Source organism: Homo sapiens, chromosome 5 (genome assembly GCF_000001405.40).
Source record: "Homo sapiens chromosome 5, GRCh38.p14 Primary Assembly".
Taxonomy (NCBI): Eukaryota; Metazoa; Chordata; class Mammalia; order Primates; family Hominidae; genus Homo; species Homo sapiens.
The window spans coordinates 68,068,109-68,356,466 of NC_000005.10; the positions used below are offsets into that span (position 1 = coordinate 68,068,109).

General features: G+C 40.6%; 1 protein-coding gene, 2 long non-coding RNA genes and 2 pseudogenes across 11 annotated transcripts, besides 12 other annotated features; 3 read left to right on the forward strand and 2 right to left on the reverse strand.

Moving 5' to 3' along the window:
• Positions 1-9,631: 9,631 nt before the first annotated feature.
• LOC124900990 (uncharacterized) lies at positions 9,632-29,859 on the forward strand. Its single transcript, XR_007058800.1, has 2 exons — positions 9,632-10,163; positions 28,724-29,859. It is a non-coding gene; the product is annotated as an uncharacterized LOC124900990 (long non-coding RNA).
• Positions 40,675-41,176: an enhancer, noted in NCBI's record as "NANOG hESC enhancer chr5:67404611-67405112 (GRCh37/hg19 assembly coordinates)". NCBI's record gives its function as "activates a minimal SCP1, AML or CMV promoter by ChIP-STARR-seq in naive H9 embryonic stem cells {active_cell/tissue: H9 hESC(naive)}" and the evidence as "EXISTENCE:reporter gene assay evidence [ECO:0000049][PMID:30033119]".
• Positions 47,574-47,723: an enhancer, noted in NCBI's record as "active region_22628". NCBI's record gives its function as "activates an Ori minimal core promoter by ATAC-STARR-seq in GM12878 lymphoblastoid cells {active_cell/tissue: GM12878}" and the evidence as "EXISTENCE:reporter gene assay evidence [ECO:0000049][PMID:35858748]".
• Positions 81,030-81,079: an enhancer, noted in NCBI's record as "active region_22629". NCBI's record gives its function as "activates an Ori minimal core promoter by ATAC-STARR-seq in GM12878 lymphoblastoid cells {active_cell/tissue: GM12878}" and the evidence as "EXISTENCE:reporter gene assay evidence [ECO:0000049][PMID:35858748]".
• RNU6-1232P (RNA, U6 small nuclear 1232, pseudogene) lies at positions 90,953-91,038 on the reverse strand (annotated as a pseudogene).
• Positions 91,067-91,869, reverse strand: EEF1B2P2 (eukaryotic translation elongation factor 1 beta 2 pseudogene 2; annotated as a pseudogene).
• Positions 119,091-119,634: an enhancer, noted in NCBI's record as "NANOG-H3K27ac-H3K4me1 hESC enhancer chr5:67483027-67483570 (GRCh37/hg19 assembly coordinates)". NCBI's record gives its function as "activates a minimal SCP1, AML or CMV promoter by ChIP-STARR-seq in naive and primed H9 embryonic stem cells {active_cell/tissue: H9 hESC(naive and primed)}" and the evidence as "EXISTENCE:reporter gene assay evidence [ECO:0000049][PMID:30033119]".
• Positions 119,635-120,178: an enhancer, noted in NCBI's record as "NANOG-H3K27ac-H3K4me1 hESC enhancer chr5:67483571-67484114 (GRCh37/hg19 assembly coordinates)". NCBI's record gives its function as "activates a minimal SCP1, AML or CMV promoter by ChIP-STARR-seq in naive H9 embryonic stem cells {active_cell/tissue: H9 hESC(naive)}" and the evidence as "EXISTENCE:reporter gene assay evidence [ECO:0000049][PMID:30033119]".
• Positions 121,768-130,299, forward strand: LINC02219 (long intergenic non-protein coding RNA 2219). The gene is made up of 3 exons (NR_105003.1): positions 121,768-121,883; positions 128,262-128,381; positions 130,082-130,299. It is a non-coding gene; the product is annotated as a long intergenic non-protein coding RNA 2219 (long non-coding RNA).
• Positions 125,451-125,990: an enhancer, noted in NCBI's record as "OCT4-NANOG-H3K27ac hESC enhancer chr5:67489387-67489926 (GRCh37/hg19 assembly coordinates)". NCBI's record gives its function as "activates a minimal SCP1, AML or CMV promoter by ChIP-STARR-seq in primed H9 embryonic stem cells {active_cell/tissue: H9 hESC(primed)}" and the evidence as "EXISTENCE:reporter gene assay evidence [ECO:0000049][PMID:30033119]".
• Positions 146,825-147,044: a silencer, noted in NCBI's record as "silent region_16072". NCBI's record gives its function as "represses an Ori minimal core promoter by ATAC-STARR-seq in GM12878 lymphoblastoid cells {active_cell/tissue: GM12878}" and the evidence as "EXISTENCE:reporter gene assay evidence [ECO:0000049][PMID:35858748]".
• Positions 147,265-148,364: a silencer, noted in NCBI's record as "silent region_16073". NCBI's record gives its function as "represses an Ori minimal core promoter by ATAC-STARR-seq in GM12878 lymphoblastoid cells {active_cell/tissue: GM12878}" and the evidence as "EXISTENCE:reporter gene assay evidence [ECO:0000049][PMID:35858748]".
• PIK3R1 (phosphoinositide-3-kinase regulatory subunit 1) lies at positions 147,648-233,713 on the forward strand. 9 transcript variants are annotated; one of them, XM_047417316.1, is made up of 17 exons: positions 171,737-171,829; positions 172,696-172,746; positions 174,848-184,150; positions 205,282-205,374; positions 205,831-205,905; positions 211,494-211,625; positions 212,420-212,621; positions 212,819-212,898; positions 224,151-224,253; positions 224,993-225,091; positions 225,195-225,375; positions 225,601-225,726; positions 226,428-226,570; positions 227,040-227,216; positions 227,312-227,380; positions 228,063-228,233; positions 229,304-233,713. In XM_047417316.1, the coding sequence occupies exons 3-17, from the start codon at positions 184,144-184,146 to the stop codon at positions 229,491-229,493; spliced, it is 1,848 nt and encodes a 615-aa protein (XP_047273272.1). In that variant the 5' UTR covers positions 171,737-171,829; positions 172,696-172,746; positions 174,848-184,143; the 3' UTR covers positions 229,494-233,713. The 9 variants fall into 9 exon arrangements, with proteins under 9 accessions (XP_005248599.1, NP_852664.1, XP_016865074.1 ...); XM_005248542.4 differs by lacking the exons at positions 171,737-171,829; positions 172,696-172,746; positions 174,848-184,150 and adding exons at positions 147,648-147,845; positions 158,182-158,901; NM_181523.3 differs by lacking the exons at positions 171,737-171,829; positions 172,696-172,746; positions 174,848-184,150 and adding exons at positions 147,648-147,841; positions 158,182-158,901.
• Positions 181,413-182,030: an enhancer, noted in NCBI's record as "NANOG-H3K4me1 hESC enhancer chr5:67545349-67545966 (GRCh37/hg19 assembly coordinates)". NCBI's record gives its function as "activates a minimal SCP1, AML or CMV promoter by ChIP-STARR-seq in naive H9 embryonic stem cells {active_cell/tissue: H9 hESC(naive)}" and the evidence as "EXISTENCE:reporter gene assay evidence [ECO:0000049][PMID:30033119]".
• Positions 182,031-182,648: an enhancer, noted in NCBI's record as "H3K4me1 hESC enhancer chr5:67545967-67546584 (GRCh37/hg19 assembly coordinates)". NCBI's record gives its function as "activates a minimal SCP1, AML or CMV promoter by ChIP-STARR-seq in naive H9 embryonic stem cells {active_cell/tissue: H9 hESC(naive)}" and the evidence as "EXISTENCE:reporter gene assay evidence [ECO:0000049][PMID:30033119]".
• Positions 207,054-207,103: an enhancer, noted in NCBI's record as "active region_22630". NCBI's record gives its function as "activates an Ori minimal core promoter by ATAC-STARR-seq in GM12878 lymphoblastoid cells {active_cell/tissue: GM12878}" and the evidence as "EXISTENCE:reporter gene assay evidence [ECO:0000049][PMID:35858748]".
• Positions 220,345-220,444: a silencer, noted in NCBI's record as "silent region_16074". NCBI's record gives its function as "represses an Ori minimal core promoter by ATAC-STARR-seq in GM12878 lymphoblastoid cells {active_cell/tissue: GM12878}" and the evidence as "EXISTENCE:reporter gene assay evidence [ECO:0000049][PMID:35858748]".

Genomic DNA, 288,358 nt, shown 5'->3' on the forward strand with positions numbered 1-288,358 from the left:
ACTGTGCTCCAAAAATGACAGCTGGAGGCAAACCCCAACAGCCAATTAAATTCAGAAGTGACAGTAGAAAGCAGACCAAATATTTTTATAGAAAAGTTTTGTCCATTTGAGAAGTGGTAAAAAAAGACTGGGATTGCTCAAGAGCCCTTTCAACAGGTCCAATTTGGGACACAGAAATTTAATAATGAAATGATGTGGTATTTTGAGGGACATTAAAGATGCTACATACTGTTTTCATCAGGCACCCTGACTCAAGCACTGAATGTATTTTCTAATGTCATTTGTCAGAGCCCTTAAAGCCAATGCTGTTGACAACAGCTGAGGGGCCTATGAATCACCAGCTCCAGCCTGCAGGAGAATGCCGTGTACAAACTACGTTGACTTAATTGGACTGAAATTTAGAAGCTACACATTGACCTCCGAAGTGAGTACATTAGTTGTCCTCTGGAGTCGACCCTCAGTTAACAAAGATATGCATTTGGATTAACTCACATGCCCTTCATTTCTTTGAGTTCACTCAAGCGAAGCCATTTTTAAAGATGGTCATGAACAATGCCCATTGAGCAACGTCCTGAAATCAGCTGAGTGACCCTAAGGGCTACTTTCTAAAGTCCTCTTCTGTGTCACTCATTCTTTCTCTCCAGTCAACCAAACGCCATTTTCCTGAGCCCCGTGGGGATCTTTGGCTTGATACCTAATAGTTTGCTACTTTTGTATCCTGCAGGTGGTTGCAAGATGGAAGATAGGGATACATCTATTTCTAAAGTGTAATTTATTTTTTTTTAATTTTTATTTTATTTTATCCTTTTGAGATGGAGTCACCCAGGCTGTTGTGTAGTGGTGCCAACTCAGCTCACTGAAACCTCCACCTCTCCGATTCAAGGGATTCTTCTACCTCAGCCTCCCAAGTAGCTGGGATTACAGCACCTGCCACCACGCCCGGCTAATTTTTTGTACTTTACATTAGTAGAGATGGGGTTTCACCATGTTTGCCAGGCTGGTCTTGAACTTCTGGCCTCAGGTGATCTGCCCACCTCGGCTTCCCCAAAGTGCTGGGATTACAAGCATGAGCCACCGCACCCAGCCTAATGTAATTAATTTTAATACCAGGTGTAAATATTTGAAAACTGAAGAAGTCTGCAAAAACTGACATTTCTGATTATACCATGCTCCAAGAGGTATTTTATAGTTAGAGTTTGTTTCTGGGCACCTATGATAAGTATACTAGTCTCAGGAAAAAGCGAAGTCTTATCACTATTCTAAAGTTTCACCTACTTAAAAAAAACGCATCTGCGTAAGGAATTCATTTACAGTACAATTGTCACAATTGTACATTTATTTTTTCTACTTGATTTTGTTTTTTACTCTTTCTTGCTATTGAATAAATTTTATAAATCTACATAAATAATAAACCTCCAAATTTCAGGTTAAGATATGTTTATGTGTAAAAGACCCTTTTTAAAAATATCATGTTCATAATAAATGCTACAAAAATAGCCTACAATATTTCCAGTTGTATTAAATTTACCTAGGAGTTTAAAACTAACAGGGATTTAAAATAAACTTAAACAAAAAAATGTTGATACGTTTATCAAACTGGAGATTTAGTAGAACCAGCTAAATCTGGATGCCAGATCCCATAACATTTTTGATCAAGAAATATTTTGGCCCGTATAGTCAGTGTCTCTACGTCCTGGGAGACAGAACGAGAGACTCTGACTCAAAAAAAAAAAAAAGAAATTAGTAAAATCTCATTGCACTCATCATATGCATGGAGATGAAAATGTCTTGTAATGCGATGTAAATTTAATCAAGCTTCCTATTATTATTATTATTATCATCATTATTTTTGACACGGAGTCTCGCTCTGTCGCACAGGCTGGAGTGCCGTGGCCCGATCTTGGCTCACTGCAAGCTCCGCCTCCTGGGTTCACGCCATTCTCCTGCCTCAGCCTCCCGAGTAGCTGGGACTACAGGCACCTGCCACCACGTCCGGCCAATTTTTTGTATTTTTACTAGAGACGGGGTTTCACTGTGTCAGCCAGGATGGTCTCAAACTCCTGACCTCGTGATCCGCCCACCTCGGCCTCCCAAAGTGCTGGGATTACAGGCATGAGCCACCACGCCTGGCCCTAGCTCCCAATTTTAACACCCACAAGACATTGGGAATAAATACAATGGTGAACAGTCAATAGAACGTTTCTATTCTCCCAGGTAACACTAAAGCTCTCTTTTGGTGCTCATGCAGCTTAGTCTCCTCGCTCTAGGTTTATTTTCATTTTACTTTTCAACTCTTTAGAGATACCAACTATTTTGAACTTATAATCACGTAAAGCTGTGAATCGAGTTCCATTTTCTTTTTTTCTTTTTATATATCTTACAATACGTGGGACAAATTGAAAATTTTGAAGTTCTAAAATTCTGGTTTTTATTTTATCCATTTGTGCCTCAGGCACATGCCTTTGAAAACTTAAGATGACACTGAAAAATTCCCTTGGGGACTTTCTAAGATGACTGTCCCTTAGCTTGGTTTCACTAGCAAATTGCTGGCCTTCTGAGGTTGCTGTACAGCTCCATGTGCACAACAGCAACAGAAAAGGATGTGATATGGGTGAGCACATGTGACTCCACACACACTTTCTCCCTGGAGATAGTCCTTCAGATGACAGGGGAACCAAAACGTTTCCAAATATGATTTAAGAAAACCAAATATTTGAATTTTTTTAATGAATACTAAAATTCTGACTCAATATGGTACCACAAGCCAAGATGACAGAAGGTGACTAGTATGACTCAAGTCATGAAACCAACAAGCAAATAAAATTTCTGTTCACAAAAAGATATTCAAAATGTGGTCCTAGTGCATGATTTAGAATAATCCTAACTAAGGAGTGAAACTATATTGTTTAATAGAGTTACAGATCCATGAAGTCGTTTAGTCTCCAGAAATCTCAGTTTACTACACAGATGGATTTATAACAACCTCTAATGGGTGTAACTTAAGATGGAACAGATGACTCTACCAGTGGATTAATCAACCTCTTCCAAACTGCAAATTAAAAAAGAAACAAATCAAACACTGCATTTTCCTCACAGATGTTTAGCAAAACATATTCAGTCTTACTCCTATAATTACAGCATTAGGAGAGTTTTACCAGCATCAAAGTAAATAAAAACATATCAAATGAAAGTTGATGAAAAACTAACAAGAGACTGAATAATAATTTTTAAAGATCTCACGGCCAGAAAATCTTATTGATTTCAATTATATATTCATTACTTTCAAACGGGGAGCCCTGGAGTTAGAAAATGTGACTCTTGTGGGGACCTGAGCTATGTTCTAACCACAGTATCCAACAAAATTCGTCTCCAACATCTGCAGTTGATTAAAAAAAAAAAAAAAAAAAAAAAAAAGTTTTTTTTTTTTTGGTGTTTTCTTTTTTTTTTTTTTTGCCAAGATTCATTTGAGCTTTTTTAGCACCAGAGGGAAAGAAAAAAAAAAAGAAAGAAAGAAAGCAGTAGAGATACCCCAAATCTGGGATATTCAAAGCAAATATTATCAATTGACCTTCACATTCGATGTTACATTGAGTACAAATAGCAAATTTTCACAGGTGATTTTCTATTAATGACTCTCCTACACGACTTCCGGGAAGTAAATGAGTCAGAGAGGACTAACCTCTCAAGAGATGTATTAACAAACATCCCATTCCCTCATTCCTTCGTTTCCTAATGCTCACGTGACTTAACCACACAAAATCATGGTAGTGTTGCCTACAAACTGACCAAGGTTAGACATCACTTGCATTGTCTCAATCTCTGAACAGCAGCCAATCAACATGCTCAATACTCTCAACTCTGCTCAAGGCTCTTGGAAGATGGAATGATAGAGGGGCAGTCAATCAAAGCTATAACTACCTCAGCTCCCGCCAGTCTGTCTCCACTCAAAGTGTCCATTTAGCCGGGAAGCACAGCAAAATTTATAGCCAGGACTTTTATTGTGCAGAGCTTTAACACTGTAAGGAACCCTATACTCATGCCTGAAAGCCTTTAAGAAGGGCAGACCCAGAATTTGTTTTAACCAATAGGCAAGTTCAATAGCCTACGCAGTGATAAGCCTGAAATTAATCAGTTTGACATTCACAAATCTCCCAAGCTATTACTTTGCATTTTATATCTGATGATGCCACAGGTTAAAAAAAATACAGCATTCATCCCATTTTTTATACATTTTCTTTTTGCACAACATGTCTGAAGTGGCAATCTCTTTTTTTTTTTTTTTTTTTTTTTTTGAGACGGAGTTTCACTCTTGTTGCCCAGCTGGAGTGCAATGGTATGACCTCGGCTCACCACAACCTCTGCCTCCCAGGTTCGAGCGATTCGCCTGCCTCAACCTCCCGGGTGGCTGGGATTACACGTATGTGCCACCACGCCTGGCTAATTTTGTATTTTTAGTAGAGATGGGGTTTCTCCATGTTGGCCAGGCTGGTCTCGAACTCCCAACCTCAGGTGATCGCCAGTCTGGCCTCCCAAAGTGCTGGAATTACAGGTGTGAGCCAACGTGCCCAGCCTTCTCTCTCTCTTTTTTTTTTTTTTTAATTTTTTGTGTGTTTTGGGTTTTTTAAGTTAATTTTTTGTATGTTTTGTGGCGTTTTTTTTGTTGTTAATTTTTTGTGTGTTTTGTTGAAGAGGCTGATGGAGAGGCCCATGAAAAAACAGACCCACTTCTCTTTACTCCAACTTTTTTTTGTTGTAGTTATTTTTGAGATAGAGTCTCACTCTGTCACACAGGCTGAAGTGCAATGGCATGATCTTGGCTCACTGCACCCTCCGCCTCCTGGGTTCAGGTGATTCTCCTGCTTCAGCCTCCCCAGTGACTGAGACTACAGGTGTGCACCATCACACCTGACTAATTTTTGTATTTTTAGTAGAGACAGGGTTTCACTATGTTGGCCAGGCTGGTCTCGAACTCCTGACCTCAGGTGATCCACCCACCTCGGCCTCCCAAAGTGCTGGGATTACAGGCATGAGCCACTGTGCCTGGCCTTCTTTAATCCAATTTCTCAGGAGTCATGCCTTGGTGCACCACATAAAATGTCAGTGCTTCCTTCAACCCCGAAACACAAGTACATCATATCCCACTTCCCAGCTTTATTTTTTCTCCCTAGTAATCATCACTTTATATACACTATCTTATGTATTTCTCTTATTTATTTTGCTTATTGTCTGTCCTTTTCAGTGGACTGTAAGTTGCACCAGGATTGCAGGCAAATGCCTCTGTATTGCCTGTCAATAGATTACGATGTGGCTATGTGTTCATTCAACAAGTTATTGAGCACCTACTATGTGCCAGGCCTTGCTCTAGGTAAACAAAACAGACAAAAATTCTCCTTTTCCTGACTTTTCCATCAATGCTAATGTGCCTCACTGTGGGATTATCTATCAAAGCTATTGTGTTTCACTGTGGGATTATTGGAAATGAAAGCCATTTTTTAAATGACATTCTTAGCCTGATCTTTTCCATAGGCAGTTGATCACAGGAGACAAGCTGCTTGTAGATTAAGTTGACATAGGCACAAGTCAGGAAAAGAGATTATTGTGTTATGATCACTGCTGCATCTCCAGCACCTAGAGCAGGGCCCAGCACATAGCACATGCTCAGTAAATATTTGTTGAATGAAAGGATTTGCCCATCATCATAATTTACTGTCATAGGAAATGATTACTCTATTTCGTCTCCTCACTCTTAATGGGTTTCTAGCCTGGAATCCCAGTGTCCTCTCCTGAAGAATCAAGCCTAAACCTCAGCTTCTCACCCCACCTATATCCCAATCCTCAAATCTCACTAATTTAGTCCTGGTAGCTAATCTGATAAACTAAACCTGCAGAATAATAGTAATTGAATACGTCACCCTTTCACATATAATTAATGATCACTTTAACTATGACTTAAAGCCATAGACTCAAGCAGTGACTATTGTGGCAAATCAAGTTCCAAGTGTCCTACTCTTATCCCTACCCCTCTCCCTACCATTATAACAACATGGGTGATCAACTGGGCTAGAAGGAGTTTTCAGAGGCTTCTAATTAATTGCGCAATTGTCCTCAGGCTGGGCATCAGGCCAATCACATACAGGAGATAATTGGAGGGCAGCTATTAAACTAGGTAAGGAGTCAGCAAATCTTTTCTATAAAAGGTCAGATACAATGTAAATATTTCAGGCTTTTAGGACCATATTCCACTCTGCCATTGTAGTGCAAATGAAGCCACACACAGTATAGAAAAATATGTTCCTGGCTGTGTTCTGATAACACTTTATTTACAAAAAACAGGCTGTGGGTCAGTCTGTGTCCACAGGCCATGGTTTGTTGACCCCTGCTCTAGACCCAGGTGATATGTAAAATAATCCCAAACCCTACTCTCTAGGCCCTTAAAATTGAATATGATCCTGTTGCTTAATTAATTACAACTAAATGTATCACAGGTATCTGCACACCTAGTGGTTATTTTTCATAAAAGAAAAAGATGATAGTCATTTCCTGATAAAAATTAAATTGTCTCTCTCTCTCCCCTTCTCTTTTTATGTGTTCACCCACTCATTCTCCAGAATTCACCCCCACCCAGTGGCAGCTATGGTACCAGCTTAGGCCTCCCTCAGGAAAGCAACTTGCCACTCAGCCTCAAGGAGTGCTGTTAGGTGACAGTCTCCAGGGACAACGCCTTCAGTGTCTGCCACAGTGTCACTCTGAGCTATGGTCTTTCCAGGCAGCTCCCAGCCAATGACTGAGCATGGTGGAGCATCAGGACCCAGAATCAGCCCTGGCTGGTGGTGGACTCCTCACAGGCCAGCTTGGCACCAAAACTTCCTATTGGGTTGGCCAAGCTCTGTCAGATGTGAATTACAGCCAGAGAATTTCCCAGGCCGGGTCTGCTATCCTCTCCTTTTCCTGTTCTAGGCATCAGCTCTGGATCACTGTCTGATTTCCCCTGCCCAATCTGGTTTCCTATCTCTTTATCTTTCAGACATTCTACAAAAACAACAACTTCTACAAAACAACAACTTCCCCCACCCCAAGGGAAAAAAAAAAAAAAAAGAACACTGTACTCTTAATTCCTATGGATGAGTATTTGCCTCACTTCCCCTCCCCGCCAGCCCCTACTCACCTCCTATTCTATTGAGATCCTTAATACGTTTATGTTATTTTGAAAATCTCAAAGTGGGTCTATGAATACTTCAGTGAAAACAAGAAAAAGAAAGTTCTCCTGCTTCTCAGTGATACCTTGATATAGTTTTGATCTTATACTTAAAGATAAGTTTAAACTTACTCTTCCAAATGTTTCTCAAATCACTGTTAGGGACTGGGGGAGTGATCACAGTACCTGCTCGTGTCATCCAAAGTGGACAGAGGGTCAGGGCTGTTTTGAAGGGCTACACTTATGAATACAGGACACATCCAAGCAGTAATTATTGTCCAGAGACCCTGAGTTTCAGTACTAGGCCAAGACCCATACAACTAGCACCTTCCAAGATCTAGAAGAGATGGGATCCATAGGTCACAAACCTATTCAGATGAGAGCACCAATTAAAGGGAGGTTTTGTCACAACCACTTTGGAAACTATCTGGAAGCACAGGTGACAGAGTGTCCCTGACTTGAGTCCCTGAGCGATAGCAGTTGCCTGGGAACCACTAGAAGAAGCCAGGGCTCCCTTCTCTATATCCTGGAGGCAGAGTGCATTTCATTAGAAAGCAGTGCTTGAAGCCTACTTTAAGGAGCTCTGCTCAGCTCCCATAAAAGACACAGAAAAGCCCACAGTGCCTACAATGACACTGACAACTGGTCCCTTCTTGCAGTTAGCTGACAATATAAAAACAGAAGAAAACAAGAGGAGGTGAAGAAAAAGGAGGAGGAGGAGGAACAGAGAAGAAGGAAAAAGATGAGAAGAAAGAAAATTTAAAGTAAGACACAAAACCAGGTAGGACGTGAGATTTGTTGTTCAAGGCACAAGCAATTAATGAATCATTGCAATTGATTATTAACGTCTGTTCCGAGCTTCCTGACCGCCCAAGGCTTAGAGGAAAGGCAAGTCTTCTGATGAGGTGAACTCTTTGTGGGCCCAGATTTCTGGGAATCCATCCATTCATGAGAAGTGTAGCCAAGTCATTTCATTTTCCTGGGCCTCAGTCTCCTTACCTCAATAAAACTAGGGCTTGTATTAGATGAACACTGGTTACCATCACTGCTACTATTCTGTGATTACATTGAGCCCAGAAAATCAAGAGAATCTCTCAGGACTTATCAGCCACTCTACCTCCCCCCATTCCTATAAACCTATGGGAGTTTTTAGGGGCCAGGGGTGGATGTGGAATTTATATTTTCTCCCACATACTATTGGCCAGAGTTCAGTCATACCTTTACCCCATCTGCAAGAAAGGCTGGGATAGAATTCACCTGTGCACCCAAGAAGAACGACCCAGTTTGGTAAGCATCTAGCCAGCAGTCATTGAAGGCTCTGCTTCAACATTAACCAGTGAGAACTAACCACTCTCACTTTGAGCCTCCACTCTACTTATTCGTGTTTCAGTCACGATACCTTTGACAAAAGATTGCAAGTGTGTGTCTCCTTCTCCATCTCCTCTCATTGACTATAAGAACCTTAAAGATAAAGCGTATTTCTTACTTACCTCTGGGCTCCCAGTGGCTAGCACTATGCACAGTGCCTGGTGCATGCTAATTGTTCAATAAATACTGGTTTGAGAGAAAGAAGACAGGGGCAGCGGTGGGGAGAGAGAGGGAGAGAGAGAGACAGGAATAAGTAAAAGAATTGTGTAGATAATAACAAATTTACCTCTTTACTCAAAAACCATCAATAGCTCCCCATTGCTCGGAGGATTACATCCAAATTCCTCATTATGACACTCAAGATAATCCTTTCTTACCTCCCCAATCTTAATCCTATTACTCAATATCATGAAAGTGGTTAGCTCATTTTGTTCTTTCCTTCCCTCTTTCTTTCATTCCTTTCTCTTTTCTCTCTCCCTCCCTTTCATTCCCCTCTTCTCCTTGCTCTCCTTCTTTCTTTATTCTACTTTTACTCATTGACCTGACACTTCAGCACCTACTATGTGTCAGGAAACTTGCCAGCTACAGGAGATACAAAGATAAGTTGACTTCAGAGTCTGCTGCAAATAGACTTGGTGGACAGGCAAGTCCAATGTGCCCTGAAAGCTGAGGTAGTTTAGAAGCTCAGAAGAGGAGCAACTATGCAGACTGAGGGAAGGGGGAAGAGGGGCAGAGGGCACAGAAGGCTCAGAAAAAATGGCAATCCCTTAGTGGATTCTCAAAGGCTGAATGGGCTTGTTCAGACCCAAAATGGTGGGACGGAAATTGCTGGCAAGAAGTATGTACCCAGGTATGGAGACGAGTGCACGCACAGCACACCTGAAGAGCTCCAAGTACTTCCCTTATCTGCAGAATGAAAGCAGAAAGCTTTTGACAGATGGGGCGGGCCAGAAGCCAGATCACAAAGGTAACATTATGTTAATTAAGTTTTGCACAGAGGTAATGGGAGATGAGGAGATGAGTCCAGAGGGAGGAGTGCAGTGGCAGGAAGATACCGGCCTGCCCTGAGGCAAGGGCTCTGGGACCGGACATGCAGAGTCAAGAGATATTCAGAAGGAAAAATGACCAGACTTTGTGATTAACTGATTGAGAGACAGGCAGATTACAGCAGGAAAAAACAAAGGAGGTTAGGTTAGCTCCAGTGGCTTTGCTCTTGGATGGCCAGCTGGACAATGGCTCCCTTCACTGTGCCGGAAGATAGGAGAAGGAAAGTAAGTTGTAGGGACAAGCCTACAAGCCGATGAGGTCAATACTGGATCGGGTAAAAGTGAGCTAAGTGAAAGACTCTTAGGCAGAGATGGCAGGTAGGATTTTAGGGGTGATCTTTTTCAAACAGGGAAATTTGTGCCCAAAGAGGTTACGGGAATCAGTCGACTCCACATAGCTGATGAGTGGCAGAAAGGAACTCAAGGCCCAGCTGTGCCCAGGTATGCTACTCTAGTCCAGGGCTCTTTTCACTACACCCTCTGCCTTCACCTTCCGCCCTCCTGCCTTGCAGCAACAGCTCGAGATAAGGTCTCCACCACACAGTCACTGGCTGGTAAGTTACTCTTCTCTTTTTTTTTTGTTACTCATTTGAAGGTATGAGGAGGAAAAGCCCTCAGGAAACTTCATCAAAAAATCAAAAATCATTTTAGATTGTGAGCACTTAAACTAATTTTTAATTGATTAAGTTAACAATCAATAATTTGATCGATAGATGTGTTCTATTTTGAATTCGAAGTATGAAGACCCAAACTACTCAAGAAACGATTTGTTTCTAATTTCTCAAAGTTTTGGTTTATTGAAAATATCCTCAGTGGGACTCAAACAATCAATTTCAAGTAAATGTGGTAATAAAAATGTTATTGTAGCTTTGCCGGGATAGCCTGCCTTTCTGTCTCCATAGTTCAATTCCAAGTATAAAACACATGCAAATGGAAAGCCTGCTCCCAGAAACAGGTCCTTGCTTACTCCTATCTCCAGACAGACGGCCTCTGGGAGGCGGTGGTGGGGTTCACTTTATGGGAATTCATTGATCCTCAGATTTTCCCCATGGGAAAGTCAGAGACAGCAAATGTCATGAGGAAAGTCATATTTTCCAATGTTTTCACAGAATGTCTCACACAGTAACTATCCCCGTGAAATGATTTTCTCTCTAAACTCCTCAGAGAGTTGTGCTCAGTATGTGAACTTTTAGAATAATCATCTAAGAACCTAGCCGGGTGCAGTGGCTCATGCATGTAATCCCAGCACTTTGGGAGGCCAAAGTGGGCAGATCACCTGAGGTCGGGAGTTCGAGACCAGCCTTACCAATATGAAGAAACCCCGTCTCTGCTAAAGATACAAAATTAGCTGGGTGTGGTGGTGCATGCCTGTAATCCCAGCTACTCAGGAGGCTGAGGCAGGAGAATCGCTTGAACCCGGGAGGCAGAGGTTGCGGTGAGCCGAGATCACACCATTGCACTCCAGCCTGGGCAACAAGAGTGAAACTCTGTCTCAAAAAAAAAAAAAAAAAAAAAAAGAATCATTTAAGAACCGAAAGCATCACCAAAATGTGTTGTACTTTACCAGTCTATGTTTTCCAGGTCTCTCTGTGAGATTGTCACTGATTAAATGGTTAAACAGCAGCTTGAAACTGTAAGAGATACACTAGTAAGAATTTCTCAACCTACTTTTCAAAAGGCCAAATTTTTGGTACATTTACCCGGTCCTTTTTTTTTTTTTTTTCCTTTGTGCTTTTTCTGAGGAGCTCTCTGGTGAAACAAAAGCATTTTGACCTTCAACTGGAATTAAAAACTTGGTGGGCAGGGCAGGGGGAGGAACAATACCACCTCACCCGCCACCCAAGCCCTTTGTGGAGAAGAGCCTGAAGTAGCCCCAGAGAGGTTGACTCTATACTAGGAGTAGAAAGTATTAGCAAATACTCAATCTAATTTGCTGTATGTGGACCTTAATAAAAAAGATGGCCTAATATATACACAGCGTCTTCCACTCTGAGAACTCCAAACATGACCTCCCCTTTTCAGCAGGCCACCTTGGATTCATTGACCCATCCCTTTCCTACCAGCAGGGAGGTTCTCGCCAAGTCACACTCTGGTGGCTTCCTCCTCAACATCCCAGACTGGAGTCCTGTCTGTTAACACTCCTGATGCCCTGTTGGGATTCAGTCATTTCTCAACTCCTGACCTCTTTTTCCTCTTAGAGAAGCACAGAAACAGCCAGTGGCTTAAGATTTCATCCTGGCACAACTGTATCTCAAGAAACAGATTGCCAGCTCTCCTGGGGACAATCTCTATACCTTCTGTCAAGAACCCATGAGTTCTCCTCAGGCTCCCTTTAAGGTGGTTTCTCTTAAATGTTACCAACCTAAATCACTATTGTTTGAGATGTGTCCTACTTTTTATTTATACAGGCACGAGGTCACACTATGTTGCCCAGGGCTAGTCTCAAACTGCTGGCCTCAAACAATCCTCCCACCTTGACCTCCCAAAGTGTTGGGATTACAGGTGTGAGCCACAACATGCAGCTATACCTTCTTTTTTGAGATGGAGTCTCACTCTGTCACCCAGGCTGGAATGCAGTGGTGTAATCTCTGCTCACTGCAACCTCTGCTGCCCGGGTTCAAGTGATTCTCCTGCCTCAGCCTTCTGAGTAGGTGAGACTACAAGCACCTGCCACCATGCCTGGCTAATTTTTGTAGTTTTTGTAGAGATGGGGTTTCAACATCTTGGCCAGGCTGGAATTGAACTCTTGACCTCACAATCCACCCACCTCCGCCTCCCTAAATGCTGGGATTACGGCGTGAGCCACCGCGCCCTGCCGCCTTCTTTTTTATTATTACGTAAGATAGATAACTTCCAGTCACCAATTTGGTGTAATCTCCCTTTGCAGAATTGTCCCTAGAAAAATGTTCTTATTTTTTCATGTTTCCTTTCCAAGTTAAACACCTTAGATTTGCTTAGCCCATTTTCATATTTTTGCTGGATGCCATTTTCCACTATCTTCATCAGGCTTTGTTTTCCCTCCTCTCTTGAATGGTGAAGCTGTTAACTAAACACTGTCCTCTCTGAAGGGTCTGACCATTGCTAAATATGTCCAATGTCCTCTTGGCTGCTTCATTTAACATGCCAGCCTTGAACTGTTCTTTCGAAAACCACTTTTAGTACATTTCTGATTGATGTTTAACTTTTGAAACCTGATTCTTTGAACACCTGAAAAACCCAGTGTTGCATTGGTGCAGTTCATTTTCCTTTTTGCTCCATTGTCACCCTAACCTACCCCATTCATTCAGCTTCCTCCAGTTTGGCCAAGTGGTTTTGAGGTCTCCCTTTCCCTGTGGCTTTTCCCTGTCTGGGGATGTGAGCCTGGCCATGGAGAAGCAATTTCCATGAGGTCCCCATAATTTTTAGGCTTTTCTGTGTGCCATCAGCATCCCCCAGCCACAAATACTGTCTGCTTCCCCACTCTTAGCTTAGGAGAATTTAGAGAAATAGATAGAGCTGTATAATCCAAACCAGATTCTCAAGGCTTACATATGTATGTCTTAAAAAATTAATAAGGTACACATGGTAACCTAAATTATTTAATCAAAATGTTACTTAAATATCTATAAGCATAAATCCATGTACAAACCCCTTACTTATATCTATAGTTTTTATACAACTATCAAATAAAAATAAAATTATAAATTAAGTACAAACCACAAACCAAAATAATAATAATAATCAAATAAAGTAATTTAATGTAAGCTGGTCTTGAACTCCTGGTCTCAAGCGATACTTCCGCCTTGGCCTCCCAGAGTGCTTTGATTACAGGCATAAGCCACTGCGCCCAGCCAGGTTGTTTCATTAAAATGGAAACCTCTCGCTTGATGTGAAAAGGGTACTGATGTTAATGGCAAAGGTTCTTTTCAGTTCCATGCACCTGTAGTATTGTTTGTAATGTAAAAACTCCATTTTGCCACCGCATTTTTTCATTCAAATTTCTGCAAAGATTTTGTTTCTTCAGAGCAATAAAATGTCTTTTGACCTTGGGTTGATCTGAGCATCTTCTTCTAGCCCTTGAGGCTAGAAGACTGATGCCATATGTTATTTCCATGGTGTCACGTCAAAGTATCAATATGTTAAATCACTTAAGAAATGAAAGTCTTCTTTGGGAGACCAAGGTGGGAAGATCACCTGAGGTTGGGAGTTTGAGACCAGCCTGACAAACATGGAGAAACCCCATCTCTACTAAAAATACAAAAAAATTAGCTGGGCGTGGTGGTGCATGCCTGTAATCTCAGCTACTTGGGAGGCTGAGGCAGGAGAATCGCTTGAACCCGGGAGGTGGAAGTTGTGGTGAGCTGAGATTGTGCCATTGCACTCCAACCTGGGCAGCGAGAGTGAAACTCTATCTCAAAAAAAAAAAAAAAAAAAGAAAGAAAGAAAGAAATGAAAGTCTTACCTGGCCAGGTGTGGTGGCTTGTGCCTGTAATCCCAGCACTCTGGGGGGTCAAGGCAAGTGGATCGCTTGAGGCCAGGAGTTCAAGACCAGCCTGGCCAACATGGTGAAACCCTGCCTCTACTAAAAACACAAGAAAAAATGAGCCAGGCATGGTGGCAGATGTCTGTAATCCCAGCTACTCGGGAGGCTAAGGTGGGAGAATCGCTTGAACCTGAGAGGCAAAGATTGCAGTGAGCCCAGGTCACACCACAGCACTCCAGCTGGGGTGACAGAGCGAGACTCCATCTCAAAAAAAGAAAAGAAATAAATGAAAATCTTAACTTATGGAAACACCTTTTAGTTGAAAATTATTGATGTAAAATTAAAGTTTTGTCATTAATGAGATGAAATAATTCAACATAAATTTATTGGTAGATCCAGAATGTAGGTTATCAGTTTGAAAATAGAACAAACTAGCCTGGGCAGGTGGCTTACGTCTGTAATCCCAGCACTTTGGGTGACCAAGCCAGGCGGATCACCTGAGGTCAGGAGTTCAAGACCAGCCTGGCCAACATGGTGAAACCCTGTCTTTACTAAAAACACAAAAATTAGCCCAGCATGGTGGCACGCACCTGCAGTCCCAGCTACTTGGGAGGCTGAGGTAGAAGAATCGCTTGAGCCCAGGAGGCAGAGGTTGCAGTGAGACGAGATCACACCACTGCATTCCAGCCTGGGTGACAGGGCGAGACTCTGTCTCAAAAAAAAAAAAAGAAAAAGAAAATAGAACAAACAATCACAGGTAACTAGAGAAGCTTTCCAACTTACTAAATTTTACTTGAAATCCTTTTAGGATATCAAAAAGCCAAACTACATGTATTTAATACATTTGTAAATACAAAAATAAATGCAGGTGCTGAAATCAGCAGACATGGGTTTGTCTTTCATATTATCAAAAATTTAGTCCTTTATTATTAAAATGAAAATATAAAATTCAGGATTTTTCATTGTGAACTCAAAGACCCAGGAGAATATGTCCATAGACCTTGGAATGAGATAAATCTAGCTTGAGAAACAACCAAATTTACTGGAGTTGAAAGGAGCCCTTACAAAATACCTAGGGATTGATGGGTTGACAGGTGCAGCAAACCAGCATGGCACATGTTTACCTATGTAACAAACCTGCACATCTGGGGTACATCTTGCACATGTACCCCAGAACTTAAAATAAAAATTACAAAAAAACCCAAAAATTACCTAGGGAAGACTAGACCATCTTGGCCAACCTCCTCTCCTCAACTTGAAATGGAAGACTAGGGATCTGAAGAGCTTAAATGATTGGTCGGTGACAGATATGGGTCTCCAGATTCCAATTTCATGACCCTTCCCACTACATCAACACTTGCCAACTTGTCTTACATTTCATGATGTTGCATCCCATTAATACTTTGAATACACAAAGCCCGCTAATGCTCAGAAAATATTTTTATAATATTTGGTCATATTCATTGACCAAAGAAAAATCCTGCAAAATGGTAGCACTTCAATTTATTTAAATGATTCTTTAATGAATATCCATTTAGGAGGACTCTATTTATTAATTACATCTGTATAAACTAACACTTTGTTTTATTTTTTGTAAGATTACTTCTTTCCAGTTTCTAAGATTGCCTGGGGTTTATAAGTGTGTTCAAATCTCCACTATCCTAAAGGGATGCTGTGGTCTAAATGTGTTCTTCCAAAATTCACATGTTGAAATTTCATCACCAGTGTGATAGTATTGAGAGGTGGGGCCTTGACTCAGGGAGAAAGGGTGGGAAGGAGGGGAGGGATAAAAGACTACAAATGGGGTGCAGTGTATACTGCTTGGGTCATGGGTGCACCCAAATCTCACAAATCACCACTAAAGCACTTACCCATGTAACCATACACCACCTGTTCCCCAATAACCTACAGATATAAAAAATTAATTAATTAATTTTAAAAAAAGATAGCAATGGGGCTTTTAGAAGGTGATTAGGTCATGAGGGCTCCACCTTCGTGAATGAGATTCATGCCCATATAAAAGAGGCTTCACAGAGCATTGGTCCCTTTTGCTCTTCCATCTTTTCTGCCCTGTGAGGACACAGCAACAAGGCGCCATCTTGGAAGCAGAGAGGGCGTTTTCACCAGACATCAGATTTTCTGTTGCTTTAATCTTGGACCTCCCAGCCTCCAGAACTGTAAGAAATAAATTTCTGTTGTTTGTAAATTACCCAGTCCAAGGCCTTCTGTTATAGCAGCAGGAAAAGATTGAGACAAGGACCTCCCTTAACATTATTCCTACTCAAATTGTTCCCTCCCCCTCCCTCTGTGTCATCCAAGGTTTTTGAAAATGAAATAGAAAATTAATGTCTCCATTTGCTAACTTCCCATTCTCTCAGTAGCCCATGTAAGTGGTGTAAGGGAGCTTCTCTGTTCTTCTGTTTTCACTACTCCATTGAAATTGTCCCCTCAAAGGCCACACTGGTATCCTAATTGCCACATCTAGTGAGCTTGTTATGTATTATTGTACTTCACCTTTCCAAAGGGCACTTCCCTCTTAAAACTCTTCATCCATGGCTTTCTTGATGCTTGTCTTTACTTTGTCCATCTGCTCCTCTGATTTGCACTTTCTTTGTGTTACCTGATTTCTCTTCCCAACTTCATGAATATTGATATTCCTTAGGATTGTATCATTATTCTTTTTTCTTCCTTATTGAATGTCATCCCAATGATGGTTTCATGTGGACCCATCTTTTAATAATGCGTAAATGTGTCCCTTTAATCCATCTTTTTTCTCAGGTCCAGAGAAGTATTTCTAGAAAACATAAACATTTAAGAGATAAGCATGGGATTCTAGGTCTGCAAAAAAAGCTGGGGTTGTAATTACAATATTTATATTTAATCATAGTATTCCATATAGAAATACAAAAATATTTTTTATATGGAAAAGGAAAGAGGAAATGAAGGAAGAGAGAGTTTCAAGGAGGCAATAGTCAACTGTTTCAAATGCTACAGTCACGTCGAATAAGATAATAATGGAAGTATTCTTTAGTCTTAGCTACTTGGAGGTTACTGGAATCTTGGCAAGAGCAATTTGGTATCAAATCCAAATAAAAATTTGTTGAGGAGTGACTTAGAAGAGAAGAAATACAGACTGTGAATGTAGAAAATCTCCAGCAACTTAACTGTGGAAAAAAGGAGAGTTTATGATCTGAGGGGAACCTAGGGTCTGAGGAAGGGTATGCTTTATTGGTTAAGAAGGAGCCAGGACAGAGAAGGGGCAAAAGATAGGAGCGAAGGGAAGCCACATGCCTGACCAGATATTGTGAACTAATGAGTCTTAGGCAGGAAAAGAGGTACCTCTTTCATTGGCTAGGAGGAATGAACTTGAGGGTGGTTGTACTTCTTGTTGACTGAGGGAGCAGCCAAGTATTCCAAAAAGTTCACATCAAATAGTTTTTTTTTGTTCTATTCAAAAATTGCAAAATAAGAGGTGAGGTCTCCTTCTGATGTTCATAGAAAACATGATGAGAGATTTGAGGAGAGTTGATATTAAAGAAGGAACTGACAGCCTTCCATAATTTATGTTCTTATCTGTCCAACACCCTGCTGCTAGAGAGACATTTCTGAAATGTGGATCCAATCATGATGATTTTTGGCTCCCAGGTTCCCACAAGATAAATTCCTATCCATAACTTGTTCTGTACAGCCTTCCACAGTGCAGCTCCCACTAATCTCAAGCCTCATCAGCACCCCCTCCACCCCAGCTTCCAGCATCACCGTTATTCAAACATGGTACATGCCAGAACTCCCTGCCTAGAATTCCTTTAACCTCACTTCTCTGCCCAAAAACCTCCATCCACCCTGCAAAATTCAGTTTAAGAGTTTCTTCCGGTCAGGCGTGGTGGGTAATCCCAGCACTTTGAGAGGTCAAGGAAGAATTGCTTGAGGCCTGGAGTTTGAGACCAGTGTGGGCAACGTAGGGAGACTCTGTCTCTATAAAAAATTCAAATTTTAACATTCTTGTTCTTTTCAAAAGAAGTATCTTCTTACTCTGGATATATCTTACTTTTTCTAACCTGTTTTCTCTGTATACTGATTTTATTTATTTATGCACTGATTTATTTTTACTCTGTCACTCTTAGGTATTTTTGTATGGTGTTTCAAATCCCCTTGAGGGATATGTTTCTTCCATTAATTTAATTAACTAGCCAATGAATATGTATTCTGCAAAATATAGTGTATAACTTTAAGGAGCTCCAAGGAAACAGGCAGCCATAATTCAATGTAACCTGTGCTATAAAGAAAGATGGACAAAGCTGCCACAGGCTTGGAGTGGAGAGAGTAGTAGTGAATGGGGATGGGAGTAAAGGAGGCCACTGAAGGCTTCCTATATGCATGCTCATGCTTCTGTCCCTCTCACAAGGAGTTTCATGGTGAGTTCCATGAAGTCTAGGGCAGTGCCTTGTCCAACAGGGTGTCCCCGGGTTGCAGCATATTGACTATTACGTTGTGCCTGCTCTACAAGGTTAAACAGATGCTCGTATTGAGGAAGCAATTGTATAGCTTCCTACTTTCGGGATCTTATAGACTCCTGTTACAATTATTTTCAGCCGGAAAGATTAATTATTCTTTCTAACGTGTTGCCACTTCTTAAAATATCTGTTCACGGTTATTGAGAGGTGAAAACAAAAAAAAAAACCTTTTTGATGCCATTGGAAAGTCCAGTCATTACTGCTCTCAGCGCGGCCATCTGTTTATTGCTCTGTTCCGTGAATCCCTGACTCAGCTTCTCCTCTATCACGAGGGCCCTGCCAAGAGCAAATTCCTCTTCTGCACTCACCACCAAGGATTCGGCTTCTTCCTTCCTTCAATTCTTTTGTCTGTGCTAATCATTTGTTGTTAAGTTGCCTGAAAAGAAATGGATGTGATCATTGTATAGGACTTTTTTTTTTTAATAAAAAGAAAGAACGAAAAGGCTCTGCTTTCTCCTTGCACATCACTGTTTGGTGCTCAATCTAGCATGACTTCTGCTTTGTATATTTGGGTTGCTAAACAAGAGAGTCATTGTTATCCGCTTAATTTGAAATCATGATTTTTCTATGAAGCATTCTAATCTCAGCTTTACCAGCAGATGGGCTTACACCTAAAATAAGACTAGCTTCTCGCCTACCCATTTTGTCTGTTTAAATCCTTTTTATAGGAGTATGAAAGGCTAGGGGTTGAAATTTTCACATGTTCTGTGACTACTTGTTGCAGAAGTTTCCAGACTTGAAATATGCAGCTGTAAAATATTCAATTGCAAAGGCTGCAACACCTAGTCCCACAGCTATCAACATCTTGCCAGCCCCTGGAAATGTCTACATCAGGTCTGGTGGTCCCAGGCCTGTCTTACCTGTATTAGTACAGTGGCTCGTGATGGTTCTAGATTCCATCTTGTACTTCAGGTGGGAGTCATACTTTCTCCTGCCATAAAGCCCTCTTTCTTTCAGATCATTCAAATCTTTCAGATTGTTTGTGTATTCTCTTTTCCTCCCAAGACTAATTTCTAGCAACAAGCAACTGTTATGTTAAAATTCCTTTTATCAAATAGGAGTACATTTGGAATAGTGATATTCTTTGGAATAGCAATATAGCAATAGGAGTCCATTTGGAATAGCAATGGTGAGGAGGTGAGAGTCCAGAACTCCTAATAGAGTTACAGTAGACAGTCCCTGAGGAAGGTGGGTTCAGTCAACTGCAGAGTTGTTATTTTGTTTCCATGATATGGATATGCAACTTTGGGGTTGAAATGAATGTCTCAGGACAACAGAAAAGAAGTTAGAGCTGCCGCCTTCTTGGCTCTTCTCCCAGGTAGCCTTAAGCCTTTCTTCTAAATAAGTGTTTAGCAAATACTTTAACACTGTTTGAAGAGGTGCCAAATGATTAGCCTCTCCAGAGAACCGAATGTCCTGGTTCCCTTGCTTGCTAGTAACAGATAGCTCAGAATTCAGCACCTAAAACTAGCCTGTGTTGCATTTTCTCTAGGGGTCTCTCTTGTCATTGAACAGAACACAGACTCATTGGTCACATCTTTGATGACATGTACCCCTACCAAAGTTTTCTCGAGTGTTCCCTCTTTTGATTGACACTATTTCTGAGAAAGATTTCATTGTGAGCTCTCCTCCCAAACATGCTAAATAAAACAGATGTGCACCCTTTTGGGGTTCCCCTCCATATGACCTCCTTTTTCAGAGAAGGGCCCCATTTTCTCTGGGTGGAAGGTTGTAAACATATGGAATTCATTACTAGAAGCAGTGGTTCAGGCTGTTTCCGAACCCTAAGCCAGTTCCCTTACCATGACAAAACATTCCCCACAATCTCATCATGACTCATTTTTATCTTTAAATAACCTCTGGTGTGGAAAATTGTCAAGGTTTTTGAAAAGTTTAAGAAATGATGTCCGCATGCTTATTGACCCGCTCAGAGAATTCTAGTAGATAAAGCCTGTTGTCTCCTAACAGAAATCATTGTCTATGTTTGCTGAATAGTCCATGACTGCCCTGGAACTTACAAAGGTGAATTTATTTAAATCCTAATGTGTGTTCATCATTGTGCTCAACTCTAGGAGGGGAGAGAAAGAAGTATAAAGGCATGGTCTTTGGTACTAAACACCTTGAAATCAAGTCAGATGGATTAAAAGAAGTCACAAAATGATTAGCAAACAAGAAGATACATAAATGTGGTGGTGACTAACACTATAAAAGGAGTTCAGAAAATAAAGAAACAAGTGTATTAGAAGAAGAAGGACAAATCTTCAGAGAGAAGAGAGCCCTCAAGTTGAGTCTTGAAACCTAAGTAGGCTTTATAGAGACAGAGCAAAGGGAAGACTGCAGAGAGCTTCCAGGCATTCCAGAAATAAAAGGGAAATAGCATGAGAGAAGACTCAGAAGTAGGATTGTCTGGTCGCAGCAAACATGTAAAGGAGTCTGAGAAGTTCAGGATGAAACTAAGGAAAGCCTAGAACAGCAAGCCAGAATAGTGAGAACTTGATATGATACACAATAAATAGTTTTGAAAGGGCTTTAAGCATATTTAGGAATTTAGTATTACAAAGAAAAGAAGGTGTTTGGAAGTGAGAAATGGAAGCAGTTTATTGAAGGACTATCAAGACAAGCCAAAACTGAGAGTTTTTGTTTTGTTTTGTTTTTTTGTTTTGTTTTTTAATTTATGACCAGGCATGGTGGCTCATGCCTATAATCTCAGCACTTTGGGAGGCCAAGGAAGAAGGATCACTTGGGCCCAGGAGTTCAAGACCACCCTAGGCAATATAGTCAGAACCTATCTCTACAAAAAAAAAAAAAAAAAAAAAAAAAAAGTCAGGTGTGGTGGCACACACCTGTGGTCTCAGCTACTCAGGAGACTGAGGCAGGAGGATTGCGTGAGCCCATGTGGTTGAGGCTGCAGTGATTGTGCTGCTACACTCCAGCCTGGGCAACAGAGTGAGACCCTGTCTCAAAAATATATATATATATATTAGGATAGACTGAACATGAATGAAGACAAGTGAAAGAGCACAAGGAAAACTTGAAGGTAGAAAGAATAGTAATAATGGATGTGGAGTTCTAAAGGAATGACTACTGTTATTAAAATCTGTACTAGTTTCCTGGGACTGTCATAACAAAATGTCACAAACTAAGTGGCTTTAAATGACAGAATTCATTCTCTCCCAGTTCTGGAGGTTCTAAGTCTAAAACCAAGGTGTTGGCAGGGCTGTGTTCTCTCTGTGGGCCCTAAGGAGGAAACCCTTCCTTGCCTCTTTTGGCTTCTGGTGGTGGTTGGCAATCCTCAGCATTCCTTGGCTTGTAGCAGCATCACTCCAGTCTCTGCCTCCATCTTCACATGGGCTACATCCCACCATGTCCTGTGACTCTGTATGTCCTCTCCTCTTCTTGCAAGAATGGTAATCACTTTGGACTTAGGACGCACCTTAGTCCAGTATATTGCTTCTTAACTAATTACATCAGCAAAGATCCTATTTCCAAATAAAGTCACATTCTGAAGTTCCAGGTGGACTTGAATTTCAGGGGATTACGATTCAATCCAGAAAGTATATGAAGGGGTTAACCTTATAGGACCTCAAGGGAAGAGTCTCTCCCTCCAGGATTCTAGGGGAAATGAGAGGCGATTCAGGGCCAGTGAGTGTGAGAGTGAGAAGAGAGTCTGATCATCTGTAAAGCAGAACAGGCTTCCATTGAGAGGGGACTATGGTTATGGGAAGCAGAAATAGCAGTTTAAGAGGAAAGGGGGCCTGGAGGAGTCACAGTAGAGAGTAAAGGAGAGAGGCACAAAGGATCAATGAGTTCCCAGTGTCAGAGTGGGTCTGGAGGCTATGCGTGTTCAATGAATCAGGTCATCACAATATTTTTACTTCCTCTTATCCTGTTTTTATTTTTTTATTTTTAATAGATTTTATCTTTTAGAGCAGTTTTAGGTTCACAGCAAAATTGAGCAGAAAGTACAGAGTTCCCATGTGCCCTCTGCCCACCCCCCACACACTTAGCCTCCCCCAGTATCAACACCCCCCGCCATGGTATATGGTATGTTTGTTACAGTCTATGAACTTACATGACACATCATTCACCCAAAGTCCATGGTTTATATTAGGGTTGACTCTGTGTTGTACATTCTACAAGTGTTGACAAATATATAATGAATTTTTTTTTTTTTTTTGAGACGGAGTCTCGCTGTGTCACCCAGGCTGGAGTGCAGTGGCACAATCTCGGCTCACTGCAAGCTCTGTCTCCTGGGTTCATGCCATTCTCCTGCCTCAGCCTCCCAAATAGCTGGGACTACAGGCGCCCACCACCACGCCCGAATAATTTTTTTTTTTTTTTAATAGAGATAGGGTTTCACTGTGTTGGCCAGGATGGTCTTGATCTCCTGACCTCGTGATCCGCCCACCTCAGCCTCCCAAAGTGCTGGGATTACAGGTGTGAGCCACCGCGCCTGGCCTATAATGACTATTTTAAAATTTTGTTAATCCACCAGTTTTTCAGTTACGAGAGTTAGTCTTAGTCTGTAATTCCCATAGTATTTTCTGGAGCATTTCTTGTGTACAAGGGTCACATTGGTTTTAGGGAATAACAGATGTCACATTTTGGCCAGCAGATCCACAGAAGTACACTTGAGTCCTTCAAATTTTCTGACAAAATGCTAGTCGGTGAAAATGACCTTCTTTAGGCAAATACATTTGTATGAAAAAAAAAAAAAACTAAAGTACATGGATAGTTTTTTTTTCTCAAATAGGGTTTTAATCTAAACAGGGTACCCCAGTTTATTGTATGTATCTACTCTGGAAATTCAGTGGTTCATATTTGGAGAAATATATTTTATTTTTTAAGTAAAAAATGCAAATTCAATTCAAAAACACAATATTTTTCACGCATACACACTCACATACACCAGATAATTCTGAAGGATTTAACTGAGCTCCTAAAAAATAAAACGGGGCTACATGGTACTTAATTGAATTATTTTTATAAAATTTGATAATGATATCTTGAAAAGGGTTGGGAGGGTACTTTAATTTTTTTTTTTAATGTCTAACTTCTGTTTCTAGGGTCAGAGCTCCACTCAGCTGACCTATTGATTCATGGAGAGAAAACTATAAGAACCAAAATGTAGATTCACAGTGTAACCCTACTGCAGGAATTGTCTTCAAACATTGTACCCATGGAAAGAGCAGGGCCTTTGGAGCCAGAAAGCCTGAGTTAGAATCTAGACTTATTTATTTATTGAATTGATATCTCACTTAAATTATTTGCATTTATGCCATCATATAGGATTGAAATTTAATCTAAATTTTGATTCTGAATTTTTGCTTAAGGCATCTTCACCAAGTTAAAAGTATGATGTAGCATTTGAGGGTCACTTGTATTTTTAAAAATGTTTTACTTTGAAATAAAATGTAATCCCTGAGCAACTCTGCACCTGCATGACCCTGGGAGTGAGGGTGTCTCTAAATTTTGCATCCAATGAGCTCCATCCAAGAGACAGCCTTGTCCTAGTCTTGTGTGGAAAGGAGACAAAAGCAGGAACGGGCAAACGGAAAAGTCAGGCTGTCATGCAGATCTCAATGAAATCCTTGGCCAATCCCATGGCAGTCCTGAAGCGAGAAAGGAAATGGCTTTTCAGCACAGGCTCCTGCTGTCCAGAGCTCAGGCCAGGTCTTCCAGTCCTAAATCAGTCATTGGATTTGCACTGGACAAGGCAGCTCTCTGAAGCTGAGGCAATCCCTGTAAGGACTAAAGTCACCTGTGGCAGCCCTATCAGCAGCCATCAGCAGGTTATTCATTGAAGGGAGACCTGGGCAGGACTTCACAGCATCCTTTACACTATCTTATTTATTTATTAATTTATGTCTTTATCGTAGTTATTATCTAGAATGTTAGCTTTTTTTTTTTTTTTTTTGAGACAGAGTTTCACTCTTTGCCCAGGCTGGAGTGCAATGGCGAGATCTCGGCTCACTGCAACCTCCACCTCCCGGGTCAAGCGATTCTCCTGCCTCAGCCTCCCAAGTAGCTGGGATTACAGGCACCTGCCACCATGCCCGGCTAATTTTTTTTTTTTTTTTTTTTGTATTTTTAGTAGACACGGGATTTCACCATGTTGGCCAGGGAGGTCTCGATCTCTGGACCTCGTGATCCGCCTGCCTTGGCCTCCCAAAGTGCTGGGATTACAGGCGTGAGCCACTGAGCCCGGCCTGCTTCTTGAGGGCAGGGATTTTGATCTCTTTTGTTCACTACTATATCCTCAAACTTGATAGTTCCTGATACACGGTGGATACAAGATAAATATCTAAGAATATTCCAAATTCCTTTATGTACTGGCTCAAAGAGGGAAGGGAATTCATTTTCCCCAGCCGCTGGCCAAACTCTCAACTCAGAACTAAAATGAGTTCTCTAATGGGCCAATTCTCAAGCTTGAAAACTCATGTTTCCTATTCAGAAACATAAATATCTCATATTTTTTATAAACTGTATATTATAAAATCATTTAAATGTTTTACAATAATTTTACTTAACTATTAATTACATATATTTTTAAATTACTCTCCCCTCATCCTGTTTCTGATAACTTGAGGGTGGTGGAGGGAGGCTGACCTCACTCCCTTCAACTCCTCACTGAAGTCACGAATCCTGTCCCACCCTTTCACTAGGGGAGTGAGGAGACGGGGAAGTAAAGTACTTGGCAGAGAACACATCTTGTGAAGCAAAGGCCAGCAGGAACCCAGGCCATTCACCATCTCCTTGCCTGTATAATAGCCAAGCTTGGTTTGGAATTCCCAATCAGTCCCAGCAAATCATCACCATTTTTCACAGCTATTTTTGCATTGTTTCAGGAATATTCAGACAGCTGTTGTTGGTATTTTAAAGCCTCCCATGGCAGTGGGGACACCAGTTCTCCTGACGGTGTTGTGTAAATTCACTAGAACAGCTGGTTCACCCATGTTTTCCTCGTGATACTTTTGAATATAAACTAGCTGGAACAGGTTGACCCAGCTGTTGGTTCCTATTACTGGCACACAAAGGTAAAGCCACACCAAATAACTAGGTCACTGTTGAATCCACTCTGCCATCACTATCTGCCAAACACCTATCCCTGGACCCAAATTCAAGTTGTCCTGAAAGTCGTCAGAACTAAACTTTAAAAAAACCTCATGAGTTGTGTACTTTATTGCATGCATTTTTATATGTATATAAAGTGAGGTTTAAATAAAATCTATGGATTAACTGCCTATGTCACATGTAAGCACTAAGAACAAATGGAAAACCACATGTCATTTGAGTGGAGAGCCTAGATTTCTTGCACCAAATAGGAGTAGACATTTATTTCAACTTGAAAAAGCTCCCACTTCCACCACCTTTGATCCCAAGGACTAACATTTGATGGTTTTGATATTTCCAGGGATTTCTCCATGTACTTATTTTTTACATTAACAGGCTTCAGTAATAATTTTTTTCTTGTTAATTCAGCTGATCCTGGACTCAAAGGAAAACTGTAAACAAAAGGAAAATATACAGGGAATGTTGAGAAAAATCCTAAAGATAAACTTGTATCTTGTAGACAAACTTGTAAAAACTTGTATGTGTATATTTCAGGGAGAGGATTTTAGTAAAGATGTCCTGAAAATAATATTGCTTTTGCTATTCAATAATTAAAAACTCAACTATCCCAATGTTATATTCCAATATATTGGGAGTGAACCTTGTGCATACAGGTTAGAGCACAAGCTTTTGTCAATCCATCCAGGTTAGAAATTCTGCTGTGTCATTTACTAACTCTGACCTTGGGAGATTAATTAACATTTGTGCATCCCAGTTTCTCATCTGTAGATAGGGTTATAACATCTAAATCATGGAATGTTGGCAATAATTAAATTAAATTAGATAATTTAGATAAATCATTTAGCATAGCCGTACCTGGTACATCATAACATGATAGTCACTCAAATATTTTTATTATCATTATCATCATCATTACTAATATACTTTTCATAATTACTCCATGTGCTTCACCTCCTTTTATCTAAAAAATGTGTTTTCCTCAAAAATAATTTTCATAGCAGTTGCAGTAGTAACTAGCAGGGTTCTAGTGAAAAAGCAGGCCCCCCTCATATATGTTTGTTTTATAAACAGAACACTCCTACTACTCATTTATTCAACAGCTATTGATTGCATTTTATTATATATAAGGCAATATATATGTATGTCCTAGTCCAGTATACCTTTCCCCACCCTTCCCCACTTTCAGCTCACTTTTTTTAAAGGATGCCATGTATCTAAGTAACTGTTTCCAAAGGAACAATGTAACACTGGTTTAGTTAAAATACAACCGTCACACATGTGTGGCCTTAAAAGCCTCTCTCAGGATAAAGTGTAGTAATAGTACATTAGAATGGGCATCAGGAGCCTAGGAATGTAATCTCTGTTATGCAACAAGCAAATTAGTTTTGTGATTTCAGGCAAGTCATTTCACCTTTGTGGGCTTTAATTTCCTTGAAAAATGGTCCTCCAATTAGCCTGGTGGCTTTTAATCATTTTGGTGAACAGAACCTATGACTCAATCTAAGGATATCATTAGCTCTTCTCCAGAACATGAACATACACATGCAAACTCATAATTCACATTCAATTTCAAAAAGTTCCTGGCTTTCCTTGAAGCCCATCTGTGAACCTTGAAGGTTCATGGATGAGAGGTAAAGAACCCTTATGCTAGAATAAGGCTCTCTGCTTCACTATTTTGAAATTCTAGACCCCACTACCAACACATGATCTTCTACTCAAAAATAACAGGATTAAAGTCTCTTCCTAGATAGGATATCATTTCACACCTCCAGGATTATAACTAATCTTTCATCACCTTCTCTAATCGCCTTTTATTATTCCAAATATGCTGACAGGAATATATCTCAGAAAAAAATATTGGCAATCAAAACTCTGTACAGATCTTGAATAATCACTGAACTTTAATTCCATGGAAAACTAATTAACAAACTTCCCCTAGGCACTACAGCTTCCAAAGGGATTACCATGAAGAGAAATTGTGCTCATATTCTTAGGCCTCCAATATTTAGACCCAGCTATTTCCACCAGAAGAAGTCTGTGTCATTGTCTTCTTATATGAAAATACAGCCAAGGGAAAAGTGAAAGGCTTTTGGACCACAACATATTTTAAATTGGGAAAGAAAGAGTAGTGGGTTAAAAAAAAGAAAGAAAGAAAAAGAAAAAAAAGAGCAGAAGCCATCCCAGAGACCAGGCAATGAAAATATATTCATATTTTAAAATGGTGCCATTGCAGATGATCCTTGGCTTATGGACCAATTGAACTGACCTCAGAGGTCAGAATAATCCAACCTCCCACACATCACATATGTGACACATCATAAACTCTTACACACACACAACACACACACACACATCCTCACACACACACACTATTGACAACACCTGAGCTCAAGCCAAAGCCTTGATGTAAGGCAATGTCATAGGCAGGTTTCTAAGAGGATCTTCAGTGACCTTTACCCTTATGTAATCTCCTCCTCTCAAGTGTGGACAGAGTCTGTGAATAGACCGTCATGCATTGTTTAATGACAGGGATATGTTCTGAGAAATGCATTGATAGGTGATTTCATCCTTGTGCTAACATCATAGAGTGTATTCACACAAACCTAGATGGTATAGCCTACTATACACCTAGCTATATAGTATAGCCTATTGCTCCTAGGCTATACACCTATATAGTATGTTACTGTCCTGAATACTGTAGGCAACTGCAACGCCATGGTAAATACTTATGCCTCTAAACATATCTAAATATGGAAAAGGTATAATAAAAATACAATATTATAATCTGATAGGACCATTGTCAATACGCAGTCTGTTGTTGACTGAAGAGTTATGAGGCACATGATTGTCATGAGATACCACTCCTATGACTATGTTACATATATAGCAAAATGGATTTTGCAAATGTGATTAAGTTCCCAAATCAGTTGACCTTAAGAGACACAAATTATTCAGGTGGGCGTTACCTCATCAAGAGCCCTTTAAATCTGCATCTAGAGGTGAGAGACAGAAGAAGTAAGAGACTTGAAGCACAAGAAGAATTTACTGTACCATGTCATTGCAGGCTTAAAGATGGAAGGAGCCACATGGCAAGGAAGTGGGTGACCTTAGAGACTGACAGCAGCCCCCATCTGACAGCAAGCAAAGAAATGGAGACCTCAGTTCCACAAGCTCAAGCAACTAATTTCTGTCACCTAAGAGAATGAACTTGGAAGTGGATTTTCCACCAGGGTCTCCATTTGAGAACTCAGTACGGACAATATCTTGATTTCAGTCTTCTTGAGCAGAATCCAGTCATGCTGTGAAGGACTTCTGACCTACAGAGCTGGGCTAATGAATGGGTATTATTTTAAGCCTCTAAACTTGTTATTTGTTACCCAGCAATAGAAAACTAATACAGGGAAGAAATAAGAAAGATGTTTGTAATTTGATTCTCCATAGTCAGGCACATGGAAAAGTAAACTCTTTCTTCCTACTTCTAAAAGCCAAATTCATACACCCTCAGGCTATGTGTGATTTGCCTAAGCAGTCATATAAAGCTATTTTATGCTTTCAACAAATATTTATTGACCTTCAGGTGATACCTTGGGAACTGTGTATGTAGGAATGAGTAAAAATATTGGAATTTGATATTTTAACATTTTAAACTAGTTGGACCATTAGAGAACTAGTAGAAGTTCTTACCAAAAAGAAAAGAATGACTTATGACAGCAGTCCCCAATCTTCTGGGCACCAGGGACCATTAGAGAAGTGGAAGTATAGCATTTTAAATGATTTGGTTTAAAACTGGCAGCATCATCATAGTGTATGTCTGCCTATATTTTAATATAGATGCATAATTTATTTTTATAACAACTTTTATAATTTATTGGCAGTGTGTATGTTTTTGATAACTGATATGGTTTGGCTGTGTCCTCACCCAAATCTCATCTTGAATTTTAACTCCCACAATTCCCACATGTCATGGGAGGAACCCAGTGGAAGGTGATTGAATTATGGGAGTGGGTCTTTCCTGCACTGTTCTCATGATAGTGAATGAGTCTCATGAGACTGATGGTTTCAAAAAGGGGAGTTTCCCTGAACAGGCTCTCTTCTCTTGCCTGCCACCATGTGAGACATGCCTTTCACTTTCCACCATGATTGTGAGGTCTCCCCAGCCACATGAAACTGTAAGTCCAATAAACCTCTTTCTTTTGTAAATTGCTCAGTCTCAGGTATGTCTTTATCAGCAGTATAAAAACAGACTAATACAATAACTTTCATCATAAGTGGTTCTCAACTAAATCAATTGAACAATACATTAAATTGTGTATTGAATCTTGACGTTGTTTGGGGTATATTCATTCACTCACCAAGTATTTACTAAGCATCTATTATGTGTCAAACATGCTTTTAGGCCTTCAGTGTATAAAGATTAAAAAGAAAATTAAATATGACTTAAGGAGCTTACAGTCTAATGGAGAAGACCAACATACAATAAACAATTATACATGTTATTATATACATATTAATTATACATATACACATACAAAATTATATATGTATATATTCATATATACAATTAAGCTATAAGCTCCTTCATGTGTGTGTGTGTGTGTGTGTGTGTATATATATATATATATATATATTTGAATCTCTTTTTCCTCTTTAAGGACAGACATAGACCTCTGCAATAGTACTGTTGTATCATGAATGACCTTTAAAGACAGATACCAGAGTTTAGAGCAACTAGAGACTCAATCCCCTGATCTCAATCCTAGGCCTGCTACGGGGCTCATCAGGGCACGAATGTCAGCAGCCAGTCCAAACGAGTCTGCTGCCTGTGTTCCAGCCAGTAGCCAACTTCTCCACCAACTCCTTGCTACCTGGCCATTGGAAGAACATCTGTATCATGTGCTTGGGAGCTAAGACCATCTGCCAAAGAAACTAGCAAAAACTCTAGGGTTTGGGAAGATAGCTCTAAGTGTCCCACCCTCTGAAGGCCTTTCTCTTCCTATTCTAGAAGCCAGGCCCTAGACCATCAAAACTCTGCTGTCCCAGCAAATTGGGAATCTGGGAGATATGGACAGCCTACTTGAGGGCACCACAAGCTGAGATCCTCTGGCACTTGACACATATAATATTCTTTTTATTGAATGCTTTTTTAGTTCAAATAAATCATTTGTTTTCTTGCTCAAGTGCAAATGATTAGGATTATTACCCCCAGCAACTCCATAGCAAGGAAAAGTACATGCACTTGGCCTACTGGTTAGGAAAAATATGAAATGGAAGAGCAGTGAAAACAGAGATGGGTCAGGGAAAGAGACCTGTGGTCTGCAAACATCATGTGCAGAGGTCAGGAAGGAGGCCAGAGGTTTTTTTACCAGAAAAAAAAGCACACCTTATGGCAGCCATCCGCAGCCTTTTGGGCACCGGGGACTGGTTTTGTGGAAGACAATTTTTCCACAGACCAGGGTCAGAGGGTGGTTTCAGGATGATTCAAGCACATTACATTTATTATGCACTTTATTTCTATTATTATTACATTATGATACATAATGAAATAATTATACAGCTCACCGTAATGTAGAATCAGTGGGAGTCCTGAGCTTGTTTTCCTGCAACTAGACAGTCCCATCTGGGGGTGATGGGAGACAGTGACAGATCGTCAGGCACTAGATTCTCATACAGAGTGTGCAACCTAGATCCCTCACATCTGTAGTTCACAATAGGGTTCACACTCCTATGAGAATCTATTGCTGCCACTGATCTGACAGGAGGCAGAGCTCAGGAGGTAATGCAAGCAATGGGGAGCAGCTGTAAGTACATACAGATGAAGCCTCGCTCACTCATCCCCCCCACCACCCACCTCCTCCTATGTGGCACAGTTCCTAACAGGCCACGGACCAGTACCAGTTTATGACCCGGGAGTTAGGGCCTCCTGCCTTATGGCACAGAGAAGAGAGCAACTTGTGGAATTTGCCAAAACTCAGTTCTCACTCAGTATTATCAATATTGATCAATTTGCCTGTTTTTCAGTTTACCAAAAACTTAATTAACTTTCTCCAAATACTATAGCAAATCATTTCCCTTAAATGGTTGCAACAGCCTTTAAGGATTTTTTTTCACCATTTAGTTTACCTTTTTAGTTGAAGCAATTTGAAATTCACAAGAAATCTTCATTCCCCAAATCATAAATTTAAAGTACCTAAAATACAGAACTTTGGCTCACTGCTGATAATTGAGTAAATTGACTTTGTGAGGTTAAACTAACTGAAAACTAATGAAAAGCTGTGTTTATATGTGGTTTTATATCACTTTACCTTTTGGTTTCCTCTATTTCTCCCAATTGCTACCACATTGACATTTATTATTCTTTTGGCAACTTACATCTGAATCCTGTTTCAATGGGGATGTCTTCTAATGAGAGAGAACATGGCTCCTGCTAGGAAAGGTAAAAATTCCAGTTACTCCATTCTCTTGCTTTCCTTACAGCTAGGGCAGGGCTATGCGAATTGCTATAAAAGGTATCAAATGCTATAAACATTACTTTTTAAATCTCCTTAAATTTTATCAAAGAATTAGACACATTCTTCCCCTAGAGCTTTTCATGTCTGGCTCCCTCCTACGATTCAGTTACTAGAAATCTTTTCCTAAAACCCCTGATCCCAGCACCACCACACACCTCCCACAATGAAAAGCTGCCTCTCCTTATCCTGTGCCATATTAAATCAGTAGATTAATTAATTATAATTGTAAAATTGAATTTCAATTCCCTAAAATGCTGCTGTGAAAGCAATAAAATGAAAACCAGTCAACTAAAGCATTGCAGAAATCATCAGAAGTTATTTAAAAAATCCCATCTAATATAAATTGCCATAAAGTTTATAGTTTTTTTAACACATTTTTTTGGAAAATTAGTATTTGGGGTATCTTAAGGATAATTGATTCCTTGGTCAAATTCATTTCTAGTGAATCGATGTTTGGTGACTTTGACCTAGAAAGCAAGAGATGATGGATAGAGCCATGCGCAAAGACCAGCTCATGGCTTATCTCAGCCATGCTAAGGGGTCTGAACTCGATCCTGAGAACATCTGAGAATCCCTGAAGGAAACTGACTTGCTACGACTGTATTTTGGAAAGATCTGAATGTAGCTGAATAAACTTAACAGTAGTTATATGGGGGTGGGAGGGGAGGACAAGGGAGGAATTGGGGAGATGCCAAATTATCTTTTTGTTTGGCTTCTCTAGTTTCCCAACAGTGTTACTGCAATGATTTGGGAGAGGGAAAGGAGGAAGAAAAGTAAGGCAAAGAGCCTCAAGTTTTCCCTGGGCTTTTTGTACAAAGAAGTGATGCTGGCTAGATAGCAATTTGTACCTTTTTTTACTTCTTTGTACATATTCTTACTCTACCTTCACTAAGAAAAGCAAAAATCAATATTCCACTATCAGAAAGAGAACTTTTTTCATGATTCTTCTAATAATTATGGATATTACACTCAGCTACAGAGGTACTCTCTTCTATTAATAATAAACAACATTAATCCAGTAGCTGCTCAATAATTAGCTGTCTGTGGCTAAATTCTGGTTCACTGCTGTCCCAGTGTTTCTCAAAGTACATTTCTTTGACACACTAGCAGCAGTTTCACCTGGGATGCTCACTAAAAGTGTTAATTCCTGGATCCTGAGCCAGCTCCACTGAATCTGAATCTCTGGGGTTGGGGCTTAAAGGTTTGCATTTTAATAAACTATCTCTCTGATTCTTAAACAAGATAAAATTAGGGATCTTCTACCCAGACTATCTCTGGGCAGTGGTTCCCTAACCAATAGCAAGCTGGAATCACCTGTATTGAAAACACAATCCTGGATGTCTCCTAAAGATTTTATTTCATAGGTCTGGCCTGGGGCTCTGGATGGCTGAGAATCCTCTGAAAATCAGTGGATTTACCTGGTACACTTGATGGCACTCATACAGGTGGTCCAAAAGAAATGTGAGCACTTCCCACAGAGGCTCTCTTCACTTTGCCACACTGATTATCTAATCTTTTAATTATTCACCACTAAAAGGAGGTTTGATATGAATCCACAAAACATCTGCCTGCATGTCAACTGAGTATTTCTATGTATGTAAAAAACATTAGTGGTAATGACAGAGAAACTGAAATAAACTCCAATAACTAGAATTCACAAAGATCCAGGTGTGGATTCTCCTTGTTCACAGATAGCCTGACATACATTGTAAAATTCTTGGAGGCTTCAACCTAAGTGTAGTCTTTACTTGACCAAAAAATTTTTTTCTCTTTTTCAAAAATGATAACAGAAGTGAGTTACAACGAATATAGGCCTAAAATATCATTTTTCCAGTCTGTCAAGGTGATGATTAACCTAATGGCATTTCAGAGGTAGAAGTAGTCATCTTCATAGCATTAAAATGGAATTTCAGGCAAATTATTATTTGCTGGCATGAAAAATATATAAAATTGACTTGCGCAAGATGGCTAAATAGGAACAGCTCCAGTCTGCAGCTCCCAGCCTGATCGATGCAGAAGACGGGTGATTTCTGCATTTCCAAATGAGGTACCTGGTTCATCTCATTGGGACTGGTTGGACAGTGGGTGCAGCCCATGGAGGGTGAGCTGAAGCAGGGTGGGGGCATCGCCTCACCCTGGAAGCACAAGGGGTGGGGGGAATTCCATTTCCTAGCCAAGGGAAGACATGACAGACTACCTGGAAAAATGGGACACTACTGCCCAAATACTGCACTTTTCCCAAGGTCTTAGCAACCAGCAAACAAGCAGATACTCTCCCGTGCCTGGCTCAGCAGGTCCGAAGCCAACAGAGCCTTGCTCACTGCTAGTGCAGCAGTCTGAGATCGAACTTCGAGGCACACCCTGGCTGGGGGAGGGGCGTCCGCCATTGCTGAGGTTTGAGTAGGTAAACAAAGTGGCTGGGAAGCTCGAACTGGGCAGAACCCACAGCAGCTCAACAAGGCCTACTGCCTCTAGAATCCACCTCTGTGGTCAGGGCATAGCTGAACAAAAGGCAGCAGACAACTTCTGCAGACTTAAAAGTCCCTGTCTGACAGCTCGGAAGAGAGCAGTGGTTCTCCCAGCATGGCATTTGAGCTCTGAGAATGGACAGACTGCCTCCTCAAGTGGGTCCCTGACCCCTGTGTAGCCTAACTGGGAGACACCTCCCAGTAGGGGCCAACAGATACCTCATATAGGTGGGTGCCCCTCTGGGACAAAGCTTTCAGAGGAAGGATCAGGCAGCAATATTTGCTGTTCTGCAATATTTGCTATTGTGCAGCCTCCGCTGTTGATACCCAGGAAAACAGGGTCTGGAGTGGACCTCCAGCAAACTCCAACAGACCTGCAGCTGAGGGACCTGACTGTTAGAAGGAAAACTAATAAACACAAAGGAATAGCATCAACATCAACAAAAAGTTCATCTACATCAAAACCCCATCTGTAGGTCACCAACATCAAAGACCAAAGGTAGACAAAACCACAAAGATGGGGAGAAACAAGAGCAGAAAAGCTGAAAATTCTAAAACTCAGAGCACCTCTTCTCCTCCAATGGATTGCAGCTCCTCGCCAGCAATGGAACAAAGCTGGATGGAGAAGGACTTTGATGAGTTGACAGAAGTGGGCTTCAGAAGGTCAGTAATAATAAACTTCTCCAAGCTAAAGGAGGATGTTTGAACCCATTGCAAGGAAGTTAAAACCTTGAAAAAAGCTTAGATTAATGGCTAACTAGAATAAACAGTATAGAGAAGACCTTAAATGACCTGATGGAGCTGAAAACTGTGGCTCGAGAACTTCGTGTTGCATGCACAAGCTTCAATAGCTGATTCGATCAAGGGGAAGAAAGGGTATCAGGGATTAAAGATCAAATTAATGAAATAAAGTGAGAAGACAAGGTTAGAGAAAAAAGAGTAAAAAGAAACATACAAAGCCTCCAAGAAATCTGGGACTATGTGAAAAGACCAAATCTACATTTGAGTGGTGTACCTGAAAGTGACGGGGAGAATGGAACCAAGTTGGAAAACACTCTTCAGGATATTATCCAGGAGAACTTCCCCAACCTAGCAAGACAGGCCAACATTCAAATTCAGGAAATACAGAGAACACCACAAAGATACTCCTTGAGAAGACCAACCCCAAGACACATAATTATCAGATTCACTAAGGTTGAAACGAAGGAAAAAATGCTAAGGGCAGCCAGAGAGAAAGGTCAGGTTAACCACAAAGGGAAGCCCATCAGACTAACAGCAGATCTCTCGGCAGAAACCCTACAAGCTAGAAGAGACTGGGGGCCAATATTCAACATTCTTAAAGGAAAGAATTTTCAACCCAGAATTTCATATCCAGCCAAACTAAGCTTCATAAGTGAAGGAGAAATAAAATCCTTTACAGACAAGCAAATGCTGAGAGATTTTGTCACCACCAGGCCTGCCCTACAAGAGCTCCTGAAGGAAGCGCTAAACATGGAAAGGAACAACTGGTACCAGCCACTGCAAAAACATGCCAAGTTGTAAAGACCATCAACACTATGAAGAAACTGCATCAATTAATGGGCAAAATAACCAGCAAACATCATAATGACAGGATCAAATTCATACCTAACAATATTAACCTTAAATGTAAATGGACTAAATCCTCCAATTAAAAGACACAGACTGGCAAATTGGATAAAGAGTCAAGACCCATCAGTGTGCTGTATTCAGGAGACCCATCTCATGTGCAAAGATGCACGTAGGCTCAAAATAAAGGGATGGAGGAAGATCTACCAAGCAAATGGAAAGCAAAAAAAGGAGGGTTTGCAATCCTAGTCTCTGATAAAACAGACTTTAAACCAACAAAGATCAAAAGAGACAAAGAAGGCCATTACATAATGGTAAAGGGATCAATTCAACAAGAAGAGCTAACTATCCTAAATATATATGCACCCAATACAGGAGCACCCAGATTCATAAAGCAAGTCCTTAGAGACCTACAAAGAGACTTAAACTCCCACACAATAATAATGGGAGATTTCAACACCCCACTGTCAACATTAGACAGATCAATGAGACAGAAAGTTAACAAGGCTATGGAGGACTTGAACTCAGCTCTGCACCAAGCAGACCTAATAGACATCTACAGAACTCTCCACTCCAAATCAACAGAATATACATTCTTCTCAGCACCACACCACACTTATTCTAAAATTGACCACATAATTGGAAGTAAAGCACTCCTTAAAATGTAAAAGAACAGAAATTATAATAAACTGTCTCTCAGACCACAGTGCAATCAAATTAGAACTCAGGATTAAGAAACTCACTCAAAACCGCACAACTACATCGAAACTGAACAACCTGCTCCTGAATGACTGCTGGGTAAATAATGAAATGAAGGCAGAAATAAAGATCTTCTTTGAAACCAATGAAAACAAAAACACAATGTGCCAGAATCTCTGGGACACATTTAAAGCAGTATGTAGACGGAAATTTATAGCACGAAATGCCCACAAGGGAAAGCAGGAAAGATCTAAAATCAACACCCTAACATCACAACTAAAAGAACTAGAGAAGCAAGAGCAAACAAATTCAAAAGCTAGCAAAAGGCAAGAAATAACTAAGATCAGAGCAGAACTGAAAGAGATAGAGACAAAAAAAAAAAACCCTTCAAAAAATCAATGAATCCAGGAGCTGGTTTTTTGAAAACAGCAACAAAATTGATAGACTGCTAGCAAGACTAATAAAGAAGAAAATAGTGAAGAATCAAATAGATGCAATAAAAAATGATAAAGGGGATAACAGCACCGATCCCACAGAAATACAAACTACCATCAGAGAATACTATAAACACCTCTATGCAAATAAACTAGAAAGTATAGAAGAAATGGGTAAATTCCTCAACACATACACCCTCCCAAGACTAAGCCAGTAAGAAGTTGAATCTCTTAATAGACCAATAACAGGCTCTGAAATTGAGGCAATAATTAATAGCCTACCAACCAAAAAAAGTCCAGGACCAGACAGATTCACAGCTGAATTCTACCAGAGGTACAAAGAGGAGCTGGTACTATTCCTTCTGAAACTATTCCAATCAATAGAAAAAGAGGGAATCCTCCCTAACTCATTTTATGAGGCCAGCATCATCCTGATACCAAAGCCTGACAGAGACACAATAAAAAAAGAGAATTTTAGACCAATATCCCTGATGAACATCAATGCAAAAATCCTCAATAAAATACTGGCAAACCGAATCCAGCAACACATCAAAAAGCTTATCCACCACGATCAAGTTGGCTTCATCCCTGGGATGCAAGGCTGGTTCAACATATGCAGATCAATACATGTAATCCATCACATAAACAGAACCAATGACAAAAAACACATGATTATCTCAATAGATGCAGAAAAGGCCTTTGACAAAATTCAACAGCCCTTCATGTTAAAAATTCTCAGTAAACTAGGTATTGATGGAGTGTATCTCAAAATAATAAGAGCTATTTATGACAAACCCACAGCCAATATCATGCTGAATGGGCAAAAACTGGAACCATTCCCTTTGAAAACCAGCACAAGATGGCCAGGCGCAGTGGCTCACGCCTGTAATCCCAGCACTTTGGGAGGCCAATGCGGGTGGATCACGAGGTCAGGAGATCGAGACCATCCTGGCTAACAGGGTGAAACCCTGTCTCTACTAAAAAAATACAAAAAAAATTAGCCAGGCGTGGTAGCAGGCACCTGTAGTCCCAGCTACTTGGGAGGCTGAGGCAGGAGAATGGCATGAACCTGGCAGGCAGAGTTTGCAGTGAGCCGAGATCACACCACTGCACTCTGGCCTGGGCGACATAGCAAGACTCTGTCTCAAAAAAAAAAAAAAAAAGAAAAAGAAAAGAAAAGAAAACCAGCACAAGACAAGGATGCCCTCTCTCACCACTCCTATTCAACACAGTATTGGGAGTTCTGGCCAGGGCAATCAGGCAAGAGAAAGAAATAAAGGGTATTCAATCAGGAAAAAATTAGAAAAAGAAGTCAAATTGTCCCTGTTTGCAGATGACATAATTGTATATTTAGAAAACCCCATCGTCTCAGCCCAAAATCTCCTTAAGCTGATAAACGACTTCAGCAAAGTCTCAGGATACAAAATCAATGTGCAAAAATCGCAGGCATTCCTATACACCAATAACAGACAAACAGAGAGCCAAATCAGGAGTGAACTCCCATCCACAATTGCTACAATGGGAATAAAATACCTAGGAATCCAACTTACAAGGGATGTGAAGGACCTCTTCAAGGAGAACTACAAACCACTGCTCAACGAAATAAAACAGGATACAAACAAATGGAAGAATATTTCATGCTCATGGATAGGAAGTATCAGTATCATGAAAATGGCCATACTGCCCAAAGTAATTTATAGATTCAATGCCATTTCCATCAAGCTACCAATGACTTTCTTCACAGAATTGGAAAAAACTACTTTAAAGTTCATATGGAACCAAAAAAGAGCCCGCATTGTCAAGATAATCCTAAGCCAAAAGAACAAAGCTGGAGGCATCACGCTACCTGACTTCAAACTATACTACAAGGCTACGGTAACCAAAACAGCATGGTACTGATACCAAAACAGAGATATAGACCAATGGAATACAGCAGAGCCCTCAGAAATAATACCACACATCTACAACCAACTGATCTTTGACAAACCTGATGAAAACAAGAAATGGGGAAAGGACTCCCTATTTAATAAATGGTGCTGGGAAAACTGGCTAGCCATATGTAGAAAGCTGAAACTGGATCCCTTCCTTACACCTTATACAAAAATTAATTCAAGATGGATTAAAGACTTAAATGTTAGACCTAAAACCATAAAAACCCTAGAAGAAAACCTAGGCAATACCATTCAGGACATAGGCATGGGCAAGGACTTCATGACTAAAACACCAAAAGCAATGGCAACAAAAGCCAAAATTGACAAATGGGATCTAATTCAACTAAAGAGCTTCTGCACAGCAAAAGAAACTACTATCAGAGTGAACAGGCAAGCTACAGAATGGGAGAAAATTTTTGCAATCTACTCATCTGACAAAGGGCTAATATCCAGAATCTACAAAGAAGTCAAACAAATTTACAAGAAAAAAACAAACAACCCCATCAAAAAGTGGGCAAGGGATATGAACAGACTTCTCAAAAGAAGACATTGATGCAGCCAACAGACACATGAAAAAATGGTCATCATCACTGGTCATCAGAGAAATGCAAATCAAAACCGCAATGAGATACCATCTCACGCCAGTTGGAATGGCAATCATTAAAAAGTCAGGAAACAACAGATGCTGGAGAGGATGTGGAGAAATAGGAATGCTTTTACATGGTTGGTGGGAGTGTAAACTAGTTCAACCATTGTGGAAGACAGTGTGGTGATTCCACAAGGATCTAGAACTAGAAATACCATTTGACCCAGCTATCCCATTGCTGGGTATATGCCCAAAGGATTATAAATCATGCTACTATAAAGACACATGCACACGTATGTTTATTGCAACAGTATTCACAATAGCAAAGACTTGAAACCAACCCAAATGTCCATCAATGATAGACTGGATTAAGAAAATGTGGCACATATACACCATGGAATACTATGCAGCCATAAAGTAGGATGAGTTCATGTCCTTTGCAGGGACGTGGATGAAGCTGCAAACCATCATTCTCAGCAAACTATCACAAGCACGGAAAACCAAACACTGCATGTTGTCACTCATAGGTGAGAATTGAACAATGAGATGACTTCGACACAGGGCGGGGAACATCACACGCTGGGGCCTGTCGGGGGGTCAGGGGGCTGGGGGAGGGATAGCCTTAGGAGAAATACCTAATGTAAATGATGAGTTGATGGGTGCAGCAAACCAACATGGCACATGTATACCTATGTATCAAGCCTGCATGTTGTGCACATATACCCTAGAACTTAAAGCATAATAAAAAGAAAGAAGAAAGAAAGAAAGAAAGAAAGAAAGAAAGAAAGAAAGAAAGAAAGAAAGTTTAAAAAAATAAAATAAAATAAAATTCTGAGTGGCAGATGAGAGCCAAGGCTTGAGAGGGGCCATAAACCATGGAGAGATTGCTATCAGTGAAAGATGATTAATTCTCATAGAGACTAATAAATAAAGATAACAATATGTTGTATTATGCTTAGCACGTCTGGTACTTCAAAACTCATAATCAAAGCACAAACTGAAATTTGAGTCAGCCATCCTCACTGGGGAAGTTACCTCAGAGGTGACTCTGAACTGCTTTTTAATGAAATCAGCACTGCATGGGATGTAATCGCTGGCCTTCAGCTCAGGACAATGCAGTAATTGCAGGTGGTGAAAGGGGGATTATCAGCTTTCAAGCGGCTAAAGAGTCAGGTGGCATCAACTTTGTAAAGTGGATCAATATTTGTACAATCGATTTTTCTCTCTTTCTTTGGTCTTCAAATGTTAAAGGGTCAGAGAAAAGCATAGATGTATTGCAAGTTAAGAACAAAAAAAAAAACAAGAACATACATCTGAGTCACTTTTCTTAAGTTGTTGTCATCATGAAGTAACCACATATTAGTTATTAAAATCGGAATTTGAGAATTGAATGGGCAAGCTAAAATCCACTTAATCCAACTTGCTTCCTTTCTGGATGTAGAAACTTATGATCAGCTGAAATGAACTTATCATTTTAATGAATGTAGTATTTATTTCTTAAATACAAGTTCTATTGGAGCTATCCCATTGATTATTTTTAGGATTTCTTAAATTGAGATTCCATCTTTATATAAAATTCAACTCAGTTTTTTTCCCTGAAATTATGCTGTGTGCTTTAAATTATAACTTGTTTTTTTAGAAAAGGAAAATGTTACATTATCAGGAAGAGGCATAGAAATGACTATTTGAAAAACTCCTAAGCCATATAAAACTCTCATGAGACATTAATTGATCAAATTGTTCTTAATCATGATCTATGTGCCTGACACTGGGTTCATTGCCAGACCTAAAGGAACTAATAGCCCATAAAGGAAAAAAGACACCTGAACAAATATTTAATAAAGTGTTTCAATAAATATATGGTAAATATTGTGGTAAATAAAGATGTGGTAAATATTGCAATATTGGTACATAAATGCTGTGAAAAGAATTGGAAGTAAAACATCTTGAAAAAATAGTAACCTGTGTAATCTGGAATATTCTGTGGCAACATTTCCAAGGAATAGTATTAATAAATCACTTTAATTGCCCTTATCCAAGTCAGGATGACAAAATAAATGCTTTATATGAAATGGTGAAAAGCAGAAAAAATTAAAATTGGGGGACTTTGTTATTTCATAGGCTGTAATTTCTAGATGCTATTACTACAAAAAATACTTCATGGTAGAAATAATTTATGGACAGCATAGTACTTCATGTGGAATTATGCTGGCTGATAGAGATACAGAATTACTGAGTTCTGTTCTTGACAATCTCACAGTCTTCAGAGAGAAAAGACAGGTAAATAAATAACCATAAATGCTACAATAACTAAAGTACAGAGAAATGTTTCTCTTGAATCTGTTTTGGCTACACAAGATAAATCTCTTTGAAGGATATCAATGAAAAGTACAATCATAATTAGGAGCAGAATCCAAGCCTTGTAAATAGGAAGCAAGGTAGAACACACATTCTGTTGCCTACTCTGAGTTGGCACAAATCTGGCAGGTGTGGATTTGCATCCAGGTAACCACCTCAGGTTCACACAGGTCAGCACCTGCAGCCACAAACACAGTGATGGTTGGCAGCATTTTTGAAACTTTACCTACTAAATTAGTCTCCTGTTTCCACCTTCCAAATACCACCGTATGTATGTTAGTCTGGCCTTATTTTCTATCCTCCTTAAAGAGAACTAGGAATTTCAAACCTTCCAAAGGGCTGTGAAACCCAAATAAAGTGAATTTCCTGCTCCAGTGGTTCTCCAACTCTGACCATCAGTTTTTTTAAATGCAAATTCCTAGGACAATCCCGTATCTATCAAATTAAATCCACTGGGAGTAGAGCCGGGGGAACTGGTGGGTTTTTTTCAGGTACCCCAAAGGAATTCTGATATAGGTAGTTTATAAGCCTCACTTTGAGGAACACCACCTTAGGTTATACAAATATGTACATGCTAGTCAGATACCATCAGGTATTTTGATCCAAGAGTAAGGTGATAAAATGTCTCAGCCATATTTTTTAAGTGATTAAAGTTATGATAGTTTTCAGTTATATTCTGCAATTAACATGGCCTTGTATGCTTGTTATACACATTCACGAATGGGGAATTACATACAATAAACACTCTCCCCTTCCTCCTCCTCCCACTAGGCCACTTTCCACCCCAGAGGCTGAGCACTTGGTCACTGCATACAGAGCCTTCCAGGCCTGTTTCTATACAAGCACATATCTATAACTATGATACAATTAAGATTTACTGTGTTTTAATTTTACAGAAATCAAGCTTTTTTATTTTTCACTTAAAAATTTATACAGATTTTTGAAGTTAGAATTTATGAATACATTTCATTCTTTTTATTTATTCTATTATATTCTAGTATAAATATACCGTAAGTTGCTTAATTATTCTCAACAGATGTACATTTAGGTTATCTCTTTCCTTTGCTATTACAGAAAGCATTTCAGTGAAACATCTTTATGTATGCCTCTTTGTGCAAATGTGCAAGAATTTCTTAGGGATAGCCACATAGGTGTAGAATTTCTGAATCCAAAAGTATATACATTGTAAGTATCAATTGCCTTCAGACACTACCCTTTTACCACCACATAATAAAACCTAAATAAGCCTGGTATAATGTCTTGAGCCTGTAGTCCCAGCTACTTAGGAGGCTGAAGTGGGAGGATCCCTTGAGCTGAGGAGTTCAAGCCTAGTCTGGGCAACATAGCAAGACCCTGTCTCAAAAAAAAAAAAAAAAAGCAAAAAACAGACCTCTCTTTTAGCTTTATTTGGACCTTTGTAAAAAACAAACTAACTAAATAAACTTTTTTAAGCCAACTTGATGGGTGGAAATTATATCTTATGCGTTTAATCTGTATTTCCCTGATCATTACTCAATTGAGATTTTTTTTGAGAAGTATATGGGTCATCTGTGTTATTTCTGTGAATTGCCTACTCATATCTTTTGCCCACTTTTCCATTCGTCTGTTTATATTTATCTTGTTGGTTTATGGGCATTTTAAATAGTCTTGGTGGTAATAATATCTATGAAATAATGCTGAGAAAAGTAGAAAGAAAACCAACAATCACATAATAATTATAGAATTGGGGCTATAAATATGAAATTAATATTATAAGCAATATTTCAGTGTGTCTATTATATGTGTTTTTATTTTATTTATGATGCCTACTGTCATACAGAGCTGTTTTCTATTTTATGTAGTCTAACCTGTCCATCATCATGTCTATAGAGTCTAGATGTACTTACTGTCTCTGTTGCTTTCTGGATGTGCATGGGGGTGGCTGCTGGGGCGAAGAAGAGAGGCAGGGTAAAAATTGATCAGGGCTTTTTAGCTTCAGTGACTTCACAGTGAGTGGTACCATTAACTGACATAGGAGATGGAGGGAAAAAAGCAGACTTGAGAAGGAAAACCATTGTTGAGTTCTGTGTGGGGTACGCTGGGTTTCAGATTCCAGATGAAAATCTTGATTGCGATGCCCAGTACAAAGTTGAAAATGTACCCATCACTCACCAAAAAAGCAATTTTTTTTTTTTGAGACAGAGTTTCGCTCTTGTCACCCAGGCTGGAGGGCAATGCACGATCTCGGCTCAGGGCAACCTCCGCCTTCCAGGTTCAAGTGATTCTCCTGCCTCAGCCTCCCGAGTAGCTGGGATTACAGGCATGCGCCACCACACCCAGCTAATTTTTGTATTTTTGGTAGAGATGGGGTTTCACCACACTGGCCAGGCTGGTCTTGAACTCCTGACCTCAGGTGATCCACCCGCCTCCAAAGAAGCAATCTTTTTATAGATGTCTGTGGCCCCTGACTGGTGCTCACCTTCTAGTTTTGCTGTGTGAGCCTACTTTCTTTTGTTTACATGAGACTGGAGTCCAGCCATCAGCTCAAAGCACATGATGTCAAGTTTCTAGAACCAGATTGACTAGAGCCTGCTAATGAGCTCACTCTCATGGTCTGTGTTCTTGCCTGGAAATACAATATTGCATACATTTTTAAAATAAGCCCACTGGGGCAAAAATTATTCCTAAGCTCCTTGCAGAGGTTACTACCTGTTTGTTCTAATTTTCACGGTTTTTAAACAACTAGATAAACAGAAAATATTGGTGTTTCAGCAGCTACCTACTCTTTCTGCTTCAAGGCTTTTTACATTTTATGAATATGGACAGTTTAGACCTAGGTATAGGCTGTAATTATCAATATATTATTGACTTACCAGCTTGATATTTGCAAACTTTCCTATAGCCCTCAAATTTTACAGAGACACTGAAGCTTAGAGAGATTGAATGCCTTGCTCAACATCATGCTGCTAGTAAGTGAAAGTGCCCAGATTTAAACAAAATATGTTCCTTCATTTCTGGGAATAATGGTTAAGCCCTGAGCTCAAGAGAGAGGTCTAGGCTAGAAATATGGACCTGCGATACATTTCCTTGAAGATCTGGAGCTGAATACAGGTTTGGCTTCATGGATGTACAACTTGTGTAGTTATAAAGGAATGCTGTGTCCTCACCAAAACTCATGTGAAAATTTGATTCTCAAAGTAGTGATGTTGGGCAAGGGAGCCTAGTGGGAGATGTTTCAGTTATGGGGGCAGATCCCTCATGAATGGCTTGGTGCCATTCTTACAGTAGTGAGTTATCATCCTAGCGTGACTGGATTTGTTCTCCAGGAAGATCAGTTTCCATGTCAGTGAGTTGTTATAAAGCCAGCATGCCCCTCAGATTTTGTTTGTTCACAATGTATCTGCTTCCTTTTCAACCTTCTCTGCCATGTTATGATGCAGCACAAAAGCCCTCTCCAGAAGCCAGGGCCATACCCCTTGAACTTCCCAACCTGCAGAACTATGAGCTAAATAAACCTCTTTTCTTTATAAGTTTTATAAGTTATCCAGTTTCAAGTGTTCTATTATAGCAACACAAAACAAACAAATGAGGCCATGTCTGGCTTAATGTTCTGCTATTGCCATCTTGAAATTTTTAATAATTGTTAAGCAAATGACCCTGCATTCTTATTTTACACTAGGCCTCACAAATTATGTAGCCAGTCCTGGCTGAATGAGATTGTTTAAGGGATGTGAATAAATTAAGACTCACAGCAAGACAAGGGACAGAATCCTAGCAGACCCAACTTGGAAGTATTGGCAGAAGTAGAATTGTCCACGAAGAGAATTTTGAAATAATGATGCAAAAAGTAGAAAGAAAACCAACAGGCAGGGGTGTGGTAGGAAGTGAGGGAGGAGCTCAATAAAGGAAGAGAGGATCCACAGTGTCACCTGTTATAAGGGGTCCCCAGGCCACTAAAAACTAAAATGAGGCATTTGTCTTTTGAGGGGTCAGAAAGTGAGAAACGGTGCTGGCAGAGGCCAGATGCAGCTCAAGTGTGACAAGGAGGTCATGAAGTGAAGCTGGTGTGAATAGACTATCCAAGGAAGAATTTTGGGAAGCAGTTTGGAGGCTATGCAGACACAAGGGACAGCAATTTTTTAATGGGAGAAATCAGAAAATGTCTATGCCTGGGGGAAGAAGCAAGAAAGGGGAAATAAGTAGAAATAAAAGAACGGATGATTCAAGAGAAATTAGCATTATCATGAGGTCTGAGGTCATATGTAAAAGAATGAGGTAGATGATGGGCATGCAGTTAGACAGAAGAACAGAGAGAAAAGAGAATGAGTACAGATAAACAAGGGAAGGTGGAAGGTAAGGAAACTTAAGGAGTTTATGCTGGGTAACCTCTGTTTTTTTCTAATTACATAGGAACAAGACTTCAAATGTGAAGATAGGAGGAGCAAAGATAAAAGTCATTTCTAATTGGAAAGAGAGCCAACCATGCATGAGTAATGGAAAAGTCAGGCTGTGCGGTTACTGACTCCCTGAAATTTTTGTCAGACCACATGCAACATTTTCTTGCATGGCTATGAATCAAACAGGAGAGAGTCATCTTCACATTTCTGTCCAGTTGGTTTTAGTTGTTCAGAATTATTTACAAAGTGACATGTTTCTTGAATGCTTTCTTATATTCTAGATCTGAGAATTATCAGAGGTAAGGCAGAAAGAATTAGCTTAGCTCTGCTTTTGGCAGCATGAGGATTCCAGGAAGTATTGATATTCAAATTCTCTAATTATACTAATTTTTGAATCTGTGTCACTTCTTTTTCCTTTTCAAAAAAATTTTTTGTAGAGATGGGGTCTCACTATGTAGCCCAGGCTGATCTTGAACTCCTGGCCTCAAGTAATCCTCCTGCCTCAGCCTCCCTAAGTGGTGGGATTACAGGTATGAGCCACCTCACCCAGCCTGAGTCTGTGGCATTTCTGTGCAAGCCTACTAGGCTCCAGACATTTTTATATACATCATCTCATTTAATCCTTGTAAGATTCCTATGTCATTATCTTAATCATGCAGAGAAAGAAATTGAAACTCCAAGAACTGATAATTAAGTTCAAGGTCACAGGTAGTACCAATCAGGATTCAACCAGACCATAACAACACTGTGGCCACTGCCCATTCCCCAACCATATGCATTAAAATCACCTTATGAGTTATAGTAATTTTGCACAGATGGTCCCACATGAAGTTTATAAACAACCCTGAGAGGTAGATATTATTATTTTCAGTTTACAGATAAGAAAACTGAGATTCAATGTGACTTGCCCCAAATCACTCAGTGGGTGAATTCAGCCTTTTTAGCATAAAAACCCATGCTATTTCCAGAAAATACATTTAGGGCAGCATTCCTCCCAGTGAACCATATCAGGTTTGCATATAGCCACTGAATTTATCTTGAGATGATACTGTCTGAGAATGCACAGCCTGCAGGTGTGGTTACCTAAAGAGAGAAAGTGTATAAGTTGATGGGAACTGAGACTTTCCCCAAAGGGTGTAGAGTGTAGAATTAAAAAGGAACCAGGGTCACATTGGGCAAATGTGACCGTTGTTCTCTGTGAAGAGTTACCCAAAGATTGGAATATGTCCTTGGGGTTGCCGAGGTGGCAGCTGTGTATCCAGGATGGAGAAGGGGAGAGTAAGACAAAGTTCCCCTTTTGCTTAAAAGGACCAGGTGGAGGTCCATGAAAGGACAAGCCTGTAACCCAGAAACTGCAGGGAATCCAAAGAGCCAGTGGTGGCAGGGGAGAAAGCCCACGATCCTCTAAGGGGGCCCCTGCCTTGTTTGAGGCTGAAAACTGAGTGATCCTGAGAAGTCAAAGATAGAGGAAGAACCCTCTTGCTGGAGAGAAGCAAAACAGGGAGGTCCTGGCCAAATTTTTTTAAGTTAATTTTAAGCCTATGCTAAACTATAACTTACCAAATCTCTATATTGCTTGGATGCCCTGAAGTGTTGTGCATCATAGTTTGAGGCAATGTGTTCTATTTCATTTACATGGTTTGGGGAACAGTTCTGCAGTAGAATTAAATGGGGAAAGTCAGAAGCTCCTCAAAGGGCCATCTTTCAAGGAGAATTTCTTCTTAGTTTGAATGAGTGGTGATAGCAGAAAGTTACCAGAATAATCAGCAGCAGTACGCAGGAAAGCACCTTCTACACACAGGCTGCCTTCCTGGCACCTTTTGTCCCTCATAGTGATCTATTCACACTCCCAGTGGTTACTGTGCGACCCCAGGATCTCTTCCCACAGTTTCAGTCCAGAGTTCATCTGGCCTCTCCCACCAATACACATTGACCTCCTGTTCCTCCTAGGTCTGGCTCTGCAAGCTTACTAAATCAATGTCACAAGTTTCTCACCAGGGTTAGTAACTTATAAGTGAGAAGTTGCTCAGATTATCATTACTAGGACAATAATTATGACCTTCAGTCTTATTGGAGCAAGAGAAAATGTCTAGGTTTATATATGTAATTCTATGTATGAATATGTGTGCGTACACATATATTTACACACACACACACAGTGCCATCAGCAGTTTATCTGAAATTGATTTTCATTATGAAAGGCAAAATGAAAATTGGAAGCTTCATCAAAATAAGACGACATGAGTATTGCATGTTGCCAAAACCATTAAAATGAATGAGATAGTTATGCTCCTAGCACGGGGCCACCAGCTTAGGGTGGAGTGTTATCACAGCCCTGCTGGTTAATCAGCAGTTCTCCAAGGACAGCTGCTATTTGGTTGGTTAATGTATTTCTGTTTGGCATGTGCCCTCATGTTGTTGAATATCTGAAGTGTGTAGTTTAGCAAAGCAGACACAGAAGGATTATATTCCTATGACTTGACTGCAGACATAGCTGACTAGACATAATTTTTCTTTACAAACTTTATCTTGTACTATTAGCAATATTTAACCCAGCATATTTTCCATTCATGTAATTTACCAAAAAAAAAAAAATAGGCATTTAAAATGTTCAGAGTAACACACCACTTTGGAAAAGAGTTTGTCAGCTCCTTAAAAAATTAAATGCAAATCTACCATACTAATTCAGCCATTCCTCTCCTACGTGTTTATCCAAGAAAAATGAAAGCAAATGTCCATACAAAGATTTATAGAACAAGAATGTTCACAGCAGCTTTATTTATGATAGCAAACATCTAAAAGCAACACAAATATCCATCAGCAGGTGAATAGATAAGCCAATTGTGGTACATGCATGCAATGAAATACTACTTGGCAATAAAAATGAATGAGCTGTTGATACAATGAAATCACACGAATGAATCTCAAAATAATTATGCTGAGTGAAGGAAGTCAGACAAAAAAAGAATACATATTGTCTGACTCCATTTACATAAAATTATAGAAAGTGTGAACTGATCTATAGTGATGGAAAGCATATCAGTGGTTGAGTACACAAAGAAACAAGTTCATTAACTTGATCGTGGTGATGGATTTATAGGTATATGCATATGTAAAAACTTATCAAATTATACAATGTTAAAGATGTGTTATTTATTGTATTTCAATTATATCACAATGGATTTTTTAAAAGTAGAGACTGTATGTAGGAATGTGGACAAAGTAAACAAGATTGGCAAGGATATCCTTGCTCTATAGGAGCTGTTTGGTTAAGAAGGCACTACATGACCAACTCAATAATAGAAGGTGAGAGAAAATCATGTATATGCTTATTTTGCATTAGTTACATATTTCTTTTCACCATCTCTACGTCTTCTTCTCACCTCCTGCCCCCAATCCTCTCATTGATTAGTAAGTGCTATTATTGAAGCAGAGATATTTTGGTTCATTGTTAGCAATTTCAGCTTCTGTTAATATCTTTCTTCCTCTTGACTTAGGGTGGAAATTTAGCATTACAACTGTAAAAAAAAATATTAGGAGTAGAAGTTGAAACTGAGGTTGAGAGAGAACAGTTAATAGAGCAGTTTAGTAGTAGGTAGAAATTAGAATTTGGGAAGTTTGCCTTGGAAAGAAGGGCGGATACTTTTGTTTAGGGAAATGGGACCAAAGGAATAGAGGAGGAGATGGAGGGATATTGAAGGAGTTGGAACACCGCTTAGCAAATGGTCTTTTTTCTGACATGTTAATGGAATAGTCTTAAGATAAAGATAAGGAATATAAAAAAGGGGCTGGGATTTGAGGCAAAAGAAGAATTTGGGAATAGTCCCATGGGAAATCACTAGGGAGTCAACAAGAAGTGGGGGGAAAAAAAGAAAAACAAAAGCTTTGCTGAATAGCACCGAAGCAGCACTTGAACTCAACTAGCATGAATTTCTGTGGAGTGCCCTTAGCATGGTTTAGAAAATTTTCAACAATATTAGTGGTATTCAGTTAGAGGCACAATCAGCCTTCATTGTCAGAAGCAGAAAAAAGTGTTTGCACCTTTAAAAAAATTAAAGTTCATTCTCAGCCAGATAAACTATTATATTAAGAAAAATTGAGGGGCTGGGCAAGATGGCTCACACCTGTAATCCCAGCACTTTGGGAGGCTGAGGTGGGTGGATCATGAGGTCGGGAGATCGAGACCATCTTGGCTAACACAGTGAAACCCTATCTCCACTAAAAATACAAAAAATTAGCCGGGCGTGGTGGTGGGCACCTGTAGTCCCAGCTACTCGGGAGGCTGAGGCAGGAGAATGGCGTGAACCCAGGAGGCGGAGCTTGCAGTGAGCCGAGATCGCGCCACTGCACTCCAGCCTGGGCGACAGAGCGAGACTCTCTCAAAAAAAAAAAAAAAAAAGAAACTTTGAGTTATGCTTTTCAAAATGTTTGCTCACAGATTTTCAACTACTTTCAGTAACGTATATTGTTTCCCAAACATGCACTTTATTGTATGTAGCAACTGAGTATTTTTACAACTAACTATAAATAAAGCTATTGTAACCAGCTTATTTACTTCCTGGTTTCAATGTGGTAGGCACTACTTTAGGCATTTTAAATATATTAACTCATTTAATGCTCATAACAATGCAATTACATGCTTCACAAAGGAGAAAACTGAAGCACACAGAGGTTAGACTTCTGATAAATGACAAAGCTAGGATTCAAGAATCTGGCTCCAGGGCCCAGTTTCTAACCTATATAATATAGTGCCTTGCATACAATTATGATATTACATTATGTTAGTCATGTATGTCACAATTATACCAAATAAGCCAGAGTCATGGAATACAATCAGAAAGCAACTTTCTTTTCATCCCCCACTGTACTTTTACATTTATTCAGTATGTCTAGTCCATCCCTATTTCTGAATGAAATTTAGGGCAATCTCATGACTTTTAGAGTTACTCTTAATAATTTAAGATCGTGCAATCAGTAATATACACATCCAGTCCAGTGCAATAGCTAGCATTTAAATTTCATCAAAAGCTGATTCTTTTTTTCCAGTGCAGGCCTAATCACCCTAGCAACCTATGAAAATGGTAGTAGGAAGGAAGTTTGACTTTTTCTCTCTCTTTCCCACCTTGCACTTTTATACTTCCTGACCTGCCTTGTTTACTGTGCTTTCTGACGCCTACCTCCAAGGTCAAAGGGGGAAGAGGAGCTTAAGTGGCAGCAAACGTCTAACTAACAACACTGTGGTATTAGTGCCTTGCAGTTATGGGTTCACAGCCTACCATCTCCCAGAGGCACTTTGGTGGTCTGTTTGCAATTCTTTCCTTACCACCAGGGATTTCTTACTTGCAGTTCCCTTGAGTAAGGCAAGCCCAGCTGATCATTAGCTACTTCCTTGACTTTCTAGGTAACTGACAGTTTCCTTCTGTTGGGGTATGCACACACTTAGACAGTTCTCTTGAACAAAACTTAGGTGGTCCCGTACAGGCATTCTTTCCCATTGAACCATATGTGATCCATGAGAAACATTCAAGCATCATTTGTCCTGACCAACTCCCAATGGTCCAGGCCACTAACATAGCCATCTCTCCTTTGATAAGCCACCTCTTTTACATTTTCCATAAAGGATTCGGGAGCACAGTTCACCTAGAACTGTAAACTGTAGAGAATAGTTTATTCGGTTCTTTAAATCTCTCATATCTTGACTTGAGGTGAAGGAGAAAGTAGTTCCCAGGCAACCTCTTCCATTTAGGTTAAAGGACTTATAGCACACCCCTAGCTGTCTCCAAAAAATTCTCCTATAATCTTTGATCCCATCTCCTTTTGTTTATTTATGAGAGTGCATTAAGAGTTACAAACCTAAATTTCTAACAATCAAATTCAGCAAGTTTGCTGGATATAACAGCACTATACAAATTCAATAGTGTTCCTAGGTGGTTATCAGTAACCAAATACGTAATATTTATAAGCATAATAAAATATAATTTAGAAGCCATTCACAATAGCAACAAAAATTACAAGGCATCCAAAAATAAATTTACTCTATATAAGATAGTTATGGGAAGGCACAATATCATAAAGTCTGTTCCTCCAACATTTTCTATAAATGCAATAATATTCCAAAATTTTTAATAACTACAATGAAATGTTTCATGTCATTTAACAACTAATGAAAAATATATACAAAAGATTAAAGGGTGGGAGTTCTAAACAATTCTGAAGAAAAGAAAATGGTGGGAAGTCTTGATGTACAAGCATGCAAGTCTTTTTTATTTTCTTATTTTATTTTATTTTATTTTTTTTTTAGAGACAGAGTCTCACTCTGTCTCCCAAGCTGCAGCCTTGACTCCCTGGGCTTAAGCAATCGTCCCACCTCTGCCTCCTGCATAGCTAGAACTACAGGTGTGCACCACCATGCCTGGCTAAAAGACTTATTTTAAAGTTATGGAGAAGTAAAAGTGAAGTATTGGTTCAGGAATAGACAGATAAAGAACAGAACAGAGAATTTTTTAAAGTCCAAGCAAAAATGAGATATTGTTATAAAATGTGGGACTAAAACTTAGCTGGAAAAGGATGAGCCATTCAATAAACTAAAACAAGAGGACAAATGAAAATAGGTCTCAGTCAAAAAAAATTCAAACAAAAATTCCATAAAGACTAAAACAAGTGTAAAATTCAAACTTGAGGAACAAAATATCAACTATCCCATGATATTAGGAAAGGTAGAGATTTCTTATAAAAGCCACCAAAAGCACAAAACTAAGAAAAAGATGGAAAATTGTGACTACTTAAATGCAAAACATCTGGCAGTCAAAAGATACCATAACCAAGTTAAAGCAAGCTACAAAGTGAAGAAACATATTTACATATATACAACAAGCAAAGGCTTATATCCAGAATACACAAAAAGCTTCTACCGCATCATTAAGAAAAGAAATAGAAAAATACTGGCGGGGAGAGCAAGGTGGCTGTCTAGATAGAGCCAGGTGGAACAGCTCTCATGGAGGGATTGAAACAATTGGCATCCTCCTAACAGATCTTTAGAGGAAAGACACCAGGAGTAGACAGAGGGAAGACACAGAAGCTGGGCTGAAGGGGAAGAAAGCTGGGAACCCTGAATGGAACTACCATGCACTGGGACTCATTCCTGACCCACAATGGCTCTGGGGGAATAGATGGGTTGAACTGGGAAGGAGAAACCCGCTCTCACCATGGGCCTCTGGAACCCTAGTAGGAGACACCTTGACCACCATGGACACTTGAGTTGGCAGGGAGAGCTGCTTAGAGAAGTGGTAGGGGCAGCAAGTCAGCTGATGTGGAGCCCAGAGGGTTTGGTGCCGGAATGTCTATAGCAGAGCACAGCCAGGGATAGCCATCTGCCTAGGCTCAACTTGCTCCCATAGGAGACTTTAGCCCTTAGGGAACTGTCAGACCTGATCTCTGCAGGATGCTCTTGCCCATCAGAAGATGCTGGTCTGACCTGAGTACCTATTGGTCTGTTGGCCTCTCCCAGGGCCCCAGCCTGACCACACCTGCTTTAATGGCAGCCTTGGGTGTCCTGGGGACCTGCACCATAGCTTCTATGCTGGTGGACCATGCCTAACCAGCAAAGATCTCCAGAAGGGTGGCCCTATGGCCATGCACCAAACTGCCCTCTCCCTCCCCATACTGCAGCTTTTCCCAGGGCCTCGAAAACTCTCCACATCACTTTTCTGGCACCTGTCTGCACAGGCAGGTCTTGCTTTCCTTGCCCTGCCAGTGTGGGAGTGCACCTCACCCCTCTTCCCCTGCTGATCGCCTTTGCAAACAGAGCCTTGGCAGGCACAGAGCCATCCAGCCCCACCCCGACCAGTGTCCCACAGTTGCACTAATGCTGTGCAGAGAACAGCAGATCCTACCCTGCCCTGAGTGATCACTCCTGCTTGCAGGGCACAGAGAAGGCACCCAGACCTGTGTCCGCCAGTGCCCTCCTCCCGAGCAAACACCAACTCCAGTGAGACTGTGTTCAAAATTGCCAGCAGGGACTCCCCACACCCCCTACAGCTGCATTGCCTTTGCCTCTGTGGTGAACACCTGCAGGGAAGCAGGCACCCTGGGAACTGGTAGCACTCTGTTGCAGCTGCCATACCTCAGCCCCACAGTACAGTGGATTCCTAATCTCAAGGAGCCAGAGAACAAAGTTGGGGCCCAATACAAGCTCCCCAAAGTTAGAGCATGCAGTACGGGAGTTGAAAGCTGAGTGTTGGCTCCCTAAAATCCTCTAGAAACCAAGCCAGTCAGCTGAATCCACCTTAAATCAAAATCAAACCCTCAAGGTCATAGGATAAAAGAAAAAGAAACCCACCCAAAGGTCGGCAACCTCAAAGATTGAAGGTAGATAAGCCCACAAAGATGAGAAAGAATCACCACAAGAGCCCTGAAAACTCAAAAAGCCAGAGTACCTTCTTTCCTCCAAACAACCACATCCCTTCTAAAGCAAAGGTTCTGAACCAGGCTGAGATGGCTGAAATGACAGAAACAGAATTCATAATATGGATAGGAGTAAAGATCATTGAGCTACACGACTACATTGAAATCCAATCCAAGGAAACTAAAAATCATGCTAAAACAATGCAGGAGCTGACAGACAAAATATCTAGTATAGAAAAGAACATAACCAACATAATACAGCTGGAAAACACACTATAAGAATTTCATAATGCAATCACAAGTATTAAGAGCAGAATAGACCACGCAGAGGAAAGATTATCAGTGCCTGAAGACTGGCTTTCTGAAATAAGATAGTCAGATGAGAATAGAGAAAAAAGAATAAAAAGAAACAAAACCTCAGAGAAATAATAAATTATATAAAGAGACTGAATCTATGACTCATTGGTGTCCTTGAAAGAGATAGAGAAAATGGTACTAACTTGGAAAACATATTTCAGGATATCATTCATGAGAACTTCCCCAACCTAGCTAGAGAAGCCAAGATTCAAATTCAGGAAATGCAGAGTACCCTAGTAAGATACTTCACAAGATCATCCCCAAGACACATAATCGTCAGATTCTCCAAGGATGAAATAAGAGAAAAAATGTTAGAGGCAGCTAGAGAGAAATGTCAGGTCACCTACAGAGTGAAGCCCATCAGATGTAACAGCAGTTCTCTTAGTTGAAACCCTGCAAGCCAAAAGAGATTGGGGCCAATATTCAACATTCTTAAAGAAAAGCAATTCCAATCCAGAATTTCATATCTGGCCAAACTAAGCTTCATAAGCAAAGGGGAAATAAAATCCTTTACAGGCAAGCAAATGCTGAGGGGATTCATTCCCACCAGACCTGCCTTACAAGAGCTCCTGAAGGAAGCACTAAATATGGAAAGGAAAGACCATTATCAGCCACTACAAAAACAAAATGAAGTGCACAAACCAGTAACACTATAAAGCAACCATATAAATAAGTCTGAAAAATAACCAGCTAACATCAGGATGATAGAATCAAATCCACACGTATCAGTAACAACCTTGAAAGTAAATGGGTTAAATGCCCCAATTAAAAGATGCAGAGTGGCAAGCTGGATAAAGAATCAAGACCAATTGGTATACTGTCTTCAAGAGATCCATTGCACATACAATGACACACATAAGGTCAAAATAAGGGGATGGAGAAAAAGACACCAAGCAAATGAAAAAACAGAAAAAAGCAGGAGTTGCAATCCTAGCTTCAAACAAAACAGATTTTAAACCAACAAAAGACAAAGAAGGGCATTACATAATGGGAAAGGGTTCAATTCAACAAGAAGATTTAACTACCCTAAATGTATATGCACCCAACACAGGAGCACCCAGATACGTAAAGCAGGTTCTTAGAGACTTTCAAAAAGGTGTTAGACTCCTACACAATAATAGTGGGAGATTTTAACACCCCACCAGCAATATTAGACAGATCATCAAGTCAAATCAGGAATGTAATCTCATTCACAATTGCCACAAAAAGAATAAAATACCAGGAATACAGCTAATGAGGGAGGTGAAAAGGCTCTGCAAGGTGAACTACAAAACACTGCTCAAAGAAATCAGAGATGACCCAAACAATTGGAAAAACATTCCATGCTCATGGATAGGAAGAATCAATATTATTAAAATGACCATACTACCCAAAGCAATTTATAGATTCAATGCTATTCATAATGAACTACCATTGACATTCTTCACAGAACTAGAGAAAACAATTTTAAAATTCTTATGCAACCAAAAAAGAGCCTGAGTAGCCGAGGCATTCCTAAGCAAAAAGAACAAAGCTGAAGGCAACACACTACCTGATTTGGCTGTGTCCCCACCCAAATCTCATCTTGAATTGTAGCTCCCATAATCCCCATGTCATGGGAGAGACCTGGGGGTGGGGGGTAATTTAATCATGGGGATGGGTTTTTCCCATGTCGTTCTCATGATAGTGAATAAGTCTCGAGAGATCTGATGGTTTTATAAAGGGCAGTTCCCCTGCACATGCTCTCTGTTGCCTGCCACCATGTAAGACATGGCTTTCTCCTCCTTTGCCTTCTGCCACGATTGTGAGGCCTACCCAGCCATGTGGAACTGTGAGTCCATTAAACCTCTTTTTCTTTATAAATTACCCAGTCTCAGGTATTTCTTTATAGCAGCATAAAAATGGACTAATACAATACTATTTTAAAATTCTTATGGAACCAAAAAAGAGCCTGTGTAGCCAAGGTATTCCTAAGCAAAAAGAACAAAGCTGGAGGCATCACACTACCTGATTTCAAACTGTATTACAGGGTTACAGCAACCAAAACAGCATGGTACTGATACAAAAACAGACACATAGACCAATGAAACAGAATAGAGAACCCAGAAACAAGGCACACACCTACAACTATCTGATCTTTGACAAACCTGACAAAACCAATGGGAAAAGGATTCCCTATGGTGCTGGGAGAACTGGCTAGCCATATTCAGAAGACTAACACTGGACCCCTTTCTTCACCATATACAAAAATTAACTCAAGATGGATTAAAGACTTAAGTGTAAAACCCAAAATTATAAAAAACCCTGGATGACAACCTCAGGCAATACCATTCTGGACGTAAGAATAGGCAAAGATTTCATGACAAAGATGCCAAAAGCAATTGCAACAAAAGCAAAAATTGACAAATGGAATAGAATTAAAGAGCTTCTGCACAGCAAAGGAAACTATCCACAGAGTAAACAACCTATAGAATGGGAGAAAATTTTTGCAAACTATGCATCTGACAAATGTCTAATACCTAGAATCTATAAGGAATGTAAACAAATTTACAAGGAAAAAAACCATTAAAAAGTAGGCAAAGGACATGAGCAGACACTTTTCAAAAGAGGACTCCCATGCTTGTTGTAACTCTCTCACCTATTTCTCTCTCTGTCTCTGTCTCTCTCTGTCTCTCTCTCTCTCACACACATACACACACACACACAAACACACACACCACTCCCAAGAAGACTGTAGTATTTTCTAAAATTTCTGGCTCATAAGAGTCACTCAGAACGTGTACAAAAGCCAGACCTCTAGCTCCACTTCAGAATTGTGAAATCAGAATCTCCAGGGAAGGGGCCTTAGAACCTGTGTGTTGGTCGGGCATAGTGGCTCACGCCTGTAATCCCAGCACTTTGGGAGGCTGAGGCGAGCGGATCACCTAAGGTCAGGAGTTCGAGACCAGCCTAGCCAACATGGTGAAATCCCATATCTACGAAAAATGCAATAATTAGCCGGGTGTGGTGGTATGTGCCTGTAATCTCAGCTACATGGGAGACTGAGCCAGGACAATTGCTTGAACCCGGGAGGTGGAGCTTGCAGTAAGCTGAGATCGTGACACTGCACTCCAGCCTGGGCGACAGAACAAGACTCTGTCTCAAAAAAAAAAAAAAAAGAACCTGCATGTTGAACAGCTGAATCTTAAAAGCAGGCAAGTTTTGGGAACCAGAAAGGGAAGCCACATCTGAGCAGGTTTGCTAGCACCTGATTTGAGCTCATGAGACAATCTGAGCCAAAGAAGCTCATGCGTAAGCCCAGTGTTATAATATTGGTAGAATCATGTCCAAAGAAGCAAATAGACCAGAGGGAGAGTTTCACCTGTGTACCATGGCAGGGGAAGAGGAAAGACAATAATAATACCTATGAAAGGCATTAAAACTGTTCACAGCGGTGGAAGGCTGTGAAGACCACAAACCTTACCTCCCATTTATCAGTGCCCCCATTTTATTTTATGTTCATTGCTTCTGGGCTTCATAAAAGGCTCCACCTCTCCCTGGGCCTCAGACTACTCACTTGACCAAAACCACTGGAGGAGTGGGGCAAGAAGAGGCAAGAAGAGAGGAATAGCTGAGTGTGTCATCTGTGCCGAAGTCATAACCACTTTGTGTTCTATCACTTCAGAAACTTGGTGGCATTAGAGGAATTTTCAAGTAACAACAGAGGCCTGTTACTAGCCCTCAGGAGCAATGATTTGTGTTGGAAAGATGCCATAAGTTTGGAAAACTGCTCACATTATGAGCCTTCAAATCTCATGGAAAAAAATAGTAAAGGGATGGGGGTTAGAGGGATGGGGGTTAGAGGGATGGGGGAGCCAGAAGCTGAGAAGGAACTGAGAAGCTGTTAGTTTATCAATCTGCAAATCTGGAGCCAGGCCAAATTTGGTAGCTGTCAAATCAAGTATGCACCTAAATTAAAAAGACATATCCATCTGTAATGATTCATAAGAGGGCCCTTATAGAAATTCAACTTATAAAAATTCAAAAGGATCGGCCGGTGTGGTGGCTCACGCCTGTAATCCTGCTACTGTGGGAGACCGAGGTGGGTGGATCACCTGAGGTCAGGAGTGCAAGACCAGCCTGGCTAACATGGTGAAACCCCATCTCTACTAAAAATACAAAAAAAAAATTAGCTGGGCGTGGTGGTGGGTATCTGTAATCCCAGCTACTCGGGAGGTTAAGGCAAGAGAATCGCTTGAACCCGGGAGGCAGAGGTTGCAGTGAGCCGAGATCGTGCCATTGCACTCCAGCCTGGGCAGCAAGAGTGAAACTCCATCTCAAAAAAAAAAAGAAAAATTCAAAAGGGTCTATGTAGGCATTTTATGCTACAATTGGGGGAGGAGTTAACACCTAACCATATTTCATTTGGCACTTATTTATAACATGTATTGTAAAGTAAATAGTTATTTTAGAAATTGAGGACATTTTGGTACTATTGCTAAACCTGGGGAACATATAATTAGTAATAATAATAATTGCCTGTGTAGCATAGACTCTAGGCTAATTACTGTATGTTTGCTGTCTCATTCAGTCCCCAGTCCTCAGAACAGCCCTCGGAGAGAGTGACTATCTTTATGTCCAGTTTATATACCAGCAAACTGGTGCTTGGAGATGTTAGATTACTTTCCCAAGCAGAATGCTTTCGAGAGTTCATATGGCCAACAACTGTGCTCTTCATCAACTCTAGCTGTTTTATTGGTAAATTTCTTGGACCTGTATCCCACTTCTTTAAGGTGCTTTCCTCATTTCTGTGTATACCAACATCTCCTCCTCCCAGCTTATCCTGATATTCACTGTGACTCTTTCTGCTCCTTAGTTCAGACACACTCAAATGTTGCTATTTAAATGGTGCTTTGTTGGTGTGTTACACCATCTTCACTAGCTCCCAAGCTACCTGGGGGCTGAGATCATGTCATATTAGTTCATCTTCTTCTTTCCTGATCTCTCTCTCTTTTTTTTTTTTTTTTTTTTTTTTTTTTTTTGAGACGGAGTCTGCTGTCTCCCAGGCTGGAGTTCAGTGGCACAATCTCGGCTCACTGCAAGCTCTGCCTCCCGGGTTCTCGCCATTCTCCTGCCTCAGCCTCCCCAGTAGCTGGGACTACAGGCGCCCGCCACCACGCCCAGCTAATTTTTTGTATTTTTAGTGGAGACGGGGTTTCACCATGTTAGCCAGGATTGTCTCAATCTCCTGACCTCGTGATCCACCCACCTCGGCCTCCCAAAGTGCTGGGATTACAGGCGTAAGCCACTGCGCCCTGCCCTTTCCTGATCTCTCTAAGTAGCAGATATTCGTTAGACAATTATTAAATACATGTTATGTCACTGGAGGTTATAACACTTGTTATTCTAGCTGAAAGAATGAAAAAATTACTAATTAGGGCATTTTAAAAACCAACCAACTTATTTTGCTATTAAAATCTGATATTCTCAGTGAAACAGTTTTCAGACACTAGAGTTTATGGCTCAAGATTATTTTGTTATTAGGAGAAATAAATTTAAAAGAACCTACAAGCTTGATGGCCCATATGTAATGAAATATACATTTCGTAAATCATTTCATTGTCAATCTCTGCTTAGTCAACCTCGTCTTGCCAGTAGTTAATGGCAAGTCTATTAACTCTACTAAGAAGTAATGATTTGAAAAATGAAGATTGATTGAGCTGCAGTATCTTCAGATAACCATTTATCATCACTAATTACACTTCTGACTTTGTAACTATTTCAAGGTAATTTATAGGAACTAAATTCATTATTCACAAAAACCAATGACAGATGTCAAGGATAGAGGGTTACAGCCCAGCAGGTCTCACTAATCAGCATTTCCTTTCTCCAGCTTGCCTGTTGCTCAATTTATGCCCGATCTCCATGATCTTAGGTAAGCATTATTCATAGTAAGTCTTAACAGAGAAAGAAATCTGAAGGCAGTTTTCAGAAAATCACAAACAACCTCTACCGTTCAGCTCTTTCAAATAAAATATCAAAAGTAAGTTTCCTTGCTTTACTTCAGTTAGAAGAATTTTTCCAAGGTATTATCAATGAAACAGGTCACAGTGCTCTTTGAGTTACCTAAGCGGGCAGCTAAGCTCCCCGTTGCATCATTAATGACATACACAGTGAGATGTCCCTTTTAAGAGCTGCTATTTAATCACTCATAAAATGATTGTTTCTTTCTGTATCTTATATAGTGAAAAGTAATTGTCTTCAGTGGAACACCAAAGCAGGTGGCTTTTTGATGGGCTAGAATCCAGTCTTTTGCCGTTCACACCCCTACTTCTGTGGAGTCTACTTTGGTGGAGGTTTTAAAAGGTCATGGCTTTATATATATTACACCCTAAGTGTTGCTTTTGTATGTGTTCAACTTGCCACTTAGTAAGTCACCATATCTAGATTGTATCTGCTAAATTAAATCAATTCGATATGCAAAGATGTCACAGGTTTGACCTACTGAAATGTGAGTGTGTATGTGTGTGTAATTTAAAAAAAATCTTTATTAGATTGGAGTGTATTTTTTAAAAGCACAAAATATATGGAGGAGATCTAATTTTGTTCACAAGAATAGTACACATGAAAATATATCTCCCTGCTACAGACAGAAGTCATGCCTTTTATTTTATTTTATTTTATTTTATTTTATTTATTTATTTATTTTTTGAGGATGGCACGGGGGAAAATTGTGCAAGAACAGTTAATCCCAGAGAAAATATCTCTGTTGGAACACTAGCAAGGTCAGTGTTCCCTTAGTTATTCACTGTCAAATGTCAGTCTGATTGCAAATAATAGATTAGTCTTGTATGTTGAAGGTCTCTGAATATCTCTGTATCTCAAAGTTGTTCTCGACTCTGTATGATCTAGACTTCAAGAGCAGATGCCAAAGCAGTGGATGTCTCTTAAAACCACTTTTGCTGAAAAGAGGATTCCCCCTTTTATGTGTCCCTAGAAAAAGGTATTGGGTAATGCTGCTGACACCGTGATTTTGTACTTCTGGCCTCCAGAACTGTGAGAATAAATTTCTGTTGTTTTAAGTCACCAAGCTTTTGGTAATTTGTTATGGCAGTGTTAGGAAACTACTACAGGTCAGTAACATTGTCTTTATAAATAAAGTGTCTATAAGCATCACCTCCACCATCTGATATCCAAAGACTCCTCTGAGGATGGCTACTTTATCAAGAATTGGTGCCAAAAATTAAAAATCAACTTCTCCTCTTAAGGATTCATGACATGAAACCTAAAATAAAATGTTTATAGACTGGGCGCAGTGGCTCACGCCTGTAATCCCAGCACTTTAGGGGGCTGAGGTGGGCGGATCATGAGGTCAGGAGTTCAAGACCAGCCTGGCCAATATGGTGAAACCCTGTCTCCACTAAAAATACAAAAATTAGCCGGGTGTGGTAGCGCACGCCCATAGTCCCAGCTACTCAGGAGGCTGAGGCAGGAGAATTGCTTGAACCCAGGCTGGTGTGCAGTGGCACGATCTCGGCTCACTGCAAGCTCTGCCTCCCAGGTTCACGCCATTCTCCTGCCTCAGCCTCCTGAGTAGCTGGGACTACAGGCGCCTGACACTACGCCAGGCTAATTTTTTGTATTTTTAGTAGAGATTAGGTTTCACCGTGTTAACCAGGATGGTCTTGATCTCCTGACCTCGCGATCCACCCGCCTCAGACTCCCAAAGTGCTGGGATTACAGGCGTGAGCCACTGTGCCCAGACTGGTTAACTCTTATTCATCATGGATGACTTGGGTCAAATGTAACTTCTGTAAAGCCTTCTCTGACCTCACACCCTGCTTCATATTCCCACTGGACCATTATACCAGTTCATGTTTGTATGTTGCCTCTCCCACTAGTCTGTAACTCCTTGAAACCGGAAACCTCTCTTATTAAAAATGAAAAGTTCAGTCTCTGGAAACAGACAGCCCAGATCCACACCTAACACCAACAAGCACTGCTGTGTACCTTTCAGCAATTTTATTTAATCTCTCTAATCCTTGATTTTCTCATCTATAAAATGGACATAATACTAATACCTACCTCATTCAGGTATCTCTGAAAATTAAATAATAGACATGTGAAGGATATATCTATTACATGGTAAAGACCTATGATTATTAGCTATTATCTGTTTTTATAAACTTTGCATATCCAGTATTTAGCATTCTTTTGAGCAATGAAAAGGTGTGCAATAATGTTAAGTTGAATGTAATCAGAAAGACTTGAACTGAGTTGAAATAGACTGAAGCCAAGTTGGTTAGGACGGAAAGTGGGACAAGAAAAAAATGAAGGCACAGATGGAGAAAGAGGTAAAAACTGTACTGAAATTTGCAATCTTCAATGTGCTGACTGGACATAGAGAACACAATAAGGAGGGGATCAAAAGTGACTTCAATGATCCCAATTTGTGGATGTATGGTAATGCCATTGCTCATTGCAAGAAATATGAGAGGGAAAGCAGATCTGTATGCAAAGATAAAGAATTCCATACAGATCTTTCCAAACATTCCAGTTTCAGTTGTTTTGAATCTGAGGTGCCAGTGAGATAGCAAAGTGTAAATGTCCACTGGGGCTAAATGTAAGGGTATGGAAAGCAAGGTCATGCTCTGGTAGGGAGAATTGTATTGGAGCTGGAGGAAGATTGCTTCAGATGGAGACCCAAGGACAAGAAGAATAGTGAAGCCCTTGGCTTTCTGCTCTTTCATCACATCTGCTGCTGGTCCTGTCTCCAGTGTGAGCCTCAAACATTTTCATAATCAGAGTCAAGGATTCTACGCAACACATCAAAGTGAAAGAAAAATTTATTTATTTCTAGATCTGTATCTATTCATCCACCTTCCCATAATAAAGCTTCCATGCCTTCTAGATTTGAATCCTGACCAAAATATTAACCTGAGAAACCCAGGAGACACACAGCCTAAAAATTGACTATCAGGATGCTAGTGACTTTACCTGTGTGGACAGTACATTTGAGAAATTAAAATAAGTTTGTTTCTTGGGTGTCCTATACTTAATTTCTTTTTGAAAGACCTTATTTAAAATCCACTATCTTTACTTATTGAGAGTTAGAGGAACCACATGAATGAATTACTTTACTGCACCACTGCAGCTGAAGGTATGGAGGTGGGGTTGGTGAGGTGAACAAAGTGGCCCAACCAAAACACTCTTGGTTTTACTTTAATAATGAACTGGATTAACCCGGAAATAAAATGCCATGGAAAAAAGCTAAGAACTGAATCCATGAGCAGATTGAAGGGGCTTTCCTTAAGCCATCTTAAGGAATTGGTTTAGACTATAGACCAAGTCTAAACCAATCTCACCCTCCTCACTGACAGCACCTCCCTTCCCTCGTCTTCCCAGTTCTCCCTCTCTTGAGAGACAAAAGGAAGTTGACCAAGGCTGGAATTACCCCAATTTTGTTTTCCTTCCTTCCAATGTCTTTTTCATTTTTATTCATTTGTTTATTTATTTTGAGACAGAGTCTCGCTCTGTCACCCAGACTGGAGTGCAGTGGCACAGTCTTGGCTCACTGCAACCTCCACCTCCCAGGCTCAAGTGATTCCCCTGCCTCAGCCTCCCCAGTAACTGGCATTACAGGCATGCACCACCACACCCAGCTAATTTTTGTATTTTTAGTAGAGACGAGGTTTCACCATGTTGGCCAGGCTGGTCTCAAACTCCTGACCTCAAGTGATCTGCTGGACTCAGCCTCCCAAAGTACTAGGATTACAGGGGTGAGCCACCGTGCCCGGCCCCAATGTCTTTTTCAAAATTAATGTTCTATTATTGTCTTATTTTGTTACAAATGGGGATATACTCATCAGAAAACACAGACAGCAAAAATAAATTTCTTAACATCCATAATCCTATACACCCAAAGATATCCAATGTAAACTCTTTGTTGTATAGAGTTTGTTTTTCTTATAAAGATCTAGACAGATGTGTATAGACCTAGATCTACATAATAGATTATAGCTATAGATATAGATGTATTTACAGATATAATTACATTTATAAATATAGACGTAGCTATGTTTATAGATACAGATATCTGTATATTTGCAGGGCTAACTCATGCAGCAGCAGAGGGTGCTGAGAGTAAAGGCACTTTATTCGGTGGATGGGGCATATTTTGACTCATAATCTGCCTTTTTCATTCAAATTAAGACACACTTTGTTTAATCCTAAATTCTTTCTAGATTCTTGGTTGTTCCCCACCACCCCCAGTCCAGCTTTGCCCTCCCCAACTAGAGTCCATCCTTAGCTGTGGCCTCTCCAGTGAACCCAGCTCTGCTGTGGGTAACCCAGTCCAGGGAGTCCTCAGATTTTCCTACCACAGAGAACTGGCTGCTCCTGTTATGTCTGGGATGAAGGGAACAAGGCCTGCTAATTTCAAGCCAGTACATTCAACCAGCAGCTCTGGTTTCCTCTTACCCTCTCATACACTGCATGATCCTTGAATGTGTTTTCCAATGGCAAAGATTCTTTCCAAAATAAGGCTGAGTGGAGTCTTAGATGTAAAGACAGAAATACTAACAATACACTAAACATTGAGTGTTATCTATAAAGCTGAGGGCTTTATAATTAACCCTTAAAGCAACTTCTTAAGGCAAATATTGCTATTATCCCCAGTTTACAGATAAGAAAACCAAAACTTAAAGAACGATCTGAAGTTTGATTCAAACCCAGGATTGCCTGACTCCCTAACATGAATCACACTACACTGCTTCTGTCTGCGGGAGTGTCTCGCAGGAGATTTCGCAAATGCCCACGACATGGATTCTGTGTTAAACTCCTCTTTCCCAAGGCTTCAGTTCTTTCTGGCTGAGCACGAGCAAGGTCTGCAGCTATGCAGAAGCATCTTGGTGAAGGGAGGCAGGACCCCTGCTGAGCAATCGTGTATCCACCACAAAAGTGCTGGTGGCGCCAGCTTAGTAAACTTAGAGTTACATCTTTCTCCCTGAGATGGTTCAGAAGTTTGGCTTAGTGATCATCATTTGAATGACAGAAATTCTGTGTACCTGATGGCTTGGGTAATCATCTTCAGAGTGCTGAATGCCAGGCTTGGCACTGAGCCGGGTGGGGCTTTACCTAGGCTAGCTTGACTCAGGGTGCTTTTTCCCCAAAGGCCATTCCTCTACGGAAGACTTAGCAAGTATATGAAAAAACCCTGAGTCAGGCCAGTTTGTATATATAATCTAATATTGTCAAAATAAATTGATTTGGAATGAAGAGCTTCCTGTTTCTGCAGATCATTTTCCTTTGTTGAGGATCATCTGAAGCTCCGTTTTTATTAACTTTTATGAGCACCTTCTCTCCTGTTCTCCTGTCAACAGATTGTTGATATTGGCCCTGATTGTTCCATGTATGGGTAAATGTGAACCTTGTTCTCTTAAATCCTAGTTTGATAAGAACTAACAGGAAACCGAAAAAAGAAATTAAATAAAAAGTGTAAGTCCTGGGTACGTTAGCAATGCAGAATCCAAAATAGAATATGGAATAAGGTAGTCAAGAAATTAGCACATTTGTATCTCATCATACAAATCTTACCACTTGCCCCCAGATTTTTAAATAATGAGCCCATGAAGGAGCGCCTAGATTTAACAGTGAGATCCAATTATAAGGGTAGATATTAGGAAATAGTTACCCAAGCAATGACCTTAAAGGGAGAGGATGCAGAAGCATGGATTCCAGCTGACACGTGGAAACCTCCCTTTTCCTCATGAAAACTGCTTCAGCAACCCAGAAGAATAAACTTTATTCAGGGAAGGAACACCTTTTCTACTGCAGCTGAAGGTGTGGAGGTAGGGATAGTGAGAAGGCAGATATTTCATAAGAAGGAATCCTTGGGTTTCGGGGATATCATACATGACGGCTTTAATTTTTTCTATGAAATAAGGTGCAGAGGAGATGGGGAGGGTAGCTTGAAGAGAGTAGTGAAAGTCTGGCCCCGGTAGAGAAGGAGAGGGGATCTGAAAAAGGCAATTTTTTAAAGGACACAGAGCACTCTGAGGACCAGTCTGGGTTTGGAGACCCTGAATGTACAGGGGCAGCAATAAGTAGTGGAGTGACATACCAAAGTAAGAGACAGCAGAGAATCAGGATGATCCACTTGTGGAAATTGGAGAGACAGGTGCAGCAGAAAGACAGTGGTTCAAGAGACACAGCCCATATTTAGTTTGGATAAGGAAGGAAACAAGCCACAGGTGAGGATATTCAATGGGAAGGGAAAGGAGCATTTAAAGGGCTGGTGTATTGAAATAGAATGAGGTTGAATAACAAACACTGGGGTCATGAGAGGCAGAGAACAGAAAGGATAGAAAGTTGGTTAACAATTGATAAAGGAGAGCTTAAGATATTAGAGGAGGTGGAGCTCCTCTTGGTAAGACCAAGGTTGGATCTATCAAGGAGAATGGGTAACTGAGGCAGAGAGAACATAAACTGTTGAAGATGCCAGAATCTTGAGGCTAGTTTGTTGAAAAAGTGGACCAGCAGGATTTGAAGACACCTATAATGATGACAATGCTTTCTTTTTTCTTGTAATATTGTATCATTATTTTATGGCATGCCTTCTTGTTATAAGCCATTTCCAAAACTTGTGGAGCAAGGAAGAAAACAAATAAAATAGGAAGAGAGCCAGCGAGATCAACAAAATATGAAAGTCATCACTGGATATAGGAAGTGCCCAAAACTATGTGAATTAGGTAGTTGAGGGATCTTAATTTCTTAATATTTTGGGGATTTAAAAATCTGCTCTTCCGGGCTATGGATTCATTGAAGGGAGATCTATGACTTATCATCTGTGCATCCTATTATGGTTCTGAGCACAGCTGCCTACACAAAGCTATTGTTCAGTAAAACTTCGTTCATGGAATTAAGTTTGCAAATGGTTCTAATGCATCCTTAGATGTTCATATACTTTATTTATTTATTTATTTTTTTGAGACAGAGTCCTGCTCTATCATCCAGGCTGGAGTGCAATGGCACGATCTCAGTTCACTGCAACATCTGCCTCTCAAGCTCAAGTGATTCTCCCACCTCAACCTCCTGAGTAGCTGGGACAAAAAGCATGAGCCACCACACCTAGCTCATTTTTGTATTGTTGTAGAGACATGATCTCCCTATGTTGCCCAGGCTGGTCTTGAACTCCTGGGTTCAAGCAATCCACCAGCCTCAGCCTCCCAAAGTGCTGGGATTACAAGCATGAGCCACCAGGCCCAGCCGTGCTGTTTTGATAAGTACTTATATTAATGCTCAAGCGTTCACATAATGATTTCTACATGTGCAGCTTTAGCCCACTTGCATATTTGGAGGGTTCCGGATGGTAAAGAGAGCAGGTGTGGATGCTGCTGAAGACAGATAAGATCTCCTATAGCTTCTAGACTCCCCCCACCCCTCCAGTACAGGGCTCAGAACTTAATAAATGCCAATGAGTCCAAGATTAGAAAGATGACTCCCCACCTTGCACAGATTCTGCTTCTAACTAACTAGACATTGGGAAGCAATGACGATCAGTATTAACAGGAGCACAGACTCTTCTAAGCATCTTCAGTACTGCTCACAGAGTCAAGCTCAGACAATGCTTTTTTTGTTTGTTTTAAGATTAACCTACCATGGTCCTGGCGTAGTGGCTCAAGCCTGTAATCCCAACACTTTGGGAGGCCAAGGCAGGTGGATCACTTGAGCTCAGGAGCTCGAGACCAGCCTGGACAACATGGTGAAACCCTGTCTCTACAAAAAAATATAAAAATTAGCCGGGTATTGTGGCACATGCCTGTGGTCCTAGCTGCTCAGGAGGCTGAGGTGGAAGGATCCCTTGAACCCGGGAAGTGAAGACAGTGCAGTGAACTGTGATCATGCCACTGCACTCCAGCCTGGGCAACACTGAGATCTTGTCTCAAAAAAAAAAATAAAAAGATTGATTAATCTACTGTGTATCTTTTTCTTATGAGAGGAGATACTTGAATTATTTTATAAGTAAATAAATAAATTCACAGTTGGGAGGTATTTACCATATTGTAGGATAATGTGTTCCAAATGTTGGTGATTTCAAGCCCAGTAATGTGGTTTTGATACCATTCCACTGACTTTCTGTTCCTAACCAATCTGTGAAATTGTTGGTGTGTCAGGAATGCTTCAAGTCAGTGAAGGGACATTATGACAAAAAGGCAAAATTCTTATAAACACTGGAGGGACAGTCTTGAACTGGGCTGGGCCTGGCCAGGCAACCTTCCTCTTCATGAGCACTATGTTTAGAAGCAGGAGAATTGGAGTAGCAGGGTAGAAGCAAGGCCTCAAGCTGTACATCAGGATCTATAGTATGTCAATACATATTTTTTGGTGACCATCTGGGGATTAAATTAACATATTTAAAGTTCAAAAGGGAAGAGAAATTCATTACCAGAAAGGGAGAGGTCATTTTTTTCCTGGATCACTCCCAAACATAAAATTGTGAACAGGATTTGTTGCAGTAAAAACCCAAAGGGATTGGTATTTTCCTTCAACAAAGCCAGCAGATGTTTTCATTCTTTTTAGAGCCAGCTCTCGGTTAATCAGCACTTGGTTGTTTGGTTTTCAGTTATTTAGTTTTGCTTCTCTTTTTCACGCCCTCAAGCCTGAAAATAACCTCTCTCTAGTCAGTATTTGAAAGATTCTACTGTTTGTTAGAATATCTACTACCAATTGGACAGAGCAAAATGACAAATGAAAAGCAAATAAGGTTTACTTTCCTATTTAACAGCATTTTGGCCTCCTTCATTCACACCTTCTCATTTTTCCTCTTTACCATCATATTCTCCCACCATCTCCTTCATGCCAGCATGTGGACAGGTCCTCGGAGTCTTACTGCCCTCCTGTCCTCTCCCCAACACACATAGCCTTCCCAGGAGAGCTCACAAGCACTTCCTCCTCAGGTAGCATGACATGGGATAATTAGAAATTCAGGGCAGGTCAAAGAATTTCAAAATGCTGAATAACACTGCAGTGAATAACCACTGGAGACCTAATTTACGGAAGTAACTTTCTGTTTTTCAATTTAAAGATTTTTTTTTTAATTTAGCAACAAACATAAGATTGCCATTTGGTTGTAGTATCAGATCAAAAACTCAGAGTGCCAAGGTCATTGGCCCCTGGATGCACACATCTTATAATCTATGGCTGCCATATAAGACAGAAGAAAGAAATGTGCGCTGTGCCTGCTGAACCCTTTTATATCACTATTTTATTTAATTTTCTCAACAATATGCTTGGATCATCTCATGAGCTCTATTATACAGATGAAAAACTAAAATTTGAAGAGATTAAGTAGTCCAAGTTCATGCAGCTGGTAAGTGTCATCAGCTACCATTTAAGCTCAGGTCTGTCTGGCATCAAAGTTTGTACCATACCTTTACCTCCTAATTCAAGAGAGGACATACAACAATTTTCATTATAGTCCACCCTGATTTATTTGCAAGTATATTATCCTTTTTTCAGTGACTATGGATCTTAGGGGCCATCCAGTTTATAAGCTCTTAAAGTGATGATATCAGTGGTATCAGTTTTAAAAGGAAACTTGGAAAAAATACAGAAAAGTGAAATGTGTATGGGTGTTATATTAGTCAGGGTTCTCTAGAGGGACAGAACTAATAGGATAGACATACATATAAAGGGGAGTTTATTAAGGAGTATTGACTCACACAATCACAAGTAAGGTGCCACAATAGGCCATCTGCAAGCTAAGGAGTAAGGAAGCCAGTCTGAGTCCCAAAACCTCAAAAGTAGGGAAGCCGACAGTGCAGCCTTCAGTCTGTGGTCGAAGTTTCGAGTCCCAAAGCTGAAGAACTTGGAGTCCAATGTTTGAGGGCAGGAGGGATCCAGCACAGGAGAAAGATGGAGGCCAGAAGACTCAGCCAGTGTAGTCTTTCCATGTTCTTCTGCCTGCTTTTATTCTGGCCTGGCTGGCAGCTGATTAGATTGTGCCCACCCAGAGTGAGGGTGAGTCTGCCTTTCCCAGTCCACTAACTCAAATGTTAATCTCCTTTGGCAACACCCTCACAGACACACCCAGGAACAATACTTCGCATCCTGCAATCCAATCAAGTTGACACTTAATATTAACCATCACAGGTGTGTTTATGTTTGACTATTTGAGCTAATGTGAATATTGCCTGACATCCAGAAGTGAAAAAGCACTGGGGTTTTGTGGGGGTTTTTTTGTATTTTTTTTGTTTGTTTAGTTTTTTGTTTGCTGGCCTGAAGCATGGATAATTAGGAGCAGAATTTATGACTGAGCCCAGGGTCACAGATGTTGAGGGTAATAACTATAATGATATCATGGAAAGTTAGAGATGAAAGGGATGTTAAAAACCAACTAGTTAACCCTATCATTTTGCAAATGGGAAACAGAGGACTAGACGTGTTGTGACTTGTGATGTCTGTCAGAACACCTTCTGAGTAATTAAGGGTTGAACTGAATCAGGAGGTTGAAGACAAGATCAATTCAATGAACTGCCCACGACTACAAGGCTAAGCCATGCTCACTCAGCCTGGACCAGGTCTCCTTGTATTCTTGGTCATTTATTCCTTCATTTAGCAGTTTGCTTGCTTAAGATACCAGTGGTTGGGAGCATATGCTGCTTATCAGGCACTCTGATAAACAAGTTTATTTGGATTATCTCACTTAATCATCACCACAACTCAGTGAAGCAAGCAACATTATTATTCTAATTTAACATGGGAGGACATTGATTCTTAGAAGGATTAGGTAACTTGACCAAGGTCAAAATTAAATAGCAGAGTCAGCAGTAAACCCAGGTGCATCGACCCTATCCAGAGCTCTGAATTCTTGCAGTATTTCATAAAGAGATGGAGGGTAAGCTATTATCACATAAATTTTTTTCCTGAAGAATTGAGATCTTCAACAATATTCAAACAATACTGTTAAAATATTGTTTTAACAATATTAAAACAATGTCAGCAGTCTCCCCCGTAGCCCACAGAAAGTGGGAAAACCGCAGCCAGATTCAGGTTCTCACAGCCCTCCACTCTGAGCTCTTCCCTCATGCCTTGGGCTACAGGTCCACATTTTTTATATCAAGATCTTAAATGCCTCACCCAGGCAAAGTAGCTTCCATGGACAGCCTCCGCTTTCACCCCTAAGACAATCTGAAATCATCCCCAGCTGATAATGATAAGTCCTTCCAAAAGGTCCAACCTCACCACACAACAATGAAAAAAAAATTGATCTTTTACTGAAGACTCTGAAGAAAACCAGAGAATCATCCTCCACAGAGTAGAACTCATCACAATATCATGAAACATTTTGATTCTTTCCTGACGGATTTCTCCTGCTTCTAGCTGATTCTTCTATTTTTTTCCCTTGCATATGTCTACCAACCTTTTCTAGTGGAGCAGTTCAACTCTGGCCTTGCCCAAAACCCCTTCAACTCCCCCACCAGCAACATGAAAGCCTAGTGGTTAGCTAAACAGTACTAAGCCTGTCTCCAGAGATTCAGTTCCTGTCACTACAAAAGCCTTACCTGGTCAACCCTTAAATCCACTGTTGTTGCACCAACAACCACTCTACATGTCTCACCCCTTTTCTAACCTCCTTTCTCTCTTCATGTTCTCCTCAAGGAAGAGGAAAAGGGGTCAAGGAAGTGATTCTGAACAAGAAATTCTTACAGCATCTCTTCCCCCACCATACTCTGCCCCTGCACACATGTACACACATACACACATGCAAACACACACACACACTTTCACTCCAGAGATATCTAGCCTTCAGAGAAATTTAAAGATGTTTCTCCTGCTAAGCACTTTTTTCAGTTGCCTGATCACAAATAAACTAGATTTTAATGTTAAAAACTAGAAAATGAAACAAAGCAAGAAAAATAATACCCTACATTCCAGAAACTGAAAAATTCTTGTAACAAAGAATAAGTCAAATCAGAAACTGAAAAATGCAGATAATAAAACACAACATAGCAGAATCTATGGAATATAATTAAAGCAATGCTGAGAGGAAATTTTATATTTATGTAGTTAAAAGGAAAAGTTTAGACAAAACAAATTTAACAGAGTTTATTTTAGCATTAAATGATTCATGAATCAGGAACACTCAAAACCGGAAGAGGTTGAGACAGCTCCACTGAACCTGCATGAGCTGCAGGCCTTTATAGGCTGAATTGAGAAGCAAAATAATCAAATTACTTGATTGGTTATAGCTCGGTATTTGTCTTATTTGGGTCTGATCCAGTGGAAAGTCCCTACTTAGAGGTCGGTTGGCAGTTTCTGACTGGTTAAGTGTAACTAGTGTAACTTTCATTTTACTATGTACATGGGATTGGGTTTTGGTTTGTCTACATAGGAACCCCAGGCGCTGGCACCATCTCAGCCTAATGGCCTCCCAATTAATTGTTTTAACAATATTAATAAATAAGAAAGAAGTAAGTACATAATTCAAAAATTTAGAAAATGAACTATCAAAGAAACCCAAGGAAAGACTAAGTGAAAATAAAAGCATGAGTCAATTAATTATAAAACCAAAAGTATTATAAAATCAATAAATAAAGCCAAGAACAAGAAAAACAATAAAAGAGAGCCCATTAGCTAGTCTTTTTTTTTTTTTTTTTTTTTTTTTTTTTTTTTTCTGAGACAGCCCCATTAGCTAATCTTATCAAAAGCAAAATAGGGGCTGGGTACCATGGCTTACACCTGTAATCCCAGCACTTTGGGAGGCCAAGGCAGGAGGATCACCTGAGGTCAGGTGTTTGAGACCAGCCTGGACAATATGGTGAAACTCTGTCTCTACTAAAAATACAAAAATTAACTGGGCATGTTGGTGGGTACCTATAATCTCAGCTACTTGGGAGGCTGAGGTGGGAGAATCGCTTGAACCTGGGAGGCAGATGTTGCAGTGAGCCAAGATTGTACCACTGCACTCCAGCCTGGGTGACAGTGAGATTCAGACTCAAAAAAAAAAAAAGTCCTAGCCAGAGCAATCAGACAAGAGAAAGAAAGGAAAAGAAGTCAAATTATCTCTCTTTGTGGAGGTTATGGTTCTATATCTAGAAAACTCTGAAAACTCTGTCAAAAGGCTTCTGGAACTGATAAATGACTTCAGTAAAGTTTTAGGATACAAAGTCAATGAGCAAAAATCAGTACTATTTCTAAACACCAATAACACTCAAGCTGAGGGCCAAAAAAAAAACATAATTCCATTTTCAATAGCCACACACAAAAAAATAATACCTCAGAACATATCTAACCAAGGAGATTAAAGATTTCCACATGGAGAACTGCAAAACACTGCTGAAAGAAATCATAAATGACATAAACAAATGGATAAATACTCCATGTTCGTGGTTTGGAAGAATCAATATCATTACAATAGTTATACAGCAATCTACAGATTCAATGCTATTCCTATCAAGCTAACAAAGTCATTCTTCACAGAACTAGAAAACACTATTCTAAAATCCATATGAAACCAAAAAAAGAGCCCAAATAGCCAACACAATCCCAAGCAAAAAGAACAAAGCTGGAGGCATCGTGCTACCTGACTTCAAACTATACTACTGGGCTACAGTAACCAAAACAGCATGGTACTGGTATAAAAACAGACACAGAGACCGATGGAACAGAATGGAGAACTCAGAAAGAAAGCGGCATACCTACAGCCATCTGATCTTCAACAAAGGCAACAAAAATAAGCAGTGGGGAAAGGACTCCCCATTCAATAAATGGTGCTAGGACAGTGACTAACCATATACAGAAGAATGAAATCAAACTTCTACATTTTACCATACACAAAAATTAACTCAAGATAGATTAAAGATTTAAATGTAAGATCTCAAACTATAAGAATCCTTGAAGAAAACCTAGAAAACACCATTCTGGACATTGGCCTTGGGAAAGAATTTATGACTAACTCCTCAAAAGCAATTGCAGCAAAAACAAAAATTGACAAGTGGGACCCAATTAAACTAAAAAGCTCCTCCACAGCAAAGTAAACTATCAACAGAGTGAGCAGAAAACCTACAGAATGGGAGAAAATATTTGTAAACTAAGCATCGGACCAAGTCCTAATATCCAGAATCTATAAGGAACTTAAACAATTGAATAAGCAAAAAATGAATAACCCCATTAAAAAATGGGCAAATGTCTGCTATAAAGACACATGCACACCTATGTTTATTGCCACACTATTCACAATAGCAAAGACTTGGAACTAACCCAAATGCCCATCAATGATAGACTGGATAAAGAAAATGTGGCACATATACACCATGGAATACTATGCAGCCATAAAAAAGAATTAGTTCATGTCCTTTGCAGGGACATGGATGAAGCTGGAAACCATCATTCTCAGCAAACTAACACAAGAACAGAAAACCAAACACCGCATGTTCTCACTCATAAGTGGGAGTTGAACAATGAGAACACATGCATACAGGGAAGGGAACATCACACACCCGGGCCTGTCGGGGGGTGGGGGGCTAGGGGAGGCATAGCATTAGGAGAAATACCTAACATAGGTGACAGATTGATGCGTGCAGCAAACCACCATGGCACATGTATACCTATGTAACAAACCTGCACGTTCTGCACATGTACCCCAGAACTTAAAGTATAATAATAGGAAATAAAAAATAAATAAATAAAATGGGCAAACGACATGAACAGACACTTCTCAAAGGAAGACATAGAAACGGCCAGGTGCAGTGGCTCACACCTGTAATCCCAGCACTTTGGGAGGCCAAGGCAGGTAGATCACCTGAGGTCAGGAGTTTGAGACCAGCCTGGCCACGATGGTGAAACCCTGTCTCTACTAAAAACACAAAAATTAGCCAGGTATGGTGGCAAGTGCCTGTAGTCCCAGCTACTTGGAAGGCTGAGGGAGGAGAATTGCTTGAACCAGGGAAGTGGAGGTTGCAGTGAGCCAAGATTGTGCCATTGCACTCCAGCCTGGGCGACAGAGCGAGACTCTGTCTAAAACAAAAAGAAGAAGAAGAAGACATAGAAGCAGCTAACAAACATATGAAAAAATGCTCAACATCACTAATCATCAGAGAAATGCAAATCAAAACCACAATGAGATACCATCTCACACCATTCAGAATGACTTAATAAAAAGTCAAGAAACAGCAGATGTTGGTGAGTCTGTGGAGAAAAGGGAATGTTTATACACTGTTGGTGGGAATGTAACTTAGTTCATCCACTTGAAAAGCAGTTTGGAGATTTCTCAAAGAACTGAAAACAGAACCACCATTTGACACAGCAATTCCTTTACTGGGTATATATCCAAAGGAAAATAAATTGTTCTACCAAAAAGACATATGCACTCATATGTTCATCACAGCACTATTCACAATAGCAAAGATGTGGCTCAATCTAGGTGCCTATCAATGGTGGATTAAAGAAAATGTGATACATATACACCACGGAATACTATGCAGTCATAAAAAAGAACTAACGCATGTTCTTTGCAGCAACATGGATGCAGCTACAGGCCATTATCCTGAGTGAATTAACTCAGCAACAGAAAACCAAATACTGCATGTTCTCACTTATAAGCTGAGAGCTAAACATTGGATACTCATGGACGTAGACAGGGACAATAGAAACTGGGGACTACTAAAGGTACAGGGTGGGGACAAAAGTTGAAAAACTGACTACTGGGTACAATGCTTGGTACCTGGGTAACGGTATGATTCATACCCCAACCTCAGCATTACACACTATATCCAGGTAACAAACCTGGACATGCACCCCCTGAATCAAAAATAAAAGTTGAAAAAATAAAATAAAAATAAAGAACAAAATTAAGCAAGCAAAAATATATTCAAGAACAAATGAATGAAAAATAATCACACTACAAAGGCAATACAAAAAATAATAAACTCAGCCCCAGATAAGTAGAAATAAAAATCTGGATAAAATGTGTCATTTTTTAGAATTGACTCCCAAAGAAAGGGGAAAAAATCAAATAGGCTAATTTGTAAAAGAGAAATAGGAATACATGTGAGCTACTCCCTAAAAACATCCTTTGGCCGGGCACCCTGGCTCACACCTGTAATACCATCACTTTGGGAGGCCAAGGCGGGTGGATCACAAGGTCAGGCTTTTGACACCAGCCTGGCCGATATAGTGAAACCCCATCTCTACTAAAAATAGAAAAATTAGCCGGGCATGGTGGGGGGCGCCTGTAGTTTCAGCTACTTGGGAGGCTGAGGCAGGAGAATCGCTTGGACCTGGGAGGAGGAGGCTGCAGTGAGCCAAGATTGCGCCATTGCACTCCAGCCTGAGTGAAAGAGCAAGACTCTGCCTCAAAAAAAAAAAAAAAAAATCCTTTTATTGTTATGTTTTTTTTTTTTTCCTATTCAGATGAGTTTAAATAGTATTGGGGTTATCTGTTCCACAATAGTTTCATAACACTTAGCTATAAAACCTAATTTGGACATCACATTCTTTAGGGAATCAAATTATGATTAAAGTAGCATTACAAATCAGTGCGAAGAAAAATTAAAATTATTTATGTAATGGTGTAAGGAGAACTGGGTAGTCACTTGAGAAAAAAAACATTCAGTCAATGCCTTGCTTGTTACATTAAAAATATGTTTAAGAGAAATCAAAGATTTAAGTGTAAAAAATAAATAAAAATACCAAAATAAATTAAAAAATGTTTTTGTTTGTTTGTTTTTGAGGTGAAGTCTCACTCTTGTTACCCAGGCTGGAGTGCAATGATGAGAGCTTGGCTCACTGTAACCTCTGCCTCCTGGGTTCAAGCAATTCTCCTGCCTCAGCCTCCCAAGTAGCTGGGATTACAGGCATGTACCACCATGCCTGGCTAATTTTGTATTTTTAGTAGAGAAGGGGTTTCTCTATGTTGGTCAGGCTGGTCTCAAACTTCCCGACCTCAGGTGATTTGCCCACCTCAGCCTCCCAAAGTGTTCGGATTACAGGCATGAGCCACCGCGCCCAGACTATAAAATGGTTTTATAATCTCAGAGCATTAATTGCTTCACTATGACACAAAACCTAGAAAGTATTTTTAACTGAAAAATTAGAATACATAAAAGTCAAAATTTTCCTGTAAAAATATACCATAAACAAGATGAATAGAAAAATTATTAACTAGGTAAAAATACTGGTAGAAACATAAAAAATGGCCAATTTTCTTAATATTAATATTTAAATATTTCCTAAAAATCAATTTTTAAAAATCCAAATACCCATCAGGAAAACAACTAAAGACACAGTTCCAAAGAAGCAAATACACATGGCTCTTAAGCACATAAAATACCATTCATAATGAGAAAAGTGTAGATTTAGGCCAAGCACAGTGGCTCACACCTGTAATCCCAGCACTTTGGGAGGCAGAAAAGGGAGGATCACCTGAGTTCAGGAGTTCGAGACCAGCCTGGCCTACATGGTGAAACCCCATCTCTGCTAAAAATGCAAAAATTAGCTGAGCAAGGTGGCAGCAGTCTGTAATCCCAGCTACTTGGGAGGCTGAGGCAGAAGAATTGCTTGAACCTGGGAGGCAGAGGTTGTGGTGGGCTGAGATTGCACCACTGCACTCCAGCCTGGGCTACCGAGTGAGTGAGACTCCATCTCAAAAAAATAAATAAATAAATACATGAATAAAAAGAACAAGGAAAATGTAGATTTAAACTATCAAATGCCTTTCTTCATCTATCAGATTGGCTGTTGTGAGTTTGTGGGGAAATATGCAGTCTGTCATACACTTTTGGATGGAATGGTAAATTAGCACAATTTCTTTGGATGACAATTCATGAATAATAACAAAAATTGAAATGAGGCTGGGCATGGTGGTTCACACCTGTAATCCCAGCACTTTGGGAGGCCAAGGCGGGTGGATCACTTGAGGTCAGCCGTTCAAGATCAGCCTGGCCAACATGGTGAAACCCCATCTCTACCAAAAAATACAAAAATTAGCCAGGCATGGTGGTGAGTGTCTGTAGTCCCAGCTACTTGGGAGGCTGAGGCAGGAGGATCGCTCGAATCTGGGAGGCAGAGGTTGCAGTGAGCCAAGATCCTTCCATTGCTCTCCAGCCTGGGCAACAGAGTGAGACCTTGTCTCAAAAAAAAAAAAAAAAATTGAAATGAATGTTCACATCTAGATTATGTTTAGACATGTGAAATTGATACTGACAGTTGATTTTAATAGGAAAACCTGGGAATAATCTAGATACCCATCATGAGGGAACTAGTTCAATAAAACATGGAACATCCAACTTTGGAATACCATGTAACCATTAAAAGAGAAGAAGGTCCCCTAATCTGTCAGACGTAGAATAAGCTCTGAAGTATGTTGTGTTAAGTGGGAAAAGTAAAGAGGAGTAAGACGTGTAACATGCTGCACTTTGGTGGGTTTTTCTAAACCCACAAATATAAAACTAACATATTGAATAAGAATGACTCATGGAGTGAAATCACAAAGCAACTTTATTTTGTGTCCCATTGACCCACTAAAATATACTCAGTGGGGAAGTTCTCCCGATTCTGAATGAAAATTCAGAAAGTTTTATAACTTTTCTAATCACTTGAGAAATACACACTTTTATATCACTTTAGATCACCGACTTCATCTCAATTAAGAAATTAAAATGCCCAGTCTCATGTCATAGTCAAACCTGCCAACTCAAAGTTATTCTTACACTCCTCCCCCAGGTAAGGCTTGCTTTTTCTAGCTGGACATTTCTGCTAGTCGTTTCTCACCATTCCAGGGTGAAATGACAAGAAGTAAGAGAGCCTGAAAGTAAGAACTTGACTCTACTGTCTTAAGATAGCTTTACACTCTGTAGGTATGACAAGTATTTAAAGCTTACATTTTAACTTAGTGGCAGGATGACCAACTTACCCCGGGTTTCCCAGGACTTTCTTGGTTTTAAAACTGAAAGTCTCATGTCTCTGAAACACCCTAAGATCTGGGCAATACAGGATGGCTGGTCTTCCTACTCAAGGAACACTGTTATTGCCTTTTGGAGGCATCTCCCTCACCGATGGAGATATCTCACCTGCATTCCCCTGATGCATACAATGATGTACTCTTAGGAGCACTCTGCCATTCTTCCTCCTGGGAAACTTGCAGTTCACCCTCATCTTTTAACTGCTAAAGTCTCGTGCCCATCTGCATCGACTATCGTGCATATGCATGACTGCTCTGGTTTGAATGTGTGCTTCCTCCAAAATACATGTTGAAACTTAATCTCCAGCATGGTAGTGTTAAGAGGTAGGGTCTTTTGTGAAGTGATTAAATCATGATATCTCCTCCTTAACTAATGGGTTAATGCCCTTACAAAAGAGGTTTCAAATCCCAGCACTTTGGGAGGTCAAGGCAGGCAGATCACCTGAGGCTGGAGTTCAAGACCAGCCTGACCAAAATGGAGGAACCCTGTCTCTACTAAAAATACAAAATTAGCCGGGTGTGGTGACACCTGTAGCCCCAGCTACTCAGGAGGCTGAGTCAGGAGAATCGTTTGAACCCACGAGGTGGAGGTTGCAGTGAGCCAAGATCACGCCATTGCACTCCAGTCTGGGCAACAAGAGCAAAATTCCATCTCAAACAAAAAAAAGAAAGAGGTTTCAGAGAGTGTGTGCCTCTCTTGCCCTTCCTTTTTCCACCATGTGAGGACATAGCAACAAGGCACCATCTTGGAAGCAGAGAGACCAGATGCTCAGCATACACCAAACCTGCCAGCACCTTGATCTTAGATTTTCAGCCTCCAGAACTGTGAGAAATAAATATCTATTGTTTATAAATGACTCAGTCTCAAGTATTGGTGTTACGGCAGCACAAATGGACTAATGACCTCACAAAACTTTCTCTCTCTCTCTCTCTCTATCTCTATCTGTCTCCCCTGCATGGCTCACATCTGCTGCAGGAAAATCACTCACACATATTTTGCCTTGACAAACTCTGAGCATGCAAACCCAACCCACATGGCCCACACTCCCATTGCTTCACTATCAGTAGCCAGTCCAACTGTTGCCCCTGGTTCTCAGGCGAAAGTGAAACACTGTTCCTGGTGTCTGCCACTCAGCAAGGCCACAAATCAAACTCTCAAAAGTACTGCTATGGAAGGCTCTTCTCTCTAGGCCTGATGTTGGTGGGAAATGCAACATACAGCACAGTTTTATCCGAAGAAATTATCTTCACAATCATAGCTCTATTTCAGTTTATTTTTTGCCAACAGCCTACCATTGCATATCCTCAGTCTGGCTAAGAAATTTAAGGCTCATGAGACTGGTTTCTGAGTGTTTCCATTGAAGATTTCTATTTTTATACGGCACTCACGTTGGTATCTGAATATCTAATATCTGTCATCTTAGAGTTTTAGCTGAAAGTGTCAGCTTAGTATCTTATTTCTATGCTTACATATGCATAGAATAGCACTGGAAAGACTATGAAAAATAGCAATTGCTTCCAGAGTGGGGAAGTAACTGGCAGAGAAAGTAAAGGAAGAAGACTCACTTTTCACATTTTACAATCTTGTATCATTTGAATTTACACACTGTGCATATATTACCTGTGAAAACACTGAAGTGAGTTAATGTTTCTAAAAAGGGAAAGGTAGAATACTCATGATTAAACCTGTATAAATATAATTGCCAAATTTTGATAAAAATACCCACTAAATTAATAATAATTAATAAATGTGCTTCCATGCAGGAATAGACAGATGAATCAATAAAATGGAATAAATACAAAGTACCAAAACAAGCCTTAGGTTACATACAAACTTACTGTTCGATAAGGTGCACCTCAAATCAACAGGGCAAGATGGATTATTTAGTAAGTGGTGCCTAAGCAATAGGCCAGCCATTTGGATAAACTTAAAATGCGGTTTATGGCTCACTCATAAACCAAACTAATTTCAAATTGATCAAAAATTTTAATGAAAGAAATAAAATCATAATAGTAGTAGATAAAAATACAACTGAAAGTATTACAATCTTAACGTGGGCAAGGACAAGTATGATACAAATAGAGAGGCTATAAAGGAGAAGTGAGGTAATTACATAAAAATGAAAACCTTCAAAATGTCCCAAAATATAAATAATGAAAACAAATAAAAAGATCACGCACACATAATCTATAAGACTATATACAATAATGTTAACAGTAGTTTATGTTTTCATGGTAGTATTACACATGATTATAATTTTTTTATTTCCTTGTTTTTTCTTGAAACTAATATGCAATATTTAGCAACAAACTTATTTTAAATTACATCGAAAGTAATGAGCGATGCAACAGCCAAAAGACTCACTGTAGAAACAGTATTTTCCAGTAAAATATGAAGATAAAATACATTTGCTCAGGTAAAGGAAATGTCTTTTTTTTTTTTTTTTTTTTTTTTTTGAGACAGAGTCTCACTGTGTTGCCCAGGCTGGAATGCAGTGGCATGATCTCGACTCACTGCAACCTCCAACTCCTAGGTTCGAGGGATTCTCCTGCCTCAGCCTCCCGAGTAGCTGGGATTACAGGCATGCGCCACCATGCCCGGCTAATATTTGTATTTCTAGAAGAGACAGGGTTTCCCCATGTTGGCCAGGCTGGTCTTGAAACCCTGACCTCAGGTGATCCGCCCATCTCGGCCTCCCAAAGTGCTAGAAATACAGGCTTGAGCCTGCGCCCAGCCGGAAATGTCTTTATAGCAGGTTATTTACCCCAGTGGGCCTATTCCTAGAGCTTGCCGTTTCTCATAATGGAGAAAGGGCTGAAGCTTGAATCCTTTTATGTGCTTACTTTCTTTGAGCTGATGTTAATAGAATGATGTCCACAATAACATAGGAGACAGGATCTGTTGATGAATCCGAAATTGGAAGCTCTGGTATAAGCACCTCCCAACAGAATGCTATTGTGGAGGGTGTATGCACTCTAATTGACTTATTCTTTCACACGCAGGTTCCGTTTTTCTTATTCCAGCCTTATAGAAGAGGACAAGGGAGATATTTTAGCTAGAAAGTCAGAAAAGGAGAAATGATGATTCCTCTACCTTAAGAAGTCAGCATTTCCAGTATTCAGAAATTCTAACAAATACTATATTCACAACAGAAAAGTAACCTATGTGATAAAGTACTAATAAGGACGACAAAACAGATATGAACATGCTACATTAATCGCAGTGACAGTGACATTTACTGAGTGCCTATTATGTGCCAGCTGCTGTGCTGTATGATTTATAAACATTATCCTTAGCCAGAAGTAGTTTCTTAAAAAACAAACTTCTTTACTAATTACTTTTCAAAAAGTTAATTCCATAAAAATTAGATTTGGGGCCTGTCCATCACATTATCCTGAAAATTAGTGCTATTGAGTACAAACATAAATAATTACTAAGGTCCTAATACCAATTATAACTTCCCTAAGGAATTTTCGGGCTATAAATGAAGCTCTTTGGGACTATGTAGTTTTCCATAGTGAAAACAAAGTTTATAGCGAAAACAAACGGGTCAAACACGTAGATTCCTACAAGGGGCTGGGAGATGATGATGGTGATGGTGATGATGATGATGATGATGGTGATGCTGACAATAATGATGATGCTAGCTAGTACTTAAGGAACCCTCACTGTATGTCAAACACTCTTCCCAGTGTTTTACATGTATGAATTAATTTGATCTACCCAACAACTCTATGAGGAGTTACAACTATTAACTGTTTTAAGAAAATGGAACTGAAACATAAAGAAATGTTAAGACTTATCCAAGATCATGCAACTAGCAAACGACAATACTGGTAATTGAATGCAGACAACCTGACTCTAGAGTTCTTATACAATACACTGTGCTGGCCGGGCACGGTGGCTCACGCCTGTAATCCCAGCACTCTGGGAGGCCGAGGCAGGTGGATCACCTGAGGTCAGGAGTTCGAGACCAGCCTGACCAGCATACCGAAGCCCTGTCTCTACTAAATACAAAAAATAATTAGCTGGGTAAGGTGGTGCATGCCTGTAATCCCAGCTACTTGGAAGGCTGAGGCGGGAGAATCGCTTGAACCCGGGAGGTGGGGATTGCAGTGAGCCAAGATTGAACCCCATTGCACTCCAGCCTGGGCAACAAGAGCAAAACTCCATCTCAAAAAAAAAAAAAAAACCAATATACTGGGCCTTGGAGTCTGACCCCCCATCTCAGAGCCCAGTAGGGTAGTGGGAAGATCTACTTATCAGATTTTTAGAAATAGGTCTGCCTCCTTTTACTAGCATATCAAAATGAATAACTGAAACAATATTTGGACAAAATTACCCCTCACTCAAATACGGAATTAAACAAAACTTGAAGAGGGGGTGCCTAAGTTGCTGAGGTAATTGCCTTGGGGTTTTTTTAGCCTCTGCTAGAGGACACTGACCTAGAAGGCCGCATTCTCTTGAGTGCCTGCTTTCTCTGTGACTTTAGGGCCAGGTTTTCACTTTATGTCATTGTTCTTACCCTGGGAAAGCTAGTTTGCCTCTTGTCTAAATCAGTAAGGCAGTGACTGAAATGACAGCATTGTAGAAATATAGAAAATACACACTAGTATACAGAGTAGAAATATGAATTTTCTACACACCCATATGTTGTCTCCTAAAACACAGTTGAGTCCATGTCATGTAATGATTAAGGACATGGACTCTGCAAGGTAGATAGAACTGGCTTTGAATGGTGGCCCTCAACTTATTAGCTTGAGACCTTGAGGAAGTGACTTAACCTCCCAAAGCCCCAGTTTTCCCATCTTCAAGATCGGGATAATACATACCTACTTCACAGAGTTGTTAAGAGGGCCAGATGAGGTAACATATCTAGTTTAGTTACTAGAGCAGAGTAAGTGCCATCATTGTTGGCTGCTGTTATTTGCATCATCGTCACCTTCAATACCTTCATTATAATTAGCCAACACCTACTCTGTTGTCAGCATTCTTCCACATTCAAAGTGATTTCCAGTGTGGCTGTCTTCCTTGCTTTTCATTATTAACTAGAGTTGGCCCTCAGTATCCAGGGGACGGGATTGGTTCCGGGATCCTCTCAGATACCAAAACCTGGGACGCTCAAGTCTGTGATATAAATTGGCATAGTGTTTGCATCAAACCTATCCACATTCCTCCCTTATACTTTAAATCATCTCTAGATAACTTATAATATCTAATACAGTATAACTGCTATGTAAACAGCTGTTACACTATATTGGCTTTTTGTTTGCACTTTTATTGTTGTATTTTTTTTCTTGAATATTTCGACCCACTGTTGATCAAAATCCTCTAAATTTGTGTATGGAGGGCCAAGTATAAAGATAATGAGAGGTCAAGATGCAAAACAAAGCGTCTCATCAAGCTATTGAATTTTCCATCTAAAGCACCTTGTAAATCTAAGGGAACAAAGAAAGGAGAAACAAGACAAGATGATAATGAGGAAAGTCCATCCCACAGAGGATCTTGTGGCCCAACATCTTGCAATAAATGCAAAGCACATAAAATGGAATGTCCCCTTATGTCACAACGAAAAACTGTAACATAAATACTTTTGTCAGTTGGTTTTATTCTACAGATGTTTTTGAGAATTTGTTGTTGAAACAGCCAATTCACTCCTGAATTAAAAAAAAAAAAAACTTTTGGCAATACTCAAAGTGTCAACTAATTAGATCCAAATTACAGCTGAACATTTTGAAATATATGCATCACCCACGTGAATACTGATTGAATTTATTATAAATAGAATTTCAATTGCTGTGAAAGAAGGATACAATGGCATGGGAGTAAACTAATTTGTGAGCTTTTATTAAACACCTTATTAAGAGCTCCCCTCACAAGGGACAGTAAACAATGGATTAAATGACGGTTATTCCAATGCTGTGCTCAGGGAAGGCACTCTGTGTTGAGTCACAAAACCACTGGAGGTTTTCTTTCATATGGAACTTGATTCTAATCCTATCTTGGCTACTAAATTTGTAAAGCTTAAAAGTTGCTTATCCTTTTTATAAACTGGGCCCCCAACCTGTCGGCCTAATTCTCTCTGCAAACTTCTTTAAAACTGAATGTGACTGATTTGACGTGATGTCACCAATTTTCGTTCATGGTAGCCACAGTTTTTCCTTTGACCTCAAAGGGAGATTTCACCCAGTTGAGCTACCCGCTCGCTTTGTAGATGGTCAGTAACCAGAGCCTTGATTTGACCTTTTGGGATTTCAGTTTCTGTCTTTGAACAATATGAACTTTCAGTGAGTCATTTGCCAAAGTATATCATGGTATGTATTAAAGATGACAGAGTTCTAGACTGTTTATAAAAGTTTAAAAATGTGGCCAGGCGTGGTGGCTGATGCCTGTAATCCCAGCACTTTGGGAGGCTGAGGCAGGTGGATCATGAGGTCAGGAGACCGAGACCATCCTGGCCAACATGGTGAAATCCCGTCTCTACTAAAAATACAAAAATTAGCCAGACATGGTGGTGCATGCCTGTAGTCCCAACTACTCAGGAGGCTGAGGCAGGAGAATCCCTTGAACCAGGGAGGCAGAGGTTGCAGTGAACCGAGATCGCACCACTGCACTCCAGCCTGGCGACCAAGCAAGACTCCATCTCTAACTAACTAAATAAATAAATAAATAACAAAAAATGTAAACAACCAAACAGACATATCTGTCTGTTCATTATAAGGAAGAACTCTATAACTTTTAAAACCAGCCAGCAGTGAATCTACCTGTTCTGTTAGGTAGTGAATGCCCCATCACTGGACTCTCCCAGCCCAAGACCATTAAACTACCTGCAAAAGGTTTGAAGAAGAGGCTTTGGTATAGACTGGTATGCTTATTAATTTCCTAGGGCTGCTGTAACAAAATACCACAAACTCGGTGGCTTAAAACAACAGAAATGTATTGCATTACAGTTCTAGAAGTCCAGAATTGGCAGAGCCATGATCCCTCTGAAGGTTCTAGGAAAGAATCCTTCCCTGCCACTTCCTAGTTGCTGGCAGTCCTAGAAATGCTGGGCATTGGCCGGGCGCAGTGGCTCACGCCTGTAATCCCAGCACTTTGGGAGGCCGAGGCGGGCAGATCACGAGGTCAGGAGATCGAGACCATCCTGGCTAACGCGGTGAAACCCCATCTCTACTAAAAATACAAAAAAATTAGCTGGGCGTGGTGGCGGGTGCCTGTAGTTCCAACTACTCGGGAGGCTGAGGCAGGAGAATGGAGTGAACCTGGGAGGCAGATCTTGCAGTGAGCCGAGATCGCACCACTGCCCAGCGTGGGAGACAGAGCGAGACTCCCTCTCAAAAAAAAAAAAAAAGAAAAGAAATGCTGGGCATTCTTGGCTGGTAGCTGTTTCACTCCAATCTCTGCTTCTGTCTTTATGTGGCCTTCTTCCCTCTGTGTGTGTGTGTCTCCAAATCTGTCAGTCCTTATAAATACACCCGGGATTGGTTTAGGGCCCATCCTAATCCAGTATGACTCCATTTTAACTTGATTACATCTGCAAAGACCCAATTTTTAAATGAAATCACATTCATAGGTATCAGGGGTTAGGACTTCAACATACCGCGGGATGAGGAGTAATAGTTGGGAAGATATAATTAAACCGCGCTTAGGTATGACTAGTTGACTGATATGATGATCCCACCTATGGTGAGATTTTAGGAGTTATATAAATCCTCTCTTACCAAAATGATGTCATTAATTTGTCCAACAACCATTAACTAGCTTCATTCTCTAGTACTATTCTATTTTTCAAAAACATGACATCTTACTAACGCTTTAAGTCTTGTATTTTATGGATGCTTGAGGAACCTTAGACAATGCCTTGAGTCAAAGCCCAGAGTACAGGGTGCTATAATTACTGTGTCTTTTACTTCATGTTCACATTCGCTGGCCTCACATTTGCTGTGTATTCGGAAATACAAATACAGATTACAATACCAAACATGAGTTATATGTTGAACATGAGATAGAATGAATTTCTAAAACTCTATTAGTTTTAATGATAAACTAGAGCTTAAAAATTAGCCCTATATTTTCCCGTAGAAAATTACAAGCTGAGGGCCGGGCGCAGTGGCTCACGCCTGTAATCCCAGCACTTTGGGAGGCCGAGGCGGGCAGATCACGAGGTCAGGAGATCAAGACCATCCTGGCTAACACAGTGAAACCCCGTGTCTACTAAAAATATAAAAAGTTAGCCGGGCATAGTGGTGGGTGCCTGTAGTCCCAGCTACTCAGGAGGCTGAGGCAGGAAAATGGAGTGAACCTGAGAGGCAGAGCTTGCAGTGAGCTGAGATTGTGCCACTGCACTCCAGCCTGGGCGACAGTGCAAGACTCCGTCTCAAAAAAAAAAAAAAAGAAAATTACAGACTGAGGCCGGGTGCGGTGGCTCACACCTGTAATCCCAGCACTTTGGGAGGCCAAGGCAGGTGGATTACCTGAGGTCAGGAGATTGAGACCAGCCTGGCCAACATGGTGAAACCTTGTCTCTACTAAAAATACAAACATTAGCCGGGTGTGATGACACCTGCCTGTAGTCCCGGCTACTCAGGAGGCTGAAGCAGGAGAATCGCTTGAACCCAGGAGGCAGAGGTTGCAGTGAACTCAGATTGCATCACTGCACTCCAGCCTGGGTGACAGAGCAAGACTCAGTCCCTCCAAAAACAAAAACAAAAAATTACAAACTATTCTCTCTAGTGAATCAGAAAACAGCTTTCATGACTTAAACCTAGTATCTTACTCTAATCTGTATGCATCTTGGCCTTAAAATGTAGCATTTTGGATACATACACTTAGGTGATTTGGCTTCATTGTTTTGTTTTGACAGGCAGCTTTTGTATCTGTCTTCTATAATTTAGTCTAGGGCTTCTCAACCTCCACACTATTGATGTTTTGCGCTTGATAACTCTGTTGTGGGAGCTGTTCTGTGCATTATAAGATGTTCAATAGCATCCCTGGCCTCTACACACTAGATGCCAGCAACACCTTACCTGCCACCTCCACCCAATGGGACAACCAAAAATGTCTGTGGATATTGCCCAGTGTCCCTGGAGGGGAGGTTGGGCAATATCATCCCAAATTAGGAATCACTGCATATTTGATGAAAATTAACTGCATTTTTTTAAATAGTGAGAAAAGTAGCATTGTTACATCATTGCAAAAATGTTGATGTCTGTGTGCACATGTATGTTTATTGCAGCACTATTCACAATAGCAAAGACTTGGAACCAACCCAAATGTCCATCGGTGATAGACTAGATAAAGGAAATGTGGCACATATACACCATGGAGTACTGTGCAGCCATAAAAAAGAATGAGTTCATGTCTCTTGCAGGGACATGGATGAAGCTGGAAACCATCATTCTCAGCAAACTAACACAGGAACAGAAAACCAAACACGGCATGTTCTCACTCATAAGTGGGAGTTGAACAATGAGAATGCATGGACACAGGGAGGGGAACGTCACACAGTGAGGCCTGTCAGGGGTGGGGGGAAAGGGAGGGAAAGCATTAGGACAAATACCTAATGCATGCAGGGCTTAAAACATAGATGACAGGTTGATGGGTGCAGCAAACCACAATGGCACATGTATACCTATGTAACAAACCTGCACATTCAGCACATGTATCCCAGAACTTAAAGTAAAATTTTAAAATAAATAAATAAAAACCTTCATGTCTTGCTTAATAGAAGACAGTTGGATTCTCATGTCTACTACTTCTTTCATTCTGCTGATATAGTTGGAAAATGGAGGAGTATTTTAATAGCCTTTTTAAATAGTTGTGGATATTTTTCTTTAATATTACCCCAAAATCACCAAGTAGTAGTTTCTTAAACGTTGCTTGTCAAATTAAAATTCTTCTGTCTATCTTTCACTTTGAATGGATCTCTTACCCATGCATTGATCATTTGGAAAATACTGGTTCAGTGATTTACGTTGTTCTTCCCAAATTTGATGTGTTTTATTATCAATGTTATTATTATTATTATTATTTTAATATTTTAAAAAATTACAATTGTTAGCTGGGCACAGTCAGGTTTACCTGTAGTCCCTGCTACTTGAGAGGCTTAGATGGGAGAATCGCTTGAGCCCAGGAGTTCTAGTCCAGCCTGGGCAACATAGTGAGACCCCTTCTCTAAAAACATTTTTTTTTTCTAAATCACATTGTTAACATCATCACCAATCTCATCAGCAAAGCCTTAAGTATTAGGATGTTGTCAAGCCCACAGTGGTGAATACGAATTTTCTGATATTCTATTTTTTACTTGAAAGCTTAAATTTTATCACTGGCAACAAATACCGCCAGTTGTTTTCCTTGAAGTGACAGACTCACTTCATTAATTTTTGAGAAAATGTCTGACAAATACTCAAGTATGAATAACTATAATTTGTCTGTCAGTTGTTCTTTCAAGTAAAAAAAAAAAGTGTATTGTGAAAAATGGCTCTTCAGCTTGTATCTCATACAATTAAACATGCACTTTTCCTCACACCGACTGTCATACTTCAGCATGCAGCCACAGCGTTTTCTGTGCAGTTCCCATTTTGTCATACAGAGTATTTTTAAAGTGTACATAATGGTTGAGATTTAAGAAGTTTTTTTAATGCTGTTTCAAAGACATTCTTTTTTAAAACTATAGACGGCTTCACAAATGTGTATGCCATCCTTGCATAGGGGCATTTCAATTTTAGTATATGTGCTGCTGAAGCGAGCACTCAAAGACATTCTTTTTTTTTTTTTTTTATCTATCAAGCTTTTATTTAAATGCCATAATCCAGGATGGATTTTAGATCTTGTTGAAAGCAGCCACATCCATGGACTGCACATAGTCCTCAAAAGCAGTGATCTGCTCCTCCAGAATATCTGTTCCAACTTTATCATCTTCAACTACACACTGTATTTGGTTTCTTAATTCTGTATCCCACTGGAACTAGTTTAGATGAGCCCCAGACTAAGCCGTCTGCTTGAATGCTTCTGACGCACTCCTCTAATTTCGCCAGATCTGTCTCCTTATCCCAAGGTTTCACATTTAGTAAGATGGAAGACTTGGCAACAAGTGCAGGGTTTTTGGCTAACTTTGATTCATATTGTGCAAGACTTTCTTCCCTTAGCCTCTTTGCTTCTTCACTTTCCTCCTCATCATCAGATCCAAAGAGATCAATGTCATCATCATCTTTACTATCTGTACCTCCACTTCCTGTAGCGTCTTCCACATTGGCAGGACCATACTTGCCCAAAGCTTTCTTCACTCCTGGCAGGCTGGCCTTTTCCTTTTCATAAGACTTGACATGATTATACCAACGTAGGGCATGACACAAGCCAGCAGGCTGTGGGCCGGACACGGCTTCAAATATTGCCACATCTGCTTGTGATGGCACATACCCCTCAATGTAGCTCTTGTCCACCAGGTAATCGTTGAGCACCTGGAGGCCCGCGGGACTTTTCAGGTCTCCGAAACCCATGGTGTCGGCTGTATCTGAGAGCTGGGGAGCAGCAGAAAGAGAGCGCGCAACTTGTGGGCACCCCGCGCTGAAGAGAGGAAAAAGCTCAACGACATTCTTAAGTGAAACAGTGAAACTGGTTTGTTTTTTTTTTTTTTTCTGCAAGAGCCTTGTGGTGAAGAATACAGTATCTGCTGGCATAGTTTTATGCTACTGTTATGGTTTACGCTAAAGCACAAACACCATTGATGTAAATATCAACACAATGAGAAAGGCTATTATTAATAATACTAATATTATTAATACTAAGGCAAACAATGTCTTAGTATTACTATAAAAACTAGTTTTGACCTTGGGGACCCCCAGAGGCCCAAAGACTACACTTTGAGAACTGCTGGTCTATGAAGATCATTCCGCTCCACACTTAATTTGAACGATATAGAAAATATCTGCTGACAGACTTGCACGATAGTAGATACACTTCATCAAAGTAGAATTTAGTATATTCTAGGAACTGCATGTAGCATTGCAGGAACATACCTCTCACTACCAATCAAAATTGTTGAAAGACTGCTGGGCACGGTGGCTCACGCCTATAATCCCAGCACTTGGGAGGCTGAGGCAGGTGGACAGGTGGATCACTTGAGGTCAGGAATTCGAGACTAGCCTGGCCAACATGGTGAAAACTTGTCTCTAAAAAATACAAAAATTAGCCAGATGTGGTGGTGGGTGCCTGTAATCCCAGCTACTCAGGAGGCTGAGGCAGGAGAATCACTTGAACTCGGGAGGCGGAGGTGGCAGTGAGCAGAGATCACACCACTGAACCTCAACCTGGGTGACAGAGCAAGACTCCGTTTCAAAAAAAAAAAAAAAAAAGAAAGAAATTGTTGAAAGACTTGTTTGCTCTCTTTGTCAAGAGTCTCAGAGGTTAGAAATATTTCCACAACATTTTAGTTTGTCTCGATGGAGCTGACAATTATGTACTTTCCTATATCTTTTTTGAAACTGTTTCCACATTTGGCCTAGACCCTCTTGGAGTAATGAGTTTCAAAACCTTGTGTGTGAGCACTCCTTTCTGGGATTTGTAGAAAACTTGATTTTTTTTTTTTTTTTTTTTTTTCTCAAAGAGTAGGTCGCAGTTCCAAGGAATTTGGTAAGGAAGTGTGCATTCTCTCAATTTCTAACACAATGCCTTGTTCAAATTAGGCACTCAATAAATATTTGTTGACTATAAAACTTAACTGATTGACCTCTTTTACGATCTTGGTAGTTTTATGATCTGATGAGATGACTCTCAACCTTCATCCATCTAGACTGGAGAGGGCAATTTTTTAGACCCCTGGAACATTTGAAGGTGAAAGTAAGGCTCTTTATTGAAAACAGAGTGATTAAGGAAACATCTGCATACTGAAGAGTAAACCCGCCCCTTCCCCAAGGCCTTTCCAAAACGCTTGCTGCCGGTCTTTCATGCACACCCTACCATCAGGCAACTGAATGATTCTGTCTGAGAAAGCTGATAAGCCCAAGAGATAAATCTTAAAGATAACTGGCATTTGGGATTCCACAAAGAACCAGATGGGCCTTGTGTACAGAAAGGCCTACCATATGACAAGCCCCACCCTAAGCACACAGGAGAAAAAAGGAAGATGGTATCCCACAGAAGAAAAGAAGTGATGAGAATTTCTAGGATGATAGTCAAGGAAGTCTGGGGATAACAACTCTTCAGTAAGCCAGATTGGAATAAGAAGATGGAGTACTCCAAGAGGGATGTCTTCAAGGGGGGAAAAATGGAACATAGAAATTACCAATTAAATTTGACAACATTGAGGGGCATGTTAGACACTTGAATGGAGAATTTAGGGATAACTTATTGCTATGTGAATAGAAAATTATAAATACAAAAGAAGCAATTAACCCCTGTAAAATTTAGAAGTTATACAAGGAAAAAATGTGTTCACAGGGTACCACATGGCTCAACCGAGAACAATACTTACATGATCAAAATAATGTAAATACTGTACTCTGACTTGGCTAAAAATTGTGAAAGATTTATGTTGGGAACATAAAGATGAAGAAGTAATTGTGTGCAGTAAAGTCTAGGGATGGTAGTTATTAAAGAACTAAATCCTAATTTAATAGAGAAAATCATGTCTAAATCAAGAAGTAGCAATATAAGCATGTTTCTTCAAAAATGGAATTTAAAATCAGAAAAGCCTGAAAGTTGAAAGTAGTTCCTCTAGGTAGTGGAACTCAGGAATGGGCAGGGTTAGACAAGATTAATTCTTTTTCCTTGTAAACCTTATAGAGTGATCAAGTTAAAAAAATGCCTACATATATTACCTCAAATTACCTAATAAAAATTAAAAATAAGGCCAGGCACGGTGGCTCACGCCTGTAATCCCAGCACTTTGGAAGGCTGAGGCGGGTGGATCACGAGGTAAGGAGATCAAGACCATCCTAGTTAACACAGTGAAACCCCGTCTCTACTAAAAATACAAAAAATTAGCCACGCATGGTGGCAGGCTCCTGCAGTCCCAGCTACTTTGGAGGCTGAGGCTGGAGAATGGCATGAACCTGGGAGGTGGAGGTTGCAGTGAGCCAAGATCGTGCCACTGCACTCCAGCCTAGGCGACAAAGCAAGACTCCGTCTCAAAAAAAAAAAAAAATTAAAAATAAGTTAGTAAGTCAAAGATGTTTTACTTTGCACATAGATGGATCTGACTACATAATCAGGCTTTTGCCTAAAAGTTTGTGGTAAACTATATATACTATTTGAATTTTTTCTATGTAGGCACAGAGAGCAGCCACACGTCAGACTTTCTTTGACCTTCTCCCATAAGAATGTATCTGCAGTGTGTCTTATCTTCTCAAAATTCATATATAGTTAATTGAATTAAGAATTTGGGCCAGGCACTGTGGCTCACGCCTGTAATCCCAGCACTTGGGGAGGGCAAGACAGGCAGATTACGAGGTCAGGAGTTCAAGACCAGCCTGGCCAACATAGTGAAACCCCGTCTCTACTAAAATTATAAAAATTAGTCAGATGTGGTGGCGGGCACCTGTAATCCCAGCTACTCGGAAGGCTGAGACAGGAGAATCGCTTGAACCTAGGAGGCAGAGGTTGCAGTGAGCCGAGATGGAGCCATTGCACTCCAGCTCGGGCAACAGTAAGAAACTCTGCCTCAAAAAAAAAAAAAAAAAAAAAGAATTTGATCTAACTTCCTTTCCAACCTGATCTGCTTGACATATCCCATATGAACAATTCTCTCTAGACAGACTGGTCTACTTCTTATGATTTGATTATGCCATTTGGCCAAAGTTAAAATTTCTTTCTCCCCTTCTCCTTCCAGAGCTTTGCCTATCAAATTTTTGATAATAGTTCAAAACCCAATTCCCTGTGGAAACTACTCTTGCCCTTTTCAATTGGAAGTGATTGCTTCTTACTGTATACGATCTGGTTTCATTATCTTTTAGCGTTTTTGAGAGATCTACCTTAGATACAAAAAGTATGCATCATTTATCCTTACAACTTAGAATAAAATAAACATCCAATAACTCACCTCTTAGCTTAAGAAATAGAACATTACTCTTCATGACTGCATCTTCTCTCCCCACCCTACAGAGAAAATTGCTATCCTATTTTGGGTTACTCCTATTCTTGCTTTTCTTTATGGTTTTATCATAACTAGATATATCCCTAAACAATGTCTTAATTTGTTTCCCCTGGAACTTTATTTTTCTCAAATTTTCTTCTTTTGCTCAAATATTGTGATAATTAGCTATAGTGGTGCACAAAGCTGTAGTTCATTCTTTGTCATTACTATATAATGTCCAATTGTCTTAATATACTATGAGTTATTTATCGTTTCTGTTGTTGATTGCCATTATGGGTTGTTGCCAATACTTTTCTGTGATGGTCGATGCTTCTATAAACTTTCTTATATATACATTCTATACTATACTATAAACTTTCTTGGTGCATACGTGCAGGACTTCTGTGCAGTACTAGTTCTCAAGGGGAGAACATTCTGGGAATGGGAATTCTCAGGCCCTACTCAACCTACGGAATCAAAAACTCAAAAACTCCCAGGGTGGGACCCAGCAATCTGTGTTTTGTTTTTTTGGTTTTTTGCTTTTTTTTTAAGATGGAGTCTTGCTCTGTTACCCAGGCTGGGGTGCAGGGCACCATCTTGGCTCACTGCAACCTCTGCCCCCAGGGTTCAAGCAATTCTCCTGCCTCAGCCTCCTGAATAACTGGGATTACAGGCATGCACTACCACGTCTAGCTATTGTTTGTATTTTTAGTAGAGACAGTGTTTCACCATGTTGGCCAGGCTGGTCTCAAACTCCTGACTTCAGGTGATCTGCCCACCTCAGCTTCCCAAAGCCACCACACCTGGCTGCAATCTGTGTTTTAACAAGCCATCAAGGTGACTCGAATGCTCACTGAAGTTTGAGAACTGCAGATACAGTGTGACAACGGATTTGTCATGTCAGTTTCTCCTTGTAGCTCTTTTCATATTTATTTTATATATTCTGAAGCCATATTATTGCACTATATGAATTAGAGTAGCTATATCTTCCTGATTAATTAAAACTATTTCAGTATATTTGGTAAAGGCTTTCAGGCTTAAAGTCTACTTTGATACTAAAATAGTCTTGCTAACTTTCTTTTGATATCTGCTTATTGTCTAGTTTTCCATCTTTTGACTTTAAATCTTTCTCTGCACTTAAGTTTTGGCTGAATGTGGCATTTGTAAAATAGTGAATTACCTTTTTAAAAAAATTCAATCTGATAGTATCATAATTGGGGATTTTAGTCCACCTACCTTTTAATTCATTTCTACCATCTCACTTTCACAGTCTATACACTCCGATTTTTCTTTTTCTTTCTTTCTTTCTTTTTTTTTTTTTTTTTTGAGACAGTCTTGCTCTGTCACCCAGGCTGGAGTGCAGTGGCATGATCTCAGCTCACTGCAACCTCCGCCTCCCGGGTTCAAGTGATTCTCCTACCTCAGCCTCCCGAGTAGCTGGGACTACAGGAACTTGCTACCATGCCCGGATAATTTTTGTATTTTTAATAGAGACAGGGTTTCTCCATGTTGGCCAGGCTGCTCTCGAATCCTGACCTCAGGTGATCCACCCGCCTCGGCCTCCCAAAGTGCTGGGATTATAGGCATGAGCCGCTGTGCCTGGTCGATTTTTTTTGTTTTGTTTTGCTTTTCCCCATTTTTACTTCTTTGGGTTGTTTCAGATTTAGTTTTTCTTCATTCCATTTTTTCCACTGTAGTTTTTGTGGTTATCCTAAAATTTTTAACTTGCATATTTAATTTTCAAAAGTCCAAATTTAATTAATACTTCTAATCTGAAGAGTATAAGAAGCTTATGATGTTTTAATGTTAAATGGCATTTCTCCTGACATATGATTTCTTCTTGTTTTGTTTTGTTTTTGTTGCCGTTTTGAGATGGAGTCTCGCTCTGTCGCCCAGGCTGGAGTGCAGTGGCCAGATCTCGGCTCACTGCAAGCTCTGCCTCCCGGGTTCACGCCATTCTACTGCCTCAGCCTCCCAAGTAGCTGAGATTACAGGCGCCTGCCACCACGCCCGGCTAATTTTTTGTATTTTTAGTAGAGACGGGGTTTCATTGTGTTAACTAGGATGGTCTTGATCTCCTGACCTCGTGATCCGCCCGCCTCCTCCTCCCAAAGTGCTGGGATTACAGGCATGCGCCTGGCAGATATGTGATTTCTTAATCGAGCATTTTGTTTTAAAATTTATTTGCAACTCCAGAAATTAGATGTTATTGTTTAATTCCATCTTTGCTTTTAGATATTAGCATATTATTTTCTTGAAATTGAGATCCTCCAAGATCCATTTTCTTCTTTACAAAATCTATCACGTAGGAGTTCATCAAATCTTTTAAGTTTTGATGGTGGTAAACTTTCTCAATATTTGTATGAAAAATTCTTTATTTCATCTTTCTATTAAATGGTAGTTTTACTATGTAAACAATTATATGATCATGGTTATTTTATCTCCAACAATTTAAAAATAGTATTCCACTGTCTTCTCACTTCCATGTTGCAAGTCAACTGTCAAATTAATTGTTCTTCTTTGGTAGTAAAGCTTTCTCATTCTTTCTAATGGATTTCTTTTTCTTTTTTGTTTTACTTTCATAGTTTCCCTATAAGTGTCTAAGTATAGATTTCTATTTAACTTGCTTGAGATTTGTTGGGATGTCTGAATCTAAGAATTAGTCTTGTAATAGATATAACAATTCAACTCTACAATTTTTATATAACTTAAAGTCTGTTAAATTTTTTATTGTTTTCTTTCAAATATTGTTTTTCTTCATTCTTCCTATTATCTTTTTAGAAATCTGATTACATTAGATTATCTCGCCTCATCCTCAGTATCTCCTGATCTCTCTTATATTTTCATTCCTTTTGAAGTCTTTCTATTTCTAACTATATTTTTATCTGATAATTCCAATATCTACCATCTTTGTGGGTCCGTTTCTATAGTTTCCTGTTTTGCTGATTCTTATTCATGGTGGCTTGTCTCTCCAAGTTATTATTTGTATGTATGTCTGTGTGTGTTTGTGTGTGTGTGTGTGTGTGTGTGTGTGTGTGTACAGAAAGTAAGAGAGAGAATGTTGATGCCAGATATTCCATGGAATTCAACATGTAGAAGTCCATTTGAGATCTGAATTTAAGGAGCAATACCAATTTGGGATCTTTTTCTTTTTTTTTTAAATCATTACAGGGTCTCGATCTGTTGCCCTGGCTGTAGTACAGTGGCACGATCTCAACTCACTGTAGCCTCCACCTCCCAGGTTCAAGAGATTCTCATTCCTCAGCCTCCCGAGCAGCTGGGACTGCAGGTGCTCACCACCACGCCTGGCTAATTTTTGTATTTTTAATAAAGACAAGGTTTTGCCATGTTGGCCAGGCTGGTCTCTAACTCCTGACCTCAGGTGATCTGCCAGCCTTGGCCTCCCAAAGTGCTAGGATTACAAGCATGACCCACTGTGCCTGGCCAGGATCTTTTTAAATACCATACAGATATTGGCAATTATGGTCCCAAACCCGTGTGATTAGAAATTCTCAGAAGAAACATTTAACAATATTTTGTCCATCTTTATCTGTTATTTGTATTTCACTACATCAATTGATAGTCTATTTTACTGCAAGCCATCGTATGTCCTTTTTGAGAACAGTTTAAATTGTAACCACAAAATGAAAGGAATAAATTGAAGAACAACTAAAGGCTAGTTGATTACAACATTGGATTATTTTTAAATAAAACTTTGCTAGGATCTCAGGGAACATAAGTCAATGTGCTTTGCTTTTAGAGTAAGTTTCAGGCCATTGCTTGAAGCAATGATAGCAGAATGAATTGATTTTAAAGAGCGCTTAGGCAGGCTCAAAGTCTGAGCTGGGAAAACATGGAAGTTCCAATTCATCATTAAATATTTACATGGCAGTTAAAATTTAAAGACTTAGAAATTCAGACCTGGGTTTGCTTGCCAGTATTAATGGGCAGGTTGGAGTAGCATGGACTCTGTGTAAAAGAGAGTGATGAAGTTCCAAAATATGCTAAGTGAAAAACTGTAAATGCAAAACCTTTGTCTAGTGTGCTGCCTTCCATGTAAAAATAGGAGGAGCCTAGGCGTGGTGGCTCACGCCTGCAATCCCAGCAGTTTGGGAGGCCGAGGCAGGTGGATTGCTTGAGGTCAGCAGTTCAAGACCAGCCTGACCAACATGGTGAAACCCTGTCTCTACTAAAATTACAAAAATTAGCCAGGCATGGTGGCGAGTGCCAGTAATCCCAGCTACTAGTGAGGCTGAGGCAGGTGAATTGCTTGAACCTGGGAGGCAGAGGTTGCAGTGAGCTGAGACTGTGCCACTGCACTCCAGCCTGGGTAACAAAGCAAGATTCTGTTTCAAAAAAAAAAAAAAGGAGGAGAAGGATGTGAATTTACTTGTATGTGCATAAGATATCTACAAAAGGATACCCAGGAAACCAAAAATATTGATGCCTCTGGGGATAGAAACTGAATGGTTGGGACAGAGGTAACACAGATTTTTCCGTATGTACCATTTTGAACCTCTTGAGTTTTGAGCCATGAGAATATATTATCTATTCAAATAAGTAGACATGTAGATGCACAGATTCATAGCTATGAAGATATATAAGAAGAAAAGCCAATGAATGAATGAATAAGCAGGCGAGTGACTGAATGTGCCCCTGACTGGATGCACTGCTTGCTAGCTGTTGCCTAACTCCTGTGTTCCTTCATTTCCTCATCTGTAAAATGGGAATAATAGCACCTACCTCAAAGGGTTATTGTGAAAATCAAATGAGTTAAAACAAGGAATTAGAACAAAGTTTAGTCATCATAAGTACAAAAAAAGTTAGCTATCATTATTTTATTGCTGTTACCCTTGTGACTTTCGGAGCTTACTTACCCAACTAAACACAGGCTTTATACTCAGCTATATCCGGTTTTTTTTTTTAGACCAAGTCTTGCTCTGTAGCCCAGGCTGGAGTGCAGTGGTGCGATCTCGGCTGACTGCAATCTCCCCTCCTGGGTTCAAGTGATTATCCTGCCTCAGCCTCCCGAGTAGCTGGGACTACAGGCGCCTGCCACCACGCCCGGCTCGTTTTTGTATTTTTGGTACAGAAGGGGTGTCACCATACTGGCCAGGCTGGTCTTGAACTCCTGACCTTGTGATCCTCCCACCTTGGCCTCCCAAAGTGCTGGGATTATAGGTGTGAGCCACTGCGCCTGCCCTATATCTGGATTTTAACCCATGCTTGCCTCCATATCTTCTGTGAGATATTGTGCAGGATTTTAAACTTTTCTTTCCCTCAGTTTTGTATTTGTAAAATGTGAATAATAGTATAACAGCAACAATAATAATTAATTCAGAAAACAGACTTACTAACTTGATATTTGTTGATAGTAGGAAATTCTTGATATTTTAGGTGTGATAATCATACTGAGTTTATTTTTATTTTTTAGAGACAGAGTCTCGCTCTGTTGCCCAGGCTGGCGTGCAGTGGTGTAATCTCTACGCTCACTGCAACCTCTGCCTCCTGGGCTCAAGCAATTCTCCCACTTCAGCCTCCCAAATAACTGGGACTACAGGCATGTGCCACCACACCCTGGCTTTTTTTTTTCTTTTGGTAGAGATGCAGTTCTGCCACATTGCTCAGGCTGATCTCCAACTCCTGGACTCAAAGGATCTGCCTGCCTCGGCCTTCCAAAATGCTAACATTACAGGCTTGAGCCACTGTGCCCAGCCTATTGTGTTTAATTTTAATGAGTCCTGTGTTCTATAAATACAAACTAAAATATTCATGGATAAAAATATATAAGATTTGCTTCAAAATCGTAAATGGAAGAATGGGTGGGGGTATGAATAAAACAGAAGTGGTCATGTATCGATGATTGCCATGAGAGAGTGACGGGTACATGGGGCTCAACACTTGATTTTCTCTGCTTTTGTGTATATTTGAACTGTTCCCAGATAAAAAGAGTTTTTCTTAAGAGACTACAGTAAAGTGAGAAAACACATCATACAGTAGCAGGAATGCAGTAATAACTTTAAAAAAAATGGCTGCTGGTAGCCAGGTGTAGCAGTAGTTGTAGTATCGTGATAGTTTTTATTAGCTTCAGTTAAATGGTCAGGAAGAAAGGCTGATAGGCAAGGGAATGGATTAACGGATATGTGAGGAGAATCATCCCTTTTCAAGTTCTTCTAACAAAGATCTCACTTTTCTTATGTTTAAGGGAGCATCAACCCCCACAGGTACAGAGGTCTGCAGAACTCTAACATATAACATTCACAGAACTCGGCCACAAACCAGACCCCAAAACATGCTAGAATTCTCTCTCCATTGTTGAATGTTAGCAGCCATTTTGCTTTCATTTAGAGCTTCAATTAAACAGTATCAAATACGTCAGGTATTTTCTTTTATTTCTGCAAATGTATCTTTACAATCAAATGCCTCATTTTTAGCCATTCACCCTTGAAAAACTGAAAGTGATTTCAAATAGTGATGTGTGGCCAGCTTTAACTTGGACAGTCATTAGTGTTAGAGGAGTGGGGATTTGGAAATACTGCCTTAAGAAAAGTTTCCCCCTTAACTTATTTTTTACCCTTCCCACCTCTGTCTCCATGGAAATGAGGTCAGAGGCCACGGAGAGCTCCCAGGGAGCCAGCAGCTGGGAATGAGAATTCTCACTTAGAGATTTCAGCTGAAAGCTATAAACTCCTTTACAAAGACCAGCTGAGTCTTTTGGCCACCATAGTCTCCTTTTTACACTAATAAATAGGTGGCTTTTTTTTTCTTTTGTCTTTCTCTTTTGGCACATACATGGAGGAAGAAGAGGTGCCACTGAGTAATAACCATTTTTGCATTTATACTTGAACTTCTGTGCAATAAATCAAGATGGAGATATTCCTTAAGAATTTATTTTCAACTTAATATGTTTAAATGATAGTGTACATATGGAATTAAGCAATTATCACTTGCTTGATCTCTGTCCTTTCAAGTTTATGATAACACCAGATATTTGAAGACAAATATATGTGGTTATTCATTACATGCTATCAGTTATAAATGATTCTAATAGAATGTCACCATGACATAATTCAAAATCACTTAATTAAAAGAAAGAACCAATCTCAAGATATGAGCAGTTGGTGCCATTAAACAAAATGTTTTATGAATTAACGTATACTTTACTATTAGTACCTGTTTTTGTTGAACTGTTAACACAAGTCCATATTTTTTTGCACTTTATTCAGTTTATTTACTCATAAATCATTTGAAAATATCTGAGAAGGGTGACTACTCAAATATGCCAAACACTTTGTTATTTTTATAAGTTATATATTATTATTTAGTAGCCGAATATTTATTAAAACAATATGAAATGTAAATTTAGTTTAAAAAAAAAAAAAGCCCTAACAAGTTCTTTTTAAATTTGGAGCTATAGGAGTCTGTGTTTCAAACTTTTTTTTCCTTCATGCCACACTTTGTTTTATGGTTCAAGGTTTGTAGACTCAATAAGATTCAGCATTATTTCCAAGAACTTTTACGAAATTTCATCATTACTCTTACATAAAACACTGAGTTATTACTTTTAATCATCAATCACACAACTGCTCTGAATTTTCCAGAACTTAGCTTCAGCAAGCATCAGAACCACAGCACCTCTCTCAGACACTTTCACATTCTTTCTCTCTCTCTTTTTTCAGCGTTGTGGTCAGCAGTCTAATGATGCTGGGCTTTTATTCTTTACTGTTTCCTTTGTCTTTGGGCCCTTTCGCAGGTCGCTGCTGAGCTCTCTCTCTCTCTGTCCTGGGTTGAGCCCTTATTCCATTTTCCCCTGCTCTCAGAAGTGAAACAGAACATCGTGTTCCGAAGCTGCCCAGCACACATGCTTCACGATGCTGCCAAGTTTGCAGCTGACCAATTGGCCTACTTTAGAGGACTCGCATTTACAAAATTTACAAGTCTTTATTTCCACCAGCCCATCACCTCCTCCCCACCCCGCCGAAAAAGAGTATGTCAAACACACTGATAAATCAAGAGTTTTTTGGTGTTGCAACAAAATGGGCAGTCATTTCTTTGCCCTTTGCTGGCTCTCAGCCTTGCTCTTCCCTCCTGAATAGATGGAAAATATGGGTTGGTGTACGGTACAAAGACATTCAAAAGTGATTGCCTCTGTATTAATAACTAATTTCAAAAGAAACATACAAACGAAATGATATGCTCTTCTATTTTTTTCGGAGATCGGTATTTCTAAAGTAATTCCTTTCCAAAAACTGATCCAGGCAAACCTGTCTTCTTCCAAATTAGGAAGACAGAGTTAATGCTTTGCTTTTTCAATGAGATTGGGTCAGGCAAGTCATGGATTTAGATATTTTGAACACTCCTTATTGGCATTTGAATCTTCTAAGCTTCTATAATAGATTCAAGATCAAATAGGAGAGGGTAAGGATTTAATGGAGCAAAGAAAAGTTGTAGGAATTGGTTTCTTGTGATTTTAGTGATTCCTGCCCCACTCTTCAAGAAAAGGAACTCGGTCAAGGGTAGATCCAGGTTATTGCAAAGCTTATAAAATATGGAGCCCTCTTTATGAAAAAGAATATGAAATTAAGCCCAAGAGTAAATATCTACTTAGAATAAGAGAAGAAACCATAACAAATGACAAACTTTAAAAAGCATCCAGAAAAATAGCATCATTACCATTAGTATTAAGAATTATTGTTATTATCATAACTTCACTGTTTGATCCACCTATGTAACATTTCTTTTCCCTACTTTTTTTACTTTATCCTCTTTGATCGTTCCTCAAATAACCAAAACTTTATAATACTATTTTGTGTAAAGAGAATAGAAAGATAATTTTGTTTTTTTTTTTCTGGCATGGCAGATAGAAATATGTTTTTTGTTATTAATGGCTTAGAAAATAATCTTTCAGCTTGAGAATTATTGGTCATGCCACAGCTGAAACAATCTCTTGCTCCAGAGGTGCTTCGTGCTCTAAGAAAATTCCTCAGAGACTCCAGACCTTTGATCTTGCTGGGCAGGGCTCCAGCTGACCCTTTGGCCATTGTCTCAGCAACTGATCCAGCATCCCATTTGGTGTCCTGGGTGGAAAGGGCAGGGCTCGAGATGCTGGTGGTGGGGCCTTTGTCTGGAGAACCCTGAGCAGAGAGTGGTGGAGCATCTCATTCCAAACCTTCTCCTTGGTGCCAGAGTTGGATTTCAGATACCTGGGGAGGCTCCACATGTTGCAGGGCATCACTGGAGGTCAGCAAAAATTGAGAGTACGTTCAACCTACCAGCCTTCCACACAGACCGAGAATGTAGAGATTGACCCTCTGGCTGGCGTGGCTCTCCATGCATCCAGCTATACCTTAAATCCCTGCGAAGGACACACAGAACCTTGGAAGGGCCTGTGAAAGTAAGCGGCTGTGAAACTAAAAGCTCATTAACTTTATGATAATCCTCCCCTCTGTTCAGTGCTCATAATATAGTGGACATTCATGGAACTGAAAATAGAAATGAATTCTCTGGCCAAAGTGACCCCTATTTAGTATTCTCAAAATTTTAAGCTCCACAGGGCAAGGATTTTGTCTGCTTGGGTCACTGCTGTATCTTCATCTTCTTCTGAATATTGTTCCATTTGTTAAGGGGACCAAAATTTGTTAGCAATGCCTTTTATTTTCCTGGGTTAAAATAGGCTGGCCAACTGGAAGCTACTGGATATTGCTCACTATTAATTTCTTCACATACCCTTGAGATACTTGTTCTTACATCATCCGAGCTCCTCCACTCCCGCATTCATTTTGTTGTGGGGGGGTGGGTTTTGAAGCATAGTCTAAGCATCATGTCATCTTCTTTTCATTTTGAGTGCATGCTCTATCGCTGCCCAGATAGTCAAAAGTCAAGCCTTTTTGGCTGGGACTCTTCCAGTTGTATTACAGTGCTGGAACTTTTTTAAAGTAGAAAAGCCCTTTACCCTGTTTTTAAATACCAGTTTAAGATATTAGAAGAATATTTTTGAAAGTATGAACATATTTTGTTGTTTCTTGAGGATTCTGAGATGCTTCTTTTGGCCTATGGGGAGAAAATAATGCAGTCAACTTGGTCAGTGTGAGATTATATTGGGTCTCTTCATTTCTTAAGCTTGCAAGTCGCAATATGGCCATCTAAGCATTCAGACAGTGAGTCAGTAGGTTCTACTTCTCCTCACTATCTATATATTTAGATGGCCACATTGTGACTTACAGACTTAAGAAATGAAGAGACCCTGAGGCCAGGTGTGGTGGCTCGTGCCTCCACAGCACTTTGGGAGGCCAAGGTGGGTGGATCACTTGAGGTCAGCAGTTTGAGACTAGCCTGGCCAACATGGTGAAACCCTATCTCTACAAAAAAAAAAATACAAAATTAGCCAGGCATGGTGGCACACAATTGTAATCCCAGCTACCTGGGAGGCTGAGGCAGGAGTATCGTTTGAACCCGGGAGGCAGAGGTTGCAGTGAGCTGAGATTGCACCATTGCACTCTAGCCTGGGTGATAGAGCAAGACGCTGTCAAAAAAAAAAAAAAAAAAAAAAAAAAGAAGCAGCAGCTGAAAACATAGAAATGAAGAGACCCAAAATAATCCGCACATTGACCAAATCAACTGTATTATTTTCACCCATGGGCCAAAAAAACTCATAGATTACACAGAATATTAGGGATGGAATGACACAATGTCTTCTCCCCTTTACTAGTGAAGAAACTGACCCTCAAAGGGATAAAATTAATTGCTCAAAGTTGTAATCACGAGTAGCATCAATCAGAAGCTCTATTAAGGGAAGCATAATAAAGTTATTCTTCCAAATAAGTGTCTTGGTTCATTCAGGCTGCTATACCAAAATGCCATAGATACGGTGGCTTAAAAACAAGGAGAATTTATTTCTCAAAGTTCTGCAGACTGGGAAGTTCAAGATAAAGGCAGCAGATTTGGTGTCTGCTTAAGGCTGACGTTTCCTTGGTGCATAGAGGGTGCCTTCTCACCGTGTCCTCACATGGTGGAAGGGCAAGGGGTAACCTTTGGGACCCTTATTTATTTTTTTAAGAGGCAGGGTCTGACTCTGTCACCCAGACTGGAGTACAGTGGTGCAATCATAGCTCACTTGAACTCCTGGGCTCAAGTGATCCTCCTGCCTCAGCCTCCCAAGTAGCTGGGACTACAGCCTTGCACCACCACACGCAGCTAATTAAAAGAATATTTTTTGAGGCCGGGCGTGGTGGCTCATGCCTGTAATCCCAGCATTTTGGGAGGCCAAGGCAGGAGGATCACCTGAGGTCAGGAGTTCAAGACCAGCCTGACCAACATGGAGAAACCCTGTCTCTACTAAAAATACAAAATTAGCCGGGCATGGTGGCACATGCCTGCAATCCCAGCTACTCGGGAGGCTGAGGCAGGACAGTCACTTGAACCTGGGAGGCGGAGATTGTGGTGAGCCGAGATCACGCCATTGCACTCCAGCCTGGGCAACAAGAGCAAAACTTTGTCTCAACAATATATATATATATATTTTTGTACAGATGGGGTTGGAGGGTCTTGCTATGTTGCCCAGGCTGGTCTTGAACTCCTGGCCTTCAGTGATCCTCCCACCTCGGCTTCCCAAAGTGCTGGGATTACAGCTGTGAGCCACCACATCCGGTTAGGCCTCTTTTATAAGGGCACTAATCCTGTTCATTAGAGATCCAAGTTCATTACCTAATCACCTCCCAAAAGCTTCACCTTCTAATACCATCACCTTGGGGATAAAGACTTCAACATAAGAATTGAGGGGGGATAGCCAGGCACAGTGGCTCACGCCTGTAATCCCAGCACTTTGGGAGGCCGAGGCGGGTAGATCACCTGAGGTCAGGAGTTCGAGACTAGCCTGGCCAACATGGCAAAATCCCATCTCTACTAAAAATATAAAAATTAGCTGGGTGTGATGGTGCACACCTGTAATCCCAGCTACTTGGGAGGCTGAGGCAGGAGAATTGCTTGAACCCAGGAGGCAGAGGATGCAGTGAGTCGAGATCACGCCACTGTATTCCAGCCTGGGTGACAGAATGAGACTTCATCTCAAAAAAAAAAAAAAGAAAAAAAAAAAAGGAATTGGGAGGGATGGCAGGGGGGACTCACAAACATTCAGACCATAGCAGTAAGTTTTGAAACTTTCCTTATCTCTTATTTTCATTTTTCCATCAGCTCTTATCTCTAATACCATGATAACTGTGATTAACTATGTCTGAGTCAGTAACATTTGAAACCCCAATACCTATATGTTATGATAAGGAACACTGGGAGACCAAGAAAATCAGAGACATTATCTTGGAGGGACTCGACATTGGCATGGTGCTGGCCACTGGTAGAATACTTTCTGAAGTAAAATTGAGTACACTCGAACCTTGTCTCAGTTGCCTATACAGTACTGCAAATGCAGGACTTATTCATTTATTCAACAGACATTTATTAGAGCATTGCTCCAAGCCAGGCACTTTGCTCAGAGGAGCTTAAATAGATTAAAAAAAAAAAAGACATGGATTCTGTCTTCCAGATCATAATTGAGTGGAGAAGCAAATACATAATGTACAGTAATGCTCCGCATAATAACGCTTTGGTCAATGACAGACTGCATATAATAGGACAGTGGTCCCATAAGATTATAATGGAGCTGAAAAATTCCTATTGCCTAGCAATATCATACCCACTGTAACATTGCAGTACAATGCACTACATGACTCAAGTCAAAGTGTTAAAAAAAAATTTAAGTTCAGAAAATAAAAATGTTATAGTAAGTTAAAGTTAATTCATTTTTGAAGAAAAAAATTGTTATGAACTTAATGTAGTCTAGGTGTTTATAAAGTCTACAGTAGTTTACAGTAATGTCCTAGGCCTTCACATCCACTCACCACTCACCCACTGACTCACCGAGAGCACCTTCCAGTCCTGCAATCTCTATTCATGGTAAGTGTCCTATACACGGTGTACTTTTATTTATTTATTTATTTATTTATTTATTTATTTTTTATCTCTTTTTGAGACAGACTCTTGCTCTGTTGCCCAGGCTGGGAGTGCAGTGGCACGATCTTGGCTCACTGCAACTCCGCCTCCCAGGTTCAAGCGATTCTCCTACCTTGGCCTCCCTAGTAGCTGGGAATACAGGCATGTGCCACCACGCCTGGCTAAATTTTGCATTTTTAGTAGAGACAAGGTTTCATCATGTTGGCCAGGCTGGTCTTGAACTCCTGGCCTCAAGTGATCCACCCGTCTCAGCCTCCCAAAGTGCTGGGATTACAGGTGTGACCCACCATGCCTGGCCTATTTTTAAAGTCTTTTATGCCATATTTCTACTGTACCTTTTTAATGTTTCCATACACAAATACTGACCATTATGTTACAATTGCCTACAGTATTCAGTACAGTAACATGCTGTAGAGGTTTGTAGCCTAGGAGCAATGGGCTATACCATATAGCCCAGGTGTGTAGTACACTCTACTGTCTAGGTTTATGTTAGTACACTCTATGATGCCCACAGGACAAAATCACCTAATGATACATTTCTCAGAATGTATCCTCCTTAAGCAACACATGACTGTATTTGTTTCTCCTGCTGTGACTGCAAATTACCACAAATTTAGCAGCTTAAACCCACACTTGTTTTTAGCTCACAGTTCTGTGGATGAGAAAATCTGGGTACAACACAAATGGGCTCTCTGCTCAGGTTCTCACAGGACTAAAATCGAGGTGTCAGGCAGCCTGCATTCTCGTCTGGAGCTGGGATCCCATTCCAAGCTCATGTGCTTGTGAAAGAACTCAGTTCCCTGAGGCTGTAGAACTGAAGTTCCTTGCTGGCTGTCAGCCAGAGGTTGCTCTCAGATCCTAGATGCTGCCTGCATTCCTTGCCATGTGGCCCCCTCTGTCTCCACGTAAGCAATGGGTTATCGTTCTTGCATCAAACCCCTCTAATATTTCAAATCTCTTTTGAAGAGCCTCGTCTCTTTTAAAAGCTGACCCGATTAGGTCAGTCGCACCAAGGGTAATCTCACTATCTTAAGGTGAGATTTGGCATGTTAATTACATCTGCAAAATCCCTTTGTCATATAATAGAACATAATCATGGGAGCAATACCACATTGGCCTCGTTCACACTCATTGGGAGAGGATTTAGGGAATCATTGGAGGTCATTTTAGAATTCTGCCCACAGCCTACAGCAGGTAACAAAAAGTAATGATATAGTGAAGCGAGCTACGAAGAATGCAGCGAGCTGTGAGAATGCAGAGAAGGGTAAATTTAACTCTGCCTAGTGGCAGGATAGAGTTAGGCTAAGAGAAGAGGTAAATTTTGAGCTGATGGGGAAGAATGAGTAGGAGTAGAACAGGCAGGAAAAGGGCAGGCCCTTCTACTTTATTGCATGTGTCTGTTTTACCTCCGCCAGTACAGCTGACGTCCTTGGGTATGTGGAGCAGGCCACTTCTGGCGACTTCCTTCCCCAACTCCCAACATACCAACCACAGTCATGGACTCCTAGGTAGTGTTCAAGAAATATTTTGCAGGCAGGGCGCGGTGGCTCACGCCTGTAATCCCTCCACTTTGGGAGGCCAAGGCGGGTGGGTCACGAGGTCAGGAGATCAAGACCATCCTGGCTAACACGGTGAAACCCCATCTCTACTAAAAATACAAAAAATTAGCTGGGCGTGGTGGTGGGCGCCTGTAGTCCCAGCTACTCAGGAGGCTGAGGCAGGAGAGTGGCGTGAATCCAGGAGGTGGAGCTTGCAGTGAGCCGAGATAGCGCCACTGCAGTCCGGCCTGGGCGAAAGAGCGAGACTCCGTCTCAAAAAAAAAAAAGAAAAAAGAAATATTTTGTATAGATTCAGTATCTAATTAATTTTGTTTTTTTAAAAAATATTTATTTATTTAGAGACAGGGTTTTGCCATATTGGCCATGCTTGTCTTGAACTCCTAGGCTCAAGCAATCCACCCCCCCTCAGCCTCCCAAAGTGTTAGGATTACAGGCGTCAGCCACCATGCCCAGCCAATATCTAATTTGTGATAGCCATGTAATCATGAACCTCTCACCTACCTTATTCTTACTCTCTCTGCATCAGAGGTTTTAAAACAATAAAATTTGAATTTTATAAAACATTTTCACACACACACACAGAGGAAATATCTAGTTGATTTTTGGTGACTGACTTCTATTAATCTCTTCTGTCGTTTTCTTTTGCTCCTCCTACCCACTTTGCTCACCTTGCCCCAGCTGAGTCATCCCTGGTCAGATGTTGTCTCAATCAGGATTCTTCAGAGAAATAGAACCAATAGGAGACAGACAGATGGATAGATAGACATAATTTTAAGAAACTGACTCATGCAATTGTGGAGACCAGCAAATCTGAAGTCTGAAAGTGTGGAGCCCACAGGCAGCCTGGAAATTCAGATAGGAGTTAACACTGCAGCCTTGAGGCAGATTTCATCTCCAGAAAAATCTTGACTTTTGCCCTTAAGAATTTTCAACGATTTGTATAAAGCTTATTCCCATTATCAAAAGTAACCCCCTTTACATAAAATCAACTGACAACAGATGTTAACCACATCTACAAAATATCCTCACAGCAACATCCTGATGTTGTTTGACTAAATAACTGGGTAATACAGCCTAGCCAGGTTGACATATAGAACTAGCCATAACATATTTTTTCATCCAGGCTTGGACGTTTTAGACCAGTCAAGCCCCCCAGTGACTGAACCCTCAGCCAAAAGGTGGAGTAGCAGTGATAGCAGTGATCAGCTGCACCCAGTCAACTTTGAATTTTGTGAAATAGCTGGGCGCGGTGGCTCACGCCTGTAATCCCAGCACTTTGGGAGGCCGAGGCGGGCAGATCACAAGGTCAGGAGATCGAGACCATCCTGGCTAACACGGTGAAACCCCGTCTCTACTAAAAATACAAAAAAAATTAGCCGGGCCTGGTGGCGGGCGCCTGTAGTCGCAGCTTCTCGGGAGGCTGAGGCAGGAGAATGGGGTGAACCTGGGAGGCGGAGCTTGCAGTGAGCCGAGATAGTGCCACTGTACTCCAGCCTGGGCAACAGAGCAAGACTCCATCTCAAAAAAAAAAAAATATATAGAATTTTGTGAAATAATAAAATGGTGGCTGTTTTGAGACAGAGGTTTTTTGTTGTTGTTGTTGTTTTTCTCTTATTGCCCAGGCTGGAGTGCAGTGGCACCATCTCGGCTCACTGCACCTCCTGGGTTCAAGCAATTCTCCTGCCTCAGCCTCCTGAATAGCTGGGACTACAGGTGTCTGCCACCATGCCCAGCTAATTTTTTTAAATATTTTTAGTGGTGATGGGGTTTCACCATGTTGGCCAGGCTGGTCTCGAACTCCTGACCTCAGGTGATCTGCCCACCTCGGCCCCCCAAAGTGCTGGGATTACAGGCATGAGCCACCACATCAGGTCAAAATGGTGGTTCTTTTAAGCCAGTAAGATTGAGGTGGTTTGTTAGGGAGTAATAGAAAGCCAAAACACCTACCGATTAAAAGAAGGCCTTGAACCACACATCCTTGGGTACAGATAAAAGGTGGAACAGCTCTGGGAACAGAAGCAAGATTTTCAGTCCCAGTCTTTGGAGCAAGACCATTAATGTGACTGTGCTCCAGTGAGCTCAGAACCATGTTCAAAGTTCTTCAGGTATCCATCAGACATGTGTTTTATTACCTTCCCCTTTCTCAAGAACACCTGGTTTCTGTTTGGGAATCCAAGAAATATACTGTCTCTTTCCCCTCAAAGATGAAGCATATGACCTTGGCTAAGCCAATTAGCATCTCCTTGGATGTAGTGATTGATTCAAAGAAGGACCTATGACCTAAACCTGTTCAATCAGAGTGACTTTCTGAGCTTTTGCTGAAAACAGTGGCAATGATACTCTTTCTGCCTTGCTGGATGTCAGTTTTAAAGCACACAGTTCCTTCCAGGAAATGCTGGTAGCCAGCTGGTGACCTTGAGGGGAGTTAAGTATTAATCCAGCAGCCTGGAAGGAAGAACAGAGAGAGAGAAAGATAAGCCACATCTTTAGTCCTTCCACTTAGCTGCTGGAGTAAGCCTCACCTGAAGCTTATTTTCTGCTGGCTTTTCAGCAAATTTCCTCTATTACTTAATCTTACTTAAGGTGTATGTTTTGTAATTTGCATCTGAAAGCCTGTATGTATCAGGGCCATTCTTAAAGAAGAGAGAATTGTTATGAGTTCTGCAAATACCTCAAGAGGGGTCTACAAAAAGGCTGTAACTCCTTTTCACCTACATCAAGAGATGTCTTGAAAGCAGGGACATGGAAAGAGATCCCATGACATCCCTACTGACACAAGGACTCTGGACTCTGCTTGTCACCTGTTAGGAAGGGAGAATGATGAATGATGAAACTGGAACTAAAACTTACTGAGCACCTACTGTGTGCCAGGCACTGGCCTGGATCCTTCACATACATTATCTTACCAAATATCTACAAAATCCCTTTGAGTGGTTATTCTAATTCCTGCAGATGTGAAAGCTGAAGCTAGGAGAAGATAATTAACTTGGCCAAGGTCATGCTGCTATTTAGTTTCAGGCAAGTTTCAAACTCTTGTTTGAAGAGTTCTTTCTGACTCCAGTGCTCCTTCCCTCCCCCTAGGAGTCTTTAGACTCCTACCAGAAACACCCTCTCCTATCAGTTCTGTTATGATCACATCCACAGTAACTAACAGTGAGGATAAGGAAAGGAAGGCATAAAACCTTGGAGGCGGAGGTGTGGGTGTGGGGAGGAACGAGCTCTACCCTCAGCCTAACTGTAATAGTTGCACAGGCTGTCAAGTCTCATAGCCAGATGTGTTCCATATAGATTCTTCAAATGTCAGAGCAGAGTCATCTACTCTGACTTTCTCCTTTTATAGTTGAAGAACTGAGTGAGGCCAGAGAGGTCAACTGACCTGCCCTAAAGCCACACAGCTAAAGGCTGAACTAAAACCAGGCTGTGCTTTGGCTCCACCTCTGGTTCATAGTATAGACCTGGTTTCATTGCTTGGCCTTGCCACTTACTGAATGGTTTGGGCAAGTTATCTAATCATTCTGGGCCTTGATTTGCTCACCCGTAAAGTGTGGAATTTTAGCAGCACTTATCTCTTGGATATAAATTACATAAAACACCATCAGGGAACCTAGTGAGTGCTAAGTGTTAACTTCCACTGATGGGCTCACAGCTCACTGTCTCAATGGCACTGATTCTCTTCCCATCCAACCCCAACTTCAGCATCTCTCAGGTGTCTTTTTACACTCTGGTTACCTCCAGTGTGATCTAAATTACAGTCTGTCACGAATCTGCGTGTATCTGCTCTAGAAAAGAACTTACAATGACTATACCATGAAATCAGGGAGGCAATAGGGCAAGAGCCCTAATTTTAATCTTAATTTGTCTAACCTTTAGTTTTCCCTTTTTCCTTTTTCTGACTGTTGATGGAAGTAGGAAGAGGAAGGTTTTCCTGTTTCTCTTTCCATCCTTTCATTATTGAAATCTGCCACCAGGAAAGGATCTGATAAATTCATTCTGTGGTAACTTACTGATAAGGCTTAACTAGTGACTTTTGTTTTTAAGGGTATTTGCAAGCTTCATCAAAGGTCAAAGCCTAAACCAAGGATCTCCAATGTTAGAGTTTTAGTATCAATCAAGAGTGGGACAGGTTTGCATTTTGGTTTGTTTTTGCTGGTGTTGGATCAGGGAGAATGAAAGGAAGGAAACCCAGAAGATTTTTTATAAATCCAGGTTCCACCCTCCAGGCTGAGAGTGAGCTAACCATGTGGGCAAGTGGGAAGGGGGAAGTGTTGAATATTCCCCAGGACTTCCTGGTAGACAATCAGAATTGCCTTTGAGGGAACCTAGGGGTGGGAGTGGAGGACAGATCCACCAAGAACCAAGGCCTTTACTGAGGACCAAAAAGCCATGCGTCATATCCAAGGAACCAGAAGGGGACAATGTAACCCGTGAACAACCTCTGGAGTAAGTCTGAACCCAGAGCTCACACCCTTCTTTCCCTTGAGCAGGCTCTGTGCTGTGGGGTGGGACAGATTCAAGGCTCTGAGATGGATGACACTCCCTACTGTTGCTGCCCCTCTTGCCACCCTCTACTCTCAGGGTTGTCACACTTTCCAAAGAGTTGAGGGGGCGGGGTGGCGGGGCAGAGGAGGCAATAACCAATGTTACCAAGAGTCTCTTGGACTTTGGAAGGGCACCAGAGCTCCAGCCAGGTCAAAACCATCAGCCCACGTGGTGCTCTATCAGCACTTCCTTCTCACATTCTCTGAAGACACAAGGAGGAAGTGGGAGTCCAGGTAGAACAGCTCCCCTACTAGAAGAGAAGACCTAGGTCAGGAACACAGGGCTGGGCATGGGAGCAGGAGAGACAGAAGTAGCAGCATATGCCTTCCTGGTGAGGGGCCCCTGTGGTCCCAGGGCTTTCTGCAAGGATCTATGCAGCAAACACTCTATACAGACTTACCAGATGCATGTCTTCACACATATATGCCACTGGCTTTTCAAATGTATACAGAAGGCTATAGTGTGATAATGTGATAATATCATCCCTAATTTATAATTTATAATTCTTATTTAGTCAATAACTGGACAGTATAAGACAACTGCTCTTGTATTTTTAGTAGAGATGGAGTTTCACCATGTTGGCCAGGCTGGAACTGCTGACCTCAGGTGATCCACCCACCTTGGCCTCCCGAAGTGCTGGAATTACAGGCATGAGCCACCATGCCTGGCCCAATTTTGGCTTTCAAAGGGGATTCTCACTCTTGAAAAGATTAGACACATTAGGCTACATCATTGCCTTTTCCTTTCCTCTCCTTACCACTGCCACGTGTGCCAATTATAGCTTTATGAATGTGAGTCCTTTGCCCATCCCCTTCACCAGCAGAAAACAGCTATTTGTTGTCCTCTGCTGCACACTGGATAAAACTAATCAAATAAATATATCTGTTTAAAACTTCCTTTAAAAATGCCTCAGTGTATTTTCCATTGAGGAATATCTTTTATGTTCTTCCCTGGGGGGAATTTAGCCTAATCCATCCTGCCTACCAGCTCCTTTACAATATGTTGATTTGGGGGCAGATTCTTTTGAAAAAAAAAAAAAAAAAAAAAAAAAACTGAACTCCGCTTTCTGAATTTTCCCACTCACAAAAAAATTTAGCTAGATATGATCTACAGGCAAGATATACCTAAGTTGTCTGGGACTGGCACTCAGATTGTTAGTTAAGTATCAATTCAAGGTCAAAGGCACACTGCTAACTTTGTTCAGTTTTCTTTCCACTAAAATAAATTGACCATCAGACAATTTTTGGTTATATTTCTAACATAGTTTTTAATTAAGTGACAAAATGTTTAAATTTACAAAAATATACTTTAAAACATTTAAGCAAAATAGAAGTGTACAAAGAAAAATGCCCTCATTAGCCCATAGGCAGAAGTGATTATAATTTGAAATGTTTAGGAAGATAACAGTTGTACTTACATCTAAGAGGTTATTTTATGTTTATTTTTTCTTTTCTCCTATAAATACCGTAGAAATCCAAACAAATGCGTTTGTATAAAACACTGAAGAAATGGTACTACCTCCTTCTCAAACTTCTACCCCTACTCATCATTTTTGTCTTCCGCCTCATCATCACCAAAGAATCAGCTACCTTCTGTGTTTTGTAGGGAAATCTGTGCCTGTTCCTCTTCGAAGCAAGTGGACTTTGTTTCCTTGGAATAAAACTCTGTGGCTTGGGACAACTCACTTTCCCTCTCCAATTTCTTTGCAAAATATGAGGGGTCCTTAGGACTTTGATACTAAAACAACTATGCCCATCTTTTTGTTTTTGTTTTGAGATGGAGTCTCGCTCTGTCCCCCAGGCTGGAGTGCAGTGGCGCAATCTCGGCTCACTGCAAGCTCTGCCTCCCGGGTTCAAGCAATTCTCCTGCCTCAGCCTCCTGAGTAGCTGGGATTACAGCTGCGTGCCACCACAACTGGCTAATTTTTTGTATTTTTAGTAGAAACGGGGTTTCACCATGTTGGCCAGGATGTTCTCGAACTCCTGACCTCGTGATCCACCCACCTCAGCCTCCCAAAGTGTTGGGATTACAGGTGTGAGCCACCGTGTCTGGCCGCCCACCTTTTATATAATTCAAAATAAAAACAAAACTGGGTCCTAAAATAAATGTCAGGATACCCAACAATTTGATTCGCCCCATGATGACTGTTTCCTTGCTTTGGGGAAATATAGAAAATTCTTCCAATACATGTATTTCTGTTTCTTCTGGCTTTGGCAATCAAGCCCCAAAAGAACAAGGAGCAATACATTGTCTCTGAGCTCTGAAAGTCTATAATTTGTCAGTTATAATTTGGAGAATAGAAGTAGAGGTGATGAGATTGAAAAACATAAATAATATCAAATAAAGCTAAATAAGAATAGATCATTTTGAGAGATTGGGAGAAATGAACAAGACTCTTGCTAATGAGAGCCCTACTTCATAGTGAATTCCAAAGAATACAATATGTAAAGGGGCAAAAAAAAAAAAAGTAACTTTACAGTGGAGAAACCTGACAAACGCTACTCGGTCAGGTGATCAAGGTCAACAGCAACAGTCATAAATCATGTAGATAGTATAAACCCTTGATTTGATGTGACAAAGTGGTATCTTACCTCTGTGGTCTTCTAGAATCCATTACCCCTAGTCTAATCATAAGAAAAACAACAGACGAATCTCAATACAGGGGGGGTACCCTCTTACCTCTTTCAAAATTAATAATCAGTAGTCCTCAAAACTATCAAATAATCAAGACTAACAAAAGTCTGAAAAACTCTCACAGCCAAGTGGAGCCTAGGGTGACAGGACAACTAAATATAATGTGGTACCCTGGATGGGATCCTGGAGTGGAAAAAGGAATTAGGTAAGAACTAAGAAAATCTGAATAATCATGATCTTTAGGTAATAATAGCATGTCAATATTGCTTCAATAATTATAAAAAATTTCATTATAAACGTAAGATGTCAATAATACGCGAAACTGGCTGGAGGGTTGATGGGAACCCTATAGTATCCTCAATTGTTCTTTAGATCTCAAACTGTTCTGTTTCACTTTTTTGCCCAGGCTGGAGTGAAGTGGCAGTGATCTCGGCTCACCGCAACCTCCGCCGCGCCACTCCATCCCACCAGGGTTCAAGCGATTCTCCTGCCTCAGCCTCCCAAGTAGCTGCAATTACAGGCACCCGCCACCACGCCTGGCTAATTTCTGTATGTTTAATAGAGATGGGTTTTCGCCATGTTGGCCAGTCTACTTTTGAACTCTGATCTCGGGTGATCCACCCGCCTTGGCCTCGTAAAGTGCTGGGATTACAGGCGTGAGCCACCGTGCCTGGCCTAAAACAATTTTTTTAATGAATAAGTAGTTATTTAAAATAAGAATGACAATGGCCTGATGGCATTACACATTTTTGCATAGGCTCACGAAGCCCAGGCTATAGTGTTTTTTCTTATTCTTTACATGTTGGGAAGGGAGGCTTTTTCAACTCTGCCTAATGATTTTACCTTAACTGAATTTTTCCTGAAATTATCTGCAGTGAAAAGCTCCTGTGTGTGTGGGTGGGGTCCGGTTGGCCGCGCCCCGCCCCCACCGCCGTGCGCTCGCTCCCTCCCTCCCTCCCACGCTCCCTGCCGCCAGCCCCACCGCCCCTCGCGTCCGGGACGCCGGTCCCATCCTCGCGAAGCCCCGGCCTCGGGGAATCTCCACGCTCTGGCCGGGCGCGGTGGTTCACGCCTGTAATCCCAGCACTTTGGGAGGCCGAGGCGGGCAGATCACGAGATCAGAGGATCGAGACCATCCTGGCTAACACAGTGAAACCCCGTCTCTACTAAAAATACAAAAAAGTAGCCGAGCGTGGTGGCGGGCGCCTGTAGTCCCACCTACTCGGGAGGCTGAGGGCAGGAGAACGGCGTGAAACCGGGAGGCGGAGTTTGCAGTGAGCCGAGATCGCCCCACTGCACTCCAGCCTGGGCGACACAGCGAGACTCCGTCTCAAAAAAAAAAAAACAAACAAACAACAAAAAAAAAAACTCAGAGCAGATATTATAGCGTATGTGAATTATTAATTTACTTTGTTTTCCCATGGCCAACTCACCTGTTCTAAGCCACAGCCACCTGGCACCTTCAATTTGAAATGTATAAGGCATAAGCTATACGTTCCTCATGGAAAGAGTAAAAGTTATTTTATAGCCATACCAAGATTGGATTTCGGGTGTACTATTTATAAGCTGTGTAATAACGTTGGACAAATTACTTAACCTCTGTGAAACTCAGTTTTCTCTTTTATTTTATTTTACTTTATTTTATTTTTTTTAGACGAGTCTCGCTCTGTCACCCAGGCTGGAGTGCAGTGGCGTGATCTCGGCTCACTGCAACCTCTGCCTCCCGGGTTCAAGCAATTCTCTGCCTCAGCCTCCCGAGTGGCTGGGATTACAGGCGCCCGCCACCACGCCCAGCTATTTTTTTTGTATTTTTAGTAGAGACGGGGTTTCAGCATCTTGGCCAGGCTGGTCTTGAACTCTTGACCTGGTGATCCACCCGCCTCAGCCTCCCAAAGTGCTGGGATTACAGGCGTGAGTCACCGCGCCCGGCCGAGTTTTCTCTTTTATTAAAAAAAGAAAATCAACAACAAAGTTTTGCAGGATTGTAGTGAGTGAATATAAAGTATGTGATTCGGTATCCGGAACATAAAAGTTCTCAGGAAATCACGATTAATAATAAACAGTAACAAATAATGATCCGTCCAAACCAAGAGAAGATAATCTCCTTTGGCTGTAAGAAAATATGACTTAAACAGCTCTTTCCTTCAAGTCCTCCTTCCCACTTTAACAGGCCACACTGTACTGAGCATCTAGAAGGCTCTCTGCCAACAGCAGCGCCGGTTTGTTATCTAAGTGAGTCTTGGTCATTAAGCAAAGTCAGGGTCTTTGTTATTGGTTTCATCCCCACTGGCCTTGCAGAGAAAGCCCAAGCCACAGGGTACATCTCTGCCTGCCAATGCCCTGTATTCCTGAAACAAAAAGGCAATAAAAAACACGACAGTTAGTGTCAGACACGGAGCCCGGGCTTGGGAGCGGGCGGGGAGGGCTCCCTTTTCTCCTTGTTCCGCAGCACCTGTCACGGAGACGGGAGATGGGGGCCTGGCCCGGGATGGGCAGCCCTGCTTCCTCCTGCCCCCGCCGCGCTCCCTCCCGAGCTGCTCCGGCCCCGGCTCCCAGCAACGCGGCGGCGGCCCGCTCTGCGACTAGAAAGCGCCCATTGAGGGCTTGCAGCTGCCAGTGCCGCTTGCCCAAATCCGACATAAAGCCTCGACTTCAGCTCCAGTGAAGAAGACACTACTGTGTTCTTCCTGAGCCCCAGTCATGGCTATAAAACATTAAAAGCAAACTGGCGATTGTTAAACACTGCATTTGTTTACACCCCGAATCTTGAATCACAATGGGGCAGCTTGGGCTGCCCAGGCCCGGCGAGGCCGGGCTTTCTCCTAGACACTGAAGTCTGTTCTCCGACCCAAGGGACACAAGAAAAGTTGAGTAAATACCATATCGCTTTTCTGTTGATAGATGTTTGTTCACGGAGACTTCAACAGGATATTTGCTTGGGGTTGGGTGGGGGTGGGGGGCGTTGGGTTGAAGGACACGTCCTTGCAGAACCAAGATGCTGTCTCACGTTAGCTTTGAGGCTCTCTAAAGTATCCTGAAAGAAAACAAACAAACAAAAAAAGCCGAGTTACATAAAATATATCCGACCGAATTAAGGCATAACTGGCATCCTTAAAAACAAACAAACAAAAAAACCCAAAACTGCTTGGAAGGAAAAATGGGGAGGGGGAAATAAACGAAACGATGATGGCAGTGTGGTTAATTGGTTAAGCCAATGGAAGCTCAATACACTATTCTACTCTTGCAAATTTCAAAACAATGTTTCATTTTAAAAATTACACTTAAAAAAGTCCCTTTGCTCTCCCTTTTTCCCAGGCTACAATACATAAAACAGATTTCCTTTTAAATGTCGCACTCTATTTCATTTTTGAATTTTTCAGGGGTTTTGTGTGTGTGTGTGTTTTTCTGTTTTAAAAAGTACATCATAATTTGGTAAATTGAGAAGATGCAGAAAAGAAGTATAATGAAGAAAGTAATTATAAGTCCCATGATTTCAATTAGCACTTGCTTATATTCTTATGTATTACCTTTCAATCTTTACATACACACGTGCACACACAGAAAGAAAGAGAAAAAAATGAACATACCTAAATGGAATTCAATCCTACTTAGCTTTATACCATGCTTTTTTTTTTTTTCCTTCTGGTAACCATTCCCCATGCCATTAGATATTCTTAAAAGGGTGATTTGTACTGACTTTGGAATATTTCTAGGCTATGTTTCTTTATGCTAGAAAAAGTTCAGACAGTTTTATTTACACCATGCCATACTTAGAAACTAGAAGAGGATGCTTATAGTTAGAGATTACAAGGAAATGTATTTTGCACTAGATATATACCACTTTCTTCAGAATCATTTAAGAATTGCAGCTGGATTCAGCATAGTATTTGGCAAGTACAAATATAGTAATACAATGAAGTTTTCTCACCTTCAGATGTGCTCCAAAAAGAGAAATCAGAAGGAATGAAAATAGAGTGTGAGGGTGGGGTGTGGAAGTTAGGAGCAAAGCAAGAGAAAGGGAGACAATGCTCAGCCCACCCACCCACACCCACACATAAACACACATACACACATGCACACACACACAAACACACCAATTTCCGTAAGCCTCACATCAGCTGACGTGATTTCTGTTTCTTAATTAAGAACCTCAGAATCAGGCCGGATGTGATGGCTCACGCCCATAATCTCAGCACTTTGGGAGGCGGAGGCGGTGCAGAGGGGGTGGGGTGGGGATCACTTGAGGCCAGGGGTTTGAGACCAGCCTGGCCAAAATGGCCAAACCCCCTCTCCACTAAAAATACAAAAATTAACCAGGCATGATGGTGCGTGCCTGTAATCCCAGCTACTCAGGTGGCTGAGGCATGAGAATTGCCAGGAGGCGGAGGTTGCAGTGAGCCAGTGTACTCCAGCCTGGGTGACAGAGCGAGATTTTGTCTCATAAAAAAAAAAAAAAAAAAAAAAAGAACCTCAGAATCAAAACTCAAAAGAATCCAGTGGAAAATCACAAGGATTAAAGCGAAGAGACATATTGCATATTAGAAATGCACAGCTAACGATGTGACAGCAGAAGGGTCCAATGACAGGACACTCGGCATTGTTTGATCACCTGTTGCACACAGGGCTGTACAATGGACATGGAAACGTAGAGATGAATAAATAAGTCACAGGCCTTGGTCCCTTGGAGTTCACAGTCTAATGGGGAAGACAGGATATAAGCAAGTAGTTTCAGCATAGCTTTGGAATTGCATGCAGAGAAGTGAGTGAAGTGAGTGAGGGCCCAGCCAAGGTAAGACCAGGATTCACAAGAACATCCCAAGATCTCAGAGAGGAAGGGAACTTGGAGCGAAGTAGAGAAGAATAAGACCTTACAAACATAGGGGAAAAGGAGTCATAATGGGAGAAATTTTAACAGTTTGATTAATTTTTTTAAAAAAAGGCAAGTGTATTTTAAAATGTCTGTTTTTCCTAGGCTTGGGAACCAATGTTATTGGATACAAACTTGCCCTTGTTTTTGTAATAAGAGATATTCCTTAAAAAGTTTGGTATATGGCAAACTTTGATATTTTAAGCATATTTCAAAAAAAAAAGGACTCACCATGTAAAGAAACTGAACTATGAATTTGTTTGTTGTCTAGATAACACCTAATTTGACTTTTTTTTTTTCTTTTCTTTTTTTTTTTTTGAGACGGAATTTCGCTCTTGTTGCCCAGGCTGGAGTGCAATGGCACCAGCTCGGCTCACTGCAACCTCCTCCTCCTGGGTTCAAGTGATTCTCTTGCCTCAGCCTCCCGAGTAGCTGGGATTACAGGTGCCTGCCACCAGTCCCAGCTAATTTTTGTATTATTAGTAGAGATGGCACCATGTTGGCCAAACTGGTCTCAAACTGCTGACCTCAGGTGATCCACCTGCCTCAGCCTCCCAAACTGCTGGTATTACAGGCGTGAGCCATCATGCCTGGCCTATTTGTCTTTTTTTCATATGGACTTTACATACCACACGTAGTTAGTGCAGTCATGAAAATAGTATCTCCCCACTTGTTCCATTCATTAATGTCAAGCCCAAAAGGACCTTGAGTGAGTTTTATGTTTATTTGCTTGAGCCCATCCCCCAACCCTCCACCCACACACATTCACTTACCCTACTTATATGTGAATATTGCAATTAAGATGGCAAAAGGCAGGCAGCAGCGCGAGCACATGTGGCCATGATGAATGCAAATGTTAAAGATTAACCTTTTTTAAAAAAAGCAGGTTTACTTAATTTTGAAAAGTATCATATTTGCAAAGCTAATTTAGTATTTTTAATTCCCACACTGATTTTTCTTAACCAGTTTGCAGCCTTCCCAACCTACACAGTGACTTTGACTTCTTTTTCTTTCTTTCTTCCTTTCTTTCTTTCTTTCCTTCTTTCTTTTTTTTTTTTTTTTTTTTTTTTTTTTGTAGTTTAAGATCATTTTTTTGAACAACAAGAGACAGGGAGAGGGAGGGGGCAACTACATCCCCCAAGCCCTACCATGGGGAATGGACCTCTCCCTGCCTCCTGCCCCCTAAGCAGCTCCCCTTGTACTATGGGAGGGAGACTTTGTGCAAACTCAGCCCTGAGGGGGTCACAGTGACTCTTAAGGTTGGTCAGGGCTGTAATTACAACTTAGCAAACAGAGAAACCAAAATAAAGAGGCAATTTTAGCTGCTTTCTCAGGTAGGCCCTCAAATTGTCACCTGTTAGAGTGCATTTTCTGCAGTGACTAGAGCCTGCATCTTTAGACAAGCGCTCTGTCCATAGAGTCATGAAGCTACTATTCTTGGGAAATGGATCATGCTCCACCCTTTAATTGAACAGAGTACTTGAATTCTTATAGTATTGAAAATCTCTATGAATTTAACATGGGAGGAGCATGTGCCACACAATCTGGCTGGAGGGGTGGGAGGCAGGAGTCTATGCTTATCTTCCTGTATTTTTCCTCTGATCACCAGACCAGAATGTGTTTCACTGTGGTTAGAGTAAATAAAGTCTCAGGATAACTTTTTTTTTTCAAACAAAAACAAAAAATTCAGTTGTTCTGAAAAGCACTGATAATGTGAAATAAGACAACTGTAGCTGTAATTTAAAGGGTCATCTTTGTTTTATTTTTCTTAAATTGAATATTGTTTTTTCAGAATACTTATGTTCCATGAATATATTTCTAGTTTGAAGAAACTTAAGCTGCTTTTCAAGGTTATACTTAAAAAAAAAGTCATTTAAAACATTGCATGATCCAGTTTACGAGGTTCTTAGGTCAATTACACCATTGTTATCTTTCTCTTCTTGAGCATAGTCTATAACCATTGGGGAAAATAATTAAATATAAATGTTTCTGTATTAACTTTGATTCTGGATGACTTATCTTTTTTTCTTTCTTTTTTTTTTTTTTTTTGAGACAGGGTCTCACTCTGTTGCCCAGGCTGGAGTGCAGTGGCGTGATCTAAGCTCACTGCAACCTCTGTCTCCCAGGTTTAAGCGATTCTCCTGCCTCAGCCTCCTAAGTAGCTGGGATTACAAGACGCCTGTCACCACACCTGGCTAATTTTTGTATTTTTAGTAGAGATGGGGTTTCACCGTGTCGGCCAGGCTGGTCTTGAATTCCTGACCTCAAGTGATCCGCCCTCTTTGACCTCCCAAAGTGCTGGTATTACAGGCATGAGTCACCGCGCAGGGCCTGAATGAGTTATCTTAAGAATAATATCACTGAAGATACCATACTGGTTAACAATTACTACATAATAAATTACTCCCCCAAACCAGTAGCTTAAAACCTTCATTTCATTTTGTTCACGGTTTTCTGGGAATTCAGGAAGTACTCAGTCCAGGCAGCTCTCTGTTGGGTTCTCTCATGCAGTTGCAGTCAGATGTTGACTCTGGCTCCAGTGACATAAGGATCAACTGTCATAGGTCCAGCAGTTGAGGCCCAGCTCTGCCATAGGTCCAGCAGTTGACATGTCTGCAGTGAGCTTGGCAGAGGCTAATAAGCGTATCTACACCAGCATGGCTGTCTCAGGGTAATCAGACTTTTTACATGGCGGAAGACTTTCTCCAGAAAGGCTCAAGAGAATCAGACAAGGGCTTTTTCCAGCCAGCCTCAGACATCACACAGCATCACTACAAGGTTCAACTGTTTCCTATTGAGTCACTAAGATTGGACCTCTCTAGATGGGAGGAGTATCAAATAACTTGCAGATACATTTTTAAACTGCCATACATGTGCTTTTGTGTTTTTCTTCGCAAACAGCTCAGCATGTATTCTCTTTAGCTAAAGACCCCAGTAGTTTTTGAGTTCATTTTGTGCTTCCAGAACCTAGCACAGGGTATGTGTTACAGCAAATGCAGCCAAATATTTGTTAAACTGAACCAAAGGCTGACAAGCCATGAACTCCTGCCATCCACATGAAGGAGGGATTTTGTGGCTGCCAAATTTTTCTTTTGATAAGTTAGATGGCTTATCATGCTGATAATACAACTATATATATAGATAATAGAAAACCTTGGTTTTTTTCCCAAGGTAAAGGAGTCTCAGAAATCCTGTAGTCCCACCCTTTACCTTGTACCTCCCAGCCCTCCTCACCCCACCCCAGTTTCATAGCTGAAGCCCAGAGAAGTTAAGTGACCTAACCAAGTGATAAAGGTATGGTCTCTAGTTGTATTATGTTGGTGCAAAGTATTTGCGGTTTTTGCTATCAAAAGCAATTCCAGGCATTGTTTCTTGTCCATAACAAAATATTGTTTTCTCGGTTACTGTTTGGGGTTATGACTTTATCAAAAATTGCAGGGACATTGTGGGCGTTAGGTCATTTTTATACATGAGGGTGAGGAAGTGATACTTCTGCCAACCTGTTGATCTCAGCAAGAATTCTTTTCCTCCCTGACCTTTCTATTTATTCCATCAGGCAGATAAAGAAAAGACCCAGAAAGATCTCACCAGGAGGCTGTGGGACTCCAAGTTGCTCTCTTCAGATATAGGTCAAAAAAACTAACTTCCTGACCCTTTCTTCATGCCTTGCAATAAGATCTTGTAGTTTCTATGTCTGGGGCAGTGCTGAGTCTAGAAGGCTTCCTGTGATTTACAAAAAGCCTGTGAGGAAATGGAGATGTCCCTGAGCCTGCCTAAACCTGCAACAGTGATCCATTGTATTTCCAGGGGGCAACCCATCATACTTTGATGTAAGACGTCGTTCCAGCCCTTTGGGGTCAGGAATGCAAAATGCCAAGTCATCTATTTTGCATCACAATGATGCAGTTTTGTCAGGAAGTATAGTATTTTTAAAGTGATCACCCAGTTGATTAACAAAAGAAAAGAAATCACACCTTCTCCTTTGAAGTTTGCCAAGCTTCCCTTAACTAAAGAAGGCTCTTTCCTTAGCTTGTATCAGGACCATATTCAAGACTTTTTCAATTTGGAAAATTTCATATTTATTAGGAAAGGTGAATAATAGAGCTAGTATATGGAACTAATTTCTTAGGTCAGTCAACATTTCTTTAAGTCAATTCATTGAATTGATGTTTGTGTGAATGTCTGGCTTATAGTGAGCACTCAGTACATGTTAATTCCGCTTCTTTTCCTAACACCATTGTATGGGGAATGACTCAGGTTCACAATGTTTAGTATTTCTCCAAAATACTCTGAGTCTTCATTACCAAAAAAAAAAGTTCGATAACATTTGACCTCCTGTATTTACTAAGGCAGAAAAACCTTCTAAGCTCCTTGTATTGGTCAGTGTTCTCCAGAGAAACAGAACCAATAGGATGTGTGTGTGTGTGTGTGTGTGTGTGTGTGTGGTGTGTGGTGTGAGTGTAGGGGGCAAGAGAGTTATTTTAAGGAATTGACTCGTGTGATTATGAAAGCTGGCACATTACAAGAGCTGCAGTGAGCAAGCTGGAGATCCAGGATACCTGATAGTATAGTTCCAGTCTGAGTCCAAAGCCTGAGAACCAGAAGAGCTGATGGTGTGTCTAGTCTAAATGCTGGCAGGCTGAAGACCCAGAAAGAGCCAATGTTTCTGTTAGAACCTGAATGCAGTGGGGGAAAAAACTAATGTTCTAACTCTAGGTAGTCAGCCAGAAGGAAATTCCCTCTTACACATGGTAGCACCAGCCTTTTTGCTGTATTCAGCCTTCAACTGACTGGATGAGTCCCATCCACGTTAAGGAGGGCAATCTACTTTACTGAGTCAACTGATTCAAATGTTAATCTTGTCCAAAAGAACCCTCATAGAAATACCCAGAATAATCTTTGGCCAAATACCTGGGCATCCCATGGTCAGTTAAGTCAACATATAAAGCTAACTATCACACTCCTTTTCCGTTGAGCACTAGTCAAATTGAAATTTCATAGAATTTGTGTGTTTGTAATAGAAATGATTTTCTGGTTAACCCTGTTTTACCAAATATGTACGGTGTACCCAGTTCTCCTTAGGATTTACTCTTTGCTCAGAGCATTTCATTTTGGGGCATGCAAATAAATGGGATGCCCCCCTTATCCCTGCCCCATTATCCCTTATCCCTGTCCCTGTATGGAATACAATGTACACTCATAACATGAAACCAAAGGGAGGATGTTCTATGTAACATTACTGATTCTGTGACCATCCTAGGAAGGAATGCTGGTGCGAGCTCTCCATCTTCACTTCATGAATTAATAGACTTGTCATCGGAGGTATTAATAGGGCTTGGAGTTACAGCAAAGCTTCACAGACATTCTCAGACATCAATCACATTTTGGTGTTTGCAGCTCGAAGGCAAATCATCTGCACAATTATGATTTATATGAAATTCAGGAATCATAAATGTGCTTCACTTTGGTCTTATTCAGAAACCAGTAGCTTTTACTCATGGATGCTAGCAAGTTTGGCTTGCATGGTGGAGGCTGTGTGCTGTTGAGGTTAATAGCATGCAATTACCCGGGCTCCAACTGCAGCTCTACCAACACAGAAGCAAAAGTGGAAAACATGGCAGAGTTCTTAGAGTAGAAATAAAACTGTAAAAACAATGGTTGAAGAAGGATCTTTGTGCTTGTTTTAGATAGAATTCATTAAATTTTTAACTGCTATGCCAAAGAGACTATATCCATATAATCTTTAGACATGCAGTGAGGTAGTTACTGTTATTATCCCCATGCTAGAATTTGAAAACAGAAACACAGAGAACATAAGTAACTTGTCCTAAGGTCACTTTGATTTGAAAGTAGGGAGTGTGGTTCCAAGACTAACTACCAAACTAGGTGTTTCTTTGCTGGGTGAGTCCTCTCTCTGTCACCCAAACAAACACACAGCCTGGCCCAGTGATCCCATAGAGGTGCTGCCTTGCACTGCCAAGTCCTATGGGAATACTGGGCAAAGGTTCTTTTCTGCTTTCAGACCATACCCCTTGCGTCTCAGGTAGAATACTACAGGGGATAAATGGAAGACCAGATCCAGTTGGGTCAGAGGCCTCCCCTCCAGATCTTCCGCTCTCCAGAGCCTTTTTCCACCCTCTCCCCTAACCATCAACCACATGTCCCTTAGAGTTTCGTACTGTCCATTCCGCTCAAGACTTGGGTTTCCCTTTAATATTTTTATTGGTTTTGTAATAAACATCTTGGTGCTGATTAGTTGTTTTTTTTTTTTTTTTAACCGAGTTTCACTCTTTCGCCCAGGCTGGAGTAAAGTGGCATGATCTCGGCTCACTGCAGCCTCCGCCCCCGCCAGGTTCAAGTGATTCTCCTGCCTCAGCCTCCCGAGTAGCTGGGATTACAGGCGCAGGCCACCATGCCCAGGTAATTTTTGTATTTTTAGGAGAGAGGGGGGTTTCTCCATGTTTACCAGGCTGGTCCCGAACTCCTGACCTCAGGTGATACACCCGCCTTGGCCTCCCAAAGTGCTGTGATTACAGGCATGAGCTACCACGCCTGGCCGGTGCTGAATTTTAATTCCTCAACCAGCTGGGCTACCCTCGGTAATACCCTCAGTAATCATTACCCTCCCCATCACGAACTGCTCACTTGATCACTCAACACATAGAGAGTCTCCTTCATTCCCAATGTAGAATAGAGAGCAGAGATAACAGTGGAGAGTAAAGGCAACATGGTCCCTGCCCTCACGGAGTTTATACTCTAGTGGGGAAGACAAACATTATTCAAAGAGTTACATATAAATATAAAACTATACTGTGACAAATGCCACAAGGAAAAGGTGCAGAGTTTGATGACCCCAGGACCTGGAATTTACCTAGTCAGAGAGATCAAGGAAGGCTTCCCTAAGGAAGTGGTGCAGAGCTGAGATCGGAAGAAGCAGGGATGTTCTCCACAGAAAGAACATGCTCAGAAGCCCAGTCAGCAGCAGGAAGGAGTGTGGTGATTTTGAGGAACCGAAAGAAGACCAGCATGGCTGGAGAACAGAGGATGGGGGTGTGATATGTGACGAGCGAAGAGAAGTAAGCGGGGGCAAGATTGTGTAAGCCTGTGATCAGGATTCTGGCCTGTATGCCTAGAGCAGTTATTTTCAACTTCGGCTACATGTCAGAACCACCTACAAAGCATTTTAAAATACTGATTAAAGGATCCCATTCCAGAACCATCAAATCCAAACTTCTGGAAGTGAGAACCAGGCATAAGTATTTTTTTTAAAGCTTTCAGGTGATTTTATCATGAAAACAAGGGTGAGAATCATTGACCTATAGCAATGAGAAGTCACTAAAATGTTTGAAGATAATATGTATGCTATGAATCTTTAGAGGGAGTTGGAAGCCATTTCCAGATTTACATTTCAAAAAGCATCCTCTGGCTAGAACCATGGAGTTATCAATGCTAGTGATTGAGAGTTCAAAAAGGAGACCAATTCAGTGACAACTATTTTTTTATTTTTATTTTTTTGAGATGGAGTTTCCCTCTTGTCATCCAGTCTGGAGTGCAATCTCACAATCTCGGCTCACTGCAACCTCTGCCTCCTTGGTTCAAGTGATTCTCCTGCCTCAGCCTCCCAAGTAGCTGGGATTACAGGCGCCTGCCACCACGCCCAGCTAGTTTTCACATTTTTAGTAGAGATGGGGTTTCGCCATGTTGGCCAGGCTGGTCTCAAACTCCTGACCTCAGGTTATCCACCCGCCTCGGCCTCCCAAAGTGCTGGGATTATAGACATGAGCCACTGTGTCTAGCCAGTGACTGCTATTGATAAATGGTGCAGGTGAGGATTAGGGTAGCATCAACGGAGATGAAAAACATACATATATTTACAAGATTTTTAGTTGGTTAAAACACTGAGACTGGCAGAATGATGAAATGATGGATTCTATAATGGGAAAAAAGAGAGCAAATGACTATCAGTGTTCTGCTCACACAAGATGGATAATTGTGCCACTTGTTGATACAGGGACGAGGACTAGAATCAGAAATGTTTAGAGTGAGGGTACGTTTTCATTTGGGCATGTGAGGTTTGCTTTCATTTTGTCATGCATGTTCTTTACCTCTCTTTTCTGTAGGTCACCCGTACTTCATTTACCAGTCCTTGCTAAGGATTATTCATTAAAACACACAACAGCAACAATAACCACAAAAGCAACAATAAAAATACCTTTGAACTCACTCAATCTTGAACTATTGAACATGCTAAGTCCGTGTCATTGGCCTACTTAATCAGCCCTCGATTGTAACTTGAAGAAGCTTATTGATAAGAAAATAAACTTCTCATAAAGTATAACTACTTTCTTAGCAAAACTATTTGTTTCATCTTCTCTTTAAAATTTTTGATATTATGTATTTCCTTTTTTTTTTTTTTTTTTGGAGACAGAGTCTTACTCTGTCACCTGGGCTGGAGTGCAGTAGTGTTATCTCGGCTCAATGCAACCTCCGTCTCCTGGGTTCAAGCAATTCTCCTGCCTCAGCCTGCCGAGTAGCTGGAATTACAAACACCCGCCACCACCCCCAGCTAATTTTTTGTATTTTTAGTGGAGACAGGGTTTCACCATGTTGGCCAGGCTGGTCTTGAATGCCTGACCTCAGGTGATCCATCCACCTCAGCCTCCCAAAGTGCTGGGATTACAGGCGTGAGCCACTGCACCCGGTCTATTATGTATTTCTGAAGATATTTAATGCCAAGTAACAGAAACCACACTCCAATGAGTTTAAACAAAAATAACATTATTATAAGAATATAAAGGTATCTTATGGAATATAAGAATAAATCTGTGGCTAGAGTTAAGGAAAAGCTAGAATCACGAACTCATGACTTCACAGTTCCCTCTCCCCAGCTCTTCTTCTCTTGTGCATCTGCTTTGTTTTTCTTTCTCTGTTCTCAGAAACTAGCTCCCATCACTTTTCTTCTTAACATGAACAAAAATATGACAAGTGACAGCTCCTGAGGTTTAAGCCCTAGAGCTCAGACATCAGAGGGAAACAATCTTAACTCTTTCAGTACAAAACCTAAAATCCTGGGGTAGAAACTCAAGTAGACTATCTGTCCTTCTTCAGACCAATCCACTGTAGCCAGGAAGTCGGAGCTGGGGAAAAAGCTGTAACTATCCCACTTTGATTCATATATGTTACTGAACTGTGGCCAAAATGGATACCCCCCTTGATAGTCTCAGGGGATTCCCTTAGGACTTGATTTGCAAGACCCAAAAGAGCAGGGACTGAGCAAAACATGCAAGTTTGCCATTACATCCCAACTAAGTAAATTAACATGTGTGATCCTCAAGATCTAACTGAAGACAATCCTAAAAAGGCTGATAGTTATGCAAAATATTTCATCTCCCTGAACTAGTGGATTTTTTTTTTAATTATTATTAAGGCAGCTGAAATTTCCAAATTTTTAAAAATTTTATATTTGATAATGATGTATGCCAAGAGATTTGCATTTGTCTATGATATGAACTATGATGTTTGAACTGATTCTTTCAACAAAGCAATGCACTAGTTCTGAAATTATCCTAATTTTAAATATCATTTGCATTTCTGTAGATGGAAAATTATATAACAAATTCTAGTTCTTTTCATTTTCATTTGATTAACACTAAGACTCTCCAAAGCTCTAAAAGAAATAGCAGGAGTTGAAATTTCAATTGCATTTGGGAAAATATGTACTTTGTTCCTTTAGAAATAAAGGAGAACATGTGAGATGACAAGTCATAAAGAAGCTGGTCTCAATATGTATTCTTTTGAAGCTCTAAGATGAAATGAGGGCTATGCACACTACTGGTGATGAAAATGATCACAAATAAAGATCTCTTATGAGCCTTCTTGTGGAAGGACATTGAAAAATGTAAGGAAATAATCAGGCCAATACTTTCCTTCTGACTTCCCAGTGTACAGCCTTCTCCTGCAGGAAAGAGAGACAGACCATACCCCATGTGGTCATGACTTAAATGGACTTTCCCTCAAGGAATTTATAATCTAGTTAGGACTGAACATATATATGGCTAATGACATTTATAAAATAATCCATTCTTAAGTGTCCAGTAGACAATGCACATCAGTGTAAACAGAAGTCAGAGACTAGGAGTCCAAGCAGGCTTGAGTGGCCCTGCCAGGGCTAGCCCTTGACAAAGCTGTGAAGCAGATATAGTTTGTCTTGGGGGCTGTTGTGCCCCAATTATCAGCACAGTCCCTGTTTCCTTCCTTTTGGCCCCCCTGTACTTAACTTTAACTTCATTCTTCATCCACTGGATGGTATCTATCATTCTTTCCAGTTTTGCTCCTAACTCATTTTCAACAAATCCCTGCCATGGTACTAACTGAAACTTGAAACTGAAACATAACAGATCTGTGGGTTGCAGAATTGAGTCCTAGTCCTGGCCTGCACCTCTCATTCAGTGTAATCCATCACTGTACCTAGCGAATTTTTGTATTTTTAGTAGAGATCGGGTTTTGCCACGTTGTCCAGGCTGGTCTTGAACTCCTGACTCAGTTGATCCACCCGCCTCAGCCTCCCAAAGTGCTGGGGTTACAGGCATGAGCCACCACACCTGCTCTGCATTTTTATTTTTTAAAGCGGGAGAAGGACAGTCCCTATTATTTTCCAGTATAATTTACTGCAAGAGTCAGCAAACTTTTTCTGTAAAGAACCAGATAGTAAATATTTTAGGCTTTGTGGGTCATACAGTTTTTATTGCAATTACTCAGTTCTGCCATGGTAGCAGAAAAGCAGCCACAGACAACTTCAAAAGTCATTTAAAGGACAGGTGGTGGGCCAGAGTTGGCCTGCAGAGTGTAGTTTACAGACGCCAGGTTTAGAGGATGCTGTCTAGAGCCGATTTGCTTGAGTTCAAAACTCAGTTCTACCTGCTTACTAATCTCTTTGTGCCACAATTTTCTTATCTGTAAAACATCTACCTCATAGGTTGTTTGTAGGGACTAAATGAATTACTATGTATAAAGCACTCCTCTATTTGTGAACTTTCTACCTGTAATCATAGATATTGTCAAATCTTTTTACCAGAGCAAAAACACACAAACTTGGCCCACCTCAAACTATTGACTCTAGTGGCCACTTGCATGGTATTACTTTGACTCTAAAGCCAAATGATCTTGCAGCCTTCTGCAAGGTAACTTGTTGATAAGCCAAGAAGTTTCTGAAGAAAGTACGAAAAAGAAAAACTTGGCGAAGCCACCTCTGCCAAAGTACTGAGCCTCGTGTTAGGGAGAACGCTAGGTTTTGGATATTTATTTATTTATTATTACTGTTATTATCATTTTTTGAGATGGAGTTTCACTCTTTCACCCAGGCTGGAGTGAAGTGGCGCAATCTCGGCTCACTGCAACCTCCGCCCCTACTAGGTTCAAGCAATTCTCCTGCCTCAGCCTCCCGAGTAGCTGGGATTATAGGCACGCACCACCATGCCTGGCTAATTTTTTATTTTTAATGGAGACAGGGTTTCGCCATGTTGGCCAGGCTGGTCTCAAACTCCTGACCTCAGGTGATCCACCCACCTCGGCCTCCCAAAGTGCCAGGATTACAAGTGTGAGCCACTGTGTCTGGCTGGTTTTGGCTATTTTGTATGTAGTAATACCAGGTTTATAGTATTACATGGAAATTGGTATGGGAATTAGGGAAATATTAACATATCATTTTAATGGGACCCAATATGGATTGGCGAATGGAGGTGGTGATGGTGGTGGAAATGATGGTGTGTGCAAACACTCCCGGACAGGTAAAGGGCTTAGGAACAGATGTGTATTCTCTTTTCCCTCCAAATTCAGTGACTGAAAAAAGAGCAGTAATTGCCAACTCCTCTGCCACAGTCGTATGGTAAAATTATGTGATAGAGTATTTTATAGCATTTCAGGTTTAAGTGAGTTTTGCCTTGGATTGCAACATCAACCTGCCTGGTTCCTCCTGTTTTTCATGTGGCATGGTGCCCAAATTTTGTACAAGATTATTAATCTTTTACAAGGGTATTGTTGACAGTCCTGTAATCATGTATACAAGTCATAAATCTTTTCTTCAATAAGTCAATGGTGCCTGCCATATTTGGCAGGTATTTCCCAGGCATTAGCTAAACTGGAATGATAACAGTGAGGCCATGAGCTAGAACAATGAGGCCTGGATTGATTGATTGATTGATTTTTTCGAGATGGAGTCTCGCTCTGTCACCCAGGCTGGAGTGCAGTGACGCAATCTCGGCTCAGTGCAACCTCTGCCTCCCAGGTTCAAGCAGTTCTCCTGCCTTAGCCTCCTGAGTAGCTGGGATTACAGGCATGCATCACCACGCCTGGCTAATTTTTTTGTATTTTTAGTAGAGATGGGTTTTCACCATATTGGTCAGGCTGGTCTCGAACTCCTGACCTTGTGATTGCCCGCCTCGGCCTCCCAAAGTGTTGCGATTACAGGCATGAGCCACCATGCCAGGCCCTGGATTTATTTTTTATTTTACTATATATATTTTTTTCAGAGACAGGGTCTCACTCTGTCAGGCTAGAGTGCAGTGGTACAATCATAGCTCACTGCGGCCTTGAACTCCTAGCCTCAAGCCATCCTCCTGCTTCAGCCTCCCAAGTAGCTGGGACTACAGGTGTATACCATGGACCTGGATTTAGACTTAGGTTCTTCTCATGGTTCTGTCACTAACTAGCTGTGTGACTTGAAGCATTAACTAACTTTGTATTATAGAGATAAGGGTCTTGGTTTTCTTATCTGAAAAACAGTTAAATTAGATATATGTAGCACTTGCCAATTCTATAGTTCAATATTCCTGAAGTAGAGAGATTAGGTGATCCAAGAGGTCTGAAACTCTGTGTTAATTAGCCCAAAGCCTTTTTGGGCCCTTTCAAAATTTATCCTAGGTTTGTGGTAATGATAGGTCAGTTAATAATTACAGAAGTTAGACTGAAAGTTACCTGGAAGGAACACAACACGGATTTAGAATAAGGAGCACATTAACCCAGATGGAAGAATCATCAGACAGTGAGGCAGCACGTGCTGCTCGAAGAGTCAGAAGACCCAAGGGTAGATTTGGTTCTGTTGCTTCCCACCTATGCCAAACCATGGAGTTTTCCCAAGTCTTTTTCTTCATCTATAGAATGAAAATCATGATACATGCTCTGCTTACCACCCAGGGCTGGTGCGTCAAATAAAACCATTCATGTAAAAGCCCTCTTTCTTTCTTTCTTTTTTTTTTTTTATTTATTTTGAGATGGGGTTTCACTCTGTCATCCAGGCTGGAGTGAAGAGGTGCAATCTTGGCTCAATGCAACCTCTGCCTCCTATGCTCAAGCGATCCTCCCACCTCAGCCTCCCAAGTAGCTGGAACCACAGGCTCATGCCACCAAGCCCAGCTAATTTTTTGTAGTTTTGGTAGAGATGGGGTTTTACCATGTTCCCAGACTGGTCTCGAACTCCTGAGCTCAAGCAACATGCCCACCTCAGCCTCCCAAAGTGCTGGGATTGCAGGCATGAGCCACCGCCACCAACCCGTAAAAGCCCTCTTGAAACATTAAAATTGAATACCACAACCATCGTAAGCATGGTTCCCTTCTTCAAATAGAAAACATAAGCTACCTTTTTCAAACACATTAGTATTTAAAGAATCTAATAACTTCTAAAACATCCTAAACTATCCATAGTCACTCTTTCCGAAGTCATTCTTCCAAATAGAAAGTTGTTGCTTTCTATTTATAACAGAAAGGAAATCCTTGTTAACATTGTGATGCATGTACCAACAACGGGTTTAAGTGTTTAAATGAAAAATTCTAACCCTTTTGAAAAAATCAGTATTGTCAGAATACAGCTTTGCCTGATCTAAAGTGTTTTCTTTGCACATAGCTTAGCAGGATTCAGAGAAAAGTCTATACGATAGGAGCTAGACTGGGGAGGCTGATGGGAATGTGTCTCCTTTATTCTATGAGCTTGTTTGAATGCTAGGGGCCAGGTTCTGTCGGCAGCACTGACATCTCTGGGTCCCCTCCAGTGGAGGGAACAAAGGCTGGGGTTTCTTTTGAAAAATTCTTTCTGAGCAGTGAGATTGTCCAACACAGTTTCCTTGATAAAGGGCTCATTATCTATCAGTGTGACTTTGCCCTTAATTTTTACGCCAGCAGTGCCAACATGAACATACTCAAGCAAATCCTTTTACCCAGACAGTTGTAACAGCACCCTGATAATTTGTGCCAGTGCTCAAGGCTTGGGTGTGGAATATAACCAACCATGGGCTAAATTTCCTATTAGTTGAATCTCTAAGAAATATAATTTATTAGCTTGCTCTTCATCATGTTTACGCTCCTTGTCACTTTTCAAACACAAGCTCATTTTCAGATAAGCATAGTAGAATGTTTCAGAATTGCATCTTTAGTTCAACTAACACATTCCTTATGGATCTAAAAGAGTTGCTTTTGTTGGAGAAAGGTAGGTCCAAAACTTTGGGAAAAGTGACCTTCTGAGAAAGAAATCAATACAACAATGAACACGTGATGACTCAGTCTGACAGAGTCTTTAAATGGTGGAGAAAATCTGGTATCTCCCAAATCTGAACATAGGGATTAAGTTTTAGTCTCTAAGAGGTGGGACTAGAGTATTATGTTAACTGAAGAAGCTGAACGCTAAGTGTACTGTAAGTGTTGTAACACAGTTGTAATCTAATGGAGTGGCTGTGTAGAACCTACACAAAAGGAAGCCAGAGAATAAGAGTGAGTTCATGTTTATCAGGCAGTCCAGGGGAGAAGGTTCCTGGGATGGGGGATGAAACATTCTGCTCACTAGGAAGATGGACTCGCTTGGGTGACTGGGACACTTCAATAGGGTTTTCCAAAGCCAAGATGAAATATCCCTCAAGACTCTCCACCATCATTTACTCTGAATCTATGCTCTTTAAAAACAACTTATCAATGAATAATTCTGCTGCCAGGTTTTCCTAGTATTGGGAAGGGGGTTCTGTGAACACGATTTCAGGCTGCTATTCATGGAGGTACTGGCTGTGCACTGGACAAGAGCATCATATGAAAGGGAGCATCAGTCACAAGACAAACCTTGTAGATTTGAATATTTCTTATGACAACTTTCTGGCAGATATTAGAAAATTCTCATTGTACTTAACAAAATCAGTATTTCCTAATAATTTTCTGACTTGATGAAATTAGAACATCATGAGGAAGAAGAGCTTTATAGTTTTCTATTTTTCTTATGACTTCATTGAGATATAATTGATATATAATAAACTACACATATTTGAAGTGTACAATTTAATGAGTTTTGACATATGCAAATACTCAGGAAACTATAGCCTTCACCCCCAAAAGTCTCTGCGTGCCCTTTATAACTCAACCATCTTTTCACTCCTGCCTCATCCCAGTGAGGCATCAGAAACCCACTGGACTGCTTTCTGTTACAGATTAGTTTGGATTTTCTAGAATTTTATAAAAAATAAAACCAAGTTGTACATATACTGTTTTTCTTATCTTGTTTCTTTGTATTAACATCATAATTTTGATATTCATCCATGTTGTGTGTATCAATAGTTTGGGGTTTTCAGGGCTGTGGTTGTGAAGAAGATCAAGACCCATGATGGGAAGCTGGTATCCAAGTCCTCTGACGTCCTGCTCAAGTGAACAGCCACAGCAGCCCCTCCCAGCCTATCCTTCCTGCAGCTGCCCCAGAGCCCATGAGAAAAGCCACTGCGCAGGGGAGCACAGGGAACAGGAGACCCACCTGAGGCTCAGCCCTATCCCTAAGCCCACATAGGGGAGTTTACTCTCTGGGGCACCCCCCTTGCCCATGCCTCCAGCAACAAAACAATTCAATTGCTTTTTTTTTTTTTTTTTTTTGTCCAAAATAAAACCTCTGCTAGCTCTGGAAAAAAAAAAAACAAAAAGAAGTTTGGTGTTTTGTTTGTTTGTTTTTTTTTTTTGTTTGTTTTTTTTGTTTTTTTTTTTTGCCAAGTAGTATTCCACTGTATGGGAATACCATAATTTGTTTATTCTTTCACCTGTTAATGGACATTTCGGTTATTTACAGTTTGGGGCTACTAAAAATAAAACTCCCATGAATATATATCCACAAAATTTTGTATGGACACATGTTTTTATTTTTCTTGGGCAAATACACAGAAGTGGAATCACTGGATCTTACAGTGGATGTATGCTCAACTTTTAAATAAATGGCCAAACTGTTTTCTTCATTACATCATTTTACATTACCATCACCAGAGTTACAGAGTTGCACCTGTTCCATATCCTTGGCAACACTTGGTATTATCAACCTTTATAATTTTAGCCATTCTAATGGATATGTGGTCATATCTCACTGTGTTTTCTTTTTTAATTCAGAAAGTATTTATTGGGTACCTAGAGAATACAAAATAATGTCCCTAATATGGTTTGGCTCTGTATCCCCCACCCAAATCTCATCTCAAATTGTAATCCCCGAATGTTGAGAAAGGGACCTGATGGGAGGGGATGGGTTCATGGAGGCAGTTTTTCTCATGCTGTTCTCATGATAGTGAGAGAGTTCTCACTAGATCTGATGGTTTAAAAGTGTGGCACTTTCCCTTCATTTATGTTCTCTCTCTCTCTCTCTCGCTGCCTTTTGAAGTTGTGCCTTGCTTCTCCTTCACCTTCCACCATGATTGTAAGTTTCCTGAGGTGAGGCCTCCCTAGCCATGTAGAACTGTGAGTCAATTAAACCTCTTTCCTTTGTAAATTACCCAGTCTCTGGTATTATCTTTATAGCAGTGTGAAAACAGGATAATACATTCCCTTTATATATATTTGGCCCTTAATTATTTTTTAAATTTTTATTGAGTTAAAATATATAAGATAAAATTTGCCATTTTAACCATTTTAAGTGTACAATGTAGTGGTATTAATTACATTCACAATGCTGTTAAACATCACCACTATCTATTCCAAAATTGCTCATCTCAAACAGAAACTGTACCCATTAAGCAATAAATTCCCATTCCCACTCACCAAATCCCATAATCTCTATTTTCAGTCTCTATGAATTCATCTATTCTAGATATTTCACATAAGAAGACTCATACAATATCTGTCCTTTTATGACTGGTTTATTTCATTTAGCATAATATGTTCAAAGTGTATCCATGTTGTAGCATGTGTAACAACTTTCTTCCTTTTTATGGTTGGATAATATTCCTTTGTATAGATACACCACACTTTGTTTATCCATTCATGTTAATAAATACTTGGATTGTTTCCAACTTTTGTGTGTTGTTGAGTACTGCTGCTGTGAACATTGGCTTACAAGTATCTATTTGAGTCCCCTCTCATTATGATTTTAATTTGCATTTCCCTAATGACTAAAGATGTTGAGCTTCTATACATGAACTTGGTTGCCATCCATATATCTTTTTTCTTTTTTCAGAGACAGGGTCTCAGTCTATGGGCTACATTGGAGCGTAGTGGCTGAATCCTAGCTCACTGCAGTCTTGAACTCCTGGGCTGAAGCAATCCTCCTGCCTCAGCCTCCCAAGTAGCTAGGACTACAGGTGCATACCACCATACTCAGCTAATTCTTTCTTTCTTTTCTTTTTCTTTTTCTTTTTTTGAGTTGGAGTCTTGCCCTGTCGCCCAGGCTGAAGTGCAGTGGCATGATCTCGGCTCACTGCAAGCTCTGCCTCCCAGGTTCATGCCATTCTCCTGCCTCAGCCTCTGGAGTAGCTAGGACTACAGGTGCCCGTCACCACACCTGGCTAATTTTTTGTATTTTTACTAGAGATGGGGTTTCACCATGTTAGCCAGGATGGTCTCAATCTCCTGACCTCATGATCTGCCCTCCTCGGCCTCCCAAAGTGCTGGGATTACAGGCATGAGCCACCATGCCCGGCAGCTAATTCTTAAATTTATTTTATTTTTTGGAGATACAGGATCTTGCTATGTTGCCTAGGCTGGTGTTGAACTCCTGGCCTCAAGCAATCCTCCAGACTCTGCCTCCCAAAGCTCTAGGATTATAGGCTTGAGACACTGTTTTTGTTTGATTATTTGCTTTGTTTTGTTCCCCTGGCCCTGGAGTGCAGTGGCAAGATCTCAGCTCACTGTAGCCTCTGCCTCCCTCAAGCAATGCTCTCACCTCAGGCTCCTAAGTAGTGGGGACCACAGCCACATGCCACCACTCTCAGCTAATTATTGTATTTTGTGTAGAGACAGGGTTTTGCCGTGTTGGCCAGGTTGGTCCTAAACTCCCAGGCTCAAGCAGTCTGCCCACCTTGTGTTCCCAAAGTGCTGGGATTACAGGCATGAACCACCATACCCAGCCCTATATACCTTCTTTCATAAAGTGTTGTGCAAGTCTTTTGCCCATTTAAAAAAAACTGCAGTTTTTTTTTTTAAATTAAGTTGTAAGAGTTCCTAATGTATTTTAAATACAAGTTCTTTGTTGCATATGTATTTTGAAAATATTTTCTCCCACCGGGCGTGGTAGCTCATGCCTGTAATCCCAGCACTTTGGGAGGCTGAAGTAGACAGATCATGAAGTCAAGAGTTTGAGACCAGCCTGGCCAACATGGTGAAACCTTGTCTCTACTAAAAATAAAAAAATTAGCCAGGCATGGTAGCACGTGCCTGTAGTCCCAGTTACTTGGGAGGCTGAGGCAGGAAGACTGCTTGAACCTGGGAGGCAGAGGTTGCAGTGAGCCAAGATTGTGCCACTGCATTCCAGCCTGGGTGACAGAGTGAGACTCTGTTTCAAAAAAAGAAAACATTTTCTCCCAAGATAGGGCTTTTCATTGTCATGACAGTGTCTTTTGAAGATCAAAATTCTCAATTTTAATGAAAGGCCAATTCACTGATTTTGTTTTTTTCTTAAGCTCAAGCTTTTTTGGTCCTGATATTTAAGAAATCTTTTCCAAACCTTTTTTTTTTTTTAATTTTTTGAAGTATTGTGTTAGCTCTTAAATTTAGGTCTATGATCCATTTTAAGTTAATTTTTTATATGGTAGGCTATAAGGGTCAAGATTTATTTTGCCTCGCATATGGCTTTCCAGTTGTTTCATGCTCACAGATGTTTTGGCACCACTTGCAGATTGGCTTAATGGGTGGTCCTGTTGATCTGTTTCCAGATCTGGCTCTGACTTACCAGACCCTCAGAAGGATGATCTAGACAGCATTTGCATTCTATTGTTTCAACTGCCACAAATGTAAGAAACTGGTGTCAAGTTTCCTTTCACCCTTCAGACCTTTCTCCCTTACTGAGTGCCCATGATGTACCAGGAAGTCTGATAGCTGCTGTATTTTATACAAAAATAAAAATTCGCTCTTGCTTTCAAGCAAATAGCACAGAAATCTTCTACATTTCATATTTTATCAACTCAACTGGGATAATTGTATTTTAATTTTTTTCAGGTGAGTTTTTTTTTTGCAGGTGATTTTGGGATCAGATATTGAGTAAAATTGATCTGAAACTATAACTCATGAGGCTCATTTACTTCCATTCTATACTGGTTGACTTATTTTCAGAGTCTTATTCCTGAAGTATGAGGACTGAAGAGCTAAAAGAGAAAAAAATCCCTAGAGCATACATTATGATAAGAGACCTTTGAGTACAGGTGATTGTAATCTGACTTGCTCTCTGGGATACATTAAAGTTTCCTCTCCTTCTAATGCTTCAACATGAATAACAGCTTGAAAAAGCTCAGAAACAACAGAATGGGAATTACAGTACTGTTGGTCTTCTGAATTCTTACTATGGTAGTATATTTGCCCATTTTCATGCTGCTAATAAGGATGTACCCAAGACTGGATAATTTATAAAGGAAAAGAGGCTTAATGGTCTCAGAGTTCCACATGGTTGGGGAGGTCTCGCAATCATGGCAGAAGGTGAAAGGCACATCTTACATGGTGGCAGGTAAAGGTAGAATGAGAGCCAAGCGAAAGGGGAAACCCCTTATAAAACCATCAAATCTTGTGAGACTTATTCACTACCACGAGAACAGTATGGGGGAAACCACCCCCGTGATGTAATTATCTCCCACTGCGTCCCTCCCACAACATGTGGGAATTATGGGAGCTATAATTCAAAATGAGATTTGGGTGGGGACACAGCCAAACCATATCATTCAACCCCTGGCCCTTCCCAAATCTTATGTCCTCACATTTCAAAACCAACAGTGCCTTCCCAACAGTCCCCCAAAGTCTCAATTCATTTCAGTATTAACTCAAAAGTCCACAGTCCAAAGACTCACCTGAAAGAAGGCCAGTCCCTTCTGCCTATAAGCCTGTAAAATCAAAAGTAAGTTAGTTACTTCCTAGATTACAATGGAAGTACAGGCATTGGATAAATACACCCATACCAAATGGGAGAAATTGGTCAAAGCAAAGGAGCTAAAGGCCCCACGCAAGTCTGAAATCCACCAGGGCAGTCAAATCTTAAAGCTCCAAAATGATCTCCTTTGACTCCGTGTCTCACATACAGGTCATGCCGATATAAGAGGTGGGCTCCCATGGTCTTGGGTAGCTCCACCCTTGTGGCTTTGCAGGGTACAGTCTCACTCTCGGCTGATTTCATGGGCTGGCATTCAGTGTCTGTGGCTTTTCCAGGTGCACGGTGCAAGCTGTCGGTGGATCTACCATTCTGGGGTCTGGAGGACAGTGGCCCTCTTCTCACAGCTCCACTAGGTGGTGCCCCAGTAGGAACTCTGTGTGAGGACTCCAACCCCACATTTCCCTTCTGTACTGCCTTAGCAGAGGTCCTTCATGAGGGCCCCACCCCTGCAGCAAACTTCTGCCTTGACATCCAGGCCTTTCCATACATCCTCTGAAATCCGGGCAGAGGTTTCCAAACCTCAATTCTTGACTTCTCTGCACCCACAGGCCCAACCATGTGGAAGTTGCCATGGCTTAGGGCTTGCACCCTCTGAAGCCACAGCCCAAGCTGTACCTTGGCCCCATTTAGCCACGGTTGGAGCAGCTGTGGAAAAGGTCTCTGGCAAGCCCTAGAGACATTTTCCCCATTATCTTGGTGATTAACATTTAGTGCCTTGTTACTTATGCAAATTTCTGCAGCCAGCTTGAATGTCTCCTCTGAAAATGGGTTTTTCCTTTCTATCACATCAGGTTGCAAAATTTCTGAACTTTTATGATGTGTTTCCCTTTTAAAACTGAATGCTTTTAACAGCACCCAAGTCACCTCTTGAATGGTTTGCTGCTTAAACATTTCTTCTGCCAGGTACCCTAAATCTTCCCCCTCAAATTTGAAGTTCCACAAATCTCTAGGGTGGGCCAAAATGCCACCAATCTCTTTGCTAAAACATAGCAAGAGTCATCTTTACTCTAGTTCTCAAGTTCCTTATCTATATCTGAGACCACCTCAACCTGGACCTCATTGTTAATATCACTATCAGTATTTTTGTCAAAGCCATTCAACAAGTCTCTAGAAAGTTCCAAACTTTCCCACATTTTCCTGTTTTCCTCTGAGCCCTCCAAGCTGTTCCAACCTCTGCCTGTTACCCAGTTTCAAAGTCACTTCCACATTTTCAGGTATCTTTACAGCAGCACCCCACTGCTGCTGTAATAATTTACTGTATGAGTCTGTTTTCATGCTGCTGATAAAGACATACCTGAGACTGGGTAATTTATAAAGGAAAAGATGTGTAATGGACTTAGAGTTCCATGTGGCTGGGGAGGCCTCACAATCATGGCAGAAGGAGAAAGGCACGTCTTACACGGTGGCAGGCAAAGAGAGAATGAGCGCCAAGTGAAAGGGGAAACCCTTTATAAAACCATCAGATCTTGTGACACTTACTCACTACCATGAGAACAGTATGGGGGAAACTGCCCTCATGATTCACTGATCTCCCACCAGGCTTCTCTCACAACATGAAGGCATTATAGGAGCTACAACTCAAGATGAGATTTGGGTGGGGACACAGCCAAACCATATCAGGTAGTAAGTATTCCAGTCAATAATTTTTTCATGTTTCTCTTAATATGTAATTAACCTGCATAACTCACAATAGGTGCAGATTTTAATCTAAGTAATGCAAAGATTCATTCTACTTTCCCACCCCCAACACATCAGTTAGCAGGCAGGAGAAAGAGAAAATAAAAATATTGCATAGAAGACCATAGTGTTTTGCCCCAGGGTTGCAAGCATTGATATCTCACCCATTACCAATTCCCAGTCATTGAATGCCTACAGTGTTTGGTTCTGTTAGAGAACAGAACATTTAAAACACTTGACTCTTTAGATCATGAGGCTTACATTCCAAGAAGCCAGTACTCTTCTTGGGTGATTTTTTTTTCCCACTTTATTTTATGATGTGCAGCATCATAACATCACACTAACCTAACCCACATTTCAAAAAAATCACACGAATGTGGCCTAACCTATATTTCTAAAAAAGGTTGAATTCATTGCCAGCATTCAATAATTGGAAAATAGTCCATAAAAATCTGTATTTTCAGCTTCTCTAGGAAAATTGGAAAATTTGGGCTCACATTCCTGTGCGGCAACAATTAGCTAAACTCTAGTTCAGCTGCCCGCTTTAAGACCAGCCATTTGTACTCTACTGTACCCAGAGGGCTTTCCTAATAGCGCCTTTCTTAAGTGGCTCCTCCAAAGCAGTGGTTCCTAAAATCTGGCTTCCCACTGGAATAATGTGAGGAGCTTGAAAAGTTACTAATGCCTGCATTTCACCCCAGAGATTTTGATGTAATCCATCTGGGGTGCAGACCAGGTATTGAGATTTTTATAAGCTCCTCAGGTATTTGCAATGTGTAGAGAAAACTGAGAACCCCTGTCTAAGATAGGGCTTCTCAAAGTTTAACTTGCATAGGAATCACCTGATAATCTTGTTAAAATGCAGATTTTGATTAAGTATGCCTGGGATAGGGCCTGGGATTCTGCCTTTCTAACAAGCTCTTACATAGTGCCAAAGCTGCTGGTCTATGGGCCTCACTTGAGAAGTAAAGGTCTAAGCCATTTGTATTTCACATTGGCTTTGAACCCTAAGATACATTCTTAGGTTTCAAGTCTAATGAAAGCTAATTCTAGCACTCACAATATTGATGTAGCTGGAATGATGATGCCAAATGAGAGTATCCTACCATACTTTGGGGAGAATTCTTTCTCAGCCTATAGCTACTCAGCCTTTCTTGACATTGGGGGGTCCTTGACTTCTTATGCCTTGTATGTGACACCCCTGTATCACCCCTTTCGTTGCAAATTGTACATCTTCTGCTATTTCGAGCTCCTTGCTGGTGTCACTACCTGCTGGCCAACAGTTTGGCCATTACTGATTGAACCATGGTGTTTGGGTACTTAATGTGAGTATTTTATTGCAGAGGTTTTCAATCAGTGTTTCCAGAAGCCTTAGAGTAATAGTTCTGAAACCATAGGGCATGCATCAGATCACTTGGAGAGCTTATTAAAATACAGATTGCTAGGCTCCACCCTCAGCATTCCTGATTCAGTGAGGACAATTTGAATTTCCAACAAATTCTCAGGAGATCCAGATGTTTCTAGTCCAAGGATCCAGAGGTTCTAGACAGAAGGAAGGGAGGTGGTGCAATGGGCCTCTTGGTCTTGTTACATGACTTCTTATCTTATAGTTGTATTTGGGGATTCTAGACTAGATTTTATTAAATAAAAAGATTATTTTTAAAAAAGCTTGAATACTGCTGTTTTGTTGCCTTTGCTTTTGTTTCATAGAAATCAATTGAAGGTGAAAATAAATAAAAATGCTAATACTAGTGATATGGGGAGATATCATCAGTTTAAAACAAATGAAATACTGAATTTATTTAGTATATGAAAAGAGAGCCTTATTTTCTTCCCTTGGGACACTCTTTATGATGAAAAAACGTAAAGGAAATACAATGTATGCTGGAAATAAATTACTAAAGACTGTGTCTAAATGAGGAGGTGCATTTGGGAATTTTATTGTTTTTAGGTTTGCGGGTGAACAGAATCCCACTGCAATAGTGCATAAGACTCTTTCCAGCTATCTCCAGAAGAAGGAGATAACTAGCAAGGTTTTCACTGTTAGAGTTTGTTCAGAGCGGAACCTAAAGGAAATACTGGGAAGGTCACAGCAGTTTCATCTCAGCTTATTGGATTGGATCAAAGTAATTCTACTGCAAGGCAAGGTATATCATTCCATTTACAGACAGAGAATGCATGAAGTCCTTCATTTCACACAGTAGGTGTGAAGAAGGTACCTTGGTAAATTTCCTATTTGCTTTCAGATAAAGTGTATTCTTAAACATGATGTGGGTAGCTGCCTGTTTTTGTGTCGCCTCTGCAAGAGACATCTTGGAATAATAGAAACACCAGTGTCTGAATAGCCTAAAGTGGAGCTTACTTTTCTGTTAGGTGAGTCACCTTTAAAAATGATATTTTTTAAGGATAAGCGATGAATTTTAGGACGTTCTTCCCTCTACTTCCAACGTCCACAAGAATAAACCACCAAATTCAACGTTTTACAGAGGCCAAGTGCTTAGGTTTTGTGTGTTTGTTTTTAAGAGTTTTCTTGCAAGGAAACTGGGAGGGAACTATAAAAGGGCTTTAGGCAAACAGGGTGGGCGGGTGCAGGGCTTTAAGCTGCAGAAAGGAGAATCTGGAAAGAGCTTTTAGGAAGCAGATTCTCACATGTTTTAATATGAAAGAGTGGCACACGTGGTGCTGGCATTCCATCTTACCATCAGTGGAAGGTTTGAACCAACATCAAATTTTTCTGGAGCAACTTAGGTAATTATTACTTGAAGAATATGCATTTCAAAACTAACACCTTTAAGAGACAATGTAATTCACCTGCGCTTCCCCGCCCCCCCCGCCCGCGCCAACCCCACCCCCCGCCAACCCCGCCCCCGACTCCGCGAACGCCGAGGGGCCCGTGGTCTGCCTGAGTGACCTCCATTTGCTCTGTCATCTCAGGACTAGAAGCCATCAGCCAGCGTACGCCCTCAGAAAACTCTCTTCCCTTCTCGCGGGTCCGCCTGGCTCCCGGAGGCGGCGGTGCCAGGCTGCCGGAGTTAGCCAGCGGCAGGCTGCGGGCGCCCGTCCCTCCGGTTCACCCTTTCACCCCTCCTTCACCCCCGGAGCGCCAGGCGGGTGCCGCGGGTTTTCCGCCCACTCGGAAGGCAGTGCTGGCGAGACCAGGAATTGCAGGGCCTCTCCGCTTTGGCGAGCTCTGGAATCCGAGTCCTCCCCACCCCAGCCACTCTGCTGGGGCGCTAGGGGCTCGAAAAAGCCTGGGGTTGGCTGAAAGACACTCGGATTAGAGACGCAGCCAGCCTCCAGGGAGGTCTGAACTTGTCTTCGACCTCCCCGAACCCCTCCGCCTCTGCGCTGGGAGACGCCCAGCAGCCGGGCGGGCCCGGGACGTGTAGAGCCAGAGCACTCCGCAGCGGAGGCAGCGCGCGGCACGGCCGCCCGGGGCATCCCCGCGGCTGGGGGGCGGAAGGCGAGGGCGGTGGCAGGAAGGGTCCGCCAGGCCTGAGCTCGCTCCCCCACTGCCAGCCGCCGGCTCGGAGGCCCGAGCCGTGCGGACGGAAAGGGGCGGAGCCGCGGGCTCTGGTTGGTGTGGGCTCGGGGGCGGGGCGCGCGGGGCCGGGCCGGAGGCGGGGCTAGCGCCGGGCGCTGGAGCTGCGGGCGCACGGAGAGGAGTCGCCAGCAGCTGGAGCGGAGTTGGAGGAAGCAGCGGCAGCGGCGAGGGCGGCAGGCTAGCTGTCGGAGACGGCAAGCACGGATCGGGCACGGCCGGCGGGTCGCAGCCGGGCTGGAGGCCGGTCGGAACCGAGCGGGCAGGAGGCCACCGCTGCAGCGCGGGCCCCGCAGAGGAAGGAAGCCGGCGGGCGGGGTAGGTAGGCAGCAGCAGCCCCGGGTGTGTGTGCTCGGGCGGGGGAGGCGGTGCATGTGTGCACGGCTGCCGCGACTCTCTTCCTGTCACTGGCAGCGGCTTCTCCTTCTGCAGAGCCCCGCCGGGGGGAAGCGGGCTGGCCACCGGCCCTCCCCGCCTCCGGCATCTCCTGGCCGCCGGGCAGCACTACCCCCGCGCGCGGCCGGCGTCCTGTGAGATCCCCGCCATCCTGACTCCCGTTTCCCCCGTCCTCCTGCGAGCTGGTCCTGCACGCCGCCGGTCGCATTTGCCCCCGGAGTTGCCGACGAGCTCGGGCTTCCTCCCACCCTCCGTCACCGCACACTTCGGAGGGTCCCCGCTGTCGCCTTGCTGCAGTTTTCCGGGGCCCCTCACCGGAGGAGAGCGCCCTGGCCGCTGCCTTCGTGTTGCGGGAAGGAGCGCTCCCTTCCCCCGTGGCCCTCCAGCTGCAGCCAGGGTCGCTGCCCGGGCCCTTCCCGGGGCGGGCGAGGCGGCGGTGGTCCCCGGAGCTCGTCCCCTAACCCCCGCCTTCCGAAGTTTGCCGCCCTCCTCTTCCGGGGTGGGGGAAGTGCGCCTCGGGGCGGTTGGTCGCTGGGGCCCTAACTCAGCGTTTATTGCCAGCCAAGCTTGGGCAGGTTGTTGGAGGCATATTTAGTGGGGTCTTGGAACCGCCCGGAAATCCAGCTTTTGGAACGTGGGGCGAGGCGGGAGGGACCTGCCCAGCAATATGGAGCCGGCTGGGGAGAGCCAGGGAGCCTGCAACCCGGAGCTAAAATATCGTGGGCAATTCTCTGGAAACCACAGCTCTAACCTAAGCTCAGAAACTGCCCCTCAGATCACAAGACAAAGAGAACAGAAAACCTCTGGCCAGGCACTCCTGTACAGAAATACACTTTGATAACCAGAATTGGAGCCTGAAATGCAAGGATATATGCAGAATGGCTGTTACGTGTTGAATGCAGAATGTGTGTCAACTGGGTTTGGGGGAATTCTTCTGTTTCCCGGGGCGCTATTAATATCGGAAAGGTCTCACTTCCACCGTTAATCCCTTGAGCTGCAGCGCTGTTGGTGTCCGAGTGTGAGTCTGCTCTTTATTTGGGGGCTTCATGATTTTAGGTTTTTTTTCTTTTTTCTCTTCTTTTCCTCTTTGTCAGCCAGTGCGAAGTACCAATGGATAAAGCAGTTCCGGGTTTTGAATGCAACATAAGATTGTCATTTTGGTGTGATGAGGCTCAAGTTTTAGTAATCAGGAGGGATATTCACAGAGCTTATTGGTCAAGGCTTGATGTGGAGTTATATTTTAATGCTTCATTAGTTCTGTTACGTTTTGGCAACCTTAAAGATGGTTAGATATTAGCTAGGAAGGGTTGGAGTGGGCAGACAGGTTCATTTCTTAAGCAGGTTATTAGAATATTAGATTGTCACAGTTTGAATTACTAGGAATTTGGTGACTTCTGCACAGAAGGCCACAAGTATCTTTTAACATTGAAAAAGGAAGAAAAAGCAACTCACTAGCTATACAACTTTTTGACAGATTACACTGTTCTTGAAAAACCGTTTAGAAGAAAGCAGATAAGAGTTTTCTTAGGTGCAAAAGTTGATTAAACTTTAGGAAGCAAGTGTTTTTGACCAGTATAAAGAAAATAAGAGTAATGTGTGGGGGTGTGTGTGTGTGTGTGTGTGTGTGCGCGCGCGTGCCTGCGGCTAAAGTTTGGGAAGAAATGTTGGTTCAGAGTTAAGGTTTAAGTTGGAAAGGCCAGTGGAGGAGGCTCCCTGCCTTGCAGAACTGCTGGGTATTGTCACTGCTTGCCTCTTCAGCTTTTATATGCAGGTAGGTACTAGATAATCATATTACTTTTTCCAGAGAAGTGGATAGATTTTTATGATTGGGAGAAAGTTTAATGTATCTGATACTGGCTTGCAAAGTGTAATGTGCATTTACTTTTAACTTTCATCTTGACTTGGGACCTGTTCTTAGTTGCATAACAGAACTCTGCAGTGTACACACTGCTATTTGATGTTTTATCTGCTTTTTAAAAATAATGATATCAGTGAGTCTCTTCCTATCCATGATGCTGTATAGTCAGTGTAAAAAGCATTTTGTTTCCCATTTATTGAATGTTTTTTCTTTAGCGATTTCTTGAGTTTAAATATACTAAGCGCAGGAAATCCTCACAGAATAAAGTTGGTTCTGGGAAACAGAAGTGGAACAATAAGTTATAGGAATACATATTTTGATTATAGACAGTGATGATGGTGGTATGCGTTTATCTTTTGGTAATGTCAGTTTCACCTAACGTGATTTTTGAAGGACTTTGAATTGTAAATGCAAACCTACTCAAACTAACCCAAATTTTGTACTGTTAAAAGTTTTGGCCATTTCTTTACATTTTTCCATGACTGTCATATAATTTTTAGGTTGATATGTTGATTGAACATATCAACCTAAATTGATATGTTCAATCAACATATTGGTCGTTCAGGGGAGTATTGTAAAAAGGCATCTACTCTGAAAGATTGTTCACATGATCATTAAAATAGGAACAATTCTAGTTCAGCTTTTATTGTGTTTGCATTTTGTGATTTGCAAAATACATGTTTTATTGAATAAAGAGATGGTGAATGAGCAGGCTGAAAAAAAATTGATTTTTATGCTCAAGTAGAATATAGCCAGTTGAGATAATGTTTGTGTTGGGTTTTGGAATTCTCTCACGTCAAGGCATACACAATGCAAAAGATATTGTATGTTTCATATGAGCTCCTCCAGCTCTCCCTCTTGCAGGGCACAGGGTTTGCAAGTGAAGGCAAGAGAATGAAGCATTTTAATGAAGCCCTGGAAGACTAGAAAGTTAGTTATCAATGGAAGGAATTATCAAGTTAGTTTTTACTTTAGAAAGCAGAATATAAATTATATCACAGCTTTTTATCAAAACCTAGGTTTTAATTAATTTTCAAAGTATTCATATCATTTACTGCATTTTCCCATGCCTCCTTTACGTACACCCTAATGCCCTAATGTGATTACTTGCCATGATTCTGCCAATACTTGTATGGAGTTACTTGCTTAAAAGAGTGGCAATTAACGACCATTTCATGTACATTAAGCCACATGAGCTGAAAAAATAGACTATATAGTTACTTATAAACTTGTCTGTATGGCCTTTATTTATCCCCTAGGTGTTAGGTGTTTATTTATTTGAAAGGCTAGAGTGATTGTAGTATAGTGTTATTGGAAAAAATGTCTACTGTAGAAACATCTTTGGAGATTTTATTCTGCTAGCATTGTTTTCCTTAAAGTAAATCAAATACATATCCACAGGCACCTGTAGTCAAAATAGTTGTCAGGTTAATGATCATCCAAGAGAGTATTGAAGTCACAGGAGTCTGGCCACAGTGTGAGGAGGCTCCACCAGTGAGTGTAGTGAGTTAATAAAGCCAAGGCATCTGGACCAGCCATTCCTTGCCTGTTGTCTTCCTCCCCGGATGTCCCAGTGTCCCAGCCTGGGGTTCTGCCCCAGGATCAAGGGCTGTACCATGAGGACACAGCTACTCATCTCTAAATCCTGGGGATGCACACACACATGTACACATCCCTTGGCCTCTCCCAGGCCTCCTTTGTCCTGACCTCTGTAGAGCCGTCCTCTACCTCAGGTAAGGAGAGAACTACATGGGCAAAGTCCACACTCAGCCTTTATCTATTTACTCCAAAAGGGGTTTAAGACAGCGGGAGTTTTATTTTAGCTAGATTCAGGATTCACTTAGAACTGTTTGCAGAGTTAAGAGGCAATGCAGAAGAAAATCCCTCATAAATGTTTGTTCCTCTGTTAAATCTGAATTGTATAAATGGCAGTAGGTGACATTCAATACTAATAGAAATAATAGTAATATAATAGTTGCAATTTACTAGCTATGTAACTTTAGGCAAAATATTTAACTTTTATCTGCTTGTTTTCTCATCTGTAAAATAGAGATAATTGTTGTACTTAGAGTGATTGTAATGGTTAAATGAGTTGATATATGTACAACTCTGAGAACTATGTGCCTGGCACATAGTAAGTACTATGTTGGCATTAATTATCCTAAGCTCCTATTATCAAGTATGGAGCGAAGTGCTTTATGTATGTCATTTTGTTAATCCTCATAATGACTCTGTGGGCTGTAGGTTTGCTTATAGCTGTCTCACAGATGATAAAACTGTGCCACAGAGAGGTTTAAGTAACTTTCCTGAGGTTACATATTTAGGCACAATCTGACTGGGGCAGCTGCCTGAATCTGAAGCTCAGTGTTCATACTAACCTTGCCAAGAAGTTTACAGAATAGCATCTTTTTTTCAAAAGAAGAGAGACTTGAAGTCATCCCCTTCAGTCCTCTCATTCCTGCCCCCTCAGGTCCTCTTCATTGTGATGATGCAGAGAACCGGAATGGTCAGCCTCATGGCCTTTTCTGGGTGATAGGATCTGTCTGTCCCTCAGGTCCCAGAAGCTACGTCACCCTTTCTCCCAGCCTCCGCGTAATGGCTACTGCGTGCCTAAGCGTTGCTGTCACCTGGGCCAGGGTCATTCCTCTGTGTTTCCTGCAGTACCTTCCCCTCATGTTGGCTGCTTTCTGAAGAGCCCTAGCTCCTTGTTGTGTTACCTGGGCTTGTGCTACCTGTTCTCCTCTCCCTCGCCCCACAAACACAACACCAAAAGGGCTTGTAGGCGAGAATTACAGCCTATACAGCCTGTTTACCCACACCACACACCCAGCCCTGAGCATGGCAGCATGCAACACATTCTATTTAGTTGGTTGGTTTGGAAATGAATTTGATGTCTATTATTTGGGGTTAATCTCAGCCCATTATTTTCATTTTATTTTAATTGATATAAAGTCCACATACCATAAAATTCACCCTAAATTCATCATTTCAAATTGAAGGCAATTTATTATGTTTACTAGGTGCTCTGGGTTGAATGTGTCCCCCAGAGTTTACATGTCAGAAATGTAATCCCTAATGCAACTGTGTTGGGAGGTAGGGCCTAATAGGAGGCTGTGCTCTCTTGAATGGATTAATGTCATTATGGCAAGAGTAGATTAGTTATCTTGGGAATGGGCTTGTTATAAACTCGAGTTTGGCCCTGTCTTGCTGTCTTGCCCTTGCAAGAGGACATAAGATGAAGGCCTTCACCAGATGCTAGTGCCATGCTCTTGGACTTTCCAGCCTCCAGAACCAAATATACTTCTGTTGTTTATAAATTACCCAGTCTCAGGAATTCCATTATAACAACACAAAATGGACTAAGACACTAGGATATTTTAATTTTGTTCGTCTTGATTTTCATGATTTCTGGGACACCATGATTTGGAAGGTAAACCATTTTTAAATAATGATTTTTTTAAAGACTGTATGAATTTAGGTGAGGAGCTTGACCTAGACTCTGAACTAGCACACTGAAGTTAAAAAGATGGACTGTAGAGAGATATGGGCTGTGGGCCCAGGAACCCTTCCATACCCTCCTGCCTTGGTTGAAGACCCATTTCGTGCTGCCATCCAATGCCTAACTGCTAATTTCATTGGGAGATAGAATCACATGACTTGGATATATTCTTGATTAATTTAATGTGATTTAAAAATATCCTGTATTCCTGCCTGTCCATCAAGTTCTCCAAATTCTTGTCATTTCTAAATGGAGAATGGAGTAACTCAACAAAGTCAGAGAGGGCTTTTTTGTTTGGCTCTTTGCCAAAATGCCTATAGGTTAGAGGGTTACACAGAAAATCTACTTTACAGCAGTTGTACGTTAAGTAGCTGTGGATTGCTATTTGTCAAACATCAGAAACAATTTTATTTTGGGGAATAGAAAGAGAATTTCTCTGTATGTTAGCAGGGACAGAAAATATGCTTCTGATTAATGGGATTGCAGGCAGTCATTAGAAGGATTGAAAGACTGGAGAAAAATTCCTTAAAATTTTGAACTGTTGCATATGATATTATATAAGAGTAAGTTAGTTTACTTGTTCGTAGGATTCCTTTATACCCTTTGTTACAATAACTTATGCATGCACTAGCTTGGAGCCTATATCACAAAACTGCCTTGGTTATTTGAAAATATTACATTGTAGATAATGTTATCTACATATAAAAAGCCTTTGCTATGTGAATAATCATGTCAGAACTGGGTAAAAATAGTTTAGTGGGCAGGTATATGTAGCAAAAGAGAATAGAGGCATGATAGAGTGAATCTGAGGAAAAATCCTGTTGATTTGGATAGTTTAGGCTCCAGGTCGATCTCGGTAGGGGTGGTGGTTACACAGGTATTACCAAATACCTCAGGCTGCTGGGTCTTCTGCAGTACTGTGAAGAATTTGAGGATGAGAGAAAAGAGAACTTCCCAGTCCTCTAGATGTGACAGTCCTTGTGGCAGTGCCATATCCCCCTAAGGAGGAGCTGGGTTATTGGAAATTGTTCAGTGGAGGGGCCTGGGATAGTGGCAGGAGGCAGAGGTGCTAAGGATACAGGTGGCAGAAGCGAAGCTCATAGAGCAGAAATAGGCAGGATTCCAGAAGTGGGCAGCCTTCCAGAAGTGGTGTGCCCAGTATTCTTTTATTCACTAGTTTATGGACTTCTTTCGCAGGGACACATTTTAATGAAGTCTCTTTGGAAGAAAATTTGCATGGCTGAGATGCTGGGTTTTGGAGTTGATGGAACTGCCGAGTTAAAATAGCTTTTTTGTGTGTGCAGGTAGTGTGAAAGAGCCACATACACTATCAGTAAAGCCGCTGTCTGAGAGAGTTAAAGAGGCAGACAGACAGTTAAGGTTAATTGGAGTGATCAGCTTGTGCAGGCCACGAACCTGCATCATCCACACCAAAGCAAGTTGAGTTCAGGCAGTAGATGCTGGAGGTGTTAAAAATGGGACTTACAGAGCTAGACTGCCTGGATCTGAATTCTAGTTCCTCTTCGCAATTGCTAAGTATTATCGTGACAGAGATATTTTCTGTCCTATGTTAAGTGAGACTACTGATAGTACCTGTTTTTATATAGTTATCTACACACACACACACATACATATATGACTATATATATGACTATATATATATGACTGTATATAACTATATATAGTCAGCATCATCATATCATCTAATACTAATTGGGAGCTATATGTGTACAAACTCAATCATCATCATCATCATCATCATCATCATCATCATCATCATCATCACCCAATACTTAACCGGAGTTTTATGTGGATTAACCCATTCAGTCCTCAAGAATGACAGACGTCAAAATGGACATGGCAGTCAGGAGAAAGTGTACAATGTGCAAAAGAGTAGGGGTGGCTGCCTTCTCTGTCTAGCTAAGGGCTCTCTACATCTTATCACCATGCTGTCCAGTCCCCACCCCAATGACTTGACTGCTCTCCTTTTTTTTTTTTTTCCACAACATTGCCCTCAGACCACTTAATTGACACTGACTAATGGCTGGCCTTGAATTAACGTCTGCATCAATGGATGGATGCCCTGTTTGTATCCATCTTCCTGGCCTTACTTTGGGGTCTCAGAAGACAGAAATGGTGTGTTCTATTTACCATCCTAGAGTCATAGAAGATTTGTGGTTCTTTTTATCAGATGAGGACCCAGAGTTCTGCACAGGGTTCTTCTTACCCACAAAGTAAGGTTCTTCTTACAGGTGGCAAGGGAGAGAGAATTTGTAGAGACCTTTAGTTCTCTGTCACTTCAGACAGGGATTGCCTCTCTGGTGTCTAGCCTCTAAAAGTCATCATGTTCCTTAGGTTTCTATTTCCCTTTGCACAAATTTAGCCTCAGGCAGACTCAAGCACAGCTTTTAGGTTTGTAAAACCTTGACAAGTCCTGGAGCCTTTTCTTAATACAGAGCCCCCTGGCAAGGAACAGCTTCAGAGGTAAGCTGTGAGCAGGGGCTTGCTTGATGGTTCCTGGAGGATTGAAGATGGGGAAGAGTTTGTTCATTATACTTCCCATTCTATTAAGAATCCCACCAAACTGGCCCACTGGGTGGCTGGAATAAAGGAAGTGTTAGGAAGCAGCTGGCATAAAGATCTACCCAGCCTACTGGTTGAGGATTTTTTTTTCCCCCCTAAAAGACATACATTGCCAGGAAAAGCTAACAAAAATTTCAAGGCAGATTTGGAGGAATTAAATTATTCTTAGGCACATTGCCTGGTTTCTAAGCATTTAGGGATATGTAAATGTTCATGTTCTTTAGAGGTCTCTGTCTCTTTTGTACAGAGTACATTAGTACTAAAAATGAGATTTGCTAGTTCTACATTTTCATGTGAATTTATGCAGTGAATATTCAATTTGATTCTGGATCTTTCAAAAGGAAAGGCTTTCTTTAAACAAATAATATAGCTTATTTTTCTGATATGCTCTATTGGTTGCTTTGATTTTTTTCTCCGACAACTGAAATGCGAAGTAGAGTACTATCCCCAATTAATATTCTTGCTCCACAAAGACTTCCAGTGTTTGTTTTTGCTTCTTTTAATATGTAACTCTCCTAAGTGTGTTATTGTATTACAGCTAAGAGGCTTTACCCATGTAAAGTTGAATACTTTACACTTCTGAATGCCAACATAACAATTAATCTATGATTAGATTTTGCTTCTTAAGATGCCTCCACTGACGAGTGCCTGTAATATTAAACTTCTAAAGTGTTCCACTCTTTAAAACTTATAAAAGCTCTCTTTGATATAGCCCACTGAAATTGTGTGGCTATTGTTTTTATTGCTTTATTGTGCAGCCAGCTTAACTGAAACCTTTGGGTGGCTTTTACTCTTTATAATAAAGATAACATTGAGAAATGCCTGGAGTACAAAGTGTATATGTGTACATGCCGTTCTCAGCCATCTACTCTGACTTAGTAACTCTCTAATTCCCTTGCCTCCACTATGTTTAAGAACAAAAAAGAAAAACACTTACATTTCACATTTCCTCCATCAAGCTGTCTTTATAGAGTGGTCTGTAGCAACCATTGCTACTTCCTCTCTAATATTTTTTAACTCCTTAAGATGTTGTTGCTGTCCTCACTGCTGGACTGGAATCTGCGTGATGATTCCATCATGGGCGAAGCCCCAAATTATTTAGCCTTGACTCAGTCTCTCCTGTCTGGATGCCTTTGCAGGATTTAGTCTTAGGGATCACATTTTCCTACTTGAACTCTTCTTCCTTGTTTTTGGGATGTTGTCTCTAAACCTTGACTTTCCTTCCTCAGTTACATACATTGAACTTCACTATTTGGCCCTTGGATCATTTTTTTTTTTTTTTAACTTTTGATTTGTCCTTGTGAGCTCTTCCATTCCATTGAATTCAGCCTTGCCTAATTGTGGCCGATTGCCAAATCCCTAGCATGTTTCCTCTTCTGAATCACAGACCAGGGTTTCATCAGCCACTAGCACACTTGCACAGGGGTGCCCAGAATCACCGTCAGCCCATCAGGTCACCTGGCTTCTCTTTGCCTGATAGTGCTCCAAACTCTCATTAATGCAGGATCAGGCACCCTTTGCTCCTCTCGTTCTCGCCGCACATTTAAGCATTTGCCACATCCCACATGTTCTTTCTCTGCAGTGTTTATTTCACTCCTCCCCTTTCCACACCTGCTGCTGCCACCCTGGTTTGTGTCCTCACTACCTCTTGGCCAGACCTCTGCAACACACCTTTCTCGCACACTGTGGTTAGATTGATATTCCTGGAGTGCAGCTCTGATCCCGTTGCTCACTTTTCACCAAGCCCTTTCCGTGTTCCACACTGTGGGCTGAATTACTCACAAACTCAGCATGGGCATGCGTGATGTCCTACAGCCCCTACCTAAATCTCTAACCCCAATCCCACTGCTCCCTCTTTGGCTCCAGACGGATTGGACTGCCTGTTCTAGCTCTTCTCAGAATATGACATTTTCTTGGTCACTTCTGTAACTAGCGTCCGACCACACATGCCATTCTGTCTTCAGATTCCTGCAGTTAGTGTGCTTTCTCCCTCGTTTGAACCCTGCAGTGTTTAGTTTCTGCCTCTCTTATGACATGTACTAGTGTTGTGGCTCTGTGTACTCTGAGCCACATTATCAGCGATAATGTCACATTATCGCTAAGACATTGCCTCATGCCGACACTCCTCCCCTCTGCCCCCGCCCGGTGTTCTTAGAAGGCAGGGACTGCCTTACTAATCTCTGTTGTGTCAAGCAATAGCACACTGGCCTGTGTCTGTCTGCCAAATCGATTAAGTACTTGTTGAATGGAAGTAGAAATTCCAATTAACACAGATGGCAAAGTGTGCTGTTCATTCTTAAGTCTCGTTTTTTTCATTCCTAGGTGAAGCTCGTGTGTGGAGTGCCACGGTACAATCAGACGACAGATGGACAGTGTGACAAAAGTGTCAGAAAGGATTGGGCCTCGCTGTGAGAGTCAGCCTGGATTCAAAGTGTTGACAAGTTGCTGAAAAGGAAGCCAGTGAGAGGACTGTGGCACGCAGAGGAAGTGGAGCCCTGTCTTCGGTCACACCATTGATGGAGGACAGATGGACAGCCGTATGGCCAGTCACCTCTCCTCTTAAACCTTTGGAGAGTGGTCCTTTGTCCTCTGCTGGACACATAATAGGAATTCTAACACATTCTCTGAATTCACTTTTCATAAAAACGTAAAATCAGACTGCTCTGTACAACCAGGCTCAACTGTTGCATGGTAGCAGATTTGCAAACATGAGTGCTGAGGGGTACCAGTACAGAGCGCTGTATGATTATAAAAAGGAAAGAGAAGAAGATATTGACTTGCACTTGGGTGACATATTGACTGTGAATAAAGGGTCCTTAGTAGCTCTTGGATTCAGTGATGGACAGGAAGCCAGGCCTGAAGAAATTGGCTGGTTAAATGGCTATAATGAAACCACAGGGGAAAGGGGGGACTTTCCGGGAACTTACGTAGAATATATTGGAAGGAAAAAAATCTCGCCTCCCACACCAAAGCCCCGGCCACCTCGGCCTCTTCCTGTTGCACCAGGTTCTTCGAAAACTGAAGCAGATGTTGAACAACAAGGTCAGTATTGATAAGTGGTTGCTTAATGACTCCCTTTCTTTTTCTTTTTAAGGAAAAGTCTTAAGTTTGGGTTGAGTCGTTATGTTCTGGGCAGAAGTTACCTTGGCAACTGCACCTGAATTGATGTGTGGTGCATAAAAGCTTGGTCAATCATTACACAACTAGAAATTTGTGTTTGTGGGGTTGGAAGTTGTTATAAAAATAGGGACACAGTATCCGAGAACCTGTTTAGTGAGTGTCGTTGAACACTATTATTATAGTTGTCATTGAATTAAACATCTACTATATTTCTTATTTTTGTAATTGGCATTATAGGCGGAGTATTCCTAGTCTGAAAATATGAAATCTAAAATGCTGAAAAACCCAAAATTTTTTGACACCCAAAGGAAATTCTCATTAGAGCATTCCAGAATTCAGATTCAGTGGTCAAGGGGTATAATGCAAATATTCCAAAATCCAGAACAACATGAAATCTACAACACTTCTGGTTCCAAGCATTTCAGATAAGGAATACTCAACCTGTGTATATCTAATAATAATTTTGGGAAAGTGGAGGGTAAGTCTAATATAAGTATATTTAACATGATTTGTATGGAAAAATGTAGAGAGTAATAAAATGACCACAGAACTCGGCTGAGAAGAAACCATTGTTTTTATAACCTGGTATCTACCTCTTGGTTTCCTCTCCAGGATCGCTGTGGCCAAAGCTGAAACCCAATCCTATAGTTAGTATAAAAGTAAAGGGATTTCACTTCCTTTGTGGGTAGTGTCATTTGTAGCATTAATGCCTATAGTCTGGTTCGCCTTCATGAGGGGGAAGAAAAATTCACTGAATACTTTGCTTAAATGGAAACCACCTTCATTCAAAAACCACTTATTGCTTATTGGAGATGGTCCATACTTGCGCTTCAGGCACAGCTGTGTCTTTAAGGTTTATCTTCTGTTCGGTTTCACACAGAGACAAGCCTTATGCTCAGCTTTGCTGTTATCAGCTTTGTCAAATACCGGTTTCCTCACTAGTAAATCACACGCATTTTTCTTTTTTCTCTTGTGTAGTCTTCTTTCTTAGGGTCTAAGAAGGGAATGGGAAGGAATGGTTTAAGATGGGTGGGCCTAACTGCAGTAGTTATATATTGAGGAGACCTGACTGGCATCACAGGATATTTCTGGAAGAGATTCTGATACCACTAGTAAGCTATTATACCTTCTTTAATGTTGCCTTATTCTAACACAAGTGAATAAGACAATGAGAACAGAGAAACAGAATGCAAGGGTAAGAGCTGCCTTTCAGTATTGAGTAGTAATAGATTGGGAATATTGTGTTAAAATCAAGGAATTTATTAATGATACCTGAAGGGAAGCCCTTTTCTTTCCCATACCCAGCCCAAAGGGATACTTATTTCATAAATGTTATACTTTATAATGTTCAAATAATATCTTTTATTATATTGTTCAAAAGCCAAAGTTAATTTTTCTTTGCAGATCAATCAAAAAACCATGACTCTCCGCACATACATAAGTGATTTTATCAACCATTGCAGCACTTAGCAGATTGAAGATACATACGTAATCGTTTTTCTCCACCAAGTTATATATTTTCACCTTTTATTTTTTTTAAGTTAAAAACGCTTTCTTCAGTAGCCTAATTCCAAAGGAAAAGTGATTTAATTTTTCCGAGAATACAGAGCTTTACAGAATCATAAAAATAGTTGAATTAGAGAAGATTATTTAAAAGGTGGAATAAGGGCACCTTGTCAAGATTAGTTACAAAACAATTTTATAAAAGCAGTTTCTAAACAAAATTTGCATTTGATAATTGCTATCAGGTGCAAGTTTCTTTGGCTCTGGTGTACAGAAAAGCAAGTCTTTCCTTATAGGAAAAGTCATTTTCTCTTTTTATATCCTAAACTATTTTATAATGCTTGCTTTCTCATGTAATGTGATGACAATTGAGATTTTTAGCAGCTTTTTCATTTTTCTTTAATACATGGAAAGATGGAGTGAAATGAAAATTTTTAGCAGAATTCAAGAAAGAGACCCATGATAATGTGCATAAAAGTATTAGAGCCTGAATATAAATGAGAAATTAGTAATAACTGAAAGATTGAAAGGAGAGTGTTGGGGGGGGGTCATGTGGGGAGTATAATACTAAACATTCAATTTTCTAGAAGTGTTGGTCTTGTATTCTCATTTAAATATTCCTATGAAGCGAGAATTCAATAGCTCCTATGAGTTGCATGTTGAATTCATATGGAAAGTAGTTATAAGGACAAATTTTATATGTTAGAACCTGTGAGACTAGTTTCTTTTGCCTCCGTTTGTATTTCTTTGAAAAGCTTTTGCAGTGACAAATTGTGTGAAGGCAAGAAATGATAGTTCTGTTCTATTCTTACCATAATTGAATTCTTTAGTTCTTTTCTTTTTTTTTCCTTTTAACACCCTCCACCTCCACCTGACTTAGCCAGTTTTTCATGTTATGCTGTGTTTATTGCATTTAGAAGGTTATTCCTCACCAACCCCCACCCCAGGTCTAGGAACCACATGCAGTTTTGTTTTGTGGACTTGGCACACCTCGTTAATGGGCAGCAGGGTAGACAGAGGGTGCGAGGACAGCCTGCATGCCAATTGTGTGTCTGTGTCCTGCTGAGCCTTGCTGCCCTCTCTGTTTTTAAAAGGAAATTGTCCTTAGACTCTGGCCAAGAGTACGTTCTGTGAGAGATTCCTCCCTGTACGATAGTGTCTTACTTTTCCACTTTGCTTGTATGTTCTTGGAAATAAAGCTGTGATATTTAACTTTTTGAGAGAAAGAGTCAAAAACCCATTAGGAAATCTTATATACGGCACTGTACTTTCTTCCAATACATTTTGCATGCAGTTTTTAGGAAGCCCTGGCATATAGATTGAATGAATTGTTTTAATTGGATAATTTTGGATGTTTTTGGACTTAAATACATTCAGTAAGCATGGTCTGAGTCCTTATTTTGTGCTGGAAAGCAAAGATAAAAGATGAAATCAAGGCTCAAGAGCCAGCATGCCCTGAGATGCTCTCTCATGCCTCTCTTCCACCTTTGGAGCTGTGCTTTTTCTCCTCTGCTAGTACAGCTCTTCCCCTAGACATCTGCCTGACTGACCCACTCTCACTTCTCTGCTCAAATCTTTCGTCTCATGGAGTCTGGCTCTACTCACGCTATTCTATGCTGGGACCTACCTCTCTGCTTTTGCAAATCATTGATTACTTAACCCACGATATCGTTTACTTATTACGTTTATTGTTCATTGACTGTTCCCTCTGTTAGATTTTAAGCTCCATAAGGGGAGAGATCTTTGTGGTCCCCCATTATCCTAAGTACCTAGGACAGTGTGGTAGTTTCCCAACATGCTGGTAAACAGGTGCTGCTGCAGCTCATCCTACAGCTATTTCACTTTCTGCATTGCTTTTGAAATTGACCACGTGCTCTGAATGTCATGTGCAGTCATACAAAGCTTAATGGCCCATCTTGTTTTAGAAAATAACAGCTTATTTGTTATCCACATCCTTCATCTGAGGCATCCTGCCTTGGCCTTAACCATTGCCTGGTATGTCTCCAGAACTCTTTATTTTCTTCCCAGGGCCTGGGACAGGTAGTTCTGCTGGTGGGAAAGTGCATTAAGCTGATAGTACCTTCAGTCACTTAAGCCAAGTGAGTAGAGGGGCTGTCATGGTCAGCGAATATCCTCAGGGCAAATTCTGTGCCCTTTCTCCCATCCTTTTATCTCCTTCCCTTTGCATGGGGGCTAAAATTGCCAATATGAGGATGACGTTTTATTTTATTTTTCTACAAGCCAGTAGAGCCCTATGTTATGTTCTTCGGAGAGAACCTCTTCCATGTTTTGTTTGGATAAAGAGTGTGCTGGGTGTGCAAGGTGGGTGTTACATGTCCTCGGGTGAGGCAGCTATTGAAAGGCAATCTTATGGCTCTTTCTGCTTTAGCTTGCTCAGATCCTGGCATCCCATCCCGCTACACCAACCCCATTCAGCCAGGGTCCTGTATTTTCTCTTGTACACAACGAAATGAGTTGATTGAAAATGGGGATATAGGGATATGGGAATAAAAATATATTCCTCTGTCATATGTAAGCCATCCAGTGGGGCTATTTCTCAAGACAGTGGTTTTAACTCATACTTTGAGATCCTTTAATTAAAGTCATGCTAATGCAGAATATTTAGACGGGTGAGAGTCTGTGCCCATGTTAGTTTGTGCAGTGCAGTGAAACCTGCTAACACAAGAGATTACTTACTGCATACCCACCTCCATCCTGACCTGCACAACCCTCCCTGGCTCCTCCTGCAGCCTCTGACAGTGGATTTCAGCTGGTTTCAAACCTAAGACATAAAGCATGCATTTGACATGGCTTACGCTAAATTTTGATCAAAATCCCTTTTAAACAGAAAGAAAAAGGCCACCATTGGTGTTGGTTTTCATGGTTTCCCAAGGCATGTTATTGTTAAATTTTTCACATTCAGCATTTGAGTGTCCCTTCATGGTTGTTGTTCCCTGTCCAGAAAGCAGGGCTGCAATAAATCACAAACATTGACTACACTGTACAGAGGTCACAGAAAATAGTGACCTGATCCCAAATTACACACCTCTGCTGAGCCCGTTGGTCATAACCTACGCTGTCTCCTTGAGGCAAATAGTGCTTGTGCAAGTAATTTGCTTTGCTTCACAAATTCCTGCCTTTACGAATTCTGTTTTCTTTCAGAATATACTTTCTCATAACATTCTTCACTCTTCCTTCCTACTTAAGTCTTTGCTGTGAACTTGGAGGTTTGTCTTGTTAAGCCCAAGTGATGGGGAAAACCACCCAATTTATGGTGCTGACTGCTCATTCTGCATCTATCGACCACTCTGTTTTTGCGAGAAAGTTGGGTCAGTTACAGGATCTTAGAAGATAAGGGCCTTTGAGCTCTGTCTCTAACTTCTGACCACAAGAAAAGTTCATCAGGACATTATGGAGATTTTTACCCAGGCATGAAAATTTAAGTGTTTGCCCTCTGTGTTTCAGTAGGAAATGAAATATATTTCTACTGAAATATAATTGATTAAAGAGTGTGTCTGGAAAAAACAAATGTGCTAATTATTTTGAATAAAATCAGATTAGCCTAACCACTTAGGGTCACAGAATATGTCATTTGCATATTAAATTACTTATTGCAACACAGTTCACCCTCTCATGAGCATTTATATTCTCAATACATTCTTGATTTTTTAAAAACATTTTTTCTGTTAACTTTGTTTCCCTAAAAATGTGTAAGAGAAAGGAAAGTAGCCCTAATTAGCGATTTGTGTATCCGTGGTTTTTTGAAAATGAAATTGACAAAAAGAGACAGGATGCTCACTTTTATTGCTTTTTGCAGGAGGGTTCTTACCCTGAGCTGGCCTGGCCACTTTAGGAATTCACAGGCACGCTCTGAGGGGCCTGTGAGTAGGGAGGCTCTCTTACCCAGAGGGGAGAGGAAGGCATTTCTCCCTCCTTCCCTCAGTCTGTTATTTGAAGGGAATCACTTGAACTGCTCTCCTAGAGCTGCGGTGACAGTTAAGTCCAGGGTTGCAGAATAAGACAGTATTTGAGGAGAAGAAGCTTTCTGCCAGGTGTCTGTTTCTGCCTCTGTCCTTTAGAATCACAGGGTTATGGTAGGCAAGTTATATTTTCTTATTTAAGTGAAATGTTTGTTCAGATGCTTTTGTTAAGGCTTCTGTTCTATACACTTCTTTCTGTGTTCTTTTTTCAAAAATGGGAAAAGGGTCCAGTGTCCTTATATGTATATCCTAAGTAAAGCCCTCACACACCTCTGATTCAAATAGGAGTTATTTAATTAGAGGGAGCATATTTTGTTTTCTGGCAACTAAGTTAATGTTGATATTCTAATACAATTTTCTTTGTTATAAATATGGAACTCTCTATTTAACTTGTCAATAGATTCTTTGATAAATTTGATGTCAGTCTTCTCTGGTTTCTAGGTGATGCATCTTTGTCTACAACAAGAGACATTCTGATTAGTAAGAATTTCTTCTCTGAGTTAGAAAAAAAATTAGAAATTCTGAAATTCAACAACAAATGCTGACTTACATCTGCTAAGTAGCACCCAAAAAGGGGAGAATTTTTTACCTATGGCAAATAAGAGTGCCAAATGTGACATCATTTACATATCCATGTTTTGATTAGTAAAAACCAAACAGATGTTAGCAGTACAGCTGGCTCTTGCATATATGTGTATCTTTGTTGCTAACAGATTTCCATGGGGAAGGATGTAGCACTGGTCTGAAGTCTCAGATAGGAGAAGATAACATGGTGTGATAGCTTGAAATGAGGAGCATAATTGCATGATGGATTATATCTGAATGTTTTGAGGTCTTGAGTTTATAGCATTCGATATCAAAGCAGTCCTTAGGCTTTCAATAGAGGAGGACACATGGAGGGGGACAAAGTGAACTAGAAATGGGCTTTATTTCAATTGCTTGGGTATAGTGTACCTAAAATGTCAAGTTGTTTAACAGAATATCAGACTACTTTATAAATGTGTTATTCCTTCTTACCAATTTATGTAATATTTTATTTTTACTATGAAAATTCCATGCAGTATACAAACAGTACGTGGAATTGTAGTAGAAACATTGTTAAAATATAACTTTGAATTAAAAACAAAACATGGTATACATTGTTATATAATGGATAACATAGTGTATACATTGTTAAAATATATCCTTGCAATTAAAAACAAAACAAATCAGCTGCAAACCTTTGTTTAATTATGTATGCAGAACTTTCTCCCAATGGCTTTATACCACCTAAGGCATGGCTGTGATTTTCAGGAATACCCTCTCTGGACTGTTTCTTGCTTGGAGGTGTTTGCGATGTATTTGTATTTGTCTGTCTATCTATTCTCAGTTGGTAGATTATGTAATGCCTATAGATTATTCTGTCCTGTCACAGTTTGATTCATTTTGAAGTTATAACTGTGAATTTATTACAGCGTATTGCAGGAGACGTAATTTGATGATCAAATCTGATATCCAAGATCGTAAAGAATATAGGCATAAATGAAATATAAATCTGTGATATATTATTTGAATCAGAAATTCCACATTGCTTTGCTTTCTATAAATTCCTTAACGTTCTAGTTCCAGTGTTCTCTAATTGTAAGATGAGAAGCTAAATGCTGTCTCTTTTGAGTTTCAGCAGTTTTTGTTTTAATCCTTCTCTTCCCAATCAGAAGAACTGTCGGAGAAATAAGACCCAGAAAAATTGGTTCTCACTAGTAGTGTTTCCCCAATAATGCAACCCAGAAGCCCTGTATATGAGAATAAGGGAATGTAGTGAGAGGATTTATGCAGAGAAACAACCTAGGATGGTTGGAAAGATGTACTTACATGACCTCATTGCACGATCTGATTGGAGACTGGTCCATGGATTGTATGGGATTATTGCTTATGAAAGTGCCCACCTGGTATCAAGTTTTTGCAGATGCATGCGGTGTATGGTTTTAAGACATGTTTCACCAGTGTGAATATTTAGGCTCTACTTCTGTTGGTGGGCAGTTAGCAATTGCTGGTATCTAAACTGGTTTGAGACTTACTGCCTCATTTGAACAGTATCTGTGCAGTAGCGCTAAACTCGTTGACATGATCTGTACTGAGAGTTCCTACAGATTTGTTTCATATATATTTGTTAAATTTTCCAAGGTAAGTAGAGAGTGATGGTTATAACATTTGTTTATTCAGACCCCTCTAAATCTACCTAAGAGGTAACATGTTAGCATAGGCATTAGACAAGGCTGCATTGTGAAGTCAGAGTGACTGTCTGGGGTTGTCACTGTCATCTTCCAAGCTTTCTCCTAAAGAAGAAAATTGACATAATGCTCTCAGACTTGGCACATGGGACCAGTGCCACAGCAAGCACTGGTTCTAGCCTGCTACTGGTTTTTGGTAAAATGCAGTTTTCAGAACTACTCAAGGGTGTAATAAGATTAATTTTTATGATATTAGATATAATATGTTAACTTTTTAGCTATTGTTAATCTTAAACACTGATGGCTTTATTTTTATTCTATTTAAAAAAATAATTTTTGAGGCCAGGTGCAGTGGCTCACACCTGTAATCCCAGCATTTTGGGAGGCCAAGGTGGGCAGATCACTTGAGGTCAGGAGATCAAAACCAGCATGGCCAATATGGTGAAACCCCATCTCTACTAAAAATACAAAAATTAGCTGGGTGTGATGGTGCATGCCTGTAATCCCAGCTACTAGGGAGGCTGAGGCAGGAGAATCGCTTGAAACTGGGAGGCAGAGGTTGCAGTGAGCCGAGATTGTGCCACTGCACTTTAGCCTGGGTGACAGAGTGAAAGTGTCTCAAAATAAATAAATAAATAAATAAATAAATAAATAAATAAATAAATAATTTTCAATGCTTAAGAATTTTTTATCAGTAAACAGTTCATTTGAATTTTTTTTTGCATTCTTGTTTCCCAACTATAGAAACATAGCTGAATATTTGTGGCATCATTAATGCATAATTTCAAAGCATTTTACACATTGTTAATTAAATCTCACCATGTTCTTTCAGGTAGCAAAAAGTAAGTTTATTTTTGATTCAGAAGTATTTGAAGAAGTTAGAACAAGATGATTTTATTGCTAAATAATAAGGAATATCTGTGGAGTACCAAGGAATGAGATATAATGAATTTGGTTAGAGTATATCAAAGTACATATTATAGTTTTTGTCTTACACTTCCCTGTGGGTCTGTTTAACTATTGAAAATGTCTTCTTCAAAATGAACCTTAAACATTTGCAAACTTACTCTTTGCTAATTATTCTGCCAGGCATTTTTTTTTTTCTTTTTTTTTTGAATCTTGCTCTGTTGCCCAGGCTGGAGTGCAGTGGCTCAATCTCAGCTGACTGCAACCTCTGCCTCCTGGGTTCAAGCAGTTCTCCAGCCACAGCCTCCCAAGTAGCTGGGACTACAGGCACATGCTGCCACGCCTGGCTAATTTTTGTATTTTTAGTAGAGACAGGGTTTCACCATATTGGTCAGGCTGGTCTCGAACTCCTAACCTCAGGTGATCCACCCACCTCGGCCTCCTAAACTGGTGGGATTACCAGCGCGAGCCACCACGCTGGCCCTGCCAGGCATTTTATAGACATTTTTCATTTGACGCTCACAACCACCCTGCAAAGATGGCATATTATAACCTTTTTTTGTTTGTTTGTTTGTTTTTTTGAGATGGAGTCTCGCTCTGTCGCCCGGGCTGGAGAGCAGTGGCACGATCTCGGCTCACTGCAAGCTCCGCCTCCTGGGTTCACGCCATTCTCCTGTCTCAGCCTCCCGAGTAGCTGGGACTACAGGCACCTGCCACCACGCCCGTCTAATTTTTTGTATTTTTTGTAGAGACGGGGTTTCACTGTGTTAGCCAGGATGGTCTCGATCTCTTGACCTTGTGATCCGCCCACCTCGGCCTCCCAAAGTGCTGGGATTGCAGGCATGAGCCACCACGCCTGGCCCTATAACCGTTTTTGAGATTTAAAAACTGAAGGTCATGTGATTGTGTAAATATTTAAAAAGTGATCATATTAAAAAATATCATAGTGATGGCACATTGATAAGATTCAAGAACATTTTGGGCAAGGCAGGCAGTCATGAGGATCTCCTTAAGCAGTCTCTTGTGAAGTGATCGGTAACTGAATTTTGCTTTTTGGGTGGTCTTCAATTATGTCTGCTTTATCTGTTAGGTTTCACTAGCTATTACATTCATGCAACTCCAGAAATTTACCTCCAATTTATATGTGACTTACAACATTTTCTTATGTCTGGTAAATATTTGAAAGGATTGAATTACAAAGAGACGGATAAGGCCATGAAGCTAAGACAAAGTTTTGGGTATGTGCATGTAAATGCAATTTTTCTCAGGAAGAAATACACCATGATCAGATAACTCAAAAGTTTTATAACCTTGATAAATAGATTTACCTTCGTTTCTGTTGTTTTTGAAGAAGTTAAATGTCTGCTTTAAATGTTTCCCTGAGTTTCAAGTTTTCTTATTTCAGACTCATAATTATATCATTTTGATTAAAATGGAGCACAGACTGGAGTTATTACTTGCTTAAAAGCCAAAAACTTGAGGGTATCCAGCATAAGAATTGTGTGTTTTGGTCTGTGGATAGCAGCTGCTTGAAGTCCATAAAAACAAGAAACCTGAAGTTGATTCAGATGAATCTGAAGTCTTGTACCTGAATTATGTCAAGGTTAGCAGTAAATGCCATTTAAAAAGACTGAGTACAAATTGCCAAATTCCTTTGAATGCCAAACCATATTTCTCAGGAAAGTTGGCCACTGCCAAATTTATAACATTTGTGTTTCTGTTACCTGAATTCCAAGGGCAGAGGGGTGATTGAGGGGGTAAGGGAAAGGCACAGGTGAATTTTATTTTCAGATGTCTAATAGGACAGTGTGACATTGCCCAGAGATAGTCTCTCAAAGGTAGTGAGTGCCAGCAGAACTTCTCGAATGCGAAGTTGAGAAATTTTACTTATTTACTTATTTTCCCATTGAAAAAAAAAAAAAAAACTTTAAATGTTTTCTGAGTTAAAAAGGCCTCTGACTGGTAGTCCTGACACAGCTTCTTGAGAGTCTCCGAGAGAGCCTCTTCTCAGTACAATTCCTAAGAAGATAGGAAGAAAAAAAAAAATATTCTTAACACATAAAACTAGAATTAGTGGGAAGAAATGCCTACTGTAAACTCAACAGAACCGGGGTTAAAAAATATAGGATAAGTTTTGACTACCTAAAAGTAGCAGGGCAGACCCATCTCTTCCCTAACTCTGTCCATAATTCAGAAAGGGCCCAGGGAACTGTCCTCAGGAATGCTCTTCCCCCCTCTTCCTTGTCCTCTCCGACAGAGCCTTTCTAATCAGTAGGAGGTCACAACTTAGAAAATAACCAGAGAGAGCTGGAATGGTAAGTTAGGGGCTATTACTGTTATATTCTGAGAATCCTGATCCATGAAAATAAAGTGCTGAAGGTGGGGTAGAGTTAGAAAGACCTGTGTTCACTGAGGGTTTTGAGTATTACAGGCTCTCCATCACTCAGAGCATCAGAAAGTCAGGCGGTGAACGCAGGAGATTTTTCTCTCAGGCTAACCAAAACCATGTTGAAATGAAAACCACCTTGGAACTGGCCTTTTCATCTCAGACTGCCAAATAACTAGCACCCAAGTGGATCCCTTAGCTCAGAGCAGTCACCAGGCATGGGTAGGTCTTTCCTTGTTTAGTGATAAACAGGAAAAACCTAACCGAGCCTACTGAACCATGTCCATCTATAAAAGAAAAAGGGAGATCATACTGGAGATTTGAAAGAAGAGTAGACCTCCAGAACTGATTGATTATAATTTATTTCTGTTATAGTATTTCCACTTAGTATTATGATTTATTTCTGTCCCTCATGAAAGGGACAGAAAGTAGTCAGGCGGTTATGAGATGAAAAGACAGTAAGATGGGATGAAATCGGAGTGAAACAATAAAAAAAAGACTAAGTTAAAAATGTAATAGCATATTAAAATTCATGTGTAAGGGGGTAATGAGCTGAAAATAAAGTCTGTGTTTTGAAGGAGAAACAAGATAAAGCTCTTTGGAATCCAAAGGATAAAAACATAAAATGAGGGAGAAGATATATAGAGAGAATATCTAACAGGAGAATTACAAGTGTTGATAAACAGGGAACCAAGTGAAATAGAACAACATCATTATAAGAAGTTTTCATGCACGTGTGCAGATTTGAAAGTGTTGCCGTATTTTTCATGTGAAATCAATGAAAAATATGTTTGGGCATTTCTATTTAAGAATAATGTTAAAGTACCTTGCCAAAATATCTGGCAAGATATTAGCTACCAGGGAACAAAGTTGTTTTTCTTCTCCTTTCTAGCAATAAATGCCAAAAAAAAAAAAAAATAGTGCATTGATTTTAGTAGAGTTTTGAGGAGAAAAGATGGTGACTTAAGAACTTACTGAGCTTCCTCCTTATATGTTATGTGGAAAGGCAATTGAGAGGCATTCGTTGATAAGCAGGAGCTCAGGAAAGATACACTAAACCTCTTGTTCACGTGGGAGTACCTAAAGGTTGCCTTTTTATTGTTAAGCTTTATAATTTAAAAAGGTGTAAATTTAAACTTAATTCATTTTGGTTAACTTCAGTAATTATCAAAATAATAAAACTATAAAGTATGTATCTTCTAAACACCTAGAAATATATATTCCAAAAGATAGGCAACAAAGAAAGAATAAAAATAATACAGGGAAAATGTTTACTATATATGACTACTTTAAAGAAATACAGACATTAACATATGTATGTACGTATATACACATACATATATACATATAAAATTGACCATATACATATATTTGTGTGTTCAACACACGCATTATTTTTCAGGTACTGCACTAACCTTTTATTCCATTGACTTGTTACTTTTCCTAAGAACTCTGTGACACTGGCCTTATTATACCTGTTTTAAAGATAAACAAGTTTAGTTAGAGATGGCCCAAGGTCACACAGCTAGTGGAGGAGCTGGGATTTGACCCCAAACAGTCTGACTGTTGACCCAATGCTCTTAAGCAACTGTGCAATACAGCGAAAGGGGCGCCGGGGGTTAATGTTCACACTGCTTGATGCTGCTGACTTCCGACCAGCCACAAGGCACCCCGGAGCCAAAGGCAGATGACTCCCTGGCTTGCCAGTGACGTGTGATGCGGTCTGATATGACAAAGTGAGTTAAACAAGCAGATTTTTCCTCTCAGGAAACAGACACAAGAACAACTGAAAAGAATAAAGCAGATGTGTGAGTTACTATTCCTTACAGCAAAAGAACCTCATCAGAACCGCAGGCTGGAAAGAGGTGATTACTTTTAAAGGGCAGTTCATTCCTCCTGCATGTTGGAAACTGTGGCTCTTAACTGGCTAAAATTTTAACTTTCAGTGTAGCCCTCACTTGGCTTGTGCTTCTTAATGTTGTAGATAACATTATAGATTTATATAATATTCAACTTTTATATATATATTACTTATATATAAATGTTTATGTATAAATATATATTTGTATATAATATGTATTCGTATATGATATGTAGTAAATGTTATATTTAAACCATCATATAGAAAAGCCATTATTGGGTACACTGTACAAATCTGCCTTTATAATTGAGTGTACTGTTCTACTAAAAGCAGCTTTAGAGAAAGGATTGAAAGCCAGCTCTTTCTACTTCACTAGCCTTCATTGTTTGGATTGGCATTATGTGTACAGTTATATTGTAACTGTCACTTGTGGTCTAATCTTCCCCTTAGGGGAAACTTGAGAAACCTGGTCAGCTTTAACATTTAGAGGAAGTTTAAACATATTGGAGCATAAAATTCACAGTTGTTTAACTGAAACTCCAGTTCTTGTCAGACCACATCTCTCCAGCCCTTCTGTGATTGGAATCATCTAACTTTGGCCCTCAATAAGGAAAACTTTGACAAGATGCAAAAAATGTTTACTCTTGTTTTCTTTGCCAGGAACCTGAGTCTGCAGCAGACTCTGAGACCTCTTTGCCTACCCCAAATAAGTGAATTGTCACTGTAACTGTTTTTTATCCCCATAACTGCTTTCGGTGAATGCCAATCTAGTTGTTACATGCCTTTAATATTTTGGGTAATTATGTTCTTTAAGAATGAAAATATTTTTTCCTTCCTTCCTTTCTTCTTTCCTTCCTGGTTTTGTTATAGTCTAGCTGTGAGACCAGTTGCCTTTCATATATTCTAGAAGAGAAGGATGAGGTGAGTTTCACAGTGATCTTTTTCCAAAATACAAAACCACTGTCACTCTCCACTTCCCAGGCAACCCCACTCATTCTATTTTCTAGTGAGGGTTTTGCTTAGATGATGACGAGTCTCTTGATTCAGTGGACTCCTAAGGGACCATCTTTCACCAGCACCAAATGCTGTTTAGTTCACATATTGAAATGTTTTAAATTATAACTTAGCAATTGTAGTTAGTAATCTTCACATTATATTGTCTCACATTTAATGTATAATTTCCTAAGAGAAGGAAATGGTCCTGGTGGGGGTCAATAGTTATAGTAACTATTAATAATACTGATGACTACTAGTTAATAGTAATTAAGGCCTCCTAAAATGAGAGGAAAAAAAATCTTTTGTTTATAAGGTTTAAAAAGAAGAGTTGATACTTAATAGTTTTAGTAAAACCCCAGTGCATGTTCGATTAATTTTGTTACTTTATTCTGGGCATGTAGTTGAATAATTACCTGCATTTTTGATTTGCTGAAAAGGTGGTGGTTACAATTTTTTTTGTTTTTTTTTTTTTTACAGTACTGTTTTTAGTTCATTACATTGAGATGCTACATTTTCCTTTTCTTAAATACATGCAAGATGAAATGTTTTACCTCTGAGATGAAAAATTTGAAATTTCTTTAATGTGACTCCTTACTAACACAATTGCAGGCAAGCATTGAACATTTGCTTTGTTCCAGGCACCATGTGCTGTGTGCTCTACCTACCTAATCTCACTTAGTCCACTTAGTGCTATTTGCAGGTTGAGGCTTAGAAAGAAAAAGAAACTTGCCCAGAGTCCAACACTAGTAGCTGGTAAAGAGCTGGTCTTTGCATGCAGCCTCTCTCACTTCAGGATGGGTGCTTCCCAGCACCACACTGTACCACCCTCAAGACGAGTTGCAGGAGGAAAGGAACCTCTAGTGGTATTAACTAAATCTTAGCAAGTAGTTGCCTGTAAATTGTAGACTTTTAAATACAATCTCACATTTCTGTGATCTTTACCCATACACCAGTTACCTTCAAACTAATTTAAGAATCTTATAGATATTAAAAATGCTTGATTGGCCAATATCTCATTTCTGTCAAAATCATGTACTAGAAGCATGTATCAAATCAGAGACTTATTTATGACAATTTGCACACACATTTGGATAAAATGCATCAACTTCTTTCAAAGTTTACTTGAAATAAAAAGGGAAGAATACGAAGTATCACAGGTTAAAGCAATGCCCTCATTCCATTTAGGCAAAAGTGTTGTGCTATTTGAATAGTGTTAGTTTGAGAATATGGAGTTGTACTCCTTATAGCAATTCCAACCTAGAAAAATGTTTGTGTTTTAATTGATGGGTTAGGCAAAAAGTTAATCTTTGCATAGAGGAAAGAAACAGCTCTGACTTAGAGGTTTTGGGGCTAGAACATGGATCAAGTGTCTGAAGTTTTTCATGTGGCCTCAAGTTGAATCTTGGTCAGAGAATACACGGTGGTCAAACTTCACACCATAGTCATAATGTATGAAGCCAAAAGAAAAGTCCTAGTTGCTGGGTGCTTCCATTATATCATCAACCTGGGTTTAATGATTTTATTGGAAGCACGACTTCCAGTGAGGCAAGGCAGTAAGCCCCAGAAGAGAGGCCTTCCATGGGTAGATAGGAACTCAAATGCTTTCCCAGGCTGGACCCAGGAGACTGTGTCAGCTACTGTGATATGGCTTGCCACCAGGACAGATCATTCTACCCGTCTAAGGAGTTAGGGTATCCCCAAGAGCTGTGATGGGAGGTGGAAATTCACACCTGTGAAATGGGAGGTATGCTGAGTTGAACGGGATAGCCCAAGGCCTGTCCATGAACTGAGCCATGGCCAAGGATTTCTTAATTCTAGAGGCCTCCTTCTTGAGCTTGCCTTCTTTTGAACTTGGCCCTCAGTGTCTGGGTAAGTTGGAGCGTGACTATCCAGGGAAAGCCCCTGGTTTGTATTTAGTCAAGTTGGCCAGAGAAGACTGGATCTAAGCGGGAATAAAATTTGCTGACCCCCATCTCAGAGGTTAACATTTTCATTTGTGTTTTGCATGACTCATTTTAAATTACAGTGCTCTACAAGTATAGAAAGAAGCCTTCCTCTTCCCACCGTCCCCAGACACCACATAATGGAAAAAGCAAGAATTTTCTGCATAAGCAAGGCCTTAAAAAAAAAAAAGCCAGCCTCTGATGGGACTTCTTTCCTGCCAGAAATCCCACTGGTCCACTGTCGCAATTTTTACAAAAGGCCACGATGAAAGAGTAAGGCCCATTTTGAGCCCTTTGCTTCTGTATTATGTGAAACATAACTTGTATGTTTCACATATGTTCTTGGTATCAGAAGAATTGTTAGTTTTTGAACATGTAAAATCTACTAGGGTCTCTGACTGTTAAAGTATAATTTTGATTAAGAAAAGATTTGTTCCACTGCTTTGATTAGACACATAAAACTTTGAAAAGTTTTGATGTTCTGTTTCCTGTTTTAAAAAAATATGTCCTCTCCTATGAACTCTAACTAGATGAGAGGATTTTCCTCAGAGAAAATTCAGCCCTGGGAAGAACCATCTATGGAGGTCATAACCTAGAAAATTCTTCAAGGGAAGTTGCAGTGAATTAAAAGAGGGCGGAGTTAGAAAGTCCTGTTCTACCAAATTTGTGCTAATAGTTGCACCTTTCTTTCTTTCCCAGAATGGTCACTGGAGAAAATGTGTAAACCAACTGCAAACAAGTTTATCCGTTGCCACCTTTCTTTTCCTTTAGTGACAGTTCAATTCGTTAACCTGAAGGAGCTACTGTACCATCAAGACTAGCTCCCAGCCCAGGGCTTCAGCATAAAGCAGCTGCTCAGTTAATTTTGGTGGATCACGGGCAGAAACAAGTTACCTTTGGGATGCAGATTCTGAATAGTCTGCCATGAAATGATTAAATGAATGAGAGTGATGAGGGGCTACTTAATTGGACTATGTAAAATGGCTCCTTAAGCTTCGTGGACAATTGAGTAATTTCAGTTTCCTCTCTTCACTCTTGTTTACTTCCTGCTCTTCTAGCATCAAGTGTTAGGTATTCTGTTCTCTTACAATGAGAAGATTAAACAGCTGTAGTTTAAATTAAAGCATTAATTTGGAGTGTTCTGTGGCTACATTAATTATATTTTCTACTAAGATTAAATTGCAGATGGATATAAGCAGCAATATATGTTTATCCAGGGCAAACCAGAATTCTGTTAACCAGCCATCCTTGGTGACTTTTTATTTATATATAAAAACCTTTTTAAACTGAAATAATGTAACTTGATTTTTCCCCCCAGTTAGGTAGAAGAAAAAATAATTGGATGCAGAAAACAGTTGTATGGAGCGTATTTGCATAGGTACAGGACTTGAGTGACAGAAAATTCCTTTTATTTTTTTCCCCAGTGGGATTTAGCAAAAAGCATGTGTTGAAAGTCTCTTGACTAAATGGATCATAATTAAAGACTTTGGGATTTATTTATGGGTATTTTAATTAGAAACATTAAGTTCACTCAGTGGTCCTTGTGAAAACTTTTTTCTAACTGCTTATTTTATATCAAGTAATAAATAAAATTTCTGTGGGTATGAAGATGAGTTTTAGGGCCGCCTATTTCTCTAGGACCGCCCCCCCGCCCCCCGCCGCCGCTTCAGAGAGCTTTTCTCTTTCTTTCACCTATTAAACTTCTGCTCTGGACCTCAAAAAAAAAAAAAGAGTTTTAGCTGTAACCACATTGTAATTCGTGCTGAATATATGAATGCTGCTGTTCACTGAATAGTTAACTGGTTATATCCCTTGTTAATTTGAAGTTTTCTTCCTTCGTTTTGGAATGATAGTTATAAGGCAACATGCATTTTAGAAAAATGCACTTGTTTGAACTTCTCAGATCTAATGTGACTCTGTGGGACTAGATGTTAAGAAACCATATCTTTAACTGAACATCATCTATGATATTCCATCTCATAACATGTTCCATGAGTTTTATGGACAATTTCTAAGAAATCCAAAGTAGCATGCAGTTTTATCAACCTCTCTGCATCCCCTTGGCACAAGGAATAATTTTTCTGTTATTGAGGGGCAAAACAGAGGGGTAAAGGCACTCATACAGTTAAATGCCAGATTAAGTCAGGCATCCAAGTCACTCTGCTTTGGGTTGATTCTCTGAGACTCAGCTGGCTGACTTCAAAAGGACGAAATAGATTTCAACATTGGAAAAGAATACAGTATAGAATATATGATGGGTCTTGTTAGCTATCTCTTATTTTCTAATCCAAAGAGCCTCCTAGTTGGAGGAAAAACTTGAACTACATAAGTATATCAGCAAATTTTCATTATATTTTATAATTCTTTATTGCATTATACGTGAATATATTTAGCAGTGGTAGTACGTCTTGGAAAGTTTAAGAATTTAGACAAATATGCTTTTTTTTTAAAAAAAAATAGTTGAGTTTTAAATATGCTGTTTGGGTCCTTATGAGCATGTGGGAGATATATAGGAGAAAGAGTTTGTTGCTGATGTTATAGAATCACCAATGCAGCATTGCACTTTTGTTCTTTTCCATTCATTGTTCTTGCTTACATGGAGCACTTGCAAATAGGCTGGACGTCTCAGAGTTCTGAACAATGCCCTTGGCTAACCGTTAGTCCTAATTGCTGTGACTAATGTGCTGTGTGACCTAAAGACGGTAACATACTTAACCTTGGTTTTCTCATCTGTAAAATAGAATTGATGACCTCTACCAAGCCAAGGATTTCAGTGAGGCACTCAAAAATAAAAATTAAAAAATACATTTGGGACAAACATGAAAAAAATTACTTTTTAGACTTAAGCAATGCATTTAAACCTGACGAAAATGAAAGGAATTGAAATTGTTTAGCCACAGAAAATAAAGACCAAGGACCAATTTAAACAGTTGAAAATTATATGAAGCAGTGTTTTATGGAGAGTAGTAATGAACTCTTCTTCACCTTTTTTGAGGCTGTCCAAAGAAGAAATGAAGTTAGATTATTGCAGAATTACATAAGTTAGTAAGCATGGACTGACCAGTTCTTTCTAAGACACATACTTGAGTATTTATTCTCTTCAGTTGCAATGAAGGTGACAGTGAATTTGCTGAATAGCTGTGTACATGTTTCCCCAAAGAGACCACTGGAATAAAGTTTTGTTTCTTGAGACAGTTTCCATTGCATTTATAAGTCTTGTCCCTTGAAGGATGTTTTCTGGTAAACACCTGTATTCTTTTTACATTATATATCTTCATTACCGTACAAGTTTGGTTGTGAGCCATTCCAAAGTCTTTAGTATGCTGTATGGGTGTATTCTATACTTTATACCTTATTTGGAAGTCATAATAATGTCAAAACTATGCCTAGCCATCCCCTTCCCTGCAGAGTCTCTTTTGCTTTGTCCACTTGGTGTGTATATTTTTTTTTTTTTTTTTTGAGACAGAGTTTTACTCGTCGCCCAAGCCGCAGTGCAGTGGCGCGATCTCGGCTCGCTGCAACTTCTGCCTCCCGGGCCCAAGCGATTCTCCTGCCTTAGCCCCCCAGGTAGCTGAGATTACCGGTGCCCGCCACCACGCCCAGCTAATTTTTGTATTTTTAGTAGAGACAGGGTTTCACCATGTTAGCCAGGCTGGTCTGGAACGCCTGACCTCAAACGGTCCATCCGCTTCAGCCTCCCAAAGTGCTGGGATTACAGGCGTGAGCCACCGCGCCCGTCCATGTGTGTCTTTTTTATTTTTTGTTTTTTGAGACGGAGTCTCGCTCTGTCGCCCAGGCTGGAGTGCAGTGGTGCGATCTTGGCTCACTGCAAGCTCCGCCTCCTGGGTTCACGCCATTCTCCTGCCTCAGCCTCCCGAGTAGCTGGGACTGCAGGCGCCTGCCACCACGTTGTGTGTCTTTTTAAAAGATTTCCAGGACTTCTTTTTCCTTTACAAATCCAAAATTGCAGTAGCTTAATAAATAACAAATATTTTGGTTTTATGATTACTGTCAAATAGCTCATTAGTAAGAGAAAAAAAAAAATGCTGAGCCTTAAGAGGGGAGAGGAAAGGCAGTCTTTCTGAAGCTGAATCCTTTGCCTAAATTGTCTTAGCAATAAATCTTGCCACCTATTGGTAAAAAGGAAGAACTAAAACTAAAAGGTGTTTGCCGTTCTCACAGGTAGTTAGTAGTGTGATCGAAATAGAATTCTTTCAGCGGTGCTTTTGGATAAGGGGCTTGGAAATATGTGATTTGATATGGAACTTTTCCCTGTGCTTTGAATTTATCATGGCTCATCTCTAAGTCATAATAGTTTTTTGAGTAGAGGAGGTATGCTGCTCTCATGGTCTCTCTTAAAATTATATTTTTTGAGATAGAATTCCATTTTAATAGATCAGTGGATTTTAATTGGACACATTTTAGAGGCTTGATTGATTTTGAAAACATTTTTCTTTTTTCTTTCTTTCTGTCTTTCTGCCTTTCTTTCCACCACGGCTAACTGCAGTCTGAACCTCCTGTGCTCAGTTGATCCTCCCGCCTCAGCCTCCTGAGTAGCTGGGACTACAGGCGTGCGCCACCATGCCTGGCTAATTTTTCTGTAGAGATGGGGTTTCACCATGTTGCCTAGGCTGGTCTCAAGTGATCTGTCTGCCTCAGCCTCCTAAAGGGCTAAAATTATAGGTGTGAGCCACTGCACGTGGCCTTTTTTTTTTTTTTTTCTTGAGACAGGGTCTTCCTCTGTCACTCAGGCTGGAGTATAGTGGCATCAACATGGCTCACTGTAGCCTTGACATCTTGGGGTCACCTGATCCTCCTACCTCAGCCTCTGGTGTAGCTGGGACTACAGGCTGAAAACATTTTTCTAACTCTGTTGTTAGTTTGGGCTTTCCTTCATTCCAGCCTCTGAAATCCATTATTTCCTGCCCAACGGGACAGGCCAGTGGTGACGTTGGCCTTTGGTGCCAGGGCCTGTTTTTCCAGATCATGGGCACCATACAAAGATAACTGCCCTAAACGGCATCATTGCCCCAGAGTCATTGAATGTCCTTAAGGTGCATTTGATAAAACAAAAACAGTTTTTTGTTTTGAAAATTCTCAAGTATTTCCATACTGGGAAAATGTTCTTTTTTTTTTTTTGACAGGGTCTTGCTCTGCTGCCCAGGCTGGAGTGCAGTGGCGGGATCTCAATTCACTGCAACCTCTGCATCCTGGGTTCAAGCAATTCTCCTGCCTCAGCTGGGACCACCGGCACATGCCACTAAGCCCGGCTAATTTTTGTATTTTTAGTAGAGATGGGGTTTTGCCATGTTGGCCAGACTGGTCTTGAACTCTTGACCTCAAGAGTGACCCATCTGCCTCGGCCTCCGAGAGTGCTGGGATTACAGGCATGAGCCACCATGCCTGGCCAACAATGTTCTTTTTAATGGTGTTTTCCCCACTATCTGGATAGATATATGAATTCAGTTACTAAGATGACTTAGATTTAAATATAAAACACTAGCATAGCAGTTTTTGATTCTTAATATTATCTTAAATCCACCTCCCCTCATTGTCCTCTGTATCTAAACACCCTTCAATTCTTGAGAAAATTAAGATTACCAAAGATTAGTAATCTATTTGTGATTGTGTGTGTTGGTGGACATCCTAACAAATTTATGAATAAAGCCAATACTGTTTTGTTAGTGTCCTTATTTTTTCTTTACGTCTGTTCATATTTGGAATTCTAAGGCACTACCCAGATAATCATTTGATACCCTTTGTTGGCATGACATGTTTGGTCAATTGTTTTGGCAAAATTATTTATCCACCACTGGGAACTAAGCACTGTAACAACTAAAGAAAGAGGTCATACAAGGGAAATTGGAAGAACTATATGTTATTTGTTTCAATTTTTATGTAGTACACCTATATATGTGTGCAAAAAAAATGTAAACTGTTACAAAGCAACATATTGATGAATTTAAATGAGTAGAGCATAATAAAAGCAAAAACCAAACAGAAGAGTGGTTGGAGTGAGGCCATAATAAACCAAGAGATATTTTCTGAAGGAAGTGAACATGTTTGCATTTTCCAGCATACTGCTATGGATGTCAGCGTTAGGCTAATACATAGTATTGCAGCGTGATTCAAAAAGGTGAGATAGAGGGGAAATAAGATAGCTTCATAAATATTACCAAGGAATTTAAGACATGAGCATTTTATGTAGGGAGGTTGAAATGCATTGTTATAATCAGGCTGTGTAATTTCCTTCTGTCAAGACCTACCCATTTACCAGTAATGATACCTTCTTTCTCTTCTATTTTTGTCTCTTCCTTTAGGAAAAGGAATATATGCTTACTCATTATTTAAAATTCAGAGTCATTTTCCTGTTCCAGTTGGTTTTGTTCCTGGAACCACCAAAGAAGAGTAGAATTAGGTGCATGTGAAACTTTTGTTTCTGCTTTTTCTACTCAATCAACTTTTATCCCTTTTTAATTTTTACTCTCTCAACCATCAGTTCTATATCATGGTATCTCTTCTTGGTCTTTTTGTATTATATTTCCATAAAACCAGATGTACGGGGTTGTTAAAATACTGCCTGGACATATTATCTACCCTGCACTAAGTGGTCCTATCACAAAATCCAGTTAAACACACATTGAAGTATTTAAATTGTTTCTTTTTTAAATAACATCATATTGGGCATTGGACTTCTTAACTAAACTATTTCTTTCACTAAATGACATTGGTTAATTCAACAAGCCATTGTAGGAATTCTGTTAACCCAGTAGCTTCTACTACTATGTTACTATGGTAATGACTTAGCTTCCCATAAAGCTGCATTTAAATAGGTGTTTATAGTCACCAATTACCAGGTATTTCAAGTACTCTTTGAAAGGGGCCTGCTTGTGGTGGGGTGGGGGGCGTTAACATAGATACTTTCTCAGTCACGTAGCCATTTGAAGTTTTTCAGGTAGAAGACAGTTGATAGACTATTTGGTGAGCAAATGAATAACTGGATGAATACCCATCTGGGAACCCCTAAAGAACTGAAGATAGTTCCCTGGCCATCACTGTTCACAGTCATCTATTATGTGCTTACTCTATGCCAAGTGTTGGGCTGGATTCTGGGGTCACCAAAGGGAAGAGAAAATTTTCACTGCCTTGAGGGTAGCTAAAAACTTAATGGAGGGAAGCTGAGAGCATGAGCGAGCGTGCCACCCCAGCTGGGTGAGCGGCACACCTTGGGAACAGCTGGGAGACCCCCAGTGGTGTGTGTCTTCCTTCGCCCTTAGCACTTGCTCCTCTCCAGCTCACTGTGTTTCTTTTCTCTCTGGGGTCTAAGGAGCTTAGGCTTCACTGCCTGCTCCTCAGATTGTGGGAGCAGGAGCAGAGAGTGGGTGCCTGCCACGGGACAGGGGGTCCTAGAGACAGGCCCCAGCATGGGAAGGCAGTGGAAACCCATGCATTGCTCTCTGGCATTGCCACACGTCTTCTGCTGCCTGCCTTCCAGCCCTTTGCTTTTCCCCAGCTCCGTCAGCTCCTTGCCTCTGACATCAGTGATGAAAGTCAGGCGTGGGGGGATTAGATTATTTCCATTGGCCTTGATAGACTTAGACATATAATAGAAGCTATGATAAGTGAGTTAGTTTTCCATGTTTGTTTACTGAAGTTTATATTACCCTTTATGTCACCAAAACATGCCCGTTTGCAGTCATTGCCAATGTAGTCATGCAAAATCACTTGAGTGAAATAGACTTTGGGGATCTAATCTCAGGACCTAACCACCATTTATAAAGCTTTTTTGGGGAAAATGTGTTCTGGATTTCGCACAGCCAGCTTACAAATGAGCTTTGGAAACACAATCCACATGTAAGTTGGAGACTTCCTATTATTAGCATTCAGCCCTGCGAGGAGAGCCCTTGCTTTGTTAGCAGGCCTATGTGTCCTCAGCCCTAAGTTCCTAAAACCAGCACTACTTGAGGAGCTTGAATTGGTGCTCTTGGAGTTCTTTAGATTAGTTATGAGACTTCAGAACCTGCTTACCAGCAGTACTGAGCTCAAGAGGAAGCCTAATTCATATCCTTCAGAAGATAATTTTAAGAGAGTGTGTATGTTTTCGTTTTGTGAACAAAGGAAAGTTAATCTGGTGCTCCGTGTCTGTTTTGTAATTCCCCAAGGGAGAAGGAAAGGGAGGGAAATGATTGATTTCCAGATAGGATAAAAACCAGTCAGCACACAATGGGTTACTGCCACCGCTTTCTGATAAGGATCCTACTTCAACTATCTGAAGAGATTCTTCAAGGTGGAGGATACAGTGGTTATATTAGTTACTCTCACCCTTGTTATTATGGAAGGTAAAATTCCTGGATCCTAGATTTAATTTTAAAATAGTAATTTAATAATGTCTGGTGGAAACCTCTTAAAAAAAACACTTTGCAGCACATCTCTGGTAGCCCTGTGCTTGAGATGACTTTTAGGCTGCCAGTTCAGAAGATGGAAGATATAAACTGTGTTGATGAGTTGGTTTTTCAGTGGACCCTGTTAGGTTCCTTTTTTAAAAAAATAATAATTTTTATAATGAGTATGTCTTCGTGAGCCCTCACAACCCTTGAAGTTTTTACTTGTTTGGCAGAACTAAGGGCACTGAACGTTTGTAAGCCGTTCACTAACACTTACAGGAAGGGCATAAAAGGGTGCTCAAGTCAGTCTGTAGGTGGTGGGGGCGGGGTGGAAAGAGGGGATTCCTGTAGGCCTGGATGAATCAGCCACTGATTTCTGATGGTAGCCCCAGCTGCAAAAAAGTAGGAAGCTTTTTTTATGGACAGAACTACAACTCCTTTCTTTCAAGTTTTTCAGCCTTTTCACACTTTTCCATTCTTCAGACTTTGCAAGTTTTTAAACAAAATGTTTGTATTTCCCCAAAGGAAATCACACAGTTGACTGCATTATGAGAGGGAAAGGAGCAAACTCTGTCTCATCTGAGGAGGGGCTCAGATCAGGAGTTGTGTAGGGCCCTCACCCGGTTGGGGGTGGTGGAGCCTTGGCTGTGTGCAGGAGTGACTGTTCTTGGAGATGTTCTGGTTGGATCATGAGTTTGGGCTTGGAAAGCACTGCCTCAAGTTCATCAGCAGGAATGAGGTAGAATTCACTACTTGCTGTCTTAAGACCTTTCTGTCTGCCAAGTGTTTGAGCAATCCCTCACATCTCCCCCTTGAACTAAAGAGCAACAACTGGTCAAGAGCCCAGCAGGGATGAAAAAGGTTGGCCCCTTGCATCCTTCATCTGCTGTTTAGACTAAGGGCCGCATTGTAGACCACTCTCGGCCATGCTGTCCTGAACCCGAGGATCAGCAGAATTACAGGCCCAATTTCAGGCAGACGTGAGCTTGCATCTGATGACAGGCAAGTACCTACATGTGTCTTTCATTACTCCGCTGCCTTAGGAGATGCTGTTTAAGTTGGCAGATATGCTTATTTGAAAGCAAAGCTTGTTGCTGGTGAGATTACTGAATTTACAAAAAAAAAAAAGTGGGGGGATCAGATGCCAAGGGAGAGGGAAGGGAGTGTGTAGCATTTAAAAGTGTGGTGAAGCCATCAAGTTAACAAGAAAAAGTAGAATAAAATGTGGTTCCAATTTGTTGTACTGGGCTCAAGATGATAATATTGCAATAGTAAACTGTAGGGATGTGTGCGTGCAAATGTGATTACATGTGTGCTTGCTTTCTGAATTTCAAAATTGTAGAAGTTATTAGAAGTTCTAATTTTAGTTCCCAATTTAATTTACTCTGATAGTAAATTAGTAATTTTCAAGGGATTTACTGATAATCAGAACAAAGATTTGCAATTTCTAGGACAGATCCCCAATTTTGGGGGTGGGAAGGAGCTACTTTGTATTTCCCTGAAACCTTGAGTTACTGGGGCCGAACATGTAGGGCAGATATTGAATGACCAATCCTAATGCTCTTAGCAACTTTGCTAAGTAAAACCCCGCTGCCATCCAGTGGCAATTGGCTATACGGCATGGTAGCTGTAAAATATGCCCTTTTCTGCCTTTTCTCCCTCAGATTCCACCTTTCTCAGATGCTCCCAGTTTTTTTTCCCAGATGGCACCTGACACAGTACTTGACAGGAAAAATTGACTTTATGTCTGGCTTAGGTAATTCAGGGCAAGTGTGCATTTATTTACCTTGTCTCTTCTCCTAGCAATACTAATTTTTATCTACGTTGCATTTTTATTTTCTCCCCAGATTTGTCATAACACACATACTTTTTCCTTGAATATTTTTGTTACCTTAGCTAAAGAATTAATGCATTGTGGTATTTCTGCTTGTCATAGTTTTACTTTAGAGTAGATTTCGCTTATATCTTTGTATTTATGCTTTGAGCTGTGGTTTACCAATTTCCTAGCATGTTTCATGACACTTATCCTACATTTCAGACAAGGATTTATGTGTCCCATAGGATTCAAGCTGGACTTGGAGAAAGAGCCAGCTAGCAAATGGAATTATTCTGACTTGTGAAAGGTTCCAGCCTTTTAAAACTAGGCTCTGAGAAATAAAAAAACAAATATTCTTGGGAAGAAACTGGGTTTGTGAGTACTTGGCTAGAAATTTTAGGAAAGGAAAGAACATTTCCTCTGGCCTCGGGAGCACATTCAATGTGAAATATTGCTGCCTTTAAAAGAGCCAAACTTAAATTTCTATTTGGATCATTTACTTGACTTAAAAATAAAGGGATCTATTTTTTTTTAAGGTTCAGAACCCTATTTTAAATAAAATGACATTCTAGTAAGTCAGGCAAGATGCCCCCAACATGAGCTATTAATTAAAAACAGCCGGAACTTCTGGAGGTGTTAGCAAGTATCTACTATGAGCTTGGGGATTGGCGAAATCTGGTACAAGTTAGTTCCAGCTGCGCACATTTGCCTTATTACAGTTCTTTATGATAAATTAAATGCATGCTTCATACATCCTTTGGTGTAGTCATATTCTCTCAGCACTTGACTAAGCAGGTGGAAAGCTTATTTAGTCATAGGATGACTGAAAACAATGAACTATAAACCCATGTATATCCACTCCAAGAAAAGAGCTAATAAATGTCATGTTTTTTATTTTCCCGTGGACCCCCTTTTTTTTTTTTTTTTTGTATTTTATAACCTTTCCAGAATCTTGAGTGATTTTTAAATGTTTGCCCTTTGGTCATAAATGCAGCAAGTAAATGTGAGTCTGCACACTCGAATGTTGTATAAATCAGTTGACCAGTCAGTGTTGGAGCAAACTTCTCAGGATTGCTCTGTGAACTCCCTGTTCTCTGGCAGTTGCCAAATACAAAGATAAACCAGGAGAGACTTATTCCCAAGAAAAGAATGATTCTGCATCCTTAACTTACATATAAACTGTTGAGATGTTTCATTGTTTTGTATGGTCAAGCCCCTTCTCTTGTTCTCTCTCTTCATCAATTAGTATGGAAAATTGGAAGTTTACTGAAAAGAGTTTCGAATCATGGGATTTTAGATTTGAAAAGGACCAGAGGGATCATCTACTCTTCCAACAAATAAAAAATAAAACCCCCAAAGGAATGAATGATCCATGGCTGGGACATTGGAATCTCTCTATAAAGGAGAAATCATATTAAGGTATTTTCATCTTAGGCCTCTAACCCCAAGGGTATCTTTACAAAGACTTTATTTTAGTGAAGCCTTCAATAAACAGTGACCTCATGTCAAGAATTCTAAAGAGAGGGTTATGGAATATTGGTTTGATATTAAAGTCATTGTTATCTTGGAGCTGGCCTGAATGGACTAATAAGTGGCCTGTCACCAGTTGTAACTTACTTTTACAATTTTAATGTGATTTAAGGGAAGACACTCTTGGAAATGCTTAGTTATGGTTCATACCCATAATCGTGTTTCTTTTAGGTCTTAAAATTTTATATAATACAGGGGAGTAGATTGCATCAGTACAGTCTTTTTCTTTTTTTCTTTTTTTTTTTTATGATGCAAACAAAGCAGTATCTTAAATTAAATCAAGGTTTCTTAAGGTTCCAGATTCTTATTCCTAAATTTTCCACTGAGTAACCTCCAAATTCTTCTCCTGCCTTTGTCCCTAGTTGACACAAGTCAGGCCACAATTTTTTTTCTGCAAATGGACGAGCTGCTGCTCAGAGGCTGCACTTACTGGTGAGAGATCCTTCAAGGGAAATGAATCTGGAATGGCCTGGAACATTTGTCTTTGGGTTGCTCCAGGGCTTTATTAGAGCTTCTGAGATTTCTAAGTAGGTGATGAAATTTAGCAGCATCTGATTTTCTAAAATGACCAAAGGAGAATTGTTTCAGTCCCTGATTTGCAAAGTACTCACTTTTTGGTCCTCTCAAAATTTTTGTCAGATAAAGATTTTTCCGTGCCATGGATATAAGAAATAACCCACTCTTACCGATAAAGGGAAGTTAGTGTTGTAAAGGAACAAATGGTGATTCAGGTTTGGGAGACTTTGGAGGTATTCATTCTCCACTAAGCTATATCCCAATACCATCATTATCTGGGTCAGCCTCCGATTCAGCCTCATCCTGTGCTTCAGCAGTGGGGTAAAACAAATGTCACTTGTTAGCTGCTTCTTCATGACCTTCATAGACTATGCATTAATTTGAAGCCCTGCCCCCAAAAATAGTGCTTGGGGGGGAAATGAGTTAGTGATTTTGTGAAGATAATGGGAGTTGAGGAAAACACTTAAGTTTGCTTTTCTGAGCTCTAGCTTCATTTTACTTCTCAGTCTCAGTATTTAATTGTCTCCACTGTTTTTTCTAACTTGGAAGGAAATCAGATGGCGAAAGTGAAACATACGGCTATCAATGTGAAAAAGCTGCTCCCTATAGCACTGGAATTCTCTTGTCATTAATAGCTCTTGTAGTCGACAGATTATAATATACAGAGTCATAAATGTTCTTGTTGTCATTTGGAAAATTACAAATTCCCAAAAAGTGGTGATTATTTGGGGCTTTGGGTCTGCAAGACGTTTCACATTAAAATGCTGATAATATCTTCAAAAACCACAGAGCCATGGGCCTTGCAGGCTTGGTAACTGACTGCCTTTGTGGTGTGGTTTTATTCTTTCTACTGAAGCACCTGGTTGAAAGGAGTGGGATGCTGAATTCATAGGGGCGTGTTCACAAAAATCTTTAACATCAAGTATCTGTTTATTCAAAATAGTGCATAGTTCAAAGCAACCTTGATTCCTTAAACTAGATGTTTTTCTGTTCTTTAATGAAAACAGCCTGAACGTGGTTATTAATCTGAGTCTTTCTCCATTCTGACCACCCCACTCTGTTTTTCTCTTTGAATATCAAAAAAAAAGTATAAAAACATTTTGTAATTTTTTATTTATTTATTTTTGTTGAGACGGAGTCTCGCTCTGTCGCACAGGGTGGAGTGCAATGGCGCAGTCTCGGCTCACTGCAAGCTCCACCTCTCAGGTTCACACCATTCTCCTGCCTCAGCCTTCCGAGTAGCTGGGACTACAGGTGCCCGCCACCACGCCCAGCTAATCTTTTTGTATTTTTAGTAGAGACAGGGTTTCACCGTGTTCACCAGGAGGGTCTCGATCTCCTGACCTTGTGATCCGCCCGCCTCGGCCTCCCAAAGTGCTGGGATTACAGGTGTGAGCCACCGCACCCAGCAACATTTTGTAATTTTTTAAAGGGCTACATAAATTCAAGGTATTATTGCTGTACTTCTTTTCTGTTACCTTATGAAGTTGATTGTTGTTGAAGCACCAACAGTATGCATACATGGGTATCCAGAATGACCATCTAGTCTCAGTTGTGCAAAATTCACTATGTAGTCTCATGGATTGAGAGGGGCAATTAGCAAGAGTGTGAGATAATGGAGAACAAAAAATAATGCCAAGCTGGGTTAAAAAAAAAAAAGTTTGGGAAAGAAAAAACAAGTGCTCAAGACAAGCCTCCTATTTTTCAGTTTGGCCTAGCCCTAGCCCTATTGAAGAAGGTTAGTACATTCACCTGGCCAGTTTTAGCTAACTTGGTTACCTGGCAAGTGGCGGGGATGCAGTACATTAGTACTTGTCCTGTGGTACAGAGCATGTGTCTCAGGGTGTGGCCACTCCAGGGAGAGGGAAGACGTGCTTTATGGGGCCTCCTCAGCCATCACTGTGATATGTGCCACCAGGAACCCAGGACCTTTCATGGTCCAGTCTGAGGTGGGAGCACCACAGAAGCAAGAGCTGCCTGGCCCAGCCAAGCCCAGATTACCCTAAAATCTTACTGCTTTTTTCCCTTCAGCATTTTAAATTATAGGAGCAAGTAAAAGTGTACATAACGCAAGGCAATCTGAACAGGTGGCTGATAGCTGCTCCATCCAGAGGAAGAGCCATGAAGTTCCCCCGACCCACACATTTCACCCTGTCTTGTCTACCAAAAATCACATGAAAATGCAGACATAACCATGGAGGAGTAACCCATGAACAAAGGGCTGGTAATTACAGTTTAATGCTGTTCTTTTTACCCCTTTGGCTGGCTGGCTGTGCAAAGGCAGGCCCCGGTAATTACGGTTTAATGTTGTTCTTTTTACCCCTTTGGCTGGCTGGCTGTGCAAAGGCAGGCCCCACAGGGGAGTAATGTATTTGTGACAGCCAGTTGGGGTGGGGAGAGATGGGCTGTACTACACTTTGAATTTATTATGTTCTGCTAATACTTTTACTCCTATGCTGGAAAGTTATGTTTTCCTTCCTTTGTTAGACAATTTTTGCAGAGTAGTTTAACATTTTCAAACATTTACTATATATAGCACTTTTAAAATCCAGGAACTGTCATTTCCAAAGAAGATTCCATGTCTATAATATTAATTCCCTGTCCTCTCCTCATTGCCTTTTTCAGACATCCACTGTAGATAGCCTCTGTTCCCCAGGAACTAACATTTCCAAAGGAAACTCCCTTGCCTATAATTCCCTGTTATCTTCTTGTTGCCTCTCCTGAATAATAATTTTTGATTCAGTACCTTTTAGCTATTTATAATGTTATCGTATAATCTGAGTTTGGGAACTGCTTGCCACTTCCAGTTTCTGACACCCAAAACACATTTTATGCTTAGAGAAAACAATAGCACCCTGACTTTTTAGAAGACATAGTTTTCCCTTGGGGATCCAAACTGGAAGCAGATATTTGAGCTGTGAACACATTTTTTCTTAGAAGAGTCAATTAGGAGCTGGGTTGAAGCTTCAGTCTATGCACTTAGAGTCAGGTTTTAGGACCAAGAGCAAGCACTGTGGGCACCTGTTGTAAGAAAACATCTGACAGCACGAGGTGCTAAATTGCTTCAAAATCCTCCATAGCTCGTGGGGATGCTACCTTTTTAGTAGGAGTTTGAAGCCCAGAATGCACTTTATATTATAACCAACACAGTTGAAAAATAGGTTCCATGTTCTATAAGAATGGATTCATTAAACTGCATGTTCTGGAAAAAGGATGTATTAGAGACTTTGAATTTGAGGATCCTGTGTTATATACATCTCTGAGCCATCTTATCAGGAAGAAAAGCAGCTCCTTAAGGTGCCTGCCTCTTCCTCTAATACTATGTACATATTTCGACCTCTGCCCTCTTTAAGTTATTTTCATTTGTCTTGTAGCCAGTATCAGACATGTTAATGACCACTAACTTTGTAAATGAAATTATTGCAGCTCATAATGTCAAGATGTGAACCTAAGCAGGCCTTAGGTTTTCTGACTTAATAGCCGAACCATACCAGTCTTTCCCTGATCATTGAACCTTCTGTCTTCTGCAGTCAGCAGACCGTCTCTAATGAGAGGTGCACAGACACTTTTGATGCTTATTTTAAGGGAAGCCAGTGGCAGATGGAGAGCCATCAGATGAAACTGTTATTAATCACACCATTTCTGAAGCTGTTCTGACTCCACACCCTGCATTGTGACAAACGCCAGGATGCCAAGTTCCTAGTATTGCAGCAGGTTCTTAGTACATAACAAACACTATCAGTGCCCCCAGCTCAACTTCGACTAAATGCCTTCCAATAGAGTTAAGCTGTTTTTATCTAATACATGCTAACAGTAAAAGGACACAGACCCTCTTATTTGACCCTCTTAGCATCTAAGGAATATGATACTTTTTTTCTTTATACTTAGCTGTGTATTCAAAGCTAACACATTCTCTAAGTAACCAAGTTCACACTAAAGAAAAATTGAAGGCCATCCTCTAAAGCCATGCTGCTCAGTGCAGGAGCCACCAGCCACATGGTCAAAGCCACACAGAGCCACTGAAAGGTGGCTGCTATAAATTGAGATGTGTTATGAGCATAAAACAAGAGAGAAATGAAGACTATCTGCTTAATAATTTTTATATTGATTATATGTTGATTATATTTTGGATATGTGGGGTTAAATAAAAGATTAAATTTCACCTTTTGTTTTTGCTTGTGATGTGGCTACTAGAAAATGTAAAATTACATGTGTGGCTTACAGCGAGACCCCACTATTTACAGGGCACTGAAAGTCATTCTTCCTCTTAATTCCTCATCTAAACTCTACTCATTGACTATTTTGTGTATCTGCATCTTTTCTTCCAAAATGAATGATCAGCTGCTAGAAGGCATGACTATGGAAACAGTGTATCTTCTACTGTGATTTTTCAAGAGTGAGGAAGTTTGGCTATCACCATGGGCGTGAGGAGAGGGGTTCTGTTCTCATTTGGTAAACATACACCAGATATGCTAAACATCCCATAGAATATCTTAGACAAAGAAAATTACAGTAAGTAGAGAAATGGATCAAAGAGTGGCTATTCTTGGACTCTCTACTTTCCAGGTCTTTTTGGCTAGAGAACTCTTTTTCTAACTTTGTTGCCTGGCTCTTGGCAGTCAATGTCCAAAGTAGTGCATTGAGCTGCCCCCCAAAAGGGGCACAGTTTGTAAGGAAACCATATGCCCTATGGGACCTCATGGGATGACACTCAGTTAGTACATAAGGATCTCTTGGAAGGGAGCTGCCTTTATGTCCTCTAAACCAGGTCATCTCTTATCAGTTAAATCCTGGTGCTGACTAGTACAGCTATATGAGCCTGGACAAATCACTTCTGAGCCTGTTTTTCCTCTCTGTACAATGACAATGATGATAGAACCTTTCTTATAATGTTATGAAAGATTATATTTTCTGAGATAATTTTAGTAAAGCAACGTAGCATAGAGCCTGATACATGTTAAGTACGTTGTGTATATTGGCCATGATTATTATTGGCTTCTTGGTAATGAAAGCATCAAATACTAAGGGCAGCTTTTAGTATATTATTTCTGATCTTGTGTGATCAGAAATACCACATTTTTGAGAATGTATTATTTTCCAAAGAATTAAATGACTCTCAGAGGGGAATGGATAAACCCACAGAGGTTCTGGAAATGGAGCAGTTTCCTGTAAGTATCATGACTTCCAATTAAGCCCCTTTGTCTGTTTTATCCCTGTCACTTGTACTCACTGTGTAGATCATGAGCTAATTTTGCTTGGACTCTCCCCTCCCGCCATCTCTTAGAGCCCAGCAGTGCTGTGCATGCATGGGTTAAAAATTTCAAACTGTCCAAATGAATTGCATTTATTGGCAATTTAATGCTGAAACTCAAAGAGGGAAAAGAGGAGAAAAAAAATCAAAGATGAAGTGGAAAGACAAGGGCCCTTGGATGCAGCCGGACAGAGGTTGTAATATCTGCTCTGCCAAACACTAGTTAAGTGATCTTGGTGTAGTCACCAAACCTCTTGAGTCTCTTTCCCACATACAAAATGAGGTTGATGTGTTTCACAAGGCTGTTATCATGACTCAAGGAAATAACCTAAATGACTAGGGCAGTGACAGTTCACCTCTCTCTCTTCATATTGCTCTCAATTTCATGATCTTCTTCTCCCCGCAACCCCATGATTTATAGAAGCCAAATTACGTTCTCTGATTTATAGCTGTTGTAACTTTGGAATACATTTAAGAACATGGAATTAGTTGTCTTTTGTTAGATCCACATACAGAAGTCACAGAAATGTTTTCATCATTTTGAATTTTACTGTTCATTCTGGCAAAGTGAAAATGTATACCAAAACACTATTTTAAACCACCTATCCCCTGGGTTAGAAATTATAAGTTAGTGTAGCCCAGTGAAGTATAATTAAATGTTGCCATTCTCCCATTTATTTAACTTCCTTCCCTCCATATTTGAAGTAATTTTCGCTTGGTGCCAACTCCAGTCATTCTCCAGATGCCTGTGATTTCTTCCAGATTTTCAACACACAGTGGCTAAAGATAATATAGAATTATTTTTTAAGTAATTTGTGATTAAATGTAAATTTAGTAATTTTATGTTGGGACATGTGATCTCCTTGACATTTTCTCCAAAACACAGAATTTAAGCACTAGAAATGATTTTAGGACATCTAGTTAAACCATTACCACTTCACTGTTATGACAGTGAGGCCTGGAGACATTAAATGTTTTGCCCAAAGTTACCAACATGTTGTTGGCAGAAAAATCTGGAACATATGGCCTCATCTATTGTCTAAATTTTTTCTACTAGTGCACAGTGCCTTTTCAATTGCTTTTTATTTGATAATAGTGACAATCATAAATAGGGGATTTAATCAATACTCTTTTAAAAAAAAAAGTCACAGAAAGAAAGCAATTGTATTGAAAACCCCTTTCTAGTTTTTCCAGTAGGTTACATTAAATGGCCCCAAAAAGTAATTTATGGGCTAAAATGAATGTCTTCAGAAGGCTAACATAAAAGATGACCAACAGGGGGAAACCTGAAACAGCCTTTTAGGTAATTTGCTTAACTTCTAGCCCTTTTAAAAAAATTACTCAAGCTCATGTTAGAGCCAACAAAAAACATCTGTTGTTTTATTTATAGCCACAATTTCTAAGAAGCATATTCTATAGCAGATGAAAAAGTAGTTGACAGCTTATAATTCATAAAGTTACTGAGGCCTAATCTGATAGAACAAAATGTACAAACTCCCTCCCGTGGTTCAGACCCTATCCCTTCCCTTTCTGCTGAAGACAGAAATGGTGCAACAGAGGAGTGGAGCATAGGTTATTACGGTTGTTAAGGAAGAGGCGACTCTGAGATGATAATGCAGAAAGGAGTACCCCGCAGTGATAAATGATTGCTTTCACCTCTGGGCCATCCACCAGCCTGAGTCACTGCTACTTTTTCATTAACATTGTATGGACTTTCATTATAGGAAGCCAACATTTTGCTGTGTTCAATCTACAGATTGTTAACAGCGTATTTCCATCAGGAATCTAAAGTGTTAATTAAAACGACTGATTGAATAGTTCCCTCTCTGAGGGAAGCTTTTAGTTTGCCCCTTCCTTTCACCAGTTAGCTGTAGTCTATATTGACATAACTTTCTCCCTGCTGACTCTTAAGCAATTATTAGAATTCACTCATTACTCAAATATCACCTCTCTGTATCTGTTGGCTTATTTCTGAGAATCTTTTTGAGAACATGACCAGGCTTCTTTCTATAATTTTTATATATATATATATATACACACACGCACACACACACATACACTACATATATATGTATGTAGAATACATATATATATCTATATATGTACATATATATCTATATGTATACATATATCTATATATGTATACATATAGATACATAGCTATATAGATACATATCTAATGTATACATGTATACACATGTACCTACATGTATACACATGTATCTGCATGTATACACATGTATACACATGTAGATGCATGTATACACATGTATACACATGTATCTGCATGTATACACATGTAGATACATGTATCTGCATGTATACACATGTAGATGCATGTAGATGCATGTATACATATATACATGTAGATGCATGTAGATACATGTATACATATATACATGTAGATGCATGTAGATACATGTATACGTAGATACATGTATACATGTAGATACATGTAGATACATGTATACATGTAGATACATGTAGATACATGTATACATGTAGATACATGTAGATACATGTATACATATATACATGTAGATACATGTAGATACATGTATACATATATACATGTAGATACATGTAGATACATGTATACATATATACATGTAGATACATGTAGATACATGTATACATATATACATGTAGATACATGTAGATACATGTATACATATATACATGTAGATACATGTAGATACATGTATACATATATACATGTAGATACATGTATATAGATACATACATAGATATATAGATACATAGATACATATATATTTATATATGTACATATATCTACATATATATCTATATATACATATATCTACATATATATCTATATATATATTTCTACATATATATCTATATATGTAGAAATATATATATATTCTACATTTTAGTTCTGCTATATCTATAGGGCCTTCTGTATATCACAGTTTTGTGTGTTGTTGTTTTTTTTTAAGTGCATTGGTTTGGCACAAATAACTATAGTACTATTTATTATCCTGAGCTTTTTTGAGAATGTAGTGATAGGGTTCAACATCTGCCCAAATTGACCCATCTAAAATTATAATTCTAAAACCATAACCAGAAGAAGCCCATTAATTTCTTTAGTAGAGAGGTGAGTAGCCTCTTGTTTATTTCACTACTGATCATAGTCTATTGTGAGATATGAAGATGTATTAGCCCACCAGAATTAATCACCTTTGTCTGAAGTAGTGAAAGTATATTGCTTCATTTTGTTAAACTCTGATTCCTTACACAATTGTTAAGGATTGTGTTTACTTTTATCTCAAAATTGTTACCTTTTAATATATATAGTCTTATATCAGTGATCTTTTCAAACTTTTAAAATGAAGTCTGAATAAATATTATTTTCTTATGCATTTCTTCTGCACCAGCTGATAGGGAATTTTCTGTACAATGTTTTCAGGCCTCTTGCCTTTCTTGCCTTTATTTTTCTCTGCAATTCCACACACAGGTCATTGCTTTCCCTTCCTCTCCCTTTTTGATCATGGATGCTTCAACTCCCTTCATATATTTGTTAAGCATATTTTACTAAGATTTCATTTTGTGATGCTTGCAAATATACATTACAAAATATATATTTTTAAAAAGTGATTTGAAGGGCCCTCTGTCCATCTGATGATTAACTAGAAGAGTCTTTTGTACCTTGCTAAAAGTGATAAGTTAGCCAGCTATATTTAGCTGGATAAAACCCATTACATCCTTGGGGAAGAATGTGCTTTGTTTAGCTTTATGAGAAAATATTTAATAAATGCTGTCTTGAAAATATTTAGCCTGGCTGAGTGAGCTGGCAAGGCTTCAATACTGATAAAGCAGAGGTGATGGTGAAAAGCTGGCCTGCCAGTCCAAGCTCAAGTTAAAAAAATGCACCTCTTGTCACTAAGGGTTGCAACTGTCGCCAAGTGCTTGTCCATCAGTGTCACGTAAAGATTTTTTAACCTCACATATGGCATCATGCAGTTTGTCTGCCTAAAAAGGCAACCTAGATTCACAGAGTGGTTACAATTGGCTTTGAAGTCCCATCTGTTCTGTAAAATCCTAGCTTTATTTCTTACTGCTGGTATGACTTTAGGTAACTTGTTTAATTTTTCTTAATCTCAGTTTTCTCATCTGTAAAATGGGGACAGTGATAATTTCTTAGAGCGTTGTACAGATTAAATGAGATTAAACGCTGAGCAGAGTTTCTTACACTAAGTGTTCACTACATGGGAATTAATCAGCAGTAGTAGTGATTTGTAATCAGCCTAACATTTTCTGTCCCTCCCTAACTCCTCCCACCCCACAGGAGATACAAAGAGCAAAGTCCTCTTGAATGTGGCGAGGTAGGAAAGGCTCTGGCATGGGCATCAGGAGGCCTGGGTCCTCGGCTTGAACTTCCTGTGGGACCTTGGGCAAGTTGTGGCTCACATAATCCCTCCCCACTCATCAGTACACAGTGCACAGGGCAGCAGAGCTCCTGGCTGCTAGTCTCTCTTTTGATACCTAATTCGTTGTGGTATCAGACCAAATTTGATATGATAGCTAGACCCGCCGGTCCGTCAGTATCATTTGGGGTCTGGTGTAAGATCAGCCTGTGAAACTCAGGCATGTAGGCAACAAGTTATCAGTAAGAAGGTCAATCATTGGGATTCTGTCTCCCACAATGGTCTGGATTTTCTCTCTGTGGCTGGTGGGCTCAGCCCCAATCCTTGCTACTCAAAGTGTGATTGTGGTCCGAGGACCGGCAGCATGGGCATCACCTGGGAGCCTGTTGGAAATGCAGAATCCCAGACTGCACCCCGACCTCCTGAATCAGGCTGTTAATATGTACATTAAAGTTGGGGAACCACTGCCTCAAACTACTGCCCTTGGGAATATTCTGACACGCAGAGGGTATTTATTTACTAAATACTTACAGAATTTGTGTTTGACATTGACATTTTCTAGACAAGGTTCCATTCCTCTCTTTGGGTGTAGTGTACTGATGTGTTAGGTCAGGGTTACCATAACAAAACACCACAGACTGGTGTTTATGTCTGTACCACCATAGACATTTAGAAATCTATTTCTCACAGGGTGCCAGTGTGGTTGGGTTCTGGTGAGGGCCTTCTCCCTAGCCTCCAGGCTGCCACCTTGTCACTGTGATCTCACATGGGAAGGGTGGGGAGAAAGGTCTCTGGTGCTGCTTCTTATAAAGGCACTAATCCCATCGTGAGAGCACTTGCCCTCATGACTTCCTGTAAACTCAGCTGCCTCCCAAAGGCCCATCTCCAAATATTATCACATTGAGGGTCAGGGCGTCAACATGAATCTGGGGGGAAGGGACACAATTCAGTCTGTAGCAACTGACTTCCACATCTGACTTTAAAATGCATCTTTAAAAAAAATGTGCTGGCAGATAAATATGTAAATAAAGCAAATATGAAAATGTTAATCGTAGAATCTAGGTGAAAGATAATGTGGGCGTTCACTAAACAATTCTTTCAACTTTTCAGGATATTTAAAAATGTCAGAGAAAAAACCCCCTACTCTCTATAGTTATTTAAAAGGAATCTGGTGCTGCTTTTTTCTCCTTATTTCCATCCAGGCTTTCTTAAGAGTGCTTGTTCGGTCTGGCTGGACAAACTTGCCTTTTTGGCAGTTTCTCTCTCTCTACCCACTCACTTTCTCCTTGGTCAGCCAGTGGCCTGCTTCTGCACTGTCAGTGAGGTCCCAGCCTGGATCCAAAGCTTCTTTCTGGTCTCTAGTCTGCCAGTAGCATCTTTCTGTCCAGTTCCTCTCCATCCCCCTGCCCTCTCCTAATACTAATCAGGGGATCCTTCAATTGCTTGTGACATCGCAGCTTCTCAAGTTACATTTTACAACTCTGCTTTATTATTTTTAAGCATTTCTAACATGACATTTTATAAGTTTGACTCTGAAATTTATCATCACATGTAAGTAGGAAAGAAGTGTCTCCACAAGTTTGCCCTCAGCCAGAGATAGTGTGGTTCATCTGGAATGCCCCTGCCTTTCTCTGGTTATTAATAGGGGCTCCTATTGCTTTTCCATTTACAGTGTTAATTATCTGCATTTCAAAGTAGTTCATAATGAGAGGGAATATATTAACTTGTTATTTGGGGAGGAAGTACAAAAACTGCTATTATCAAGATCATTTAACTTGAGCATAATCAGAAAGTATTAAGGTTATTCCCTTGTGGGATTGACCATCAGATATCTGTGTGTTTCATAACACCCTTATTGCAGATACCTTTTAAAGAAGGGAGGCTTGCAGGAAGTGTTGGGAAACTTACTATAAGCTTCTTTCCTTGACTGGCACTTGTATACTCTGGCGCAGGGAAGACAAGCCCAAACTAAATACATAGGCATTACTTAAGAGCTTTGTGACATTGGACAAATAGTTTCCTTGCCTTTAAACTGGGGATAATAGAGACTATACACCTTTGAACTGCTATGAAAAATAAATGAAAATATTTCTGTAAAATACTTACTGTGGGAATGTGGCTCCTAGTTGATGTTCAGTACTAATCATTCATTCAGCAAACAGCCTACCGCCCACTGTGTGTCATGGCCTGTGATTTGTCTTTTTTCTTTTTGGGGGCTTCTGGGTCATACTTCGTATGAAATCTTTCTTAGCACACCGAAAGACCAACTTTCCTTATAAATCATTGGCTTCAAAAATCCTGTGGACTCAGGTATAAATTATTTTTCTGGTGAGGAGAGGAGGAAATCCCTTTCTTCCCCATTTACATCCTGCCTAGCTATTTTAATTTGCTGTACACCGTAAATTGTAATCTTAGAATCAAACTCCAATTTAGGTGATAAGGATCACAATTAATTAGGCTAGCCTGTCAAAGATTAAATGTAATCTTGCATTTCAGTTACCTCCTAACTCTGAGGCTTTAGCTAAGCCCGTCAGAAACAAAGCTGTTAGGTCTGCTTAGGTTTAATAAGATCTTTGCCTGCTGTTTGTTTTCTATACCAGTCTGTTGTCTAGAAATAAAACGAATGGACAGAGGATCTCAATTCCCTTTCATTTGTTTTTAGCTGTGCAGCAGGAGAGATAAATGAGAGAAGATAAACTTAACGATATTAAAGACTAATTAGGATATCTGAGGAGATTTGCAAACTTCTAGTTTAAATCTGTCGGCAACTCTTTTAATTCCCTCCTGCTAGTTATCTCTGAAAATAATGTAGTTATGGCTGAAGATTTATTTCCACATCTACTCTTTGTACTCTCATTTTCAGTTGCGCATACTTTTTTTCTCCTTCTTCCTCCAAAAAAAAAAGCTCTTGTTTCGGCCACACTCAATATAATTTAGCACACAGTCATTCCAACTTCATTTTGTCTTCACATTCAGAAAACTGAAGTCTAATATCTCAAATATATTAGTATTGTGGTCCTTTTGGGGAAAGTATGATAAATTGAAAATATTTTGGTTTTGACTTCTGAAGATTTTGAGTATTGTTTATATATACAAAGGCAAAATGCAAATATATACAAGGCAAAATGCAAATGTGCTTCCAGCTTGCTTCCTTAGAAAAGTATTGAGAACAGTCTAAGTATGATAATTTCTGGTCTTAAAACCTGCAATTGCAATCGGGTATTTCCATAATCTAAACAATAATAAAGATTACATGACTAATTCTAACAATAATAACTACCTATTAGTTTGTGCTTTCTACATACTGGGCACGATGCCTGTCATGTTTATATATATATATTATTTAATCCTTATTACTGCACATAATTACTCCCATTTTACAGATGAATAAATGGGATTCAAGTTAACTAACTTGCCCAAGACTACTGAATTCAGTAAGTGGCAAAGCAAGGATTAAAACCTAAGCCTCTTTGGCTTTAAAGCTCTGCTTCTAATCACTTTTTTACTACTGATTAAACAGATGTGTCCCAAAATTAAGGAAGTCATCGTTGTTTTTTTTGCTTTGTTTTTGCTTAGTCAAAGAGCACAGGCCATCATTTGTTGTAGTGTCACCCGTAAAGCTTAATAAGTTTAAAGTTCAGGGTGTTAATCATTACAAGCATAAAGTATGAATATGCTTTAAAGGTTTATTTAAGAAAAGAATTGGGATTAGATTTGCCCACCAGAATATACATTTTTCACTTGAAGTCCTGAGAGAGATTCAGACAGAAACAGCTTTGACTCAGCAGCAGTTAGCAGACAAACATCTTGATATAATACTGATCCACACTTTGCATATACACTTTCTTTTCTTTGTATTACATTTTTAGAGGTAAGTGGCAGTTTTTCACACACTTCCAAACTGCTTCCATCAGTAATGAAATATTTGGCTTGGGCAGCCTCTGGAGTCCCAGTGTTTCAGCTTAAACTTTCCAGTGGGCCCTGCCAGGCACTAACTTCAAAATATCTTTTTTTATGGTGAATGCCTCCAGAAGGTGCAACTGTGTGGTGGTTTCATTTTGCACTTCATAACGGTGTTGGCATCACTTAATGCAAAGAATGCCACTGTCTCCCACACACCGCTGGTGCCCAAGGACTGTCGAGGCCTGTCCATGTTAGTGGTTTGGGAAGGGCTGAAGTTTGGAGAGAAGGCTCTTTTTCTATTCCATGTGATTGGCTGTCACCAGGGCAAAGGGGGAAAACTAGAACGAGTGGAAAATGCAGCATCGGATGTGTCATCAAATATTCTTCCTACAACCTGGGACACCTAGTTCATTGGTGTTCTGGTCAACATTGAAGGCTGAATCCTCCTTTCTTTTGAAATAATGCGTGTCTTGGATTCACTACTTTTAAACCTTTCTGCTGATCTTTATCCTTTTCTTCCTAAGCAATACTGATTTCTTTCAATGAAAAATGATTTAGCTAGTGAAAAACTGGGATTGGGTTGTAGTAAAGGAATCAACAAATTTGCCCAGATTCTTAAGAGTGGAGTTGGTTCTCCACACTTATACACTGTGCTACAGCAAGCTTCACAACCAAAACCCATTACTTATTCAGGTATAAAAATCAAAAGCTGAACTGTAATGAGAATTTAAATGTAAACTGTTGGAGGATGGTGCTCTGTTAATTTGTGTTTGCTCCATACCCCACCCTATATAATTGATAATATTTGCATCTTTTTGTTTTTAGTACTATTATTTTTTGGTTTATCAAACTTTGTAACATGGTGCTTTATTGTGGACTTTTCAAAGAACACCTTGCCAAATTTGGTAATTCCTAGCAATTGTCATTTCCTGTTGGAATTTCTTAAAGTGGAATCTAATGGAAAAGTAATTCTTGACCTTGTGTATTTAGTAAAATTAAAGGCATAGTTGATTTTAGGATTGTCATAAAAATTAATATTTTGTTTTAAAAGACTTTTTAGACTTTCAATGCTAATTGATCCTATTGTTGGAAGTAGATGATATAAACTTTAAAGCTTTTTGGGTAGAACTTTCACATTCACCATGTCTAAATATTTTAAAGAGGAAATGGATTGACTCGCAGACATTTTGTACTAAGGAATAGAAAATCTTTGAATTGCTATTTAAAAAAAAAAAAATCCCTGTAAAATTTACCATTTTAAACTCCAGTTGCAAAATCCTGATCAGCTATGATGATTCATACATTTGAGCGATAAAGCTTTTTTCAATATTACAAATTCAGTGGGGAGTCACTCAATACATTACAAAAAGAGTACTTACACTTCCTAGTACCCATGTGTATTTTTTTTTCTTTTTAAAGCAATCTGGTGTGCCTTTTGAGAAAAGTTCCAGTGTTCTCACAGATCCTGACTTGGTGTAGCACAGTGCTTTTCAGAAACTTGGTCCAACACCTGAATGAGTAATGTGTAAAACATATAATGTTTTGTAGCTCAGGATACTGCAGGTAAACTAACACTTTTTGCCGAAAAAACATTGAAAAGACAAAGGAAAGCAAGGAAGTTTTGCTTTTTTAAAAAATTTTTTCAAGCTTAATGAAGAAAGAGCTGGAAATCCTTTTGTATGGAGCATTTGCCAGCCCAGCAATATAACAACTTTTGGGTGCATATTTCAATCACAATTAGATGAAATCTTTAATTATCATTTAATTTGACTTTCATATTTGCCTGCAGAAATGATTGTGTTGATAAGACTCTGGAATGAGACAAACCTTTATTAAGTAATTCCATTTTCAGAGCCAACATTAAAGTTTTTTTTAATTAAAAAAATGCCTGTGTAATTTATGAGAAAAGGGGAAGAGGAATTGGCATGTTGGTTGCATGAGAGTTGCATGGATATGTATTTACTATTTAATCTTTAGCTTTTTGAGATTTGGGGTGTGCTAAGTCTTGTTAGTTTGAGGGGCCTAAGGAGTGACACAATAATGGATCTTAATAAATAACACTTTTCTACATCATTTCTCTACCTTTATATTTCCCTTCTATTATATATGCTGACAGGATGATATTTCATTGTATTCAGTGTAGAAGGTGTTTGTGAGAGAGGATACTTTTGTGAGTTGATATTAAGGCAAAGGGAAGTGGTTTATAATTTATCAGAGGAAATGAAATGGTGTGCTCTTTCATTTTATAATATTTCTTTTAAAATTTTATAATGCTTTTAATTGGACTGTGAAACCTTTAAGACATTTGTATTTGAAGTGCTTTTCAGATATATTTACATTTTAACATACAGGGATTTGAGAGATGTCATTGCTGGATTTTTTCATAGGATCACCCACATGAATTTTCTTATCAAAAGAGTATGTCCTAAAGCTTATTTCTAACCCCAAACAGGTTACTAGCCCATTCCTGGATGTTCCGATTCTGAAGATTTAGGGTGGTACCTGGGAATCAGTATTTCTAGCACGTCCTCCAGGTGGTGCTTAGCTCTGGCAAGTGTGGGAGAGACCAGAGAGAGGTGAAGTTCCCACCCAGCCCTCTGCACAGTGACTGGAAAGTTAATGGCCAGTCGTTTGTGCTTCTATGAAACCTAAGATGTGTTACAGTGATGTTGCAGTAGGACAAAGTCACTCAGGAAATCGAGTGGTAAACATTGCAGGGCTTTGAGTTCAAATATTGATTAGCTCTATGTTAAGATGCCTTGTCTTCAGGGATAGCTTTAGAGTGGGATCTCTAACACAAAGCTGACTCGGGAATCTTTCATCTGCCATTGACAAAATTTGCCCTTGTGCAGGCAAGTAAGACTATACTCTCTAATTTTATGGGCACTAGCCACCTATGGTTGTTTCCATTTAAATCAGTTAAAATAAAAAATTCAGTTCTTCACTGGGAATGGCTGCATTTTACTCAATAACCGCTGTGGCTAGTCATTGCTTTATCAGAGAGCACAGCTGTAGAACATTTCCATCATCACAGAAAGCTCTAATAGTGCTACTGTAGGATTTTCCCTCATAATATAGCTCTTCTCTTTTTATCCTGGGTAGTTGCAATGGCTAATAGAATTAGGTGGAAAGATCATGCATCCATCTATGTACTGCACATTGCATACTGAAATCTGAAAGAATGTTTTTGCAAAATGACTTAATCATACTTCTCTGAGATCAAAATTTAATAACATTACTTTCATAACGTGAATTTGTTCTATGTTGACTTTTAGTACTTGAAATACAGGCTTAATTAAAAATTTGTTGGCCAGGTGCAGTGGCTCACACCTGTAATCCCAGCATTTTGAGAGATTGAGGTGGGTGGATTGCTTGAGTCCATGAGTTCGAGACCAGCCTGGGCAATATGGCAAAACCCCGTCTCTACTAAAAATATACAAAAAATTAGCTGGGAGTGATGCTGTGCACTGTAGTCGCAGCTACTCAGGAGGCTGGGGGGGGAGGATCACATGAACTCAGGAAGTTGAGGCTGCAGCGAGCCATGATCACGCCACTACACTCCAGCCTGGGTGACAGAGCGAGACCCTGTCTCAAAAAAAAAAAAAAAAAAGAAAAAGGAAATTTGTTTACCATAGTATATGGCTTCTAATAAAGAGCTATACTGGTAAAATCTCACAGAAACAAAATTGCAAATATTTAGTCTTTCTCAGATTATATAAATTATTCCTAGAAAAGACTGCAAGCAATGAGGCTAATAAACAGGTTGTACTTATATTTTCATAATGACTTTAATTTACCTTTATTTTGCAGTTTCACAAATTTAAGATGAATATATTTAGCTCCCTCTTCTGGCATAATTTGAGAATTTTTTTGCTTACAATGGTCTTATTTATTTTTTTTGGACTGAGAATAAGGTTATCAATGTAATGTTGAAGAATGTTATTTATGAGTGTCATCCAGTTAGATTTTTTGGTATCATTGTAAATGGTTAAAACGCATGCAAAAAGTTTACGAAAACACCACATTTTAAAAACTACTAATTGACCAAAAAATACATAAACAAAGGCTTTGACAAAGTTATACAGAAATTTATTTTGATATCAAGTGGGCAGTGATCATTCATATTGGCTTCTGGATCTGAGACTCAGCCCATACCTGGCATTTGTGAGGCTTGGGGCAAGAATGCAAAAAGAGGCCCAAGTACCCTGTGCCTAAGTATTTTTGTTATAAATCATGTCAACTGTTCAATAAAATCTGTCCCATCCTTTCTAGGCAGTTATTTCTTCCTAATGACCAGGAGGAGAGATCTGAATTCAGGTTCTTGGGCTCCTGAGAGTTCTGCCCTAGAGTGTGGTATTATGGGGAGAGCTGGATCCTGGTTCATCCCTGGCTTCTCCCTGCACATCCAAACTCCCATCCATCCTGCCACTCCCCCCACCTTTGGGGCCCAGGGGTGTACCTAGACAGGGGGGTTTGTCCTGGGGAGGGTGGACCTGGGGGAAAGGCCATAAGAGGCCATTTAGCAGGAAATCCTGGAGCATTACTCTGAGTAGACCCTAGGTGAGAAGCAGTGGGCATATCACTTTGGCCTGGAAAGTGCAAAAGCCCAGAGCAGGGGTTCTTCTTGCTCGGGCCTGATGTAATTAAATTATTTTGTACGTCCTTCATTGTGGTCTAATGCATTCAACTATCCAAATTAAATACAATGGTGGGATTTTGTTGTTTGCAGCTTTGACTCTCCCGGATCTTGCAGAGCAGTTTGCCCCTCCTGACATTGCCCCGCCTCTTCTTATCAAGCTCGTGGAAGCCATTGAAAAGAAAGGTAACCAGACTGCTAGAGGGCATCAGTTCCTTTGTTCTACCCTTATTTCATGGCTCTTATTATTTGTCTCTTGTGCATTCATTAAGTAAATTTCCTACTACCAGCTATGTCCAGATACTCTGCTGGACACTCAAACTGTTTGGGGCTAAGTACTGGGAAAAATGTCTCAGTCTATAATTTCTAACTCTAGATTATCATGTAGTTTCCATATGGAAACTATTAAATTCTTCATAATTTAATAAATATGATTAACTTTCTTCTTAGAGGCCAGATGGTTTTGCCAAAATTATCAACATGCCAGGTAAGATTAATAGTAGGAGTTGACTTCCAAGAATATTTGGTACACATCTAGAACAGATACTGGATGGAAACTGGAATGTCTCTGGCAGCAGCCTCACAGGTTCTCCAGAGAGCTGTGTTTTGCATACATGGTCTGTGGTCTGTTTTGTGTCCTAGGTCTGGAATGTTCAACTCTATACAGAACACAGAGCTCCAGCAACCTGGCAGAATTACGACAGCTTCTTGATTGTGGTGAGTGTCACAGAGCTAGAAATGCAAATGGGAAAGACAGGTCTTGGCTTTCTGTTTCAGGTAATGCACACACACAAAATTGAATTTAATCTATGCAGTGTTCTAAATTTAAAGGGAACTCAAATCATGTACAGTTCTCCCTGCCCTGTTATGGTAACAGTGCAAACCTTTGAAATTTTTCTCCTGAGTTGGGCTGCAAGTGTGTGCACGCCTCCCTGCAGGCATGTTGGTCATCATCATAGCCATCAGGCCCTGGGTCCTGCAGAGGAGAGAAACCACCTCTTGGTGTTTCTCTCGCTCTGTGTATCTACCATCTTTCCTTGACCCTGAATTTGGCTACATCTAATTCATCTGAATCAATTAAAAAATATTTTTAAGCCTATGTCACTTAAGAAATGTCTCTTCTGACATCCTTTTTCTTTTATTACCTTTCCCTTCCATTTTCCTTTTCCGTTTCCCTTTCTTTCTGGCTTGCCTTCTTTCTTTTTTTGTGTTGAGTGCATTAAGTAACATCACGATATTGTTATGTTCAGTGGTGTGCTGATAAACCAACTCTCTAGGAAGAAAAAGGCCCTGGTTTGTAGCATCTGCCCATTTTTGTGGCATGAATATTCCCACCGGGGCTTATTTCAAGCTAACCAACATGATGTCACTGGATGTGGAATTGGGAAGAATTGAGGACAGTTTGTTAAATAACACTAATTAATTTAGCCAAGAGGGCTTTAGTACCCCAAACACCCACTCCCTCCTTTGGCATAGATGAAAAACTACAAATCAATTTACTTGCCAGCATTCCAGCAAGTCATCTTCTTATAAATCTTTCAAGATCCTTCATTCCCTCATAACGCTTAAAAAAATTATATACTGCCTCACATCATTTTAACTGAAATTAGGTGTTTAAGCCAAAAAGAGTGAAACTCAGTTTTGGACTCCGTCAGAGGTATAATTGTACAAAGAATGCCCACATGACAGTAAATGAGAATTTGAAGCATGAGGCAGTTTCAAAATGAGGCAACTTCTGAGACTTTTAGAAAAGAGGTTTTTTTGGAGAAAAGGAGGAGACTAGACCTTTATCAGTATCAGTAAATTCTTACACTTGAAATGTTCTGACCAGATGTTTCAAAAGTTAAAAAAATGTTTAACTCCATTTTTCCTTTGTACATGGAAATCAGTTGCATGCGAACAGAGCATATCCTCTTTGCTGCTCTGCCTCCTGCACTTCCCACAGAGCAGGTCATTAGAAGTTAACATGCAGAACACTCAAGGTGAAAAGGCTTGTTTTTCGGTGTTTCTGACAGCTTTATCAGGGCTTTAAGGAAACGCTGAATTTTGTCCTTAGCCAATTGAAATGAAGACACATGTTTGGGTCAGAAAATTGGTCAAATTATGAACACGTTTAGTCACAGGAAGAGTTTAGACATCAGAGCCCGATGAAGTGGAAGTTATTTGAGAAATAGTGGTTAGGTTTATAATGTGATCAACACAAAATGATGCAGTTTAGTTATTTAAAAAAAAAAAAAAACTCTTCACACCACTCGTGAGATAGAGTCAACAACCAAGATTCACGTCAATGGTACATTTTGACCAACAGGTTTCCTTCCCCAGTGAGATCAAAACACATAGAAAACTGGTTTCATTTGGAGTCTGTGCTAAAAAAAAGTGAAATTTGTGCCCCACCCCAAAAAATATAAATAAATAAATGATGTCCAAACTTGGGAGTGGATCTGCCAGATCTGTTTCCAACTCAAAGATTTTTCAATACATAAAAACATTGTATAATATCCTGGAGGAAGCTCCAAAATAGTCACTTACACCTAAAAAAAAAAATTATGGCTTTTAACTAACCTTGTGAATTACCAGTCTTTGAAAAGGACAGACATGGCAGACAATAGCCCACTTTTATTAGCACCTGTTATGCTAGTTCATCCATACATTAACTTTGTGATGTATGTCCTAGTAACTTTAACTCACCAGAAAAGAAAGCTGACCCTCAGGTAAATAATTTCTTTCACATTTTTCAGTGCCTTAGTGGCTAATTTTTCTGACTCCAAAAGTCCTTGATTTTTTTCTCTTTTTTAATTTTGCCCTAAAATGAATTGTTTCTTTGTCTCATGCAAGTTTTAATGATTCAGATTTTCACCTGACAGTTTTTGGTTTCATTTAACCTAATTCAGGCTTTCTTAGCCTTGGTACTATTGACATTTTAGGCTGGATAATTCTTTGCTGGAAGAGTGGGAGCTTGTCCCGTGCATTGTGGGAAGCTTAGCCACATCCCTAACCTCTACCCATGAGGTGCCAGCAGCATTCTCCCCCAGTTGTGACAATCAGAAATGTCTCCAGACATTGCCAGATGGCTCATGGCAGAGGGCAGGATCCCACTCCCACTGGGAACCACTAACCTAGGGAGAGACCTAAGGAAGAGGAGACTCCATTCCAGGGGGAGGGAGGGAGGAGTGAAGGGTTGGAGAGTTTACTGGGTACCTGTCATGAGTAGACTCAGTGAAAAGTGAGGTAGGAGAGAATGCAAACACCTCCAACCCAGACCTAAAGATTATGTAGCTCTTCAAAAGTCATCGCATGACAGGTAGGAATAGCTAATGGAAGAGCACGTTAGGCCAGTTTCAATGCAGAAAAGGATTCTTAGAGAGCAGAAGTCAGATAAATAGAACAGACTTTGTCACTAGCTCTAGTAGAATTTGACATAAGGTAAGGTTACCCAAAGACCTGCATAGGATAATTTTATTCATATACTATGAAAGTTCTTTTGATATACCTCATGTGTTGGAAAAGGGCTTTGATGAATTAACTTCACTTGTGGATTGAGCCTTCTAGTTCAATCCACAAACATTTAACACGTTGTATGTGCTGGACACTGAGGGATGCCAGAAGAGCAGGTGACAGCCACAGTCCCTGCCCTTGACGTACCTCGGTCTAGTAGGGAAACACATAATCCCACACTATGATTATACTCCTTGGGAAGTGTCTTGTTAGAGGGGTGGCTCATTAGCACTGCAGAAGCACAGAGGGAAACCCTGCCTGAGGGAGGGATGTGTGCATATTTATTATCTTAACGTTTATACTGCATCACCAAATGTTTTATCACATATTTTAGGATAAGCAAATTCGGTAATATTAATTTTCCGGGCAGAGAGACATTAGATGAAACATGCGGGGCAAAGTGTATGGGAAACCAGAAGCACGGCCAAGAGTGGTGACCATAGAGAATTCCTATAGCAGCACACACACAATTTTATTTGACAGTATTTAATTATGCTCACAATTGCATTACCTTCAACGTAGATCCTTTATGCAGAGGATCTACTACAGTGGTATTGCCCCTCCCACACTTGTTAAACATGTGATATGTCTCTGGTTGGTTGTTTGTAGGACATTTAAGTGATTTAACACTTCGCCTCTTCACCTTTTAAATTTAATAATTCTTTTCCTCAAGTTGACCTATCCATATCCTATTCCAGACCTACTTTTCTTAGAGCTGTGTGGTTGTGTGACTCACTTTCGGAACGTCGGCCTACCTAGTGGGGCAAGTTTGGTTTATGATGATATGTCCAAGGAATTTTTGTAGTCTTAGGCTCAACCTAGAATGATTTGTACTGTCATATTCCATTCAAGGTTATCTAGGATACTACCTTCTCCCACTCATTTATACTCAAACACTTTGCAGTAAACTTTCATACTTCCTCATTCTCTCCTAGGCCACAGCCCAATGCAGTCAATCACCGAGTTATATGAGGTCTCGATAATATTTTGTACATTTCTAACTGCATTAGAATTCAGACCCCCATCACCTTGATTCAGAGAACTAAATCTGGTAGTTTTACTTCTAGCAGCACTCCCTTCCAATTTATTCTTAACACTGTCATTAGTAAAGCTGTTACAAACGTAGTATCTTGCCCATCAGCCCACCTTTGCTCCACTGAGTACACAAGTCCCCAGATTACTTTCCTCAAGTTATCCTTCGCATTGCTAGTGTACATCCTTCAGCAGCAGCCAAAGTCCTCTCCTTTTCTAGAGGCCCATGGTCACCCCTGCCCCCAGATCTTTGTTTCTAGCATCCCTTTCTTCTGCTGGGCATTGTGTCTTTTTCCAACCCAAGTACTTAGAGTGCCATGCGTAGTGAGTGCCTGGAGGGTGGTATTGATTAGTTTTACCCCCATTATTGGATTGCTTGACCTGTTTCCCAGCTGAGGGATTTACTGGACAGGTATGCTCATCTTATTTTCTGAGATTGTCTGATATCCACAGGTTAGATTAGTAATACTCAGACAGAATTAGGGAGAAACATTCTAAAAATGTTCAAATTATTTTCATGGATATTCTTGAGATTGGTTGCTAAAAGTCTGTAGTATCTTACTGTTGAATCCATCACTCTGTTGGTGACATTTACATGAATTCTGAGACATATCAACTCAAGTCTTAGGAAATCTGGGAATATGCATTTTTAAATTTTTCCTGTTGAGGTTTTAGGAAACATTTACTATATGACTAACCATTCCTAGTTAGAACCCTTTTCAGTCAGGGCAGAACCACCCTCAGAGGATGTTAGGAAATGTTTGGGTTCTGTATTCGTTTGCTCAGGCAGTTATAACAAGTTACCACAGACTGCGTGGCTTAAAACGCAGAAACTTGGCCAGGCACAGTGGCTCACACCTGTAATCCCAGCACTTTGGGAGGCTGAGGCGGGTGGATCACGAGGTCAGGAGTTTGAGACCAGCCTGACCAACATGATGAAACCCTGTCTCTACTAAAAATACAAAAATTAGCCAGGCGTGGTGGTACACACCTGTAATCCCACCTACTCAGGAGGCTGAGGCAGGAGAATCGCTTGAACCCGGGAGGTGAAGGTTGCAGTGAGCCGAGATCACACCAGAGATGCACTCCAGCCTTGGCTACAGAGTGAGACTCCATCTCAAAAAGCAGAAACTTACTTCTCGTGGTTCTGGAGGCTAGAAGTCCGAGAAAAAAGCATGTTTGGTTTCCCCTGAGGCTTCTGTCCTTGGCTTGTAGATGGTCACCTGCTCACTGCATCCTCACAGCGTTTCTCCTCTGTGCCTGTGCATCCCTAGTGTGTCTCTCTCTGTGTCCTCATTTCCCCTCCTAGAAGGATATCAGTTACATTGGATTAGAGTCCACTCTAATGGCCTCATTTTAACTTACATGCAGTCACTTTCTGAGGCATTAGGAGTTTGGGCTTAGAGGGGTGGGACAGAGGATGGGGTAGGTAACCACTGAAGATGCAGCCCAATTCAGCCCATAACAAAGGCATTATTTTTTGTTGCCCCAAAGTGTGGAGGTCTGCTACTGGCATCATGGGCAGGGGGTCAGGCATCCTAAGTGCTTGCAATATGTCAGAGAGACCTCCACAGGAAAAATTGTTCTACCCCAAATGCCCGGAGCAACCCCTACAAGAAGTACGGCTAACGAATACTTTGTGTCTTGTATTTATCCTCATATTGCTTCCTTATTTTTTTTTTTTTTTGTCACATGTGAGTCAAATTGTTCAGAAAATTAGCCCAACTGATGTATTCTATAAAATAAATGTCTGAAATATTTCTTAAATTGTTTCCTAGATACACCCTCCGTGGACTTGGAAATGATCGATGTGCACGTTTTGGCTGACGCTTTCAAACGCTATCTCCTGGACTTACCAAATCCTGTCATTCCAGCAGCCGTTTACAGTGAAATGATTTCTTTAGCTCCAGGTTTGTTTTTTCTCTTCTGGGAACCTCATTGAACATACATGGAGATGTAGAGGTGCTTGTATATGTCTTGCATATATAGAAATAGTGGTTAGAAAATAGTAGTAATAACCTGTCCCTCCCCCAACAATACCACCTCAAATTTCCTCCTCCACCCAAGCATCCAAGAGAAGACCCAGATTCTCATTTGCTTGGGAAGCCCGTCTGCATGTCAGAATCAGAAATGGCTCATTGTTAACCTATTGGTCTTAACAAAGTTTGTACGTCAATGAAGGACACGGTCTTCCAAGTACTAGTGTCAGATTCAAGGAACTGGGACTAGAATCCAGTGATGGGGGATGTTCTTGTCATCTTTCCTGAGTGGCCATAACAGAATGTGTTGAGGGAAGATGGCTCTCAGTTTTAGGAGATAAGGTTCAGTTAAGTGCTTTGGGGACAGGAAACTGGTTCGTAACCTTCAAAGTTAAAACCTGTGATACTTATCTGATGCTCCTCTGAGTTAGCCAATCACACTTGAAGCTGCTCAATACTGGGTAAGTTGCTGCCAGCACACCCTGAACAGCTTGTGGTTTCTTTACACACTGAGCTTTTTGCATTTCCATTTGACCTGAGATTTCTACTTTCTCATAATGCGTTTTCTAATGAGAAGGACAAATGTACTGTGTGCTTCTCCCAACAACTTTTTAAATGACTCCTATAGCTTGAAGAAAGAGCAGAACTTTTCTAGGTGTTTATTCACTGATACCTGGAAGTAGTCGCTTACTCATTTCTCTTTTTTTTTTTTTTTAAACTTGTAGAAGTACAAAGCTCCGAAGAATATATTCAGCTATTGAAGAAGCTTATTAGGTCGCCTAGCATACCTCATCAGTATTGGCTTACGCTTCAGTATTTGTTAAAACATTTCTTCAAGCTCTCTCAAACCTCCAGCAAAAATCTGTTGAATGCAAGAGTACTCTCTGAAATTTTCAGCCCTATGCTTTTCAGATTCTCAGCAGCCAGGTAAGTGAAAGGAGACAAACATGTATTTTGGGGTGATGAGGGTAGTCCTAAATGGATTGGTCATGAAAATGTATTCTGAATATACTACTCCAGAGATGCATGTGCAGATGCTATCACACACATTCACTTGAGTGTATATAAATGAAAATGAGTTTGCTTTTAGGGAAAAGGTTTCTAATAAACTCTCTTTCTTACAGCTCTGATAATACTGAAAACCTCATAAAAGTTATAGAAATTTTAATCTCAACTGAATGGAATGAACGACAGCCTGCACCAGGTAATGCTTTTTGAGCATTTAACATTCTCTCATTGTTCATTTTTTAGAGCCTTAAAAAATGATGGCTATAAACCTCCTTTGAAGTAACACAGCTTCTTATGGAATTACAGTTGGTAGTAATATGTTACCTTGTGATTTAAAGAAAAAATAGCTGAGTGGTAGTGTATATGTTAATTATTATCCGAGTTTCAACATTTGTGGATTTTAAATTATCTTGGTTTTAGGTGAGAGTTTGGAGAGTTCCCTGTACCCTTCAACATTTATGCTTCAGGTTGTTGAAGAGATTTATGGAGTTCATTTTAGTTGTTGACATTTTTGTTTTTCTTTCTAATACTTACAAAGTAGGGGATTTATAATTACTATATAATTTAAAGTATTTTAGAATGTGTTTTTTGGAAGTGGGTATGCTGAGAAATGCCTGTCAAAATAAACATTTTCAATAATGCAAGCAGTATGAAACCAGTGTTCCCTGCAGCAAGTTCGAGCAAGCCAGACACTTCTTTGAAAGCAGGCTGCTGTTCAGTTAGCCATTTAACAAAGCAGGAAATGTAGACCATGTTAGCAATGCATTTAATTTAAACTGATGTATTTTTCTTCTACCGTGGAAAGTCTAAACAACCTCATTTTGCTATATACCAGTTAAAAGTTAGCTAATCGACACTGGTCATTTAGAATAGTAATTAGGGTACTATACGTGTGAAGTTTCAGGACCAGTAAAAGGTGTTGCTTGTAGTCTTAATTTATGCCTGGAACTTAAAATGAAACTCCATGAATATATTTATTATAGGTAATATATGCAGATTACCATATTTATCTCTGTATGAGCAGGCATGGGGACTCAGTTTCATCTTCATGCAATGGAGAGTTAAGTTGTGCTTTTTCTTAATTGGGTATTGCACAGCCAGGCTTGGTTACTTGCATCTGGATGGGGCAGCCTAAGAGAGGCCAGGGCCTAGACTCAAAACCCACCTGCAGCAGGTAGGATAGAGGATAGGGTAGGTAAACACTGAAGATGCGGGTATTGGGAAAGGTTTATGTGGACAGGCCCAAAATGTACCAAAGGTGAGAGAGAGGTATCCGGTATAGTAGATAAGGCAAGCATGGGATGTTCCAAATCACAGCAAGCAGAATGTTTTAACAGGGGTGCCCAGAATTCTAGGTAAACTACGTCAAAGAAGACTGTCAACAGGTAGGGACTAGGACTTCAGTCCAGGGGTTGGCCAAAAGGCTTCATCTCGTGTGAGTACACAGGTCACTGTGAATGGATTTGGGAGCTCTGTGCTGGTGTTCAGAGGCTGCCTTTGGACTTAGTGGAAAAGAATTGGGGTAGGGGTGTGGCACATGGCACTTAAGTTGAGGTTTATGTTAGAGACTAGGTAGAGCTGGACCCTGCTCTCAGTGAAGGGCTAGTGGGTAGTCCTGATCTTTTCAGTGGCCACTCCTCTAGAGAGAGGAGACACATGGAAGCCAAAGCCAGACAGGGTTTGACAGATACCCACAAATGAATTTATCACATGGAATTTTGGAGAATTTCTACTACACAAGGTATAGCAGAATCAGTGGTAGAGTTTGATTAGCCTGACTGGTGTAAACTAGTTAAACGCCTTTGTTAGTTTCATCCTAATTCCACCAAAGTAAAAACGGGTATCTGCACTATTTTCATAATGCCACCCGGAAAGCTGTTTGATATGTCAAAGGACCCTACATTTCTCTGCTGAGCAATTGGTGCGCCTGTTTCAAAGGAGGATTAGTTCCATCAGCTCTGCTAAAGGATGACAAAGCCTTGAACATTTGCTAGATCATCCCAGTATTTATGTGGCCTCTTAAAAAAAATTAAATCCAAGTCGGTTTTAAACTCTAGTTTGAGCCGTTTTCCCAGGAAGTTTGTGTGATTTGTATAGGACCTTTGGAATTAAATGGCTGTTTTAGTGTCTCTCATGTGTGCATACATTGTACTGCCCACTCCAGGAACAAAACGTCCCCATCCAGAACATCTTCGTATTCAGGAATGGCTCCAGTGCAAATGACTGCTATGGCAGCCTGGGTTGAAGAAATGATTCTTAGGCCTGGTTTAAAAAATGCAATAATTTCTTAGAGTCCTTCAGCATTGCCACAGCATGTGCTAGTACCAGACAGAACTTTGAAAGCACAGCACCTTACATCTCCAGCGAATGGCCATTTACAGTAACATTGTTGTGAACACAAATGAGTACCTGAATGATGTTTAAGGGAGACAAAAGCAAGACTCTGTTATAGGGCAGATAGACAGCATTTCTAATTATTACCAGATAGAACTTGAAATGACAAAGCTTATGATGTTTGAGGCAAAGTATCAGTTCAAATAAGAGCCATTAGCACATAGTATCTAATTAAATGCTAGGTGGGAGTACACATACTCTAAGTACAAAAAGAACTTTAGAAATGCAGCTGGTGACTTTCTAGGGTAATGGAGTAGACAGAAAAGGCTCATAGAAGAAATAGGGCTTGAAATGTGCCTTGAAGAATAGGTACAATTTGAATAGGCAAAGGAGAAATAGCATTTTGATGCATGGAGTTTAAAGACTTATTCAAAATAAATTACACAGTACAAAATAATGGCTTGGTATTTTACAAAAGCAGTACATATTTTAAGTGATAGTATCACAAAAAACATCATTTTAGAGTTGAAAGCATTGTCCAGCTTTACCAATTTGGACATGAGGAAACCGAGGCCCACAGATAGAGGTTCGCTCTGTGCTACCCGGCCAGTATGGGCCCAAACCGGGTCTGCCCAGGAGCCGCCTCCTACACTCCAGCCCATTCTATCTGCCATGCCCTGCTGCCTGGATTTTTGGAAACTTCGTGAGCAATGAGGCTGCTTTTAGTGTCCAATCAAAAACTCCTCTGAAGTTTCCAGCATGTAATAAACTAAAAATATGTGAAATTAGCCCCCATGGGTCACATATAGTAAACAAAGTCAGGGCAATGTTTATACTTTTCAGGATAAGGCTCCAAATCACTCCATGAGCTGTGCAGTGGAAAAAAAAGTGGGCTTCTGACTCAAATAGATCTGGATTGGAATCTCAACTCTCTCGAGTAACTCAGCTTTTCCAAATTGTTTTCCAGACTGTGGAATTGGGTTAATGCCTCTCTCCTGGGGTTGGTATGAGATTTAATGAACTGATAATTTCTCTGCTATCTATCGCATCAACTCTAGCTTTTGAGGCCTTATGGGAGCTGTCCTCATTCAGCAGGTCTGATTCCTTCAGTCCACCCATTCCTCATTAGTTGTGTGAATCCTGTCAGGCCTTTTTCCTTACTGACGCCATGTTCCCAGCCAGCAGAGCTACGGCCTCTAGGAGCCTGTAGGGGCTAAAAGGGACACTTGGGAAGTTGCCACCCTGATGTGGGTACATTGCTTGGAGGGAGAAAGGTGCCTTTGTATGAATATGTGGCTTGGTGAATGGAGCAGCCTAGATTTCATCACCACTCCTCCATCTTGCCTAGGTGCCTTTGCACAGTGCACAAAATATGCAACCATACGTCGCTGCCCCAAGCAGTGCCATCCACTTTATCTGCACTCAAGTAGGTCCTTCCCGTTTTATATGCAAGTTAAGTCGACCCATTCAGTATGTTTATGCCTTTAAGCTTCCTGTCACCTTATGTTTAACTGTCTATAGTTTTTCCTATTCATCTGCTTAATTACATTTCTAAAGGGTAGGGGTAAAGGCTTTTTCTCCTTTTGAGCTCTTCCTAGCAGAGAACTAGGTACAGCATAATAATTATCTAAATTTTTCTTTGATAAACTTCCAACTTTCAAAGAATAGTAATACATCAACACATCTAATACATCCAGCAATCCTGGGAAATAAGGATTCTCCTCATTTACAGAGGGAAGCTAAGATTTGGAAAAGGTAGGGCACAGAGTAAGCTCTCTAGACTTTGTTGATAGTTTGCTGTTCTATTTTGTTACTAAAAAGTCTTAACTTGTCGTTTGGCTTTCAATATTTTTTTCTTGAATCATTGTGTTATCTTTACCCAATTAATGCTTAGGCAGGTAAAGTAGATTTCTGTAGGCAAACCAAGGTAAAAATAAGTCTATTTAACACAGGGTGCCTTTGAATGAAACCCATTATAAGTGTATTTACATATTTCAGATTTCATGGATATATTCAGAAATATTAATGTAATATAATTGAAGTCTAATATTGCACCCTCAAGCCCAGAGTGGAAAATAAATGACTCTTTCTACCCCTTGCCCTTCTACACCTGTCAAAGTTAATTTTTAACCACTGGCACATTGCAAAACATTCATCCTGAAGAGCCTGATTCATAAATCTTGTTTTAAATGCTCTGGGCTTGGTTCTCAACCCAGACTAAAGGCAAGCACTAAGGTAGAGGGAAATGACATTCAAAGAGTTTTACTTGTCTCTGATTTAATTTTTATTGGTTTAAAATGTGGTCTGACATTAGAGGGTTGCTTCAAAGGTGAAAAATGAAACTTTGAAAAATTACATGTTTGTAGATGCGTAGAACTAAACGGGCAAGCCACACTAGGTTTTGTCAAACAATAGTTTTATTTGTGTCCTGAGAGACACAGGTATTTTGGTATGTATGTGTTTAGGAGGGGTATATAGTCAGTTTTACTTTTGTTTTCACAGTGCAGATGTCTCTTTGTCTCAAGGGACAAAGATCTGAGGGAGAATTGCAGGGGGGACTACTTTATTCTGCTAAGCAGTGGGGATGCCTTTATCAGAAACCTGGTAGAATGTGTCAGAGTTTATACATACGTAAACCTGGGCTTATTTATATACTTAAATGGATGTTTTCCTTAGCATAATGTCAGTTAAGACCAGTGGATATGGAGCAAATAATTTGAATTACCCTAAAAGGCCCTCTGTTCTAAGTTGTCTTAAGTTAAAATTATGAAGAGAGGTATTCATTTTACCCTTAGATGAAGATTTTGGTTAATTTTTGTTGTCTATTCTTTTTTTCATGGTCTTTGTTCATAAATGATGTCCAGAAAAAGAAGAAGTTTTCTAGGTTGAAAGCTGCTTGTGCAACATTTGCCACTTGATGGTGACTTGTACATATGAAATATAGTATTCAGTTTGTAACTTTTGAACAGTTTAAGGATCAAGAGACATTTTCCTAACTATATCTGCTGAGAAGTGAAACAATGGGCTGTATTTGCCTCTGAAATGAGTTTTACGAAACTTTGAGGAAAGGGAGAATGATACATATTGTTTTAAAGAATCCAGAAGGTAAAGTTAGTTTTCCAGTGTGTCTAGGCCTTTGAGGTCCCAGAGAAATGCTGACATTAAAATAAAAGTTTTCCTACAACACTAGCAGCTTCGTGAAAACTGTACTTTTGATTTACTAATTAGTGAGTCATATAGATCAAGTGACAGTAATACAATTATGTACATTAGTTGGTGTCAAATTTGGACATACGAAATATACAGAAAGTTGATGGTTTTCTCCCAAAGCAGGAATTACTGATTCAGTTCTACCAGCAGAGGGCTCCCTTTTTTAAGCTAATAAAGAACATGTGTCTTGCAGATCACTTTTTAAACACTAAAATTCAACGGGAAAAAGATTCAGCTCACACTTTCCTAATATAATAGGACCTCTTTGGTAGATGATTGTACATATTGTGAGAAATTTGTTTAAGGCAAAGTTTTTCCAATCTATTTCAAGACTTTCTATACGTTGAGAGAGTACTGCTTTCCAGTGGCTTATTTTCTTCTGAAACAGAAAATATACTGGTGGACTTAACAGAGCATTTTAATCTTAGAAGGTTTTGACATGAAACATCATGTGAATCCAGACAGGTATGCTTAGGAGACTGATGTTTCCAATGTTTCTAGCTTTAGAAAGGCTATTTTTAAAAGTAGGGCAAGATTATGCAGCTCAGGATGCAAGGGTATTCTCTGAACTAACCATATGTCCCTATGATCAGATGGCAGATTCACTTATAGACTGTTATTTCCATTGGGAAAGTTTTTCAATATTATATCAGTTGCACTAAAGGAAAGTTTGTAAAATCACTTTCATTGTGGGTTTAACAGCACTTTCCAGATATTTCAAGTAACCCTGAAGCTAGTTGCTGCTGTTGGCCTGTGTGGACTTTATGTGACCACTGGATCACTTTCCCATGCAGAGTATGAGGGTATTATTGAAAGAACCTATGTCTTCAAAGGGAATGAAATGTTTTGTTTTAATTTAAGCAAGCTAAAAATAGAAAACAGAAAAAACCAGAGTTTTGTTAGGGGTGTGAAATTTTTTGCATGTGGCTTAAAAGATTAACTTCAGTTTTGTCCATTTTTTTTTACGTTCTCTAGCAAAGGGAAGTGAGGAGCAGGGACAATGGGTAGAGAAGGGCATTTGAAACCATCAGAAGATTGGGTTCTAGTCTTAGGGCTATAATCTTCTGTAAACCACTTCACCTCCCTGGGTCAGATTTCGTTTTCCCCTCTATGGCATGCAGGAATTGATTGAAGTGAACTCTAAATTACTTTCTGGTGTAAAGTTTGGTGATTTCCCTGGATAACCTTAAAGCTATCTATGCTCATGCAACTGAAAATTTTCTTAGATCAAATTTTAATTAAATAGTAGTCAGTAATCCCAAGTCTGGTCCATTGCCACTTTCTCAAATAAAGGGCAAACATCCGCTTAGAAAGGTATGCCCTTCTCTGCCCTTCTATCCTTTACCCCATTAGCTGGCACATAAACCTAATGCAGAGACACCTTTTAATTAGCAGGTCATATGGCCATTTAAATGCGAGTTGCAATCGACCTCATAAAAATAGCCGCAGTGTTGTTTTATTCTGAATCGTCACATGATCATGGAGTATAGTATGCATATGGTGTGGGGTTTAATATTCGTCCGAGGATGCCCTCCTACTACTTACTATTGAACATTTTTGTAATCTCCTCCCTGCCCGAGTTGCTCACAAGGGCTTTCCTGTTACACCTGCAGGGCTGTCTGTGCTGGTGTGTGGGAGGAGGTGCAAGAGGTGGACACGAGCGAGGCGCTGTGTTCTGGGTTGTTCCAAGAGGTTCAGGCCTTTACAAGTGAGGCTTTGATTCTATTTTTTGCTGAACTAGCTCAGCCACTTCCTGTGTTTGGCTGTGCATAGTGCCTCGCTTCACTGTCGGCTACTTGAGCCCCGCGAGCCAGCCAGCGCGCTCAGCAGCCAGTGAGACTATTTTAGGTCCCCTCACAATGGCCTTCTCATTTCCCAGGCGAAAATGAGCAAGTTGGTCTTGCATTGGCCACTTGTCAGCCGATGACAACTTTGACTTGGGCTCCCCTCCCCCTCCCGAAATCCCTAGCTCAGCAAATATTTGAACCTGCCCAAGTTAATCATGAAGCTGCGATCTTTATCTAAGGGAGACGTGCGAGCGCCTGGGCTCCTTTCCTCCCCGATACAGTAGCGAAATCCAGTTGGCTTCTCAATGAGGAGCCGGCAGTGAGCGGCGGTGGCCCGGACGCACTGCCGGGCGGGGCGTGGGGCGGAGGGACGAGCCGAGCCGAGCCAAGCGGAGCTGGGCCACTGTGCACGCCCGGAGGGTCCTGGCGGCGCCCCCGCTCCTGCGCGCACTCTCGGCGCCGGACACGAGCACTGCCTGCCGGGAACAGGCTGGGGGGAGGTGCGGGGGCTTGGCCCACTTGGTGGAAGAACAGCTTTGGGGATTTTTTTTTTTTCATTGTCGGATACAGGCATTTCAAAGGGAAACCGTTGAAATGCATAACCTGCAAAGTAAGTTGCCTTGAATTTGTGCACTTCTCTGTTCCTTATCTGAGCGGTGCCTTTCTGTAGTTTGTCTTGGAGTACGTGTGTGTGCGTGCGCCCCTGTAAGCGCTGCCTGGGGAGGACAGATGGGAGATTAGGGGAGACACTCCCCCTGTCCTCGAGGGGGACAGTGGCTGGGAAAGATAGGGTTTAGGTTGGAATTTCAGTAAGAAGGTACTAATTACAACGTGCTTGGTTGGAAGTTGGTGCCAGGCCAGGGCTTGGAGAGACCATGGGAAAATCACCTGTCTCCCTGCCTTCTCCCTGAGTTAGTTTGCCACAGAAGATCCAACAGCCAGACTGGTTTGCACCGACGGTTCCCAAATGCATGGACTGGCACTCTGGGCTGTTACACCCGCCACAGCTGCTCGGAGAACTTGTCTCCTTGCTTCGGGGGAGGGTCGACATTTTAATTAAACTAAAAAAGAATGTTTTTCTGAATCTTAGGGCATACAGCCACTTTTACCATTTTTATTTGAATTTGAGTTCAGGTAAACTTAGGCAAATAGAAAAGTGGGAGAGGGTGGGAAGAGACAAGGTGAGCCTGCTTTTCCCAATACTGGGAAAATGAATTAAACTAGACGGGGGACGTCAGAGAACAGAATGCCTTGCCTTTGGTCTGCTTTTTAATATATTTTATGATCCCAAATTTTACAGAAAGTCTCAAGGGTTTCTGTGTTTTTTAAATGGTCAAATATGTGACATACATGTGTACATAGATCACAGAGCCCCACTGTAGTTTTTTAAATGAGCCACATTTACCTTGGGGAAGAGCCCCTCCCCCCCCGCCATCATAATATTGTGAATGTAAAGAGAGATTGGTTCACAATGAGAATGTACAGTAGGCTCCTATAAGGGTGACAGGATTATATGCAGAATGACTTTGAAGAGCCAAAATTGATTTATTTATGTTAAGTAGTGCTAAGAAGGAATATTTGTCCCGGAGTGAGGCATTTGAGATAGAGGGGGAAAAGCAAAAAAAAAAAAAAAAAAAAAAAAAAAGTGATTACATCATCTTCCCGTTCAAGCAGTATTAGTAGCGAAGATGGGTTCATCAGTGAAATATTTTGCAAAGATAAATATACCTCCACTCTGCATTCTGATCTATAGCCTCTTTCTTTTTGGAAGAAGCATTTTCTTTGCCCAGTTTTTTTAGGCAGTCACATTAAAATTCTCATTAATAATGTTGACAGACAATTACGTTTATTATTTCTGCTAATAGGCATCTGCATTCCTATTCAGAATTTTCATTGTTAGTCTATAAAGTCTAGTTTTAACTTTGGAATGTTTGGTAGAGGAGGACATCTATACATTTTCTTTTAACTGTCCTTTCTAATGTGGTACATTTGTGACAGTGTTTGAATTCTGGGTTTTCAGTGAATTATGGAGGACTAAAATACCAGGAGTAGTCCGTACTGCTTCTCTTATACATGAGAGATATCTAAGGACTATAAAACATAACTTAAGTATACCCTTTTAATGCCTTTGTAAGATTTTTAAACCAAGGAATGACTGGGCTATCTATAAACCCAGATGCACTAAGTGGGGAGAAAAGCTCGGAGCTGCAGCATATCAGCTTTTGTCAACCTGCCAACAGCAGAGCGTACCATGCTGCAAGGAGTAATAAACAAGGAATTAGAAAACTCGCTGCTGGAGAACAGTCAAATTAAACACCTTTTTGAAAGGATGAGCATGTATATATTGCAGTTCTATTAAATGTAGCTTCTTAGTGAGGTTGGCATTATGTTAAGGCTGGTATGGAAGAGAACTGATGAAGCAGGAGTGGTCTGGTGACATTTTTCTGACTTGATTGGCTGGGGCGTGTGATGTAATAGGTTTCAGTGCAGCCCCTTATAGGTTTTAAAATGAATTCCAAGACACCATTACAAAGAAAGCCGGACTCTTTTCTTATAACTGAGCTCAGCCAAGGAAACTCTTGCACAAATGTACAATACTGTTTGGAATATGGAAGACCTGGATTTAGAATATGCCAAGACAGATATAAATTGTGGCACAGACTTGATGTTTTATATAGAAATGGACCCACCAGGTAATACTGCAGTATTATTGTAGAGAGTTAGTTAATTTCGTGGCTTTTTAATTTTTCGAAAGCTACTGTAAAAGATCCTTTTTGGATTTCTGTTTTTATTAATTTGTTTCATTGATAAAAATTAGTTTGCTCATGGCTTAAAAATTAAACAGATTGTTTGACTGTCTGTGGAAGCAAGCAGCTCAGGCTGTGTGTGGTAAATGCTTATTCTTACTTGAATGGATATGAATTGAACTCCAGTTTTTCACTGGTGTCTTTTGTTAATCGAGATCCTTCCCTGGGTGAGTTATGTTGTGGGATATTGTCCCTGTAATTAAAATGATGCATCTTTTGTGCTGCTTTTCTCTGTTGCCAGTGGATGAGAACAGTGTAGCACTTTGCAGTGATAACACTTGGTACTTTAGAAAGCATGTAAAATGTAGCAGTGATTACAACTCAGTTCTCTAAATGTTGAGACTTTGCTTGCTCTCTCATATTAAGATATTATAATGAAAAAAGAAGTTGACTTTCCATTATTGTTAGTCTTTGTAAAATATTCTTGGTAGATACCTGAAATCATTTTTTGTATAAGTTAAAATAGTAACAGTGCTTTAAAACTTATGACAGAATTTACCTAAAAATCCTAGATTTATTTTGTTTCCTAAGTAAGTTGTTTTATTCCAATGTTAGCTCTCCCCCTGCCCCCATTTAAGGTATTCAGGAATACTGCAGTCTTTTATTTGTCACCAATTGGTATATATGAATACTGATTTGACATTGAGGAAGGGGGATATCATTTTTAATCAGACCTAGTATATAGAGCACAATTTATCCAACAGAATATTAACATATTAAAGAGATTTAGGGCACAGATGAGAGTTTCTTAAAGTGGCTTTTGGCAGAACAGTGCCTGAAATACTAAGATTAGAGAAACCCAATTGCTCCTCTTAAAACATACTGCTGTAGATGAGCCTTTTTATTACTGCAACAGAGTTTGTGGAGGACAGAGACCAAATTTGTCTTTCGTAATTAAATAAGAGGAAATTAAAGCCAACTCATGTTATTCCTGCTACTCATATGTTCATAGTTTCTTACTTTAGATGGATTTGACCAGGCATGAAACTTTAATATAACTAGAATCTAGAAGTACAGAATGTCATGACTCTGGATTTACTTTGAAATTTATTCACATGGCCAGCCCAATTTATTTGTTAGTTTCTAAGGCTCTCTCTCTTTTCTCCTTTTCAGTTTCATTTCTTTTTGAGCCATGCTCTGAAAGATTTTTTTTAAGAAAATTATCTTCCATATTGCATGGAATTGTGAACTAATGCTATATATTTCAGTTACTCTAACTTTTTATTTTTTTAAAGTAAAAGTATTCATCTAAAGAAATTTAGTTCTAATGTAGTTGGGATTGCGAACAACTTTTTCTTTTTCATCTGCAGCACTGCCTCCTAAACCACCAAAACCTACTACTGTAGCCAACAACGGTATGAATAACAATATGTCCTTACAAGATGCTGAATGGTACTGGGGAGATATCTCGAGGTAAGGCTACAGAAACTTCATTTTCAGAGAGTTTTAGATTAAAAGAAAGAAAAGCACCAGCTTGCTAAGTTCCATTTTTAGGATATCATCCAACATAAGCATGAAGCATAGTTGGTTCTCTTCCAAAGACGACCAGAAAAAGTCACTGAGCACTGGAGAACTGTGGGTGCTGGATGCCACAGGAAATTAAATACCCGGGAAGTTTCATTATTGACAGAGATGTCAGTGAAGTGCCAGAGTGAAGTGGCACTGCCTAAGAACAGAGTGTGAAGGCACTCTATCTATTAAGCACAACTCTAAGAATTCTTGCCTTAAACACAATAAGAAAACAATGCCATTTTATGTTAGCTTTGGGAAGGGGGAGTAAGGTTGGAGAAACTCTTTTGAGATCATGAGTTTCTGTGCTCATTTGTCAGAGAGATTGTAATGTTTGGTTGAAAAAATAAAAACTTAGTACCACAGATACACCAATAGTGAAAGTGATATGCACCTGTTTGTGATGAGACTGCAATTGCTAACATTTCTATTTAAACAAATTATTAGCTCTTATTAGTGAGCTCTGAAAATGCAATTCATTAATTTAAATCTATGTGGGCAGGAGGAATATGGGCACTCACTGTACTTTCCACTTGATTTTGCTGTGAACCTAAAACTGCTCTAAAAAATAGCCTATTTTAAAAAATATAAATCTGTGGTCACTAAACCTTAAGATGAGCATTGTTTTGTGTTTTCATTTCAGGGAAGAAGTGAATGAAAAACTTCGAGATACAGCAGACGGGACCTTTTTGGTACGAGATGCGTCTACTAAAATGCATGGTGATTATACTCTTACACTAAGGTAAGCCAGGGAATATAGCTGAAATTAGGGTTTTGGGCTGATATTAAAACATATTTCCTTATTCCAAAATGTTAATACCTTTATTTTTATATTGTTTTTACAGGAAAGGGGGAAATAACAAATTAATCAAAATATTTCATCGAGATGGGAAATATGGCTTCTCTGACCCATTAACCTTCAGTTCTGTGGTTGAATTAATAAACCACTACCGGAATGAATCTCTAGCTCAGTATAATCCCAAATTGGATGTGAAATTACTTTATCCAGTATCCAAATACCAACAGGTAATAAAAACTGAATGAATTATCCAGTTACGATGTTTAGACAAGATCCTTTTAATACTTAGAAAACATTTGAAGCAGATGAATTACATGTAATCAAGTCTAAAAAACTTGACACTCGTAATTACATAATTGCAATTTTAAAGATGTTTCCATGTCAGCTATTTTGTTAAACAATTGTTATTTGATTAAATACCTTATCCATTGAATTTATTTTAATCTTTCTAGGATCAAGTTGTCAAAGAAGATAATATTGAAGCTGTAGGGAAAAAATTACATGAATATAACACTCAGTTTCAAGAAAAAAGTCGAGAATATGATAGATTATATGAAGAATATACCCGCACATCCCAGGTGAGTTTTCTATGAAAATCAGATTAAAAAATAAGAGTTCTAAACTTTTAAAGACTAACATGGAAAAAAGAATTTAAAAGGTTGAGTTTTTACGAATGAGGTGGGGGTGAGAGCATTTATTTGTGAATCATTGTTGATTATTCTAGTGTAATATCTCTAAAGCTTTAAACCAAAAATTTTAAGTATCAGAATAATAAATTAAGTTCACGTGATAACTGAAGCAGTCACTGAGTTTCAAGTTGATTTAATTCGTGATAGAAGGATCCTGTTTAGATTGGAAGTTAGTAATAACTGGAAGTTTCACAGACTTGTCTAATCCCTGAAATGGAGATTTAGGCATTAATATATATCCTACCATGAAAAGGAAGGGCTATATACTGCTGTGCTTTTCTAGACCCTTATTCTTCACTGGTCACTCATGTATCTGGGAATGCCAGAGGGAACAGAAAACAACAGGGATGCTATAAACTACAATAGCTTTTAAGAAGATAAAAACTATAGGAAATTGCTACGCAATCATTTTTCATAGATTGAGAAAATTCTCCAGAGGAAATACTTGTTTCTGGGATACTGTTTTAATGGATTTTATGAATTTGAGTCCCACTCTGCTAATAATACAGATCAAATGTCCTGGTAGTGTCTTGCAGTAAGAGATTGTTCTATGAAAGGTATGACATTATCTTTTTAAAATTATGTTGCAGGAAATCCAAATGAAAAGGACAGCTATTGAAGCATTTAATGAAACCATAAAAATATTTGAAGAACAGTGCCAGACCCAAGAGCGGTACAGCAAAGAATACATAGAAAAGTTTAAACGTGAAGGCAATGAGAAAGAAATACAAAGGTTGGTGTTTCCCTTGTTCTTGTGCTAGAGATAACCAAAATCCTCTAAAACCATTTAAAGATGATCTCGCTTTCTGTGCTTTGAATGATCACGTGGACACAGGAAGGGGAATATCACTCTGGGGACTGTGGTGGGGTGGGGGGAGGAGGGAGGGATAGCATTGGGAGATATACCTAATGCTAGATGACGAGTTAGTGGGTGCGGCGCACCAGCATGGCACATGTATACATATGTAACTAACCTGCACAATGTGCACATGTACCCTAAAACTTAAAGTATAATAAAAATAAAAAAATAAAATAAAATAAAATATGTTGAGCCACTCCAAAAAAAAAAAAAAATGACAGGAAGAGAAGCCACGCTTTACCTAAGGAAAACTGCTGGGAAACCATAGTGAAACTTTTCATAAACTTTGGGGACCGTTCCTGATGTACCCAGATAATAACAAATACGTTTCTTTTGCCTGCAGGATTATGCATAATTATGATAAGTTGAAGTCTCGAATCAGTGAAATTATTGACAGTAGAAGAAGATTGGAAGAAGACTTGAAGAAGCAGGCAGCTGAGTATCGAGAAATTGACAAACGTATGAACAGCATTAAACCAGACCTTATCCAGCTGAGAAAGACGAGAGACCAATACTTGATGTAAGTATTTGAAATGGAATCCTATACATGAATAATTGGTGATTGCTACAATTCAGGATGAGTTAATGCGTTCTCTTTTCAAAACTGTTTTTCAGGTGGTTGACTCAAAAAGGTGTTCGGCAAAAGAAGTTGAACGAGTGGTTGGGCAATGAAAACACTGAAGAGTAAGTAGTTACTAAAGATGGTGATAGCAGAAGATTTTTCTCATTTTAGGAAAATGCATGACTTGCTTTGTTTTTAGAACAAGTGAGGAATTTTACTGAGTTTGGAACATCTTGTAGGAGAAAATGTATAAACTCAGTGCCATTATCCAGAATTTTAAAAAAAGAAAGCTTAGCTAAGGAGGACTAGGATTTATTTTTACTCATAATGCTGTGAAACAACTCTCTGTGTCCATAATGATGTCCCTGAACATCTGAAAAATCCCAAAATATTTTTGGAACAGTCAGAGAAAAAATAATTATGCTTAATATATTTTAAAGCTTAAGTATATACTTTGTTTGAATTAGTCAAAAACTGGCAATCTGCCTAGTCAATTTCCTGATCTAAACTGGATAAACGAGATTGTTTTAATACCTTCCACTCTGCCCAGGTACCTGAGTGTGGTTGCTTGAAAACAGAAATAGTACAGTTGATTGGTAACTCTTTGTCCTGGGAGGTTGCACTGGAGGCTGAATACCAGGAGAGGAAAACTCAGGTCGGGCAGAGGCAGGCATGTGATGGCCAGTCTGACTGGCTTGGTAGGGGCCAGGAGGGAAGTGACGGGGGTATGCCTAGGGAAGACAGCAAGGCAGGCTGATGGCTCCTGCACTCTTCATTTAGAAACTTTCTGTCCTGCCTGCCTAGCCAATATTCACTGGTGGAAGATGATGAAGATTTGCCCCATCATGATGAGAAGACATGGAATGTTGGAAGCAGCAACCGAAACAAAGCTGAAAACCTGTTGCGAGGGAAGCGAGATGGCACTTTTCTTGTCCGGGAGAGCAGTAAACAGGGCTGCTATGCCTGCTCTGTAGTGTATGTATCTCCAGCAAACTTTTCTTTACAACATCTCATGAAGAGATGTTTCATTTATTCATTCATTGAGTTTTGGGGGCAAAGATTTGACATAGTTTTAGTCTTGAATAAGCTTACAGTACAATAATGTAGAAGAGAAACCAAAGCAGCTGTAATACCATTTTAAAGTCTAGCCAGAAGTGTATGTTAATACAGTCTAATAGATACCTACTGTTTAGTTGGAAGACTAGGTTTGGATTCCCATTCAGTGCTAATTAATCATGAGAAATCGCCAAGTCTTTTTTTCTCATCTTTAAAATGGAAGTGGCAGTGCCTGCCTTTTTTGCCTCTCAAGGCTACTATAGTTAGAATCTGAGGTAATTTATGTGAGAACATCACCCATAGGAAAAATACTCATCAGGAACAGGTGAAAAAAAAAAGGATTCTGATCATTATCCTTGAGATAGGTACACCCACATTGGATCACTGACATCACCATTTCCAAGAAATTAATGTCCTCTAGTAGGGAATGGTTCTAAAAGTATGTTACACTCCATGATCACCTTTCATTTAATGAGAGAAATAGTCCTACAGCAAAGAAGGGTACTTTTGTCCTTACTGTGCATAAGGGCACATGCAGAGATGGAGAGTTGTGCAGACACCTCAAGGACAGCCAGAAAGAAGGAATCCTATGAATAGTCATAATGGGAGTAATAGTAACACTGCTAGTCATGGAGCACTGCAGATAGTTGTCCTCATCATGATTGGAAGCTACCACTTGTTGCATGCTTACTGCATGTCAGGCATTCTATCTAGCATTTTGCATGCATGATCTCATTTCATTTCTCAAAGTAACTGTATTACATGTATTTTACTATTGTCTTCCCTTTAAACCATTTTAAAGATGAAAATACAGTCAGTCAGTGAAGCTGGGTTACCTACCCAAGGCACTCGGCCAGGTGTCAGTTGTAACCTAGGACCCTTTCCCCAAGTTGAGACTGCACAATAATGCTTTTTATTAAAGATGCCCTGAAGAGTTGTGAATTGTCTTGGACAAGCTCAAAAGACAGTTTTTCTTCTCTCCTCTCTAGGGTGGACGGCGAAGTAAAGCATTGTGTCATAAACAAAACAGCAACTGGCTATGGCTTTGCCGAGCCCTATAACTTGTACAGCTCTCTGAAAGAACTGGTGCTACATTACCAACACACCTCCCTTGTGCAGCACAACGACTCCCTCAATGTCACACTAGCCTACCCAGTATATGCACAGCAGAGGCGATGAAGCGCTTACTCTTTGATCCTTCTCCTGAAGTTCAGCCACCCTGAGGCCTCTGGAAAGCAAAGGGCTCCTCTCCAGTCTGATCTGTGAATTGAGCTGCAGAAACGAAGCCATCTTTCTTTGGATGGGACTAGAGCTTTCTTTCACAAAAAAGAAGTAGGGGAAGACATGCAGCCTAAGGCTGTATGATGACCACACGTTCCTAAGCTGGAGTGCTTATCCCTTCTTTTTCTTTTTTTCTTTGGTTTAATTTAAAGCCACAACCACATACAACACAAAGAGAAAAAGAAATGCAAAAATCTCTGCGTGCAGGGACAAAGAGGCCTTTAACCATGGTGCTTGTTAATGCTTTCTGAAGCTTTACCAGCTGAAAGTTGGGACTCTGGAGAGCGGAGGAGAGAGAGGCAGAAGAACCCTGGCCTGAGAAGGTTTGGTCCAGCCTGGTTTAGCCTGGATGTTGCTGTGCACGGTGGACCCAGACACATCGCACTGTGGATTATTTCATTTTGTAACAAATGAACGATATGTAGCAGAAAGGCACGTCCACTCACAAGGGACGCTTTGGGAGAATGTCAGTTCATGTATGTTCAGAAGAAATTCTGTCATAGAAAGTGCCAGAAAGTGTTTAACTTGTCAAAAAACAAAAACCCAGCAACAGAAAAATGGAGTTTGGAAAACAGGACTTAAAATGACATTCAGTATATAAAATATGTACATAATATTGGATGACTAACTATCAAATAGATGGATTTGTATCAATACCAAATAGCTTCTGTTTTGTTTTGCTGAAGGCTAAATTCACAGCGCTATGCAATTCTTAATTTTCATTAAGTTGTTATTTCAGTTTTAAATGTACCTTCAGAATAAGCTTCCCCACCCCAGTTTTTGTTGCTTGAAAATATTGTTGTCCCGGATTTTTGTTAATATTCATTTTTGTTATCCTTTTTTAAAAGTAAATGTACAGGATGCCAGTAAAAAAAAAAAATGGCTTCAGAATTAAAACTATGAAATATTTTACAGTTTTTCTTGTACAGAGTACTTGGCTGTTAGCCCAAGGTTAAAAAGTTCATAACAGATTTTTTTTGGACTGTTTTGTTGGGCAGTGCCTGATAAGCTTCAAAGCTGCTTTATTCAATAAAAAAAAGAAATGAAAAAGATATATGAATATGACAAAGTATTGCTGAGTCCAACAATGTTGTTTTAAGACTCTTAAAATACGGTACCTGGCAATGTTTATTTCATAAAGAATTGTGAACTTCTTGAATCTAGGGAGGGGGAATGTAGTGAAGGGATGTATCAAGTGGGGTGGTGGGAGGGGGAGGCAAGGTTATATGCACTTTCTCATGATTTACAGAGAAGTGAATAACTGCAAAGTGAAGTTGCTTCTTCTACTTCAGTCTTCTCTCACTTTGATTTGCTAGTTGTTATCAATTAATGACAATTACAAACCTACTGTATCTCTAATACAGTGTGACTGGTCAGGTATTTCAGTTCTTAGGAAGGAAGTGCCAAGTTTGTTTTTGGGTTCCTGGAACAGCGCTCACCTTTGTTTAGAACACTGGTTTAAAGGGATAATCATCTCTGTCACATTAGACTATCCATCATGACCAGCAAATACTCATTTTAGGAAAAAAAAAAGCATGATCTGAAAAATACTTTTGGTGGTATGTTGGTTACCCTCCTAGCTTTCCATTTGGTTTAGAACATAAAGCAAATAGACACAGTCATACTGTCACTGCTCTGGACTGTGTGGAGCTCGCTAAAGTCATGGTCATTGCAGGAATCCAAGTGGCAGTCCTTCTCATTCATTCTAATCATTGTATGTGCTTCACTACGGGGGGGAGAAGGAAACGTTAGCATCATGTTTCCCATTTAGGGCAGGAGTGAGAGGTCTCTCTTCCTGATTTAGATATGCAAAAGCTGGTATGTTCAGTAGGAACTGTACATGTGTTGGGAGGCATAAAGACTAATTAGCAACCATAATATGGTCACTACCCTAATAGACTAAATGAAATCTTGCAATTTCAAATTACTCTTTCTCCATATTAGATTTACCCACAGCTATATTTCTGTTTAAGTACTAGGGTGAGGGTTTTCTGTTACTTTGTTTTTTAATGTTGTTCCTTTTGAAAGAATCAGTCTTGCAGCTGAGTGAAAAATCTGTGGAATGTATTATTTGTCCTCTTTACATGAAACTACTCATACTTAAGCAAAAGTCAGTCTTATAGCAAGACTGTTAGCCCTCAAACTTGACTCTACTGATCTGACCATTTCCCTCTCATCGCCAGACAACTGACGATTTCCCTGGTTTTAGTCTGCGTCTCTGCTTTAAAGTTATTGTGATATCCTTCTAGATCATACACAAGTCTAACAGTTAATTAGTTAACAGTTTTTAAACTAGGTTTGTGGGTATTTTTTTGGTAGCACATGTATGCTATTACATACAAATTTTTATTTCTAAAATATAAGATCTGAGATTGAATATTTTCATTAAAAGCTACAGTTTTGTGAATCTTTGTGCTTCAACATTCTTTGCAAGATGATACGGTATTTAGGCATTTGCCTTATTTTTGCATCTCACAAACATAAGTGCAATAGATCTTTTCATTGAACAGCAAAGTAGGATTCATCATTCCATATGACTTGAGTTACACCAGACCTGTTCTGCCCAATGCCTTTTTGATTACAGTGTAGCTTGCCCACCGCATTTGTCGTTTTAGATACTTTGCTAGCCGGCCACTTTGGATTTCATCAGACAGTCCTAACAATATTGTCTGAACGGCTGAATATGAATAGATACAGCAGAGGCACTCCTGATATATGATTTTTATCCATGCGTCAGTTTTTCCCACCCAGTGTAGCATCCTAAAGATAAAGCCAGAAGCTAAGCTGCAGTGAGGCTGTGATTGGGCGTAGAAGTGGGAGCATTGGGACCTCACATTACACACACGAGAGATCATAACCATGTGAAAAGGCAAAAAGCATGTGTTTGCAACATCTGATAACTTCATGGCCTTTGATAAATGTATATATGTATATGTGCATGGACTGTGTTTCCAGTACACCTTTCAGCCAAAACAGATCCACAGTAGTTGTTGAGTTCAAGTACATAAAGTACATAACAAGCGAACGTCTAGTACAATTCTTACTTATGTGTATGGGATTTTTCCCTTTGAGGTTGCTTTGTTTTGTCTTACAAAGGTGAAAATTGTTTGTAAGTGAAGTGAGAAGTTCATATTTCTTTGGCTTTTTTGTGTTTTTAAAAGTTACTCCTTTTAGGGAGCTGGTCTGATGACTTGCTTAGCTTGGAAATCCTTGTTTTCAGTGTGTCGAGTCAAAATGTGTTTATGTGAGCTGTCACTGTGGGGAACCAATTGCTTTGTCATATAGCTGGTTATGAACTAGTAACATGTTTGGGAAGTCCTACTGATGTTCCTTTGGAAGAAAAAATCTGCTGGTTTTAACAACTGTGCTTTTGCTATGTATGGTATCCAAGTTAGTTGAAACGCAGACACTGAGATCTGTTTGAGTTTAGGGTCATTTTTAGAAAGGGGCAGTTTAAAGCACAATGTCTCACATGGGACAAAGTTCCAAAATGCCAAATTCTTATTTTTTAAAAAGCTAGTTCTATAAAATACTGGTATTATGGGTGGGGAGGAAATAGAATTGAGTCAATTGGAAAGACTATCCAACTTAACATGAAACTTGTCACCATGAGATAGCATTAGCTGCCCAGGATGCTGCTATATATATATATATATATATATATGTGTGTGTGTGTGTGTGTGTGTGTGTATATATATATATATATATATATATATATATATATATATATGTGTGTGTATATATATATATATGTGTATATATATATGTATATACATATATGTATATATATGCACATATATATATGTATTTAAAAAAATCAAAACAAAAAAAAACTCATTTATACCTGTGTATTTTTTAAAGCTACAATCTGTTCAATGTTTTTAAAAATCTGTTTATATGACATTGTTAAAATAAAGTTGGTCTTTTGACGAGAGGGAGGATGTCACGGTCAGTTGTAACTTTGCCTTCACAAGGCAACTGGGGTGGGGGGTGGGGGTAGTGTGCCTCCTTGACATTTCGTTCAAGTTATAGATTCAATGGAGCTATGTCTTGTTTTAAGTTGCTTTAATGCATTGTATTAGATCTTCAAACAGAATAAAGGTTGTTTTGAAACTGAAGTTTTGGGTTGAAATTTCACTTATCACCTAAGAAATCTTTCTAAAACAGCTACCTTTTGGCTTATAAATGTTGCTGCTATTTCTGTTGTCTCCCACCCACTCCCTTTTGATTGTTATCACAGTATCTCATTTTTGTAAAGTTGAGAAGGACATTGAGTGGTCACATGTAAGTAATACATATGAGCTGTCTTTCATAATTTCACTGTTTTTTGAGACGGAGTCGGAGTCTCACTCTGTTGCCCAGGCTGGAGTGCAGTGGCGCTATCTCGGCTCACTGCAAGCTCCACCTCCTGGGTTTACGCCATTCTCCTGCCTCAGCCTCCCGAGCAGCTGGGTCTACAGGCGCCCGCCACCATGTCCGGCTAATTTTTTGTATTTTTAGTAGAGACGGGGTTTCACCGTGTTAGCCAGGATGGTCTCGATCTCCTGACCTCGTGATCCACTCGCCTCGGCCTCTCAAAGTGCTGGGATTACAGGCGTGAGCCACCGCGCCCGGCCAATTTCACCATCTTAAATGAGGAAATACACCTAGGTAATGTCCCTTCAAGGCACGTTCTCGCTATAGGAAAACTAGAATGCCCATCATCCTTCAATTCTCGCCTCCTCCGCATTCATACCCAAACCTTGAGAATCATCCTCTAAGAACGAAGTGTCCAGTTTTGTCTCTGTTGTGCAGTCTGCATATTTTGAACACTCACAGTGCAGGGATGACATGGGACTGTAGACAGGGAGCTAAGTTACACCTCAAATGCAGATTTTACATTGTATCACCTAGTCAAGATACACAAGTCTTACTGTAGGATAACTTTCCCATTTGTTTTGATTGCTAAGTGGACTTAAGGCAATACCACTTTGCATGTATATGGTGTTTACATGTAGACACAGTGAGGGTCTAGACCTGAAAGACATAGTCTAGTAGTAGAGGGGAGAGGGACGTACAAATAATTACTCTCAGGGCAACAATGACTAATATTTTTTGAGTATGGCAGTAGCTCCCAGACTGATGTTCTGCTTTCCCCCTGCTCTGTTTGGTATCACAGAGAACTATATTCGCTGGAGCGCTTGTCCTGGGGCTTCTAGGTGTCTCTTCCCTGGCTCTAGCTCCTGCCAGATAGACCCTCATTTTCAGGTCTGAGCAAACCCCCTCTGCTCTAGCTCTCAGGAGAAGGCTCTGGAAACATTACCTACTCCCATTTTTTACTCCAGCCCAAGAAGTGGTTGCAGCTTTATGCTGTTGCTAAACGTCTGGTTTCCCTCACCACCCCCATTTGGTTTCTGAACCCTTCCCTCACTCAAGTAATTATCATTCAATTATTCCAGTAAGAGCTAGGGTAATTCCCCCCCCACATACACACACTGGTCTCTGACATATCAAGTGATTATTATCTGTTAAACTCTTTGTTTTACTCTTTCCACAATTACCTGGGTAAGATGATTATATTCCCATTCTTTAGATGAGAAAACAAGCATAGATGTGAGATGACTTGCTCAAGATCATGCAGCATCTGAGAACAGAGTTGAACGCATAGGCTTCTCAAGCCAGAGCTCTTTGCCCCTATGCTGTAATGTAATAGACTTTCAATGGAAAATGCACAAGAGAATGCAAAAAAAAAAAAAAAAAAAGGCTCACTGGTAACTTTTTGCTGGGGAGGTAACCATGTGGCTTTCAATTAGTAGACAGTGCACAGGTGGTCAATGATGAATCACAGGAAATAGCCTGGGCTTGCTTTAAACCAGTGGTTCCCAAAGTGTGGTTCCCAGACTAACAGCATTCACATCAGCATCACTTGGAAACCTGTTAGAAGTACAAATTCACAGGCCCTACCCCTGACCTACTAACTCTGACACTGGAGCCCAGCAATCTGTTTCAACAAGCTGAGTGATTTTAATGTATACTAAAGTTTGAAGATCACGACTTTAGATCACCTGCTTACTGAAATAGTACTTCTAGCATTTTAACTAAAAACCATTACCATTAATGAGTGATATGTTACTTTCTAATTTATTTTCATAATGTAGGCCATAGGAAAAAGAAAACAGATTGATTTGCAGTTTAGGAGGCCCAGTCTGCTCTTTTTATCTGTCTTTAACCAGCTGTGGGAAGTGGGCCAATTCAAGGCACCTTCCAGGCCTCCAACTCCTTATCTGTGAGATAAAGGTATGGGCCTCTGGGACTCCTTCTAGAGCATATGCTGTGATTAAGTGAGCTGAATGAAGATTCCCAGTCCCCCAATTCTCCATTTACAACTTGACCACCAATTTTAACCCACAACTAATGGTCCTTTATGTTGCCAGTGACTATGGCCAAGTGAAAGCATGCCTCGAATTGGGGTATACTTTTCTTGCTGACATCTTAAAAGTGACACTTGAGGCGAATCTAAACTGGCAGCCAAGTTCTTGACAGTGTGGAGAGAGTGTATTTGGAAATGACACTCTGCCCATCTACCTAAAGCGTGAAGTGCTAAGAGAATTTGGCCTACCAAACCCTCTGGGGCATGGTGGGAGGCAGGAAAGTAGAGTCTGTTAAGACCTGATACAATGTCAGTCAATTTCAAAAACCCTTTTTTTTCCCCCGAACTTGTCCCTTAAAAGGTCTATTTAAAAATAAAAATCAGTTGCAATATCTTAAAGAGACAGAATTGATTATTCACTCTCCAAACTTCAGATTATCTTCTCAAAAGATAGCACTTTGTAACCTCCAGTTTGGTATTGCTGTCATAAATCAACTCAACAGAAAACCGCTGAGATGCTTTGGGGGAGGGAGGGTGTGGAGGATAAATGAGTAATCACCAACATGCTAATCTGCATTTTGCTTTCCAGAAGGAAAAGAGAAATTCCCTTCTCTCTGTAGCACTCAATCATAAGAGTCTGAAGCATCACCTCAGGCTTAACTTGTTAAATAAAATATTCTAAATCTATACCTGTCTTGACAGGTGTAAAGGTTTGGCCTATAATATGAGAACAGGACAGTCAACCTCTAACTACCACCACTAATCACATTAGGAAGAAAGTTACAAGGGAGGTCTATTCATCACCAAGACTGCTCATTAGAATTATAGTTTTGACTGTGAAATATACCATACGTTGTAAGACTAACTCGCTGGAACCAATTTATTTATGGAGCTCTCATTTCAGAACTCAGTGATTTATAGTCCAAACCCTCACAAATCAAAAAATATAGATAACTTCATCACAATGGAGATGATGTGCTAGTCACTTTATGTCATATTTACTGTCCTCTAACAGAGGCCCAGTGCCATGTTTAAAACTATTTAAAATAGTTTTGTTGACAGTGGTGATGATCTGTTTCTTTGGACCTGCGAGGATAAGACATCCAACGAGATGTCTAACGTACTGATTCATTCAAAGCTTTATTGAGCACCTACTATTTGCTGGACACTATTTCCCTCTGAAGGTCCAGTGATAAGACAGGTGAAATCAAAGATTACAGTCTGCTGGTGAAAGCAAACTCAAACAACTGCCCTCTATCATGAGATACAGAGAGGAATGAACACTAAGTCTCAAGCAGGCCTGCATGAGCAGCTAGGCCAAGCTTCAGAGAAGAGTTGACATTTCAAATGTTTCCTACTCTAGTAAAACAGGCCCATGTACTCCTGGTGGTTGCTCCTCCCACCAGCCTTCATGGAAGCTGGTTCTATTGAGGCTAGACCATTGTACTTCTTTAATATAATCACTTTTCAGGTGACATGTTTGGTTTTTCAATACTGTCAAAGGCATTATCTCCATTATAAGTTCTCTAGAGTTCAATGTTCCCATCTGCAGTTCCCATGCTGCAGGTGGTTCAGACAGCTGACATCACACACCTCAGCTTCAGGCAAGCCACTTTTCTCCCTGTCCAGGGACAGATGCCAGGGCCTCACTTGGCTCTTTGCCTTGGCACATTAGACGTGATCTGCATGCAACTGTACCTTTTCCTTTTATTTTAGATGAGAAATTCTCAACCCTAGCTGAACATTAGGATCACCTGGGTATCCATTTAATAGAAAACCTGACTTATTGGAGTCTCTAGGGGTGAGCATTAAATAAGATGTACAGAATGCACCTGCAACATGGCTGGCACTTAATAAATGGAAGGCAATAAATATAGTTGTTAGTCAGTCTTGCCTATCAAGATTAGATTCCCCAAAACTATCGCTTTCGATTTCCTGTCGTTTTTAGGATAGGGCTGGCTGGACACATGGTAAATCACCCAAAATCTGTAACTTTTAAGATATTTTATATAAGATATTTATATTTATTCATATCTGTACCTACTTTCAGGAAGTATTTACCTTTTATTGGCTCTTAGGCACACAGCATTGATTTACTCATCCAATGGACTAAAAATCACCAATTTATGTGTGGCTGGCTCTTCTATTATTCTGAAATATTGTATAACATTAAATACATTGAATGTATTTATAACATTAAATACATTCAATGTATTTATAACATTAAATACATTGTATACATTAATATACACTGTATAACATTAAATATAAGTATGACAAAAAAGCCATGAAATAGACACAAAACAAGTAGTGAAGGAAGAAAGGAAGGGAGATGTTATTGAAAATAAAAACCAATTGTCTCTAAGTTTCAATAATTGAAAGAAAACAAAGCTTCCTATTAGCCAGGCAAAAAAAAAAAAGGGGTGCACAATGCTTTCATAGTTCCAGTGCTCTGGGAGAAGGAACTTGTCAGTTCAGTGTGAACTAAACGATCCTCTGGCCCTGACACTTGAGAGGAATCTGTCAAAGGGATCTCTGTAAGTGGTAGTGCCTCTTACACAATGTTCGATTAGAAATGGTTCTTCAGATATATTCTCCATATGGTGCTTTCTTATTTAGTCTGTGGCAGAAGCAGAATATTGTTCTAGAAAGGAGGTTCTGTGATGTTGGCTCCAGAACTCTGCTCGAGGTGCATCTTGCCTGTTTCCTAGCACTGTTTGGGCTGCACCCACTTCAGCATGCCGGAGAAAGCTGCCCTGCAAGTTCTACAGAAGGAAAGGCCAACAAAATCAGGGCCGCTGCTTATTTGCTAGACTGTTCCAGGCCAGCAGTTCGGTGGTGAATCTTCGGGAAGTCTTTGTGACATCTCAGGCAGTGCCAAGTCTCAAAGCTGTGGGGGACTAGACACTCCACTCTTTTATCCAGACATCAGCTTTGTCTGGTCTAGAGCCCAACTTCATGCAGCACTGTGTTTCATTCATCATTTTCCCCATAGAAGATCCTAGTTCTAGTTCATTTTACTACCTTTAAAATTTTATCTCTCAAAGATACATTCCAATGATACATTTTAATAACACCCCGTAAAACTGGAAGTTCAAGTTTTCTGGCTTTTTCCCCAAGGAGAAGGGTTGTCATCAATATATGGAACTTTTGAGGAATTTCTGCAAAAGTCTGTAATCACAGTAGAATGAAGGAAATTTTAACCAGCCTACAATACATAAGGGAAATTGTCTCTGGCGAGTGGCTGTAAATCCTTAGCAGAACTGCACAGTGTATTCTCCCACATCTCCCTAGTTTAGAGAAATTGAGGCTAGAACTAAGGGTGAGGCAGTAAGGGTGCATCGGAAAACCTTCAATCATTAGCTCTTCCGCATGTCACTGAACACAGAGTTGGGAGGAGGTGCACAGTAGCACACCAGTATATAGTATTGCCATCATCCAGATGCAATCAATGAAAAGTAATCTCAAGAGTATTGATAATAAAGTAAAACAATTAGGAAGTGATGAGTTTTTAGTATTTGATTGTAAGTTTATGGTTTTTTAATGATGCCTGTAATTATAATTTGTGTGATATTAAGCTTGTATCATTTAATGTTTAATAAAAGCTGTGTATAACAGCCAGCTCACAAAATGCCCGAAAAGTGTAGCCATCAGCTCTCAGGGTTTGGTTTGAATTGGCTCCAGCACACCCTGGCAGTTAGAAGGGGCAAAATCTTAAGTTTAAGGATGCTTTGGGAAATGCATTGGATGCCAGTGTACACCAATTGGCTGTGATCTCACATCCGGCTTCTGCTTGGAAAGATGGTTGCTAAGAAAAACAGAAGTAGCCCCATACCAGGTTCCTAACAAAATCAGTTAGGAGGAGCAGACTATGTCCTGGCATTTAGGTCTATCACAGTAAACACACAAAAAAATTTAGTGCAAGTTCTCCCTTATCCCCTTCACAGAAAAATTGTTTCCTATCTAGTCTAGAAAAATCAAACCTTTTAGAGTTTAAATATTTTAAAATTAAAAACTTTTATTAAAAACATACATGTAACTCCTCACCCCTTTCCAATATCTGGGATTAAAAGATTTGAACAGAGACCTGTATAATCTCAGGCAAAATTCATATGGATTCTCATTACTCAGTCACACAGTAACCTCCTTCCTGCTGCAGAAGCTTTACAGACAATCACAGGGCATATGAAATGTTTTAGTAATGAAGATGAAGGGTTGGAGCAAATGTCTCCATACAAAACAAATTGACTCTAGGAAAAAGGGGAAAAATCAAATCAATGTCTCTGAAACTTGAGAAACTTGTATTTATTAATAGGAAAAAAGTTTTGAGCTCAGGTCTAATTGCTATCACATGAAACACTATTAGCAAATTTAAAAATGAACGGTTATGAGTAAAAAACAAATTGGATGCTACAGAGACAAATTAGTAAAATAGAATTTACAATTCAAGATATCCTCTCAGAATACGGACAGCAAGAAAAAAAAGATGACAATGATAAGTAAAGAGACGACCTAGAGAATAGATTGAAAAGATCTAATACATGCACAATAGGAATTCAGGAGACAGCAGAGCAGATTGAGAAGTACTAATCAAAGAACTGAGAGAGGAAAATTTTCTTGAGTTAAATAAGGATTGCGCCTACACATAGCAAGGACCCACTGAGTAGCCAAAAACAATAAGACCCAAATTGCTTGGTAACTTTTCCTAGGGTTCAAGAAGAAAAATTTATAGGTAACCAAACGAAAACAGGCTACTACTACAAAAAAATTGTTTTAAGCCAAGTGCAGTGTGGCACATGCCTATAGTCCCAGCTACTTGGGAGGCTGAGGTGGGTGGATCACTTGAGCCCAGGATTTCAAGCCTAGCCTGGGCAACAGAGCAAGACCCCATCTCTTAAATTTAAAACTTAAAAAAAAGGTTAATAATGACTATCCTTCATAGCACTTAATGACAGAAAAAAGATTGTGGCAACAGCTATATAAACCAAATAATTGTTTATGTTTGGAGGCAACAAAAATTTAAGACATAATGCCAAAGAGTGACCACTTTTACCTTTTCAGAGAAAAAAAAAAAACTAAAAATCCTCCAGCCAAATGAAAAGCAAATAAAAAGAACACAAGTAAAAGGAAGTTGTCTTTTAAAAATGGTAGAGAACAATAATAGCAGTAACAGAACCAATATGCAAATAATAGTTAACATATTTATGAAAAATAATGAAAGACAAATTATTGAATGAGAATATATGTAAAGATAAATTAAGATTTAAAAAACTAGGATGGATGTAAAAGTTCAAATTGTTCCAATAATTCTGAGAGCTGGGAGAGAGAATGAATAATTAGGCAAGTGTGTAAATATTTAGAAGCAATGATGCTTATTGGTACATTTAATACTGAAATTAATCTAAATCACTTATTGAATAAATAATGCTATAGTGTAAGTCAGAAGGAAACCATCAGCAATTAAAAAGTTATACATTAATATCCTATTAATTGGCATGTAAATAAATCTATATGTATATATTCAAAATATATTTTTAAACAATGAAAAATTATCCCATTTTATTCAATGTGTGTATACAGCTATATCTTATAGAGTATGTTTATGACAATTCTGGAAGTCTATTGGGTTTAGTTAATAAAATTACATGGTTGATTTTTTTGAATGTATGTTTTTCCTCAGCAAGCATGGAACACTCACAGAATTTGAAAAGTTAAAAGCAAATGTCTAAGAAAGCACAGGACAACTTTAATTGGGAGTGTCAGAAAGTCTTTGATGAGATACCGTAAATAAGTGAGGGAAAAGATTTTGAAAGGCAACAGACTGCAGCAGGAAGAAAGGTGTGGAGGGGTGTGTGTGTGTGTGTGTGTGTGTGTGTGTGTGTGTTTGCGCACGCACATGTGCAGCCTCAGAGATCCAATCACTTACCTGAAGAACAAGTAACTGGGTTACTGTGGGGAAATTTAAGAGTTCAAGAGCACATTCAGATGGTACCTTCCAGGTTTTTTCTTGACACTCTATCTTTGTCCTACCTCAACCTTCCCTTCTAGCCCCCATCATTTGCTGATGATAGAGACAGCACAAAACAAAATGGTCTTACCAAAAAAGACAGTTTCCTGCCCTTGAGTTTTCCACAGTGTCCTTGAAGTCCAAACTTCTTTAGAACTTGCCAAAGTCCAAGCCAGTTTACTCCAGACAATGGCAACCCTGAACCCTTCACTGAGTCTAAAGGTCATTGTTTAAAGTTTTTATCTTCTTGCCTTACATAATTCTTGTATCTTCTGCTGGGGGTGGGGGGATGGGGGAGATCATAGTGATTTTTAGCTCAAAAATCTACTTAAAGGGCTTAAAAATAACAAAATGCTGGAAGTTATTTACACACTCCAGGCAAACTGATTTCAAAGAAACTTTCTCAAGGATCCTCCTTAGCAGGTAACACAGCTTTGAGAGATGACATTCCCTACTGATAGATGTAACAATTGGATTCTGGAGTTAAGCAGGCATCCCTATGGTGGCATGTAAAGATGAATATAATAATATCTGATCACAATAATGATAGTAATAATTACCTCTCAGGCCAGTAAATGCTTACTATATACTAAGCACTTTGCATATGTCACCTTGTTTAATTTTTATTGCCCTCAACTTAAAGATGAGGAAGCTGAAGCTTAAGTAGGTTATGCAGCAGGCTCAAAGTTATGCAGCTGGTTTGTGGCAGAGCTGGGCCTCAAACATAGGTCTACCTAGTGCAAGAGCCCTTGCTGTGACACATCATGTTGTGCTGCCCCAACTTATACAAAATGGCCCAGCCATGTGTCACATCTTAGGGATCAGGGACCTGTGACAACCTTGTCGTTAGAGTTACGGATTCAGTGATCAATTCTTGGTGCATCCACTCTGGAAGGCTATTCTTCATCCCATCTGCTACATTTCCATCTATTCAAGCACTCCCCATTGACCTCAATTCCACCAACCAAGCCCTTCCACAACTCTCCAGCTCTTGCTGAATTGACCTCACTGATCTTTCAGTGCATTTACTCTCTAACGCTCTCATTTGGCCTTAGTCTTCAACAAGAATAATCGGCAAATATGAGAAAAGCCACCTAAAAGTCACTTAAATGACTACTACTAAAAGTCTGTAGGTAGACAGTTGCTGGAATTGGTTTGGTAGTACAACAATGCCATCCAAGACTGTGGTTCCTTTTAGGTTTTGCTCTGTGTATGGGATTTTCAGCCAAATGTTTACTGTTTCATGACCACAAGGTGACTGCCCCACTCCAGCCATCACATTTGTATTCAGGCAGGAGGGAAAAGGAGCAGTGCCAGTGAGCTCTCCTTTCACACCTTTCTCTTTTATAAGGGAAAGGAAGCTTTCTGAACTGCCTCCAACTGATTCTACACCTCACTGACCAGGACTGGGTTATGTAGTCACTTCTAGCTTCTGGTGAGGCCAGGAAAGCAAATAGCTCACTTCTTTTGCATCTATACTGGGAAGTGGGCAGGGGGAAGGTACTGAATGCCTCTGGGCCAGACTGTCAACAGTATCTGCCATTGTTGTATTTTTCAGCTCTTTTTCTTTAATGCTTTGTCACCCCTAATAGACTCTTCATCGTGCCTCTCTGATTCTCACCATTACCTCAGAGTTCTGGGGCACATTGTTGGTATTGTAAAAATATCTGCAAAATTTAATTAAGTACAAAATACATATCCTAGAAATATAAGGAACATTCTTTTGACACTTTATTTGATAAAGTTTTGACTGAGATACAACCTTTGAGTTGTGAAAATATATTGAGAAAACCTGTGAGAGATTGCACCGTGACTTCATTGTATTTCCCCACTGCAGAAAAAAATACAATGAATGGTGTAGAAAGGAGGTTGCTGGGCCCAACACCTTTTGTTTTGGCCACCTTTTATATCAATTTCTGTGATGGCTGACCCCCTTACAGAGGCTGAGCAGGAAAATGCACAAGAAATCAGGCTTATATTTGCTTTTCACTGGCAAGACTGATGACAGGTATGCTGAGGTGGAAATTTCAAACTATTGACTTTAACTTACTTCTGTCTTATAACAAGCACAGTGAGGGCTGGCCATGAAGCTGCTGCCTTAGTGCACCTGAAGCTTTTCTGAGCTTCTTTGCTAAATCTTAACTCACTAAGTATTCACAGCATTTCTTTGCCTCCTCACGCCTATTACCTGCGCTCATCCTGCTCTTCCAAATGGCCTTTGGAAAAATGCATTTTGGAGTCCTATATTCAGAGAACAGTAAGAGATACTGGGCTGAGAAACAGCCTGAATGTTAGCCAAAGTCTTTTCCTAAGACAGTAGTTCCAACTTACAGCAACATTCTGAGAACAATAAATCTAATGACACCTGCAGTAGCAGCTTATGAAATGGCCTCTAAGATGGCTCCTAATATTCTGATTTCTGGTATTCATGTTCCTATGTACTGTAAGGGACCGACTTACATGGCCAGGGGAAGGCCTGCTGAGGGAAGCCTACTATAAGTCATGAGAACACCAAAACAGCTCTATGGAGAGGTCTACATGGTAAAGGACTGAGACCTTTTGCCAAAAGCTAGCATCTACCTGCCACATGAGTGCACCATCTGATAAGCGGATCTTCCAGCCCCATTCAAGCCTTCAGATGACAGCCCTGGAAATCATCTTGACTGCAACCTCATGAGAGTTCTCAAACTAAAGCACTCAGCTAAACTGCCCTCAAATTTCTGAACTAATGAACCTGTGTGAGAAGACACATATTTGTTATTTTAAGCCACTAATATGCTCAGCATTCATTATGTCAGTTGATCCTCATCACTGCCTAATATGAAGTAGAATCAGTGTAACAATCTACACTCCACCGATGAGAGCACACTGGCTCAGAGAGACGAAACAACATGGTCAAGATCGTATTGCTAATACATGTTGCAGTCTGGCCAAGTGCCCTGGTTACCTGATTTCTAGTTTGGAATGCTTTCTACTGTGGCCCTCTGCTATACCAGTGGGGCATAAGGAAAATGACAGAGTCCTCATTTAATTCCCTGCCCCAGAGTAATGGATCACTAGCTTAATAGACTGAGTTTTATTCAAGTTGACACCAGCTTGGATCTCTAGCCCCTCACTGGGATCAAAGAGATAGTCTTCTTCTGATCGTCTTTGTTTCTCTCCAAAGAAGGTTTTGAAGTAACTAGGGGAAGATGACTACTCTAGATGCTTGGTCTTAGCCCATGGTTACATTTGTGGTGTGTCACTCTCACGTGGTTCAAGACCTTCCCAGGTATTTGGAGTAAAGTTTTGGACAGAAAAGAAACTCCCACACTTTCCATAACTTCTCCTCCTATCCTTTCCCCATCATAGCTTTTTTTGAATACTACCCTCCACTTCCGGAAGATCTCTGGTTTCAGGAGACAAGAAATATTATGTGGCCACTAAATTATGTTCACACTTTAAATTCTCTGCTTAGAGGGCAGCTCTCCAGGCTTTAAATGTTGACCATGTTTACTCAGCACAGACCACATCAAAGAAACGACCATAGACATAAGAGTTTTAAGCAACCCCTTTCTTCAGGAAAATAAAACAGGAATTAAGTTGGGCATGTAGGTGATAGCAAACTATTCTGGCCACCTTTCTGCAATTGAGATCTGCCACTGTGGTAGGGAATGTCCAGCCAAAGCCTGCTGGCCAATACCAAGTCAAATCCCCCACTGGTCCACTTTTCCAATCGGCAGGTTTCGTTTCATATTCACACAGAGGAGTGGAGCAAATACCTAGGGTCAAATGGGGCTTCAACTTATCTAATGCACACTGCCTTTGGATAATTACAAGCTGTCACAGTTGGAAAAGTTCTTAGTGGTATAGCTCAACCATTGCATTTTACGGATTAAGAAACCCAGGACTAAAGGGTAAAAAGAAGCACCTAGGTTTGATGACAAAGCAGGACTATAGCTTCCACACATTACATGGCCTCACCTGTAACCTACTCACCTTGCTAACACACAACTCAGAACACTTCCCCTTCTGCTGTCCCTCTACCTAAAGTTCAGTTTGAAGATTGACTGCATCAGGGTTTTGGAGTAACCTGCCCTTGGTCTCTCCTTAATGGAAATCAGTGTATGGCAGATGCATCTGACCAATGACTTAATGTAAGCCTACCTCAAGTATGACCCTATAGTCAAGAAGAATGTGTGTTTGGAGTTCTAAGCCTAAGGAATCTAGGAGTGGCCAACCCAGAGATTCATTCCTTGTCTAGAAAGAACATCTGAACCTCCGGCCCATCCCATGGAATGCAGGCCATACAGGGGATTGAGGCTCTTTGTTTTAGGTCCAGTGAAGGTTATCAGGTGGAGTTTGCTGGGGTGAGGGTCCTAAGTGAAAACGCTATATAAACTGCATGCTTTTTACAAAGGGTAGTGGTTCTCCTGTCCAGCCCACTGCCACTGCACCACCCTGTACATAAGTCCCCTCGACCTTATATCTTGTTCACTGGCTCCAGGTCTCTTCTTCAGCCTCTTGAACATGATGCCATCCCTATTGAAGTCAACAGGGGTCTGGCACGAAGATTAGCTGCAGTATTCTGGAGTATCACATACTACACATTTTTACATAACCCCTCTGTGACTCAGTTTCTTCATCTATAAAATGGGTACAATAGTGTGTTGAGATGTTAGAAGGATTAAATGAGAAAAAAATATGTAAAGAGCCTGACACCAGAAAACTCCCAGTAAATGTTAGCCATCCAGAAGAACAGTCACAGAGAAAACTTCCTAGAGAGTAGCAAATATTTACCATGAGGGAAGGTAGTCTTTTAGGAGGGCATTAGTCTTTCAGGGGGAACAGCAGTTCTCAAACTTTGGCCAAGCATCAGAATCACCCAGATGGCTTGCTGTAGATTGATGAGTCTCACCCTCAGAGTTTAAGGTTTGGTGGATCTCAGAGTCCAAGAATCTGACTTTCTAATAAGTTCCCAGGAAACTACATGCTGAGAACCTCTGGTGTAGAACATTAGGAAACAGGAGAAAGGTGGGGTTTTTTCTTTTGTTTTGAGACAAAATTTCACTTTTTGCCCAGGCTCAAATACAATGGCGCCATCTCAGTTCACTGCAACCTCCACCTCCTGGGTTCAAGCGATTCTCCTGCCTCAGCCTCCCAAGTAGCTGGGATTACAGGCACCTACCACCACACCCAGCTAATTTTTGTATTTTTAGTAGAGACAAGGTTTCACTGTGTTGGCCAGGCTGGTCTTGAACCCCTGACCTCAAGTGATCTGCCTGCCTCGGCCTCCCAAAGTGCTGGGGTTACAGGTGTGAGCCACTGTGCCCAGCCCATGAGAGAGTTTTGAAGACGTATCAGTTCTTTCAGAGCAAACCACACCATACTGCCTTACAAGGGCTTCTGTCACTCAAAAATGAAGCCCTCATCCAAAGTTGAACTGGCCATGTGATATTACCAGATGGCTGGATCAGGCCAAGGGGAGAAGAATCAAGCCATTTTTAAGGGAAGATTGGAGGAAGCAGCCAACAAGTGGGAGAAGGTCGGTGGACAGAATGAACAAGATGAAAAAAGGAAAAGGAGAACTAGACCATCGTGTTACATTGAATTCTCCTGTACAGCTGGAAGAAAGCCTTTAGCTTCCCAAGCCCCCAGAGAAAGTAGTCCTAGGTCAGCTCTTTGACAACAAGGCAAACATGAAGGAAACAGAGACCGCAGGGTCAGTGAGCTCTTCGGGCTACCCACCTATCACCAGCACTCCCTTCAAAGCAGGCACAGGGCTGGGGCAGGCCCTTAGGCCTTGGGATTTCCCCATCACTGTCTTTCAGCCTTAGCCACACCCTCTTCCACAGGCCTGCTGTACTGCCTCCGGGTGCGGCTGTGGGCACCTGCCTGGAAGGATGTGGGAACCTCCATTATTCCCCCATCCCCGACTGCAAGCCCCACCCCAGGCTTGCCCACCTCAACTTACCTCAGTAGCATTTTCTCCCAGGAGGACAGCTGAAGCAAGCCAGCCTGAACCCATGGCTTTTTGTTGAAAAGCCCCAGGGGTGTTTGTGGGTAGTGACCACGTCTTAGCACCAACTGGCTAAGTAACTTTGGCAGGTAGGCTAGCCTCAGATGCCACATCCATAATGTGATGTGAATAAAACCCTCCCCTGCTGTTATCCCAGGGAGGGAGTAAGGATCAGTGAACTGTTCAAAGAAATTGCCTCAGGATAACAGGTGTGAGTTAAATGCCAGCCATGAGTGATTTCATCTTGGACTTTCCAAGAGAAGTGAAAGAGAGGGAGAGGGGAAGGGAAAAAAAGAGAGGAGAAGGAGAAAGAAATAAAATAATTTTTTAAAAAGCTAAGTAACTCCACCTATAAGTGGACATCATTACCACTCTCTCCAGCCTCAAAAATAAGGCTTTGGCTTGCTGTATGGCAGACACACCTGACAGGAGTCACTTAAGCATACCCCGAGAATGACCCTGCACAGCAGACGCATCTGAATGTGTGTTTGGAGTTCCAAGCTAAGGAATACAGGAGTGGCCAACTCAAAAAGTCATTCCTTATCTTTGAAGAACATCTGAGCTGTCTTGTAACATAGAACGTGGGCCTCACAGAGGATTGAGGCCCTGTGTTTTGGGTTAAATGAAGATTGTCAGGTGAAAGTTGTTAGGGGAGGGTGCTAAGTGAAAATGCCATATAAACAGAATGCTTTCTTTTTAAAAATTATTTATCTTAGAGATAGTCTTGCTGTGTCACCCAGGCTGGAGTGTAGTGACATGATCATAGCTAACTGTAGCCTCAAACTCCTGGGCTCAAGCAATCCTCTTGCCTCAGCCTTTGAGTAGCTGAAACTACAGGTGTGTGCCATCACATCTGGCTAATTTTTGGTTTTTATTTTTTAGATATGAGGTTTTGCTATGTTGCTCAGGGTGATCTCATACTCCTGGCCTTAATCAATCTTCCCACCTTGACCTCCTAAAATGCTGGGGTTACAGGCATAAGCCACTGTGCCCAGCCTCAACTGCATGCTTTCTGCAGGTGGCGGTGGTTCTCTTATCCAGCCCACCACCACTGGATTGCTCTGTAAGTTCCCCTCCATAAACTCTATGTCTTACTCGCTGGGTCCAACTCTCTTCTTCAGCCTCTTGCACCTGGTGCTGCCCCTAATGAAGTTAATAGGGGTCTGGCCCAAACCTTTTTGCTCCCAGGAAAGCCTTCCAAAGAGTGAGGGATCCTGAGGGATTTTAGAGGGACAGCCAACTTGATTCTGCCCAAGATGCATCTGCACATTTTTGATCTCAAGACAATCTCCCTGTCTGGCTAAAAGCAACTATTTTTAGGATGGTGCTGAAGAGTTTTGGGTGTGTCAGTCCAGTTGTTTTCTTAGAGGACCAACCAGCTCAGTGGAATGGATAAGCCAGCAGTATGGTGTAGTTTGCCCCAAAAGAACTGACTCTTTCTCAAAATTCTCTCACTCTCTAATGTTCTACACCAGTGGTTCTCAAAGTGTGGTTTCCTGGGAACTTGTAAGAAAGTCAAATTCTTGGAGTGTACTGAGACCTACCGAATCTGAAATTCTAACAAGCCATCCAGGTGATTCTGATGCTTAGCCAAAGTTTGAGAAGCACTGTTCCACCTGAAAGCCTAGTGCCTTCCTGAAAGACCACCTGAAAGGCCCAGTGCTTCTCAAACTTTCACATGTACACAAAGCACCTCAGATCTTGTTAATCTTCAAGATTCAATTCAGAAAGTCTAGGTGGGTCCTGGGACCTGATAGCTCTATCAAGCTCCAGGTGTTGTGCATGCTCCAGTCTCTTGACCTCGCTCTCAGGAGCAAGGTCCACAGCAGTGATTCGCATAAGAATTCACGTGAGACTTATCTGGGGAGACCTTCAAAAGTGATCTAGAATTGCATTCCAGCATTGCCATGTTCCAAAAAGTTCCCAGGTGATTCTAAGGGGAGTAAAAACTGCCGCCTACACGTTCAGCTTTATCTCATTCAGTTTACAAAGCTTTGATTCCTGCTTTTACAGCCACCCAGGAGTATATGCATTTTAAGTTGTTACCTGATCATTGTAAATGAATATCAATGAAGTAGCTATCTAGTGATGTAGGGGTGGAGAGAACGCAGGTGGTTAAGAAGGGTAGAAACTGTTCTGAGGTGGAAGGCTACAAAGGAGGGGCTCTGAGGATCAAAGGGAATTTTTTTGTTGTAGAAGGTATCAGGAAACATTTCAAAAGACTGAAAGGGGCAAAAACAATGACTGGAGTCTGGGATCGCAGGCTGGGTTATCTGTTTTTCAAGGAAACCACAGCTCTGTAAATTGTAGAGTACTGATGATAGTAATGCAAACTATTACTATTTTGTTCATAAAAATGTGAATTGTGTGATGTACTCAGTTAGTGTCCCACATTGACCAATGTACATCTGTCTCCAAATTCTGTCAGCATTCCTGAAAGTCTTTAGATGTGTGGGAATTTTCAATTTTCCTTTGAAACAGTTGTATCATTTTAACTGTTCCTTAATGAGTTAAACTAAATCTGTGATATGTTTATTTTATATTTATATGCAGGTCGTGGCTTTAGCACTAAAACAAAGCCCTTAACAAAGAGCATGAAGTTCATTGGGTAGTTGTAGCAGGCTGCATAATGATCCCCCAAAAAAGATGTCCACGGTCATAATCCCTAGAACCTCTGAATATGGTACTTTTTTTGGTAAGAGCTTTTTGGATGTGATTAAATTAAGGATCTTTAAATGGAAAGAATATTCTGGATATTTGGTGGTAGAGGGGAATGTAATCACAAGAGACCATGTAAGAAATAGGAGGACAATAGTCAGGAGATATGAGGACAAAAGCAGAGGGTAGAGTGATGAGCAGTGGGGCCACAAGCCAAGGGGTACAGGAGGCCTTGAGGAGCTTGAAAAAACAAGGACACATTCTCCCTGAGAGCCTCCCAGAGGAATGCTGCTCTTCTAACACCTTGTGTTTAGCTCATAAGAACCATCTTGGACTTCTGCCTCTCAGATGTTAAGGTGATAAACTTGTATGGTTCTAATTGGTTGCAGCAGAAATAGAAAACTATAAGAGTAATCAGAAAGCTGCTTTCCATGCCCCCTGAAGGTGGTGAGTTTGCATGGGCATGTTTGCCATTGTCTTTGACACGGAACGATGCCTCAAGCGTGCTCCTGCCTCTGGCTTTCAATGGCTGACAGAAGCTTTGACTTATCTGCTCTCTGACTTTCCCTCTGGCTTGGTGTTCCAGGTTCTAGACTGAACCAATAAATGCCAGCCCACCTCTGATGACCTTAAAGTTAATCACCTCTTTCCCCTCTCAGTCACGTTTACCAAAGTGACACTATAGTACTGAGGTTTAAACTCCCAGTTCTTGGAGGCTCTCTGAAACATTCCTCAGTCTTCTCTCACCCCTGTAAAACTATTATTCTTGTCATTTTAAAATAAGGAAATCAAAAGACCACAGTAGAAGTGACTCACCAAAGGTCAGCAAGTGAACCTCGCTCATCCTCCCAAGGAGTTCAGCAGCCTTGGACTCCTTATTTAATGAGTGACTCTCCACACAAACTTCAATCTTTGAAGGAATGCGCTGCAAAATGCTGCTTAGTCCCTGAACTTGACCTTCTCATTCTCATGTCCAAATCCAGATATTTCTCTTACTTTTCCAAACACTACTGGGGCTTTAGAATCCTTCACTTCTTCCTCACTTGTGAAAGCAGCTGCAGAAACACCTACATGTTTGTTTTAGTTTCTTAGGGCTACTATAACAAAACACCTAGATCAGGTAACTTATAAACAGGATACATTTATTACTCACAATTCTGGAAACTGGGAAGTCCAAGAATGAGGCAACAGCAGAGTCAGTGTCCGGTGATCTATCCCTCTTTCTACGTGTCCTCACTTGACAGAAGGGGAAAACAGGTTTCCTCAAGCCTCTTTTATAAGGTCACTAATCCCATTCACAAGTGTGGACCCTATGACCTAATCACCTCCTAAAAGTTGCACCTCTTAATACTACCACAGTGGGGATTAGGTTTCAACGTGAATTTTGGAAATACATAAACATTCAAAACATAGTATTGCTGTATCAAACACTGCAACAAGAGAACTGCAAAGAAATGCAACCCTTAACCCTTGGGCGTTCACAATTTAAAACATGGACAAGATAGGTCACTGAGCCTAAAATAAACATTCAATGGTGAATAGACAGGAAAGAATTTACCCATTTAGGTCATGGATAAGTGCACAAAGGGCAGGGAGCCAGGCTAAGTGAATAGCTGGGGTGGAGAAGGAGGGAGGAGGACCTCAAAGTCCCAAGTCCAGATAAGAAGAAGTAAGGAACTAATCTCCAGTGGTCAGTGCTGGGTACAGTTTTGTGGAGGGAGTGGCATTTCAGGGACATCAATGAACACCTTCTGAGGGGGCAGTAAGTAAGAGAAGCTCTATTCCAGACACCTCAAATTCAGTGGGTCCCCAGGAGGACAGCCTAGAGTAGAGAGGTGCTGGCCTGAAAAGCTTCAGAGCAGAGCAAGTCAGCAGATGCTATGTGCTGCTAATAGGAGCCCTACAGACAGCCCTCTCCAGGAGAAACACAATCAAGTTCCAGCTGTATCAGCTATTATGGCTGTTTTTCAGCCAATTGCACCTAGAGTGAGCTGGAAAACGTACCAATTAGCTATTTTGATTTGACAACACTCAGGAAAACAACCTGAGTGAGCTCCGTGTATCTCCAATCCCAACTTGTCGTTTTCCTCATCTAGATAAGTAGAGAGATGACAGGGCTGCAGGAAGCCTCATCATCCTCAGGCCTGTAAATCCACACATTCTTACCACGAAGACGCTAAGAGGACCATGCCAAGACCTGAACAATTCATCAGAAGAAATCCACAGGCTGTCCTCTTGCCCACCTTCAAAGAAACAGGGCTAGAAGGGGGACTATTTCTGCATATCTGAACACAGGAAAGCTAATGAAAATATTATTGAAACAAATCCTTTTTTAATAGCAGCATTAATCTGGAAGCTTCATTCTCTCTCTCTCTCTCTCTCTCTCTCTCTCTCTCACACACACACACACACACACACACACACACACCCTTGTTCCCTCCCTCTTACTTCACAGGAACCACAACTCATCTAGTGTCTTTTTCTAGGCATGGTGAACTGGAATGCAGCTTCGGGGTTGGTGTAGTTAGCCTCCCGAAAGCTCCCTTGTCAGAGATCTCTCTTTGCCCTATCTGCTTGCTTGCTCTCCCTCCCTCCCTCCCTTCCTTCTTGCCTTCCTTCTTTCCTTCCTTCCTCCCTGTCTCTTTCCTTATTTTCTTTCCTCCCCTCCCTTCCCTTCCTTCCCTTTCTTTCTTTTTTTGAGACAGGGTTTTGCTCTGTTGCCCAGACTGGAGTGCAGTGGTGTGATCATGGCTTACTGAAGTCTCGATTGACCTCCTGGCTCAAGTGATCCTCCTGCCTCAGCCTCCCAATTAGCTGGGATTGCAGGCATGTACCACCATGCTTGACTAATTTTTTACTTTTTTGTAGAGATGGGGTCTTCCTATGTTGCCTAGGCTGGTCTCAAACTCCTAGGTTCAAGTGATCCTCCTGCCTTGGCCTCCTAAAGTGCTGGGATTACAGGCATGAGCCACTGCTCCCAGCCCTGCTTTCTTTTAAATTACATTTTTTTCTTATCAAAGTAATACATGAATATAATTTAAAAAGTGAAATGATAATGGATAAGATGCATCAAATGCTTCCTATGTGCCAGACGCCGAACTAAATGTTTTACAAGGATAGTCTCAGTTAATTCTCAGCACACCCTATGAGTTGAGTACTATCTGCGTCATCCCCACTATATTGATGTTAAAACTGACTGAGGCACACAGAGCGCATCAGTAACTTTCTTAAGGTCACGAAGTTACTAAGTTAGTAAGTAGTGGCATTAGAATTTCAACTGTAGCAGTTTTTCTTGGGTGTAGCAGCACACACCTGTGGTTCTAGCTACTCGAGAGGCTGAGATGGAAGGATCATTTGAGCCCAGGAGTTCTAGGTTGTAGTACACTAAGATCACATCTGCGAATAGCCACTGCACTCTAGCCTGGAAAAAAAGTGCAAACAAGTTTCTACCAAAAAAAAAAAAAAAAAGACATGGTATTATGATATTCTCCTTCAAGAAAGTTTATAATAAAACTATGGATTCCAAGTGCACACACACATACACACACGCACACACCCTTCACTGTCCCACTCTTCAGAGGCAGCTACTTTCAATTTTCTGAGGTGTATCTTTGGTATGTACCACTCTAGTCCTAAACAATATTCATATACTAATATATCTTGGTTTATAATTTTGGCATAATCTATTTAGTTCTTCTTATGGTAAATGAGCATGTTAGCTCTCATATCCTTCACTATAATTATCACCACAACTTTTTGTTAAATTCATAATCAGTGTTTTTATTATTTTCGATGATGGCTCATTTCTAAGTTAAGCGATGTATACTGTCTACATTTCCCATCTATAAGCTTTTGTTTTTCCTGGACTTTTGTTACCTAATTTTGATTTGCTTAGGTTATTATTTTTTTAATCTATGGCATGTCTTCCTATCGCTATGTACAATGGCTTTCAGTAGAACTTTTTACATCTTCAAACTCATCAGATAACTGTGTTTTAATATCTTTTTCTGAGGACATTCCTCCCAAATCCCTCTGTTCTGCTCCACTTGGGGCTGATAGGTCCTTTTCTGTTTTGAGACAGGGTCTCACTCTGTTGCCCAGGCTTCAGTGTAGTGGAACGACCTTGGCTCACCGCAGCCTTGACCTCTGGGCTCAAGAGGTCCTCTGATTGTTCTTTATTCTTGTTGCACAGCTGTTGTTTGGGGACTTCCCTTTGCCATCATCCTGGGATTTCCCTTTACCTCCTTCCTGTGTGATCTCCGGTTTCCTAAAATCCCGGTCTTCCTCTCTGTTAGGTTATTCCCTGTTTTGGTCAGTACATCATCCAAGAGTTTCCTGACAAAAGAGATGCGAAGGTAATTTGTTTCTCCAGAAGTAGATTTTTCTTTCTTTTTTTTTTTTTTTTAATTGATCATTCTTGGGTGTTTCTCGCAGAGGGGGATTTGGCAGGGTCACAGGACAATAGTGGAGGGAAGGTCAGCAGATAAACAAGTGAACAAAGGTCTCTGGTTTTCCTAGGCAGAGGACCCTGCGGCCTTCCGCAGTGTTTGTGTCCCTGGGTACTTGAGATTAGGGAGTGGTGATGACTCTTAAGGAGCATGCTGCCTTCAAGCATCTGTTTAACAAAGCACATCTTGCACCGCCCTTAATCCATTCAACCCTGAGTGGATATAGCACATGTTTCAGAGAGCACAGGGTTGGGGATAAGGTCACAGATCAACAGGATCCCAAGGCAGAAGAATTTTTCTTAGTACAGAACAAAATGAAAAGTCTCCCATGTCTACCTCTTTCTACACAGACACGGCAACCATCCGATTTCTCAATCTTTTCCCCACCTTTCCCCCCTTTCTATTCCACAAAACCGCCATTGTCATCATGGCCCATTCTCAATGAGCTGTTGGGTACACCGCCCAGACGGGGTGGTGGCCAGGCAGAGGGGCTCCTCACTTCCCAGTAGGGGCGGCCGGGCAGAGGCGCCCCTCACCTCCTGGACGGGGCGGCTGGCCGGGTGGGGGGCTGACCCCCCCACCTCCCTCCCGGACGAGGTGGCTGCCGGGCGGAGACGCTCCTCACTTCTCAGACGGGGTGGCTGCTGGGCGGAGGGGCTCCTCACTTCTCAGACGGGGCGGCTGCCGGGCGGAGGGGCTCCTCACTTCTCAGACGGGGCGGCCGGGCAGAGACGCTCCTCACATCCTGGATGGGGCGGCAGGGCAGAGGTGCTCCCCACATCTCAGAAGATGGGCGGCCGGGCAGAGACGCTCCTCACTTCCCAGATGGGATGGCGGCCGGGAAGAGGCGCTCCTCACTTCCTAGATGGGATGGCGGCTGGGCAGAGACGCTCCTCACTTTCCAGACTGGGCAGCCAGGCAGAGGGGCTCCTCACATCCCAGACGATGGGCGGCCAGGCAGAGACGCTCCTCACTTCCCAGACGGGGTGGCGGCCGGGCAGAGGCTGCAATCTCGGCACTTTGGGAGGCCAAGGCAGGCGTCTGGGAGGTGGAGGTTGTAGCGAGCCGAGATCACGCCACTGCACTCCAGCCTTGGCACCATTGAGCACTGAGTGAATGAGACTCCGTCTGCAATCCCGGCACCTCGGGAGGCCGAGGCTGCGGATCACTCGCGGTTAGGAGCTGGAGACCAGCCCGGCCAACACAGCGAAACCCCGTCTCCACCAAAAAAATACGAAAACCAGTCAGACGTGGCGGCGCGCGCCTTCAATCGCAGGCATTCCGCAGGCTGAGGCAGGAGAATCAGGCAGGGAGGTTGCAGTGAGCCGAGATGGCAGCAGTACCGTCCAGCTTCAGCTGGGCATCAGAGGGAGACCTTGGAAAGAGAGGGAGAGGGAGACCGTGGGGAGAGAGAGAGGGAGAGGGAGAGGGAGAGGAGTAGATTTTTCTAACTGCAGGATGGGGGTGGAACTCAGGTGTTTAAGTAGTTTTTATATAGCTTTTAACCACACCCTATCCCATTTTTTTTCCAGTATCCCCCGCCCCCAGTCTCCTCCTATATTTTACAATACGTGATGTTACCAATTTTGATGCCTTTCTAGCATCCCACAGATGAGTTTATTTAATTCAGTTCTTCCTCTATAGATTCCTAGTTTTTTCTTGTACTGTTTAGCTAAGTCATTCAGCAATCTTCCGTTCACTTTTTGTCTCCATATCTTGTGTTTCAGGGTTTTATTTGGCTTCTAGTGTCATGAGAAAGAAAGTGATGCTGATTTTTGTAATTCTTGTTATTAAGGGAGCGAGTTTTGAGATGAAAGTGGGCTTTGCCATTGTTACTCTGCTGCTGGTAAACCCTATGCCCTTTGATCACCGGGTGTTCTACAGAGTTGATATCAGGCAAGGTTGATCCTAAAATGACAAATGTTCTTTACTCAATTTAAATGTCGTACAAAGCCAGCTCATTATTATCTCTCTGGTCAGTTGACATCCTGAAGGCCTAGGAGTTGGGATTGTCTTATCAAATCTCAACATGCAGGCCTGCTTTTGTCTAGCTGCAAGTCCACTTTGACCCTAGTGGGATGCTCTTTTTCCATCCTTGGATGGATGCAAATCAAACTTTCAAGTGCCTAACAATCACTTAGTGCACCTATTCAAGAAGAAACCAAGGAAGGAAGGAAGGATGGAAGAGGAAGAGGAAGAAGAAGGAGAAGGAGAGAAAGAGGAAGAGGAAGTAGAAGCAGCAGCAGCAGAAGAAGCAGAAATGGATGACAGAAGAGGAAGAAGAAGAGGAGGAGGAGAAAGAGGAGAAGGAGGAAGAGGAGGAGGAAGAGGAGAAGGAGAAAGAGGAAGAGGAGGAAGAAGAAGAGGAGGAGCAAGAGGAGGAGGAAGAGGAGGAAGAGGAAGAAGAAGAAGAAGAAGAAGAAGAGGAAGAAAAAGAAGAAGAAGAGAAGGAGAAAGAAAAAAGAAGAAGAAAAAGAAGAAATCAATTCCCAGGGCTTCTGAATCAGTAGAATTCAGGCATTTACATTTTTTAAAGTGCCTAAGCAAGTGGTCCTCAGACTTCACTTTGATCAACACTTCTGACAATTTTACTCACATGCAAATAATGGGGTGCTGCACTTTCTCTCTGCAACCCTGTCAGTCCTCCCTTTTGCTTTACTTCCTATGTGATAAAAAAAAAAAAAAAAAAAAAAAAAACTAAAGTTATTGCTTAATGATAACATGGTGGTTTACTTGTAAAATAGTCACTTGTCAGGTGTGGTAGCTTATGCCTGTAATCCCAGCACTTTGGGAGGCTGAGGCAGAAGGATGACTTGAGGTCAGGAGTTTGAGACCAGCCTGGCTAACATGGTGAAACCCCATCTCTACTAAAAATACAAAAATTAGCTTGGTGTGGTGGTACACGCCTGTAATCCCAGCTAATTGGGAGGCTGAGGCACGAGAATCACTTGAACTTCGGAGGCAGAGGCTGCAGCGAGCTGAGGCCATACCACTGCACTCCAGCCAGGGAGAGAGAGCAAGACTCTGTCTCAAAAAAAAAAAAAAAAAAAATCACTTGTCAGTCTTGTTCTATAACCATGTTACAATTTGTTCTTATATACAATTATTATTTTTAATCTGTGGCTTGACTCTATTGCCCAATATTTCCAATGAACACTTGAGAAGTTCTGGAAACAGTAATAAATAAACATTGATTGAGCACTTAACTATATGCCAGGCATTATTCTCAGTGCTTTAACATGACTCACTTAATTTCACAGCCCTACAAGGTAGGTACTATTATTATTCTGATTTTATAGGTAAGGAAATTGATGGTTAGAGGGTTAAACAACTTAGCCAGATCACACAGCTAGTAAGATGAAGAGCTGGAAGTGACTGAGTTATAAAGAGCTGCAGGACGTTTTGGCAATGATCAAGGAGTGGAGGAAGGCACCAGATCCAAGCAGAAATGCCTCATCAACTTCTGCAGGCAGTCGGCTTCCTGACCACCACACAGGTGTTCCCTGGCAAAACAGGTGGCCAGGACTGGGGGCAACGCAGGAAGTGCTAGTAGCAGTGGCTGATAGAAATGCTGAAACAATACACGTAGATCAAATCTGGGACAATTATGATGGTGTGAGACACCCATTACTGAATCTGCACTGAGTGCCTCTGAGCTCCCTTTCAGTGGGAGTGTAAGGATCCCAGCAGTTGAAGCTACCTAAACATAAGGCTATCAGTTTCAAAAGGGTGGTGGAAATGGCAACAAAAACAAAAGAAATGACAGGTCAGAGTCTAGTCATGGGACAGTAATAATGCTTCCAGCAAAGCCAATCTTTTGAGAAATAAAATAGCCTCTTTCCAAGCCTCTCTTTCCCCATTTGTAAAATGAAGATAATATAGTGTACCTAATTAACAGCTTGTAAGGATTAAATAAGCTGATATGTAAATAGTGTACCATAGTACCAGACACTAAATAAGTGTTCAAGGAATGTTAATTATTCTTAAATCTCTTTGCACATTCAAGTCTAATGTGCATAAGAGCCGAAAATATAAGTAACATTTTTGAATTTTATTTTTGTAATTTGGTCTTCACTTTAACCAACTACTGGACTTTTTCTCTCTAAAAATAAAAACATCTTAATTTATAATAAAACAAATAACCAAATCAGGCTCCTATAACCACTGCAGCCTGTAGGAATCTCTTTTGGCCTTCCAGTAGTATACTTCATCCACATTATTCACTGGAAACTTACTTAACAACGGGAGGCCACATACTTGCCCTTCTGAACAAATGCCTCTTCCCAAACACTGCCTCTCCCTTGCCCTCATCTTGATTTTGAGATCCTTAGGGACCTTAGATAATGTTTTTTTTTTTAATTTCTTCTGAATGTCTCCAGCACAAGTAGGTACCAAATATTGTTTTGTGATGAATAAGTAGTGTCACTCTGAGAATATTCTTGTTCAATAGAAAAAAGTAAGTGCAAGCACTAGTCATTTTATTAAGACCTCTCCTTTCTAGTAACCCAAGCTGGACCTCGGTCTCTGTCCTTCCCTGTGCACCAGAAGGTCCCTTGGGATCAGTTAGCACAAATTTAGCAGAGTCCTCTCATATCAGGCTGAATCCACAGGAGACTTTCTCTTCTGGCTGCCTTCCGCTAGTCCAGACCCCCACACTTGACCTCTGTTGCAGTGCAAAAGGCTCAGTACAGTTGATCCTCATGGTCTAGGTCATCTTTTCTCTAGGCTGGAGGGTCCCTGCCCAATCTGCTTCCAATGGCACAACTTACACCAATCCACGAGCTTGTCCTAAAAACCAGAAGTGGCTAAAATCTAAGCTTCTCACAAACTAACCCCAAACCACCTCTACCACCTCTCTCCCACTTCTCTCCTGCATGAACCCAATGCTTCCGCCAGAAGGGCTTGTTTATTGCATCCCCTTCTCATATGAACATGAGACACTTGCATCCTGGCCTTCCTGAAATGCTCTTAACAAGCACCTCTCCTCCTCCCTCTATGTTAAGACTCTGGACAAACCCCACTGCCTTTAATTCACAGTGATCTTTCCTCCTGTAATTTGCCAGTTACCATTCATATTTACGATATGCTACCTGACTTGGGCAGTTGTGTTTTTATCTGCAGATCTATTGTTTCCTCCTAACTATACTATTTGGGTGCTTGCTCTATGCCACTCGCTTTGTAAATGCTTTATATGGATTAATTCTCACAACAAACCTATGAAGAAGGTCTTGTCATTAGTCCCACATTAAGTTGGGAAGCTAGGACAGAGAAAGGTAAGTTGGTCGTTTGAGTGTAGTAAGTGGTGGAGCTGGTAGATATAATGCCCATATGTTCAACCACTTTGCTGTGCCCTGCACATGGTAGCCATGCAAGAAATATTTGTTCAACTGCTTCCACACTGTTGGTGGGAATGTAAATTACTTCAACCTTTGTGGAAAACAACATGATGATTCCTCAAAGACCTAAAACAGAATTACCATTTGACCCAGTGATCCCATTATTTGGTATATACCCAAAGGAATATAAATAATTTTATCATAAAGACACATGCACATGTATGTTCATTGCAGCACTATCCACAATGGCAAACACATGGAATCAACCTAAATGTCCATCAATGGCAGATTTGATAAAGAAAATATGGTACATATGCACCATGGAATACTCTGCAGCCATCAAAAATGAATGAGATCATGTCTTTTGTAGGAATATGGGTGGAGCTGGAGGCCATCATTCTTAGCAAACTAATGCGAGAACAGAAAACCAAATACCACATGTTCTCACTTATGAGCGGGAGCTAAATGATGAGAACACATGGGTACATAGAGGGGAACAACACACATTGGGACCTTTCAGAGGGCGGAGGGTAGGAGGAGGGAGGGGATTAGGAAAAATAACTGATGGGTACTAGGCTTAACACCTGGGTGATGAAATAATCTGTACAACAAACCCCCATGGCATTAGTTTACCTGTATAACAAACCTGCACATGTATCCCTGAACTAAAAATAAAAGTTAAATTAAAAAAGGAAACCTTTGTTTATCAATTGTTGATTTCCCCACCCCTCTTTTGACCCAGTCTTGCCTATACTACCTTCTCAAATAGAGCCCAGCTTGGGAAGATAATCAAACATCTTTATTATGTTGACCTCCTTGGGAGGAAAGAGTTCAATAAAAACAGTTGAAACTGTTTAATTTTGATTCTGTGTTTTATCACTATGGTTTGTGATTCTATTCTGATATTCTTTGTTGACAGAACCCTCAGATATACAGCCTATTGCAAAGTTATTATTTTTGATATCAGAAGGGTTTCTATTTGAAACATTGTCTATTTACATTCTTTAGCTTAAAATAGTCCGAAGTGTCATTATTATGTCTTCATGTTTCTAATACAATTTTATGATGTTATATCAATATTGACAAGTCCCCACGAAGTATTTTTGCCCTCTCTGGCTTTTGGGAAAGTGTATTATGATAATGACTGAGATCATATTTATAAATGATGCCAGTATATCTTTCCTCAATATGAGAAGGAAGATAGCGTGTGCATGGAATTAAGTGCTTGGCATTGCGCAAGAATAATCTGCCCACATTACAGCAATAGTTCTCACGCTTTCTCCTCACAACTTTCTCATTACAGTGTCATGGTTCAACCCACAACTTCTGATTTTATACTGGCCCCCAGAAGAAAACCATGCCCCTAGTCAAGGCCATTCCTGTGGGACTATAGGACCCAGAATATGTTATACTACACAAGCTCCTTCATTTTCTCCTCGCATTATTATTGAGATAAATCCTAGTTACAGTAAATAATATCAAGGACAATATGCAGGAGGAAATTCATAAAAACTCATTCTGACAGTGTGTAAAAGGGAAGGAGAGTGGTTTGCTGCCAGTCATGGTCATATCACAACTCTATTGCCTGCTGTGTGTTCATGAATTTATAGTAAAGCCAAGGAAAGTATAGAGGGTGGTTTATTTGCGTATTTTTGAAAGCAAACATACCAGAACTTGTACATTTATATCAATGTGTTCTTAAAAGCAGTCACATTATCAACTTGAGCACTAATCCCAAAATCTTATCATTGCTTATATATTTGTTACCTCTTTTTCAAAATTGCCATCAGGATAGTGTATAATAATGTATCAAGCACATTGGGGCATTTTGAGAAAAACAGTGGGTGTTATAATAAATTACATTGAGATAATCATAAAAAACCCAGACTGGGTGGCAAGGATGGGTGGACACTTTGCTCTACAGTCATGTAAGAAAATCAGTTTTCTTCCTTTTTTGACCAGAAATGTTGTGATTCAGTTGGTAGCTTCTTTTATGAGACTTGACTTGTAATTACCTTTGGTTATCTTCAAAATAAAACTTTTCTCAAAAGGTGATTTCTCTGCTCTGATGATAGTCAAAAGAATGTGCTTTTGGTTTTAATATAATTCCAGAAATATTTTCATCAAAAGCAGCATCTTTGTTATAACATCAGTTCCAAAGGGAAAGCATTCTGGCTGCACCTGGTCTATTGTACATGACTTATACACACACATACACACACACACACACACACATGTGACACATATCCTGGGCTTGAACACCTCCAGGCTTATTTTGAGCCAGCTGTCAGGGCCACCTCCTTGCCCTCCAGCCAACTCTCCTCCCTCTAGTGATGGTTCTAATTTCCCTTATCCCAGAGACAGCTCTTCTTTTGGCATGTAGCCTAGACATCATTGCTTCTAACTCCTCCCTGGACTTTTGCAGTACTTTCTCGCCTTTCTCTTAGTTATCACTATAGATCTTAAAGCTTTCAAACTATGAACTTGTGAGGGAGTACATACAAGGGCCAGGCCTTGCAGGCAGAGGCCAACTCCTCCATATGCAACCTGAACAAAGCTGGGCTCCCTTAGGGTCAGTCTCAGCAAGCGTTGTATCCAAAATAAAGACAAATCTGACTCCAAAAAGACCTCAAAGAGTAAAGGAGGAAAATAAAATTCTACTGTAGATGTATTGCCCAGAGAGCTCTCACATGAGAGCACCAATAGAAAGATGTATATATATGGATATCAACTGCAATATTGTTTTAGTAACTGTGACAGGCAAAATAATGGCTTCCCCAAAGAAGTTCATATTCTTATCCCCAGAACCTGTGAATGTGTTATGTTACATGACAAAGAGGAGATACAGCTGCTGGGGGAATGAAGCTTACCAAATCAGCTGACCTTAAAAGAGGAAGATCATCTGAGTCAGCCCAATGTAACCACAATTGTCCAACTTAAAAGTGAACAAGGAAAGCAAAAGGGGAGGGTCAGAGAAAAAGATCTGATGATGGAAGTAGAGTCAGGGAGCTGTCATGCTGTTGCCTTTGAAGATGGAGGAAGGGGAGCATAGGACGAGGAATGAGAACAATCTCTAGAAGTTGGAAAAGACAAAATAAAAAGGATTTTTTCCTAGCACCTCCAGAAAGAAATGTAGCCCTGCCAATACCTTGATTTTAGCCTAGTGAGACCTATATTGGACTTTGGAACTACAGAGCTGCAACATAATAAATGTGTGCTGTTTAAGCCACTAAGGTTGTGATAATTTGTTCTGGCAGTAATGGAAAACAAATATAGTATCTTAGCCCAATAGAGGAATAGATAATATGTGTAGTATTTATTGAAGACATGCAGTATAGCAATTAAGAACGAATAAGCTAAGACGGAAAGTAAAATAGAGGTTACCAGGGGCTAGAGAAATGGAGTAATAGGGAGTTACTTTTTAGTGGATACAGGGTTTCTGTTTAGGGGAAGTGAAAGTTCTCAAAGTAGATAGTGGTGATGATTACATAATGTGAATGCCTATAATGCCGCTGAAATGTACACTTAAAATGATTAAAATGATAAACTTTATGTATCTTACACCATAATAAAAATGAGAAAACAAATGTGCTAGAGCCCTATTTCTTGCTACGGATAAATATTAAAAGTATAAATTATAGAATGGTAATTGAGCTCCACGGTGTTGTTGACACTGCTGGCCCATGGACCATACTTGCAGTAAAGAGGCTTGACAAAGTGAGGGTTGGGTAAGTATGGGAAGGGCTCATAGGAGCCTAAAATTTCAATTTCATATATTTTCCCTGTATTCCTTCTCACGCACATCATCTGCCACTCAGTGACCTGAACAAATACCCATTGTGGCCTCTCAGTCTCTGATTTTCATCACTTCCTTGAAACTTACTTTCTATACTTGCAAATTAAATCTAAACATAGTGTTAGGCTCTGTATCAAAGGGAAGCAGATGTTATCAATAGAACATTTACCGTAATAAACTCAGGTTGTCAGGAGGTTAGATTTTATATTCTGATGATATTTATAATGCTGCATCTAAAAAGAAAAGAATTGAAAAGGTGAAAATTATTGCATTCAATAGCATATTTATTAGTATTTTTATAACAGTTAACTGCCATTCATGTAGAGGTGTTATTAAAATAATCTATTTGCCCCATCACTGTTCTTTGCACTAAAGCTCTAAGAGAAGAATTTCTTGTTTCCGATGGTCTTAGTACTAAGCCAAAGCCAGGCCCAGAGGAAATGACTTACCAAGTGATTCAGGAAACCCCAGTAAATGGTAACTCATTTCCTCATCTCAACCAGCTGAGCTGCTGTGACCTGAAGCTGTTGGCCATTTCTGTCCAAAGGATGAAATTTACAGGAGGACAGATTTCACCTCACCATAAGGAAAAGTTCTGAAACAATGGCTTCTATATTAATGTAGATACTATTATTATCCCCATTTTAGAGATGAAAAAAACCAAGGCACAGAGAGGTTTAAGAAACTTTCCCAGGGCCACAGAGCTAGTGTCAGGAAGTATATGTCCAAAGTCCACATGCTTACTGACCACAGTGGAATAGATTGTATTTTAGTTTGGGTTCCCTCAAAGTTAGAGGCTGAGGTAAGGGCTTGAATGCAACCTACTTATTTGGGAGGTGACCCCAAGTAATGAAAAAGAGGGGACAGGGGGAATAAGACAGGAAAAAAAGAGAAGCCAGGTAAGCATGCATTATCCAGAGACCTCTGAGAATCTTGCAGGAAGCCTCCTGGAATCAACCCCCTTAGGGGAGGTAGACTGCCACACTGCCTCAAAGCCCACAGATGGACGGTTTACTTGAGGGCTACACTTGCATAGTAAGCAGTTTGGGAGAAGGTCTTAGGCTGATGTAGACATAGTTGGGGCACCCAGCAGCTGATGTGAGACATTATCAGCTCAAAGTGAGTCTGGTCTCGGCTGTGACTGAAATCCAAGGTGCGCTGAGGTGATGTGCTGGGGCACTAGCAATACCTGCTACAGATGGCCTCTGGAAGAGCAGCATTCAAGGGTGAAAGACAGTAGTGGAGAATGTTGCCAAGAAAACTGGAGCATGTAGGCTAGAGAATTTCTTCACATAAAATTCTATAATTCTCTAAGTAAAAGTACATAGGGACCATCGCATCTTGTCAACTAATAAATATATTGTTAATATCATAATTATCAGGAATAATGAGAAATATAATTTAAGGAAATACTGTCAATAGCATCCTACTCTTTTCATCCAAGTTAGACATGAGCCCAAGTTAGCAGTACTTAAAAGGAAGAACTGAATTCTTTTGAAATGAGTGTTAAGGTATTCCAGCTTTGATCAGTTGCATGGGCAAAGCTGAAGACTCTTCACCAGAGGTTAGCATGACTAAGAAAGTGAGATTGGAAATCTTCTAATTACAATTTCCAGGTCAACAATACATATTCACACAGGAATATGTATATATGTTCCCTTGCTAAACAAAAGCAATCAGGTAATAATGGGTTTTTTGGAAACCTGAACCTAATATTCTGTGCCATCCATCTTAGAGATCTTGCTGAATTCCTGAGTTAGTATTTGAGGGATACTTGGCAAAGACTCAGTTTTATCCACTGACTCACAGTTGTGGTCAAAGTTGAAGAAGGGCATGAGTCTGCCGCCTACAGGCTACTGGCCATTTCTAAGTTTGGAGGTTCTGTTTGTTCAATTCAGGGCACTCTGAGGAAACATGTGTTAGGATGTGTGGGGAGTGGAGGTCAGCCCCCCACTGACCAGGGAGCTGGTCAGAATTTGGCACAGTTGGTTAAAATAAGGAGCTGAGGTCAACTTTGGTGGTTTGACCCCTCCGTGGACCTTTTATCTTGTAATTCTCCCACCACAGACTCTAACCTCTTTCCAAGAAGTGGTCTCCTATATGCCTCCTTTTGGGTTCAGACAGGGAACAAGAGAGACACTGTGGATGAGTCAATGAACATTCATCATCCCTTCTTGGGGAAACCTCAAAACCTTTGATCTTTTTCCCAAAGGCCCAAACTAATGGTTGGAAAATGCCTAAAGGCAAATCAATGCCTAGAGAGAGTTTTATAGTGGAATAAGGGCAGCGCCAGTTTCTCTGTATTGTTTTCTTTTCTTTTTTTAGAGATGGGGTCTTGCCCTGTCACCCACTCTGGAGGGCAGTGGTGTGATCATGACTCACTGTAGCCTCCATCTCCCCGGCTCAAGCAATCCCCTGCTGACCTCAGCCTCCTGAGTAGCTGGGACCACAGGCACATGCCACCACACCCACTAATTTTTAAAATTTTTTTGTTTTTTTTTTTTTGGTAGAGATGAGGTCTCACTATGTTGCCCAGGCTGGCCTCCAACTCCTGAGCTCAAGAAATCCTCCTGCCTTGGCCTCCCAAAGTGCTCAGATTACAGGCGTGAGCCACCACATCCAGCCTCTTTATTGTTTTTACTTGCAGGTCAAGATAATCAATATTCATTTTCCCTTTGTTTTATTTTTGATTACTGGTGAATTTTCCCTTGAGTGATTTGGTGATTAAAATAAAACGAGCAGTTTCAAGTCCCTGCTGCTGACTGTTAACACACTCTTCCCTCTCAGGAAATGGAAAAGAGGAATGTAATTATACTTCAATAGGGGAACACTCATATAGAATATAGAAGAATTATAGCCTCTGGGGCAACCAAATGTGTTGAGGACCCCACTCTGATATGCAGAAGTCTTGCTTTCCATGGGAAGGAGTCCCTGAGAAGAAAAAAGATAATTCTAGATTGTCACATGAGTCAGCAGAAAAGGCTATGATTATGAGGACCCTTAATATTGCAAAGGACAAAACATACTTCATATTAGCTAAAAAACAAAAAAAGGGAATATCTTTATGACATCAGTGAGAGATTCAAAGGGTCATGCAGCCTTTGGGTTCAAGTATATCCAAGGATTCAAATGAGGTCAACAGGATTCTGTTTTCTTTATCCCTTGGTTCTGCTTGCTTCTGAATGGCTTCATTTTCAGATAGGCCCTCTCCTCACGGAGGCAAGATGGCCACTGGAAGTTCCACGCTCAAAATGTCTTTACTGCTTGCAGTGTCAGAGAACAAAAGAGGGGGAGTCTTTCCTGAGAGCTCTGGAAAGTCTCAGGAAGCCCTTTTATTGTGCTGGTATGTTAGTCAGAGTCGCTGGTTATGTTGTGGGTACGATGAATCCCAAATCCAAGGCTTACCACTCCAGCTTATTTCTCACTCATGTGACATGCCCAATGTGTCCTTGGTCATTAGGGACCCGGAATGATGAACACTCCACCATTTATAGTTCCACCATCTGGAACTTAATATTTTCTTTATTGCTGTAGTAGAGGAAGAAAAAGACTGTAGAATTAGGCATGGATTTTCACTGCTTCAGTCCAGAAGTGATCCATAGCACTTCCTCTTACATTTTATTGGCCACATCTAGCGACACGGCAAGATGACTAGGAATGGGAGGGAGGATTTAGAATGTTAGACGAGGACTACTGTCTCTGCCACAGCTGACTTGGGTCATACGTTCATCTTTAGGTGAGGACTGTGGCCAGAGGATTGAATGCTTTGATTGTAAGTCCTAAGTCATTTGCTATCCCCAGGACTGGTGGGGGAAGCACAACTTAACCACTTTAGACTTACCAATAGCCCCAGGACTAGACCTGAGGCTGATAATATTTTTGGAGCAAACTAAGCAATCAGATGTTTAAAGCCTCAGAAAAAGTTGTTCAGCCATGTTTCCCCCAAATGAAATTTCCATCTAAGGTAGAGTTTGGTGAACTGGTCACAGAGTGATTACTGAGGACACAGAGCAAGTGTCAGCTGAAAAGGAAAGGACATTAGGATCCCTGGAAGCTGATTTAGACTACATCCCTGGGAAGGCTGCCAAGGGAGGCTGATCATCATCATTTATCAATGACCAGGAGGAGACAGTTCAAGGGTGGTGCTGCCCTAAGTCCAGCATGTGACCAGGACTACTTTCAGCAATGGTCCTATACAAACTCTGCCTCATGGAAGAAGGATGAATGTGTATGGTATACAAAATAATGGCCCCCAAATGTGTCTACCATCTAATCCCCAGGACCTATGAATATGTTAGGTTACATGGCAAGATGAATTAAGGTTGCAGATGGAATTAGGGATGCTAATCTGCTGATCTTGAGATGGAAGGAGTATCCTGGACTAGCCAGGTGAAATCAATGTAATCACAAGGTTCTTTATAAATGGAAGAGAGAGAATAAGAGAGATGGCAGCATAGGGCCTCAGCCTCACCTTGCTAGCTTTGAAATGGAGGAAGGGGCCATGAGCTATGGAATGTAGGTGGTCTCTAGAAGCTAGAAAAGACAAGAAACTAGATTCTTCCTTAGAGTCTCCAGAAGGAATGCAACTCTGCCGAAGCCTTGATTTTAGCTGAGTCTTTTGTGAGGCTTCTGATCTCCAGAAATATAAGATAATAAATCTATGTTTTATTAGCCACTAAAGCTAATAAAGCCACTAAAGTTATTTTAATTTTCACTACAGCAATAGGAAATTAACACACTGTGGCTCAGGCTTCTAGCACCCTTGCCCCAGGAAGCACAGGCACAGAGGTGTTTAGATATGACTGAGCCCTTCAGGATGAGGACTGGGCTGGAGAGACCTCCCAGAGATAAAAGGGGACACTGGCCAGACAAGGCAGGCAGATGCCATGGTTCCTGTGATGGGGGAGTAGACAAAACATGAAGAAGGTGCCAGAGAACAAGGCCTTCTTGATCCCTTGTGTCCTTCCTGGAGTCAAGGCAGCCCAGAGTTTGTGTATCATTTGATTGCCCTTCTCGCCTGAAACATAGATGTTGAATTAGAACATACTAAAACCAAAGCAAAACACAGACAAATAACTGGATATTTTTTCACCAGGCCAAGTTGGGTGGGGCACTGTAAGAACTCAAACTTTACAGGCCGAGAAGTCAGGGCCAAACCCACAGACCTAGTAAATTAGCCCAAGTTGAGAGGCATGCACACAGCCTGGACTTCAGAATGGAGATTTTTCTAACAATCTTCACAGGAGTTGACTCACGGTATGCTCCATATCATGGTCGTATAGAAGGAGACAGTTAGGAGAACAGTACTCCTTTAAGGATAATTTATGAGCTTGCATAAATACCCATATACACACGGACAGAGAAAGCCAAAACTTTCTAATGTCTTCAATTACCTTGTCTGCCAAGAAGAAGGGAACACTAGCAGGAAAGGCTTGCCTCCTTAGAATCAAATGGATTCCCCACTCCCATCTTTGGTGTAATGCTACACATGTGCAGGTAGCATACCAATAGGGTCAGAAGAATGAGGCTTCGATCATTGGTAATGGGACCCACAACTTGCCATTGCTCTCAGAAGCATAGCAAGTGAATGCTGTGATCCTTTCATAGAAACTTGTAGCCCTCATACTGTGAGCTAATGGTCCCAGTCTTGTTCTTAGGTGACCATATGTTCACATTAAGCTTGAACTTTAGTGCTCCCATATCTATTAGTTATCAGCATCCAAGTCACTCAGAGCAGACAAACCACTCCAACATTTGGATTGAATTAACACCCTTACTGGCAAACCACTTACAGAGGGAATCAATCTCCCTTCAGAGGCCAAAGTATTCTCAGTGCCCCTTCTAGGAACAGCTCTGCTTTCAGACAGCTGAGGCTGAGAACTGCTGAGATGCTTGGCCACCCTGTCAAGCATCCACTGTCGGTAGTTTGTGGGCATGAGAAGGCTTCATGACTCCAGGGCTTTGGTTACTAGACTTTGCCAAGTGCTCACTTGTCAAGCTAAGGCATGAGGTAAAGGAAACCCACATCTATTGAGCATCGATTTGCCAGGTGCACATCTATTATCGAATTCAATCACCACAGCAACACTATGAAGTTGACACTGTTATTCTTAATTCAGAACCTGGGAACTTGAAAAGCTCCAGCCTAATATGGTTAACTTGCCCAAGTTGCACAGCTAGCAAGCAGGAGAGCTCACGCCTTTTCAGGATCCCCTTGGGCGTCCTAATTGGTCACATACTAAAGTCTCATTTTATAAATTCCCATCCCTCTTGCTGATTTTTTGTATGATCTGAATAAACTTTCTTTCCATCTCTGGGATGCAATTTTTCTAAAAATTGATATGAGAGAAGGCAAGAGTATGAATTTTCATCGGGCACTTCAAAGAGAACTGATATATAGATTCTAGTGTGGTCAGGTAGAATGAGCTGTGAATATGGTTTCAGAACACTCGTATGTGTCTCAGCTCTTCTCCTTATAAATTTTAAGGGCAAACCATTTAACTTTGCTAATCCTTAACATGATAATTTTTTAAATGAGGAAAATAATACCCTATTATATACTATAGGACTATTATAAGGATCAAATGGAATGGCAGATACAGAATTGCTATTTACCTGTAGTATTTTTAGCTCACAGGAGCAGGAATATAGGCATCAAAATTCTGTATCATTATTTTTGAAATCATACAGACCAAAAGTCTATACTTTTCCTATGGTTCATCTTTAGACATTCTATTACCTTTGGAAATGAATTCTAGAGTGGTTATCATAATATTAGCTACCATTTATTGAGAGCCTCCCCTGCATGCATTATTTCTAATCTTCACATCTCACTCTTTCAAGCAGATATTACCCACAATTAAATCTTAAGAAACTGAGACCCAGAGGTTAAGTAACCTGCTCAGGGAATTGGCAGAAGCAGGATGGGTCACCAGGTATGGCTAATCCAAACTCTGTGTTCTCTATCTCACATTTTGTAGAAAAAAAATACTAAGAGGTTATTAATTTATAATATAATTTATTTATTGCTATTCATGTATACATTTACTAATTTATATAGAACAAATAGTTAGCCTGTGGGTCTGTCACAAAGAGTTTGCACCAATTCCTAGGAACTGTTGTATTTACTGCTGATTCTTCATTTCTGCTCTCTCCTTTCTTCTTTTTTCTTTTTTAACTTGGACACAGAGACAAACGTTACATACAGGATGACATGGATCAGTTCCTATCAAAACCAACACATCCATGAGGTGGTCTGTGCTTGTGTTCCCACTGAAACTTGCCCTGGTCAGCCCTGGTGAGGGGCTGCCTGTGCTCCACTGAGATCATGCTGGGGTACTGGGCAAAGGGCAAATTTCATGGCAGACAGGCAGCCTCATTCAATTTCATTAGTAAATTCTCCAGCTCCCAACCTCCCTACCAGGCTTCCTACTTAACCTTCATTTCAGTCTTTTGAACAAACAGCCAAGGAAGGAAAAAAATTCCAGCTAGATCACAGGCTGGAAATACAACATAGGTAGAGGACAGAATGTTTTCAGGTGGAGAGAAGCGTTGAGTCGCCTTACTCCCCAGTCCCAGACCTGTGTGATTTCAAAGGGAGAGAGCATAGCAGAGTGGTAAGAGGAGGGTGATCTGTGCTAATAGGCCTCTTGGATGCCTATCCCAACTCAGCCACTTTCACATTGTGTCTAGACAAATTCTTTAGCCTCTCTGGATGTTTATCATCTCTAATAAGGAAATAACCTCATCAAGTGATTGTGAGGATTAACTGACCCATGTGAAAGCCCCAACACAGAGGCTGACACATAGAAAGCATTTAATAAATGCTGCTATTAGTAGCTAGTAGATGGAGTGGTTGGTTGGAGGATGGACCAGAAGCATCATATTCCCATAGAATGGTCCTGGTATGACCCAGAAATGTCTTTCTTAATTGTCTGCTGAAGGGCAACCAGACTGGGTGTGACTCATATTCGAGGTTCCCCCCAGGAATGGTATCTACTGCCCTGCATGCAATTTCTGTTTAACACATTGTTTTCTCAAACTGTGGTGTAAGGGCCTTCTGAATAACAATCACCTTGGGTGCCTTTAAAAATACACGTAGCTATACTCCACCCAGATCTACAGACCCAGCATCTCTTGGGTAGGGGGTGGGTGGGAATTTACCTCCTACCTTTGTCCAGAGTCTAATGAGATTAACCAGGCTGAGGATGGGCAAGAAGAATGAGGGAATGAGACTCCAGAGCAGTGGTGTAGCTGAGCAGACCTCTGAATGCCTTCTCCACCTCCCAGGAGTGAACTCCTGCCACTGAATTCCCAAGGACAGAGTGAGTCCATGGTCTGCAAGTTTTTTCCCCCACAGAAGAGAATCCTGGAGGATAGCGTACTTTCTGACAAAAAGAGGAATTTTTCAGGCTTTTTCTTTTTTGCTTTTCTTTTTGAGACGGAGTCTCACTCTGTCGCCCAGGCTGGAGTGCAGTGGCATGATCTTGGCTCACTGCAATCTCCGCCTCCCGGGTTCAAGCGATTCTCCTGCCTTAGCCTCCTGAGTAGCTGGGATTATAGGTGCACACCACCAAACCCAGATAATTTTTGTATTTTTAGTAGAGACGGGCTTTCACCATGTTGGCCAGGATGGTCTCGATCTCCTGACCTTGTGATCCACCCGCCTCAGCCTCCCAAAGTGCTGGGTTTACAGGTATGAGCCACCGCGCCTAGCCCAGGCTTTTTCTTAATACCCCTGAGTTATTCTAATAATTTTGTTAAACAATATTTATAGGAGGCCATTGGTTTGGACTGAGCCCCTGCCCTAAACCCCACAGACCAAACTGAAATGGAGCTTCTCCTGCTGAAGTTTCGCACCACCAAGCCAAAACTAAGATCTTTATCTGACCTTCAAGAAATGAGAGAGATAATAGCCAAACCACCAAGCAGGGCAACTTTAATCTGCAAAAAGAAGTCCCCTCTGCTTTAACCTTTACAAGAAAAGTAATTTTGAAATAACGAATTTGTATTTTGTTTTGTTTCTGCTTTCCTCAGCCATTTCCTATCTACAAAACCAAACTCCTCTGCTCTGCTCATCAGAACATTCGTTCTATTTTATAGAGTGAGGTGTTGTCCAATTCTAGAATCACAAATAAAAGCCAATTTAAGATCTTTAACTTTGTTATCATTTTGTTTTTTGACAATTGTAATCAAACACTTACTATCTAAGGCTCTCCCTTAACATCGTGATGTCTTCTAGGAGCTGCAATTCCATGGACGAATAAAACACAATCCCATATCTGAAATGCTTATGGACAGGTGATCAGTTGGCAAGACAAGGTAGTCCCTATGAAAGCAATTTAGGAGAACACAGATTGCAACCAAGTTGTGATTGGCAAAAATGGCCCCAATGCAAGGTAGAATATGGTCTCTCTCCCGTGTGGTTCACCCCACGCACACTGACAACCCACTTCTTTAACATTTAAACAAGGGAAATGACGATGACCAGGCCAAGGTAAAGTCCTGGGAACCAGAGGTATGGATTTTTTTGGAAGCAGGGTGTTTTAAAGGTAATGGGCTTTGCACTAGAGAACTCTGTGTCCTTTGAAGGATGAGGGGCCATAGAAGGAAGAGGAAATGGATTGTGGACACCTCCCATAAGTCAGATACACAAACACACAGGACTCTTCCAGGAGAAGGGGTAAGGGCCAGGGAAGAGCCACTCTCCATTTTCTCCCCAGTGCCCTGGATACTGTGATGAAGAGAAAAAAAACAATGCCTCATCTTAATCCCAAATCCACTTCCAGATACTTATTTAACTTTGAAAAAAATATCCTTACCTCTTTGAGGTTCATTTTTCTCATCAACAAAATGCAGATTATATATATATTTTTTATCTTGCAGGTTAATTGTGAGTAACCAAATTGCATAATTTATATGAAAGTGCTCTGTAAACTCTAACATGCCATTCATGTTTGTTCTGAAGGAGTTTAGGAAATACCACCCCAAATATGCTGCTTTGGTGTGCTGATGACTTCAAATTGAGGGCATTTGGGGAACAGCTAGTGCAAGAAGGGGCTTTCTCTAAACTTCCCTTATCTGCTTAAAGACAGATCCTTTGGAAGAACTCAGTCGTCATGAATCCCCAACAAACCCCACTCAGCCTGCCCACTACTGCCCTTGAATCTCATCTACCACCCATTCCTCTTTCCCTCAAATCATTTACTCTTCCCTAAGTTACCTACATTCTGTCTCCCCTACAACGAGCCCATGTAGATTTCTAGATCTCATTGGGTTTTGCAAATATCCCCTTTTCTTTTCTGGGATGCCGCCATGTACATAATAAATTTGTCTGCCTGTTCTCCTGTTAATGTGATTGCTGTCAACGTATTTTATAGACGCAGTTATCAAATTCTCAGAGGGTAAAGGGAAAGTCTTTTCTCCTCTGCAGTTCTTATTATGAAAAAAATCTATTATTTAATAAACCAGAATGTATAACTCCTATTCCACATCTGATAATAAAGGTTTGAGGTGTCATTTTCATTATTGCTCACAGCTTCTAACACAATGTCATAACCCTAGTTGGATCCTCAGAATATGTTACCAGCCAATACTGATAATCCTCTCATATGCTATTCTTTTCAACACTCCAAAGAAACATTCTGCTCTGTTAATAGTTCTAGGCCAGGAGCTTGGTGTTTGAGAATACTTTCCAGAGAAGAAAATATTTCAGAAGACCTGACATCATTAAAAACCTTCTCCAATCGCCTACTCTTAGTCTCTTCAGTCAGAAGGAGCCCTACCTTGGAAGAGGTAGCTCTGAATTGGAATGGTCAGAGGAGAACAAAAATGTGTGGTCTGGGGGATGCACTGTCAGCCAAGAAACCTTTTAAGGCATCTGCTTCCAATGGAGAACCCAATCTGGGATTCTGATGCCAATCTGGGACCAGCCCTGTGATGCCTAGAGTGTGCAAATCTTGGCACTGTAGGCCCTCATCCACTTAGCTAAACAATGAAGTATCCCAGAGAAATGGGTTTTTACCTGGTTTCAGAGACTCATCGCCCCCGCCCCCCAACTCCCACCCACTGCCCACCACTTCTCCATTCATGGGGCTTGGGCCAGAAGGGGTAGGGATCTATGACAATCTGATCTGGTTCTCAACCCCCGCAGAAAAGTCCATCCGAGGTGGTGCAGCATAGTTCATTGTGCCACCTGACCCTGAATAATGAGCTCAAGCCAGCTCCTTTTCAGATCAGAATGTTCTCGAGAAAAGGCTTTCCCTTTGCCAGGGAGTGACTGGCTGCCTGACTAGAGCTAGAGATAACTCCTGGCAACTGTGAAGGCTGATGAGTCACCAGAGAGGTTTCCAACCTATTCTTATACCCTGAGAACAGCAGTGATCACTGATTTGCATCAGCACACCTCTATTTTGGGTAGGTCTTTCTTGGAGTCGGGGTTTCCTGTAGTGTGCCATGAGTTCTCGGTCTCTCTTGACATCCCCTCCTCTCAGATTTGGCAACCTGGGCCTGTTGAGTTGCCTTAGCAACACTAGTTACTGATGTCAGAAAGGGCAGGGACTCACAAACCAAGTTTTAAGTAATCACTTTCTTATTCAAGTTGCTCAGATTCTCATCAATGGGATAATAGAATTAAATGATGTTGACAACTAGGCATTATGCCTGGGGTGTAGTAAAGGCTCTATCAATGGTAGTTCCTTTTCCCTTCCCTATTATGGAGGTCAAACGTTTGAAAAAAATCCAGTGGCACTTGCACTTCTGTTCTTCTATCTGCTAATGGTGGCAGGTTGTCATAAAACGATGTGCTCAGCTGGGATTAGGCTCTTGCTATTCAAAGTATAGTCCATGGAACAGCAGCGTCTGTTGGAAATGCAGAATAGGCAGCCCTATCCCAGACCCACTGAATCCAAATCTGCATTTTAATAAGATCTTGGGTGATGTATATGAATGTTAATGTTTAGGAAGCACCAAGCTAAGCCACTTGGGTGAGTCTAACCAGAGCTCCAAAAGGAGCAACCCATGGTTACAGGAGTTGGCGCGAAACTAAGTAAAGTACCAAACACTGTGCTACTAGTGTTCCACAGGGCAAAGAAAGAAGGGCCTCTTAAGGTAACCTTCCCTCATTCATTAGGAGCCTCAGACAAGTAATATGATGCCATGCCACTTGACTGACCATCGTTGGCATAACTGATTGAATAGAACAATGAATGCCCAACCAGAGCCCTGACAGGCACCATGGATATCTGGCAGGCTCTGTGCAGCAAGAGGAGGTTGATCCATTGCACTAACGCAGCAGATAGAGTTTGAACTCGCTGAGTCATCACAGATGCCTAGAAGCCATGTCCTTGTTTTAATGACACACCTACAGAAACCACAAAACTGTTTGAAGCAGTATCAACTCAGTGAGAAAATGAACACGGGCCCAAGAAAAGATAAAGGAGAAGCATGGACTGGGAAGAAATAAAGGAAAAGGGTCAAAATGTTGTGGGCAAGATTGCCTATCTTTCTTAAAAACTGAAGATTTAATTTCCTTTTACATTACAACTGCTTTTAATTTGCAGGATGTCACTCCCATTTTCTCAATGGTTTTCCTAATTATCATTCAGCTCATAAGATGCTTTCTCACCCATGCACAGAAACTCAGCCTCATTGTGTGGGGGAAGGCACAGATCTGGCTGCTGATGTCATCAAGCAACACTCTTCAGACAACACTGTGAAGAAAGACTTACTATTGTTCAGATGTGCTAAGATTTCCCATTTTCTTCTGACTGCCTATCTCACAGGAAGACCAAGAATAGAGATTGTATATTGTGAAGTACTCTCAGCCCAGAAAAGAGAAAGCAAAATAATAAGTGTGATAATGACATTGTCATAAGAGCTGGTTTGTGTATTATTCTTCCTGGTAACCTACCTATTGCCACCAGCGGCTATCTGAGATTGGGTAGACTGTGGCTCAACAGTAAGTGAGCCTCAAGCTTCTGGTGCAAATTGTTCGCTACAGCTCACACTAGCAGAGTAACAGCTCTGAGGGGAATACACAGACATCCCTGATTCATCCTTTTGACATCTATGGAAAGATAAAAGGGGATCATGTTATTTTATGGGTGACTGGACTGGTATCAAACTTGCTGAATAACGTCTTCCTCCATCATCATTACCATGACCATCATTGCTATCATGGACAACACATGTTTTTTGAGGGTTGACTGTGCAGATAGAATTCTCATCCTCAAGGAGTTTATATTCTGGAGATCTGAATTATTTCCTAAAATATTTCCTTTATTTATAGACTAGATTGGGCAAAATTCCAGAAGGAAACAAATTATGGTCTTTAAAGTGTAGTAAAATCTATTTTCTGATAACACAGTATTTGGCTAGGCCATTTTTTGTTCATATAATTACAAGTCCACAGATAACCAAAGAAACCAAATCTCCCCTTTGAGTCTTATCAGCCTGACTTGAGGCATATGTCCTTTCCTGGGACTATCTAACTGCAGCCACATAAGCAATGTGCCTGGTAGAAGCCTACTTTCAGGAAACGGCCTCATGGTAGGGGAAGAATGAAGTTCCCAAGATGATGGAACTAGAAACACAACCTAACTACTATATCCAGACATCCACAGGAAAGGCTGTCAAGGGCTAGTTGAGATTGGTCTTTTCCTTTTCCTTTTTATCCAGTGAAATTTCATTCTTCCCTACCCTGCACGGCACCCCCTACCACAATTTCTTTTCTTTTCCTTTTTTTTTTTTTTTTTTTAAATAATAGGCTTAATTTTTAGGAAAGTTTTAAGCTTACAGAAAAACTGAAAGGAGAAAGTAGATCATTACCATTACCCCTTCTTCCCACTACACATAGTTTGTCCTCTTATTAATATCTTGCATTTGTGTGGTACACTTGTTATAGCTGATGAACCAATATCAATACGCTATTATTAACTAAAGTTCATAGTTTATATTAGGGTTTACTCTTTGTGTCGTACAGTTCTATAGGTTTGGACAAATGTCTAATGTCAGTCTTCTGCCATGACAGTATCATACTGAATAGTTTTACTGCCCTAAAAATCCCCTGGACTCTACCTGTTCATCCCACACAACCCTGGCAACCACTGATCTTTTTACTGTCTCCGTAAGTTTTACCTTTCTTAGAATATCATAGTTGGAAGCAGATAGTATGTAGTATTTTCAGACTGGCTTCTTTCACTTAGCCATATGCATTTCAGTTGCCTCCATATCCTTTTGTGGCTTGATAGCTCATTTCTTTTTATCATCGAATAACATTCCATTCATTGTGTGGATATACCAAAGATTGTTTATCCACTGACATATTAAAGGACATCCTCATTTCTTTTTTACTTCTCTGTTCTTGGATTAATCCTCAAGACTATCTTTTACTCCCACTTGGTACCTTTAATAGGCAACCATAAATTTCTTGCTTCTTTGTATTAGCATATTCAACTACTATTTCAACGTAAAAATGGCAGGGCTTACAGAGTGTTTGGTTGGCAGCTTCAGTATTCAGGTGGTAAAACTGTATTAATTGGCTCACCTGTTTACCTGGCAAGTGATACTTGAGTATGTACCTGAAGTCAGTGGAATATATTTTTAAGATGTCATGCCTGCATTTACACAATAAATTGGCTGCTGAGGCTGAGAATGATTTTGTGGCTATTCCAAGAAGTAGTAAAACTTTAACAACCTGAATTTAAAATATCTTCAGGAATGGGGTGGAAGTTTTGTCACTATCCATGAGATAAAAACAGGATATGTAACAGCAACTTAAGAGGATATTGCCCAGCAACAGGCCAATAGTGTTGGCCACATTTAGTTAGCACCAGGAAAGGTTAAATGGGGTCAGAGATGTCATATGTAGGCAATGTTGGAGATAAATTTTCAATTTAACTTATTTATCATTAAAATTTATAAAAATGGTTTTCTTGGGGGCATGTTGTGAATATTATTTTCTTCCGTAAACACCCTTCTCTCATCCACATGGCTCTTTTGTGGAGTGAGCTTCTTCAGGCATTTTTATGTGATCCTATTGCCTTGGCTGCCATTGGATTGGTCTAGAAGAGGACTCAACTCAAAATGGGTCAATTAAATACAGAGGGGAAGATTCGGTCTTTTGAGTGTGACTAGATTTGGAACAATTAAGCTTTCATACTTTTGCAGGCCATATTTTATGCCCTGGGAATGAAACAAAGCCTGTCTTTAGGATGAAAAACATAAATGTATATGGAAAATAATACGGTTTGGATATTTGTCCCCTCCAAATCTTATGTTGACATGTGACCCCCATTGTTGGAGGTAGAGCTTGATGGGAGGTATTGGGCCATGAGGGCAGATCCCTCATGAATGGCTTGGTGTCCTCCCAGTGATAATGAGTAGTTATGAGTTCACACAAGAGCTGGTTGTTTAAAAGAAACTGGCACTTCCTCCTCTCTCTCTTGCTCCCTCTCACCATGTGACACACCTACTTCCCCTATACCTTCTGCCATGAGTGGGAGCTTTCTAAGGTCCTTGCCTAAAGCAGATACTGGCAGCATGTTTCTTGTACGATCTGCAGGACCATGAGCCAAATAAACCTCTTTTCAATTACTCAGTCTCAGATATTCCTTTATAGCAACACAAAATGGACTAATACAGAAAATTGGTACTGAGGAGTGAGGAGTTGCTATAAAGATACATGAAAATGTGGAAGTGGCTTTGGAACTGGGTAATGGGCAGAGGTTGGAGGAGTTTGGTGGGCTCAGAAGACAGAAAAACAAGGGAGAGATTGGAACGTCTTAGAAAGTTTTTAAGTGGTTTTGACCAAAATGCTAATAGAAACATGGATGGTGAAGACCAAGTGGAGGAGGTATCAGATGAAAATGAGGAACTTACTGGGAACTAAAACAAAGGTCACCCTTGTTATGCCCTAGCAAAGAACTTGGCTGTATTTTATCCATGTCCTAGGGCTCTGTGGAGGGCTAGTGATGATGTGGAGGGCTAGATATGAGTGATGATTTAGGGTATCTGGTGGAAGAAATCGCTAGGCAGCAAAATATTCAAGAGGTGGCCTGGCTGCTTTTAACAACCTATGATCAGATGTGGGCAAAGGAATGACTTGAAGTTAGAACTTATAATTAAAAGAGAAGCAGAGGGTAAAAATCGGCAGCTCTCCCTGTGGTAGAGAAATAAAAACTTTGGATTATTTTCAAGAGAATAATCCAAATGGGTTGTGGGGAAAGCACAAAAGCAAGCCAAGTGCTAATATCCAAGACAATGTTTGGAAAAGGGCCTTGAAGTCATTTCAGAAATCTTTGAGGTAGCCCATCTGATCACAGGCCCAGAGGCATAGGTGGAAAGAACGGTTTCTGGGGCCAGACCTGAGGTCCTGCTGCCCTGCCCAGCCTCTGGACACTGCTCTCCATTTCCAGGCTGCTCCAGCTCCAACAGCAGCTCAAAGGGCTCCAGGTATAGCTCAGGCTGCTGCTCCAGAGGGCACAAGCCGTAAGCTTTGGCAACTTCCACATGGTGTTAAGCCTACAGGTATGCAGAATTCAAGAGTGAAGGAGGCTTGGCAGCTTCCACCCAGATTTCAGAGCATGTATGGGAAAGCCTGGGTGCCTAGGTAGAAGCCTGCTTCAGGGAAGAAGCCCTCACAGAGAGCCTCTACTAGGGCAGTGCTGAGGGGGAAATGTGAGGTTGGAGCCTCCACACAGAGTTCCCACTGGCACACTGCCTAGTGGAGCTATGGGAACAGGGCCACCACTCTCCAGTCCCCAGAATAGTAGAGCCACCTGCAGCTTGCAGCCTGAGACTGAAAAAGCTGCAGACACTCAACTCTAACCTGTGAGAGCAACCAAGGGTGCTGCACCTTGCAAAGCCACAGGGGCAGGGCTGTGCAAGGCTTTGGGGTCCCACTCCTTCCACCAGTGTGCCCACAATGTAGGACAGGGGGTCAAGTATTATATTGGAGCTTTAAGTTTTAGTGTCTGCCCTGCTGGGTTTCAGACTTGCATGAGGCCTGTTGCTCCTTTCTTTTGGCTGATTTCTCTGTTTTGGACTAAGAATGTTTACCTAATGCATATACCACCATTATATTTGGAAGTAAATAGCTTGTTTTGGATTTTTACAGGGAAAGAAATTACCTTGAGTCTTAAATGAAAAATTGGACTTTTGAGTTAATGCTGGAATGAGTTAAAATTTTGGAGGACTCTTGGGAAGGGATGGCTGTAGTTTGCAATGTGAGAAGGACATGAGATTTGGGAGGCCAGGGGCAGAATGATATGGTTTGGATATTTGTCACCTCTAAATCTCAGGTTGAAATGTGACCCCCAATGTTGGAGGTGGGGCCTAGTGGGAGGTGTTGGGTCATGGGGGCAGATCTCTCATGAATTGCTTGGTGCCGTCCCCAGAGTAATGAGTGGTAATGAGTTTACACGAGAGCTGGTTGTTTAAAGAAGCCTGGCATCTTCTCCACTCTCTCCCACTCCCTCTTGCTGTGTGACCCACCTGCTCCCTCTTTGCTTTCTGTCATGAATGGAAGCTTCATGAGGTCCTCACCTAAAGCAGATGCTAGCACCATGCTTCTTGTGTAGTCTGCAGAATCATGAGCCATGTAAATCTTTTTTCTTTAAAAGTTACCCAGTCTCTGATATTCTTTTATAGCAATGCAAAATGAATGAATACAGGGGAGGAACAGAGAGTCTTCTTCTTTTTTCTGGGTTCTGTTTCTAAACATTTTTAAAAGTGTACATTATGGTTGTCTCCTCAACATTTATTCTTCCTTTTTTTTGGGGAACTGCCTTAGTTTTCACTCTGATATCTACAGCTAGCCAAGCAGCCCTTGGAAATGAACAAATGACTACAGCTTAAATTTTTCATAATCCTATTCCCCAGGTGCAGGTGTTGGTTCAGAGACAAATGGGGCTACTAGGTAGAACCAATGAAACAGGGTGTATTACTCTATTCTCACATTGCTATAAAGAAATATCTGGGACTGGGTAGTTTATTTTTAAAAAGTTTAATTGTCTCATTGTTCTGCAAGCTGTGCAAGCATGATGCCAACATTGCTCGGTTTCTGGGAAGGCCTTAGGGAGGTTTTACTCATGGCGGAGGGTGAATCAGGAGTAGGCATGTCACACAGCAAAAGCAGGAGCAAGAGAGAGCAAGGGAGGAGGTGCCACACACTTTTAAACGACGAGATCTCATGAGAACTCACTACAGTGAAGACAGTACCAAGAGGCATGGTGCTATACCATTCATGAGGGACCACCCCCATGATCCAGTCACCTCCCACCAGGCCCCATCTCTGACAGTGGGGATTATATTTCAATATGAGATATGGGTGGGGACATACACCCAAACTATATTACAGGGTAAGATTATTGTTGGGGGATTCAAAGGAAGAGAATTCCTTTGTCTTCTAGGGCAGCCTCTGGAAAGGATCCCCCACTCCAGATGGGGATGATGTATTGGGCTCAGTTTTGTTTTTTGTTTTTTTGTTTGTTTGTTTGTTTTTGAGACGGAGTCTCACTCTGTTGCCCAGGCTGGAGTGAAGTGGCGTGATCTCGGCTCACTGCAACCTCCACCTCCCGGGTTGAAGTGATTCTCCTGCCTCAGCCTTCTGAGTAGCTGGGATTACAGGCGCCTGCCTCCATGCCCAGCTAATTTTTGTGTTTTCTGTAGAGATGGGGTTTCACCATGTTGGCCAGGATGGTCTCGAACTCCTGACCTCAGGTGATCTACTCGCCTTGGCTTCAGAAAGTGCTGGGATTACAGGCGTGAGCCACCACGCCCGGCCTGGGCTCAGTTTATATGCCATCCCAGATCTATGCACTTGCCTTGCTCATAGCCTAATAAGGCCCCAACAACAGTCTTGCTATACCCAAGATTATAGGATCCCAGTCACTGTTGCTGCCGCTGCAATTGGCAGAGATGGAGAAGTTGGCAGAGAGATTGCTGCACTTCTGTGCTGGCCTCTCTGCTCCTGTAGGGGGGCTCTGGCTTTCCCAAAAGCTGCCTGGAGAAACCTGGGGATATAACCAGGAAGTCGGTAGGAATTAGGTTCCATGGGGATGACTGTAATTAGTGGAAAACCAGGGCCAGGAAGTTTCTGGTGGATAAATTCTTTTCCATTTCTGCACCCAAACAGATGGTCCTGGGATACAATAGCTTGTGCACCCTTTCTGCAGGCCCCCTGTTTTATTTGCTTTCTCTCCTTTTCTACCTCCTTCTCCTTTCCCCTTATCCTGTGTCTTTGAATCACACTCCAGTCCCTAATAAAGTGTGAACACATCAGTTTTTGCCTCAGTCTCTGAGAACTCAGGCCAACACAGACAAGGAGGCTTTAACCTCACAAACTGTTGGTAACTCTCTTGTGACCATGGGAATGTGGAACATAGTGTAAGGATGAAGCAGGTATTGTGAAAGCCAAATAGACAGCCGAAGGACACTTGATCACATCACTGACCTGCTCAATCAAAGCAACCTAGGAGCCCTTCCTACCTCTGGTCTTCCAGCCAGGAAGAAGTCCATTATAGCTATTTTTCAGTGATTGGCCACTAAATACATTATAACTGATATCCTTCTCTAGGCTCACCTATGTTTGCACATTCTGGGAGACTCACCTCCTTCCCCCACCAATCCCCATCACAGCCTTATAATAAATTCTCTTTTTGATCTTAAGTTAACATAAGTTGGTTTCTGGTACCTGCCATCAATCTAATCCTAACCAATACGTATACCTTCTCTGCTTTTTGGTACTAATGAAACGCCTTTAGGGCCCTTTGTTGGAGTTCTTTCCTTTTCACCATTTAAAAAACCAAAATCAGTTAAAATGTATGGAGTGTATCTATAGCCATGTATAAAACACAGGTTATTCCTATTTTAACTTTAAAAACAAACACATACAATGTTCTTTAACAATTCTTGAAGTTCTCTCGAATAAAAACTAAACAACAATGCCCCCAAATAAGAATAGTTTAAGGATTAATCTCTAGCAAGCCAGCTTTCCCCCAGATGATAGATTTGTTAGTTAATCATTCTGAAGCCAGGATTAGAGCACAGTCAACAGTTTAATAAACCATTCATTTCCTACAGTATTGAGTAGTTTCGTGGGCTTTTTGTCTTATGCCATAAACAAGACTATAAATTGTATTAGTAATTGTTTTTGAAAAGGATGTCAAGACTTCCGTTCTAAGATGCTGATTTGAGCCTTCATATTTAACTGTTCCCTTTCTTCCCAAGTTCCTATGGAAAAGGCCAAAAACATATTTTAGAATATAGTTAAAAAATTATTCTGAAAAACAGTGAAGAGTGCTATCAATAGGCCAGTAACTGGAAGGAGTTTGGCAAAACAGCATACATAGGAGCAGACAGATGGAAGAACCGACTATCCCAAGATTTAGCTAGAATAGTGCAAGGAAAATCCTACCCGAACTTGAGCAGGAGTGTCTAGCAGAATCTTGAGATCTCTTAGAACAAGGGGAAAGGCTGGAGGTAATGGGATATCTGGGGCTGCAATGCAGGATGTTCCCTGAAGCAGTCTTCCCTTGGAAGCCACTCTGTTCCTCAGAGGAGATTGAGGCCCAGGTAACTTCAAGTCACCACAGTAAATGCAGGAAAAATTAAAACGTAAAAATAAAACAGGAAAAAGAAGAAACGAACAAGGGCCTGCAGAGAACCTGGCCTTCTCCAATTGCATTCACTTCCTGTGGTCATTGTTGGAAACAAGAAAACACTTTCTAATCATTTGCCAGGGTTTGCTGAGCAATTTTCTTCAATCAGGAAGCAGTTTGAGCTTTGCTGATTATATGAAAAAGGTGAAACCATACTAGACCTGCAGCTCTCAGGAACAGAGAGGGCCCTTTTGCCATCCAAAGGTTAAAGTAATAGGATCCCAGGAATTGATTGAAGTTTATTGATTTTCAATTGATGAAACATTGACAACTGCATTGGGTGGTGAAATTACACCTTTTAGCTCAGAGAATATTGTTTCTCATCCCAGATTCATTGTCGAGGTTGACAAGTAAATGGGTTTCTGGTAAACATTTATTCTGTTTTTCAATCTGGACACTAAATTGGTATGTAGCAATAATGTGAGGGTAATTATAGGAGTCTGAAGGATCTGAAGTCTTGAAAAAGTCTAAATGTTTTAGAAATCAGGCTGTTTCTTTTACTTTTGAATTGGCCTTAGACTGTTCAAGAGGATAATGCATACCAAAGGACTGGATTCAACTCAATTCAAAAAGTATGCATGTGGGTTTTCTGTGAGACAGGGTACCGTGCTTAAGTTCACTCTGGTAAAGTCATCTTTCTCATTATCTCCCTTATCCTCCTGTTTAAATACCTTTTCATTAATTCTACAAAATCCACCAGAGAGTTCGCTGCTCCCAGGGGGCCAGCCTTTCTCACTTCAGTTGAAAACAGCTCTTCACAACAGATGATTAAGTTTTATTCCCCCATGCTGTTGGAGTGGGGGTGAGGAGATAAGGAACTATTCTTCTGAACTGATTTCTTAGCATCCTACACTGTCTTCCTCCTTCATATTCATGAGTCACCCCATCCCGTCTCTCCTCAAGAATGTTCTGTAGCGAAAGTCTAATTAGAATGTACCATACAAAGAAGAGCGAGCCTTCGACCTCTGAGGCTCAGTGTCCTTATCTGTAGAATGGGGTTAATAATTCATCCCTAATGGGGTTATGTGAAAAACTAATAAGATAATGAATATCAAAACATGTTTTAAAGCTAGCGTACTGTAGAGGATTCAGAGACAAAATGAAATCACAAGAGACCTCAGACTGGGAATCTGGCAGCCCCATCTACGGTGTGACCCTAGGCAGATTACTTAACTGCTATCTTTGTCAGCCACCCTATCTGTAAGTGGGGATATAAGAGTGCCCATCCATTTCATACAATTTCTGTGAAAATTAATGAGTTACTGTGTGTTAAGTTCTTACTATAAGTTAGTATAAAATAAAAGACATTGTTATCATTTCAGCATAATTTTGTCATACACAAGAGGTTTTCTATGTCCTCTACAAAGTGATAATGTTTAATGTCAGCAATGGCCTATTTGGAGGGGGTTAGTATGTGGGAGGAAATGCAGGTCAGATACAGAATCCAGTCTCTGTATTCAGAACAGCTTTCCAGTGCCATCAGCTGCTGTTGCGCATTTGAGCCCCGCCACCTTCACATCCCTCTGCTGTGGTCACCAGCCACGTCACCTCCCCCAGCTTTCTGAGAAGGCTCCTCGGGCTCTTGCCAGGCTCTGCCACCAGGGTCATCCTACCTCCTTCCTCTCATCCAGAGCTTCTGGCTCTCTGTGCTACTGACTGTCCTTCACTTTGCAAATGAAGCCCAGCTCCTTGAATTCTCACCCCAGGGAATCGTGACAACTAACACCTCACTTGCCAACATATTGTCCAGAGTGTGTTCTGCACTGGGGAAAATAACAACAGATTGGGTTTCTTCCTCTTTTGGAACTGTGCTGGGGCATCACCCCAGCATGGGGGGTGTAATCCCTGCACACCCAGATTCTCCGATAGTGACAGCAGAAAGAGCTGTGTGGTGGCGAATGACACAGGCATTAGAGGCCAAAATACCCGGCGACTTCACCTTGCAGGGCCTTGGCTTCTTCCTATGAAAATGAGCATGATGATAGACAGGATGATGCAGTTATTCTCTTTAAAGAGAAACTGCGGTGATGTAGGTTGGCACAACACCTGGCTCAGGGCAAGCATTTATAAGCGGCAGCCTTGACTTATAGCAAGGTGGGTTCCTGTGACTTTCAGAGGCAGGGGCCACTCACCCAGTGCACGTACCCTAGAGATTCCTGTTTCCCTCTCAATGAACCTCCTAGAGAAACAAAGGTGGGACTGGGGATTGACAGGCACCCTCAGAAAGGGTGACCCACACTTCAATTTACCTACCCTTTCTACAATTTTTCACCAAGTCAGGGCTCAATCAGAAGACATACCTGGCCTGTAGCTTAGGAGGAAACATAGCCCTGCCCTGCCCCAAGCTCCTACAGACCACTTGGCTTTCCAAGGCCAAATAACTGCGGAAAAGAGATAATGATGTCCTCAAGCCTTTCGAGCAAGATTTTCCAGCTGAATCCGTTGTACATAAAGACTTGCCTGAAAGTGAGAAAGGCTAATTTGACTGTCTGGGAGAGTAGAAATAGCACCTCTGGCAGTTTGGGGTCTGTGGCTTTTGCTTAACTATTTTTTTAAAGGATGTTTTAAAACTCAGATAATATCCTTCAGCATTTATTTCTACTTACAGTAGTCCCCCGCTTATCCCAAGACCCCCAGTGAGCAGACGCCTGAAACCATAGATAGCACTGAACCAAATATATATCATGTTTTTTCCTACATATTTATACCTGTGATAAAGTTTAATTTATAAATTAGGCACAGTAAGAGATTAACAACAATAATTAATAATAAAATAGAATAATTCTTAAAATATACTGTAATAAAAGTTATGTGAATGTAGTTTTCTTTTCCCGGTCAAAATATCTTATTGTACTCTACTATGGGTAACTGAAATCAAGGAGAGTGAAACCATGCATGAGGGGCTGGGGAGAGCTACTGTAATCGTCAAGTGTAAGCTCCACAGTCAAGTGGCTGCTTAAGGAATCTGTATAACTGGATTCTAGAACATTGTGGATCCCGTAGGGTCAGAATGCAAAAACTAGTTTGGTCCTTACTTTCTTGATTCCTTGAGGACTTTACAACCATAACCCCAGTTAGGGCCTGCTTCAGGTCAAGTGACCTATGCAGTCACATAGGATCCAGTACTTAGTATGTCCCCTTGCTTGGTTTAATGTTCTATTGTCACTTGCTTGACATTCTGAATAATTTTTTTTTTTTTTTGAGACTGAGTCTCACTCTGTCGCCCAGGCTGGAGTGCAGCGATGCCATCTCAGCTCACTGCAGCCTCCACCTCCCAGGTTCAAGTGATTCGCCTGCCTCAGCCTCCCGAATATCTGGGATTACAGGCACATGCCACCATGCCAGACTAATTTTTGTATTTTTAGCAGATATAGGGTTTCACCATATTGGCCAGGCTGTTCTGGAACTCCTGACCTCAAGTGATCCACCCGCCTCAGCCTCCCGGAGTGCTAGGATTACAAGTGTGAGCCACCACGCCCGGCCTTGAATAATTTTTGAACAAGGAACCCTG

Bases quoted from the DNA above. Each gene is read 5' to 3' on its own strand.
- PIK3R1 (XM_005248542.4), top strand. From the start codon at position 158,568: ATGAGTGCTGAGGGGTACCAGTACAGAGCGCTGTATGATTATAAAAAG. The intron at 226,571-227,039 runs GTTGGTGTTTCC...TTTTGCCTGCAG, and splicing joins AATGAGAAAGAAATACAAAG to GATTATGCATAATTATGATA. The intron at 228,234-229,303 runs GTATGTATCTCC...TCTCCTCTCTAG, and splicing joins TGCTATGCCTGCTCTGTAGT to GGTGGACGGCGAAGTAAAGC.